This window comes from Cydia fagiglandana, chromosome 21, assembly GCF_963556715.1.
Source record: "Cydia fagiglandana chromosome 21, ilCydFagi1.1, whole genome shotgun sequence".
Classification (NCBI taxonomy): Eukaryota; Metazoa; Arthropoda; class Insecta; order Lepidoptera; family Tortricidae; genus Cydia; species Cydia fagiglandana.
The window spans coordinates 2,731,646-2,971,645 of record NC_085952.1 but is presented as its reverse complement, the minus strand read 5'-3'; the positions used below and the strand labels follow the sequence as shown (position 1 = coordinate 2,971,645).

The 240,000-nt window shown below is 38.9% G+C and overlaps 9 protein-coding genes across 10 annotated transcripts; 6 read left to right on the top strand and 3 right to left on the bottom strand.

The window, feature by feature from the left end:
* The first annotated feature begins 32,767 nt into the window (after positions 1 to 32,767).
* On the top strand, positions 32,768 to 38,138 carry LOC134675348 (uncharacterized). The gene is made up of 6 exons (XM_063533557.1): positions 32,768 to 32,786; positions 33,114 to 33,275; positions 34,901 to 35,058; positions 35,449 to 36,542; positions 37,505 to 37,628; positions 38,034 to 38,138. The coding sequence occupies exons 1-6, from the start codon at positions 32,768 to 32,770 to the stop codon at positions 38,136 to 38,138; spliced, it is 1,662 nt and encodes a 553-aa protein (XP_063389627.1).
* An 8,260-nt stretch (positions 38,139 to 46,398) lies between these two features.
* Positions 46,399 to 50,958, top strand: LOC134675067 (uncharacterized). The gene is made up of 5 exons (XM_063533224.1): positions 46,399 to 46,531; positions 47,283 to 47,492; positions 48,005 to 48,106; positions 48,759 to 48,904; positions 50,065 to 50,958. The coding sequence occupies exons 1-5, from the start codon at positions 46,414 to 46,416 to the stop codon at positions 50,794 to 50,796; spliced, it is 1,308 nt and encodes a 435-aa protein (XP_063389294.1). The 5' UTR covers positions 46,399 to 46,413; the 3' UTR covers positions 50,797 to 50,958.
* Positions 50,908 to 97,524, bottom strand: LOC134675078 (uncharacterized). The gene is made up of 16 exons (XM_063533241.1): positions 97,362 to 97,524; positions 76,693 to 76,976; positions 76,134 to 76,303; positions 74,616 to 74,755; positions 72,179 to 72,350; positions 70,419 to 70,543; positions 69,538 to 69,614; positions 68,337 to 68,418; positions 63,847 to 63,903; positions 62,535 to 62,614; positions 58,641 to 58,712; positions 56,963 to 57,035; positions 55,613 to 55,742; positions 54,418 to 54,627; positions 53,803 to 53,917; positions 50,908 to 51,085 (listed from the first exon to the last, which is right to left on the bottom strand). Exons 2-16 carry the CDS (start codon positions 76,974 to 76,976, stop codon positions 50,965 to 50,967), a joined length of 1,908 nt encoding a protein of 635 aa, XP_063389311.1. The 5' UTR covers positions 97,362 to 97,524; the 3' UTR covers positions 50,908 to 50,964.
* On the top strand, positions 79,222 to 114,505 carry LOC134675051 (uncharacterized). The gene is made up of 8 exons (XM_063533196.1): positions 79,222 to 79,465; positions 98,934 to 99,121; positions 99,735 to 101,081; positions 101,163 to 103,609; positions 104,197 to 104,328; positions 112,306 to 112,446; positions 113,721 to 113,857; positions 114,191 to 114,505. The coding sequence occupies exons 2-8, from the start codon at positions 98,936 to 98,938 to the stop codon at positions 114,334 to 114,336; spliced, it is 4,536 nt and encodes a 1,511-aa protein (XP_063389266.1). The 5' UTR covers positions 79,222 to 79,465; positions 98,934 to 98,935; the 3' UTR covers positions 114,337 to 114,505.
* Positions 114,506 to 129,504: 14,999 nt separating this feature from the next.
* Positions 129,505 to 178,921, bottom strand: LOC134675064 (large neutral amino acids transporter small subunit 1). The gene is made up of 13 exons (XM_063533220.1): positions 178,826 to 178,921; positions 153,910 to 154,150; positions 148,288 to 148,431; positions 143,993 to 144,095; positions 143,331 to 143,456; positions 135,679 to 135,772; positions 134,807 to 134,948; positions 133,577 to 133,707; positions 132,737 to 132,905; positions 131,878 to 131,971; positions 131,279 to 131,437; positions 130,927 to 130,982; positions 129,505 to 130,249 (listed from the first exon to the last, which is right to left on the bottom strand). Coding segments are annotated over exons 1-13 (1,464 nt in total). The 5' UTR covers positions 178,828 to 178,921; the 3' UTR covers positions 129,505 to 130,246.
* Positions 178,922 to 185,286: 6,365 nt separating this feature from the next.
* Positions 185,287 to 205,023, top strand: LOC134675059 (NADPH-dependent diflavin oxidoreductase 1). Its single transcript, XM_063533213.1, has 8 exons — positions 185,287 to 185,766; positions 186,130 to 186,422; positions 186,822 to 187,005; positions 201,158 to 201,378; positions 202,130 to 202,255; positions 202,811 to 202,960; positions 203,526 to 203,746; positions 204,347 to 205,023. The coding sequence occupies exons 1-8, from the start codon at positions 185,382 to 185,384 to the stop codon at positions 204,540 to 204,542; spliced, it is 1,776 nt and encodes a 591-aa protein (XP_063389283.1). The 5' UTR covers positions 185,287 to 185,381; the 3' UTR covers positions 204,543 to 205,023.
* LOC134675068 (U3 small nucleolar ribonucleoprotein protein IMP4) lies at positions 187,520 to 193,775 on the top strand. 2 transcript variants are annotated; one of them, XM_063533226.1, is made up of 6 exons: positions 187,520 to 187,810; positions 189,771 to 189,933; positions 191,166 to 191,298; positions 191,836 to 191,981; positions 192,580 to 192,694; positions 193,568 to 193,775. In XM_063533226.1, exons 1-6 carry the CDS (start codon positions 187,624 to 187,626, stop codon positions 193,757 to 193,759), a joined length of 936 nt encoding a protein of 311 aa, XP_063389296.1. In that variant the 5' UTR covers positions 187,520 to 187,623; the 3' UTR covers positions 193,760 to 193,775. The 2 variants fall into 2 exon arrangements, with proteins under 2 accessions (XP_063389296.1, XP_063389295.1); XM_063533225.1 differs by having other exon boundaries at positions 187,521 to 187,810; positions 191,836 to 191,974; positions 192,573 to 192,694.
* A 2,601-nt stretch (positions 205,024 to 207,624) lies between the features above and the next one.
* On the bottom strand, positions 207,625 to 235,056 carry LOC134675347 (protein fem-1 homolog A). Its single transcript, XM_063533556.1, has 17 exons — positions 234,808 to 235,056; positions 233,683 to 233,833; positions 231,095 to 231,270; positions 230,372 to 230,489; positions 229,049 to 229,213; positions 227,794 to 227,980; positions 227,614 to 227,759; positions 226,692 to 226,784; positions 224,273 to 224,340; positions 219,667 to 219,767; positions 215,531 to 215,650; positions 215,097 to 215,224; positions 214,816 to 215,064; positions 214,644 to 214,748; positions 214,459 to 214,590; positions 213,691 to 213,865; positions 207,625 to 207,955 (listed from the first exon to the last, which is right to left on the bottom strand). The coding sequence occupies exons 1-17, from the start codon at positions 234,972 to 234,974 to the stop codon at positions 207,642 to 207,644; spliced, it is 2,595 nt and encodes an 864-aa protein (XP_063389626.1). The 5' UTR covers positions 234,975 to 235,056; the 3' UTR covers positions 207,625 to 207,641.
* A 470-nt stretch (positions 235,057 to 235,526) lies between these two features.
* On the top strand, positions 235,527 to 238,112 carry LOC134675346 (uncharacterized). The gene is made up of 4 exons (XM_063533554.1): positions 235,527 to 235,585; positions 236,027 to 236,233; positions 236,691 to 236,801; positions 238,021 to 238,112. Exons 1-4 carry the CDS (start codon positions 235,531 to 235,533, stop codon positions 238,110 to 238,112), a joined length of 465 nt encoding a protein of 154 aa, XP_063389624.1. The 5' UTR covers positions 235,527 to 235,530.
* The last annotated feature ends 1,888 nt before the right edge of the window (positions 238,113 to 240,000 follow it).

The following is a 240,000-nucleotide window of genomic DNA, read 5'->3' as shown; positions in this document are numbered from 1 at the left end:
ATATATTGACTTAGATAGGCGACTGCACTCTCTCGCATTTGAACCATGACTGACAAAACAAACGTCATGGTGTGTGCGACACAGATATCGCTATACGAAGTCGAAATTAGCCGATTGCCTCTTTCTAAAGCTCGATGTGCATTCTTTTTGGCCCTTTACTGTACCTTGCTTTTCCTATTGGTACGGTGTCGTCATTATGAGTATTATGACTTAAGTTGTTTGATGACGTTGATGATCGTGTAAACGACATTTTAAGTAACTTTACCGATGGTTGAAGGGTATACCTATACACTTTTCTGTGACATTGTACGTAATTGAGGTTTAGGGAAAAGGACCCACAAAAAATCTGTCAATTAAATTTGAATTATGCTGTCAAAAAGAAAAGTCAAAAATTTGTTAGGTATACCTAAATGCCAAAATTTTGAGGATGTAGGTATGTTCAATACTCATGGTAATAAATTGTCATTTTTTTTTTATTAAAATACGAGAAAAAAAACATGTTGTTGTGAAATAAAACATGGAAATCACTTTTCATACGTGTATTATTATAAAAACACAAATTTTATGCAGCCGTACAACATGCTATGGCCATGATTGTTTGAGAAGAACGTTAAAGAAAAAAAGTGTTGCCAGGACAGTTTGGCCATAGACAAAATAAAATAAAATCTTTATGTTTTGTTCGTGAACATAGTTGGGGCGGCCAATGCCCAGAAAAATTAAAACTGAAAATTGCACCATAACAATATGCTTTAAAAATACCTTAATTAGTTAACATTAATTGGTAAAGGACAGAGCTTCCTATATGAGCGTACAAATATCTTTCCTGATCCAGCCATTTTTATTTCAGCTACCCTAACTCTATCATCAGCTCCCGGTATTACTTTTACTATTCTTGCCATAGGCCATTCAAGTGGAGCCGTATTTTCTGCCCTTACAATAACGAGGTCACCCTCTTTCAAATTGGGCTCTACATGGTGCCATTTTGGGCGATTTTGTAGTTGGGTGAGGTAGTCCTTTGACCATAACTTCCAAAAGTCTTGTTTTAATTTCTCTACAATTTTCCAAAATTTTAATCTATTTACATTTACATTGGTATGATCAACTTCCGGAAGGCTTGTCAAAGGTGCACCTATAAGGAAATGCCCAGGTGTTAAATATCTGTAATCACTGGTCTCCGCACTTATTGGCAACAAAGGCCTAGAATTTAACACCGCTTCAACCTGAGTGATCACTGTATACAATTCCTCAAAGGTAAGTATTACATTTCCAACTACCCTTTTTAGGTGATATTTAAGGCTTTTGACACTTGCCTCCCACAGACCTCCAAACTCAGGAGAGTAACTGGGAATGAACTTAAATTGTATATAGTTGTTGCAGCAAAAACTGACAACCTTTTGTCGGTGAGCCTCTGTGGAAGTCAAGTCATAAAGCTCTTTTAATTTATTTGAAGCTCCTTTAAATGTCTTGGCATTGTCTGAAAATATTTGTTTAGGAACTCCTCGCCTAGCTATAAACCTTTTGAGGCATGCCAAGAATGCTTCTGTAGTTAAGTCACTTACTAATTCTGCATGTACTGCTTTGGTAGCAAAACAGACAAAGATAGCTATATAAGATTTGGTTATTAATGGTTTTCTGATCCTGCCTACCTTCAGGTTAAATGGTCCGCAGAAGTCTACTCCAGTAACTTCAAAGGGGCGTGCAGCTGTTACTCTTTGAGCAGGTAAGGAACCCATTAATTGCTTAGCAGCTGCAGCTTTCAGTTGAAAACATTTGACACATTTTAATAGTACATTTTTAACTTGTCTGATGCCATTTACTATGGAGTATTTTTGGCTTAATGAACTTAGCACTAGTTTGGCACCAGCATGTAATAATCTTAAGTGTTCCCTATGTATGAGTAAGCGGGTGATGTGGCAAGCTTTTGGCATTATAATAGGATGCATTTTGTCATATGAAATATTACTTGCATTTTGTAACCTGCCACCAGTCCTAAGAATGAAATTTTGATCTAGGAAGGGGTGTAAGCCACTTAAACCAGTCTTGATTGGAATGTCTTTCAATAAACAGTCAATTTCTTTTGAAAAGAAGTGTCTTTGGGTTTGTCTTATTATGACAATCATAGAATTATTTAAGTCTTTTGGTGTCAGAGTACCAGTAATTTTTTCAGAGGGTTTTTTACAATTATTGCAAAAGCGGAGCATATAGGCTACAACGCGTTGAAGTTTATTGATATCAGAATATTTATTTAATAAATCTATGCAGTCTTTATTATTATCACTATCTTGGTTAATTTGTACTAACACAGTCTTTATTGGTAACTCATATTTGGTAGGACACGTTTTTATATCAAAATTTGGATCCAATAAACATGGTGGCCCATGAAACCACAAGGCCTGGGATTTTAGTTTCTCTGGAGACAGCCCTCGAGATAAAAAGTCTGCGGGGTTCTCTGAAGTTTTGACATAGCTCCACATAGCGGATCCTGTTAAGGTATGTATTTGTTTTACCCTGTTATATATGTATGTATTACCTTTAGGTGGATTATTGATCCATGCAAGAACAATTTGAGAGTCACTAAACAATATTGTGTTGTGCTCAAATCGAGAACTTAATGTTTTGCTAACCTTATGTACCAATTTAGCTAATAGCAAGGCAGCATTTGCCTCAAGCTGTGGAATAGTAAGTACCTTACCGAGGGGTGCAACTCGAGATTTAGAGCACAGTAGATCTACACTGACTTTATTATTTTTATCTGTTACTCTTAGATATAAGCAACAACCATAGGCCTTAAATGAGGCATCTGAATATCCTATCATTTCTACTTTTGCAATATCTTTTACATTTAAACATCTTTTTATTTCTATTTTATCCATGTCATTTAACTGTTTTAGATATTTTTTCCAGGTGTCAAGCTGCTGCTCAGGTAAGACAGAGTCCCAAGAAACCTTTAAAGCCCATAGTTCCTGCATGAAGATTTTGGCCGACACAATGATTGGATTAATTAAACCCAGCGGATCAAAAATTCTTCCAATAAAGCTTAGAATAGTTCTTTTAGTTTTTAATTTATTCTCATCTTCTTGTGGGCTTTCAAATGTAAATGAATCATTATTTATATCATATTTAACCCCCAAGGTTTTTATCACATTATCTTTATTAAGTCCAAATCCAAATGATCAAAATATTTTTGTTCCGCAGGTATATCTGAAAGTACCTCATCAACATTTGAGCACCATTTGTGCAATTTAAATCCGCCTAATTCTAATAGAGATATAAGCTCTTTTTTCAGGTATTTTAGAGAGTCTACATCATCAGCACCGCCGATAACATCGTCAACGTAAGTATTTTGCCTTATAGCCTTTGCCGCCAAGGGATATTCCTTTTCGTACCTAGATGCAAGCTCTATCAAGCAGCGTGTGCTCAAGAATGTAGATGATTTTAACCCGTAAGTAACTGTCTGCAGCTGCAAGCACTGAATAGGCTCCGACAGACTGTCACGCCAGAGTATGTTTTGTAAGCTTTTTTGCTCATCATTTATAAAAATGTTTCTAAACATTTTTGCAATGTCGCATATTAACGTATATAGATACGTGCGTGAAAGAACTAGTATATCGAAAAGTTCATTTTGGACCACTGGGCCATTCAGCATGACATCATTTAATGATTTATTATTTTTTGTATTCATGCTACCATTATATACTACTCTTAACTTTGTAGTTTTACTAGCTTCATTTAACACACCATGATGTGAAAGAAAGTAGACAGCACCATTATATATGTCATAGTCATTTATATCTACAATCTTAGCATGCCCCAATTCCAGGTATTCTTTTATAAAAATTTTATATTTTTCGAAGTAATGTGGATTGCTTTTAAACTTTCTTTCCAAACATAGGAATCTTTGCAGGGCAGCAGAGAAGGAATCGCCGAGTTCAAGTTCACTCATAGGAGCACTCAAGGGTAAGTCCACTTGGAATTGATTATTTTCTAATTTTACTGTTTTCTTAAATATCTCCTCCGCTTTTATAAACTCACTAGATTGCTTATTTTTGTCAATATTTATTGCAGGTTCTCCAGGAATTTTCTCGGAGAGCCAAAATTGTTCCATGATATTTTCTAATTCATTATTTCTGTTTCCACAGGCAACAAAATTTGATACCAGAGTGGCATTTGAGACGCGGCATGAAGATTTCAAGCAATCCACTTTACCTCCCACAACATATCCAAATACAGTGTTTTGCAATGTTGGTCCATTTTCCAACTGTATCATACCATCTAGGAGCCCACTAAAGTATATATCTGCACTCAAAAGTATATCTATCTCTGATGGCTCATTGAAATTCACATCTGCCATTTGAATATTTTGCGGGATTTTTATTTTTGAGACATCTACAGGATGTTGTGGCAATTGTTCAGTTATTTCGTCAAGTAAATAGCACTTGACTTCGCAATTCACATTGTGTACGCATGAATAAACTTTTACATCAAAATATTTTTGCATTTTATTTGTTTGCTTATTAATGCCAGTAATGTCTGAATTTTCAGTTTTAGCTTTTAAGTTCAATTTATCAGCTAACTTTTTTGTAATAAAAGAAGCCTGGGAGCAGCAATCGAGGAGTCCCTTTACAATATGCTCATGACCATTTGTGTCATAAAGCTTGACCTTTATAGAAGGTAACAAGATGTTTACACATTTTTTAATATTTGAATGGCAACTGACCATTGGTTCAGCAGCTGTGCTTGAAGATTTGTCTTCATGTAACAGGGTATTGTGCCCTTCTTTACAAACTTTGCATTTAAAATTAAATTTACAATCATTTTTATGTTGTTTTAGGCACACATTACACAAATTGTTTGATTTTACAAATTCTAGCCTATCTTTCACAGGTGCCAATTGAAATTTTGTGCATCCATATAGAGGATGCTGTTGTTTGTTACAATATGCACAAGGACTGTTATAGCTGCCTGTGGCTACATTTACAACTTTGTTATTGCTATTTGGTTTGTATTGAAACTTAGCTTCTTGAATAGTATTTTTCTCCGGTGGACTGTCTTCCAGCGCCATAGCACGCTTTTCCAAAAAGGCTATAAATTCAGCCATAGTTGGCATTTGATCCGGGTCCACACGGTCTAAATGATACGCGCGGTTGGTATATGGATCCAACTTTCTGGTTAAAATGGATATTAACAGCATATCCCAGTCCTTGATGGGCTGCTGCAAATTTTTCAGTGCATATAATTGCTGTTGTATTTGGGAAATAAAAGCCCTAATATTTGCAGCAGTCCCTTTTTGCATAGAAGGCATATCTAAAAGCACAGCAATATGGTTGCTGATAAGGCGTGGTTTGTTATCAAACCGTTTTTTCAGTAATTCCATCGCCTCATGGTATGACTCGTTTACAATGGGTAAGTTTACTATAATGCCTAAGGCATCCTCAGTCACATACTTTCTTAGGTAGAATAACTTTTGAACATCAGACAGTGTTTGGTTTTTATCAAATACCGCACAAAAGAGGTCCATGAAAGGTTTGAATTTTGTGAAATCCTTTCCACTGAAGTAAGGGATATCTATATTAGGTATCTTAGAGCTGTGAGGAGTCTGTGGATTTTGTGACTGCTCACTCTGTGGAGGTTTCAAAGCTTTCATGGCCCTGTCTAAAAGACCTACAATTTTAAAGTATCTGTTCTCCATGACCGAAACGTCTTCACTATCACTTTCATCAATAACTAATATGTCTATATTCACTGATTCGTAAGTTTTAAATGTACTTACAATACTTTCTTTTCTAGCTTGTAACTCGCCTTCAGTGGCGGTGTTGCAGTCACTAGCAAACGTTTCCGCTCTTGTGATGGCACCCTTAAGCGCACTCCGCTTAGCCTTCAATCGTTTTAGTTGTTCCTCCATTGCAGCTTTTTCCTCTGGAGTTATTTTGAAATAACAAACAATCTAAATTCTATAAATAGCCTCTTCGACGATGTCAATCGCACGTCATTCTGACATTTGTGTCATCCGTCCAGTCTGACGTTTTCTCACTCTTGCCAACTTGAAGCACGAAGAGCTGTCATTGAACGTCACTGCCAAGATCGCCGATTTTGAACCGAGGCGGGAACGAGCCGCGGAGAATGGCCGCCGACTTCCCGGAAATGGTCTCGAAGTTTCGTAATTTTCGTATGGACAAAGTATGGATATAGCCGTACTTGTAACAATTTATTGTTTAAATCACTGTTATTCACTAGGGGAATGCTTCACGGGCCGAAACGAAACACAGGCGGAGCCGAAAATTATAGATTTTCTGACAAATACTATCACGCCCGGCACTTTACTTGCACACGCGAATTGTTCAATATTGTTGATAAACTTCACTGATTTATTGTTTTTTACGAAGGACCACGTTCCATGTTGTGAAATAAAACATGGAAATCACTTTTCATACGTGTATTATTATAAAAACACAAATTTTATGCAGCCGTACAACATGCTATGGCCATGATTGTTTGAGAAGAACGTTAAAGAAAAAAAGTGTTGCCAGGACAGTTTGGCCATAGACAAAATAAAATAAAATCTTTATGTTTTGTTCGTGAACACATGTAAGAAGCATTTCTAATGTAAGTACTTACCTTCAGTTGTCAACTGTGCGGAATAAAAAAGCTTTCTTTTATACCTACATATATTTTTGAAATATTGAAGACATATTTATTATACCGTATAATATTTTTTTATCATTGTTTTTTTTTTACACATCATATAATATGTATTTTTTTCCTATTAACTGTTTGTGTTTTTAAAAGTAGGTACATATTTAAAATGTGGGTACCTATATGTGAAAATATGCTACGACCCGTAACATGGGAAGCTATAACTTATCCTTTGTGTTAGAGCGGTGTCTACATGCGTTATCAAACTGAAGTCCTAATCCCAATATAGGTAAATCAAAAATATCATCTATCTAGGTACCTTTTCTACTTCGACATAAAGTCAACCAACGACACAAACTTAAAAATAATTTTTAAGAAAAAAAAACCGACTTCTATGGGGCCCGGTGAAAGATTATGGTAGATGGTGCACTATGTAGAAAAGGAGGTAAAACGAGTACTTTCTAGTAGCATTTCGTTTCCGTAAGGGTCGTAGTTCTAGCCTAACCTAACCCACTTCTCTGATAGCAGTTCGGTTCTGTGAGGATCGCAGTTCGAACCTAATCAAACCCACTTTTCTAGTAGCATTTCGTTTCTGTAAGACTCGCAGTTCTAACCAAACCAAACCCACTTTCGTTCGGTTCTGTGAGGATCGCAGTTAAAAACCGAACCTAACCCACTTAACGGCGCATGAGGTGCGGTGTACGGGAGTTTGAGCGGGAGGGGTTTGGCATCATCATACCCACATTTTATGGTAGGTAATCATAGTGGTTTATTTAGTTTAGGTATCATAGTGGTTTTACGGGTCAAGGTCCGGGTCTCTGAGTCAGAGTCCGGGTCCGAGTCCCGGTCCGAGTCCGGGTCCGAGTCCGGGTCCGAGTCCGGGTCCGAGTCCGGATCCGAGTCCGGGTCCGAGTCCGGGTCCGAGTCCGAGTCCGGGTCCGAACCGGATCCGGGTATGAGTCCGGGTCCCAGTCCAAGTCAAAACCGAAATTCGAAATCACCAAACATGTACTATGCGTCGTTGAAGAGTTCTGTTCTGATCATCATCAGCAGTTCCACTTCATCAAATGCGACAGTTTTTAATGTAAATGCTTGATTTTCTGATGAAAATACAAAAATCTCTATACGCATGCCTTTAAAATTTGAGGAGTTCCCTCGATTTCTCATGGATCCCATCATCAGAACTCGAGCTTGACAGAAATGTGGCTTAAAAACTAAACTTGCTTAACAAACATAACGAAGAGGACAAATCGCCAAACGTGAACTAATGCGTCGTTGAAGAGTTCTGTTCTGATCATCATCAGCAGTTCCACTTCATCAAATGCGACAGTTTTTAATGTAAATGCTTGATTTTATGATGAAAATACAAAAAATTCTATACGTATGCCTTTAAGATTTGAGGAGTTCCCTCGATTCCTTATGGATCCCATTATCAGAACTCGAGCTTGACAGAAATGTGGCTTAAAAACTAAACTTGCTTAACAAACATAACGAAGAGGACAAATCGCCAAACGTGAACTATGCGTCGTTGAAGAGTTCCGTTCTGATCATCATCAGCAGTTCCACTTCATCAAATGCGACAGTTTTTAATGAAAATGCTTGATTTTCTGATGTAAATACAAAAATCTCTATACGCATGCCTTTAAGATTTGAAGAGTTCCCTCGATTCCTCATGGATCCCATCATCAGAACTCGAGCTTGACAAAAATGTGGCTTAAAAACTTAACTTGCTTAACAAACATAACGAAGAGGACAAATCGTCAAACGTGAACTATGCGTCGTTGAAGAGTTCCGTTCTGATCATCATCAGCAGTTCCACTTCATCAAATGTCACTCTTTTGGATGTATATGCTTGATTTGTTGATAAAAACCCAAAAATCACTATATGTATGCCTTTAAGATTTGAGGAGTTCCCTCGATTCCTCATGGATCCCATCATCAGAACTGGGTTTTGACAAAAACGGGACCAATCTGTATGCATATACATTCAATCAAAAAAATAATTTTCAAAATCGGTCCAGTAATGACGGAGATATGGAGTAACAAACATAAAAAATAAAAAAAATAAAAAAAATAAAAATAAAAATAAAAAACATACAACCGAATTGATAACCTCCTCCTTTGGGATTTGGAAGTCGGTTAAAAATAGCCAAGTTCTTGAAGAAAGTATTTTAAATTTAAATAACTTTCCGTAAAAATCTTCCATTTGTGTCGGATTTATTACACAATTAGAACACGAAATTACTCACGTTTTTCACTAATTTGGTCAAAAGTCGACGTCAACACACACACAATATACCGTTTAAAATATTCTATACATTAACTTGAACCTCAAATTAAAATCACGTTAGAATTAACCACACAACCTCACTCAACTACAAAGAAAAGATCATTTGCTTACAACTATAAGTTCGTAACCTGAGTTCCGAGTATCCCCACTCGCATACTATGTACTAACATGATATTTACATACCGACGGACAAATATGGAACTAAACGTTGTTCTTAGGAAAAGGTACCAATTAGCCGTAGTCAATGGCGCTAATGCTATAAAGATGCAATTAGAAATCGTCTTTATCGACAACCAATAATAATAGTACCTACCTTACTTGTATCTACACCTACTTTATCTTTTCCTTGAGAATGACAAGTGTTTGGAATTATTCCACGGGCTGACCCGTACAAAACGCATTTTATTTCGTGTAATATAACTTTTTTCTACGTTTAAATCAGATAGTCATTTTGCTGGGCATATTTCTGACCATTTGTCACAGAAAAAATTACTCCTATACCTACAAAATCACTAGAAAATTGCGGGACAACGGTAGACAACTTCATATAATGCTCATTGACATACTAAAAATGTTCATGGTAATACGTAATACGAAGACGGTGGCGCCACTCACAAGTGAATATGTAAAGTTGTTGGTAGCTAATGTGAAGATCCATTAGTAAACAATTTTCTGTTTGACATTGCATTTCTTGTAGCAAATGTATTAGGTAACTGTACATTAGCATAATGATTATTATGATGACGAATGACAATATTATTTTGACACTTAAAGCTAAATTCTATTTCACTTGTTGTTTCTGACTATATTCTGTCACGAATTAAAAACCAATATATTTATTATTGCCATTATTGGTTTTTATTTCTAAGTTAATTTATAGTATTTTTTGTTGATTTATATCGTTATCGAATGTTATTATTGTAGGTATATGTATGTATATCTGTTAGCGGCCGGCAAAATGTCCATGCCATCTTGCCATAAAGACGCTTTGACAGTTTATTCGTATAAAGATGCAAGCAAATCTAGTCCTTATGGTACGCGACAAAGGGGCCTTTGACTAGACATCGACACATATGCTGATGATGATTATAATTATCAAATTATATATATTTAACTCCGTATAAGATTAAGTAAAGTCTTCTAATTTAATTCGTGTTTTAATTTTGTAATAGGCTTACATTGAATATAGGTCCATCTCCAAGTGTCCTCCAAAACAACTTCGACCATAGAGTTATGTTTGGCGATGGCCCACTCAAACGATGTCACCATCGCCTTCGCCAATATGGTAACCATAGCAACTTTTAACCCTTAACTTCAGATCTCTATTTCCGAAAAAAAATCACGACTATTTTCTATAACTCCCTTTTTACAACTAGGTGCACGGCAGACCACGGCCAAGTCTCGTAAAATATATGTAGGTAACCATCGCCACTTAATTTCAGCAACTACAAAATAACTAATCCGTACGAATTATTAAGTTAAGTAATTAAATTATGTATAATTGGGCGTCTAATGAATTCGTTAAATATTCAAACTGTAGCGGAATGGAACTGTATCAACGGTTTCATGCATTTTACTTTCCAATTAAAAATGCTGCATAGTTTTTTTATAGTTTCATTTTCAATTGTATTACCTACTTATAGGTAAGTATATATTATAAAAACTTATATAAATAAGGTGTTTCTTAAATTAATTATTTCATGAACCATGTATGTCAGCAGAATTAGTTAATAAAAGCTATTTTATTAGTAAATACGCATACATAACTGTAGTCTGACCAATTCCACCAGATTGTTTTGAAATACTAAAATATATCAACGACGAATATTGCGTACTTAGGTACCTATACATTGTAGTAAGATGTAGGATGTAAGTTGTAAAACTATTGCTATACTTAGTCTCAACTCAACTAAGTATAGGTAATAGGCGCGTAATAGCATCAGAGTTTATGAGAGGCAATCACTACTTAACAAGTAGTAGTTTTAATAGCTTTAGTGCAGCTGCAGCATGAATAGAAACGTGACAATGCATTAACGACTCTTTTATAGTTATGAGGTCACAAAGATCTTATCACGCACGTCTTAAGATGACAGAGGGAAAGTTCGCGAAAGCACCTGCGCCTACATAATGTTGGTTTATTGCGAAAGATATTGATGGATGTGACGAGAAATATATTGGTATCGTATATACGATACAAACGTAGGATAAAAATTTAAGAAATGTTATAATTTTTGACATGATAACGTCTTATAAATCGATGAACATTGAACACCGGTAGTATGCCCGAAAAAGTGTCACGTTGTGGACGGATCTCCATGTAACGTTGTGAACAGATCTCCATGGTAACGTTACGGCCACGTTTTCTTATGACGTTATCACGCAAAATTATCGTCCGTTATCCGACTTTACAGACAAGCATACTTTGTGACAATATCAATAACTAGCGCCAAAAGTAAGAGATTTGTATAAAATTAGAAAAATTTCAATTTACGTAATATACTTAATCTTAATACTCTCGTATATCTATATGGCGCTTGTGTCGACCAAATCTATTTATGTATGGCGGAAACTAGACACAGATTTATCTGCGCAGATCGGTGCACACAGACTGCGATTGGCTGATTTAGGCATTCGTCAGAGACATTTGCCAGACGGATTTGACGGATGTCCCCAGCTTAAAATTTAATTTTATCCTCTAGCTAGGCTCTAAACATTAATTCAAACTCTGACAATCATTTTTCAAACCCAAAAGCGCTTCTCTAAAAATAAACCAAATACCTTTGGGCAACAAATGATATGCGAAATCACACAAAAATAATAAATAAACTATTACGCTCCGCAAGAAATAGCGGACCGGACGGCATCACGGCACATGCTTAGTAAAATTGTAAAAGTACAGCCAAGTCGTTAGAAATTGCGGGTAATTTGACGGACACGACGTAGCTTTCTCGCTACCGCATGCCACCGCGGACCAAACAAAACATCATCGTTTATTCTAATTGACATGTTTTGAGACGATTAAAATGTAATTTAGGTACTTACTATCTAAGCAGTTAAATAAGTATGTAAATGTTATTGTAGAAGTTTTTGTTTTTTGTTTCGATATCATTATACAGACTGTAACGTTTTTAATTTGAATATTTGCTATAAGTATGCACTAATAAAAAAATATAATTGACAATTTATGATAAAAATAGTACTGATCACAAATACTAGGTTTTATATGTTTCAGCCGCCTGCGGTTACCGTAGCCTATGGACGCCTTCAGCGATTGCGATAGTTGTAATGCGCCTATCCTTTCTTTCATTTCTCCATTTGTGATGATCTCAATCAACCCCACCCCACCTTGGTATGGTAATAGCAACCATCCAAAAAACCAATCCAGTGTGTAACGATTCTAAAAATTAAATGCAATTAGGGAATTCCGTACAAGCAAAATTTAAGTTTGCGCCCAAAAATATACCCATAGTTAGACTTAGTTTTCGCCCAATTTGCGAACCCTGGGCCATAACTCAATATTTACTCACTGAGCAAATTCTAAATAATATTCCATGAAGTCATGTATCATGACTTTTTTTATTTTTCAATATTTTTGGTTCAGTAGCTCAAAAGCTACTTCCTCTGTATAAGAAGTCGGAGCGATTATTTTCGAGAATTTTTAATTATCAAATAACGTTTTTCCAAGAACCATTATATTTTTCAAAGCCCTCCATGGAAATGTCATGTCAATGTGTGACATGACACTGTAAAGCTAAAGCTTTATTTCACCACTTTATCGGATTAATTTCAGATTTATTTTATAGCACTAAAATGGTCTTATGATCAGGGTTACATCGAAAATCGATTTATGAAAACCTATACTCGTTTCACCTGTTTTTTTAAATACCTAATGATAAATTTACCTAAGCTCATAACACCTAATGAACGAATGAACTAATACACGTTTCCGCCGGCGACGGACAGAAAAATTTACAAAAAAACTAAGTATAAGGCTTCCTAAACTCCAAAATCCTAAATGATATCGGGTCACTAAAACCAAAGTACACATATTTAATTACACAAACGGGTCTACCGCAATATAATTTCATTGTTTTAACATTTGATTCCGACAATGAAAACCATGAAAGTAGGTATATCGCGGTAGACCCATTTGTGTAATTAAATATGTTTACAAAACGCGAGAGTTTGAAGTGTTACAAAGTCAAAGTACATATTCACTCACCGGCTGATATTTTATCTTCTCTTCGACAGAAACACTTTCTCAAGTAATTCGATATAAAGTCACGTGTACGCTCGTCTGCGGATCTGCTCAAACTGATTGGTACCCTGGTCATACCCGCGATGCCTCCAAAAGCTTTCTTTTATTTTCTTGCAAGTCATACAAAAAACGCCCTTGTAGCCTTGTAAAAAAGTGGAAGGCATCTGCACGCTTGTGTATGTCCTGGAGACTTTCTTTGATTTACTGTTATTGTATTCAAAAGTGATCTGTAGTATGGAGTCTTAAGGTTTATTAACAGTGTATTGCTACACTGTTTTCGTGAAGTTCTTTTTTATTTTTTAACAGTTAGATAATTTAGGATTGCTGAATTTAAATGCTACTGTTATATTTTGGCAAAAAACTTTTGAAGTGAATGTCCTATTAAGTGTGAAAATCACAATGTTGATGAGGTAGCTAGCGGTTACTGTAATTTTTTAATACATTTTTTAGTCTTTGCTTTATGTTTGACTGTTTTTAGGGTTCCGTACCCAAAGGGTAAAACGGGACCCTATTACTAAGACTTCGCTGTCCGTCCGTCCGTCCGTCAGTCCGTCCGTCCGTCCGTCCGTCCGTCCGTCTGTCACCAGGCGGTATCTCACGAACCGTGATAGCTAGACAGTTGAAATTTTCACAGATGATGTATTTCTGTTGCCGCTATAACAACAAATACTAAAAACAGAATAAAATAAAGATTTAAATGGGGCTCCCATACAACAAACGTGATTTTTGACCAAAGTTAAGCAACGTCGGGAGTGGTCAGTACTTGGATGGGTGACCGTTTTTTTTTTGCTTTTTTTTTTGCTTTTTGGTACGGAACCCTTCGTGCGCGAGTCCGACTCGCACTTGCCCGGTTTTTTTGTGTCTAATTACGCCTCTTCTATTGTTAATAAATTATACCTAGGTACGCCTACCATTAATATTATGCCAATATGTAGGTACTTACCTGTTTTTTTTTTCAATGTTATATTTTTATTTCTCATAAGTCTTGAGTCTTGGTAATATCTTATGAAATTATGTACATATTTAAAAGCTTCAAAAACATTAAATGTAAAAAAAATCCTTTAATTATAACTATCTACCTAATATGATATTGGTACATATATAGTCCTTAATTAGTGATTTTTAAGTTTAAAATTTAACAAATTACTGAGCGTAGTGGCTCACAAAAGATATTTTATATCAATTATACACATAATATGTGTCTTATAGTTTCTGAGACTCGGAAACTATAAGACTTTTTTATTACTCAGAATCTGAGTAAGTAGCATAATAATTATAAAGAACGGACAGTCAGTAACGAATAAGATATTGCCATGGCGACAAATAAAGTAAGTATAGGTATACACTTTGCTATCGAATAATCTATAAGTAATCTATGCATTTGCAGATTTCCCCTCATTTAAGAGAAACTCCGTACCGTAAGCACTAGGCTACATTGTTAGTGAGATGATATCGAATCATGCCATAACCACAACGCTGCTATAAAAAAATACTGGGCATTGTCTAAAGTGTGACCTACTGAGACAAATTTCATAGACTTGGCGGTTGCACTAAATTTTAAAGAATGACATTAACATTTTAAAAATAGTGCATAGGCAAAAGTATTTTTATAAAAAAAATACATGTTCCTTTAAATAATCATCATCATCATCATCTCAGCCATAAGACGTCCACTGCTGAACATAGGCCTCCCCCTTGGACCTCCATACGTGCCGGTTGGAAGCGACACGCATCCAGCGTCTACCCTTAAATAATATATTTGTTTAATAACTGTACTTTTCAGGTGTTCACAAAAATCTGAACAAAGGCTCTATTATCAAGATGCTGAAGTGCTTATCCAGTATTATCCGTTATATTTAATGGCGACTTTACCGATAAATTGTACTGCAAATCCCTGAAGGCAAAAGTTGTCAATAGTTAACTGTACTCTTGAACAAACACTCTTAACCTTAGAGGATATAACCAAACGGAGTAGTCATTAACCGGCGTTCCCCTCTGCCGAAAATAGGCGGCCAGTGGTCATACATGTTGTATAGACTGACGTTTATCTGATATGGCTATTTTTACGTTACGTATACATTTGACTTGCCCCTCCCCCGGAAAAATCGGCAGACTGTTTTGTAGCGAAATTTACAGACAAGGGGTCTCCTTGGTTATATCGTCTAACATTCCTCTAAGCTCTTAACTGTCCATCGGTGGACCTTATGCCTTTTGTAATAAGGTTTACGAACTGTCAGTTAACTGTTTTCTTCAACTACACAAAGCAAATGTCAATAATCAATGTCCAAACAAACAATCTTGGACTTAAGAAAATAACTGTCTTCAAGTTTGTTCGGAAATCGTTTAAGAGGAAAGCGGACGGGTTCTCCGTACAAATACAGTCCCTATTTTCCTCTCTGGACATTGTAATTATGGAAATAGTAGATTGTTAACCAAGGGATGAAAGGCACTCATTCTCATTTCTGACGAGGTAGTTTGTTTGGATTTTTTTGTGGAGTTTATAGACAGCCTCAAGTATAGTTCGTAAGTTTCTAATAGAGCCCGAGCTAATCCTAATACGGCCCCGACACTATCATTAGCAATTACATGAAATTTCATGACGCTCCAGCGTTTGGTCCAGTCAGGTCATGACATTCTTAAATCTCCCCATACACTTATCAGTATTTCTATCAGTATTTTCATCATTACTTGTCACGGGGAATTTTAAGTTATTATTTTCCTAACCGTTCTTAGTTATGTTGTAGTGTACGTTTTGAAGAACACAAAACCAAGACATTATTCAAGCATCGATTCAAATATTTCTAACCTGTCGTAACTATACTATGTACTGTAGCAACAACAACGGCACCCTGAAAATCGAATCTGCAGTGACTATTTATACGGCAGGACTAAATACCGGCGTGAAGAACATCCGCCCATGTCTCAGCTGTAAAACCATGAAAGAACTGACCACCATACCCATCGAGAATTTCTCATCCGAGGAATGGTTCATCTGTAAGTGCGGGAAAAACCAGTGCGCGCTCATTGAATTCGTTCCAGAAGGTGCGAAATCATCTTCGGCAATCAAGAAAGTAAGCAGAAAGAAGGATCGCGGAAGCAGAGCGAAGAAGAACATCGAAGCCTCTAGAACGCTCCAAACGCCAAGCGCTTATGCGACTATAAGCCAGCAAGCGCCGGTACAGACGCAACAAGCAAGGCCGCAGATATACGGTGGCGCGCGTGCGCCCCCAACCGTCCAGCAAGCTCCGCTCACCGGTGCAGTACGAGAGTGGGATAGCGGGAACGTGTACGCATCCGCGCTAAGCAATAATAGCGAAAACGCCCAAAGCCAACCCGCACAAATAAGTACCAGGTACGCAGGCACAGTAGCACAGAGTATTCCAGATGCGTGGATAACCCCAAGACCCACTCGACCTGCGCCTAATATTGCAGATAGGGCCAAAGTACAAAAACCGGCAAGCGACAACAATCTCAACTCGCAAGTCAATGAGAGCAGTATGTCACAATTTAGAATACCGGTGACGAACCAATACGAGGTACTACCAACAGAAAACACAGAAAACAGACGAGCCAAAAGAAAACGTACGGGCGTAAACAATTATACGGCACCTACACAGAGGAATACCCACATCCCTAATATAATAATAAGAGATGAAAACGCAACTAAAAATCAAGACACACTGAAGAAAATCCGAGATACAATAGCAAAAAACAACTCAACGCTCAACGTTATGGGTCGTCAAATAAAAATCAATCCAGAGAGCGCAACGGCCCGTGAGAATATTCTCATTACGCTTAATGCTTGCGGGATAGCCAGAGTAATAGCACCGAAACCGAAGGCCGACAGACATCCGGCGACCAGGATCGTGCTTAAAAATGAAACCTATGGAGAAGACGTCGACACCATCGCTAACGAAATAGTAGACTGCATTGGCATCAAACCAACAGCAATCAAACCACTAGGGAGAACAGGGAAATCACACCTACTCATCTTCGATGGCAAATACAAATCAAGGGACATCCTGGAGAGCTTCAAAGCGTCCGATAGGAAATTCTTCTGTGCTCCTTCCATCAAGGTCGAGCCATTCAAAGAAAACCCCAGGCACATTGTTCAATGCAAAAAATGTTATGCATTCGACCACTCCAAGCAATCGTGTTACGGCAAACAAGAAGAACCGCAGATAATCATCACTACGCCCGAGGGCACAACGACGAAAGTCTGTAAAAATTGCAAAGCAGAAGATCACGGCGCGAACAACGTCAAATGCCCAATGTTCAAAAACATGATTGAGAGGCAAATGGAACAAGCAAAAATTAAGCAAACAAAGAGGGAGGAGAGAATCAAACGCTCAGTGGTAAGACAGGGTGTCAGATACGCGGACATCACAAACATGAGGCTATTCCCCACTCTGCCACAAAACGACATACCACAACAACAACCATCCACAGAACAAGTCCCGCTGACAATAGGCGGTCTCACACTCGAGGGGCTCTATCAGATGCAGATACAGATGCACCAGACACTGATGAGGCTGATCGACACAATAAATAAGACACATCCACACCATAATGTTTAGTAAAGACAAAAAGAAAATACAGAATTTAAAAATCTTACACCTGAACTCCCAAGGAATCAGGAACAAATTCTCAGAAATAAAAGCACTAGTCGAAAAATACAGACCGGCTATAATCATACTAAACGAGTGCAAGATCGACTTCGACAAACACAAATATGACATAAAAGGGTACGATAAACTCACCCACACACTAAAACGACACTTAGCCACGGCCATGTACATACAGAGGGGACTAAGATGGGCCGAAACGGAAGTCACCCCAGGATGGACCGACGAAAACAAGATGATCGAAGGTGTCGGCATCAAACTGTTCACCAACCACACCACCGGACAATACATCAATATAAAAGGAATCTATATTCAGATTCCAAACCAACACCACGCCAAAGAAGAACTAGAGGAGACCCTAGCCGACGAACCATCAATCATCATCGGCGACATGAACCTACGCATGCAAACCCTAGGCCACAGGCGAAACGTCGGCCTCGGTAACATTATTAAGAAGGCTATAAATGACGGAATATGCACCCTGAAACACGCAAACGCACCATCCAGACCTACCAGCCAAGGCAACAGCATCCTGGACCTGGCTATCATAACACATCAACAGCTCGAAGCGCAGGCCAAGCAGGTAGAGAGCGTGGGCTCGGACCACCTCCCTTGGCTGCTAACTGTGAGGATTGAACACAACATAGAAGAGCACCTATCTCGTAACACAAAGAAAATCTACGAGGATGAAGAACTGAGAGACGCATACCAAAAGACAATGCGGGAAGGACTTCGCGACCTCAACGAAGACATCACCACTGAAGCGGATTGCGAGAAGTATGTCGAGACAGTGGAAAAAGCAATTGTCGCAGCCCTCGACACTCACGCACCCCTCAAAAGAGCAACGAGACAGGAACTGCTACCGAAGGAAATCAATGATAAAATAGATCTTCGAAATAAACTGAAACAAATAAAATGGCAAGCAAGACACTGCAGCCTCGAACTCCAACTCGAAACACGCACCCTCTATAACCATGCCAAGAAAGAAGTCGAAAAAGCCCTGAAGGACTACACCGAAAAGGGCTGGCTTGACAAACTTCAAGATCCGCGAGACAGCAGATCACAAGTGTGGCGTATTCAACGGAACATGAAAAAGCCAATCGCCAAACTACCAAACATCACGGGGTGCAGTACGGAGTCAGAAACGATCGACTCACTCACCGACACAGCCATAGTAAAAGAGGCGAAGATAGGAAAAGAAGATGAGGGTACCGAAAAGACGACTCCATTTCAACCGCTCGACCCAACGTGTAAAAGCGAAGTCCAACGCGCACTGAGCAAATTTAAAAACAAGAAGGCACCAGGTCCAGACGAAATCAAGGCAGACGCCCTTAAACTTGGGGGAGAAGTCTTCACTGAGGCATTCGTGCCTCTCGCTAACTTTGTATTGTCCACAGGGTACTTCCCTAACCGTTGGAAAACCGGCGTATGCATATTCCTGCATAAGGCGGGCAAAGATCACCGCCAGGCATCATCGTACCGCCCGATCACACTGCTCAACATCATGGGCAAGCTATGTGAGCGCCTAATCCTGACAAGACTCACTGCTACGGTCAACCGGCTGCAACCACCATTCCAACATGGCTTCACGAGGGCAAGGGGAACAGCGACCCAGATCCTACGTACCGGCAAAATAATTACCGACGCGCTAGCCGTGGGAGATAGCGTCTCTATGATATCTACGGACCTCTCGAAGGCCTTTGACTCCATCAACCACAAAGGCCTGATCAACAAACTTCAGAACAAAGATGTCCCCAACAACGTCATAAAAATAATTGAAAACTACCTCGAAGGCAGAAACCTTAAAGGTAGATTCAGAACTACCGAAACTGACGTCAAAGCGATACCTCACGGCGTGCCACAAGGCTCTATCCTAGGGCCGGTAATCTTCAATCTGTACGTCCATGACATATGGGACATACATGACCATATCAGAGGACTCAAACTCTCACAATACGCGGATGACCTCTGCATACTTAACAGAGCCACGAACCCAGACCATGCGACCATGCGCGCTGAATGGGCAGGTGAAGCCATCGTTGACTACTATACGAGATGGGGACTCAAATGCAATATAGACAAAACCGAGTGCATCATGTTTTCAAAAAGGAAAAACTACCGCCCAACTGTGAAACTGAAACAACAAACGCTGCATTACCAAAAACATATCAGATATCTCGGCGTCATTTTCGACAAACACATGAAGATGAACGAACACACCGCAAAGGTCGTCAAAAAACTAAAACAAGTCAGAGGAGCCCTCGGCCCTATAATAGGATACCACGCGAAGACGGAACTGGAAACAAAACTGGCCATCATACAAACTTGCATCCTACCGCTGCTGGACTACGGAGTTGTGCAACTACTTTCGAGGTATAGCGCAACGAACCTGTCCAAAATCGAACGCCAGTACAGAATGGCACTGAAAAGTGCCGCACAATTACCAAGACGAACACCCACAGAAGTGATCTGGGAGATGGCTGACATCGAAGCTTGGCACCTACGTGCCGAGGACCTCAACACCAAGATGCTAGAAAATATCGCAAGACTGCAAATAAAAGATCTTGAAACCCCCGGGGACGCCTACATGGCGCACGGCGAATTCAACCCCCTCAGAGTTAATTATAGAATTGGTGAAGTAATGTATGATCCTAATAAAAAAGTACATAGGCGGTGGCCTGTCGATAAAACAAAAGCCCCGCGTCCCCTTAGAATAAGATAGTCTGTAAGCACATATAAACAAAACACGTAATCTGTTTGTATTAAACTTATTGCGAATAAATGGAACACAGCAGACACAGATCCATTAGGACATAAGTTAGCTGACTCACCCCTACACGACTCCACCGGTCATAGGGACATTTATGTAAAACACAAAGTAGGCAAATAAATGATATTCTGATTCTGATTCTGATTCTGATTCTGATTACTGTAGCAACTCTATACCCGATGAGCCAGAAAAATGTAGAAATAGAAATAGGTAACTAAAATAAATATTTATTTTTTTCAACCTTTTCGTGCGTGCGTGCGTCATGACTGTGTGAAAGATTGGTAGTTAAAAAATGTATACAATTTTTTTTTATTCTTACCACGAACCGGGAATCAAACTATTCTTAAGGGGCTCCCCCACGCCAATGACCTTCGATCTGAATCCCTTAGTTTTCTAATGTTTTTTGTAGCTTATCATATTTACAGCAACGGCTTTAAGCAATATAGTATCCCATATTTACTTTAAAGTTCATTGTCTTCGAGATATTTGACATCAAAGTTGAACAATTTTAGGCTAAAAAACTGGTTTTCTGGCCATAACTTTTGTGTTAATTAGTTTAAAATTAAAACCTTGGACACGATTTTCGAGACTTCAAAGACGAACCCAAATATGTAGATTTCGTACATGTAAGATCCTTTGCTGCAAACTAGATACGAAAAAAGTGTTTTTTTAGACAATGTTTAAAAAATTCATTAAAAAAATAAGTATTCATTTTTTTCAAAATCCGGTGGACAAAACCGGAGATAAAAGATTGAAGAACCGATAACCGTTTGTTTTATAATTCTGTGTCTGTAGTGCAAAAAAAGGAGATACGATTCAAAACTTGTCAAAAATCGATGATAACCTCGGGTAGCCCCTTAAAGTACGATCAGCATCATATAGTAGGTAGCATCCAAAGTACCTATCCAAATAGTTCGGTACGCCATACATACCTATTATTATATGGTGTACCGAACTATTTGAATACTTTGGATGCTACCTACTATACGACGCTGACTGTACCTACTGGATTCTTCTTTTATGTAAGAATGTATACGTATTTGGTTAAGAAAAAATGTACCTGATATGTAACCTAGTTAACTTACCTATAATAAAAATACTTTGTTTTTATTTGGTTAGTAAAATAAAAACGGCTATGGCAGAAATTTAATTGATGATTTGAAGAAAACTGAATGGAATTTATTTCGTCTTAAAGATCTATATTGTGTTCCTTCGAACTTTATCTGAGTATCTCTTTTCGTTTCAGATCCTTATGAAAAAGTCTTTAGTACCGCATTTTTCTGTCGCATTCTATATATTATGCTGAGGGAAGGACCTTTAAGACACAGGTTTTTGGGGTATCCGAAATACTAAGTAATACTTGTACATAATTATTAAAAAAGTGGTTAGGATTTTGCTGATTAAAACTAGTCGGGGTTTCTGCGGTTGACCTGACGTTTAGTAAAAACAATATCTGTGGAGGTTCGAAGTAAGGAGGTATAAAAAAAGAGTCCGTCATAAAGCAAGTTGGAACGGGATAGTCTTATATGGAACATTCAACCATAAACACTAACTATTCATTCTCAATTAGTCATAAAACTTTTTAAGCTTTACAAGCCTGATTTAGTTAATATGTTTTATCCCTTTCTTACAAATACATAAGTCAAAATGAGAGATAAAGACCAAAACGAGAAGATCAAAACTATTCATAGCTAATTCAGGCCAGTAACGCGTTTATGAATAATGCCATAAACCAGAGAGTTTACTTATAGGATAGGTGCATACTTACAACATGTTATTATATAAGGCCATGTACAGAATATACGAAATAGGGATGTTGACCATATTTTAAAAAATATATTGAACTCCATGCACGAAATAAAACGCAAAAGGGAATATTACGCAAAAGTCGGCGTAGGGTCCACTAGCAAATTCAGAGGGTCTACTTCGAAATGCGAAAATCTAAATTTCGTTATCAGTCTCTAACGCTCGAATACGCAAGAGTGATAAAGAGGCAGAAAACGAAATTACGCGGTAAGCCCTCAGTATGTGCTAGAGTATTGAGTAATATTATTCTATTTCCCTGATTAGGGAATATTACTCGAAACTCTGCGTAGGGGGCGCCACTACCACAATCCATCACAATCTGGGGGTCTACCGCGAAACACGAAATTTCGTTATCTAACCTCTCTATCACTTTTCATCATCATCATCGTCACTTTTGCATATTCGAACGATAAAGAGGCAGATAACTAAAGTTCGATTTTCGCGTTTCCCGGTAAAAATATAATTAAATTGTTGTAAACAACTTAAAATAAAAGGTTTTTAATTTTTATTTCATGTATGGAAAATTTTTAGAAAGGGACAGAGATTTTCTTTATGCATCGTATTCTGCATGTTTTTCTTTTTTCTTGAGAGTCAAGTGAAAATAAACTTTAGAGCAATGATAATAGAGTAGATATACTTCACTTATTGATTTAAATGCCAGTAATGACTCTTGTTAGTATAAAACCTTCTTCTAAAGTACTTTAAATGACGGAATGAGGGATTAGAGTGATGCGCTCCACTCACTATCAGTATAATGTCATTATTTTGACATTTCTTCAAAAATATTAAAAATGTTTAATAACTTCATTATCGTCCATCATTCTTTCTGTCATTTCTGATTTCGTCATTCTAATCAATTCACTGTCAGTATAATGTCATTTCTAGTATCATTACTTTGACATAACTCCAATACTGACGGAAATTATTAAAATAAACTTCATTACTTGCCGTCATTCCTTCATGCATGACACTCCCTACACTATCACTAAAAACGTCATTCCGTCAAAGTAATGTCAGTATCCATGATAGTGTCGGGGCCGTATAAAATTGTCTATTGTTAAGTAAAACCAACTAAGGTACTTGCACCTAATATGGCCCAGTTTTAAAGTTTGCTCAATTTCAAAATTTCATACTTTTATAAGTGTAAATGAGTTTAAATTTCTCGCCCATGTTTGGTTAGTACCATAGACAAAATTGCAAGTTCATATCAAAAATAATAAAAATAAAAAATTAAGTTAAAAGTGGGCCTTATTAGGCGCAAGTACCTTATATATTAGTTATTCTGTGGTAAAAACGCTCGTGCCACGTGCCATAACCACCTGCATAAAAAGTACAGTACTTCGGTTACTGAGTGCCGGCGAGTCGAACACTACCAGTCTATTAAAATGTGTCATCGAGATGCGTAACAAAGGCGCGTTATCGGAGAGCGCACCTACACTGGTTTTTTGAGCGTTGGACTAGCCCGCGCTCAGGTGCCGAATAGAATAATTATGACCCTTTTTTGCAGGTACCTAAGTAGCTCGTGCGGTTTTACTTAACAATAGACAATAGGATTAGCCGCCGGGCTACAATTTAAAGCTACGAACTATAGAAACAACTTGTCTGGAGAGTCATCTGCTGACCTCAAAATGATACCCACGAGTTCATCCCACCCAACATACATTTTTGCACTTTATCAAAAATAAACTTTTTCTGGAAGTCCGTTAAAGCTATGCGACAAGTGTCATTTACCCTATAATCGATCACTTTCACTAGCGATAGGTACGAGTAAGTATAACCGGTCTCTATTGACAATATATTTTTTTTATTCTATTGTAACTATTGTAAGTAAATAAGTTGTTTATAAAAGAAGTAATAGTACCTACTTACTTACTTACAGACATGTTATAAGTAAATAGTTATAGGCGAATTGGGCGAAAGTACCGTCAGTTATTGAGTAAGTATGTATATATGTTGTTTTATTGTTTTTAATCCCTAATCCCGAAAAGAGGGATGTTGTTTGTTTGCCGCCAAAGTTTGTATGTCTGTCTGTGGCATCGTAGCTCTCCAACTAATTGACCGATTTCGACGATTTTACGTGAAAGCGAGTTTCCATGCGGTGGTTCTTAGCTATATTTGATAGAGATCGATCCAGCAGTTTGCAAGGTACCTATCAGCTGTTTTCCATAATGATTTACCTAATGCATTTTTGGCGTAAAATTGTGTTATCGGGTAGGGGATTTTTCATATTTTAAATTTAATAGTTATGCTACCTACTTGTCACCTTACCCGCTTAATATCTTTTGCTCTTGACTGTACCATTGTTTTATTTTCCAAAAATGTCCACTTTCATTCACGACAGTCTAAGTACGTTTATAGAAATTATTTCTTATGCATATTTGGTGTCGAGAAAGCGCGGCCATTCTTCTTGAGAAGTTACGTCACAAGTTTTTGAGTCGACTGTACTGTAAGTACCTTATTACTTTGCTCGTCGTTGTAATATGAATCTTCTCCATAACGAAATAGAGTTGATATTCCTTTAAAAACTAATAGTGTCGTCTTTTCGCACTTTCGACACTTAAGACGACAAAAGAGCTTATATAAAATTATGAGGTAGTTGTAATTTGGGACTTATGTCAGAGTTATTAGGGTCGTTATTTGTTCAATATTTAAATGCAATGGGTTTATTTTAGTAGTTTAGATGTTTTGTTTGACAATAGCGTTTGAATAGGTGAAATGCAAGTTCCGTTTTGGATAGGTAAGCTTGTAGATAGAACTCTAACGGCTTACTTATTTGGTAAGAATCGTTAGGAGACCTATTTTGAAATTCAATTCAAAGGAAAAATCCTCGGGCATGATTAGAACTCACAATTTTAAGATACCGGCCTAAGGCTCTGACCAACTGATGAGCTACTAGGTATTTAGCTAATTTCGTCAAAAAATATTAATTTACTACCCAAGTAGCATGGAAGTGTCGGCAACATCAATATAGCAGCCAATTAAGAACTTAGAGTGATTTAAGGGACGTATAAGAGTGTCAGAAAAGATTTAAGCTGTATAAAAGGTACTTTACAGACATTATACAGCTCAAGCTGTATAAAATCATTATAAAGGATTCTGCGGAAGCATGGGGTGCTTTATCAGAATATAAAAAATCTACTATAAAACTAAAAGTGTTGTGAGAGACTACAAGCTAATTCTATCGTAAAAGCTGTATACAGGCTGTATTGTAGTAACACTTGGCACTTTAAGCTGTACAAAAGTATCTGTCAACTCCGTTTTAAAACATTAAGTGTTGTGAAACACTACAAGCTAATTTTATCGTAAAAGCTGTATACAGGCTGTATTGTAGTATCACTTGGCACTTGTAGCTGTACAAATGTATCTGTCAACCCCGTTTTAAAGCTATTTCTTATGGCGTAATCTTACTCTCCTATAAGAATAGTAGTTGTATAACTTCTGTCTGTAAGGGTATTATAAAACCAAATGAATAAATGGCAGCTATAGTACAGCTTTTTTCTGTATTACTGATAGAGTCGCTTATAATAATCTTTTGGCGTAATTTTACACTCGTATAAGTATAGTAGTGTAATGATTTCTGAAAATAAGTGTATTATAAAACTAAAGGAATATATGACAGTTACAGTACAGGTTTTTTATTTGTTATACGGATCTCTAAAGAGAATTATAACTTATGTACGGAGAACCGAAATACAGCCAAACGAATACAAATATTCTATTATAAAGCTGTTTTAATTACAAAAGCTGTAAAAGACACTCCATTTATTACACAGCACAGCTACTAAGATTATAATGCTCTCCAACTATCCTGTAGGCTGTTTAAAAATTGTCGCCATTTTACAATAAAAAAAATAAAACATATTTGTAAATATAATTAAAGAAATACTTGCAAATATTTAGCAGACTAACGCCGTGTTATGATTACCAGCTAAAATAAATTGTTTAGCCTTAGAATTAATATTTATAAATATTTTTGATACTCTAACCTTAAAAACAAACAGTAACTTTACCGATTTTTGATATTTTCCTTATGGTTTCTCTTTGTTATTTTGTAGGCGCGTAAATATTTTGCCAGAAAAGATACACAGGTTCACAATAAATAATAATCCGCACTTACCAATAATGTAATATTCCATTCAAGTCCTATATAATATTTACTTTTACTTTTACCATCCACTATAACACTTTATTGTCGCCATTACTATATTACGAATGAACAAGATTAAGACATTTTAGTTTCTTAAATAATTATTATTCTCTTGTAATTCTTTCATATAACTCATTTAAAACTTATATTCTTATATCGTACTTATAAGAGATTATCTGGAGTGTTAAGGTTTCCTGTTACACCGAAATATAGCTGTAATGCAGCTATTATGCAGCTTATGTATTGCTTATACAGCTACTCTACAGCTCTAATAACGCCAAAGGCTGTATAATTTGGGCCCTTTTTTTACTTATAAGGGCTGTATAAGCGCTTATACAGCCTTTGTACAGCCTAACTGTACAGCTTATAGTATACAAATAAACTTTAATACAGCTTATATACAGCTTGCAATGCTACTTGGGTAGTAATATTTGAAATTGTGAAAAATTTTGAAGTATCGATAGGTAACAAAATATTCTCTTTAATCATCGAACCTGCACACACAATTTCAAGAGAATCAATTGAGAATTGCGACCTGTAGATGAGAACATCGGGATCTACGAAAACATTTTTCGCCCAAGCTGAAACAGAGACCTTCGCTAACGCTCGGTCAATTATATATTTAACCACTCCATACCAGGGATGTTGCGAATATTCGCATCCGCATCCGCGGAACATCCGCATTATTTTCAACAACCGCATCTGCATCTGCATCCGTATAAAATCGATGCGGAGCATCCGCATGATGCATTATATATAACGATATCGTCTAGATCCCGAAAAGTCGGCTAAGTTACTGTTTATTAAATAAAACGCGCCTATTCTTTCTCAAATACTAAATGTTTCGTTGTTTTTTAAATAAAAATGCTAAAAATGTAATATTTGACGTTTTTTAAGTACCAAATCTTGACATCCGCATCCGCATCCGCGAATGTGAGGCTTTAAATATCCGAATCCGCATCCGCTTCCGCGGATGTCAAAAAATCTGCATCCGCAACATCCCTGCTCCATACCCACATTATCCTAGAATTCGAACCTTTACAGATGTCATGAGTCATGACTGACACATCAAATCAAAAGCTGCATAAGTAGAAAGTGCAATTTCACAAAATGCACCAGTCAGCAGTCCCGTTTACCGTCCGATTTATCTTGGGCCCTCTGCAACTATCAACACGTCTGGTATTATAGGATTTATAGGCATTGTGGCATAGATCAAGGAATATTAAGACAAGTATAGTAGTGTAATACTTTTTCTACTCGTCTACTCTTCTTATCCCTAATAGCATTTTCTTGTAGGGATTTTGTTGGGCCTTTGTTTACGTATTAGTTGGGCAACCGTTATATTTGGCCGTACGATTTGCTGGAGGGCCCTCGACAAAGGCCCTCCCGAAGATTCCCAACAGAGGGCCATAAGAGTAATTTTTTCGTTGGGCCTATTTAAATAAATCATACAATTATTCAACGGTGGTGGTTTTGGTTGGGCCGTGGTTGGGCCTATACACATTTGTTTGATGGTTGGTTAATTGTTACATTTGGCCGTATGATTTGCTGGAGGGCCCTCGACAAAGGCCCTCCCGAAGATTCCCAACAGAGGGCCATTAGAGTAATTTTTTCGTTGGGCCTATTTAAATAAATCATACAATTATTCAACAGTGGTGGTTTTGGTTGGGCCGTGGTTGGGCCTATACACATTTGTTTGATGGTTGGCTAATTGTTACATTTGGCCGTATGGCTTGCTCTAGGGCCAACTGCAAAAAAATAAAAAAGGGCAATTTTTTCGTTGTGCTTCTGTTTGCAAATTCAACAATTACCCAACGGCAAGTAAGGTAGGTCGGTAGGTAGTCGTGCACCAGGTTGAAGGCCCAACACAGCTTGTCTCACAAAGGGCCAACATTGTAACATTAACGTTGGGCCTTGTGTAGGATTCTTACAATACTACCGTAGGTAAATAGTTGTGTAATTTATAGTGTGCCTACAGTCTAATTATGTAATGGGCTTTTGTTTACGAGTCCTACAGTTACCCTACGTTAAGGAAGTGGTTGTGTAATACGACGTTGGGCCTTTGCTGATAAATATTACAATTACACTACGGTAGGCATTGGTTGTATCCACATGAAGGCCCTAGGCAACAGTTGTTGTTAATCTTCTCTGTATCGTTCCAATTTTAGTATATGTACTGCCGAAGCAAGTACACTTACTATACACTCTAATTTGTATATATACTAACCGCACTTCGAAACTTCGTAAGCGAGATTTTTGTTTTTAGGCTTAAAGAACTTTATTTCTCATAAAGAATTACAAGATTCACTTACATGAGAAAATTTACATGTTAAAACTAAGACTAAGCATACAGTGTACACAAAAGAAAACATGTTATTCATAGTGGGTAGAAATACATTACAAGATACTTATTACTAAACGCACGGAACATATTTTTACGTTGCTAACTGCACCACAACCAGCGATGTATGAGGCAGATAAGACGATGCGCTAGGATGGATGCGGCATACTCGAGTGTGCACATAAGCATAAGTTAAATGTGGACATTTTTTGTTTTGTTTTCCCTATTGTAATAAATATATAAACATACCTAGTTTGAATGTTTTTTTTATTATTATTATTTTTTTTTTTCTTTTTTAAAGTAAGTTTGAATTTAAATTAAGTATGTTTCAAAGTATATAGTATAGTAAAGGGGTATGAATAGTTATATTATTTTGTTGTCGTTTTGTGTATATGTATATATTTAGGTTTTTGTTTGTGCAATAGGTATATTTATTAATTTATTATTTCAAGCTATATAATTATTATTTTGTTAGTAGTTACTAAATACACGGGGCGATCTTTTCAGTTATGTGGGATTTAAGCTGTTTTTTAAAACTGGCCATAGACTTAGCGTCTTTAATGTCTCTCGGTAAATTGTTGTATAACTTGACACCTTCAAAGTTAATACTTTTTTTCCCGTAGTTGGTTCTAGGGGGTCGCGAAACTAGATGATCCGCATTCCGTAGTTGGATTTTTTGGATTTGGTCTTTTTTTTTGAAGTTAATATTCGTGTGGATATCCTTATTCAGTATTTTACGCACCAGTATACATGTATTGTAGATATATGCTTGTGTTATGCTAAATATTTTAGTATTTTTATATAGTGTCTCGGAAGGAGTTAGGTAATTATAATTAAATAAAACTTTAATTAATTTATTTTGTGCTGTTTGTATTTTTTTTAAATGTATTTTGGCCGCAGCCCCCCATATCTCTTTTTGAGATTTAAATTGAGAAAATGTTGGTAAAATACAATTTATTAAATTTATGTATAAATTTTATAGTTATAGCTATTAGATTTATAAGTTACTTTTAAAAAATATTATGATTTTATCCGGAATAATCGAGAAAATAACTATAAATTCGATGTTTGGAGACAGTAACGCCATCTAGTGACGCCACAAGCAAACTCAACTGGTATTGTTGGGCATCAATACCACAGCCAATGTTGGTAAATGCGATATTTGTGCTCACTGGGCCAACGAATGTTATCGTTGTTTAGCCACCGGTACCAAAATACACAAAGGCCCATTGTTAGGCGTCAGTGCCACAGCCAATGTTGGTAAATACGATATTTGTCATCATTGGGCCATCGGATGATATCTTTGACTAGCCAACGTTACCAAAATACACAAAGGCCCATTGTTGGGCATCCGTGCCACAGCCAATGTTGGTAAATGCGGTATTCGTCACCATTGGGCCAACGAATGTTATCGTTGATTAGCCAACATTACCAAAATAAACAAAGGCCCATTGTTGGGCATCAGTGCCACAGCCAATGTTGGTAAATGCGATATTTGTCATCATTGGGCCATCGGATGATATCGGTGATTAGCCAACGTTACCAAAATACATAAAGGCCCATTGTTGGGCATCAATGCTACAGCCAATGTTGGTAAATGCAATATTTGTCGTCATTGGGCCATCGGATGATATCGTTGATTAGCCAACGTTACCAAAATAAACAAAGGCCCATTGTTGGGCATCAGTGCCACAGCCAATGTTGGTAAATGCGATATTTGTCATCATTGGGTCATCGGATGATATCGTTGATTAGCCAACGTTACCAAAATACACAAAGGCCCATTGTTGGGCATCAATGCTACAGTCAATGTTGGTAAATGCGATATTTGTCGTCATTGGGCCATCGGATGATATCGTTGATTAGCCAACGTTACCAAAATAAACAAAGGCCCGTTGTTGGGCATCAATGCTACAGCCAATGTTGGTAAATGCGATATTTGTCGTCATTGGGCCATCGGATGATATCGTTGATTAGCCAACGTTACCAAAATACACAAAGGCCCATTGTTGGGCATCAATGCTACAGCCAATGTTGGTAAATGCAATATTTGTCGTCATTGGGCCATCGGATGATATCGTTGATTAGCCAACGTTACCAAAATAAACAAAGGCCCATTGTTGGGCATCAGTGCCACAGCCAATGTTGGTAAATGCGATTTTTGTCATCATTGGGCCATCGGATGATATCGTTGATTAGCCAACGTTACCAAAATATACAAAGGCCCATTGTTGGGCATCAGTGCCACAGCCAATGTTGGTAAATGCGATATTTGTCATCATTGGGCCATCGGATGATATCGTTGACTAGCCAACGTTACCAAAATACACAAAGGCCCATTGTTGGGCATCCGTGCCACAGCCAATGTTGGTAAATGCGGTATTCGTCACCATTGGGCCAACGAATGTTATCGTTGTTTAGCGAACGGTAGCAAAATACACAAAGGCCCATTGTTGGGCATCACTGCCACTGCCAATGTTGGTAAATGCGATATATGTCATCATTGGGCCAACGAATATTATCGTTGTTTAGCCAACGGTACCAAAATACACAAAGGCCCATTGTTGGGCATCTGTGCCACAGCGAATGTTGGTAAATGCGATGGTGGGCCAATAAAAAATTAATGTTGGCTACAGAACGAACCTCATCCCAACGTTTTCCCTACCGTTGGCACCGTGGGCCCCAACGAAAATGCTACTAGGGATCTTTGAGATTAAGACTAAGAAATCACTAGGAACCCGTCCCGGCTTTGCAGGAGGAAACGCAGCACATACGTAGATTTCCCCAATCTAGGCGGCCAAAAGTCCAATTAGTGAAATTCATTATCAGTATAATTTACTAATTACCTTATATAGTTGACATTCCTGGGGACCCACCCCCACCCTATTTAACTTATTTGATAAAGCATGTGCTTATCAACAGGTCGCCGTGTGCCTTGCTATACGGCCACAATTCAAAATTTTTAATTTTCTGGATTATTGCAGATTCGTATTCAAAATTGTTCAATTTACGACCTTATTTCGAGAGCCATAGCAGAAAAGGTCTTTAAGAGCCTTTTTCTCACAAGTGGCCTTATGCATTTGACCATAAATTGTCAGACGATTCCCTGCAATACAGCCACTTACCAGTCTGCCGCCTGCTCCCGCGGCGTTCGCACATGAACTGAGGGACTACCGCGAACCACGTTCGACGTGTTGCCTTCCTGTCACACTTACCTACGAATTTACAAGTGCGACAAAGAGGCAACACGTCGAACGTGGTTCGCGGTAGGCCCTCAGACGGCCCTTTTGAGTTGTGGCTTAATAGCACACGTTTTAAATGAAGCTTTTGAGTTGCGTCCTAGAAAATAATAATTACTTGAGTTACACATATTATCGCGTACAGTGATCTTGTTCCTATCAAAATTGATAAAATAAAGGGATTTTAACTATTTTGGTGTTTTTATTTTTATTTGCATGGTAACCTTTATCCAATAATTTTGTGTTTAAAGGCCGCATCCCAAAATCTTTAAGAAACGTTTCTGCAATACGGCCACAACTCTAAATACCTGTCTTTAGGGCCTTGTGTCTTAAAAAATATACATTTCTTTTAAAAAGTGGCGTGGTCATAAGGAGGGTTATATCATTCCGAGTAAAAAAAGCTAAATTTTAAATTCATAGACCTAAAACTAAAGGAGTAAGATCCTATCAAACACCCTGAACTATACTCTCACAACTTTGAGACGCGATTTCTCGAAAAAACGGTTTTTTGAGATGTGGCAGTGTAGCAGGCACACGGCGAGGTATTCAAAACTAGATCATCGCTAGCAGTGTGCATATCAGTTTTAAGCGCGTTAAATTTACTCTTACTTACAAAGTTCATAATTATTTTTTTACGATCTAAAGTGACGTTAACGTGATGGATTCTAATAATTCAGGTAAGAATCTATGTATTTGCTTCATAAAATTTATTCTTTTCACCTTATTTTCATACTAAATGATAAGTTAAAGTTGAGACCTTTTTTAATGATACTTTTTCTTAGTTATCAAAGTTTAAAGGTTGTTTTGAAATGCATTTTAGTCCGTCTCAGCGACCATTAATATTTTAAAATTTTGGTTACATATTAAACATAACAAAATCGGTGAAAACGGCTGCTACTACGTGCTACTCGCAATTTCTAAACCAATCTAAGTTAACAGGGCAAAAACTCTAAAACGTCTTCACATTTTTCTACTTTAACATAATTCGTTTTTTTTTATTTCAGAGTTATCCAGTGCTTCTGGTATTAAAGAAGTGACTCGTAAATATTTGTATGAACAGATAAAAGAACAGAATTTACCAAGTTTCAGTGAAAATTTGGAGAAATTGGAAAATAATCTCTTGGAGTGTTATGGCCACACCGAAGAAAGTAAAAAGAACCTCAAACGTAAGTTTTCGAACTTTAAGGCACAAATAAAGCAAAGGTGGATAACTGCAAAGAGGAGAGAAGATCTGTTTTTAACTCAAAATCAGGCTTGGTTGGAAGGAACCTTCGAAATCCCTTGTGAAACGATTCATCGGCAGGGTCGTCCCAACAAATTATTTGCGGAATCGAGTGAACGGACCTAAAGGAGGAAAACAGAAGAAATCCGAGCTACTGTAGATGATGATATCATAGTCCATGCTGCACAAGTGTGTTTACAAATAGGTGGAAAAAGAGATGCTTCAAAAGTCCACAAGGAAATAACGAATTCTCCAACACGAGCCACTAAGTACAAGAAATGCTGTAATAAGGAATCAGAATCAATCGCACCATTGTCTCCTTTTGAAGCACTCCAGATGTTTGTGGAAGCCGATCTTACTCGGCGACAATACGAAATAATAAGGGCTACTAACCCAAGACATTACCCGTGTTATGATCTCTTGTTAAAGGCAAAACAGGAATGTTATCCACCAGAAAGTGCGTTACGTGTCTCTGCTACCTGCGCAGAAATGGAACTTCAAAGCCTATTAGATCATACTATTACGCGCTTATCTATATATTTAGAAGATGTGTTGATAACACGCAGTGAAAGTGAAAGGCAATCATTAAGGATAATTTGCAAATGGGGTTGTGACGGATCACAACAAGCACGATTCAAACAAACGTTTTCCGACGATGCCGACTCAGACGCAAACATATTTTTAAGTTCTTTTGTACCTTTGCAAATTGTTTGTGGAGAAGAAAACAGTAAAGTCTTGTGGCATAATCCAACTCCTTCATCTTCACGATTTTGCCGTCCTATAAGATTTCGGTTTGTGAAGGAATCTACTGATGTGACCAAGGAAGAAATAAGGAACATACAAAATTCTGCCAAGTCCCTTAATCCAACAAAAGTAAACCTGAACGGCCAAGAATATGTCTTTGGACACATTTTAAAAATGACAATGGTTGATGGCAAAGTATGCAACGCGGCCACAAACACGAAGTCTACCATAAAATGTTACATAAACGGAGCCACATCAAACGATTTTAACGACCTATCGAAAAGTAAAGCTACAAGTGCCGAGGCCATAGAGTTTGGCATTTCAGTATTATATACATGCGAGAATACGTATATTTGAAAGCATTTTACATTTAAACATTTTACATTAAAACAAAGAAGCTGGAAGTACTTTTACTAAATGAGCTAAATTGCGACGTATTAGTTATTACAGAGCATTGGCTCCGTGATCACGAAATAACGTCTGTCAGTCTAAGTAATTATAACTTGGTATCATACTATTGTAGGCCAACTATCGAACACGGAGGCAGTTGTATATTCGTTAAGCAGGGCATTCGAGCTGTGAATATGGCAGAATATTCCGATATGTCGCGGCAGCAATTGTTCGAAGTGAGCGCTATTAGCCTAGTAGACGAAAAATTATTAATTATCGGGATTTATCACTCAAATAAAACTAGTCACTCAGACTTTCTCAAGCTATTTGAAGATCTCTTAACCAAAATCAACGATAATGGTCACTTCGCGCTTATAGTAGGTGACGTAAACATAGACCTCTTAAACGAATCAACTAACAAAAAATTATTAATAGACATTATATCCGCCAATAATTTCACACAGCATGTAGATTTCCCTACACGCATCACCCCTACGACATCTACACTTTTGGATCACGCGTATCATAATATCTGCCGCGACCGTGTGTCCGTGCACAAAGCGATAACGTTCCTCAGTGACCACTGCGCGCAAGTAACCGGTATTACTAGGACTTTGTCGCGAAAACGCGAGCCACTGCCTCGACGGTCTTATACTCTCGCTAATAAGGTCCATTTTGGACAACATCTCGAATCTATAAATTGGACTGAAGTGATAACGAGATGCGATAATGATGGTAATAAATTAGCCGAATTAATATTAAATTCATTAATTAACAAATTTAACATTTGCTTCCCAATGAAAAAGACTAAGTGTAATATAAGAATTAACTCGTGGGTCGATACCGACATTTTAACCACAAAGTGCCTCCTTTTCGATGTAATGAATCTAAAAAACAAATTTCCTGATTCTGGTAGGTTATCAAATTTTGCCGAAAACTTATCAATCGCTTATGGTTTAAAACTAAAATCAAAACGAACACAGTATTATGATGATTTAATTAGTAAAAATGAAAATAAAAGCAAGTCAATGTGGAACGTTATCAATAAGGAGCTAGCTAGAAAACCCAGCGAACCTTTAGACTTCACCGAATTGATAAAAGAATGTAACGGTCTCCCGGTGACTAGCAAGCAGGAGGTGGCGGATGCGCTGAACGCGGAGTTCGTGGGCGCGGCGGCGGCGTGCGGAGCGCCGCACGCCGACGTACGCGCCGCGCTATCAGCGCTCGGCGCCCGCTCACCGCCTCTGGACCGCTCGATACGACTCCAGTTGTTTACTCCCGATGAAGTAGCCAAGATAATGCAAATTAAGATAGCGCCGAAGAATAGCCAGGATATATACGAACTATCACCGAGCCTCCTTAAATTTATTAGCCCGATAATTAGCCATCCGCTATCGCATCTCTTTAACATCTGTATTAATAATGGCACATTCCCAGAATCACTTAAGAAAGTAAAAATATCACCTTTGTATAAAGGAAAAGGACAAAAAAGCGCTAGTAAGTCGTATCGTCCTATCTCTTTGGTACCCGCCCTCAGCAAAGTTATCGAAGTCGGTCTCAACCAGCGTATGTTGTCGTTCTGGCTGTCCCAAAACGCAATGTCGGACCGGCAGTACGCGTACCAAAGGGGACGAAATTCAACGGACCTAGTCCGCGAGGTGGTGTGGGCGGTGCTGAGGGCGCGCGAGGCCGGGCGGCAGGCGGCCGTGCTGTGCTGCGACCTCTCGCGCGCCTTCGACACCGCGGACCACAGTCTCGTCGAGGCCAAGCTCGATTACTACGGCTTCCGTGGACCTGCGCTCGGTATACTAGTGTCCTTCATGAGGAACAGAACCCAAACCGTGGTAGGAGACCGAGGAAGAGTACGGTCTGCAGAACAAAGTAGCGTAATGGGAGTTCCCCAGGGCTCCTGTTTATCTAATACACTGTTTACAGTACTGCTCAACGATCTACCGGGGGCTCTCGATGAAGCCGAGGTATTTATGTACGCTGACGATGTGACCGTAGTGATCACAGCGCCGAACGAACAATTACTAGAAGTGGCTCTAAATGACACCGTTAATCGATTACATATCTGGTTTGTGCAAAACGGTCTAGCACTTAACACGGAAAAAACCTGCTTTCTACGCGTCAGTCTAAACGGTCACCCTAGTGCTGAAATGCAGATCAACGCAGGGAGCACAAAAATAGAACAAGTTACGACCACTAAACTCCTCGGCTTTGTACTCGATAGCTCCTTTTCTTGGCGGGAACATATCGATGGTGTATGTGCACGACTAGGCCGAGCATGCTACGCATTGCGGCGCCTTGCTTCGACAGCTAGCAGGGCTACAGTTAGATCTTGTTATTTCGCCACCGTCCATTCGATACTATCGTACGGCACTGAGCTGTGGGGCCGAGCATCAGATTTCGACCGTGCCTTTCGGATGCAGAAGCGCGCAGTGCGAGGCATCGTGGGTATCCGCAGTGATAAATCTGTTCGCGATCACTTCAAAAACCTACGCATTTTAACACTACCATGCCTAGTTATTCTCCAAATCGCGACCTTTACCCACTCAAATATAAATAAATTTAAACGTAAAGGCATAGTGACGTCACATAATCTACGAAGTAACTCACATCGAGACCGCCTAGTTGCACCGCTTCACAAGCTCACACGGTCCGAACAGTCGGTTTACGTCACAGGCCCTGCGATATACAACCGCCTCCCAGATAGCATAAGAGATGCCCCGTCCCACAAATCTTTTATAAAGAGTTTAGAATCGTGGCTGCTCTCAAAAAGCTTTTATACTTATAATGAAATAATGGAATTACCAATGACAATGTAACGTAATATAATATAATTGTATATCTTGATTTAATTTTTCTCCTATGATGAATCAATGACATTACTATACTATGTTGTGTATATTTCTGTCTAAATACTCTGTAATGTATATTTTTTGTATGTTGTACAAAATTGTATCCGACGTGTACCTGTATTGTACCAATAAAGATTATCTTATCTTATCTTATCTTATCTTATCATTTGGCGTACAGGCTACCTGTAAAAAAGTACAGAGAAAGGAAGACTCAGGAAGAAAAAGAGTTAGAAAAGCAAAGAAAAACGGAAATTCAGGAGAGATTTCGGGCAGAAGCTGGCCTGTTGATAGATATGCCTAAGGCAAACTTTGGAAATACTAACGACGGAAACACAAGTCGAAGATTTTTTGAAAACACGCAGTTGGCTGCTGAGATTACAGGGATTAATCACGAATTAATTCATAGGTGTAAAGTTATTTTGGAGACAATTTCAAGTGGGCACAAAATTGATGCAGCATAATACGACGCATATGCCTTGGACACGGCTAAGCTGTACGTTAATGAATATGGTTGGCATCCCATGACGCCAACTATGCACAAAGTATTAATACATGGTGCGAAAATTATAGAAAACGCGATATTGCCAATCGGTCAACTGTCTGAGGAAGCGGCAGAAGCCCAGCATAAGCATGCATTTTCGGAGTTACAGGCAAAACTATGCGAGAAAGTTTTCTAGGGAAGCGTGTAACCTGGACATTTGCCACAGGCTACTGCTAACCTCGGACACACTTTTGAGCAGTACGAGGACCAAAAACAAAAGGGCACACAAGACGTTTTCCAGCGAAGCAATGGAATTATTAATGGCTGCTGAGCCGAATAGATAATAAAAGTATTCTCATATTCTGTAAATTTTATGTTTTTTGTATACTTTTATTTATTTTATACTGTATATGAAAATGACTAAGATGCAAAAGTGTATTTTTATAGCTTAAATTAATTTTTGATATAAATTTTTTATATAAAAAATTTTATTACTTTTTTTTTACTTATTTATTGAAATAATATTTAATTATAAAAGAATACAAGGTTTTTTTATTAAATATCCCATATTAAACTCGATTATACGATAAAATGTTTTTGGCCGCCTAGATTGGGGAAATCTACGTATGTGCGCAGGTGATATTCAAGATGAGACCTATTCAATATTGGATTCGAAAGATTAGATGATAAGAAGAAAAATTATTTGCAAGACCGAAGTGATCCCATTTTAAGTGTTCCGTCAACAAAGTTTTGTACGGAACACTATAAAAATCTCATAATACAAGTACTTATAAAGTATTATCTTTTTTAGCGAGCAGGAAATCGTCTACAGATTTTTATAAAATGTTGTATATAGAGGCTTGTTATGAAAATAAAGTAACAAAAAAAGAAAAAAAATTGAAAAAAATCACCATGTAGGTAGAGTTGCTTAGTTAATTAATAACAAAGGGTATGTTAATTACGGAAGGGTAGAAATTAGGAAAACAAAATTTAATCGAGCGCGTCAGATATTCAAAGGGGAAATACAGCGAATTTAAGTTTATCATGCAAAACTTGGTTTTGCTCTATTTCGTTTAATTCCGTTTGTATAGAAAGGTGATTCGGTCGAGCTTGCTGAGAATTGGGATTGCAAGAAAACCATCTTTATTATCTTAGTTAACTCATATCACGTTTAGTAAAAAATACTATTAATTACCCGTCTTAGTATGCTTTTACCTATGGTTATAGTTATTGTCAGTACCTAGTGGAGAGCACAGCTCAAGTTTTGCTGGACTAGTGAAATGCATTGAACTCATAGAAGTAGCATCCTATAGAAGTGGTGTGCGCGTGCCTCCGTGAGGGACAAAACATACGCAATGCGACAATATTAAAAACACGTTTTAACATTCCTGACAATATACCAAAAACAATCTACGTAATTCGGTCGGGTTATTTGTTGCCCACCATAGCCCATACTAACAAAAAGGTGGGGAACAAACAAAAAGTGAGACTGTGACAAGGACAAGCAATAGTAGCGCTTTCTCTGCTACTCCTACTGAAAGTTCTATAAGTGTATCTCGTTCGGTCATTTGGCCCCTCCCCCATGTCTTCTCTATATTATTGTACCTCTATGATTGAACTGTAGGTACAGTTAGCACTTTCTCTTAGTTGGTGGAGGCTGAGTCGATTTGTAACATTGAATGCTTAACAATGTCCACTTTGTGATGTAGTTACCTTTAAAAAACTGTGACGTCATTTGAATACTATAGTATAGAGACCTAAGCTAGAACCAACTGCAAGCTAGAAATTAGGTTATAATATATATTATTAGAGAGGGAAGCGCTGGTGGCCTAGCGGTGAGAGCGTGCGACTTGCAATCTGGAGTGCCTCTACTATCAGTTGGCAGAGTATTTTTCACTTACTTTCAGTGAATAAACGTGCCGTGAGTCACGTTTTACGTTTCTTTACGGTCTTATGTACCTAACTTCACTCCACTCCAAACGATGTTGTCCCTTTCTAAGTATACTATAAAACAGAGCAAGAGTTAGAGTGACGGCACCAATCATGGACATGTTAAGCGCACTAAATTAGAATTTCGTTTAAAAATGGGATGTTTTTTGACGATACAAAAATGGTGATTTTTTTTTCGGCACTTAAATACATGAGGAACATTTAAACAAAACCATAAATTCTGTATGTTTAATACATAATTAATAAAAAATATATAAATTGAAATTTACGAAATCACCATTGATGGACGTCAAAAATTCAGTAATGGACACCCAGTCATGGACATGGACCCAATTATGAACATCCATTAATGGACACTTTTGTATTGAACACATAAATGAAACAAATGATGTCACAAATCAACTTTTATTAACGCTATTTGAACTTTCATTTAGATTTCTAAGTTATACTATAAGAGTTTTAGTCCGGTTGCCGGCTGCATGAAACAAACCTGATCAAAAAATAGAATGTACCTACCCTGTAGAGGTACCTGACATTTAGTACCGTCCAACGCACTTGGTCGGCCTAGGCTTAACCTGGCAGATTTTGTACAAATGGCGAAAACGTTGGACCAAAAAAACATAAAAAAAAATACCTCATCGAAAAATAGAATGAAACTTGTATGGTAGGGTACCTGACTTTGGGGACAGTAAAAAAAAAGTGGTCGGCCTCATCTTAGCCTCGCAGTTTTTGCAGTCCGACCAGATTTATTGGACCACATGACAGCTACAATTTACCTCATCGAAAAATAGAAAATAGAATTGTTGACGTATGTCTTGGTCGGCCTCACCTTAACCTGGCAGCTTTTGCAGTCCGACCAAATTTATAAAAAAAAAACATGAAAAAGACCTATCGAAAAATCGTATGAAACTTGTATGGTACGATATCTGCCTTTGAGGACAGTAAAAAAAAATGGTCGGCCAAATCCTGTATTGGCCGGCCGATTGGCGATTGGGTCGATCAAATTTGTGGTACCACGTGAGAGCTACAATTTACCTCATCAAGAAATAGAATTGGCAGTTTTTGCTGCCAGGCTACGAGTTTTTGCAGTCCAACCAAATTTGTGGTACCACGTGACAGCTACAATTTACCTTGTCGAAAAATAGGATGAAAAAAACGGATTATAATAGCTAAAATAAACCTGTTGACGTATGGCTTGGTCGGGCTCACCTTAGCCGGGCAGTTTTTGCAGTCCGACCAAATTTGTGGTACCACGTGACAGCTACAATCCCTACAATTTACCTCATCGAAAAATAGAATGAAACAAACAGATTATAATAGCTAAAATAAACCTGTTGACGTGTCTTGGTCGGCCTCACCATAACCAGTCAGTTTTTGCAGTCCGACCACAGTTATAAAAAAAACATCAAAAAAATCTTATCGAAAAATCGTATGAAACTTGTATGTTACGATAGCTGCCTTTGCGGACAGTAAAAGTAAAGTGGTCGGCCAAATCCTGTGTTGGCAGGATCCTGTGTCCGACCAATTTTGTGGTACCACGTGAGAGCTACAATTTACTTCATCAAAAAATAGAATGATACAACTGATTATAATAGCTAAAATAAACCTGTTGACGTATGGCTTGGTCGGCCTCACCGTAGCCTGGCAGTTTTTGCAGTCCAACCAAATTTGTGGTACCACGTGACAGCTACAATTTACCTTGTCGAAAAATAGGATGAATAAAAACGGATTATAATAGCTAAAAAAAACCTGTTGACGTATGGCTTGGTCGGCCTCACCGTAGCCTGGCAGATTTTGCAGTCCGACCAAATTTGTGGTACCACGTGACAGCTATTATTTGCCTCATCGAAAAATAGGATGAATAAAAAACGGATTATAATAGCAAAATAAACCTGTTGACGTATGGCTTGGTCGGCCTCGCCTTACCCTGGCAGTTTTTGCACTCCGACCACATTTATCCATCCATCTAAGACAAAACAAAGAGCCCAATTATGGACAACTAAAAATCCCAGTTATGGACATCGTCCATTATTGGAAAATAAAGAGCAATCACAAAATCAACCCAACTCAAATGTTTAGTGCAATAAATTAAATAATTTAACACAATAAACTAAAAAAGTAATAAAAAGCTTAAGCTTGGACACTTGTCCATTACTGAATTTCATAAAATATCGAATCCAGTAATGAACAAACCCCACAAAAAACTTATTGCTGTGATTGGACATATTCAACTTAGCTCAATTTACTTGCAATATAGTATTATTCAGTAAAAATAACATCAAATCTCATTACAACATAACACAAGATAACAGCATGCACAAATATGTACTCACCTCCTTAACGATTTCAACAACAATAACGGATTTTTATGACCACCGCCCGCAACGAGATTTCACTTCGCAGCCATCTTAGAACAAAACGGCTGATTTTGGTGACATGTGTCAAAATGACAGCTCAAACGTCTATTGGTTATGCTTTACTGTTGCCAGTTGAAAAATGTTGGGACAGTTGCTTAAAAAATTCGATCAACGTAAAAAATGTCCATAATTGGTGCCGTGTCCATTACTGGTGCCGTCACCCTATATCGGAGTTTTATACAGCGCCTCTAGGATTCACCTATAGAACTAAATAACAAAATTGACACATTTACTCACGTCTACGTAATTTACTATCTATGCATCTCGCTCTCGCATATTAGTGCAAGTGAGATGCACAGAAAGTAATGTTACATATACTGATGGTAGCCGTTAATATGGAGGGTAGAGGTAAGGAGAATCCTTTATGACTTTATGAGAAAACTCCTTTATGGGAGAATATTTGCAAAAAGTGGGCACACTGTCAGCTATTATAATTTTTCTAAATCTCTCCAGAGTAGCGAAAAAAAGAAAACCCATAAACCTAGTTTTTCATTGTATCAATACCGTACTAAAAATCATGGAGAATGGAAGATACTCGTATTTACAAGTGGAAAAACGTTTTCTCTTTTTGTATGGACGATTACGTAGTATACTTCCCTCTTAAGGTTTTTGACGGACACTTTTTCATTATTAATTACATGGAGATTGTATTCCTTACCTCTACCATCCACTAAGAGCATTTAGAAGGGAGATGTCATCGCTGTCATTTTCTTTACAAAACAGTCTGCCAATTTTTGCGGGGGAGGGGACGTCAAATGTATTGCTATTTCTACATGATTTGTACGTAACGTACAAATAGCCATGTCAGTCCATACAAAAGTTTGCACAATTGTGTTTTTCGGCAGAGGGGTAAGTAATAATGTCAACAAAAAAATAAAGAGTATACCTACGAGACTACTACGACTATGATATTTGATTTATTCGGTTGTCAATATAAAACAAATGTAGGTGTTCTTTCTTCCCGTATGAGACGCCATTACTATGTAGTCTTGCTTGAGATTAATAAACATTACCTATATGGTGTTAAAACAAGCTTTTCTTTCCTGCTTGGAACCCTAATCCTAAATCCTAACAGTAAGCACTCAATGGCCACTCCAGTTATTAAATGCTCTAAGACCAATTTTGTCACTTTGTTACTGACTCAACCTTCATTCTACAATTTTTTAAAGATTTGACGTTGCCATAGTTACGAAAATAATAAACACATCAATGTTAGTAAACAATGTATAAATTAAAATATATTGTATTCAAGACAAAAATTGCAAAATATGATAATTACGTAAACATCATTAATAATCGAGTTAAAATTATGACTCTGCGTGTTAAAAAATAGGAAGCAAAGTATACGGCGCGATTATACAGGCTACTTTTGGCTACATATTTATTACCTATGATGTTGATGAAAATAGTACACACATGAGAAGAAATCTTAAAATATTAAAATAGGTATGTATTATAATGGTCCGCTTCAGTCCGCATCATGACAGCGGCCGTCTCCTACTGCTAAGTAACATTATCTAATAGAGTGTGCGGAAAGAGAAGAGTCGTGAAATTTAGGGGAGCCCATACATTATACCTACGACTCTTCTCTTTCCGCACAGACCCTACGTATGACCTTAATAGCGATCTTAATTTTATACTACCTATACGATCTCGAGTATATTTCAGTGCCAAGCGCCCCATTTCCAATACAAAATGAACCCACGCAGCGGGTATTTGGCAATAAATGTGTTTTAAATTTTCAGATTCTAAACCACCAGCAAAAGTTTTTGAAGAAAGTTTTATTTTCCTGTTACCAAGTTGACATGAAAAACGAGTACCTACCTACCAAACACAATAATTTGAACAACGGAAAATAAAATAATACTTACTTAGTAAAGAAAAATAAATAAACTCACAGAACATTTGTATGTTTTATTTTATTTAAGATAATAATGCTTAATAAAATACGTAGCAATTCTTGTGTAAATATTCTTACTATGTGTATGTTCTTACTATGTGTTATGTGCACCCAGCAACAAAAACAGCAACATGTCTATGTACCGCTCCTTGTATTGAGCCTTAATTCTTAATACATATGTAACTTCTACATGCATACGCATGCATACATGATGCAATCCGGGTTTTCAGGGAAATGTTGTTTTCAATCAGCTTCTTGCCTAAAACCAAAAACTGCTCGTAAGCAATGTGATTTTCGCAAATGTAGCAGTAGAAATAGGAAAATATGATGTCAAGTATAACTCATTACCTTTGTACTAAATCAGCCTTTTATCGAACTATTAATTGATTTATCCCTTAAAGTTTTGCTTGAAGTTCACATACTGTTATAAATTTATACATATTACGTTGAAAATTGCATTAATATTCGTGAAAAATCTGCGTATTTGTTGTGTTTACAAGTTGACAGAAATGTCACGTTGGAAACGCACGTATTTTTCCATAACATCTGTCACGTTTACTCGCGTAAAGTATTTACGCAGAATAATTCTGGCTCAGTTTTCATTATATAATTAGAAAGAGAGCGTTTTAGGTGTGAAGTTAGGCAAGTATGGAAAACTCGCGTAAAAACGTTTGTAACTCATGGTACAAATTGAAATTTTTAGTTCTTTACGTGACCGGTAGAGGCACTGTACAATTACTCCATACATTTTCCTTAACTTTCTCACTATCTTCACTTCTCACTGTCATTCACGGAACTCATAGTAGAGCTAGAGGTCGCGGGTTCAAACCCCGGCTCGTACCAATGAGTTTTTCGGAACTTTTGTACGAAATATCATTTGATATTTACCAGTCGCTTTTCCGAAACCGGATTAGTCCCAATAAGGCCTAGTTTACCCTCTGGGTTGGAAGGTCAGATGGCAGTCGCTTTCGTAAAAACTAGTTGCCTACGTCAAATCATGGGATTAGTTGACAAGCGGACCCCAGGCTCTCATGAGCCGTGGCGAAATGCCGGGATAACGCGAGGAAGAAGAATAAGAATATATATATAGTAGTGTACCCTATGATGGGCGTGGAACCAGTAATGGGATAAAAAACCACAAATCCTGTAAAATAAGTGTCTAAAAGTAGTTTATAAACATTGCCTGTATATTATCATAAATAAGAGTCCTAGAGCTGTTTCAGTTTGAATTTTTATTAAATTTGGTTGTTTTTTAAGAAATTGGCGTCAACCCAAAAATTGTCGTGTCACTGAAAAAAAATACCACTACGAATTCTTAACAACTTCGCTAAGAGAGGTGAGTTAATTTATTAAATTTTAATTAATTAATACTTGATGAAAACTGGAATGTGTTTTGTTAATTGCATTTACCATGAGATAAGGTATACAACATACTATGTTGTGACTCCACAGATGTAAAAAAAATAGTGGTATTTGCCCCAATCCCATTATAGGAGCTGTAAAACTGCATACCTCCTCTAATGGGACAATTTACATAATGATGCTTGCCATGCCATCATTTCATGTTTAAACAATACAGAAGTAAATTAAGTTACGAAATATGTCAACCAGGAGGTATGCTCGGACTTCGGATAAATTAATATCGTTTTTTAGTGTGGGTCAAATCTTGGTAGCCGAGTTTGAGCCACTTTCCCGTTTTCCGATTGAATTGAAATTTTGTATTCGTAATTAAATATGCAAATCGGATGATAATGCAATATTATGATAACATGGACCAGATCTGATGACCTATTTCACTATTTTATACTGATAGAGCAGTGTCCATTACTGGGGGGCCCATTACTGGAGCTTTGGTGTCCATGACTGGAGAAAAATAGCATAGTTTTAATTTGTTAAGTATGTGGAAACTCATTGCAGTATCTTTGATACAACACGCCTGAAACATGAAAGACGGGTAGGACTTTCATCTTTCAATACGCTAAGCGATAGACCATTCACATGTATTAGGGAAATATCACAAATACTCCAAATTCCCTCTTAAATGTCCCATGACTGGTGCTGTTACTATATAGAGAGTTTCACTTTTTCGATTTTTTTATTTTCATGTCACTTCGCATTTATTAACAGTTACTTACCTAAATGAGGAACTGAACATTTATTAACAGTTCCTCATTTACTTTAACTGTTAATAAATGCGAACTCTTTACATTTGCACCTCATTCAATTCACGTATAAGTAATACTGGCCTTTAAAAACACTGCACGTTGTCACTCCGATTGTCAAACATTAACGTCAATCACAAAAGCAAAAATTGCATTAAATACGAAAAATACAAAATCATGTCGGCATTCAATGCCCCCATCCCGCTGTCAGATATCGAAGCAGTATTAGCGTGGGTGGATAACTTCAAATTATCGAGGCCTACAAAGAAGATAAACAGGGATTTCTCTGATGCCGGTTAGTAACATTGAGTTGTTATAGACCGCTTAAATGAGGCCTCGCCTGCGCGGTACGGGGGCGACGGGGTAGGACGACTAAGGGTGGCGGGGAAGGTGCGGGCGCCCGTCCTACCCCGCCGCCCTTAGTCGTCCCACCCGATATAGGTATTACTTCATATAGAGAAGCCATACCAGGCGTGGCTCACTCCGCGATTTCGTCGCGTCGCTACAAGTACATGTGGCCCACACCAATGTTGGTGTCTAGCAGTAGTAGTTGCCGCGCACTGCTACGGACGGACGCCTGCTCGTGCTTGCGCCACCCTGCGGTCATGTTTGTCGCAATAGACGCGTTTTGTTAGACAGTAAACCTTCTGTACCTAGTACATGACCCATACTGAAAGTTTCGGGATTCTGATATATGAGAAGACTTATATTTTCTAAATGGCCAGGCCAGGAATTTTCAGTATGCCCTAAGTAGGTACTATATTTATTCTGTGGCCATACCAACTTGCTAGAGATCCGAGTATTTGTAATTTTGTAGTGGCCTTATCAGTGGATCGCTTTATGTCGTGAACTTAATCAAGTTAAGTATGGCCTTAAATTCCTTAAGCCACTTGCACCATTCACTTATCCGGGGTTAACCGGTTAAACCTGGAGTTACCATGGTTACCAGTACAATTTGACACTAGGTTAACGGTTTAACCGGTTAACCCCGGTTTAGTGGGATGGTGTAAGTGGCGCTAAAATTGTCAAACATTTAACCAAACCAGTGCTCCTCGCCGAAATCCTCAGCGTGTACTACCCAAAGCTGGTAGAGATGCACAACTACCCTCCCCGCAACAGCCACGCGCTCAAGCTCAACAACTGGATGACCCTCAACAGGAAAGTGTTGAGGAAGTTGAAGCTCAACCTGTGCTGCTCAACGATGGAGCAACTTTCCAATTGCGCGCCGGGAGTTATTGAGCGCGTGCTTATTATGGGTAAATTATCATTATTATTTATTATTCATTTATTTGATTTGATGATGATGATGAGGGTCGACGGTCGTTATTGTTTGAAGCCCTGGTGTCCTAGCGGTAAGAGCGTGCGACTTTCAATCCGGAGGTCGCGAGTTTAAACCCCGGCTCGTACCAATGAGTTTCTCGGAACTCATGTACGAAATATCATTTGATATTTACCAGTCGCTTTTCAGTGAAGGAAAACATCGTGAGGAAACCGGACTAATCCCAATAAAGGCCTAGTTTCCCCTCTGGGTTGGAAGGTCATATGGCAGTCGCTTTCTTAAAAACTATTGCCTACGCCATCGCCAATTCTCAGGATTGACTGCCAAGCGGACCCCATCAGGCTCCCATGAGCCGTGGCAGAAAGCCGGGATAACGCGAGGAAGATGATGTTTTGAATTGTTTGAAGAGTGCACAAAACAAATTTAATCTGCCAAGCAAGGCCTACACCAAAGTACGAGTAACTGAATATTTTCATATATGGGTTCCAGTTAAAGACAAAATTCGTCGAGACGAAGAACTGAACAAATCGAAGGAAGGCGAAGGGCCACTGGACAGCGGCGGCAGCTACTACGAGGCTTGTGGTGATGATGGTTAGTCCAACGAGAGTTGAAGAATCATATAATAGTTATTTGTTTTACAAGGGGGCAAAGTTTTTGTTTAACCGCTCGTGTTATTGATACACGAGCAAGCGAAAAATTCCAAAATTTCCAAAGGTTCGAAAAATGAAATATTGAGCGTTGCGAGGGTTTCAAAGCACTAGGGTTAAACATAATTTGCCCCCGAGTCAAACACATAATTTTTGACCACACCAACTCGAAGCAAATATTAAATGTAAAATATCAAACATAATAAAACCAAATCAATGTTATTAAATATTTATAGAATAGAATAGAATAGAATAGAATGTTTTTATTCGTGACAAAACTTATAGATAAAACAACAGGTAATACTATCATGGTCACGAAATGGTCCCGACTCAGCAGGTGCTAGCCTAAAGGCTAGCGCTGGTCTTCCGTCGGGGCCATGGACTATTACGTCTAAATTATAAAAGAACACATTATGACTATAATATTATATAATAAAACTAAAATTACAGTTAATATGACAGTTAAAATGAGTGGCGGTTGTAAAATCATCATTTAAAAGTCAATTCTGCTAGCAAACATAAGAAAACAACTCAAAATTTGCATTTGATTACTTTGCCTCACATGTGAATAAAATGCAACTTTTATTCTGTGGCAGAACACGTGCTGGTGGTGCCGGTGAAGTCCAGGGTGAACGGGGTCCTGGAGACCATTCAGCAGAAGGTGGTCAGCCACGACACCTTCCTCGCGCTGAAGCTCGAGCTCAAGGACTTGCAGGAGTGCAACGACGTTCTTAAAAACAAGGTAACATTATTTTCTTCGTCTTACCTACGTACAGTCAACAACAGAGCTATGAATACAGGCAAAGTGCCAAAAATATGTATACACGACCTTAATGTACAGGCAATAAAGTACTGTATACATATTTTTGACACTTTGCCTGTATTCATAGCTCTGTTGTTGACTGTACCCAGGGATCGGAACCGTTGTTTTGCAAAAATTGGAAATTATACTTACCCATATATTTCGAATTATTTTATACTCGAACTGTAAGACTCACTGTGATTTTAGGTAAAGACTTCATATTATTAGATTCCTTCCTACCAATCCTACCCCACTCCTCCCTACCTAATCTACCTATATACTCATTCGCATGGCCTCAGTGGCTTCTCACTAAATTCTTTTTTTTCTCTTCTGCCTGCTTTGCATTAGATATTTCCTTATAAATCAGGTATTTTTTTACGCGTCGCTACTTTTCTGGCACCCTCTTTCCTTCCTCTCCCTCCATACCAATTATGTTATCACAAAGTGACAACAATCATTCACCAATCGATCAATTCATCAATGTCCACAGTGGATACTAATTCTCTAAAAACCGGGCAAGTGCGAGTCGGACTCGCGCACGAAGGGTTCCGTACCATAAAGCAAAAAAAAAAACGGGAAAAATGCAAAAAGAAAACGGTCACCCATCCAAGTACTGACCACGCCCGACGTTGCTTAACTTTGGTCAAAAATCACGTTTGCTGTATGGGAGCCCCTCTTAAATCTTTATTTTATTCTATTTTTAGTATTTGTAACAGAAATACATCGTCTGTGAAAATTTCAACGTCTAGCTATCACGGTTCGTGAGATACAGCCTGGTGACAGACAGACGGACAGACGGACGGTCGGACGGACGGACGGACGGACAGCGAAGTCTTAGTAATAGGGTCCCGTTTTACCCTTTGGGTACGGAATCCTAAAAATGACTAACTCTACATGTTTTGGTACTATTTTCCTCGTTTTGTGACCCAGGTAAAATAATCTTAGAATAACATTTGCGAATATTTGCGATAGACTCCATCTCACTTACTCCTTTCCATTTCAGTCTCTACATCTGTCTTAAGTACTATCTCGACATGACTAATAGGCTAAAATGTAATTTTTCTCTCTTGTAAATTTTATATTAAAATATTCCTTTCCAGGTGGAACATTTAGATAACTTGATCAAATTAAAAGATCAGCGAATAGATGAACTACAGAAACAGCTGGAGAGGAAACAAACCAGGCGAAAGGAGGTTGAAACCCTTGTAAACAGCTTATCCATTCCTATTGAACCTTCCCCGCCCTCCCCCAAGATATCTGATTCAGTGCCTCTTCTGAGCAAGTCAGCGTCGCTTAAATTCAATGAATCTAGTAAAATCCCTGTGCAAGATAACGAATCCAAAGAGTTTAAATTGATAAAGTCTGAAGATACATCCAAAGATGATGTCAAATTGATAAAATCTGAAAATAACATATCTCCAAAATATAGTGCAACCAAACCAATGGCGGTCAAAGTTGAATCTGTTAGTAAAATACCTAAATTGGAAGAGTTTTACCTTAGAGACCGATCTAAAACTAAGTTAGATGACAAAAGATCCGAAGAAAGAATAATGAAAGTAGAGTCGATGGATTCTTTTAGGAACAGTAGCAATTCGAAACACAGTTTGATGAAATTAAGTGCATTGGATATTAAAGTGGCAGACAATGAGGTTAATGTCGACAATGTTGAATCAAATGTGTTCAAGGAGTTTGAAATGCATGAGCAAAGATCTGAAGAATATATGGACGAGTTCAAAGATAGTGTGGAAGATGTTGTGATTACCATTGAAGATAGCATCAAGAAGGAAGTAAAAGAAATTACAAACACATTTGCCGATGAAAATTATACCTGAACTTGTCTGTATCTATTAATTTATTAAATTTGTGATTGCCTTTAGTTTATACAACGTTATTAGTGTTGTTCACATTGTTTCAATTAGGATTATAATAATTTATACAGCGTGTTTTATTAGAATTTTAATGTTTGTAATAAAGTTTATAAAAGATAGATATAATGGTTTTTAACACTGAGGGTTGGGTTGGAACAAGTCTAGCATGCTGGGATGCTTTCTCAGGATGTTCTTTATCTCTTGTACTCTTTGCTTCTTGAATTCTTCTTTGCATTTTGTTTCTTTAGTATACCTGAAAGGATATTAATTTTAGCATTACCCTTTCATATTGTGTATGTTGCTAAAAATCTTCGATTGTAACCTCGGTTGTGGTGTACTTACATATAAAACTGAAAATATCGTTAAGAATCCTGACTGAATTTTCAATCATCTCTTTTTTTATCAAGAACATTTTTTTCTTCTCTATACAGTAGAACCTTGGTATGAACCCACGATTTTTGACCACACACATTTTTAACAATAGCACATACATACATACATACATCAGTGGCTCAGTGACCCAAAGAGGATCTTGGCCTCTGATACAAGAGAGCGCCATTCTGCCCTATTCTGCGCCACTTCACGCCAGTTGGGTATTCCGAGGGCGGACAGGTCTTTTTGGGCTTCGTCACTCCAGCGGTATCTGGGACGCCCAGACGGACGTTTTCCGCCCGGGTGCCCCACATAGCTACGCTCTTCTCACAGCACAGAATAACTAATAGACAATAGTGAGATAGTAACAATGACATAACAGCAAGAGAGGAATTGAGGAAATTCTTCAAATCTTATAGAAAATATCGTTCAACAAAAGCAAAGTCAAAGACGACCTTATCGCTAACGAGCGGTCTCTTCCAGGCGAAGAAAAACTACCTTCTGCCTCTCTATCACTCTTGCTTATTCGATCAATAGAAAGGCAGAAAAAGAAATTTCGATTTTCGCGTTTCGTGGTAGGCCCCCTGTAAGCAAACCGCCTTGGTGCATCAATGTCACCTTTCGCGTTAGTCCATCGTTAGTCAAAGTCGAACTGTCATAGGGACAGGGGACCATCATTCGACGCTAGATATCTACAAATTTAATGTCAGGATGTAGTGCATAATCCCATCGTATTTTCACGAAAACGTACGAACGTGTCTTGCTAATTCAGTCCAAATTCAGTCAGTCTCGATCAGTGAACGCATATATTTAGTATGGAAACCGCCTTTAGGAACATTACCGTTCAAATTATCGGGCCAAATTAGCACACATACAAAATTACGCCTACATTTAAATAAGACGACGAGTTTACAGAGCCTGTAATCAAAGCTGGTAAACAAAATAATAGTCATCTTTATTACACTAATGGTACATAGCTAAGTGTAGATGAGATGCATATAATGTCAATAACTACCAATCAGCGACATTAATCCGCTAATAACCTTCTTGCTGTACGTACTGGCCGCTGAGAGTTTGCGGTTCATATTTGATTAGAATATGACTTGGACAGGGATAGGTTTATGCCATACATTGAAGAACCAGTCAAATAATTCACGTATAATAATTTAATGCAGATTAAAAGATAACTAGTTAAAATGTTGTTATGAAATGACAGACTAACTCAATATAAGTAAATATATCATTGATGTATAAATGTATTCCGCTATAATAAGTATTTTGTATATTTTATTATTAATTTGTATGGCAGTGCGAAGTCACGTGCAGGTACAGTCTGTCCGTTTTTCTAAGATCAAGTACGACATTGTAAATGTATGGTAAACTTGATCTTAGAATTGGGACTGGCTATACACGAATCGGGTCAAAAATATTTGAATAGGCGGAGTCACAATAAATCCCCACTTTCAGTTCCAATGGAATTATTTTATATGTATAAAGCCGGTTAAGCAAGTTTGTCAGTAAAAAAAGGTGCAAAATTAAAATTTTGTATGGGACCACACCCGTTCGCGCGCTTACATTTTCTAAATTTGCTGCTCTTTTCTACTGACGGAAATGGCTTGAGAGAGAACCTACATATATGTGACGGTTGAGGGTGGATTCGAATGATCAACATTTTCAGATAATGTCTGTACCTATTTGTTAAATTAATTCAGTGGAAGTGTATCTACATATAGGAGACCGGGTATATGATTATCTCACGAGTTATATCTCATGAATAGAACATATTCTAGATATCTTTCCAGGCATCCACTTAATTTCATGTCTCTCTAATTGGACAGCTTTTTTCCATAGTTCTCTGCGAATAGCATCTTGTGGGAATCTGAATGGAAAGTAATGTAAAATGATAATATCAAATTTGATTATTAATTTGAAATAATTAGGTAGTTTTTTTACAGCTCCATCTCATGAAATAAAAAGGAAAATCCAAATCTGTAAGAAAGAATTCATTACTACATTTATAATTATATAGAAAATACCTAAACCAAGCACAAGTTAATAACATAGTCTACTTCATTTGGCATAACACCATCCCTATTAACCTCGCAATTTAAAAAGTCGTATGTTGTTATGAAAGTCGTATGCAGTTGTTACGTTTTAGCGTAGCACGGTAGTATTGAAAACAAATCGTCATGTTTATTCCAAATTTTACTGAAGTTATCTGTTTACTACAAGTGAAAAGTGATTCCACTATCCTTGGTATGAACTAAAATAACTTCTGCACCACTTCACGACACATGGAGACATTTTTAATTACAAAAAACGTTGTTTTTATAAATCAATTTAGCCATCCGTCACTGACTGTCATCTCGGACGAACTGAAGTTGCGAATCGAATAGTTTGTAAGCACCGCCTACAATCGAATAGTTTACGTTGGGTCATAACTGAGCGGACAGAATACTTCCATGTATAACAGTTCGCTGGTCTCGATACAAAAAGTACTGACGTTGACTGAAGTAGCATGACGAATTGACGAATACGAACGTTTCTGTTAAAATACGATGGAAAACAATTATGCACTACATCTGTGTAGGTACTTACGAAGGCTTGCTCTCTTGCCCAACTACTTTGAACCGGTCGAACATGATATTTTGGTTGTAGAAGCATTCCTTCGTGATCTCATCCAGGGCCTCTTTCATCGGGATAAGGTCTTCCACTGGAATAATTGTAAATTATTAACATTTAACTAGTGGTAAGTTTTAAGATTTTAAGGTTTATGCTTTAACACCCAGCACGGAGCCATAACGTTCACCAAATCCTCGAACCATATTCTGGCCATTGATTTAAACTTTCACGATTATTTAACATTATCAAACAAACTCGCGCGGCTAGAAGATGTTGATGTCAACTTAATGCCAGTCTTCTCCGAGACCACGGGGACAACGCCGTCCTCGAAACGTCGGAGGTAAATCTTAAAACTTAAATACGCGATTAAGTCCCGTTGTGTAGTTTCACATTCGGGCCAGCCTAGTAACAAGAGACGGCTGAGGCTCCTTGCAAGTGCATGGCTGGCGGTAGTTCAGTGATCACTTGTCCGTCAACAATGACACGTGACACGACGACCCAAAATCGAAGAGTATTCTGAAGATTGACGAGGAGCGAGGACCCCATAAATGGGATGTGGCTAGACACAGATAGATTTTCTTCTAAACTAACCTCTAAAGATCCTAACAGTACTGGATGCAGCAGACGGTGAAGGGGCCATGCAAGTGCAAGGCGGTAAACCCGTAATCAGCTCGTCAGAGGTCTGCACGCCAACGCCATCGACCGCCTTTTCGAAATCTGGTATAGACGCTCTGTCCTCTTCTTCAGGCGTGTGTCTTTTCTGCTTTTGCTCTAAGCGTTGCTTTAGGATTTGCAGTTGTTCTGAGGACGAGAAAATTTAGGTACGTTCAGATTGTTATATTTTCTTTTTATAAATTCTCGATTAACATTGTTGAATGAGACAAATGTACACAAAAACTGACAATGAGTTGGCAGCAATTTTAGATATTATAAACCGCAGAACCGCAGTTACAGTTTAGGTCGAGTTAGACCAAGAAAAGTCTGCAGCAATTTTGATGGCCGTCGCAATGCAACTGTTATTTTAATCGTCAAACTTCTATGGAATTATGTCGTATTAAATAACACTTGCACAGCGTGAGTTATCAAAATCGCTGCAGACTTTTCTTAGTCTAACTAGGTATGTTTTTGTCTATTTCTCTGTTAATATCTGATCCAAATAAATTTTATTCTGATATAATAAGACAGTAATTGTTGGAAGGAGGTATAGCTTGGTGTAGGTACGAGTATTTAATACTATTTGTGGTAGGTAGTATACCTGGACTAGGCTTAATGATGATGATAATTACTCTCCAGAAGAACATGTCATGTGCGGTATCGTCTTGGGTCGTCCCATTCGTTTTTCGTCAAGTTCTTAAATTAGTCCTATTCTGCTTTCGTCACTCATTCTACATTCGTCACAATCGTCTGTGGCTTTCAATGTAGAATGAGTGACGAAAGCAGAATAGGACTAATTTAAGAACTTGACGAAAAACGAATGGGACGACCCAAGACGATACCTCATGTGCGAAGGTCTGCTCATAAAGCATGCGACACTTCTCTTATGTCGGCTCTCTCTTTCCTTCTCCCTCTTACTCGACTATCTCTAACATGCAGATGTCGAGCTACTAGTTGACGAATAAAGAATGACCACTCACCAGGAGAACATGCCTCATACTCAGCGAAGGTTTGCTCGAAAAGCATGCCAACACTTCTCTTCTGTCGGCTCTCTCTTTCCTTCTCTCTCTTACTCTATCTCTAAGATGCAGATGTCGAGCTACTAGTTGGCGAATATAGAATAACCACTCACCAGGAGAACATGTCTCATACTCAGCGAAGGTTTGCTCGAAAAGCAAGTAAGGACTCGCACGCATGTAAGCTGGTAATGAACGCATAAAGGAGTCCACTTGCATTCGCTGACATTTGTCTATGGGGCAGATCTGTCAAAAGAAATCATTGAAAGTTAATGGCATTTGTGGGCATCGGCAATGTTTTCAAAGGGTCTCCAAGACCCTCGACCAACCGGTTAAACCGAGTTACCAATGGTTACTAGTAGGTACAGTCAACGGTAAAAATATGGGTGCACAAATCATTTCAAAAATATGTCCCATAACTCTTATGTCAGTGATTAAGAACTATGGGACATATTTTTGAGTAAGTTGTCTATACACCCATATTTTTACCGTTGACTGTACAATTTGACACTGAGTTAAAGGGTTAAACCCGGATTACAGATGTAGTTCATGATTGTTTACCATCGTATTTTCCCGGAAACGTTCGTATTTGTCATGCCACTTCAGTCAACGTCAGTACTTTTTGTACCGAGACTGATATGACTAAAATAGCATGACACGTTCGTACGTCTCCTTGAAAATACAAAGGAAAATAATTATGCACTATATCTGTAGTGTGGGAAGGTGCAAGTGGCGCTAATTGTTTTTACAGTACATATGGTCCTATTTTCCCGCACTAGTGCGTAAAATAGCACTTTTCGTGCGTATGTCAAAAGTTTAAAGTGCCATATGTACTGTAAAACGTTGTACAATACACGTGCGAATAGGTAATTCGCAACTCGTGTCGAATTAAAACACTCCCTTCGGTCGTGTTTTAGTTTATCGCCACTCGTTTCGAATTTCCTCTTTTCCGCACTTGTATCGTAAATAACTATTGCAGTTGTGAGTTTAGAAAAATATCTACTTACTGTTGTGTTAGACCCAGCCCACACAGCCCCCCTCTTCACAGATAAAACATTATTTCTTTTGACAATAGTTCATCTTTATGATGGGCCTAATTTCGCGCTTTTTGAAAGCATCACGCAAGGTTTATGATTTATGATATGATGTGATGTGGATATGATGTGGACGCTGGATGCGGGTGGCTTCCAACCGATACGAATGGAGGTCCAAGGGGGAGGCCTATGTTCAGCAGTGGACGTCTTATGGCTGAGATGATGATGATGATGTGGATAAAGAGGTTGATGAGATGAGTCCTCGCCTGCGCGGTACGGGGGCGACGGAGTAGGACGACTAAGGGTGGCGGGGAAGGTGCGGGCGGCAGGCGTGCGGCGCCCGTCCTACCCCGCCGCCCTTAGTCGTCCCACCCGTCGACCCCGTACCGCGCAGGCGAGGACCCATTTAAGCGGTCGGTAGTACCTACTTACTTTTTCATAATGAATTTTATTATCCTTGTCTGCCTTGTGAGATGGTATGACCAGCAGGCTGTCTTGAATGCTACTGCAAAAGAATAACAACAGTACTGTAGGCATCAGAAGTAAAGTCACAATTTTGAAATACTAAGAACCATTTTTATAATGACAATAATTACGGCTTTTTAGTTCACAACAGTTGGTTCGGATGGAGTGGCCCAGATGGCCTGCAACAGCAGACGTCTGTTTTTCACCAAGCCTGCTGCAAGTTCGGCCTCAAAATTAGTGTCAAAAAGACGGAGGTGATGTCTTTGGACTCATATGGTCACGAGACCAGCTTGGTGAGGACGAGCGAGATAGCCGTACAGCTTGGTGAGGACGTGCTGAAGCAGGTCAACAAATTCCGTTATCTGGGGAGCACTATAACATCGAAGTGTGACCTTGACGCACCATCAACAGCAGGATCGGCGCTGCAGCTGCAGCGTTTGGGAAACTGTGTTCCAAGGTATTCTGCTCGCATGACCTAATAGTGGCCACCAAAATTTCTGTGTACATGGCGATTGTGCTGCCAAACCTTTTATACTCTTCCGAGACGTGGTGCGTGTACCGTCATCACATTCGTACCTTAGACCGGTTCCACCTCAAATGCTTGCGTAAGATCATGAACATCAAATGGTCTGACCGAGTGCGAAATACCGAAGTTCTGCGACGAGCCAAGGTCGGTGGAATAGAGGCTTACCTAATGCGTCGACAGCTTCGGTGGTGCGGTCACGTATCGCGTATGGCGGAGGAGAGAGTGGCGAAGCGCATCTTTTTTCTGAACTAGAGGAAGGTAAGCGGAAACTTGGCGGACAACTCCTCCGATACAAAGATGTTCAGAAACGACACATGAAAAGATGCGACATCGAGCCCTCTCAGTGGGAAGGTTTGGCAGCACAACGTCCTGAGTGGCGCAGGCTGGTCCATGACAAAGTGCACGGTTTCGAGGAGCAACGTAAAGTTGACCTCGACGCTAAACGCGATGATCTGAAAGCGCGCCAGCCGGAGCCTGCTTCCATTCACTACCACTATGTGGCTGGTGGTCGTGCCCTCAATGTGCGCGGAGGTTCACCTCCAAGATCGGCTACGTCAGCCATATTCGGGCGCACGAGCGCCGAGCTAACTAGGAGTCGAAGTGGTCGCCATGGTAGAAATCGGCCGGAAAGGATCATCATCATCAATTACGACTTTTTAGTTCACAACAGTTGGTTCGGATAGAGTCTGACCAGCGCGTCTTGTCACAAGCTATTTTTTTAAATTCTTTATATGGCAATTTTTTTTTCCTATCAAATAAGCTCTCAGTTTCAAGCTGTCATTTAATTTCATAGTTCCCGCGTTTTTTTGTGACACGACTCGCTTGTCAGACTCTAGGACCCACGAACAGTACGAAAGTGTTACTTTGTACGTCAAACTTCAATGAAATTATGACGTTTAACCTTTAGCCGCCCATACGTCAAACCTTGCCAAGCAAAATGAAATTTTATTTTGTCAATACAAAATTCAAATTAGAATGGAACAGGAGACCTTTTTATAGGTCTCTGGGCGGCTAGAGGATAATTGACACTTGACACTTGCACTGCGTGTGCTACCAAAATCGGTGCAGACTTTTCTTGGTCTAACTCTACTCCTGTGGCTCTTTCAACTCCATACGTACTCTAAACCGTTTTTGAGAATAACCGTAGGTTCCGCTTCATCGCAGGTTTCGTCAGACAGGCGCTGTTGAGTACTATAAAAAAAAAGATAACTATATAATATCAGTTGTCGCTGGTTGTCGGCCGTTTTTTTAGCATTAGAAAGAACTTGAAAGAAGGTAAGCGATCTTATTGGCATGACTTTTAATTGAAAAACACTGTTTAAAAATCAATAACTATTACTTATGAAAGCAGAAGAATATAAATGATCGTATTAGATTAATAATTGTTACATATTTGCCGTAACTTACCTATTTTTAAAATGTGTTTTCCAATTAAAAGACACATCAAGATTGTTTACCTAATTTCTAATGCTAAAAAAAAACGAAGTATAGTGGTTATATTCTCTTTGGTCCCAATAGGGAATATTACGCAAAACTCTGCGTAGAGGGCGTCACTAGCGCAATCACAGGGCCTACCGCGAAACACGAAAATTGGAAGTACGGATTCTGTTTCTCTGTCACTCGTTAAGCGCGTAAGTATTCGATCGATAGAGAGGCAGATAAAGAAATTTCGATTATTGCGTTTCGTGGTAGGCCACCTGTATAAATAAACCGCCTTGATGCATCAATGTCATAGTGAAACCTTGTCAAAATTACGTCATCAATTTTTGAGGATTTTTGACCACCCCCCCCTATAATCATCCAAAAATCATGCTTCAAATGACCCCATTTCCTCTTACTTCATGCTACCGTCATCCGATGTCCAGACACCCCCCCCCCCCTAATTTGAGATGACGTAATTTTTGAATAGCCCCTAAGGGCTAGTATGGATAAGTTACTTTATGGTTTAGGTACTATGTGCACTAGTGCTGCACTCTGGCGCAGTGTTGCCAACTCGGATTTTGAAAAGATGCTAGACTAATGTCTAGATTATGCCAAAATTTCAAGAACTATGCTAAAAAAAATGCTAAAATGTCACTTGAAAATACACACTTAAAACCCCGCACTTTGTCAGTAGAAAAAGGCGCAAAATTCAAATTTTCTATGGGATGATAAATTGATAATCCTTCGCACCTACTTTTTTTTTAATTTGCCGCGTTTGTTCACTAACGGAAATGGCTTAACAGTATAGCAATATATTAAAAAAATATATACATATACAGGGTTACTTTTTTACCAGTACAATAAATCAACATACGTAATTGTTGCCAAAAATAAAAAATACTAGCATTCTTTGTTACTACTATTTGGGAACAAAAAAACAAAAATACCAATGCCCGAACTTATCCGCTAAAGTACTAGAAAATGTGGATGCCTTACGCATCAATTAGCAAACGCACGAACTGGCAACTGTTTGTTTACATCATCGCGCGCGATTTAGCGAGCGGCGGCGGCGCACGTATTGACATAAAAAAATACTACTTGATCCCAATTCTTCCTTCATACTTGCACGGTATTAGGACCGTCAAAATGAAGATGTTGCTTTGTGTGAAGTATGACAAAAGGTCTCGAAATCTGATAAAATTACGAAGTAAGTCTGCAACATTTTTCATTGAGGCGTATTTAAAAAATTGGAATCAACTATGTACAATGATTGAAATCTACCCTACATACCTAATTAATGGAGTCCATTTATCGTACTAATTCACATCCGCTGAGCTGCCACTGTATTTTCACCACTAAGAAAGTAACTACGAACCATTTCGTAGTACTCGCGGTTTGTAAACATCGCTAATCGTGTCGCGCGCGTAACTTTCGACTGTAGGGTAGGAATAGAAACTGCGTGCGTGCACTCACGTAGGACGATTCGCGCGGACTAGTCTATCTTATCGGTCAAAGGGTTGCACCTTGCATTCGCAGTTTCCCGGATGCTTTGTTGTCAAATCGTGCGCCGCCGGCCGCTCGCCCCGCCCCGCCCCTTTTACGTCATACCGTTGACACCTTGTAATTAGTGCAACCAGAAGTTACTAAATTGGTGAAGGATAAATTAATTGATGTGAAATAAAATAAAAAATTTTTTTATTTGTGCAATGTGATCTATTATCGATACCAATGATGTGGTAAAATTTATTGTACCGGTAAAAAAGTAACCCTGTATATCTTTAGATGCTCAAGCATATCCTGTCAGTAGAAAAAGGCGCGTAATTAAAATTTTCTATGTGATGATATCCGTTCGCGCCTACATTTTTGAAAATTGCCGCCTTTTTCTATTGACAAGATCTGCTTGACCAAGTATAGTCCGTCGACGTCCATCCGCCCACAAAAGTCAATATTCATATGAAAATATGAACCACATAAGGCGATGGCGCATATTGTTGTTGCCAAGTTGATAAAAAATTGGCCGAGACTAAATTATGCTAAAAATTATGCCAGATGCTAGATGGAAAATTTTGGTGCCAAAGCGAGTGAAAATATGCCAGATCTGGCATCAATTATGCCAAGTTGGCAACACTGCTCTGGCGGCAGACAATTGCAGTAATACTCCCTATTGATTCCCACGGGCTGGCCTAATTGTGACGTCTGTTTCAAAAACAAACCAACGGGACTTAATCGAGTATTTAAGTTTTAAGATTTACCTCCGACGTTTCGAGGACGGCTCGAGTTGACATCAACATCTTCTAGCCGCGCGAGTTTTTCGAACTACCCGCACTTGGTGTTGGGATGTCACTCTGTCGACACACAACACTAAGGGTCGGTTGCACCAAACTGTTACGAACGTTAAAGAGTTCGCTAAATTTTTATGTATGGAAAGTTTCATAGTAAAGGCGTGGGGCGCGCCGGCTGACGATGATCAGTCTGTCAAATGTGGTTGGTGCAACTGGCACTTACGATATTCGATTTATCGACTGTCGATATTCGTCCCTTCGTCGGAGGTAAATCTTAAAACTTAAATACCTACGCGATTAAGTCCCGTTGTGCAGTTTCATAATGTCAAATAATTGTGAAAGTTTAAATCAGTGTTTAACAAACAAATTACTATGCAGGGGGGGGGGTCGCTTACATTGCAGCTTACTGTGCAATCAGCAGCAGAAATTGCTAAGCGGGCAAGGTGTTCAAAATGGCCTTGACAAGCTCTTATCACAGTATAATAAAGAGTACTAATAACTAACGTATAGTATGGACACTCCCTGCCTCCCGTTGAAAGTGCCGCCCAGTGCTCTCGGTTACCTCACAGTTGTTAATAATATAGGATCACAAGCGATGTAAACCGTTTCCCAAAGAAGTTCGTACTGTCTCGAATAGCTTTAGCTGTCATCTTCGCTTTGACAGATATGCGATCCGTTCTCTTTGGTTCTAGCATGAATCTAGGATATACCTGGATCTGGCATGAGTGGTAGGGGTAACAGACAGAACGGGATAGTCTTATGTATCTTTCAGTATAGGAGTAGCAGAGAAAGCGGTATTATTGCTTGTCCTTGTCACAGTCTCACTTTTTGTTTGTTCCCCACCTTTTTATTAGTATGGAGAATGGTGGGCAACAAATGAATTCGACCAATCAGTGTCGCATTTGCGTATGTTTTGTCCCTCACGGAGGCACGCGTATACCACTTCTATACGATCCTACCTTCTATGGGTTCTAGACACTGGACGGTTGACATCGTTTCCCTAGCTAAGTATATAATAGATAATTCTTTTAATCCTATGCCATCCTATATTTAAAGTGTAGTGATATTGCTCTGATTTAATGAATAAACACGGTGCAACATCTATATGCGTGTTCTGGATTTATTTTCCATCTCATCATCCTGAAGTCCTGTTGCAAGTGTGCATTTCTGCCAAGAACAGTTACCGGCTGGCAAGGACAGTGTCCAAGTTGTGCTCTTATTCTCTTAATGATACAGTCGCGTCAAGATAATTTTGAACACCTGGAGCGCTTAGCAACTTCTGCTGCTGACTGTACAAAGTGGGCCGTACCTGACTGTTGGCTCTAACTTGTTTAAATCGTTCGATTTTCCAGGCATGAACTCTTTCGGCAAATTCTGCATACTCGACGACTGAAAACAAAACAATAATCTATGAAAACAATAAGGCCGGGGTCGTTTTCACCCTTGGAGGATATAACCAACGGAGACGCCATGTCTAAAATTTTCGGTACAAAATAGTCTGCCGTTTTTTGCGGGGGAGGGGCACATCAAATGTATAGGTACGTCCTGTCAGATAAACGTCAGTCCATACATATGGTTGACATGAGGTTGACCATTGGCCGCCTATTTTCGACAGAGGGGAACGCCTGTTAATGGCGGCTCCATTGTTAATTACTCCGAGTTTTCACCCGCCGCCCGCGGCCGACAGCGGCCCGCCGCCCGCGGCGTCTGAATGGTATGTTCGGGAATGCTCGGGAGTGGTCGCGTGCGGCGTCCCCCCGAAAACGACCACTCCCGAGCATTCCCGAACATACCATTCAGACGCCGCGGGCGGCGGGCCGCTGTCGGCCGCGGGCGGCGGGTGAAAACGACCCCGGCCTTAGATAAGGGCTTTCCTTCTGATTCTGAATCCTCCGTTTGTCTTAAAGTCACTTGCCCTAACCGGTTTGTCCTAATCCTAATGGGTACATGCCCTAATGATCAATAACGATTATTTTCCATAATGTAAGGTTCTGAAAAATGGTTAGGTTTTAAAACTTGCTGCCACAAAAGTGTTAGGTTAGGGTTGGAACTGTGACCCTCGCCCCGCAAAAAAGAAAATATGCTGAATAACATTAGGATATGTACCTAATCAATAATAGGGAAACCAAAATTAGGATTTTTAGTGTTAGGACAACTGATCATTATGACAAACAATATTAGGGAATGCAAAGATAGGAGAAAAGACTTTAAGGATTCTGACATAGATGTGCAAGTACTTAAGTACTTAAATTTGTACGTAAGCCATGTCAGATTTAAACGTCATTCCATACAAAAGTTTGCACAATTGTGCAAGGTTTTCGGCAGAGGGGTAGGTAAGGTACCTATATATATAAGCTCTTAAAGGCGACTCTGGTTATTAAATGCTCTAAGGATAAGACCAAAGATTATAACCTGAAATAGGTTTTATTTCATAGACCTAAAGCCTCCTCCACACTCGTGCGCGAATCGCGGCGCGAAGCCGCGAACGCAAGTGTGGCGCCGATTTTCGCAGACAGCGAAATCGACTCCACACTCGCGTTCGCGGCTTCGCCCGCGATTCACGCGCATAGTCTGGAGGGGGCTTTAGACCTAAGAGGTAAACAACATTGAAAAGCACTTACTCTCGTTCTTGCAATACAAATGGACTGTTTTTTTATATCGCCGTTCTTCTTTCCTCGCTGAAATTATGAAACAGCTTGATGAGGTAATGTGTAGATTGGCTTAAATTCTTATTTTACTAATTTTATTGGGGAAAAGTAATAGCTGCTAATAGGTCAGGAAATGAATGCTCAAAAAACGTTGTAGAGGGAAATGCTAGGAACACAATTTTTGACTCCGTAACTTTGTTTGGACTAGTTAGGAGGTGAATATATCAAAAGTCCCCGGCTGTAGCCCCGGTGCTGGGGATGTGATACCAGAAATGAATTCAGCACCCCCGATTTATATGAAAATTATACCAAACACGGCCTAGTAGCTTCACTAATGTAGATATCAAGATAAAATTAAAATCCCTAAATAAACTTTCAAGAGTGGGTATCTCAAAACTATTCAAGATATCGAAAAACTTGACTGGTAAAGATTGTAACTAATTTTATCAGCTTTCGGTTTGTCTTAGTAGTCATGTCGCTAAGACGCAAAGTTTTCAAGATATCAATGAAAAACCGAAAAATTCGACCTTCTTACCCCCCTCTACCCCCCAGCACCGGGGCTACGGTCGGGGACTTTTGATATGTTCACCTCCTAACTAGTCCAAACAAAGTTACGGAGTCAAAAATTGTGTTCCTAGCATTTCCCTCTATACCTTCTTATTGCTTTACTTGGCCTATAAAGTGTCTTACAGATGTAGAGCATAATTGTTTTCCATCGTATTTTCGTTAACGTTCGTACTTGTCATGCTACTTCAGTCAACCTCAGCACTTTTTGTACCGAGACTGACTAAAATAGCAAGACACGTTCGTACGTTTCCGTGAAAATACGATGAAAAATAATTATGCACTACACTCACTCATGCCTCTACTGATGCGGACGCCTCAACGTGACCACGACCGCTCTGCCAAGAGCGATACGACCGAGAAGTGAAAAAGACATCTATACTTACTCTTGAGTTCCTGAGGCCTTAATAAAGGATTTAATCCAAATCGAATCAAAACTTGACAACATTTAATCCAAATCGAATCAAATCGAAACAAATTGATTAATATGGATTTCCGCAAAGTACCTAACGCCTGGGGCCAAATTCGACACGTACAACTGTCAGATTTCGCATCCACGTCAAATCAACAGTTGATTTTATCGCATACTGAGTGTTGATTCCATCAACGGTGGATAATATCATTTGGTACAACCAAAACTCAACTTTAAACTAAGGGTGGTTTGACCGGCTTCCACCGAGGGATGACCTTCGGGAACCGGCTCAGATAGAACAGCAGGTAAATATCTTAACTGATACCCTCGTAGACAGCTAACACAAGGCGTGCCCCTTAAAACCACCGGCAAAGACTGCCATAAAGGGTCACCAGTGGTGGGGCCCAGAACTGGAGAGACTCCGGGGGAAAACAAGAAGACTCTTCAACAGGGCCATGAACACAACGGCTGAGGTGGACTGGGAAAACTACTACGAAGCCAAGGCCAGGTACAAAAAGAGATTGCGGTACTGGAGATCCCTGTCATGGAGGAACTTCTGCAGCAGCATTGAAACACTTGACCACGCCAACCGGGTGAGGAAAACCTTAGCGCACAAGCCCACATCACAATTGGGCTCACTGCGTAAACCCGATGGCACATACACATCTAGCCCTGCAGAGACCCAACGCCTTCTCCTGGTAACTCACTTTCCAGGATGCGTAAGTCTCGCCGATGCAGATCAGCAGGACGAGGAATACAGTACAACGGACAACAACTGGCAAATGGCGCACAGAGTCGTCACGGCTGAGAAACTCAGGTGGGCCATAGACAGCTTCCATCCCTTCAAGGCGGCTGGTCCGGATGGGATCTTCCCCGCTCTCCTACAGTGGGGTCTAGGACTCATCCAGGAAACCCTGACCGACATCATGGCAGCCTGCCTAGCCTGGGGGTACGTGCCCAGGAGATGGAGAGATGTGAATGTGGTATTCATACCTAAACCAGGTAAGAACGACTACACAGCTGCCAAATCCTTTAGGCCCATCAGTCTCACATCATTCCTGCTGAAAACTTTGGAAAAACTGTGCGACAGGGACCTGAGGGACCGGGCGCTAAAGAACATACCGGTGCACAACAACCAGCACGCGTACAGCTCAGGTAAATCTACGGAGTCGGCTCTTCACATGGTTGTAAGCCGCATTGAGAGAGCCATCCACGGCAAAGAAATGTGCCTCGGCACTTTCATTGACATAGAGGGCGCTTTTGACAAGACTCACTTTTCCAGTATAGGGAACGCCTTGGAAAGCCACGGCGCTGAACCTGGACTAATAAAGTGGATCATGAACATGCTAAATCAAAGGACAATAAGGTATGTAGGTGAACCGCAGGCCGTAGCGGCGGTGCGAGGATGCCCTCAAGGGGGAGTTCTCTCACCTCTGTTGTGGAACCTAGTAGTCAACAACCTCATAACCAAACTGAACGAGGAACACTTCTACACAATAGGCTACGCTGATGATCTGGCAATATTAATATCAGGTAAATTTGCCAGTACAGTATGCGACCTCACCCAGGCAGCTCTTCGGATCGTAGAACGCTGGTGTAGAGATTTTGACCTATCAGTTAACCCCATCAAAACAGAAATGGTAATGTTCACCAATAAAAGGGCACTTGGCAACTTTACCAGACCAACACTCTTCCAGACTGAGCTACAGCTGACCGACGAAGTTAAGTACTTAGGGCTAACGCTCGACAGTAAACTCAACTGGAACAATCACATCAACAAACGCATAGACAATTAGACAAGGCGGGAGTAGTCTTCTGGCAGTGCAGAAGGATGATTGGTAAGAGGTGGGGACTCAACCCGAAAATTACCCTTTGGCTCTATAAGACTATAATCCGCCCCCTACTCTGCTACGGTGCTCTGGTTTGGTGGCCAAGAACAAACCTAGGCAACGTACGAGACAAGCTACAAAGACTCCAGAGGCTCGCATGCGCGGCCACCACTGGCTGCACGAGGTCCACTCCGACTGCAGCCATGGAGGTCATGCTAAACCTTTCACCGCTGCACCTACACATACAACAAGAGGCCAGTCTCTCAGCGGTAAGGTTACGAACCCTCAATATATGGTCTAACACCACAGGAGCTCTTCACACAGCATGCCTGGAAAATGTATACAGCGAATTTCCAGTGCTCATGGCGGGCACGGATCGAATTCACAAACAAGCCATCTTTGACAAAAGGTACAAAATACAATTATTTGAGGACGACAACTACGAAGGACTCAATCCCCGGGAGCTGAGAATCTTCACTGATGGGTCCAAAACAGACAGCGGATCAGGCTCTGGAACCTTTTCAGAAGACCTGAACATGTCAATCACCGCTAGGAGCCCATAACTCGGTATTCCAGGCTGAGTGCATGGGCATCATTAACGCGGCGGCTGCCATCACTGCAAGGAAGGTAGTAGGATCCTCCATCCGCATACTCTCCGACAGCAGAGCAGTCTTAATGGCCCTAAAAAGCCATATAGTCACATCCAAACTTATACACGAATGCCACGAACGACTAATGGAGGTATGTCAGAACAATAAGATCACCTTACAATGGATCAAAGGACACAGTGGATCCCGAGGTAACGACGCCGCGGACGAGCTCGCCAGACAAGGATCGGGTGCGGGAGCGATAGGCCCGGAACCGATCCTCCCGATACCGTTTAGTAAGGTACGCTCAATGCTGCTGGCACGTACAGGGAAACTACACACAGAACACTGGCTAAACCAAACTGGATGCAGACAGGCCAAGCAGGCCATGCCTAGCATGAACGGTAAGCTCACAAGGGCGCTCCTTCAACTAGGAAAGGTTCGACTGAGTATGGTAACCAGTGTCATAACAGGTCATGGACTTTTTAACAAACATCTTTTTATAACAGGTGTCACAGACAGTCCCCTATGCCGTGGATGCATGGAGGAAGAAGAAACAGCCTCTCACGTGGTGTTGGAATGCAGCGGATTGGCCCCATACAGGGCAAAACATCTCGGATCCCCGAGTGACCTCCCCGAGGTCCTACTCAACATCAAAGGTTTGATAGGATTCCTCGAGGAGCTGGGCTGGCAAGACTAGCCCACCCCCTATCACGCAAAATAGGCGCAAGACGTCGAGTTGCGGAAAATCGCCCGAGCTACAATACAAGGGTGGTTCGGTTTGGTTTGCTTGTCACCCTAACTGTGGATTGTTAATGTCACATTTTGACATTGTACGTATTCGAGAACTTATGATTTTTCCCACATCAACGGGAGATCAACACGATACATCAAACATCGATTGTCGAATAGGGGTCCTGATTCTATTCACCAAATCGAATTTTGAATTAAAATGGAATAGGTACATGAAGGTTCCCAATTCTAAACTACGATAATGACAAGAGGGACTTAGGAGGCTATACGATACCTACAGTCAACGGACAGTGTGAAAAGGCTTTAAGGGTAACTTACAATTCTGGTGGAGGAGGCGATCTCCATGGAGTCCCGCGCTGCAAGCAGGTTGGTTTTTGGGGGTAATAAGCCAGTTGATGTGCTGAAAACAAAGTGAAAGTGATGAAAAAGCCACTTGATGTGCTGAAAACAAAGTGAAAGTGATGAAAAAGCCACTTGATGTGCTGGAAACAAAGTGAAAGTGATGAAAGAGCCACTCGATGTGCTGAAAACAAAGTGAAAGTGATGAAAAAGCCTTGATGATTATCGGAACTTTAACAATATGACCCAAGAGAATTTAGGTATCTTATCGAGCAATGGCGCCATACCTTTGGTATGATAATACTATTACTTATTCTGTGCCTTTGGTCTTTGTATACTCGTTTAGATGGCGACACCTTTTGATATTTAACTAACACATATCAGTGAAAGAATAAGGATCAAGGTCAACTGGCGTTCTAAAAATCGAATGCTGTGTCGAAAGATGGCAGTAAATTTACTGTGACTACAAAATTTGCTTTGGCAATACGCCTCTATACTAAAATCTCTAGGTCTACTAATGAACGTATCATCATCAGTCGTTTCCCTCAATGCTGAGGATCGTGACATCATGTCCTAATGTTGCTGACCAGTCTCTTCCATAGGCTTCTGTCACCCGCCATATGTACGGCTTCCTGCAGATGTAGATGCAGCGGTGTAGTGACTTGTGCGCTCCATCATCTAGCGGGTGGTCTGCCGCGAGTCCTCTGGCCCTCAACTTTGCCCGTCATAGTCGTCATTTCTAGGCTATCAGGAGAACGTCGTGAGAGGTGGCCAAAATATGCAAGGATGCGGTCTTGACATATGGTCGACAGCCGCCGGTTTATGCGTAGCTCTTCTAGAATGGACTGATGGTTCGTACGCTTTGCAGTCCAAGGTATTCGCAGAAGTCGACGCCAACACCACATTTCGAAGGCATCGATGCGACTTTTCATTTTGGCTCGGATAGTCCAGGTCTCTGAGCTATACATAAAGATCGAGAATACTAGGGATCGCACTAGTCTGATCTTTGTGCTCCTCTGGATAGCACGATCCCTCCAAATCTTGTCATCTGGATCCTCCGGACGATATCCTTGTCGCAGCTCCCATCACTCGTTATGAGTGAGCCCAGGTAGGTGAAGCTATCGACGCACTCTAGGTAGGTATAACGTATATTATACCAAAAAGACATCATTTGACTCACATTATTTTCAGGATGGAACCCATATTACGCATTTCATTGCTGTTGGTGGTCACACGCCGACTTTCGAATCTGGAAGACTAAAGTAAGAACGTTAAACATGGACAAAGACGTTAGACATGGATATGTAACTTCGTATAAGACGAATAAAGTCTAAGGAAAAAAACGTGCCTCGGAATTCAAGAAAAAGTCATTCTCGAATAGACGCCGCACACACCTTTAGCCTATTCTCGGCTAGATGGCGTGACGACACCGTTTCATATTTAACAATTTTAACACATAGATATCAGTGAATGAACATGGATCAGAATGATATAAAAATAATAAAATCATTTATCCAATATATACATTTTTTTGATAATTTTATACGTTTTCATTTTGAGTTTTAGTCGTGTGTCGATAGATGGCAGTAAATTTACTGAGACTACAAAATTTTCTATATACCATCTATTCTTTTTGACACGGATAATTTCGTACATTGAACCGCCTGTTCCTATCTCTTTCGCACGCGTGTAATCATATTGCTGTCCTGCCCATGATGCCGGCTAGCATCAGTGGGTATTATATTCTTTGATCAGTGGCGAATGGGGCCTACGCCCACGGTCTCGCAATTAGGGGGGCCTCGCAAAGCCCACCTTTATGACCTTGGGAAAACACACTGAAAAGGGCCTCGCAGATGTGGTTTCGCCCACGACGGCTAGATTGTTTCACACTACGCCACAGTCAAGGACACTGTGCAAGCAAGACAGCAATATAATTTTGCGCGAGTCGCTATCCGCGAGGGCCCCATATTCCCTGTCCCCTCTGGCAAATGCTTCGGGTATTCATCATTTATGACCATCTCGTTGAAAACTAGACCTTATCGTTATATAAACAAGACTTACATCGCTAGAGTCGTTGTCCACATGGGCCTGGCATTCCCACTTGTGCCCTGGCAAATGCTTCGGGTATTCATCTTTGATGTCCTCAGCACGGGGACAGTCGGATTTCAGGAACATCTCGTTGAAAACTGGACTTTATCGTAATATAAACAAAGCTTACATCGCTAGAGTCGTTATCCACATGGGCCTGGCATTCCCACTTGTCCCCTGGCAAATGCTTCAGGTATTCATCTTTGATGTCCTCTGCACGGGGACAGTTGGATTTCAGGAACATCTCGTTGAAAACTAGAAGGAAAGAGTAATAAAAATAAAATAGATTAAATAGAATATTCATTCGTTCATTCATTCGTCCAAAAATCTTACACAAATCGACCTAGCCCCTCTATTAGCCCTACAGTAAGCTCAATGAGGATTATATTGTGGGTACTAGATGACAAAAACAATATAAACATAGATAAATACCTAATTATATAGAAAACATGATAAAATGTGGCTTTCGTCGTCCCTTAGGGTTCTTATAATGCTCATGAAGCATGAATAATAAAGAGGGTTCCAACATATAAAACATTATTTTCCATGCATAGACTCCCGGGATACCCGAATTGTTTCGCTTCGAGGCCCAAATGAAAAGATGGCAGGTCGAGTAATACCGATTCAACATTAGTAGGAATGAGAAACATCTCATGACGTTCTAGACCTTTCTGAAGCTTAGCCTCCGGCCTCGCATGAAAGCGTGTTACATTTTCTGATCATAAAAAACTGAGTACTAGTGTAAACAAAGATAGTATAATTCTCTCTATACTATCTTTGTTTGATCCTAGTACTAGCACCCAAAAGAAAAGAATGAGTATATTTTTCCTGGTTGTTAGAGTTGTTACTGACTGACAAATTGGTTTGACACTATTTTCCAACACATTTCCCAGTTTTTTATGATCAGAAAATCTAACACGCTCTCATACGAGGCCGAAGGCTAAGCTTCAGGCCTATCATTGAAACGAGACAGTCCTTTGACAAACTATAGATATTTTTACCATAATCTTTCCACTTTGGCGGTGCAGACTTCAGAGTTTCTTTAGCAGACGCGAGGACCTGGCGGCGCTGCGCTGGTCTGAACTCGGCCATGTCTCCGAGCACGACGAACGGTTTGCAAGGGGAATCCAGCAGCTCCCACCACGTCTTATCTTCTTTTACACCTAAATAAGAAGCAACATAATAATCCGGATAATGGGAGGTGATCGGGCGGTGAAAAGAGCGTTTGAGGGAAAACCGATAGGACGCCGCCCGGTCGGTCGAGCTAGGTATCGATGGGCGGATGTGGTGGACGCTGATCTGCGCGAGCTCCGGGTTGAGAACTGGCGAGATACGGCACAGGACCGGGATCAGTGGCGAGCAGTCGTGTTGGAGGCCAAGACACACTTTGGGTCGCTGCGCCAGAGGAGTAGTAGTAGTAGTATAATAATCCGGAGGTCGGTCGTTGGTTCAAACTCCGGCTCGTACCAATGAGTTTTTCGGAACTTATGTACGAAATATCCGTTGATATTTGCCAGTGGCTTTTCGGTGTAGGAAAACAACGTGAGGAAGCCGGACTAATACCAATAAGGCCTAGTTTCCCCTCTGGGTTGGAAGGTAATCCAGGCGGTTTTGTATTTGATCGGTTAACCAATAAATGTTATAACTACCCGAAAATGTACAAATTGTTTGTTTACTTTTTTTCAATACCTAAAGATACAGACTATAGGTATGTGTAAGTACTCGATTCTTACCATCTTCGTTTACCCCCGTCGATTCTTCTTCTTCATCTTCTTCACACGTACACGGATCTTCCTCCGGGTCGTCGACGATGGGGGCCTCCGTCCTCAGCAGGGCTGGCACGTCGAACACGTACTGATTGGACTCAGGGGTGCCGCCGGCGAAGTGGTACACGTATTCTTGGAACTACGACAGTAGAGAACATATTAGAGGTATTGTCAGTGGGGCGACACCCCTTCCCCTTCCTTCTTTCCCTTCCTTTCGGGCATTCTCGGCTCCGTTCGGCCTTTGGTTCGGCTCAGCATTGCTCCGAGCAATTATTAGGGTTGGCACAACTTGACGTCCCACACAGGCGAAAAATCAATAAAAGTCGGACAAAACCTAAACATTCAGGATTATTATAGAAATCGTATTAATGCAGGTTTGCCAACTAATAAAAACAAAATTACAATTATATTATGACATTTTATTAAATTTTGATCATAATATCTTCTTCTAAAAGCGAAGCTTCTTGGGAAGCGACTTTTTACCACCCAATTTTCTTAGTCCTGTTATATAAGGATCGGAAGACACTAAAAGTCTCTTGAAAGTGTCTTCCATAGCCATTTGCCTAAAAAAAAATGTCGCTTAGTCACATTTTTGATTAAACTAGTCATCGATTAAAATGAAAATTTTGTTAAAATGTCGCGTAAGGTCGCATAAAATAATGGTTGTATGTTAAAACCCAAGTTCTGTAGTTTCTAAAATTGATAATATCAAAACCGGATCTATCAGGAAGTTGTACTTTTCTCCTTGGTGAAGTTGAACAATGTGCAAAAAATACAAGACATTACACTTATTTTTTTTTATAATAAACAAGCAAGCATAGCTATCAAAAGTAACTATTAGTAATTAGGTTATTACCTCCTGGAAGGGTATCCATCATTAAATCACAACTTTCTGGAAGCAAACGATAAATAAGTAAGCACATAAGTAACACTCGCAGAGCACTAAAATATTCGCCTTTGAACAAGTCGAACTTTGGAATGAGAACGTGTCGCGTAGATGACTCTAACATGAAAATGATTATGCGAGTAGCGTGCACTGTTTATTGGACTACCCGCTAAGATTGGTTTTTGCCTGTTGGGGCTACTTAGAAGTTTTTTGGTTTTGTCCGACTTTTATTGATTTTTCGCCTGTGTGCGTCCCTTTGCGTGCACGACCACAAAGAATGACTTGAATTTTGACAACCCTAATAACCGAAAGGGATAGTGCTATACATTAGAAAGGGCAGCATGGTTATCATACTTCGGTTTCGTAGGAAGTGTAATTTATGTACGGCAGTAGGCACCTACTATTATTTTATTCTGTGGTATTGTGGGAACTACTAACAAATTGCCCCTCGTGTGTGATAACTTAATAAGGTGTAGGTGATATAAGGAAAGGCCACACACACAACAATTAACACATCACGGAATATAACTAACTGTTATAGATATAAGTAAAAATTCTACGTCTTAAACCTATGTAATTGAAGGAAAAAATATTTGAAGGAAAAATAATAAAACTTACTATTTATATCAAACTTTGAAGGAAAATTCGTTAAGATTTTAATCAAAGTGCTTTGTGTATTGCATGAGCAATGCAACACGTTGTCTATGATTACTCTGTCAGGCGCTATTAAAATCAATTCTATTACATCTATTAGATCATTTTATGTATAAATCACTATAAAGTGGAGCATCACCCTATGACACAAACCATTCGTCATTTGTTTTTAACTTTGAATTTGTCCTTATCTCCAACAAAAAACATAAAACATAATACAGCATAGCTTAATTGTATAGGTATATAGAATTTAATGTACAAAATAGGTTTAAAACATATGTTGAAACAAGTCATTTTTATTTTCCCTTCCTCAAAGTACCTCTTTGACGATGCTTCTCATTTTCTGCCTCCACTCATGGTCCACGCGAGCAGCTGTCTTGTACCCTCTAGATAGGTGGAGGATGAGGTGCTGGCATTCCGTGAGGATGTCTTGCAGGGTCAGGATGTACTTCGTGTACCCTAGAACAATGTGGGGGGAGGGGGGAGGTAAATAAGTACCTCTTTGATGATGCTTCTCATTTTCTGCCTCCACTCATGGTCCACGCGAGCAGCTGTCTTGTACCCTCGAGATAGGTGGAGGATGAGGTGCTGGCCTTCCGTGAGGATGTCTTGCAGGGTCAGGATGTACTTCGTGTACTCTAGAACAAATGGGGGAGGGGGAGGGGGCAGGTAAATAAGTACCTCTTTGATGATGCTTCTCATTTTCTGCCCCCACTCATGGTCCACGCGAGCAGCTGTCTTGTACCCTCGAGATAGATGGAGGATGAGGTGCTGGCCTTCCGTGAGGATGTCTTGCAGGGTCAGGATGTACTTCGTGTACTCTAGAACAAATGGGGGAGGGGGAGGGGGCAGGTAAATAAGTACCTCTTTGATGATGCTTCTCATTTTCTGCCTCCACTCATGGTCCACGCGAGCAGCTGTCTTGTACCCTCGAGATAGGTGGAGGATGAGGTGCTGGCCTTCCGTGAGGATGTCTTGCAGAGTCAGGATGTACTTCGTGTACTCTAGAACAATTTTGTTCATAGAAGTCTGACGTTTAACCTCTAGCCGCCCATATGTCAAACCTTGCTAAGCAAAATGAAACTTTATTTTGTCAACATAAAGTTCAAATTAGAATGGAACAGGAGACCTTTTTATAGGTCTCTGGGCGGCTAGAGGTTAAGATAACACTTGCACAGTCTGGGCTATCAAAATCGCTACCAACTTAGCTTGGTCTAATTTTTATCAAGATAAGAACGACATTTTAAGATTTCTCTACGATTAATCCTCGCATGCCTAATAATTTAAGAGTAAGGCGACGCACATGTGACACTTCGAGTTGAAAGTGCTAAACGCGCTTTTATGCACTTCGCTTACAAATGAACTTAATTGTTCATCGTGAGATTAATTAATAATTCAATTAAATTAAGCCATTCAATTTAACAGCAAAAAACCTACGAATGAGTTAAGGAAACTAAATAAACTTAGTGTGAACTTAGTCATACAACACCAAACACCTATTTTGTTTGTATAGCCAGCCATTTTGCATAGTCAAACAAATTATACAATAAGTAAGTACTAAAAACTCTAAAAAGGTCAATCACATAAATAAAACCTCACGGCTACATTGCGAAATTAGGAATTCCTCCAAAAAATACGTAGAACTCTATATCACCGTACTAAAGCTTATTTTCGCGTAACAGTATCGCTAGAAAGCAGAGAGCCTACCGCGAATACCGAAGTTCGCAAATTGCAGGCATCTTTCCCTTTGACTCCAATTAAGGCATAATTAGAGTGACAGAGAAAGATCCCCGCATTTTGCGAACTTTGGCTTTCGCGGTAGGCCCCAGATCATAAAAAAAAGGTGGCATTGCCTTGTCTAGCTAGCGGCGAACGTCCGATAGGCCCGACAGCGTCCGTCACATCCCACCGGCTAATTTCAGGCCGCTTGTGACCTTTTGAAGGGCTAAAGGTTCTTCACACGTGCTCGCTACTGTCAGATGCACGATAATCTCGCGTGGTGTTTTTTTTTGGTATAATATTTCTCAAACGTGATTTTTCCGTCCATATTATTTAACATAACATAATTTTTGAATATTTTTACTTAAAATTATTCAATATTAGTATGTCTGACAACAGTTTAAATTCGATAATTTTTACTGCGTGTTATTCATACCAACGTACAAAATCTCTTGCAAACACGAAATCCCTTGCAAATTGCAAATGTAATCAAATAGGTACTTGGAATGATCTCCAACTAATTTATTCTATTATTGTTGACACTTTCTTTATTTTAGAGATTTCATGATATTGATAAGGAACGATTATAAAAAAAAGTCAACTATTGAACGATGAAAATGATTAATGTTTTGAAAAAAAAATATGACTACGCATAGTTCCTACCGGAAATAATCCTCATCTTTTCAAATTTCGCTTTCCTTCTTTCTGAGCACATAACGTACATCAGACCAGTCAAGTTTTTACATTCTAGCTGTGTTTGTAGAGCTTGAATTTTCTCCTTCCTCTCCCTGTGAGCTTCCCGTAACATGTAACACGAGCGGACTTGTTCATGTCTGTAAGAACACAAACAATTTTGGATACGGGATATTTCCACATGAAATTAAAAATTACATCTTAATACATTTTTACATATATTTTTTTACATTACTGTAAAGTCTCTTAGAAAACAAATTAATATATTGCTGTAAGTATTATTCATTTCGTTTGTATATATTTGTCAAGACTAAAGCTCATCAGGAAAAAGAAGATATTAAATTTAGCAAAAGTTTCATTCATTAAATTCATTCCTAGACTGTCCAGAAAAACCCATATTTTTAATGTACCGGTCCTTACAAACAATAAGCCTTAAAAGTTTAGTCACTTGAACAATACAATCAATTATCACCTAATCCCAACTTAGCGATAAAAACATGAATAGCATTTCTCTTGTAACATTACTTACTCCAGCACGAAGTCAAATCGTTCCCTTAGCATAGCTAATTGTGTTTTTAATTCATCGTCAAATTCTGCTCTTAATTTAGCTTCTCTTTCAGCAAACAGAGCTTTGATGTCTGCATCGCCATACTTTGTACCGGTTACGCTACCAGGTTTTGCAGAATAGATAGACTCCGATTTGCATGAAACATCATCCTTTGAAACGAAAGCTGTTTGCTCTTCTCTAATCACCGACAGTCCATCTCCATCGGCGATTGTGACGCTACGGTCATAAGATGAGTGTCGAGACATCTGAAATAATTATTGTATCAGGGTCTTCTTACAATTAGTTAAAGTTGGTCAAGCAGATCTTGTAAATAGAAAAAGGCGGCTTTGAAACATAAAGGTGCGAAGAGTTATCGTCTCATAGAAAATTTGAATTTCGCGCCTTTTTCTACTGACAAGGTTTGCTTGACCATCTATAGTTTTGTTGAATTTTCTCAGAAGTCCATTTTTTTAAGAGTGAAGGTAAATAAATGGTCAGCTTTCCTCAAAAACATAAGTAAAACATCGCAATGCGACCGAAAAAAGTGGAAAACATTACCGGCGGGACTATTATAAATATTAAAAAAGTGTCCGGAATATTACAAATATAGATAAACATCATCATTCTCTTGCCCTTGTCCCATTCAGATATAGATAATGTTTCGCAGTTTATTATTACATACGTAACAAGGAATTTAAGATATAATAAACTGTTTACAACAAAAAAAGGTGCTGTTCTTTAGGTAGTTCTCATTTAGACCTGTGCAACTATTCAAAGAGCCATCCCAATAACCCGGAACAAAACAATGGGTAGCCCAAAGCCCCAAACGACCCAAAGTCATCATAACTGGTACTGTAAATAGTAAGAAGTTTACTTTATTTGGTAAATAGAGGAGTCCCTCAGGGGTCCATTCTAGGTCCCCTTTTATTTATCCTATATAGCAGTGACATTATAAATTGTATAAAGCATTGCAAATACCAGCTATATGCTGATGATTTACAAATATTTTTGTCTTTCCACCCCAGTGATATCGCTTCGGCAGTAGAAAAGGTAAATGATGACTTAAAACGATTATCAGGATGGTCCTCTACAAATTGTCTCGTATTAAATCCAACAAAGTCGAAATACATGGTGCTCGGGTCTCAAAAACAGGCAAATGCTATTATTAATAAAGATCCAATTATACTGGTTAATGATGTAAGGGTAGCTCGTGTCGATGAAGCAAGAAATCTAGGACTTTTGTTTGATACTAATCTGCGGTTTGAAAATCACGTGGTAGAAACCGCTCGCAACTGTTTATATCGCTTAAAACTTTTATATAACATCCGAAACTTTCTCAGTGTCAACCTTCGATTGAGACTCTGTGAATCCTTGGTTTTATCCAAACTGAATTATTGTCTCACTGCATATGGCCCATGCCTTCTGGCTCGTTCACAGCGTCTGATTCAAAGAGTACAAAATGCTTGCGCGAGATATTGTTTCAAAATACCTCCTAGGACACACATCACACCATACCTTAATAACTCGGATACGTTAAAAATGGCCGCTCGACAAGAACTTATGTTTGCATGCCTGCTATTTGACACTATCCAAACGAAACAGCCCTCTTATCTCTTTAAAAAACTCGTATGGCTCTCTAATACCCACCACCAACCTAGAACGTCACGAGCGGTCGTTTTACTGGTTCCCAGGCACAGCTCCGCTGCTTTTAGGGGGAGTTTTCGGTACCGTGCTAGTAAATGCTGGAACAATATTCCTCCACCGATCCGTCGCTTACGAAATAAACTTAGTTTCAAAAACAACTATCGTCTACACCTTTTAAAAGAACAAAAAGAAAAAGGCTGAAACTCCCTTGTCTTCATTCATTCATTTTTTGATGTTTCTTTAAATGTACTTATATATATGTCACTTATGTTACTTTCACGTAAAAAACCAGATCACACAATTTAAAAGATATTGCCGCGACTCGCATATATACACAATTACACATACTAAATCACACTAACACAACACTTACACAAATACTACATAAACATAAGGTACATCATAAAGCGTTGCACATTATGTAAGGTCCTGGCAGAATATCAGCGATGTGGCTTGCCGCATCATCATGCTGAGCCAGCGCCAATTCTCTGCCACGACACATGGTTATGTCCTTTTTTGTATAATAGTTTATCGTGTATAATAGTTTTTCTTTTAATTTAAGCTGCATTTAATAAATCTCTCTTTGTAATTACCATGTATGTTGTGGAAATGAATAAAGTGTTTATCTATCTATCTATCTTTATTCATTATTTTATTAGGGTTAAAGACAACTCCAAGACAAAATATGTTGAACAGTAAATAATTTTACGGTTTAGAACTTTAGACTCACTTGTTTTTAGTCACTCGCGCAACTAAAAACAACCGTAAAATTTATGTATGTCTCACAACAGTTTAAATTCGACAAAAATGTTAGCTCTTGTAGTGTTTTCAACGTTTTCAATGTATGACATGTACGTGTGTTGAACCTCTTATCACATATTTTCTTTGTTGTGGCAACACCTAAATTTTGCAGTCGTGAAGTTCGTAACATGTGATGTTTCGTGAAAAGTGTTAATTTTTTACGAAAAACAATTAGTTATAGTGCCAAATCGTGTTTGAAAGTGTAAAGGATATATCAGTGTGAGTGTTTTTGGTGGTGTAATTTGTGATAGAGGCCTAAAAGTCCTCAAGTGCAAATTACATGGATAAAGCCGTCACCTGAGTCCGTAAGGTTAGTACTTTTTTCATCTGTTGTTTGTCCCAAAATAGATTTTTGTGCGGGTCGCAATGATATTTCAGTTTTGTTTGTGTAACGCCTTCATGTGACTTTTCAGTTTTTTCATGAGACCTTGAACTAGAAACCTGTATCAACCTTATTTCGTTATCAAGGTTAGGAGTAGCGCGCGGGCTTTCATTTCACGCTGGGAATGTTTACATATATTTCTCCTTATAAACTCTTAAAAACTTAGAAAATCGCTTAAATAAACTTAATTTAGAGATTTGGAGTGGTTTCGTAACGTCCAGTGTGTACAGAGAGCGAAAAAAATCGGACAATCGTGACCTAACCTAGAACGAAATCTGGTGCAGTTTTTTTTGCAACAATTGCTTTCCAGTACCGTTAGATGATCCGTGCGCGTGTAATTAACAGTTTATCACTTAAGTTGAGCGCAGTTTAACTGTAAACTGCAAGTAATCACGTGATAGTTGGATTGTTTTCACATTTTGACAGTTATTGAGTGGACGAGTGCCGCTTATCTGTGTACGCGGTTTTTTCGGCAATTTTTATACGCATATAGTGATAAAATGTGTATAGACGTCAGAAAAGTGATAAAAAAACTCCCCTGAAACTTACGAGGGGTGTTTCAAGTGATTAAGTGTCCATTTTAACAATATTTACATTCACATAACCTTACTTATCTATACATGTGGGTAGAACAAATATGTAGAAAAAATGGATGAGACGGGTTAAGAATAGTGAGGTTAGTAATTAACTAAACAAGACATGTTCATTATCTTATTGTTATTCATATTTGATTTTTGCATATAAATATAAACCTTGCACATTTGATTTTTACAAAATGTTGTTGTTTACAATCATATGTTTCAATAACTTAAAATTAGGCAAGTATCTTCCTTCCTTGCCGTACCCGGTAATGGCGGCTCCATCAACAATTCTTATCCAGATTATGAAACACTAATGGCTTTGGGGCTAGCAAAACCAAACTACAGTCACACTTAGGGAGTGCTCCCAGTACTGGTTTTCTATACAAATACAGTACCGGAACCGGGAATTCCCGGTTCTCGCCTTACAAACTCAGTACCGGGAGCATTCCCTAGTCACACTACATTGCATCAATTAACAGAATATTGAGCTTTAATGCTTTGCAGATGCAAATTAAATAAATAAGTTATGTCTAAACTTTATTAAAAATATTGGGTCTATAGTTCTTCTTCTTCTTCTTCTTTATTAGGGGCTATATAAGGCTCCAAAGCCTATGTATCACTGCGACCATTCCTGATCTATTGTGATCGCCACCTACTACAACTCTCGATCCAACCCTGCAACTTCAAATAGCTGCAGGATCTTTTTGGTTTCAAGAGACTTTACCTCCTCCGGGCGTAATATGTGTCCGCCCAAGATTAGGTCACGAGTACGCATTAGGCAAGGGCACTCTGTGAGGATGTGTAAGGGCGTCTCCTCTGCCTCCATGCAGAGTCTGCACCGCCCTATGTCACGTTTCCCCATGGTGTGCATGTGCTTATTTAGGCCGCAATGCAGTTGCGCAATTGGTTCCTAGACAGCGCTAAGGCGTTCGAGGACGCCTTTTTGCTGAGGGCCTTGATAAGCGCTTTGGAATGGTTCAAACCTGTTGTTTCTCTCCAGAGTTGAATGGTTTTGTAGTGACAGTAGGTCTTTAGGGTGAGCCGCGTTAGGCTTTTGGGGATACCACAAAAGGGCTCAGGACTGTAGTTCTTCCCCTTAGCCCCTGCTCGCGCGAGTTCGTTGGCCCTCTCGTTTCCTACGACACCCGCATGCCCCGGGACCCAACGTAGAACAACCTTGTTCCTGGCTCCAAGGTTATTCTGCAGTTCTCAACCAGCCTCGATGTGGTGACATCGGAGGTTAGGGCTAAGAGTGCCGCCTGGCTATCCGAATGGATATAGATAGTATGGTTGCCGTAGTTGCTTTGCAGATTGATTGACGCACATTCCAGAATGGCGTATACCTCTGCCTGGAATATAGAGCAAAAGCGTCCTAGGTTTAAGCTGATACTTTTCCTAGGCGCTTCACCGTATACTCCGCAGCCTATAGTTAGTTTTTTTTAGCATTCGAAATAAGGTAAACAATCTTGATGTGTCTTTTAAGTGAAAACCACATGTTAAAAATAAATTATGGCAAATATGTAACAATTATGAATCAAAAACGATCATTTATATTCTTCTGCTTTCAAAAGTAATAGTTACTGATTTTTAAAAAGCGTTTTTCAATTAAAAACTTACCTTCTCTCAAGTTCTTTCTAATGCTAAAAAAACGAACTATAAAACATGGACCAGAATAGTGCAAAATAAGGAAGAGTAGAGAAGATTGGGGGAGGCCTTTGCCCAAAGGCACACAGAATCGGTTATCGTAGATTAAGGAAAACTATAGATATAAGTAGTATAAAATGTATACTGATATGAGGCTATAATATAAATATATAACAATATTTTAAAACTACCTACAAAACTAAAACTAATACCTAATAAAAATATATATATCATAATGTGGGTGATCTAGCCGAATATGTATATATTAGGCTAGATCACTCAGGTCCGAACCCTGTGGAAGGGTTCCCATAAGGCTGGCTGCGTAGTTTTATAATTTTAGGTTACTTTTATTCTAAGTTTGTTATTAATTATGTTTATGGTTTAAAAAAATAAAAGTACAATATTTTTCATGTACACTCACCACACGGGATTGTTATGCCAGTTTAAGGTTCTTGCTTAATTGGAAATTCTATATTGTAAGTATTGAACAACCGATTTAGCTTGGGCCCTAAATGGCGCAACAATTGCGGAGTGTGATGGTACCAAATGTCTTTAGTGTCTAACAATTCTTGAGTCTGCTGTAACTGTACAATGTTCATGCAGCCATATTCATCCTTATAACTATTTTTTTTCAAATGAGTATTAAACAATGACAGATGTAACAATTGTAAATCTTGCTACAAATTTAATAGTGTTATAAATATAAACAAAACCAGCATTTCTAACAGATTTATTCCTACCAAATCAACATACTTAATGTTTATTTGTTTACCAAACAAATGTCTTTATCACACTCAATCAGAGTTGACATGTTTAGTCAATGGAATTGCATAACCTGCAATGCTTTTACATAAAAGCTGTTTCAAACTAATTAGTCAGAAATTCAATTTTACTTTAAGTACTATTTTGATTGTTATAATAGTTGATAGGTGTATTCTGGGGACATCCTATATATACATTTTAAAAAGTTATGATTTTGAATCAAACTTTTGTATTTAAATGTAACAGTTGAATAACTAATAGTTTTCTAAAAACCGGCCAAGTGCGAGTCGTACTCGCGCACGAATGGTTCCGTACTATTACGCAAAAAACGGCATAAAACTCACGTTTGTTGTATGAGAGCCCCACTTAAATATAAAATTTATTATATTCTGTTTTTAGTATTTGTTGTTATAGCGCCAACAGAAATACATCATCTGTGAAAATTACGGCTGCCTAGCAATCACGGTTCATGAGATACAGCCTGATGACAGACAGACATACAGACGGACAGCAGAGTCTTCCCATCCCGTTTTTACCCTTTGGGTCTTCTTCTTCCTCGGTCCCTCATTGCTGAGGATCGCGACCATGTATGCTACGTCTCCACAGTGTGCGATCATAAGCCATATGGGTACAGAACCCTAAAAACTACGTCATTATGTACCTATTGAGTGCCACTGCTGGACAAAGGCGTCCCTTCTCCTCTATCTATTTAAGATTCTCTCTTAAGATATGTTTTTATATGGCTTATTTCTTGATCTGCACAATTATTTTATCAAAATAATTTATCAGTTTGTTGTGTTGTTAAACAATGTTTCATCGTGTTTGTTCTAGAGTATTTAGATTATTGTTTATCATTATAACTGAAATTATCTATATACTTGTTTACAATAGAAGTCTATTATTCATATAGGATTCCCAAACAAATGTTTTCTTTATACTAGAGATGGGAGATATTCGGTAATTATTCGGTATTCGGCATATTTTTCAATGTTCGTATTCCGCCGAATTGCTCGGTTCGAACTGCCGAATATTTACCGAATAAACAAATTATTTTTTAAGGGCGTCCGCTAGCTGGCATGGGTGCTCTTCGCGGCCAGGCATGAGACGGTTCCGTGTCTTTTCATAAACATTCCCGGCTATTCCAGAGGGGAAGGGTCAAAAACACTTGCAAATCGCGGACCTATATGAACTTTTTTTCAGGCAGTTTTAAGGCTAACCGAACTTTAACCGAATATTTATATTCGGTATGATATGAACAGAATATTCGTATTCGGCAAAGTCCATATTCGGCCCATAATACCTTTTTTTTACCAGATTTTTTTAACACATTCACTGTGGTATGGGATCAAAAGACTCTTAATTATAATTACGAGTTACACTGATTGCCGCAGCAAAGGTGTTAATACTGTAATATTTTGCACAACATTTCAATCAAATTCCTTAAAATTGATAAGTACTTTTAAGTCCAAGTTACAAGGTCTCATTTTGCTTGGCTGCACTATCAGTATGATTTTAGTCATCATAAATAGATATAAGTAATTCAAGGGATCTATTTAAACAATGAGGTCACCCCTTGGTAGATATAGTCTCTTATAATTAAAAAGAGCGTAAGTGACACATTATTCTTATGTCTCCGATACCCAAAGGTTGTCTGGAAGAGATCGCTCTTAAGCGATAAGACCGCCTGTTGTTACCTCTATTGTCTTTGTTTATGTTATTGTCCATTTATTGTAAACTACGTGTATGTGAGGTGTGCAATAAAGAGTATTGTATTGTATTGTATTTCAAGCGAAAAAATAACCTACATTGCTACTTACAGCCTACAGACCTACACCCTACTACATGGAGTATGAGTGTGACTCATTAAATTTGTATTCAATGTAGGTAACGTTCTAACGTTATGCAATAGAAAACACCACATGCTCTTTTGTTTTGAAGAGGGTAAACAACGATATAGGTTTATACATTACATATGTAACGTTATCTATGAAAAGGGACCTTTTTGTCGATGGCGCTTACGCCATTATTAACGATGATCCGATATTAATACAATACCGCGCGACGCTGTGCGGCGTAAGCGCCATTGACAATAAGGTCCCTTTTCATAGATAATGCCCCATATTAAAGATGGACTTTAACCAATCCAAGAGCAATTCTCAAAAAGTTTGTACATTTCGATCACATCTTAGATTTCTATAAAAATTGGTATGCTGGTAAAGTACATGAAGCTGAACAACTTCCACCACATTTCCCAAAATGTCTCAGAAAGATTCTAAGAAACATTCCTTTTTTGTTACCAAATGTGTAAGGAAATCTGGTAACAAAAAAGGAATCTTTCTTCTCTCTCCCTATCTCCCGAATTATTCAGTTCAGGTGGTTGAAAGAAGGTTTGTGCCTTGTTACAAACCACCCGAAAACGCATTAATTCCCCTAGTCCTAAGACTAAGTCCCTAGAAGCAAACTGATTTGTAAAAAGCAAAGGACTCACAAATAAAATACAATCTAGCAGAGTACCTATCTGATTAGAAAGAAAGAAAGAAAGAGAGAAAATACATTTCGACGGTTATCATGAATAGTGACACAAAACAAAATGAAATGCCATTCGACTTTAAATCTTACCAGTAATAGACTGGTCATATTTTTCATAAAAACGATTTCGACTGGCAAAGCATATTACTTTTTGGCAACCGGGTTTTTTAACCTAATTAGACCCCGCTGAATCCGAATTTGCCGGTTGCTTAATCGAATTCTTGACCGGAAGTGAGATATTTGACATTAAAGGTCCCTTTTTTCGTTTTTCGTAAATAACTCTTAAACGGTGGCGCATAGCAAAAAATGTTCTATTACATAAGTAATCTGCATAAAATTACCTACAAGAAACATTCAGTACAATTTTTCGCTAGGATCAATATTCAAAGAGATTTCAACGCGGGAAATTTAATTATAATCACTTCTAAGGTCCCGTTTTTTAGGTTTTCGTAAATAACTCATAAACGGTGGCCAATATCAAAATGTTGTTAGACTTTAATAATCTACACAAAATTTTGAATAAAAAAGATTCAGTACACTTTTCGCAGGGATCAATATTTAAAAAGATAATAAAGAGGGAAAGTTAATTATAATAAATTCTAAGGTTCCTTGGTTTTATTTTTTCGTTAATAATTTGAAAAGTATGACTCATAGCAAAAAAATCTTATACATAAATAATAAACGTAACATTTCCTACAAGAAACATTTAGAACACTTTTCGCTAGGATCAATATTTAAAAAGACAAAGCAGCGGGTAAGTTAATTATAATCAATTTTAAAGTGCCTTTTAAGTTTTTTGTAAATACCTCGTAAACGGTGCCCCATAGCAAAATAGGTTTTTAAGAACAAATTATCTACATAAAATTTCCTCCAAGAAACATCTAGAACACTTTTCTCTAGGATCAATATTTCAAGCGATATTAAAGGAAGAAAGTTAATTACAATCAGTTCACAGGTCACTTTTTTTTAGAGTTTCGTAAATAACTTGTAAACGGTGGCCCGTTGCAAAACAATATTCTACATAAATACTAAACATAAAATTGTCCACAAAAAAGGTTCTGTACACTTTTTCGCTACGATCAATATTCAAAGAGGTATTAAAGGGGGTAAGTTAATTATAATCAATTTTCAGGTCCCTATTTTTAGGTTTTCGTAAATGACTCGTAAAATAAGTCTCATAGCAAAATAAGTTTTTCATGTTCTTGTAAATAAATAATCGATATAAAATTTTCTACGAAAAACATATGGAACACTTTTCTCGTTTTAGGGTTCCGTACCTCAAAATGAAAATAAACCGGCCAAGCGCGAGTCGGACTCGCGTTGCAAGGGTTCCGTACATTACCCAATTTTTAACAATGTATTTTGTATATGTGAAACGCGAGTGATTGCCTTTAAAAAACCTGTCGGGATCGGTTCAAAAACTAAGTAATGCCCGACTCGCGCTTGACTGCATAATTCTAATAGGTTTTCCTGTCATCTATAGAGGTTCTATTCTGTATATTTTTTCAAAATTTTAGACAATACTTTCGGAGATAAAGCCCCTCCCCCCAAAATAAAACATTAAAATACAAAAAATGACCATCGGGGGGATGGTCTGGCCTTTATCTCCGAAACTACTGGGTCTACATTTTTAAAATAAAATAAAATAAAATAGTTCTTTACCTATATAGACGAAAACCTAAAAATAGGGACCTGAAAATTGACTATAATTAACTTACCCCCTTTAATACCTCTTTAAATATTGATCGTAACGAAAAAGTGTACAGAACCTTTTTTGTGGACAATTTTATGTTTAGTATTTATGTAGAATATTGTTTTGCAACGGGCCACCGTTTACGAGTTATTTACGAAAAACTAAAAAAAAGTGACCTGTGAACTGATTTTAATTAACTTTCTTCCTTTAATATCGCTTGAAATATTGATCCTAGAGAAAAGTGTTCTAGATGTTTCTTGGAGGAAATTTTATGTAGATAATTTGTTTTTAAAAACCTATTTTGCTATGGGGCACCGTTTACGAGGTATTTACAAAAAACTAACAAGGCATTTTAAAATTGATTATAATTAACTTACCCGCTGCTTTGTCTTTTTATATATTGATCCTAGCGAAAAGTGTTCTAAATATTTCTTGTAGGAAATGTTACGTTTATTATTTATGTATAAGATTTTTTTTGCTATGAGTCATACTTTTCAAATTATTAACGAAAAAATAAAAACAAGGAACCTTAGAATTTATTATAATTAACTTTCCCTCTTTATTATCTTTTTAAATATTGATCCCTGCGAACAGTGTACTGAATCTTTTTTATTCAAAATTTTGTGTAGATTATTAAAGTCTAACAACATTTTTTGATATTGGCCACCGTTTATGAGTTATTTACGAAAACCTAAAAAACGGGACCTTAGAAGTGATTATAATTAAATTTCCCGCGTTGAAATCTCTTTGAATATTGATCCTAGCGAAAAATTGTACTGAATCTTTCTTGTAGGCAATTTTATGTAGATTACTTATGTAATAGAAAATTTTTTGCTATGCGCCACCGTTTAAGAGTTATTTACGAAAAACGAAAAAAAGGGACCTTTAATGTCAAATATCTCACTTCCGGTCAAGATTTCGATCGAGCAACCGGCAAATTCGGATTCAGCGGGGTCTAATTAGGTTAAAAAACCCGGTTGCCAAAAAGTAATATGATTTGCCAGTCGCATCAAGAAGGAGAGCGATTTTGAATCTTTTTGTCTAGTCTATAAAGATAGAATATTAAATGCAATAGCATTTCATTTTTAGTTGTACCACTGTTCATGATAAGCAACGAATAACATGTCATTATAACAATGACATACCTACCCCCGAACTCCTGTTATTTAGGGCATCTTTATAAATAATCGTGAGCCGCTCTGACGGTAGACCTAAATGAAATTATGCTCAATCGAAAGAGCTTGAAAAAATATCACTTTTGAATCGAGAACATGTATCCGTAAATTCGTATTGTCGAGTATTTTGCATTTAAAAGTGAAAAAATTTCGACAAAGAATGCAAATGTTCAATTTGTTGATTGTCATTTGACAGCGTTTGTTGCGTTTAGAAACTGCAAACATGCTTACAAGTTAGGTTGTCCGTTTTTTTTTTTTAAATAAAAACCAAGACGAATATTACTGTTTATTTGATGACTCCGGTATGTATAATGGTTATTATTTGCATTAAGTTTCGTTTCATATGGATATGTATACCGGTATAATTATTACATAATTTTTTTTAAGCCAGAACGTGCGATAGTCTGTTACGGCTTTTAAGACGATTGCAACACTGCCTAGACGTCAAACCATTCGGCTTTGGGGTGTTTTGAATTACTAATTTATTCGAAAATACGTGATAAAAACCTGTTAAATAGTGTATTGTGTGTGTTAACAATAAAAAATAGTCACCGAACATAGTGCAAAGTGCAAACGCCATCGTAACGTAACGAGATTTGAACTTCAAAGCGTTCCATGGGAGTATTGTGTTTAGTATTCAAAAATTCGACCTATGCCGCCGTGGCCCGGTGGCAGAATGGCACAGGCACCTGCTGCGATAGCAGAGGACGCTGCTTTGATTCCAGCCTGGGGCACTGGAGGCCTTGGTCACTTTTTAGGGTTCCATACCCAAAGGGTAAAAACGGGACCCTATTAAATACTAAGACTCTGCTGTCCGTCTGTCTGTCACCAGGCTGTATCTCAAGATCTCATGAACCATTTTCAGTTTACATGTTTGTGACTACAATACTAACGATGACACGGCACCAACGCGTAAAACAAATATATAAAATATAAACCTATGCCGAAAATCGTGAGTATCTTCAAACCACATAATTGTTTCAACTTTCATTATTGTTTTGTTGTTGATACATAATTTCTCACATAATTTTGTTACTTGAACAAACCTTGCCACAATTGTTGGTTTATGACAATAGTTCCTATTGTATTCCATATGTGAGACCCATTACATGTTACAAAGTTCATAGCTGATAGCGCTGAACGTCTCTTTGGAAGTACTTAAATACATAGAAAACATCCATGACTCGGTAACAAATATCTCGGCTCATCACACAAATAACTGCCCTTACCAGGATTCAAACCCAAGACCTTTGGCTTTATAGGTAAGGTCACCACCCACTAGACCAGACGGGACACAAATTTTATATACAGTATACTCAGTTGTATTTATACATTTCAGAATGGAAGGAAGAACCTTGAAGGAATGTGCTTGACAAACTAAAGCGAGATGAAAGTAAAGTTAAATCACAAAAGTAATTCAAAGAAACTCTTGAGTTAAAGAACCAGTTGACTCCACTCTGATTATATGACAGTGAGAACCAGTGCGAACAACTACTAGTGCCATGCCTTATGGGAAACGGTCGCAGAGATAGTTCAGAGCCGGAAACCGCTACCAACTTTTAGTATGTTGTTGGGCATGGCATTGGGTCTCCAAAACTGCCGGGAGACGGCGACGCCGGCCATCTACTTCAGCGGAATGACGTCATCAAAATGACTCCCGCTTCGTTGCGAATATTGCATACTGCACCCAAACTATGCATAGCACATACACGTGTGAGGTATTAAATGAAAGCCAATTAAATAAACTTTATTTTATTTATACAAAGTGTACCAAAATATGCAACAGTTTAAGAGAAATTTACAAATAAATAAAAATTACGTAAAAAAATATTCGATTATTTGGGTTTTACAACCAAACCAAAAGTCGGACGATAAAGCAATGTATTACAACATTAAAGATGACGTCTCAAGCCATACACTGATATCAATAAAATCAAAATTGGACCAAATATGTGGAAATTATGCATCGAAATGTAGATATTTGCCCATACAAATGCATAAAAGTTAAAAAAATCCAAATTGGTCATTTTCAGGATAATCCGCATAAGCTTCTAGTATGTTATTAGCAATATGACCTGGATTCTAAAACTGCCGGGAGACCATCTCTGTTGTTCCTCAGTTACAAATAATGACGTCATATAAATAATCACTGCCGAATTTCGCAAAATGTAAATTATAGCTATACCACGAGTCTCACATACACATGTGTTACATGTAATGAAAGGTTATTAAATGTATTATGATTCACCTAAACATTGTTTGTAAAAAAAATGTACGGTTTCAGAGCTAGAAACAACGAAATAACACTTTTTATGGAAAAAGTACATATGTATCAATTTTATAGCTAAACTAAAATCGTCATAAAAAATTTGCGTATAATATTTGAAAAACCAGTTATTCAACTATATATCACAATTTAAATTTTACATTTCCGACAAAAACTGTGGAAGTTCTGGAAAAAAAACTAAAGCGCCCCAACAATTCTACCTTAATGCGCTCATATTATGCAAAGAATAGTTCTAATTATCGAGCATTAAATGGATGAACATTACATAAAATACATGAAAACGACATTTTCGAATGGAACCATAATTAAAAAAATAATAATTTACTTGATAAGTAAGCAAAATACTGTTTCTTTAAGTACCTAATCTCCTCCTTTCAAAGTCGGTTAAAATGTGGCTTTTGTGAGCTGGGCTACAAAGACAAATAAATTGACACCTAATTTATCTAAATCAGTTCAGTACTTTCATGCAAACGGTACCTACACATGCACGCATAGATAGCAAATTCTGCCGTAGTCGACAAAAAATTAAAATTCAATAATTAGACCTTTACTATTATGGCCTGGCGTGGCTTGGCATCTAACGTTGAAACCCTCAGGCCATAGATGTTAGCAGACCAGAGGGGCGACCTGTATTTCGGAGGATCAGAGGGAAAATTCTGCCAGCCTTCTCAGCTCAGCCTTGAAACCCTTGCACCACTCAAGATTCCACTTTAATAAGAATACCCAACTGGCGCGAAGTGGCGCAGAATAGGGCAGAGTGACGCTCTTTTGTGTCAGAGGTCAAGATCCTCTTTGGGTCACTGAGCCAGTGATGTATGTATGTATGTATGTATAAGGCTAATCGAGGCTTAAATATATAATTATGTATCGCATTAAGTGAACTGATATGGCATTTACCGAGATAAGGCATTTTGTATTAGGCATGTACCTACTTACTGGCATGTAACTTTACATTTCTCTAATAATGTAGCGTTAGGCCATGACAATAAGGGCCACTTGCACCATTCGCTAACCCGAGGTTAACCGGTTAAAAAATGGAGTTACCATGGTTACCAGTGCAATTTGACACTGGTTAACGGTTTAACCGACTAACCCCGGGTTAGTGGAATGGTGCAAGTGGGCCTAAGAGTCTATTTGATATTAATATTTACCGCGACTATAGCAGGAACTGCTATCTATGTATGTAATTATGTATTTTTTACATGAAACAACTGAACTGATTTTGATAAATGAGGTGTCAATTTATTTGACTTTGTAGCCCAGGTCACAAAAGCCACATTTTAACCGACTTTGAAAGGAGGAGATTAGGTACTTAAAGAAACAGTATTTTGCTTACTTATCAAGTAAATTATTATTTTTTTAATTATGGTTCCATTCGAAAATGTCGTTTTCATGTATTTTATGTAATGTTCATTCATTTAATACTCGATGATTAGAACTATTCTTTGCACAATATGAGCGCATTAAGGTAGAATTGTTGGGGCGCTTTAGTTTTTTTTCCAGAACTTCCACAGTTTTTGTCGGAAATGTAAAATTTAAATTGTGATATATAGTTGAATAACTGGTTTTTTAAATATTATACGCAACATTTTATTGACGATTTTAGTTTAGCTATAAAATTGATGTACATCTAGTTTTTCCTTAAAAAGTGGTATTTCTTTGTTTCTAACTCTTAAACCGTACATTTTTTTTACAGACAATGTTTAGGTGAATCATACTAAATTTAATAACCTTTCATTACATGTAACACACATGTATGTGTGACTCATAGTATAGCTATAATTTACATTTTACGAAATTCGGCAGTGATTATTTGTATGACGTCATTATTCGTGACTGGGGGACAATAAAGATGGTCTCCCGGCAGTTTTAAGACCCAGGTCATATTGCTAATAACATACTAGAAGCTTACGCGGATTATCCTGAAAATGACCAATTTGGATTTTTTTAACTTTAATGCATTTGTATGGGCAAATATCTACATTTTGATGCATAATTTCCACATATTTGGCCCAATTTTGACTTGATTGATATCAACGTATGGCGTCAGACGTCGTCTTTAATTTTGTAGTACATTGCTTTAACGTCCGACTTTTGGTTTGGTTGTAAAACCCAAACAATTGAATATTTTTTTACATCATTTTGATTCTTTTGCAAATGGCTCTTAAACGGCTGAATATTTTGATATACACTGTATAAATGAAATATAGCATATTTAACTGGCTTTCATTCAATACCCCACACAATTATGTGCCATGCATAGTTTGGGTACAATATGCAATATTCGCAACGAAACGGGAGTCATTTTGATGACGTCATTCCGCTGAAGTAGATGGCCGGCGTCGCCGTCTCCCGGCAGTTTTGGAGACCCAATGCCATGCCCAACAACATACTAAAAGTTGGTAGCGGTTTCCGGCTCTGAACTATATTCCCATAAGGCATATGACTATACAGTGTATGGTGGACATATTTGATATTTGTGATTTAGACTAACTTCAAAGAATCAAACTTGAGGCTTATCAGTGAATTGGAATGTGGATTGAATGAAGCTAATTTTTTAATAATAAGTGATCTGAGTGATGTGAGTGTATGCCGAAGACTGGGCAAAGTGGAGAAGACTGAGCAGGAAAGCAGACCCTGGCGCTAGGCCGGGAAAACGCAAGGTTTAAGAAGGAGTAATCTCCGGAGTCAATGTAAGTTGAATATAAGATTAAAAAATATATATATATAGTATATATAAAAATATATATATTATGCTGATTCAAATAAAAGTGTAAATAATAACTTCAGAATTTGACTTAAATAAATCGTCAGATGACAACTAAAACAAAATTAATTACTGCTACAATTTCAGAGTCATAGTGAAGCTTAGTACATAGTACCAAAACAAGGTTGATTTTTAGATTCTGCACCCAAAGGGTAAAAACGGGACCCCTATTACTAAGGGTTTAGTCTCATTTCTACAGATTCCTATCACAGATTACCAATTCCACAGATTTTCAATTTTACAGATTCCCAATTCTACATAATTTCAATTTTACAGAAGCTTAATTCTACATATTCCCAATTCTATATAATTTCAATTTTACCTTAGGGGTGGCCAGGTGGAACGCTGGGCCTTCAGTAAGAAGTGCATATACTTGGAAAAATTCGACCTATGCCGCTGGGGTCCGGTGGCCAAATGGCACAGGCACCAGCCGCTATAATAGCAGAGGACGCTGTTTCGATTCCAGCCTGAGGCACTGGAGGCCTTGGTCACTTTTTAGGGTTCCATACCCAAAGGGTAAAAACGGGACCCTATTACTAAGACTCCGCTGTCCGTCTGTCCGTCCGTCTGTCTGTATTTCATGATCTTATGAACCGTGATAGCTAGACAGTTGAAATTTTCACAAATGATGTATTTCTGTTGCCGCTATAACAACAAATACTAAAAAATAAAATAAAAAAAATATTTAAGACCCAATATATATAAAAGCCAATACTAGGCTGGATATGACCGATGAAATGAGTAAGTGTTTATTAATATGTTTTATCTACGCACATATCATTACTGCTCTAAAATGCATTCAGAAACCGTAGGAAATGACCAGCATTATCACAACCAATTTTACTATGAGAACTTTCTTATCTGTGGTAGTAGGTAAAATTTGTACTTTAAAGTTATAACTTTACAGATTTTTGTAAGGTTATGAGTTTTAAATTTGGAACAGCTGTCAAAACTCAAGTGGGTGTCTATTCTAGTATCCATAGATATTAAAACAATTATCGATACGAAACGTCAATTCGGTATATTTTTTAATATAAACCGTACGACATTTGATCTCGAGTGGCATGAGAATAGGGACTTCATTCTTTTGTCTATGAATTAAAAAAAACTACGGATGCGTGACATTTGTGAAAAAAAGTTTTCATTTACCGCCATTTGACTTACAGTTTCATCTTTTAATTAGTTTTAGGTGATAAAATTGATTTGATAGTTGTTTTTAAACAAACTTTAAGCAAAAGTATCGTGTAAAACGAGTGATAAAAAGATATTTAGGAGCCGCCACCTCTCAAATCTGCGAGTTAAGTCAGACAGCAACGATGGATGTCGGTTGAAATATGAGGTTAGTGAATATATAATAGAAGGTAATAATATGTGTGTAGATAAAGTAGTGTATGTAACTGTACATAATTAGGCATTAAAACACTCGTGTGATCCTTTTAAGAAACTCACTTCGTTCGTTTCTTAAACCCACACTCGTATTTTAATGCCTTTCATTATGTAGCAGTCACATAAACTACTATTAAAATGCCATGTTGGTGGCAAACAAACAAGCATACAAGGCTATTAGTGACTAGAAAGACTAGATCTCTGCATCTCTGACCGGTTACAAATCTATACACTTTATTAGGGTTCCGTACCCGAAGGGTAAAAACAAGACCCTACTATTACTAAGACTCCTCTATCCTTCTGTCTATCTGTAGGTTGTATCTCATGAACCGTGATAGCTAGACAGTTGAAATTTTCACCGATATTTCATTTCTGTTGCCGATATAACAACAAATAAGTACTAAAAACGGAATAAAATAAATAAAGTGGGCCTCCCATGCAACAAATTTTTTGCCGTTTTGTGCGTAATGGCACGAAACCTTTCGTGCGCGAGTCCGACTCGCACTTGACCGGTCTTTCTTAGTAGTTATATGACATTTATTTCAGTTAACTTCACTGTTCGTCTGTCTGTCTGTCACCAGGCTGTATCTCATGAACCGTGATATGTAAGTAGCTAGGCAGCTGAAATTTTCACAGATTATGTATTTCTGTTGCCGCTATAACAACAAAATAATAAAAAGTATGGAACTCTTCGTGAGCGAGTCCGACTCGCACTTGGTCGGTTTTTCTTAGTATATGACATTTAAGGCTCCCATCACACAGGCGCGTTTTGTAAGCGGCGCGTGAGCGGGGCGCGCCGCTTTTTCATTTAAACGCTCACGCCCCGCCCGGAAAACGCGCCTGTGGGGCTATTCATAAATTACGTCATTTCAAAGGGGGGGGGGGGTCCGGACATCGGACGATGGTAGCATGACGTAGGAGGAAACGGGGTCATTCGAAGCATGATTTTCGGATGATTGGGGGGGGGGGGTTATAAATAAGGGCTTTACAGAACCGATCTGCGACCAGAAAAGTGGGTCAGATCAGAGCTGCGATCCTTATAGAACCAAACTGAAACCAGAAGTGGCTTAGGTTAAGTTAGAACTGCGACCCTTACAGAACCGAACTGCTACCAGAAAAGTGTAATTAACCAGTGTAATTAAGAAACCTAACCTGGGTTAGATTACGTTTTTTTATTACATATTTGTTTTTAGATATATCGGAATAGTACGTTTAGAGTTATACTGTATGTTATGGATTTCAAGCTATCGGAGATGAGATAGGTATGTAACCGCCTTGATGAAGGTTTGAAGTCTTAAAGTAAATAATTACTCAATTCAAAATTAGTACCTATTATTATACGAGGGGCGGCTGAATAGTAATCTCCTTGGTCAAAAAAATATTAAAATATGTTACTGGTTGCAATGCAATTTTATTCGTTATTTATTCTTTTTTCAAATTTTGTGACATTCATTTGTTTCCGTAAATGCCATTTGTGTACAATTTTCGAATTTATGCATGATGTCGGGTGAAAAAATCAAAATAGTTAAAATTGAGCACCGTGCAGTGATCAAATTCTTAACAAAAGAAGGAAATACGCCCTCGCATATCCGAGAGCGTATGTTGCGTGTGTTTGGTGATTCGTGCCCTTCAGAATTCACTATAAAATTTTAGTCCAAGCAATTTAAAATTGGTCGTGAAAGCTTGGAGGATGACCCCCGTAGTGGAAGGCCGATTTTTGCGGTTACGGAGGAAAATGTAGCCAAAGTAAAAAAAATAATTCTAGAAGACCGACGGGTGAAGCAGTGGGAGATAGCCCGAGATGTGGGCATAAGTAAAGAGAGAGTTAATGAAATAATTCATACACATTTGAACATGTCTAAGGTGAGTGCGCGCTGGGTCCCCAGAATGTTAACGCCTTTTGACATGGACAGACGGGTGAAATGTTGTAAGGACTTTTTGAACATGAGTCGGGGGAAAGAAGAAGAAATTATGTCAAAAGTAGTGACGTGTGATGAGACCTGGATCAGACAGTGGGACCCAGAAAGTAAGCAAGAGTCTTTACAATGGAAGTTCAAAGACGAGAAGCCTCCTAGGAAGTTTAAAGTTCGACCGTCAGCTGGCAAACTTATGGCTACGGTGTTCTGGGATATAGAAGGAATATTAATGATTGATTATTTACCAAAAAGAACTACCATGAATGCCGAATATTATTCTAACCTGCTACGCCAGTTAAGGGATGCAATAAAAGAAAAAAGGAGAGGCAAATTAAGCAAAGGAATTTTGATGTTACACGATAACGCACCTGTCCATACTGCCCGCACAACGCAGCTGGTTATGAAAGAATTAGGCTTCGGTACCATTGACCACCCACCGTATAGTCCAGACCTAGCCCCCTGCGACTATTTTCTCTTCCGAAATCTGAAGAAAGACCTCCGAGGCAGAAAATTTTCTACTGATGATGAGATGAAGGCTGCTGTAACGGACTTTTTTGACGACAAACCAAAAGATTTTTTTTTTCATGGGTTAATGTCATTATTTGACAAATGTAATAAGTGCATTTCCCTCGAAGGGGACTACATAGAAAAATAAAATAAAACTGGACACTACAGTCTTTTATTTCATACTTAGGTAGATTACTATTCAGCCGCCCCTCGTAATTTAGTTTACCCGAGCGAAGCCGGGTTTTCATCTAGTTATCTATGAAAAGGGACCCACACAAGCTATGCTTAGTTTGGGGCTTAGTCGATCTGTGTATGAGTGTCCCCAAAATATTTATATATAAACAAATGCCCTAGTATGGGGTCAACCAAGACATTATTACTTAGAAAATATGGCTGAGGGTCACTTGCACCATTAACTAACCTGGGGTTAACCTGTGAAACCTGGAGTTACCCCATGATACCAGTACAATTTGACACTGGGTTAACGGTTTAACTGGTTAACCTCGGGTTAGTGGGATGGTGCAAGTGGCGCTTAACAAACTTATTGCAAACTTCTTATTATAACATATGAACCTACCTTTCAAGTGTGAATATTGTTTGAACACACAAAATAAAGCATTACTTGTATTTTTTTGTAATTTTATAACTTTTTACGATTTTTGTGTTGTGTTTTGATATTTTGTTATGATTGCTAGACAGTATGTCAACTGTCTGTCATGATGACTTAAAACCTGCCAGTAATTAATTTAAGGTTTGAAGGTTGTTCTTCCATTTAAATGTCCTCCTCAAGCGTCCATTTTCACAGGTGAGGCAGTTGCTATTCTTGAGGCTGTCAAATATGCAGACACACATAACATTAAAAAAACAATTATCTTCTCAGACAGTAGGAGTTGCCTGCAGGCAATAGTAGGCAATCAATTAAAATTTAAAGCCAAATTCCCATTGATTCTCGAAATTAAAGCTGTGCTACGTAGGTGTGAATCGAGGGGCCTACATATTGTTCTCGGATGGGTTCCAAGCCACTGTGGTATTAGAGGCAATGAGATGGCTGATATATGGGCAAAACGGGCGATTGAGATAGGTTCACTAAAACAGGAAATTTACAGTACTGACCTATTGAGTTGTGCGCTATCTGATATGTTTAATACATGGCAGAGGCAATGGGATATTTCTAGATTGGAGACTGGTAAACATTATGGCTGTGTACAACCTCGAATTACTCGAAAACCGTGGTTCTATCGATTCCGTACTTCTCCGAAGTGGGTAATATCCACCATTTGCCGTTTACGCTTAGGCAAAGTATGTACCCCGTTATTTCTGGCTATGATTGGTGTCCGTGCGAACTCATTGTGTGAATGTGGGTTGGATGAGGGCAACTTGGACCACATCTTCTTTGCTTGTACAAAATGTAGCTACTCGCTGTACGATGTATTACCCGAAAATGTTCCACGACCTATATGCTTTAGCTCGCTACTTTGCCACATGGATACTAAACTAACTTCTATTCTAATTAAATATTTACAAACAAATAACATTAAACTCTAAATAATGTCTTGTCTTTTCTAATTTAATTCTTATAATTCATGTCAATCTACACTCGTTTTATTCTATACTCTATATTTCTATATTATATATATCGTTTTCTTCTCTTCCACTTCCTTCATGTTGGCACTACTAACGTTCTGTCATCCGCTTCCCGCTTCTTTGCTAATCGTTGTATTTGTCATGTGTTTGTCTGTGATGTTCATAACAATTATTTGTTTTTAGGTTTCCCCAACTACATCCTCCCAAAAATGCAAAATTATTATACCGAACATTCTCCTCACGTGTGAAAGTCAACACCGACATTGGCAAATTCACCCTGTGCAAAATTGCAGGGAGTAAGCCAGAAAAAAAAAAAAAAAAAATTAATTTAAGGTTTGATCCATAATCAAGGCATAGTACGATCGACCACATACTTATCAATAAAACTATAACCGTAACACGTTAATTTAAGGTTCAATTTAAACTACACCTTCAGGAAACGTGATTCATTCATCTGCAAGTGTTTGAATCTTTTGGTATAACCTACTCTCTAACAAGAGAGGCCTGGAAAAGAGATCAATTGGAAAGTAACCTTTAGTTTTAACCAACATCTTCTTCGTTCCAGCGATGGAGTCACATGTTCTGAACACATACCACCAGGCTCGCTACCGCACCATCGGGCACAAGAGGATGGGTTCCACAAGCGACCTCTCCTCGGAGAGCAGCTGCAACCAGAACAGCCCGGAGTACTCGCAGGCCCAGCCGGAGTATGGGAGGAACTATGAGGGGAATGAGGAGTACTGGAGTCAAGTGGTAAGATAATTTTTATATTAGCCTTTTCATCCTGAATTGGTAGTTTGTGATGTTATTTTTGCATCAAAGTATGTCTCTCAATTCAGTGTGCCTCTTGGCAAAGGCCTCCTCTAGCTGCTTCCACTGTACTCTCCAATTGGGTCCCGCAGCAAGTTTTAGCTCATCCTCCTTGTTGAGTTGTTTACTGGTAAGATACTACTTAAATAATAATAATTTCGCCTTTATACATCCCACTGCTGGCCGCAGGCCTACTCTCATGCGCTAGAAGGCTTAGGCTATAGTCCCCAAACTGGCCTATGGCAGCTTAGGAACTTCACATACACCTTTTGATTTTCTTTGCTATGTATGCAGGTTTCCTCGCAATTTTTTCCTTCACCGAAAAGCTAGTGGTAAATATCTTATTCCGTATACATATAAGTTCCGTAAAACTTCTGGTACGAGCCACAATTTCAAATCACTAGTCACCAGATTCGAATTTTTCCTTTGAATTCGAAATTTGAATACTGTCTTACATAAAGATTTATTGTTAGGCAAACAAGCTAGTTTACTGTATCATGTGATACAGAAAACAAGCTCAATTTTATTTATTACAAGGGTATGTTATAATTTCCAGGCAAACACAACTCAAACAAGTCAAGACTCCAGTTCAGACGAAGAAGAAAACGTAGAGGTCGTCGAACTCGATAATCACTACGACGAAAATGCCGAAGACACTCTAGTCGAAGGCGACGACTATGACGTCATCCAAGTATACGCCGTCCATCCAGACTTAGACCTCGAAGCGTCCTCCGACGAAGAACAACAAGATTACTGTGTAGCTGAAGAGGATAATTCAGAAGAAGAATACGCACAGGATCCCCAATATACAGAAGAAACACAATACGAATACCAAGAGAATAGAACAGATATATGCCAAGATGGTTTAGATATTAACCTAGATGGTCCAGTAGTTTCAAATGTCGATGAGTATTTTATCAAAGAAAAACCTAAACCTATCTTGGATATAAAAGATGAACCTGTAGTTAAAGATGTTGATGAATATTTTATTAAAGATAATAAACCAGTAGCTCAAGTCCCAGATGTTAATGAGTTCTTTATTAAGGAAAAAGAGCCTGAGGATACTAAAACGCAATCTGATATTGTTCAAAGTGTTCCTCAGGTTGAACCTATTGTCAATGCTAAAAAACCAGAACATAACGAATCAGATCCTATTGCAGAGGTTTCTATAAATGAGTCCGATTTAGATGTCCTTCCAAACATAGAGGAAATCAAAAGATACCTGCTTGAAGATATTCCTTATAAATTCAAGACTACGCAACGATCATGTTCCGTGCCGCATTCTCCGATGCACCATCTAGCTTGCATGGACATCGACGACGCAAAAACCTGCCTAAGCTTCGAAGATCTGAACCTAGACTTATCTGACTTAGCATTCGACAGCGACAAGTACAAATCAGACAGTGGTAATAAAATCGATGACATTCCACGAACTTTAACGGACGAGGATGTAAATAGCTTTTTGATTACCAACAAAACTGAGGAGAAAACTGAGAAAAATGATGACGATTTTAGCTCTCAAGATATGGAGATAGATAACCCCGTAGACGCAACTATACACGTAGAGACTCCGCGAACATCTACTCCTATCAAAAAGCCGAACGTTTTAGACTTTTGCATAGAAAAACCAGCAATCACACCAGTCAAATTTGAACCCAGTGATGTCAAAACGGAAACTGATGATTTCGTCGACGTAGAATCCTGCAACGACGCGGCAATACCAGTGCTCGCGGCTAACAACGTGAAATCCCTTCTAGAACAGTTTGAAGCTAACGAAAAGTTCGCGACCAAACCGAAAAGGCCGAAGGAAGAGCCTAAACCCAAAGCCAACGGCCTGACGAATGGTATGCGTTTGCAGGACGCAGGCGTCCAACTCAACAAGAACAAGATGCGGCAAATACTGGTGAGTACATACCCTTTTTTCCTCTAGGTGAAGCTCTGTATGTGTATACTAGACTATCAGTATCAGTATACTCGTTTGCAGATGCCGCCGAAAGCGGCGCTGCGGCGCTCGCTGAGCCCGCCCGCGGCTCCCGCACCGCCCACACCGCTGGCGCAGCGCTCCGACCACGACTATTGCACCAAAAAGCGCCACAGCCTGCCTACTCTCAAAGGCGGGCAGAGCCTCCTCAAACCCGAGGTCCTCTCCAGTAACAGCCGAATCCTCAACTCCAGGCACCGATCCTGCAAAAACAAAAAAGTCGTCTACCATCTGAGCAGCGACGACGAAAGCGACAAGTCTGCCAAAAACAAAAAGAGAGATGACGATGACGATGTGAAAGCTAAAAAGTCCACCCTGAAACAACCTATAAAACAGCCGACTCCATCAAATTGTCGGAAAAAACTCTCACCCCCGCATAGTGCTAACGATACTTGTAAAGATAAAGTTAACAGTTCTGTGATGGTTAAAAATGCTTCTAAAGCAAGTGATACTCTCGGTAGTCAAACGAACATTAGCATTAAGTTAACTATTAAAAATAAATCAGAGGTTATACTTAATAACTGTGATGATAAAGGCTATCGGAATGTTAAAGATATTGAAAAGTGTACCTCTAGTGTTAGTAGTAGCGCTGAAACTGTTAAAATACAGGAATTAGATAGCGAGAAAAATAAATGTGTAAATATTAGTGACAATAATTGTGCGAGTGTAGAAGTTGAGACCGAAGCCCGTCCGAAAGAGGAAAACTTTTACACGGCGTTGTTTAGCAATAAGCACGATGTACAGATACCGCAAACGATGGACCTCAAAACTGAAAAGAGACCAATAGACGAGGAACTTAAAGTTATAGTAGATATATCGAACAGAAACGAAATGGAGCAGCCACAAAAGAAAAAGAAACTAAATCTCCAAGAATACAAGATGCGAAGATCGGTTACTTCAAATAATAGCTCCGCAGCCGTAAGTCCTGAAGCGATATTTCCTGATTTGCCCAGCCCATGTCCATTGGAAAAAGTTGTCATTAATAATGTAAATGTTACACCTCCAAATGGAACAATAAACCCAACTGAACAGAAGAACCCTGAAGCTCCAAAGAAAATCTTTGATCCAATCAGAGAGGCATCTAGGAAAATACTCATGAACACCAAGAAACAAAAAGCCGAGGCTATGAGAAAGAGGGATGAAGATATCGTGATGAGTAAGATACCAAAAGTAGAGAATTTGGAACTGCAACCTCTAATAAGTGATGCTGAAATGCTAAAAATAGTTGGAGGAATGGCACCAGAGGAAGTGCCGGTAATAAAGAATGAAAAACCAAAAGCAACTGATTACGAGGAGATAGTACTAGTTAGCGTAGGTACAAATACTGATGAAAATATATTTAAACAAATGGAAAAGACTAAACATAAAGAAGTTAGGAAATCTCAGTCACCTCCATTAGACGCTAAAGCGCTAATCAATTTTAAAATCAAAAAGTCCGAGGCAGTTCTCAAGCAAAATGTCTTTGACGCAAAGGCGCAAAAAATCAACGCACGAAACGAAAAACGAAGTCCCGATAAAAGTGACAAGAGAAACGGAGACGTCAAAATAGACAAAGAAAGATACAAGGACATAACGGCTGCTTTAAAGAGTGTAGAAAAGCAAGTAGATACTAAAATATCCAGTAATTCTCTATTCGCTTCTATTCAAGATGTTGTACTGAAAAAAGCTCCGGAAGAAACAGCTGAGAAACCAAACCAACAGCCTAAACCAGTTAAAACTTATAAGACTACTATAGTACGCGAATATGACACTAAAGCCGATCATGGAGAAGACAAAATTATCCTACATTTAGGCAAGCATAGGAGAAAACCTGAATCTGCTAGTGTTATAGTTCAAACTGAGATTGAACAACCAGCTGTTGTAGTACAACCGAAAAAAGCAGCTACTAAAGAGAAGAGTCCCGTGCAAAGGAAAAGGAATGACAGTGACATGTCTATGTCAAGCGATGTTAGCCCTTCACGCGACAAAACAGCCAGCGTAGATGTTAACAAATCAAAAGAGACAGCTAAGCGTTCCCGCTCGGTTGAGAAGCGATCTCGCTCAGTCGATAAGCGGCCACGCTCAAGCGAGAAACGTTCGCGCTCTAGAGATAAGCGATCTAGATCTCGCGACCGCTACGATAGATACAGACGGCGATCAATATCTCACAGTCGGAGACGACGAAGATCACGAAGTAGGAGCGTCAGAAGACGTTCACGCTCCATCGACCGCTACAGACGACGAAGGCGCGAATCTCCTTACAAGAGAAAACGAACTAGATCCCCCTACCGTAGACGCTCGCCGTCCCCGCGTAGAGACTACCGCCGTTCTAGATCCAGATCTAGGCACGACTCGACAAGATCCAAAACCCCAAGGAAAACCCCTCCTCGCATAGAGAAGAAGTGCGACAAATCTTACACCCCTCCTTTAAGAAAACCGACCGTTTCTGAAAGCTCTGATTCCTCCTCTAGGTAAGCATCGGGGCTTAATATATTTTCTGTTGCAGGTATTTTGGAGTTAATAGTTGCTCCATGAGCATTTGCCACATTGAAGTTTGTTTTTGATTTTATTATTTATTTTTGCAGAATTGGTTAGTTTCCATGTCAGTTATGACTTTACTGAAATGCAATTTTGAACGGATAACTTTTCATATATGAAGTTGCTTATTTAAATTCGAATAAAAAAAACTTTTTTTTTGTATACATAATTGTGATGTGAAACTAGCCTATGTCCCTGCTTGCTTGTACTTACAATTTATATAATTATTAACTATAAACATTTGTCCTGAACAATTAATACAAAAATATGATCCCAGTTTATTCCATGGGCTCCAAGGAAAAAGTTCGAAGTGACTGGGTCTGTAATCTATGGTTTATCGTGTGTATGTTACAATGTAAAAAATGAAAAATTTGATATCTTAATCAATCTATATCTTACCTGTCACTCTGAACTCTTTTACTGCAGTGACGCCCTGATGGCGTACAGTTGTCACTACTACTAGTTTTCCATCGAATCGCCTGTTTCACATACCGTAATAACACAACCGTTTATTGTTTAGTTCGTCGTCCTCGTCCAGTTCGTCATCCTCGTCGTCGTCCAACCGGTCGAACTCCGTCCGTTCGGGGCGCTCGTGCAGTCCGAGACAAGAGCCTTACAGACGGAAGTACAGGAGCTACAGTCCTGATGACAGGTATATTTAGTTTTCGTCTAGTTCATCAGAGTCGTCCAACTGATCGAACGCTGCCCGGGCTGAGGTCTACAGACGGAAATACAGGAGTTACAGCCCTGATGACAGGTAATATATTTCGTTCCTCTTCGTCTAGTTCGTCAGTGTCTGGGTACTACAGACGGAAGTACAGAAGCCACAGCCCTGATGACAAGTAATACTTTTCATTCCTCTTCGTCTAGTTTGTCAGAATCGACCAACTGGTCGAACGCTGCCCGATCGGGGCTCTACAGACGCAAGTACAGAGGCTACAGCCCTGATGACAGGTAAATATTTAGTTTATCTTCGACTAGCCGGTCGAACTCTGCCCTGGACAAATACTAAACCGGCTTGCCTTGACACGGTCTTATTCTCTTACTAGCTGTTGCCCGCGACTTCGTCCGCGTGGAATCTTATCTTCAACATTTTTACATCTTTAGTACCTATGATTTTCATATCCAAGCAATGTTGAAATTAAGTACTTTTCTTTTTTAGCAAGTTGTATGAAGTTTTAAGTCAAGTGGATTTTGATGTTGGTTGCTGAAATTACTTTTCTTGTATTCTCATAATAGGTACCTATGCCCTTATACAAAGATTCAAGTTCCGCATTCCGCACTCACAAAATATCTGATCTCCATACAAACTTTCAACCCCTTTCTCACCACTTGGGGGATGATTTTCAAAAATGCTTGAATTAGTTTTCATGTTTTTAATTTATTACCTTTTTTTCCAAAAAGTTAAAGTTCCTAGCTTAAAATTAAATTTACACCCCATGACGAATTTTCATCCCCTTTTTAGCCCCCTTAGGGATTAAATTTCCAAAAACGTTGCAATTACTTTTTTTTGTAATCGGCTATTATATAACTTGTAACTTATCTGCTAAAATCAATAGGTAATGTTAAATACATTCGAAATGTTAGTAGTAAAATCTTAAATGTTAGTAGTCAAATTTAAACGAGCACCAAAGTACTGAATTTGTCATAAATTATGTAACATTCTCCGACCGTCCTTAGTCTGGGACCGGTCTGAAAACCAGCGCCGGGCATCTAGGCCTGGCACACGCTGAGACTGGAACCCTTTGCCTAATACAAAAATCTTCTCACCTTTTGCTCTGTATAATTTGATAATTTAACGGTTGTATTTTATTATGTAAGTAATTCTAACTCTATGTTATTTTCATTTTCATGTATGTGGCAATAAACCATTCTTATTCTTATTCTTATTCTTATGTATTTCTAAGAAGTTTCAAAGCATTTGTAATGGAATCTAACTTTGAACCCCATTTTAACCCTGTTAGGGGATGAATTTTACAAATCGCTGAAATCACTTTTATTGTCTTCTAATAATATACCCAAATACAAACATTCAAATCCCGCGCTCGAAAAAATGCATGATATCCATACAAACTTTCAACCCCGTTTTCACCACCATAGGGATGAATTTTCAAAAACGCTGAAATCAGTTTTCTTGTATTTTAATATAATACCTTTTTACAAAGTTTCAAGTTCCTAGCTTCAAATAAAATTTGCACCTGAAGACGAAATTTCATCCCCTTTTTAACCCCCTTAGGGGTTGAATTTCCAAGAACGTTGCAATTACTTTTTTTTTGTAATCGGCTATTATGCCTTTCTAAGAATTTTCAAAGCATTTGTAATGGATTTAAACTTTGAAACCCATTTTAACCCTGTTAGGGGATGAATTTTACAAAACGCTCAAAATTACTATTAATGTCTTCTACTAGTATCCCCAAATACAAAGATTCAAGTCCCGCGCTCGAAAAAATGTTTGATATCCATACAAACTTTCAACCCCTTTTTCACCACCTTAGGGGATGAATTTTCAAAAACGCTGAAATGAGTTTTCTTGTATTTTAATTTAAAACGTTTTTACAAAGTTTCAAGTTCCTTGCTTAAAATAAAATTTGCACCCGCAGACGAACTTCCATCCCCTTTTTAACCCCCTTAGGGGTTGAAATTCCAAAAACGTTGCAATCACTTTTTTTTGTAATCGGCTATTATGCCTTTCTAAGAAGTTTCAAAACCATTTGTAATGGATTCAAACTTTCAACCCCTTTTTAACCCTGTTAGGGGATGAATTTTACAAAACGCTGATATTACTTTTAATGTCTTCTAATAGTATCCCCAAATACAAAGATTCAAGTCCCACACTCGAAAAAATGTTTGATATCCATACAAACTTTCAACCCCGTTTTTCACCACTTTAGGGGTTGAATTTTCAAAAACGCTGAAATTAGTTTTCTTGTATTTTAATAATATATCTTTTAACGAAGTTTCAAATTCGTAGCTCAAAAGAAAACATTAACCCCATACAAACTTTCATCCCCTTTTAACCCTGTTAGGGGATGAATTTTACAAAACGCTGAAATTACTATTAATGTCTTCTACTAGTATCCCCAAATACAAAGATTCAAGTCCCGCGCTCGAAAAAATGTTTGATATCCATACAAACTTTCAACCCCTTTTTCACCACCTTAGGGGATGAATTTTCAAAAACGCTGAAATGAGTTTTCTTGTATTTTAATTTAAAACGTTTTTACAAAGTTTCAAGTTCCTTGCTTAAAATAAAATTTGCACCCGCAGACGAACTTCCATCCCCTTTTTAACCCCCTTAGGGGTTGAAATTCCAAAAACGTAGCAATTACTTTTTTTGTAATCGGCTATTATGCCTTTCTAAGAAGTTTCAAAACCATTTGTAATGGATTCAAAATTTCAACCCCTTTTTAACCCTGTTAGGGGATGAATTTTACAAAACGCTGATATTACTTTTAATGTCTTCTAATAGTATCCCCAAATACAAAGATTCAAGTCCCACACTCGAAAAAATGTTTGATATCCATACAAACTTTCAACCCCGTTTTTCACCACTTTAGGGGTTGAATTTTCAAAAACGCTGAAATTAGTTTTCTTGTATTTTAATAATATATCTTTTAACGAAGTTTCAAATTCGTAGCTCAAAAGAAAACTTTAACCCCATACAAACTTTCATCCCCTTTTTAACCCTGTTAGGGGATGAATTTTACAAAACGCTGATATTACTTTTATTGTCTTCTAATAATATCCCCAAACACAAAGATCCAAGTCCCGCGTTCGAAAAAATGTTTGATATCCATACAAACTTTCAACCCCTTTTTCACCACCTTAGGGGATGAATTTTCAAAAACGCTGGAATGAGTTTTCTTGTATTTTAATTTAAAACGTTTTTACAAAGTTTCAAGTTCCTTGCTTAAAATAAAATTTGCACCCGCAGACGAACTTCTATCCCCTTTTTAACCCCCTTAGGGGTTGAATTTCCAAAAACGTTGCAATCACTTTTTTTGTAATCGGCTATTATGCCTTTCTACGAAGTTTTAAAGCATTTGTAATGGATTAAAATTTTCAATCCCTTTTTAACCCTGTTAGGGGATGAATTTTACAAAACGCTGAAATTACTTTTCCTGTCTTCTAATAATAGTAGTAGTAGTAGTAGTAATCACTTTATTGTACACAACACAGGTTTACATAATATTTACAGAAATAAAGGTACAAAGGCGAGCTTATCCCTGCAAGGGATCTCTTCCAGCTAACCTTCGAATAATAATATCCCTAAATACAAAGATTCAACTCCACCACTGGCAAAAAATTTTGATATCCATACAAACTATCAACCCCTTTTTCACCACCTTAGGGGATGAATTTTCAAAAACGCTGAAATTAGTTTTCTTGTATTTTAATAATATATCCTTTTACGAAGTTTCAAATTCCTAGCTTAAAAGAAAACTTTAACCCCATACAAACTTTCATCCCCTTTTTAACCCCCTTAGGGGTTGAATTTCTCAAAATCGCTTCTTATCTCTTGTGCACTTTATAAATGCTATCTGGTGTGCTAATTTCAACTTTCTGGCTTTTGTAGTTTCGGCTCTGCGTTGATGAATCAGTCACTCAGTCAGTCAGTCAGTCAGTCAGGACACTTGCATTTATATATCTGTAGGAGTTAGTCAGGAGGAGTTAGTCATCAGTAGGAGTTAGCGTTTTAAACCCAACGAAAGTTAATAATAAGCGCGGCGCATACCTGGGTAGTTATGAATATAACAGTGGTCCCATGGGTTTACTTCACGATATGTCTGAGCCTTGTTTTTACACGGACATGCACAAATCATCTCACGGCACTAACAACACTTTCAGAGACGGTGAAAATCCGCAAACACCACTGATCACAAATAACACGCACGTAGCATCAACAACCATAAATAAATCACAATCAGCTGTGAATATGAGAAATGCGCCGGTAGACTGCAACAATCTGCATAGTGACACGGTGATGAGTCATTCGTCACCGGTCGAGCGGCGCCCGGCCGGCTCGCCGCCACCGGCCGCTGCACCTGCGCCGGCGATAGAAAACGCGCCCGCTACTACGAGTATGCACAATAATAATGCAACACAAAAAACATTTGCTGAAATAGCAGGCGTAGGAGAATGGAAGCGCCCTCAAAAGTCACAAAAAGAGCATTCTTCGAATAGTAGGGTGAAAAACCGTTTTGTGGGCAACAGAGGTAATGCTCTCAGTGTTCACGAACGTTTTAAAGCGGCAGACAGAACAATACCTATCTATATTTATGATGTAGCCGAGTCGGCGACTGTTTATGATATAATTGATTATATTAAGACCAAAGCGGGACTAGTCGTTAATGCGGTGCAGATAAATATGAAGCGGTATAAAAATTACTCCGCTTTTAAAGTCTTTGTGCCTAAATATAAGCTGGATATTTTTATGAAAGATGATTTTTGGCCAGATGGAGTGGCTTACAGGCGATTTTATGATTTTAGTGATAAACCAGGCTTAACAGATCCTGTGAAGAAACCGGTCGAGAAAACATAAATAAATAAAATTATGAGTCATACTGCAAAAATATTATCCTTTAACTGTAAAAATATAATGAGGTCTGTTGACTGTGTAAGGAAATTGTGTCGAGTGGCTGAAATCGTGGCTCTACAGGAAACCTGGATTTTCGAAGCGGATTTGGGTTTTTTGGGAACAATTGATGACCGCTTTGCCTTCACTGGAACTTCTGCTATCGACACTTCGGCGGGAATAGTTCGAGGGCGTCCACATGGCGGCGTTGCGCTGTTATGGAGAAAGGACATATTTACCACCGTATCAGTGATTCCGTGCAATAGTGTGCGTTTGACCGCGATAAAGGTAAACATGCAAGATCGAGCAGTGATAATATTTTCTATCTATATGCCAACTGACTGTAGTGAAAACTTAGTTGAATTCACAAACTGTCTTGGGGAAATTGGTGCTGTCATTGAGAGCCAAGATATTGAAACTGTATTTTTACTAGGCGATTTCAATGCACATCCTGGTACACCTTTTGCAACTGAACTTAAGCAGTTTTGTATCGAGCAATCGTGGTCGTGTGTCGATTTAGACTTGCTGCCTGCGGACTCATATACTTTTGTAAGCGACGCGCACGGCTCCCGGCGCTGGCTTGACCACTGCGTTGTTACTGCTGCGGCTCGACAAACGGTGGTTAACATGTCAGTGCTGTATGACACGTATTGGTCGGATCATCACCCCATATTAGTTGAATGTAATATGCAGCTAATTAAGCCAAAACTGATAACATCTTTGCAAACTAATAATCGAACAGTCATTTGGGGTGACCGTGATCATGCACAAATAGACTTATATGAAAATCTGTGTAACACAAAGCTAAAAAATGTTGACTTTCAGGCTGAATTTTGCAACTGTAGCAATGGAATTTGTGGTAACAAATATCATATGGAGCTGTTAAAGAAAATGTACTCCGATATTATCTGTACTCTGACTGATGCTGCAAAAAGATCTAGTAGTATTAAAAAGTCCATTAGAAAGCGACAGGTAACGGGTTGGAACCGTCATGTCCGTGAGGCTCACGGTAAGGCTAGACTGTTTTTTCAGAATTGGGTTCTGCACGGAAAACCGTCATCAGGGCATATTTATGAACAGATGCGCGATTCCCGAAAGGTTTTCAAGGCAAAACTGAAGTGGTGTCAAAACAATGAACAGCAAATAAAATGTGACATGATTGCTGAGCACCACTCAAATAAAAACTTCGGACAGTTTTGGAAGGTTGTGAATAAACATAACCACAAGTTTGGCCTTCCTGTGAGCGTCGCCGGAGCTCATGACCCTAAAGATATTGCTAACCTTTTTCAGCGACATTTCAGAGTACAATCGCCGTTAGGGCCTCCCACGCGGGTGTTCAATGCTGATGCCGGTGTACCGGGGGAAACCCTTATCATCACGGCTAGTCAAATAACGGATGTTATTAAAAATATGGTTAGAGGTAAGTCACCGGGACACGACGGCCTCAGCATTGAACATCTGCAGCATGCTGGAGCGCATTTGCCAAGGGTTCTTGCATTATTTTATACCCTATGTCTGAAACACTCATACCTACCCGATGACCTCATGCGCACCACTGTTGTTCCAGTTATTAAAAATAAAACGGGTGATGCTACTGAGGTTTCAAATTACAGGCCAATATCGTTAGCAACTATTGTAGCCAAGGTATTGGACAGTGTGTTGGATGGTCACTTGGAGCAGCACTTCCGTCTTAATGATGCACAGTTTGGTTTTAGGCCGGGGCTGTCCACGGAAAGTGCTATCCTATGCCTCAAACAGACTGTCCAATATTATACTAAAGGCAGAACACCGGTGTTTGCATGTTTCCTAGATTTGTCGAAAGCTTTCGACCTTGTATCTTACGACGTACTCTGGGACAAGATAAGTAATGAGACGACCTTACCTTGTGAAATTACATCTCTTATGAGTTATTGGTATAACCATCAAAAGAATAGTGTCAGGTGGGCAGGGTCTCTGTCGGAAGAGTATGGGTTGGAGTGCGGGGTGAGGCAGGGCGGGTTAACCTCACCTCGGCTCTTTAACCTGTATATGAACGGGTTAATCGAGGAGCTCAGCAGTACCAAAGTCGGATGTCATATTGACGGTGTTTGTGTCAATAACATTAGTTATGCTGATGACATGGTACTGCTGAGTCCTTCGATTGGGGCCCTCAAGCGCCTTCTGGCAATATGTGAAAGTTATGCGGTGGCCCATGGGCTCAAATATAATGCTAACAAAAGTGAAATCATGGTTTTTAAGGCAGGCACCAAAACCTACACGCTGCCAGCAATTTCCTTGACAGGTGTGCCTTTAAAGCAAGCTAGCCAATTTAAATATTTGGGTCACTGGGTCACCGAAGACTTAAAAGACAACTTGGACGTTGAACGGGAGCGAAGGTCGTTGGCCGTTCGATGCAATATGTTGGCCCGCAGGTTTGCGCGATGCACAGAAAAAGTTAAGATCACTCTCTTTAAAGCCTTCTGTGTATCTTTCTACTCATGCAGCCTGTGGGTCAATTATACGCAAAGAGCGTACAGCGACCTTCGCGTCCAATATAATAACGCGTTCCGGGTGCTGATGGGGCTGCCGCGACACTGTAGCGCCTCTGGCATGTTTGCCGAAGCAAGGACAGACAGCTTTGCGGCCGTCATGAGGAAAAGGTGTGCCTCGCTTATGGCCCGTCTGCGCGGCAGTCCCAATCGCATTCTGAGCGTGTTTGCTAACCGCTGGGACAACCCTATGTTAGCCCGGTGGACGTCCATGCATGTTGTCAAACACTGCTGACGGTATATACAACTTTTATTTTATTTTTTTTTTTTTTATTTTTTTTTTTTTTTTTTTTTTTATTTATTGTTTTAAATTTTGTGTTAGTTAAGTATAAATTAATAATTAGTTTTTAAGAATTCACTAACAAAATTGTATGGGCAAAATTGTCTGAAATAAATGTTTATTATTATTATTATTATTATATATAGATTTAACAATAAAGGCGCGTCAAGATCATTTTGAACATCTCAATCATCAACAATCATTCAACTTTACACACATTTATAATATTTAAAAATATTGTTGCAGAGAAAGCAACAAGCCTGTGGAAGAGAGACGCATAGTTTTCGTCGGCAAGCTGGAAAAGGACAGCACTAAGGCGACGTTGCGAGCTCAGTTCTCCAAGTTCGGCCATATTATGGAAGTGCGGCTACATAATAAGGAGGACGGGTAAGTGTTATTTTAAGTGGTAACTTCTAAACACACTGGTTTAATGAAAAACCGGGCAAGTGCGAGTCAGACTCGCGCACGAAGGGTTCCGTACCATAATGCAAAAAAAAAAAACAAAAAAAAAACGGTCACCCATCCAAGTACTGACCACTCCCGACGTTGCTTAACTTTGGTCAAAAATCACGTTTGTTGTATGGGAGCCCCATTTAAATCTTTATTTTATTCTGTTTTTAGTATTTGTTGTTATAGCGGCAACAGAAATACATCATCTGTGAAAATTTCAACTGTCTAGCTATCACGGTTCGTGAGATACAGCCTGGTGACAGACGGACGGACGGACGGACGGACGGACGGACGGACGGACGGACGGACGGACGGACGGATGGACGGATGGACGGACGGACGGACGGACAGCGAAGTCTTAGTAATAGGGTCCCGTTTTACCCTTTGGGTACGGAATCCTAAAAATTGGTTACTGTAGGATTTCGATATAAAGTGAACTTTTCGTTGCTCTTGAGGTATATACTGCCCTGCTAAGCCGAAAAGCGCTATCTCAAAAACAAATGATTTTGAAAATGGAATTCTCAGTTATAGAAACTAAAGTATACATTAGCAATGGATTTTCTTTTGAGATAGCTCCACTCGGCTTAGCAGGGCAGTATAGTCTGTGCGGAAAGAGATGAGTTGTGGAATGTATGGGGCCCAATTCATTTCACAATCTTTCTCTTTCCGAACAGACTCTATGAAATGTTAAATGTTCGTCCCAGTATTCCTTATCCAGGATTTTTTATGGCTTCATTCTATGAAACTATGTACACTACTGTCAGACTTTTTTTCCCTGTCATCCTGCGTCGGCAGAAAAGTTACATCTGCCTTCAAACGTCGCTAGATGTCGTTACGCGATTTCATACTTTTTGAAAACAGTTCTTGAAGATAACGGTTATTTGGTCATAAATGCGGCATTCATGGAGTTGAGCGAAGTTAAGGACTCTTAACTCACTAACTACCATACATCGGGGTTTTTAGTGCGGGAATGATTTCGTGTATTTATAATATAATGTGCATTTATTGTAAAATAATTACAAAACTATGAATTAAAAATAGGTAAGAATATGTGCTTAGAAATGTTAATATATTTTTTTACAGTTTTTACCAATTTTTTGGCTATTAGTGTAAAACATTCCCGCACCAAACACGCCTGATGTATGCTAACTACATAGCTTGTAATTATGACGTTGTAACAACTTCTTCTAATACATTGTCGTGTCGTACAGGACCCGTTACGGCTTCGTGACGTACTCGCGCGGTCGCGACGCGTGGAGCGCGGTGGAGGCCGCCAACCAGTTCCCCCAGTACGACGTCGGCTTCGGAGGCCGACGGGCGTTCTGCAGGCAGTCCTACGCCGACCTAGGTCAGTACACCCACAGATAAGATAAGATTTAAGTACAAACCTTTTTCGCATATTCAAATTCAAAATCTCTCGCACTTCGCGTTCAAAAAATATTTGAATTTGTAATCGGAAATCTACCACTGGACAACCAGTACAAACAAACTTCTCTGTGTGTATAAATTAGAATTCTCTTAGGGCCACTTGCACCAGCTCACTAACCCGGGGTTAAGCGGTTAAACCGTTAACCCAGTGTCAAATTATACTGGTAACCATGGTAACTCGAGGTTTAACCGGTTAATCCCGGGTTAGTGGAATGATGCAAGTGGCGCTTAACCCACTAACTTGAACCCACAGACGGGCTCGAAGCGGATTACGTCGAGAGCGCGTTCCACGGCGCCCCGACCGTGCACTCGCGCCGCGACGACATGTCCTTCGAGCAGATGTTGCTGGACGTCAAACAGAAGCTCATCCAGCGCAAGAAGGACGACGACAAGCCTTGACACTGCCACGGGTAGCCAGGGGACGGGTAACACTCAATATTAGCCATTTTAGGTCGCGAGATATATCAATATGTGCGATATATAGTCTACTTATCACAAGCGCTTGTGACATGACATGTCTTTCGGACGACATGTTTGTCTACTGGATGTTGGGCGACGATAAGCCTTGACACTGTCACGGGTAGCCAGGGGACCGGTAACACTCAGTATTAGCCATTTCACGTGAATATGACAAAGCTATAGGTCTACTTAGGTGGTTATCGCGACGTCCTTCGAGCTGATGTTGTTGGACGTCAAACAGAAGCTCATCCAGCGCAAGAAGGACGACAAGCCTTGACACTGCCACGGGTAGCCAGGGGACGGGTAACACTCAATGTAAACCATTTAAGTCGCGCGATATTAAGTCTAGCGGGGTAGCCAGGGGACTGGTAACACTCAATATTAGCCATTTCACATCTTGACACTGCCACGGGTAGCTAGGGGACGGGTAACACTCAATATAAACCATTTAAGTCGCGCGGTATAAAGTCTAGCGGGGTAGCCAGGGGACTGGTAACACTCAATATTAGCCATTTCACATCTTGACACTGCCACGGGTAGCTAGGGGACGGGTAACACTCAATATAAACCATTTAAGTCGCGCGATATAAAGTCTAATTATCACAAGCGCTTGTGACATGACATGTCTTTCGGACGACATGTCTGTCTACTGGATGTTGGGCGACGATTAGCCTCGACACTGCCACGGGGTAGCCAGGGGACGGGTAACACTCAATATTAGCCGGGTCTCTATTGTTCCCATAAAGTTTTAAGTCATAACATAATGTATTGTTTGTCCGCATTGTCGTTAGTCATAATTTGTTTTTTTTTTCAGAAACGCGTAACTTTTCAGGATTGCCATAAAAGTAACCTAACATATCTATAGGATACCCTTACGAACCGTTAACTTTTCAGGATGTTCGTAAGGGTATCCTATAGATATGTTAGGTTAGTTTTATGACAATCCTGAAAAGTTAACGGTTTCAGAATTAGGACTAAAGTTGTATCCAGACGAGACAATTTTTCGCCAATCTGATGAAATTCTCCGATCGAACAGGGCGTGCGGACGCAAATACCAATTTGATTCCCCGATCACATCAGCAGGTGCGGACACAAAAATGCCAATTTTCATAGTAGAATGCAAATTGGTGATTTAATTTGTGTACGTGTGGTCGCTAGATGAGATTGACCAATTATTTTCCTGAACAAATCGACTGATTTCGTCAGTCGCGTCTGGATACCCCTTAATGATAATATGATAAACAATACATTATGGCTTAAAACTTTATGTCAAACAACAGAACCCATTTCACATCAATAGTGTCAAAGCTATAGGTCTACTTAGGTAGTTGTATCGCGACATGCCCTTCAAACAGATGGTACCTACTGGATGGTTAATAGAAGCTAAGTCAGCGCAAGCGCAAGTCTATTTACTGTAGTGTTGGTAGTAACTTGAGTATTTTGAGTCTAAATTTGAAAAAATCTACTCGTTTTTACGAGACTCGGCGCTTAAAAAACTTTCGAGTCTTTTTTAAGCACACTCAAAAGGACTCAAACCTCCGAATAAAGTAATTACTTGTCTCTGGCTTCTCTATAAGTGTCAGTTGTTACCTGGCTAAAAACCCTGGCTAATAAAAAAAAAGTGTGTGTGCAATGGCGTCCGCTGTCAAACTGACATTGACAGCCCGGTTTTGTGTTCCAATCGTGCAATTGAAAAAGACATTTAAGCGTATCGTGTTAGAGATCATTTTTGCTCACGCCGTACCTACTTATATTTCACAGTAGTTTTCTCTTTAGTTTTAAACGTGTAAATACTAGATTATAGTTTAGTTTTTTTTTTGTATATACGTCTTAATCCTGCTACCTCTTTCAGTTATGTTTTCAGTTTTTTTTTGTTCGCTTATTAAATAAGGACTAAATGCGAATTTATTGTTTAAAAAAAATCCATGAAGGATATCGTTGGAAAATTAAGAAAATATAAAAAATATGCTTACTAATTCGTGTTAATTAAGACCGTAAGGTAGCACGAAATATGTTTTGAAAATATATATTAATGTTATTGTTTCATACAAATTGTATGTAAGATGGTGGTACGATTAATATTGTCGTATGAGGCTCTGTTCTCCACTTAAAAAATATTAAAAAAGGTATGTTAGTTTATCATGAACAATATATCAAAAACAGAAAAATCTGCTTTGATATAAGATCAATAGAAGAACCCATTAGGTTGTGTAAACTTATATACTTAGTATATTATTTGCTGGTCATATGTATATAGTTTTGACGATTTTATCTCTAAATTTAGATAATCTTAATTATTGATTGGTAAAAATCTGTCAATGATCAGAATCGAACCTTAGACCTATAGTTAAGGATTTTACAAGAAAAAATACTACCCTAGGCTGTAATTTTTTTTTATTAGTTGAAACGAGTTACTCACGTATTATTAGGTCGAATAAACGCTCGACATTTCGATCCGTTTCTGAGGATCTTCGTCTGGAGCACCGTCTTTACTGATCGAGCGCGCGAGTAACTCGTTTGAAATGATTATAATACTATCGAGCCTCAAGGGAGATTTAAAGTGTAAAAAACTAGTTTATTGACAGATTTTTACAATTCAAAAATACAGTCATTATATTAAGTTACCTTGTCATACCAATTTCATTTTAGGTATTCACATATGTGACGTCCCACGGGTAAAGGTACCTTATGGCGGTTGGCGCTTACGCTATTATTAACGCCGCTCCAATATTATTGCGGCGCTATGCGACGTAAGCGCCAGCCGCCATAAGGTACCTTTTGCCGTGGAACGTCACATATAATTCTTACCCGGCTGCGTCGGCAAAAGAGGGTATTGTTAGTAGCATTAACGTTAGTAACGTTTTTCTTTATAAAACAAAGGTTTATTTACGATAAAAATGTTTTTATACATCTAAAAACATGAATGGCGTATGTAGCATAAGACATAAAGGATAAAATATGTGACGTTTTCAACGAAAAGGTACCATATTGTCGGTTGTCCATAAGGTTTCAAATTGAAGCTATGTATATGGAAATAGCGCGTTATTGACAACCGACAATAAGTATCCTTTTGGTTGAAACTGGCATATACTTATTTATATTTTGTTATACCTAAGTCTTTAATCTTTTCGCCGCCATCGACTTGATATGAAGTCAGTACATTTCGTGCCCCACACGCCACGACTTGATATGTTATACGCCTATACACCCAGTTGTCTACCTGTTATTATACTTATTATTGACATGGTGTTGATGACACTATTACTTCATTGACGTGGCGGCGAAAAGGTTAATGATAATACGAAACATTTGCTCAGGTTCAGGACCCAGTTCTACATATTTGATGTCGATCGTTTTTTGATGTTAATGTGATGTAAATCTACTGAAAAACACCCGTGGCTAGGGCATGCAGTACCGGTCCCGGTACCAAGAATTTTATTTCCCGGTTCTGGGCATGGCCGGAACCGGGATTCCCGGTTCTTCCCGGTTCTCAAGGAATCTTTTGATTACTTTTAAGAAATTGCTTGTGTTAGCGTACAATCTTTATAAGTGACTTATTTTCATATAAATAATTGCTTAAAAAATAATAAATGAATTATTTTATTAAAAACAAACACTTAATTGGCGTTCCAACCTATTTTACAAAATTAACCGGCACACTTTGCCTCCGCCTGGGCCGAGCCACACGTCGTAGCGTAGTCGATGCACTCAGCACTATGACGGCACGGCCTGCCCGCACGAATGCCTACTTTACTAGGATTATCGTTTGTCGGGTTGTTCGGGTTCCCCGTTTCATAGCATCATTATTAAATGTTATACAATGTCCCGAGCTAAAGTACTAAAACATTACTACTATTGAAATCTGAATATATAGTCATATGATGAGAACCGGGAAGTACCGGTACCGGGTCTTCAGTACCGGTTCTTTTGACACTATTAAATTCCCGGGAATTCCCGGGAATATGAGAACCGGGAATTCCCGGGAGCATGCCCTACCCGTGGCGTCAGTGGCACGGCAAATAGATGCGCCGTTTGGCGTTCAAAAGGTTTTTGCCTCAAACTGTCACATTTATTTGTCCTATACGTCTTAATCTATCTACCTCGTTTTTTTTAGCATTAGAAAAAAGGTAAACAATCTTGATGTGTCTTTTAATTGAAAAACACATTTTAAAAATAAGTTACGGCAAATATGTAATAATTATGAATCGAATACGATCATTTATATTCTTCTGCTTTCATAAGTAATAGTTTTGGGTTTATAAAAAGCGTTTTTCAATTAAAAGACATGTCAAGATCGCTTACCTTCTTGCAAGTTCTTTCTAATGCTAAAAAAACGAACTGTAATTCATACGCCAAAAAACTGTTTCCTTCGCCATAAGCTTCCATTGAGATTGTTAGTGCCAAACTAAAGCGTTCCTAATGTTCCTAAACCTAGGTACAGTTACATTTATATACACTTACTAAATAAATAAATGGGGCTTTATCTATGAAAAGGGACCTTATTGTCGATGGCGCTTACGCAGGGATGCCAACTTAGTGGTTTTACCACTAAATTTAGGGGGAAATAAACCAGCTAGGGGTTTTTTTAGGGGCTAAATAATTTTAGTGGTTTTTTTAGGGTTTTTTTTTTAGAGTAGAAAAGTGCGGCAAATTTGAAAAAATGTAGGCGCGAACATATAGTCTCATAGAAAATTTTAATTTAACGCCTTTTTCTACTGACAAGATTTTCTTGACCATCTATGTATAACGTTCATATGTATGATCATTAAAATGTCGAACCGGTTGAAAATCATAATAATGTTCGAAATTTGGGAAATCTATAATAATTTCTTTTATTTTTTATTTAGTGGGTTTTCCAAAATAATAGTACCGTTTTAGGGGTTTTTAAGTTGAGCTCAGGGGTAAAAAAAAATTGGAGTTGGCAACCCTGCGCTTACGCCGCACAGCGTCGCGCGGCATCGTATTTCTAACGGAGCATCGTTAATAATGGCGTAAGCGCCATCGACAATAAGTTCCCTTTTCATAGATAACGTCACAAATGCTAAATAAATGCACTGAGAATATTGACAGGTTAATTTTAACTAATATTTTAAGGATTGACTAAAATGGAGGATATGGACCGTTTATTTTTCAATGTAAAAGAAATCAGCAAGCAATATATCACAGATGTAGTGCATATTTGTTATCCTTCATATTTTCTCGGAAACGTTCGTATTGGTTATGCTAATTCAGTTAATGTTAGTACTTTTTGAACCGAGTCACTGAAATAGCAAGACACGTTCGTAAGTTTCCGTGAAAATACGATGGAAAATAACTAAGGACTACATCTGTACTTTAACCAGGCGTGGCTCACTCCGCGATTTCGTCGCGTTCGACCCCAATTTTGGGGTTTGCCATAAGCCGCGCGTGGCGCTGTCGCCACCTAGCGGCCATATTAGTTCAGTCATTGTAGATTTTGACCTGTGAATAATCAGTTCTTGGATTTTTTTTTCCCAAGGTAAACCCCCCCTCCCCAGAGTAAAGTAGCACAATATTACTAAGTCCCCAAGTTATGTTTTTTTATTTATATGTCATACATCCACCGTTTTAGTCAATGCCAATAATTTAAACCATCCGCAATTCCTAAACTGTGGAACAAATCTAGACGCACTAAACAATAAGAATGACCTAAGTGTAGTTTTTCAAAGCTTTTTAAGCTTAGTGCTTAGACTAAGGCTGTATTATACATTGAATGTAACAACTATGAGGTAAGTTAAATGACTTTTACTGTAAGTGCACATTTAATATCTAGGTTTATGTTAAAATCCGAACAGAAATTGACATATTGTATTGTATTGTATTGTAGCTCGGGCGATTTTCCGCAACTCGACGTCTTGCGCCTATTTTGCGTGATAGGGGGTGGGCTAGTCTTGCCAGCCCAGCTCCTCGAGGAATCCTATCAAACCTGTGATGTTGAGTAGGACCTCGGGGAGGTCACTCGGGGATCCGAGATGTTTTGCCCTGTATGGGGCCAATCCACTGCATTCCAACACCACGTGAGAGGCTGTTTCTTCTTCCTCCATGCATCCACGGCATAGGGGACTGTCTGTGACACCTGTTATAAAAAGATGTTTGTTAAAAAGTCCATGACCTGTTATGACACTGGTTACCATACTCAGTCGAACCTTTCCTAGTTGAAGGAGCGCCCTTGTGAGCTTACCGTTCATGCTAGGCATGGCCTGCTTGGCCTGTCTGCATCCAGTTTGGTTTAGCCAGTGTTCTGTGTGTAGTTTCCCTGTACGTGCCAGCAGCATTGAGCGTACCTTACTAAACGGTATCGGGAGGATCGGTTCCGGGCCTATCGCCCCCGCACCCGATCCTTGTCTGGCGAGCTCGTCCGCGGCGTCGTTACCTCGGGATCCACTGTGTCCTTTGATCCATTGTAAGGTGATCTTATTGTTCTGACATACCTCCATTAGTCGTTCGTGGCATTCGTGTATAAGTTTGGATGTGACTATATGGCTTTTTAGGGCCATTAAGACTGCTCTGACACAGACAAATTGACATATGTTCATTATTTACTTTGACATATAGGTAATACTTATAAAACATGATATAAATCAAGAAATATTTTAAGGAATTGTCCGACACAGATCGAGCTAGCCCCCAAACTAAGCAAAGCTTAAATTTAATACAACTTATCCCAATGGTGTAATCGAAGTCACGATAGAATTAGACCAAGATAAGTCTGCAATGATTTTGATAGCACACGCAGTGCAAGTGTTATTTTATACGTCATAATTTCATGGAAGTTTGACGTTTAAAATAACACTTGCACTGCGTGTGCTATCAAAATCGTTGCAGACTTTTCTTGATATAACTCTATAATTAAGGGGGAGGCCTATGTTCAGCAGTGGACGTGTTATGGCTGCGATGATGATGATGAACTCTATAATTATATTGGATACGTGCGCTACTGTTGCCCTCGCCTAGCGGCTATGGGACTATTGGGACTGTTATTTGGCAGTTGATAAATGTCATATATAATGAAAACTTAAGTGCACTAAAGTTCACCAAAAATTTTTTCTTTGATATTGATATCCATATTGGAAAATGGGTACTACATTTGTATGGAAAAGTAATCGCGGTCGTCCACTTCTTATTCAAATTCAATGTAGTTTTATTCTGTCATACATTTCTGTTCGGATTTCCCATACAATATTGAAGGCCTAGTCATCGCGGGCGGGGGGTACTGTTGTGATCGTATTTATTTATCTACGTACTTTAACTGTAAGTTAAACCTTCCAGTATGGCTGCACTAAGGCTGGCTTTCCACCGAGGCTGAGATGAGAGACGTGCGGTAATCAACCAATGGCACAGAATAAAGAATAGAAGTCATCAGTAATAGTATCTTACACAACTAGGGCCGCAAAAATATATGACGCGCTCTTATTGCGCTCCAAATAAGAACGTGTCACATATTATTGCGGCCCTAGTTGTGTAAGATACTATTGCTGATGACCGTACTACCGTACAGAAAGGAAACTTCCTACAAAACCGGAGTTTGACATCGGTTCAGGGTCGAATCATACTGTCCCTTTTTCTAATATATGGCACTATCCCTTTGGGCTATTTAGGGTTGTCAAAATTCAAGCTATTATCTTATCTGTGGTCGTGCACGCAAAGGGACGTCAAGTTATGTCAACCCTAATAATTGCTCGGAGCAATGCTGAGCCGAACGGAGCCGAGTTTGACCGAAGGGAGGAGTTTCGCAGCCCTGGCGGAGCAGAGAAGAGATATGGATCCAATGCTATTGGTTGACTGTCGCATGTCACATCATCTGCGCCTCATTGGAAATACAGCATAAGCAATGAATACATGAACATGACAGTTAATTTCTTAGTTTCCAGGATTTTACCCATTATATAGTGTTTTGACTAGCTTACGAAAGTAAGAATTTTGGACCTAGTTTGAAAATAAATTGGGTTCAAATTCTACTGTTAAAAAAAAGTTTTTTTGTGGCACATTTCTGTCGTCTAATATAAAATATCAATATAAACTTTATTAAAATTACTCAAAGCCTGGATATTATCAATAATTCTGGGCGTAAATTGAAAATACTTATGATATTGGCAGCTTATACTAATATTATTTCGTACTAACAAGAATTACACCCTGTTTACAATAAGTTTTATTTCTTACAAAATAAAGACTGTTAGTGCTGCCTAAAGTTGTCATGATGTAGCCCAAAGATGGCGTATTAGCGTTTTTCACGTTTCTATTGGCAACTTAATAAAATATGTTTTTCTTTCTTTTGTGGGAGGGATGAAAAACAAACGAAAAGGTGGCGTTCTAGAGTAAGACCAAGCTAAGTAGGCAGCTATTTTAATAGCCCAGACGCTGCAAGTATTAAGTGAACATCATAATTTCATAGAGATCTGATGTTTAAAATAACACTTGCACCGTCTAGGCTCAAAATCGTTGCCAACTTAGCTTGGTCTGCCTCTATTAATCTTTTACGAATACGGTCAATTTAATTGCATAATATTGGCATGATATTCATCTTTTACCTCATGAGAAGGAAAGTGCAGATGGACAGCTTATAATGAAACATAATTAAAGGCCTGTGCACACCGGTTGCGTGTGCGTGACGTGCGCGTGCGGCGTTGTAGTATACAGATCCTTATGAGAGACGGCACACCGCTTGCGTGACGTGTGCGTGTGCGACTCCAACATGTCGTGCACGTCACGCACACGCAAGGCGGTGTGCACATGCCTTAAAAACGTAACACTACTACATATTTTGTTTGTATGTAGTATTGTGTTCGACGGACATTACCCTTGTTTGCCACAACCAAACAAAGAAAAACGCTATTACGTTAGCAGGATTCAACGAGAGTTTTATTAGTAGCATTTAGTTTCCTTAGTGAAATTTTAGTTTTAGAACAATGTTAACATTATATATTATAAAGTTTTCTCTAATCTAAAAAAAATGACTTATTCGTTATTAAGTTCTTTATGTGCATACATTCTCACTATGTCGTTTGAAATTGTATCTTATTTCCTAGGTGTTTAAGTGTAAAATAACCTGTCGGTATATATTTTTGCCGTTAAAATTCGAATAATGGATGGAACAAAAATGTAACGTCCTATTTATGGAATTGGATAGCGTTTGTAAGATTAAAATGACGTTTCATGGAAACCTACAGGTACCTATTGATTTATACATTTTTTGCAACATTATGTGTACGAGTATCTAAATGCTTGTAATGTTGGGGCATTCGACGAAAATGTCGCTTACAAAATGCAGTTCTTCTAATACTCCTGAAAATACTGAAAAAAAACTATATTTTGTCTGGTGAATTTCATGAGTTTTCTAACAAATTGGCAGTATATTCTTACGCATTTGAATAAGGTGGCTGCCATATGTGACGTCCCACGGGTAAAGGTACCAGGCGGTTGGCGCTTACGCTAGTATTAACGACGCTCCAATATTATTGCGGCGCTATGCGACGTAAGCGCCAGCCGCCATAAGGTACCTTTTGCCGTGGAACGTCACATATATAATAAAAGCTTTTCGTGAGCGACATTCTCATGGAATGCCACTAAGGCCCACTTGCACGTTCCAGTGCTAGCCAACTAACTCGGAATCAACCTTCTATACAGGGTTAAACTGGACTGTTAACCCCGAGTTAATTAGTTGGTTAACCCTGAAACGCAAGTAGCCCTAATAGGAATAAGCGTCATTAATACCTACCCTCATTCCATAGGGGTGTTTATAAGGTGCTCCCAGGAAAACCCGGAAGAATTAATAACTGATTTGATTTCTAAAAGACAGTAATGTATTTCTTATAAGTATCAAACTAAAAAATTAAGTGGGCAGTATTTCAATGGGGTTGGCAACTGTCAAAGGTTTCCATAGTTTCAAAGGGTTCCATAGACAAGGGTTTCAATCTATGAGATTTAGCTTAAAGGGCTGGCATCCAGGGTATTAAAAAAACAAAAGTTGGACACAATTCTAGGGATTGACAGGGCAAGCTATGATGGCGCCATCTGCTAAAAACTTCCACCGGCCAACCCCATTTCACTACAACGAACAAGTTGGCGTGTGACCCAAAATTTTGATATTTAAAAGATCATGTACCTTATTGTAATTTTTTTTACCCATAATCTAGAGCTCTTTTGGTCGTAATAAGAAAACATTTTTTTTTCAAGATTTTTATTTCCATTCCGTTACCTCGTTCATAGGCTTTGTATGACAAACACAGAATGGAACGATCAAAAGATGTATAGAAATTTAGGAACATTTTTTCTCCTATTAGTAGGTAACGGAAGAGATGTATACCTGTAAAACTTTAAAATAAATGACCCGAATGTCAGGGTGCTTAGTCAAGATGCCAATCGTTCGCGCCGTAGCGCAATACTGTCATTTCTCTATCACTTCCGTATGAGTGCGGAAGAGACATTGGCGTTTCGTTCGCTACGGAGAGTAAACGATTGGCATCTTGGCTAGGCACCCTGACAGTGGCGTAGCTAGCCGTGCGCGAATGGGGCCTTTGCCCACGACCTCGCACTTAGGGGGGCCTCGCAAAGCCAACCTTTTTATTTACCTTGGGAAAACACATTGAAAAGGGCCTCGCAGGATGTGGTTTTTACCACGGCTAGATTGGTTCACGTTACGCCAACGCCGGCCACTCCAAGGGACGCAGCCATGCGATAAAATGAGAGGGCTATATCACTTGCTCCCTCTAATGCATAAATGTGTCCCTTGGAGTGGCCGGCGTTGGCCCATCGTGTAGAGGAGCCATCATATTTAAGTTGAATATTGATAGCATACCATTACTATATTATTCCTTCTGGGTTTTCCGGATGAATTGTCAGCACCAGGATTAGGTAGCAGGGCTTTTTATATCGAGTGTAAGCGCCATCTTTGATTCTACAGTACACATTTAAGTCCAATGTAATAGATTAGTACATACTCTACATACATACTATAGTACCAGTGAGAATGTTTTATACATATGTTGTTGAGAATAAAGTATTTTGAACATATTTTTTTGTTTTATTTTGCTTACTAAAAGAAGGGTAAACTGCCCAATGATTGGCACGAAAAGGTAAGGTACCCCATCAACTCAACCTAACCTAGGGCTATCGACAAAGAAAACCAGGCCCACTTGCACCATTCCACTAACCCGGGGTAAACCGGTTAAACCTGGCGTTACCATGGTTACCAGTACAATTTGACACTAGGTTAACGGTTTAACCTCTTAATCCCAGGTTAGTGAAATGGTGCAAGTGGGCCTTAGATATTTTGGGATCCCTATATTATTAAAAAATGATGTGACACATTTCACTCTTGCTTTTTTTTTCTTATACAAAATTGTGACTATTGATTGCCTAGCCTCCTAAGGACCAGCCACAAATGAGAAACCCAAAATTTGCCACTGAAATTTCAACCTATAGTGCAGAGAATAGAGTTGATTTTTATTTGTTAGAAAATTTAATGATACAAAAGAAATTCAACTCTGTTCCAATTGACTATGGTTTAAATTTCATTGAACTGAAGAAGTACTATATGTAGGGCCTCGGGCCTTAGGAGGCTAGATCAGAGGCTTGAACTTCCTACCCTTCTTTGTGTCAGATGAAATGGGTGCCTAGCCAAGATGCCAATTGTTTGCTCGGTGTACTCTTTCACACTCTTCCTTATTAGTGCAACAAACACAGTTGCAATGTTTGCTACAGAGCATAAACGATTGGCATCTTGGCTACGCCCTAAGGTTAAGAGCAGATGAAACTGTTTATTACTGAGAAGTAGGTAGTAATATAAAATACAGTGTAAGCATGGTGTGTACATGCCAGATTGGAATGAAACTAGACATTTATAAAATATAATCTATAATTAAATTGACTTATTATATACACAAAGATAGCTTAAATTTAACGGTGCTTCTCTAATATCATCACTATCATCAGATTCTTACAAATAATTAACATTTTAGTAAAAAAAGTAATTGTACAATATTAATATTTGTCAACACAACATCTCTACCAACTACCAAATGACACAATTATTTCTAGCATAGAGTAATATTATTTCTTTTTCATCAACTTCAGTAGCATTTTGGTATCATCTATTTGAGTTTTCTGTCTTTTTTTCTGCTTTTCCACCGGTTTTTGCTTGGGCTGTGGCGGTTTTCGTTCGTCCTTCGATACCAGGGACTTTGCAAACCTTAGCTGCTTATTTTGTTTTACATTCACAAGGTCGTTGCTCTTAGTGGCCAGTTCTTTTATCATGGACACCTTTTTCTTCTCTGATGTGGGATCTTTTGCCCCCGTTTTCTTTTTGGTGATCTTACCCACAAGTTTGGTTTCAATCTTCTCTCCTTTTGGTGACTTGTTCAAGAGTTTTAATTTGTTCTTCCCCATTTTAACCATGTTCGTATGTTTGCTTTTACTTTATAATCTGGTGAATACAATTTTAAATCTTGAATTAAATAGAAATACTGGTTGCAGTGCTTGCTGTGACCTGTGACTGCTGTGAGGTCCGCAGTGTCCGGCACGTGAAATCGTTGTTTTAGTTAACGTCAATGTGACAGTCAGTCAGCAAGTCAATGTGACAGTGACAGTATACGTTCAAAAGTAATATTAACAAATATGTGACCGTAGTCAATTTTTTTTAAATTATAATTGTATATTATAACTTACCCATTCGACTTTATTTTTCAATAAATAGAATAAAAAAATAATTAAGGTATTTACTGTGCTTTTTATTTCGTGGAAGATATTGCTGTCATTTTGAAACCGAAGTGTTGATTGATTTTGAACGTACCCACAACGAAAATGAAAAAGTTGCCAGGTAAAGAAAAAATCCACTTCATTATATACAAAATATTCACATATCAATACCATCACGAATTATAGTTTGCAGAATGACTTATAAAATACGGGCCATTATAACCGGGGTAATATACGGTAGGTAAACGATATAAATGTAAAATAATACTCAAAATATTTGTTTAACAATTTATTATTGTCATACTGTGTCCATCCTGCGAGTACATCCGATGCAACACATACGGCGACATATAACATTACACTTAGTATAGTAATTGATTTAATCCATAAATATGAGTGCAGACAGAAAACAAATGCAAGTGTTTACTTATTGTTAGTAACAAGTGAAAATAAAAAAAAAATTCGTCTTTACGGGTCAATTTATTTTTATTTTAATCCTTTATAACGACTTTTCGTCTACAGTTTTTTTTAATAAATATTAAATATACAGAGTACAACTGTAGGTAAATTTTTTTCGGGTAGCAAATAAGCGTAGGTACATAAGATAAGCATTGTATTTTGTTACAATGTAGTAAGGACACAAAAAATGTTTTTTAATGCGACAGCTAAAATGCTGCATAAAACTTGACAAAATAACATAATCCACATTTATACTACGTGTATCTGACTAAAATACAATCTCACCGTTTAAATTAAAATGAGCAAAAGAAACATTTTCATGTTATATCCTTAACTATCTATTTTAACATATTTAATAAATCTTGTTACTAATAAAATACCAACAATTTAAAATTGAGGCAGTATTTTGGAATGTTCCGTATGTTTTTCTTCATTATATACAAAATTACAAACAAAATAATCTATCAAAAAGCATAAAAAATCAATACATGTACTTAATTACTTACACTAAGCTTATAAATAATATTAACACTCGAGGTGAATCTTTGGGAGGCTTAAAAAAGTAGGCACAGCCAAAAAATATTATAACTTGATAAAAAAAAATAGCAGCGACAATAATTAAACTTACAAATTTTTTACCGGAAAGTGACTCCCACATTATTTTGGAAATAATATAGTTAATTGATTTACGACCGACCTGCAATCAAACCAGTAACAGTTTTCCTGAAATGGGCCCATGATATCGTAATAATTATTTTAAATATACATCCAATGAGCGAGCCTGGTCTGTTGCCTTTAGTAACTGCTACCAACTACAAACCTGTACTTACAGGCAGTTGTTTAAACAGCTTGAGTGTGAAAAAAATACTATACTTTTCCCCTGTTCATGTAAAAATCTAAAAGTAAATATTTTAATGCTTTTGTCCTGTCGGACGAGCGGTATCGCTGCAGCGACATGGTGGAGGCGGATCTGCGAACTCCAAGTCACTAATTGGCGAGAAGCAGCGCCGACCGAGAAAAGTTGCGCTTTCTTGTATCGGAGGCCAAGTCTCAATTTGCATTATAGATCGCTGAGCCAACGGAGTAAGTTTTGGACAGAACCGGTGGACAAGAGGTTTAGTTTGCGACTTCATAGGTAGTTTTTAAAAGTTCTATAAAAGTTTTTAAAAATGCTACCTAAGCTGCCTTACAAATTTGAAGCTACAATTTTACTTCTACATGGAATAGATAAATGCGGGGCCGTTTTCAACGTTTTAGTCAAAGTTGTCCATTTAAATATCCTAACTCACCCATCCGGTTCGAAGGACCATGACTTCAACACCTATTGATATAAATATTATATTCTGTTTCGTCTAAATATGTATTTTACAACTGCCTGTTAGTACCTATTCTCTCAATTATAATTGAGATACATATAAAAGCTACTAGTTACAATACAAAATTATATAAGTATTGTCATTTTCGAGGTCATAAAATAATAAAGCGTTACAATGAGATTACAGCTCACTTTGAATCTCAAATTCAAATTGTTCCATGCTATTTCCATGACATAGAATAGAACACTTCAAAACTCGTCTCAACATGAGATGATGGTCCCAATAGGTTTTATGAATAAACCATACAAACCTATTTAAGTCCGATTTTTATAGAGTTAGACCGTAAAAAGTCTGCAGAGATTTTGATAGCCCACGCGGTGCAAGTGTCATTTTAGGGTCTCCCCTGATATATCGACGCGCATTCGGCAAAAGCCGATAGGAAAAAGCTTTATGTCCACGCAATAAGAGCGAAAAAGCCGTCGACGCGTCGGCAGGGGCCGGCCGATGCGAGCCGAGCCGAACGACGACTTTTTCGCTCTTATTGCGTGGACATAAAGCTTTTTCCTATCGGCTTTTGCCGAATGCGCGTCGATATATCAGGGGAGACCCTTAAACGTCAAACTTCTATGAAATTATGACGAATAAATAACACTTACACTGCGTGGGCTATAAAATCCGTTGCAGACTTTTATTGGTGCGACTATATAATGTTAAATGTAATACTATTGTAAAATAATGTACTTGAAATTACTTATAATGAGATGGTACCTAAAAAGTTAAAAACCCTTATAACTCTCTGACAATCATAAAGTTAGCATATGTCATCCTAAATACATGTATTTAAATTTGACAACAGTCAACAAGATTTACATTTACATAAACGCTAATATAAAAACACCTCTGATATTCTTATCATTACATCAGTGTTCGTATATTAAAATTTGATAAATATTATAAAAGCACATTTATATGGCCGTTCATACTATACTCTGGCAAACCCAACCCAAAACCCGCGAAATTCGAATTTTGTATGGCACTCCGACCCTACGCCAATTTTTTTTTAAATTGCCGTCTTTTTCCACTGACAAAAATGCCTGCCAAGCTTTCCTAACATGAAATAGAACACTGGCAACATTGATTATATTTTTTTTACACTGACATGACTAAAGTTTCCAGAGACAATACAAACGGCCGTCTATATATTTTTTTATTTGGAAGCCTACGCTATTCGTGATTTTGTTGATTTCGTGTTTTCAATTATTTTTAATATTACCTACATTTGATACTTCTTGTTCTTTGATCACTGGAATGCATTGGGAATGGTCGGATATGTGAGCGAGAATCTTACGTCGGTCAGCCGTTCACTGAAAAAAAAAAAACAGCATTATCATTACGAGCTGAATTTGTGCCCGCCCATGTATGGCTTTCTTTTTTACTCCAATGAAGGCGTAATTAGAGTGACAGAGAAAAATCCCCGCAATTTGCGAACTTCGATTTTCGCGGTTATAGCTCTGTACATATTGGGCCAACGCAGGCCAGTCCAAGGGAGAATGAGATAGCAATATCACTTGCTCCCTCTAACGCATAAATGCGTCCCCCAGACTGGCCCACGCTGGCCCAATATGTACAGGAGCCTTAAAACGCTTCACACATCTTACTTATACTCTAGCAAACCTACTTTGTCGGTAAAAAAAGTCGCGAAATTCAAATTTCTATGGGTGTACCTTTCGTGCCTATTTTTTAATTTGCCGCGTTTTTTTCTACTGACGGACGTGGCTTGCCAAGCTATAATTCAGTAACTGACGACAGGGACGCAGCTATACCATTACACGCATTAATACCTATAGTTTATCAAAGGACTGTCTCATTTCAATCATAGACAGAGAGAATCATACTATCTTTGTCTTACACTAGTACTAGCACCCAAAAGAAAAGGATGAGTATAGTTTTCCTGGTTCTTACTGACTGACAAATTGGTTTGACCAACTATATATATTTCTGCTTCACTTCTAAGTATTAAATGTTGATTTAAAATAATTACCTTCGTCTTCGGTCTAACTGCTAATGTCAGCTTTTGTATAAGATGAGTTGCTGCCGCTGCAAGTAAAACACAAACAATGGTTGAATTATAAGCATAGCTTGTAATGTACTATGGGTACTAGGCGATGATATAAACATACTTATATATGTCATACTTATATACATAGAAAACAACCATGACTCAGGAACAAATATCTGTGTTCATCACACAAATAAATGCCCTTTCCGGGATTGAAACCCAGGACCATCAGCTTCGCAGGCAGGGTCACTACCCACTAGGCCAGACCGGTCGTCCAACATAACAGTTGCCCAATGTATAAGTACAGAGCAATTATATAGGATTATATACTTACTGGTGAGAGACGCCAGGCCCCGCACCTTGGTGCGAGGGTGCAGCAGGAGAAGGTAGACAGGGACCGCAGTAAGGATCATGAGACAGCCTATGCCGGTCTCAGCGGGGGACGCTATCGCTGGTACGATCACCACCAGAAGAGTAGCGATGATGTATATTGCTGAAATGAAAGGAAAGGAAACGGCTTTAGAATTGGGATGAAAATAAAAATCTACACAACCTATATACAATCGAGTTATCGACATGAATACCAAATTTTACGTCACATTTTTTGCATTGTTAAAAAAAGTTACAAGCGTCTTAAAATATCTTACATGCATACTTATTTTGAGCACATATACTAGCTAGGTACCTAGGTCAAGTTTAGTGAGTATAGGCCACGATGTGACGAAAATGTAAACTTTAACCCCTCCTGGAGAGATGTTAATTTTGTAGCAAAATTAGGAACTTTAGGTTTCAACTTTGATTGTCATTGCGGGTTTATCCTTTGAACTCCATTCGGGGTATATTTTTTAAGGTGTACCTTTTTAAATAACTACTTAATGTGCCGGAGTCACCACGTACTCATTTTCAGCCAATAATGGCGTGTGTGTTACTCACCAGGGAAGAAGAGGTTGACCTTGATGGGGCGATCAAGTTCGGGCCGCGTCCACCGCAGCACGGGTAGACATACCACCGCTGCACCGATACTCAACTGCAAATAGCACAAATATTACTTCAATGAGGATAAACGTGTGCTCCTATTTTTGGCTTTACATACATACATATAATCACGCCTATTTCCCGGAGGGGTAGGCAGTGACCACGGATTTCCACGTGCTACGATCCTGACATACCTCTTTCGCTTTCTTCACTTTCATACATTCCTACATGCTCGCCGGTTTAGGTGCTCTTGACCTGGTCTGTCTTCAGGATTTCCCCGATCTGATCAGAGAAAGTCCGCTGAGATTTTAAGCTTTGGCTGTCGTAAATGCCCAGGAAAATATTTCTGGCATCTGGCCTTGGGCTGTCCTAGAGTATCTTAGAAACTCAATTGCACGAAGATGTAGGAGCTCACGAGGTACGGTCAGCCAAGAAAGTGGTCTACCACTTTTCGACTCTATCAATCAGATGATAGAATCGAAAAGTGGTAAACCACTTTCTTGCTTGACCTGACATCAAGGACAGCAGCGCCACGGCGAGCACGGCAGGCGCTGGTGTCGCGCGGGATGACACCATGGTTATCATCTCTGGCATCTGGCCTTGGACTATCCTAGTGTATATAGAAAGTCAAGTCTCACCCAGGTAGCGAAGCCGACGTAGTTGATGAGCATGAAGATGTCAGAGCTCATGAGGTACATCAAGGACACCAGCGCCACGGCGAGCACGGCAGGCGTGGGCGTCGCGCGGGATGACACCATGGAAATCTCTGGCATCTGGCCTTGGACTGTCCTAGTGTATATAGAAAGTCAAGTCTCACCCAGGTAGCGAAGCCGACGTAGTTGATGAGCATGAAGATGTCAGAGCTCATGAGGTACATCAAGGACAGCAGCGCCACGGCGAGCACGGCAGGCGCGGGCGTCGCGCGGGATGAAACCATGGTTAACATCTCTGGCATTTGGCCTTGGGCCGCGCCGGCGTAGAACAGGCTGGAAATTAAAAAGAATCCGTTAATAAAAAGCCGAACTACATAGACTTTTGGAATATCACTTGATGCCTACACCGTGCTATGGTTTTCTCTGCCAGCCGGGCTTAAACTTACCGGTGAGAGACTTTGTTAACTCACGCTGGACCGGGCTGGGTCCGACATGTCATTTTCTATGACGGCTGATCGGTGATCATGTGGTGCTTTCAATAGATAACGAAGCGCCGGAAGCTCCGGCCCGGTCTAGCGTGAGTCATCTTTAAGACACGTTTCCATAAAATAAGGAGAATATCCTGGCTTAAAAATCTGCGCCAATGATCTCGAAAAAGCATTCAGTCACTTTTAGTTGAAGTCTCGGTAGCCCAGCGATGGGCTAATGATACAGAGACATTAGAGTAAGTATCGCGTTTGACTTATTTCTAAGTTTTGTTTTACTTTTTGAAGCTTCGGCGTCGAAGATTGAAAGATATCGCTATGGAGATTGCCAAACAGCCGAGTGGCAGCACGCACTAAAAATAATAAGAAGCATGGGCATCGTCAAACGGGTCAGGGGGAATACAAATTTTCTAACTAAATTTATGCCCCTCTCCTTGGGCCATTGGGCATATGAATAGCCCCTTGCCCATCAGCTGGCGCCCTTGATAAGAAGACAATTCAGTTTCCTCTGTAACTCACCGTGAAGAAGTCAGAAGCACGCCGTTGACAGCGCCAAAAGTAGAAGCTGCTACGAACAGCGGAATGGAGAGTGCAAACGCTCCGAACAAGCGCTCAGCGAACATCACAGCTACTGCTGGGGTTCCTAGCATCTGCAAAACATTTTTTGGGATTAGTCAGTACCGTAGTAATAAAGACCATGAAGGTCACGTTTCGCTTAGCCCCCATTCGCACAACAGCTTTTTCAACGCGCGTTAAAAAAGCGCTTGAATCTGTCCGCACTCTAAATTCGATTTAACGACCAAGGCTCGAAAATCCATCAATGCTTGATAAAAAGCGCCACCGCTGTCGTGTGAACTGAATACATACATGGCTATCCATTTGTGTCATTCAAACGCTTTTTTAACGCGCGTTCAAATAGCTGTCGTGCGAATGGGGCCTTAGGTGTAAAACATAGCGATTACCTACGAGTCATCTTAGCCTGGCCACACAGGCACAGATTTTTCCGTACGGAATGACATGTGCAAGCGAGGCTAATGAGGATACGAGTATCTGTCCGCGCACAAGTAAGTTGGTTGGTTGGGTTGGTAGTAAGTAAGTAAGTTGGTGGGTTGGTTGAGTTGGTTGGTTGGTGGTGTAAGTTGGCGGCACACGCAAGGAATTTTCATTCGGTTTCCGTACGGAATGACAAGTGGGAACGGGACGTCGCTCTACAAATGCATAGCGCTGTCACGCTTGCACATGTCATTCCGTACGGAAAATTCCGAACGTCTGCGGCCAGGCTAAAGGTAAAATGGTTACTTCCGCGGGAGAAAGTGTGGGGTAGAAAGCGACCAAAGCGACGGAGATACCGATGGCGCGCGACAGGTTACGGACGGAGTCTTTTAGCTCTTCGATGATGAAGTATATATAGAGATAACAAGAAAGAAGTCTTAATGCTGATTGGATGTTTCTTTTGTTATTTTCTTGCCGGGTACAGTTGGAGACCACTCGAAAGTAGAATGATAGCTTACCTCCGTGGGAGAGAGCGTGGTGTAGAAAGCGAAGTTGGTGAAGGTGTACACTATGGTGAACAAAGCGATGGAGATACCGATGGCATGTGGCAGGTTTCGGACGGGGTCTTTTAGCTCTTCAATGAAGAAGTATAGAGATAACAAGAAAGAAGTCTTTCGAATGCTGATTGGATATTTCTTTTGTTATTTTCTTACCGGGTACCGTTGGAGACTACTCGAAAGTAGAATGATAGCTTACCTCCGTGGGAGAGAGCGTGGTGTAGAAAGCGACGTTGGTGAAGGTGTACACTATGGTGACCAAAGCGACGGAGATACCGATGGCGCGCGGCAGGTTACGGACAGGGTCTTTTAGCTCTTCGATTATGAAGTTTAGATAGTTCCTGTAGGCAGTGACAGAGATAGGTAGGTAAAAGAGAAGCATTTCACTTTCGATTTAAAATAAATTAGAGAAATTGACTGGAGCACTTCACCACACTATCAAAACGCTACTTTTAGTATTTCTGAAAAAGTTAAAAAAGCAAAGTTTTTCTGATAGGTAAGTGTGTCAAATCTAAAATCTGCTTCTAAGATTTTTTTAAAGTAGCGTTTATAAACAGCATTCTGATGGAATTCTAATTAGGTACTACTCCGACTTTAATGATGAAATGTCCAACGTCATTACATGATCTTAAATATCATTCATTTTGTAATCCGAATCCCGCTCTATGGGCCCGATTCGGATTTTGAAATAGACATCTATTAGATATCTTTTAGACATCACCAACTGTCAAATTTGACATTTACACGATTCTGGAGATAATCTTGAACGATTTCCTCGGGATATGACTTAGAGATCCAATTCACATCTAATAGATATCTTAATATATCTAACGTAAAAGTGACATTGGCTGCCCGAATTGCGCTGCAGAAGAGAACTAGTTGATATCTAAACTATAACGTATCTAGAATGGATCTAGTACGTGTCGTCTCTTGTGAATATCTTGAAGTTCGAATATGCGGCAGTATGGCCATAACTATACTGATGTCTATGTCTATTATATAATGAATTGGCTGGAATTACTATGGGAAAGACTGTATTCCCATAGTAATTCCAGCCAATTCATAACTTACCATCCGTTATAAGCGAAGAGTCCGGAATAGAAGGAGAGAAAGATGGATGTGACGTCACTTGACGTCCCCTCGAACGTGAAATGCTGCGTTTGACCTGTAAACAATAATAAATCATATTGATTGGTTTACATATAACTAACATTAGATATACCTACACCTACACTTATAGGCATCTAGCTTATAAGTAGGTAAGTATACTTAAGGCCGTGGCGTCGGACATGTCATTGTCTCGGACGGCTGATCGGTGATCACGTGGTATTTTCCATAGAAATCCATATAAGTATTGAAAAGCTGGAATCTTCGGCCCGGCCCCAGCCTGGCCGCGTAGCCAAGATGCCAATCGCTCACGCTCCGTAGCGATCGAAACGCAACTGTCACTGTCGCACTAATATAGAAGAGTGATAGAGAGACATAAAGCTTTTCGTTGTCGAAGCGATAGCGATTGTAACCTTGGCTAGGCCGGCTGGTCTAGCGTGAGTGTGTTTTGACATCATCGTCCGAAACATAATACTTATGCGAAATCTTGCCGAAACCGAAACCGGAACTCCAATCGAAAATGCAGTATCGGTATCGTAAAGCTTCGGCAATTTTCATCAATTGTTGAATGCCGTAATTTTTGAGAGGTACATGTAAAAACATGGTAAAACTTTTTTTTCTACTCCTGTACTTTTATTTGTCATTTAAAGGGTCGTTAACACACCTTTAAAACCCTACCTTATAGTTGTCAAGACAAGTCTTTAGTCTATTCCTCAAAAAAGTATTTGTGCATACACGCAGTATCTTTTTGGCGATTTTACGATACCTACCTACTTCGTGGAATGACCACTTATAAAAAAATATTGAATAAAATACAGTGTTGCTAACCTTATTTTAAATGTCATCTCTGACAAATAAGTGAACCATAGACATTTTTTTTAATTTCATTCATTCATTCATTCTTTTCCCGCCCGTACCCTCCATTTTTGCTACTTCTTGAATTAAAAAGATTTGTTAATTTTACAATTTTATTTCAAAGTAAGTGCTTGGTCGTAGAAAAAGTATTGTATGCAACGTTGTTTAACTGAGTCAAAAAATACTCGTGGCGTCTTTATTAACAATGTTCGGCTTCGCCTCAAATTGTTACTCACGCCACTCGCCTTTTTTGACCTCTCTTAAACAACGGTTGCATAAAATACTATAAGAATTATAAGAAATGCTTCACAATCACTTATTCCTAATTGGATCGCCGTGTGTAGTCTAGATAAGTAATTGAATTGGTTGTAAGCTCCGCGGTGGCGGAACACAGCAATCTTCTAATAAGACGCGCCAACGCTTTCCGACCGAGATGGATTTGACATTTGAAGTCGGATGACCTCCTTCGAGTCAAAATTCAAGTGGGACTAAATTTAGTCTATCTATTCAGCAAATTTATCGAAATCGTGACGAAAAAAAAACGAGAAAAAGATAAAAATAGGTAAGGTGTATTCGGGTAATGTCGGATAATTCCGAAATTCAGATGAAATTATAATTCCATCATAATAAAAGTCTCTTTTCGGAATTACCCGAGTAAACCTTAGGTCCAATTGCGAATAAAATTGCCTTCGCATCATCAATTTAAGGTGGTTCGCCTAGGTTACTCAAAACTTAACTCTCGCTAGATGGCACCACTTATGCAAAATTTCAGATTTTATTTTTTTGTGAAATGGTCTTGGTATTTGTATACTTAAAAGTATGTTTCGCGCACTCTTTAAGTAAATATTGAACTATTAAAATAAACATTGAATACTTCATTGTGCAAAAACCACCTTTTTAATTCGACGGAGTGTTGCTGTCACGCTTTTTCCTACTATTACTCACACATGCAAACAGTGTTTCCGTGATCCTTGTAGTAGACAATTTCACACAACGTAAGTATGTTGCAATAGCGTAACGGTATGTTCGTGGAAATACGTGCAAGAGGATTGGGGTTCAAGACTGGTGCGAGTAGGTAATTTCTTTTTGTTTCTCCTTTGTGTTATCTTACCTTTAAACGAGCAATTATTAGATATATAATTATTTATTTATATATTTGGATGGTATCAGAAACGGCTCTAACGATTTCGATGATATTTGCTATAAGGGGTTTGATCTCTTAGCTAGGTCTATGAGAAAACGCGCATTTTTGAGTTTTTATGTTTTGTAAGCTTTGGTCGGTCTCCCAGATATTCAATCTCCGCTTGGCAACTAATCCCAGAATTGGCATGCGCACTAGTTTTTACGAAAGCGACTGCCCTGACCTTCCAACCCAGAGAGGGCAGAGAGTAAACTTATTTGGATTAGTCCGGTTTCCTCAGGGTAAAACGGGACCCTATTACTAAGACTTCGCTGTCCGTCCGTCCGTCTGTCACCAGGCTGTTTCTCACGAACCGTAATAGCTAGACAGTTGAAATTTTCACAGATGATGTATTTCTGTTGCCGCTATAACAACAAATACTAAAAACAGAATAAAATAAAGATTTGAATGGGGCTCCCATACAACAAACGTGATTTTTGACCAAAGTTAAGCAACGTCGGGAGTGGTCAGTACTTGGATGGGTGACCGTTTTTTTTTCCTTTTTTTTTGTTTTTTTTTTGCATTATGGTACGGAACCCTTCTTGCGCGAGTCCGACTCGCACTTGCCCGGTTTTTATTGCAGTGAGGATGTCCTGGTTGTAAAAATCAGAGAGATTAGGAAGAGTATAATTTCTAATTATCTTTGTAAAAATAAAAGAATACGTGTAGCCCATACTTAATAATCGATTTATGATAATAAGAAAAATTAAATAAAAATAAAAAAACAATACGAAATTTAGGTGTAACAAAAATACAAAAAGTTATGTTCCAGCATACAATGACTGGGGATCGAACCGGGAATCTTCCGTTTGCAAGCAAAAAAGCGACTGTTTGCATAACACGCCATGATAGTTCTTAGCTAAGCTGACGAACTTCTCGCTTAGGTCAATTAACTACCTGTCAAATATCAGTGTCAACAAAATTGCACTAAACATGACGGCACTCCAAATTCGAGCCGTGGTCAGCCCGGCAACGTCGGAAATGTTATGGCAACGTCGCAAATGTATCTGTACACGACATTTGTGACACACACATACGTAAAATTGATGAAAAGTTAACTATGATTTTTGCATGATTTCTGTATGAAACATTGTTTTCCTGTTAATTTCGCGCAAACGAATATTCGAAAGAAGATAAATGCGGAAATATTTGTGTACTAATAGTGTGTAGTTACTTAATGAGCTTTGATTGAATTTTGTATGAAAAGCGAACCACCTTAAGTACCGTTTTTCATACAGATAGTAGTATTACCACAGAATAAATAATAGTACTAAGTACAGAAGACTCACTCTCTAACAAAACGCGTCTGTTACGATCAGCACAGATATGGTCGCTAGGTGGCGACAGCGCCACGCGCGGCTTATGGCAAACCCCAAAGTTGGGGCCGAACGGATGTACTTTTAGCTACCTGTAGCAAAGCGACGAAATGGCGGAGTGAGACACGCCTGGTATTACGTACATAGTTAACATAGCAATGTCTATGTAAAGTTCTAAAGAAGAATAAAGTTAAAATTACTTTCACAACACCATTGGACCGCAAAAGAAAAGCAGTAATTGATGAAAAACTCGTGTCAGATGCACGGGGTAAACCAATTTGCGGGAAATTGCCCGCTTTATGGCGGGAATATGGAAGTTGGATCCATCTTGCCTTTCATTTGATAGGGCGTCGACCGTTTGACAACCTTGTTAACCGACTGACGCAATAGGGAGGGTATTTTTTTAGATGCTGTAAGATCTAGGTTAGTGAGATGAAAATTTAAATGAAAACGCCGGGATTTGCGCGGGGAGGCCTCTTGCAGTAGTTTTTATATTGCTTGTTTAATTTTAGATATATTTAGGGTTCTTACTCCTTAGTTTTAATTTAGTTTTGTTCATAGATAAGTTATTTGTCTTTTTTTATTGTCTGAAATGTTGGTTTGTTTTCTTTATCTGTAGGTACCCATATTGATTTCATATTCTGTCTTTCAAAGTTTCTAAACAATATACAATCTGCTTGTACGATTTACAATTTGTCATAATCTTTTTGTTATCCACCATGCGTGACCCAAATCATACACTTTTGTACTATTGGTTTGACAACAGTGCCACCTGTTTATACTGTGTTCGGTTAGAACCCGAGGTTAATACCTATTACGTCATTGAATATTTGTTCAGATTGAAACGCGATTCTGTACATCAGTAGAAAAGAGCGTAAAATTTTAAAAAAGTAGCCGCGAAGGGTATTCGTCCTATAGAAAATTTGAGTTTAGCGACTTTTCCAACTGACAAAGTTGTTTGACCGGCTATATGGTGATATATGATTTATATATAGATCTATTATACCGTAGATCTAACACATAGATAATAAAACACCATAAAAATGTAATTCAGGGTTTATGTTTAGGTTGAACATTTAAGTATGGCTGAGATATGCGTCATACTCGTAAACGGGTGCTGTTTGTGGAGACTGGTCTGTTTAAGCTAACACGAGCTATTATAGTTATAGTTATAGTTAATTTATTTATAAAATAATAATTTTACACGTCACATCATAAAAATATATCACAATTATTAATAGTAAATCACACACATATAAAACAATAATTTTGTGGTACCTACATCTACATATATCACATGCTTATTTTTGTCGAGTATGAATGTAGACAGTTAGTGGTTCGACTTTATACTTTTTTTTTTTAATAACTAGGTAGGTACATACTTTTTACTTACTTAAGAAATCACGCAACGAATAAAACGCAGTAGAGACTAAGTAAGATTTCAGTTTTGATATGAACAAGTTATTGTTTCTAGCGGTCTTTATGTCATCGGGGACTTGATTATAGATTTTAGGACCGATGTAGTTGAGACACTTTTTTGCCTTGGCCAACCGCGTTCGAGGAGCGCGGAGCTCCTGGCCGCGCCTGAGGTGATACTTGGGTTCATCAGCGTTTGATTGGAACTGTTCTAGGTTACATATCACCAGCTTTGCTACCTCGAGGATGTAAAGGGAAGGTAGTGTTAGGATTTTTTGACCTATGAACAGCTCTTTGGCTGGATGATCCCATTTGACGCCGGCTACTACACGGATTGCGCGCTTTTGTAGTCTGAAGACTCTTTCACGGTCAGCGGCGTCACCCCAAAGATCTACACCATATGATAATATGGAGTGGAAGTATCCAAAGTATGCCTTCTTGACGTTGTCGGTGTGCAAACTTGGGCGCAGTCTAGTGAGCGCGAAGCAGGCAGCAGCGAGGCGGTCACACAGCGCATCGATGTGCGGTCCCCACGATAGACCTGAGTCGATAGTCAGCCCTAAATATTTGACTATGTCCACTTGCGGCACAGGTAGGCCATTGCAGGTGATATTAAGGGTGTGCTCTCTCGCCCCACGCAGGCCGAAGTGGACAATATTGGTTTTCTCGATATTTAGGGCCATTCCGTTCGCTGCGAACCACGCCGCGACCTGGTCCATCACTCTGCCCAGTTTTAGTTTAAGTTGGTCGTAGTTGTCGGCAGCGACAATAACACAACCGTCATCGGCAAAAAGGACGAACTCTGCTTCGTTGGATGCTTCAGAAAGATCATTCATTAAGATGAGGAATAGGTTATTCCCCATTATAGAACCTTGGGGCACGGCACTGTCTCCCAGCTCCAGGAGCTCCGATCGTTCTCCCTTGACAGAAGTCAGCTGTTTGCGGCCTTCAAGAAAAGATGCGATCATGCGGTGAAGGTTGCCTGTCACACCGTAGTGGTCCAGCTTCGCCAGGAGGAGTGGATGATGCACCAGTTCGAAGGCGCGCGAAAGGTCACAGAATATGGCCGCGACTTGCCGTTTAGCCTCTAGATGACTCATGACCCTAGATGTTACGTCACGGGCAGCATCGATAGTCGATCTACCGGGTTGGTAAGCGTATTGTTGCTTGTTCATTAACCTGTTTTTATTGAAGTGCGACATAAGTACATCGCTCAACACGCGTTCGAATATTTTTGAAAAGATTGGGATTAGGGATATGGGTCTAAAGTGTTTTACGTTATCCATTTCTCCCTTGCCTTTATAAATTGGCTGTACTATTACATTTTTTAAACTAGCAGGATAGACTAGATACTTAGTAACTTAATTTTTATTAATTAATTACTACTTGGGTCCGTGCTGCACGAATCGGGTGAAATCGATCACGACGTCCAAGCCCGAATTAGCGCTGCTTGGGCAAAATGGCGAGAAGTAACCGGTGTCCTCTGCGACCCCAGGATACCGGTGAAGCTAAACGGCCTTGTGTACAATGTACAAGAGCATCATCCGACCGGTCCTACTATATGGTAGCGAGACCTGGCCTGTCCTCGGAAGGCATGTCCAGCAGCTTCACGTCACGGAGATGAAGATGTTGCGATGGATGTGTGGCGTTACGCGACTAGATCGCATACGTAACGAACACATCCGTGGCAGCCTCGGAATCCGTGACGTAGCGGATAAGCTGCAGGAAAGTCGCCTCCGATGGTATGGCCATATACGCCGCAGACCGGTAGACTACATCGGAAATAGATGCCTCAATCTTACGGTCCAAGGCCCTAGATCACGCGGTAGGCCCAAGAAGCGCTGGCTGGACGTCGTGACAGCGGACATGGGAGAGAACAATCTCACACCCGAGGATGCCGAAGACCGGGCAAAGTGGAGAAGACTGAGCAGGAAAGCGGACCCTGGCGCTAGGCCGGGAAAACGCTAGGTCGAAGAAAAAGAATTACAGTGACACGCCTCATTCTGTTCTCGTATGTTTCTTTCCTCTTAATGAATGTATTAATTATACAGGATATTGACTCTTGGAGACCCTATACATCTCTAAGGATAACTTGATAAACTATATAATCTTATAGTTCTGACACCTAGAGACATTTACACCTCTAAATATTATAGATTTTCTTTCGTATGTTTTTTTATCTGTATTTTGTATGTAATTCGACAGTAAGAGACCATATACATCTCTTAGTAATTGTAATACGTTAGATTGAATTGTTAGTTTTAAATAAATAAATAAATAAATAAATAAATAAATAAATAAATATTATAGGACATTCTTACACATATTGACTAAGTCCCACAGTAAGCTCAAGAAGGCTTGTTGTTGTTGTAGTTTTATTTTATAAAATTCTTGATGTTATTATTTTTGCTTTTATGTAAATTCAATGTTGACGTGTAAAAGTGCCCTTGTGGCCTATTTGCTGAATAAATGTTGATGTTTGATGTTTGAGTAGGATAGTGCTGCTTAGATGCAGTCTTTTTTTTAGAGGACGGTACTATCCCAGGTAACCCGACTAATTTGTGTCATAATAATTTTATTATAAATAAATAATTAAATATTAGGGGACATCTTACACACATGAACCTAGCCCCAAATTAAGCAAAGCTTGTACCTACTATGGCAGCTCGGACTGACCAGCAGTTTATGAAGGTCAGGAGTGGAAGAACTTATCTCTGCACAGCTGGTAGATGCCGCCTCCGATGATGATGAACAGCGCCAGGAGCTTGGCGTACGTGAACCAGTCCTGCACGCGCGTGGCAGCTCGGACTGACCAGCAGTTTATGAAGGTCAGGAGTAGATGAACTAACCTCTGCACAGCTGGTAGATGCCGCCTCCGATGATGATAAACAGCGCCAGGAGCTTGGCGTACGTGAACCAGTCCTGCACGCGCGTGGCAGCTCGGACTGACCAGCAGTTTATGAAGGTCAGGAGCACTGAAAGGTAAATATTATTTAAACATACCTAGGTTTATATTGCAATAAGAATTATATACATATTTCTGGCAAAGAAATATGGTCAGTAAAGAAAGCGTAAAATTCAAACAATCTTTGATTTTAGGGTCTATTGAAGTATCTTAACTAGAGTTTGTGCGGAAAGAGAAAAGTCGTAGAATGTATGGGGACTGTGACGTATTCTGCTGCTCTATTATTGTAAAGAGTTTTGCATAGGTTTTATATTTGAATATTATTTATTTTCTTTTAGAATCTTGTCACTGTAAATAATTGAATACCTACGTTGCTATAACAGTCTACAAAACATTCTCGTCTTACCAAGACATATTCGTGTAATTTTCTCTGTAATTAAATTTGTGCTTCGTTTAACAATCGTTTCTGTGTATAGCGTGACCATTACATCTGGCGACCGTGACAGGACGATGCAATACAATATTTCCAGTGACCATTACAGCGACTCACGACTCTTCTCTTTCCGCACTCTATATTTGAATGTAGAACAGTAGGTATATGCTTACGTATGCAGCAGGCAGCCAGTAGCCTCGTCACTTCCGTTGGAGGCTCGCACTCGGGGAAGATCGGCTTTAGCACGTACACACTGAACGTGAGCGCCACTATCGCCTGTCGACAAATGGAATACCGTAAAACGGAGTGAGTAGGTTTCGCGGGGAGAGGTGGGTTATGAATGGGGAGAGAAGGTTTGAGAGGGGGATTAGAAGGGATTTTAAGATTACTGCTACAAAAATAATGTATTCCAATTTAAAATGGGGCTATACGCATAATAAAAAAAAAATCGATCCAACAATCTTCCAAAATCACCTTTGTATGAAAAACCCTCTCACCCCAAATACGAGGTACTACGGGGTGAGGTGGGTTTTCCTCTTTATCGTCAAAGTTATTAAATGGAACTACCCAAAATAAAATACAAACGTCCTAACCACTTATTATATACACCATTCAGTTTTCACATGTAAAAATAAAATTTTATCGAGGTTTGAAAGTCAAATTTCACCCAACTCACCCCATTTTACGGTATTCGGTAAATATGTGACGTTCCAAGAGTACCTTTTTTTTGCAGTTGGCCCTTACGTCGCGTAGCATCACAGTATTACTTGGAGAGTTTTTAATCACAGCGTAAGCACCAAGCGCTATATTTAAGGTACCTTTACCAGTGGAACGTAGCATAAATGATTTTGCAAAAGCCCCAGATAAAAGTTACGTTGGACCGGGCCGTGTCCGGGCCGGAGCTTCCGGCTTTCTTTTCTATGACATGACAGGTGATCACGTGATGCTTTCCTTAGACAATGATGCGCCGGAAGCTCCGGGCCGGACACGGCCCGGTCTAACGTGAGTCATCCTTAAGTCTGCACCGACAATGTGTCTCCTGCATAACGAAAAATTCAAATAGAATTTGATCTGAAGCATTTTCTATATACAAATTTAAAAACGTTGGTTCTATTGGTCGGTGGTAAAGTTGGTTCTATCGACAATTCCTCAGTTTTGTAGATTAGATAAACGTACAAGCTCCAAAAGTTCAGTTAAGTGTAAACCTCTTAATTCATAATTACTACTCACATGTAATCACTGATCAAACAATATTTCAATATCTACTTTCTCATTCTCAACCTATAGATGTATAAAATGGCCCCACGTTGGGCGCCATTTTGCAATCTAAGCGCCGCGAGAAATCCTGAACCCATTTAATGCAAAGACGGGGCAAACGAGGTTTATTCCTGATCCGATTTGTTGTTTATAGTTGCACTAATAGTGGCCCGCGTTATCGTCTATAAGTCGTTAGACTATGTCCCTTTTCCTTCTCTACTAACATTATTCCTATATTTTTTACCACATCTCTTTAGCTGATTTTAGTTTGTTGTGAAACAAACATCCAAATATCCAAGAATACAAACTTCCACATTTATAATAGTACTTACCAATATTATCACGACTTTTAATTTAATATGTAAACGAAGTACTGTTTGAAATAGTTTCACTAAAAATTATGTAAAACCAACTGTTATTGGTAGCCTTATTGGGTACCATTTTACAATCCAAGCGACAGGAAAATCCTGAACGGATAGACTGCAATACGCGGGGCAATAAAGTTTTATTGACCTATTATTTCAGGGACATGTGATATAAGGTATACCTACATGAAAAGTAAAGGTATTAGGATATATATTGTAAACTTTACTAAGCAGTAATGTTTTCTCGGTAGGTCAAATTGAACATACTTGCAGTCAATTTCGCTTCTCGCTAGAACTCATATATGTACAAATATCTGCTAATTAATAACCAATAAATATAGTCGCACCAATAAATGCCTGCAGCGGATTTGATGGCCCACGTTGTGTAAGTGTTATTTATACGTCATAATTTCATAGAAGTTTGACGCTTAAAATGACACTTGCACTGCGTGGGCTACCAAAATCGCTGCAGACTCTTTACGGTCTAACTTCTAACAAAACATTGATTTAAACTTTCACGATTTTCACTCATTATTATTCAGCAAAACGGGACTTAGGTAATCGCGTAAACTTAATAATAAGTACCTACGCGATTAAGTCCCGTTGAGCGACAAACCAATTACATAATTGTTAAAGTTAGGATGCCGCTATATAAAAACGCATATCTCAGACTTTATAGGTAAGTACAAAATACACGCCTAACAATGGAATACAAAAAGTTTTGCACGGAACACTAAATATAAACGTACTAGACATGTCGATTCATAAACAGCATTTTATAGAGAGAATAAACTAGGCAACTGAGCCGATAGGTCGATATCGAGTATACGAGTATCAACACACCAACTTTGCTTGTTATAGTTTGAAAAAGTTGCTGCCTTGGTACTTTACAACTTATTCCAGTTATGATTTTGATAGTTCAATATGCGGCTATAAATAAGTTGTGAATCATTACAAATATTTTTCCTTATCTGATTTATTGAAAATAGATACTTTCCGTAAGAACCTAGTAAAAAAAATTCCGCACTTTTCCTTAGTTCACTCTGAAGTCTGAATCTAGCTTAGACACAAAGACGGGTAATAAACTAAATATAGAACCTCCTCCACATGTTTCAAGCAAGCAAAATTACATATTGTGACGATCAGCCCATTTTGTTGTAGGTTTAAAGATGCTTTATCTACTCATAAGAACAAAAAGTTAACTGTTTTAGCAATGTTTATTTATTTATTTTATTTTATTTATTTGGAGATCCAACAGCTATGACAATACCATAGAAATTATAGTGGATACAGAAATATCCGAAATATTATGAAATATTACGAAATATTAGAAATATTATGTGGATGTTCAGACCATTTTTAGGGTTCCGTACCCAAAGGGTAAAACGGGACCCTATTACTAAGACTTCGCTGTCCGTCCGTCCGTCCGTCCGTCCGTCTGTCACCAGGCTGTATCTCACGAACCGTGATAGCTAGACAGTTGAAATTTTCACAGATGATGTATTTCTGTTGCCGCTATAACAACAAATACCAAAAACAGAATAAAATAAAGATTTAAATGGGGCTCCCATACAACAAACGTGATTTTTGACCAAAGTTAAGCAACATCGGGAGGGGTCAGTACTTGGATGGGTGACCGTTTTCTTTTTGCTTTTTTTTTGTTTTTTTTTTGCATTATGGTACGGAACCCTTCGTGCGCGAGTCCGACTCGCACTTGCCCGATTTTTAGGATTCCGTGCCCAATATAATTTTTAAGTATGTAGGATTTTAAGCGAATCCATCCATCCATCCATTGCCATCTTGAGCGAATGGGAGGCGATCGGTGAAAAGAGCGTTTAAGGGAAAACCGATAGGACGCCGCCCGGTCGGTCGACCTAGGTATCGATGAGTGGATACTGTGGTGGATGCTGATCTGCGCGAGCTCCGGATTGAAAACTGGCGAGAAACGGGATCGGGACCAGTGGCGAGCAGTCGTGTTGGAGGCCAAGACATACTTTTGGTTTCGCTCCAGAGGAGTAAGTAGGTACCTATGTAAGGATTTTTTTGTAAAGCACAGACTTGATTGTAAATTAATATCGCCCGAAATCAGCCCAGACGCTGTTTTGGTCTTTAAAATCCGAAACCTAAATCTGTGCATAAACTTTTCCTTAGTTAATGGTGCTTGCCTTAATTAAAATGCATTGAAATGAGTGTGTTTTGTCAACTATCAACCATCACACTAAACGCTTGACGATTGTTTGAGTAAGGTCAACACATTAGGGTAATTGGTAACAGTTTGGTCAATGACATGCAAACTTAGTGAAGGTTGTGGTGGTCGTTAAATCTGTGGCGTGCTGTGGCGTCTCCTCTAGCTGTCACTACCAACGTCGTGCCATAATAATCTAACAGATGGCGTTAGGAAGCTAGAACGCACAAACTGCTAAGAAGATACTACTCGTACGTCTAGAACGCAATTAGTATGAGAGACCTACATCGCGCTTACGGAGTTATAATATCAGTTTCTATATTTATAACTTCCGACCAACACTCAATGGACTTCGGTCCCCAGGCATAACAACCACCTGGAGAGAGTACTCTCTATTGCTTCTCTACCTTCTACAGTGGAATTTTTAAATTGATGTAAATAATATTGTAAATAACTATATTTGTAAATACTCTCCGCGTCTTCTCTTGTACATGACATAGTTTCCTCTACATACTATCCACAAATCTGTATAGCAAGTAACAGGACTAGATAACCAATTACATAGAACCTATGGGTTGTAGTAGTATGGTAGAGAATGCTTTAAGGCATGAAGTCCGCCATTTTTACTTATTTTTATTGTGTGATAAATAAATAAACCTACCTGCGAGCAGGGTCTGACGATCATACATTCGATCCACAGCCGAACGAAAGCAGCGAATGGCCCGAAAGTCTCCATGATGTACGCGTAGTCCGCGCCGCTCTGACGAATCATGGTTCCCAGTTCTGCGTAGCAGTAGGCGCCGATCTATGAACAAATTAGTGTATTAACTACAGGAAAAGGGCTACCTAATTGAAAAAGTTTAAATAGCTCCGAGCGCCGACAATGGCTATTTAATCAGCGAGAAACTATAGTCTGTTAAGCCATTTCCTTCAGTAGAAAAAAGCGGCAAATTTAATATAGGTGCTTGGTCAAGCAGATCATGTCAGTAGAACAGGGCGGCAAATTCTAAAAATGTAGGCGCAAAGGGATATCGATTCATAGAAAAATTGAATTTCGCGCTTTTTTCTACTGACTAGGTTTGCTTGACCACGTATAAATGTAGGTGTGAAGGGTTTTCGTCCCATAAAAAAATGTATTTCGCGCCTTTTTCTACTGACAAAGTTGTTTGATAGACTATAGTAGCGTTGAGTGAGTATCAGAAATAGTTTTCACCGGTGGGTAGTGTCATAGTGTGCCAAAATCGTCGATTTCTATATTAATGCAATATGCGTATTTTTTATTGACACGGGATTTACAATTTCAGGACTAAAACGCCTCATACGAAAATGCCCGTGATTAGGCTTACCAGATGACAGGAATTTTCCTGATATGCCAGGAATTTTGGCCTTTTGTCAGGAATGGGGACAGAACACGAAAATATCAGGATTTTTTTGGAATTGATAGACTTTTATATAAAGTACCTTTTTATTTACTTAAATTAATCAAAAAACATTTAGTGTAGTAAATAAAGGTAGTGGACCCCGCAGTAATTCCTCAGCCAGAAAAAACTTTACAGTATGATAAAGTATCAATAAATAAAAAGTATTGTATAAATACCCAAAGAATAATAGTAATAGTATTTAAGTAAATACCTAAAGTCTTAAATCGTTAATATCTTTTTACGGAAAAATGCTCCGTTCAAACTTTCGTCTCCACGGGAAATATTCATGTAACGTATTGCAACAATATATGACTTAACATTAAAATAAATCCCAGCAGAAATACCAATAACTTATTTGGTAAAAAAATTTCGGACGGAGGAATCGGTTAAATAAATAAACAGATTTGTAAGTTTACGTATAAATACCTAACTTAGGAGTGTTTTTAGGGTTCCGTACCTCAAAACGAAAAAAAAAAGAACCCTTATAGGATCACTCGTGCGTCTGTCTGTCTGTTTGTCACAGTTCTCGGAAACTACTGGACCAATTAAGTTGAAATTTGGTACACATATGTAAATTAGTAACCCAAAGATGGACATATTTTTTGTATAATTTAAAAATACATAGGTTCAGAAAATACAAATAGCCAAAAAATGACCATTCCCCCTGTATCTCCGAAACTACTGGGTCTAAAATTTTGAAAAAACTACACAACATAGTTCTTTACCTATAGATGACAGGAAAACCTATTAGAAATGTGCAGTCAAGCGTGAGTCGGAATTATGTACGGAACCCTAGAAACGCGAGTCAGACTCGCACTTGGCTGGTTTTTTTTTTGGATGTTTATAATGTTAGTTTCGGCTCATACTATACAATAACCAAGCAAAATTTCATCGACTGAGGAATTAATGCATGGGTCTCCATACAACAACTTGCTTCGTTTACTACACTAATTGTAAAAAAATAATAAATGAGATCCAGTCAACTTATCAATAGCTTCGTAGTTATTAATTAACAAATCTTTAAATAATACAATTGAACTTTTAGGGCCGCGGACCGCATTGACGCGGTTATCGGGTGGCCATCGCTAACGGTTAGACCCCCCCCCCCTCTCCGTCAAAAATCAGAATGTCAGGAATAATATTCGGAAATCAGGAATTTTGTCAGGAAATTCTAAATTTGTATCTGGTAATCCTACCCGTGAGATATGTCACACCGTAAATAGCCATGCATACGTACCTACTAATTCTTTATTTATTCGATAATGACGATAAAAAGTAATAAGTTAACTAAAGATTACGCTTTATTATGTTTCGTTATCAATAATGATTGAAAACGTGTTGGTTGGCTTCTCAGTGACAAATCATGTTCAGCAGATAGTCGGGTCAACGCTATTGACCGGCAATAAACTTTGAAATAAATATTATATTTATAACAACATAACATATTGGTGTCAGTCGACCAACGGTTACTGTACCTATACATATTATGTAAATAGGTATCGAGAAACAAAGAAAAAATAATTTTGCCAGGATTAAAACTAGTCCCTTAAATTGGCAAAGAATGTCGTGAGTTGAAGCCTCCTCGGAGCTGAAAAGTATGTACTACTGATTCTGTTTTAAAAAAAATGCAAAAAAAGTAGCAAAGGTTATGTGCCTCCTCTGTCCCGTTACCAACTTAAGGGTTAAAACATCATCGTCTATTTCTTTCAGTTATTATGATATTTATTATTATATCTTTCAGTTCTGTTTGGTCACAAAGACAAGACAGCCGGCGTAATCTATGGCATAGAGCGGGGAAACGTTCCATTCCTCACACTCTCCTTCACTTATTTTAGAGTTGACTTAATTGTAAAATAAGTGAGAGCTGTAATTAGCCCTATCCCCCAAAGTTATCCCCGAATAAAAGGTTTTGTATCTACTTTACACAAATTTTAATAACTACCAAAATTTAGAAGACAGAACTTTTATCATATTTCCCAGCGGTCTTCATAATTTTCAAATAAATCGTGTTTCATTTATTTTCTAAGCTGCCTGCATTTTTAGGGTTCCGTACCCAAAGGGTAAAACGGGACCCTATTACTAAGACTTCGCTGTCCGTCCGTCCGTCCGTCTGTCACCAGGCTGTATCTCACGAACCGTGATAGCTAGACAATTGAAATTTTCACAGATGATGTATTTCTGTTGCCGCTATAACAACAAATACTAAAAACAGAATAAAATAAAGATTTAAGTGGGGCTCCCATACAGCAAACGTGATTTTTGACCAAAGTTAAGCAACGTCGGGCGTGGTCAGTACTTGGATGGGTGACCGTTTTCTTTTTGCATTTTTTTCAGTTTTTTTTTTGCTTTATGGTACGGAACCCTTCGTGCGCGAGTCCGACTCGCACTTGCCCGGTTTTTTATAATACCTAATTATTTTTCAAGACAGCTTAGACACAGACAAGCTTACTCGTCAATCTAATAAGTCCCTAAGGCAATCAAAGTGCTTGGAGCTTTCAGAGCATTATCAAAAGCTTTTGCTCAAATTGAAATTGGAAGCGGCTTGGAATTAAAAGTTTACGAACATCTTTGATAGTTGATTGAGAGGGAATATTTGTCAAGAACCAGTATGTGCAGTCGCCATCAGATATATCGGAGCGGCCAGGGTGCTCACAAATATCTGAACACGCCTCTATTGTCAAGGCGTTAGAGTGCGTGTTCAGATATTGTGAACACCTTGGCCGCTCCGATATATCTGATGGCGACAAATACATATATGTTTACACTTTTGCACCTTGTTAAGGCAACTTAACTGTAATATGTAAATATAAATGGTCAAGCAAATCTTGTCAGTAGAAAAAGGGGCGAAATTCAAATTTTCTTGAGACGATATCCCTTCGTGCCTGCATTTTTCAAATTTGCCGCCTTTTTCTACTGACAAGATCTGCTTTACGAACTACAGGTAATATACATACATAATATGTATATATATCTTTGACCTTGATTGTATATAAAGGTCAGAATTTTAGAAGATAATATTTTGTAATGTTATAACGGTTGTTCTGGACGTTTGGGAGGTGTGCGTGGAGCCGAACTCAACACGTAGAGGCCCTTTTGACACTTGAATTTAAAAAATGCTTATCGCTTTAATTATTTCCTCCGCATCTCTCTGAGTTCCGTTCCTTTTACAGAGTAAAATACGCGAGTGACCCGTTTTGATATATTTAATATGACTGGTGTCTTAGTAAGTCATTCAGTCAGACATATTCAGTACGTAGCACGTATGAGCAGACGTTGAAAAAATACCCTGTATATTTTTAGATTCATACTTTATACGGGACTATGGGTCCCTAATAGGTATGTACAGTCGCCATCAGATATATCGGAGCGGTCAAGGTGCTAACAAATATCTGAACACGCCTCTATTGTCCGGGCGCTAGAGTGCGTGTTCAGATATTGTGAACACCTTGGCCGCTCCGATATATCTGATGGCGACTGTATGCCTTTGTTCACATTGGCAGTTTGCCGATACTTCAATGACGAAATACAGATCCATCACTCGGCTTATAAACTGGAACTAACATTACTTGTTACTTTAGTCTACAAAGTTTAACCAGGATAAATGTACTTCACTTTTTTTTATTTTGTTTAAAGAATCACGAGTATAATTTAAGTGAGGAAAAAACATATAACGGATGCATAAAACTAGAAATAAAATAAAAATACAAACTATATATAAAATATACTTACCTACAAAAAACCAAACTATAAAAACCGGGCAAGTGCGAGTCGGACTCGCGCACGAAGGGTTCCGTACCATAAAGCAAAAAAAAAAACGGAAAAAAATGCAAAAAGAAAACGGTCACCCATCCAAGTACTGTCCACGCCCGACGTTGCTTAACTTTGGTCAAAAATCACGTTTGCTGTATGGGAGCCCCTCTTAAATCTTTATTTTATTCTGTTTTTAGTATTTGTTGTTATAGCGGCAACATAAATACATCATCTGTGAAAATTTCAACTGTCTAGCTATCACGGTTCGTGAGATACAGCCTGGTGACAGACAGACGGACAGACGGACGGACGGACGGACGGACGGACAGCGAAGTCTTAGTAATAGGGTCCCGTTTTACCCTTTGGGTACGGAACCCTAAAAAGAACACCCCGTCCAACAAGTCGGACTACGGCTTATGTACTTAACTATGTTTAGTCTAGTTTTTTAATCTCAATATACAATTTTCACACAGGTAAAATATACATACATTTCGTGTCGTATGATGGTCGTTTTTAGTAATAATAAGAATTAGAACCAAACATCAGAATATAAAATAAAATAAAAATTAGTACATAACAAACCAAATTGATACAAAAAGTTATATGGAGTTACTGCATCTATTTGAGTTCTTATTTTTAACAACGTGAACAAGAGTTGTTGTCATGCAGTGATAAAAGTCCGAGCTACACTGTACTTGGAAATAAAACGTAGCATCTTCAACATTTCGACCAATCGTATTCAAGAAGTACGAAATAGACGTAATAACCCTATAGTCCCATTTATCCCGGTTAACCTTAGATAGGTCTGAAAAGAATTAATTTAATTTTAATGAATGTTCCAATTAGCTGCACATTAAACCTATTACCTACTTATATTCTGACTGGCACAGTCGGTAGGATCTCCATATTAGTGTTATTACAAAAACCGGCCAAGTGCGAGTCGGACTCGCGTTTCAAGGGTCCGTACATTAGGTCCGAATCACGCTACTCATAATAGGGTCAAATAGTCACTTTGTTTTTTGTTATGGCTCTGATGATGATCTCTAAACTAAAAAGGTAAAATTACTTTCTTTAGAGACTTTAGGCCATATATATGTATGATAAAAACTCACCATACTGTAGATTCCAGAGGCCACCCAGACAAGCAGACTAGCGTTCACCGACCCCGTCCCTTTCAGCACCCCAGTTGGAGACACAAAGATGCCACTCCCGATGATGGACCCCACGATAACTGTGCATCCGTTGAGGAGTGACATCTTGGCTTCCAGGGCTCCGGCATCTTTGCCCTCTTCTACTTCTACGTCCGCTTTTAGGTCTTCGCATTCTTCGTCTGATGTTGCTTTTTTTGGTGACCTGGAGAAGAAAACAAAAATATAACATTGATGGAGTATCGAGGAAACGCTGCGAGTATCTTGAGCATCTAGGCACCAGGGACTACGTGGAATGTAAATTTTTAGTTTTTTGTTTAAATTTTTAGTTATTTATTTAGGCGTATGGCAATGGCGTTTAAATTTTTAGTTGTAATATATAGTTGTAATTTTTACATTGATCTACGATGGTATTTTCTTAAAGTTCTAACGGGATTTGATCTATTGTCAGCGATTATTACTAGATATTGATCATTTTCTCGTATAGTTCTATAGGAAACGGGTACGTAAGGTAAATACTGTAAATAGAAGACTTTCATATATTAATCGTTCATAGCTGTTTGTTCAAACGTCCGGTAAAAACACTTGCCCTTTTATTGTCAGCGGTCGGACCATATCTAACATCAAGGACTAAGAAATAAAAAGCCATTTTAGACGTTGCTTATATTTTAAGGATCACGCTAAGATAATCTAGACACGCGGCAGCGTGTCAAGCCAAGTTCAAGCAAAGGAACTGGCTAGCCAGCGCCGAGTGTAATATTACACGAACCACTTGGTGCCACTTTTGACCCATCTATAACTCAAAACATCTTTAACGTAAACACATAAAACTACGTGTGTTTAATTATATCCATAAGGATATCTAGAAGCCCAAATTTCATGAAGCTAGCTCAAACGGTTATAAAGATATGAAGGTCAAAAAGTCGTAAATTTTAAGACTGACTGACAGACTTATAGTACCTAAACCTAACCTACTTCCAGATGACCTAGAAGGATGAAATTTGGAATCCAGCTCGGTTATTGTGTGTAACCGTAGGAAAAAATCTAAAAATAAAATAAAGTTAAAAAATAGGGGGGGTCCCCATACAAAAAATCCATTTTTTATTGGGACTGACATATAAGTACCTAAACCTAACCTACTTCCAGATGACCTAGAAGGATGACATTTGGAATCCAGCTCGGTTATTGTATGTAAGCGTAGGAAAAAATCTAAAAATAAAAAAAAAATAAAAAATAGGGGGGGGTCCCCATACAATTTTTTTTTTTATTTTGACTGACATATAGTACCTAAACCTAACCTACTTCCAGATGACCTAGAAGGATGAAATTTGGAATCCAGCTCGGTAATTGTGTGTGAGCGTAGGAAAAAATCTAAAAATAAAAAAAGCTAAAAAATAGGGGGGGTCCCCATACAAAAAAATATTTTTTTTTTGTAGCGTTGGAACCGTTACAAGTAGATATTTGAAACTACCCCAATATATGTATTATTATATTTGCTATATTCAAATAAAGTAAAGTCAAAAAATAAAGCTGGAAACAAATTATCGGACGCGGCTGACGGACGCGGCTCACAGCCGCGACTTATAGGTATCTAGATAATGAATATACACTGAACTGTGCAAACTATCGGAGGTAAGCCGTGGACGTAACCTTGTGCTGACCTTGAGCCTTCGGACGTCCGACAGAAATCTGGCGCGCTGGATGTTCCTGTCAGCCGAAAACGTCCGCGGATGGTATGCAGTAGTATGCACGGGGTGCGGGACGCGTCACTGCGCCAGAAGGACGCGGACTACGCGAGAGCTTGGACGTGCGTACGGTAAAAATGGAGGAAAGAATTATCGAGTGTGTTCGCAACAAGGAATTACTGTATAATTTCAAATTAAAGGATTACAAAAATGCATGTTTCTTCGTCTACAGTTCATTGTGGACTAAGCGTTGTTGCGCGTCCGCAAGCCACGTCCCGAACACTGTGCACACTTTTATGTCGCGCCCGTCAGCCGCGTCAGATAATTTGTTTCCAGCTTAAGTGGTGTCCCCATACAAAAAACTTGTAATACGCTCTAAACAACTGGCCAACGGTGTGTCGTCGGCGGCGCGCGGCACCACATAATTATACAAAGAACAGAAGTAAAAACCATACAGCGAAAACACAAGAAAAAACATTAAATCTCAATACCTGCCTAGTTTTCTTTACAAAAAGTATTGATATCCCACCAAAAACATAAATGTAAAAAAGGAGAGCCAAGTTCAATACAAAAATTATGCTTGGCTGTGGGGCTCGCCGCAAAAAGAATGGAGATCTAAATGAGTGCCAAGTTCTATGCAAAATCCAAATATGTATTTATAGGAACAAAATAACATTATAAACAAGTATCAAACTCTATTTCTTTGCTTTATTGGATACCTATAACAATTGCTGTTATTAAAAAAAAATGTGAGATCTTAAAGTAGGTTAGATTTGGCTTGGCCAGATTTTATCAGAATTACAATAACAGAATGAATAACTTTATAAAATGATTGATGTAATGAAAACTGGCCAAGTCAAATCTAACCTACTTTAGGATCTCACGTTTTTTTAAATAACAGCAATTAGGATTGTTCATTTTTTTTCAAATGTTCTATTTCGAAAACCATTTCGAGATATAAGGTTTTTAAACAGTTTCCGACATTTGCTGCGATATAATAATTGAGGATTGAAGATATTTCAACAAATATCCTTATGACCTTAGTTTGACCTTCTCCTGGGCTGAATGTAAAGTCATTGCATAATAAAAGTTATCGAACCATAGTAAATAAATCCGTCACTCACGTATTGTCAAAGTTATCATTGTCATCGATTGTCATAAAAAAAAATTTCAGTTAAACCGCTGCGCTTGTTTGTTACAAATTGATTTATAATTAATACCTAAACAGTAGATTTCATTGCTTAATAATATATCAAAAACCTTGTTCCTATGTGTGGGAATGATTCACAAAAATAATAGTTCCAATCCACGGAGACCTACGACGTGAAAGATGGTGCCGTGAATTAAACTTGGAATACCTACCTACTTCACGTGTTACACACAGTATTGCTGTGAGAATCACGTCGATGTAAGTATAAAATTAATATTAATTTACTACAATTAAGTATTTAAAAGCTCACTTTATTGGTAGGGTCATGGTATCTATTTATTTTCTGTGGTAATGTAGCCAGAGTATCTAAAGGCAAACCGTTAAACAGAGATGGTGCCTACTAGAAAGAAGGAATATACAAGAATACATAGCCATACTCAAAATTCAGCCTGAAACTGCTTTAAAAAGATATAATTTCTAATTTCCAGGTACATGTTGCAGTTCAAGCTGCTGATATCATGGTGGACAAGACTTAATAAAGAGTTGTGAATAATAAAACATGTTTTTGTTTACCTACTTTTTTATTAATGTGGGAAATATGTTATATATGTTTCCAAAAAAAATAGTAACTTTACATTAAATGTATGTTTATCATGTTCTGCACGAGCATCTGACAATGATGGCTTCTTGTTGACCATCCAGAAGAGAAGTGTATGGTTTGTTATTTACTCTGTTCCCAGGCATTATTTACGGTCGTAAAGTATTACGACGATTAATAATTAATATTATGACGTTCGTTTCAATACAAAATGCTCAACTTTGTTCTGGGCCCAAGTGCAGTTACATATCTCACAGCTGTATCTAAATAGGAATCACGATGACCTGAAATAATAGGATATAATTAGCAAAATTGGCATGTTCCTAATATAGTAGTATAAGTATATGTAGTACAATATCCAAACAATGGTGACAAGCTGGTAGAAAGCACCCACTGGGTGCTAAGCTACCTTTAGCAATGGACGCTTGTAACGATTTACGAATCCAATCTTCTTACAAATCGAATCAGTTAAAATATATATGATGTAGGTAACTTACATTTGTATTTTTGCTCCCTTGATTTCAGCCAAGTTATGGTTGGAGTTGGATGCTATATGGATACATACTCCAATAAAACTAAGTTATATTATATAACTTAGGCAGATTTCTGGAATCAGCTTTCTCAAATTTATAGCGTTTTCCATTCCAGACGATTGTTATTTATAGAAACACGTAACACTGACATTGTCGACAGGTGACATTACAATCAATAAAATTGACAATGACAACTATTTTTTTAATGCTTGTTGTTGCTTGTGCATTATCCTAATCAGCCGACGACAGGTAATTTACGAGAAGTCGTATCTCATATTTTCAATAAATTATAAATATTCAACCGAGCCACGAATTACTAAATCATTCAAATTGGTATCTTAAATTAACCTATATTTTCAGAAAATAAAATAAAAATGGGGGTCTAAAAAAAATGAACAATCCTAATTGTTATAGGTATCCAATAAAGCAAAGATATAGAGTTTAATACTTGTTTATAATGTTATTTTGTTCCTATAAATACATATTTGGATTTTGCATAGAACTTGGCACTCATTTAGATCTCCATTCTTTTTGCGGCGAGCCCCACAGCCAAGCATAATTTTTGTATTGAACTTGGCTCTCCTTTTTTACATTTATGTTTTTGGTGGGATATTCTTTACAGTAAGTACCTGATATAGGTCCTGGTCCTATTAATGCGCACGTTAACTGCAGCACCCGCGATCTTCCCCACCATTATTAATTACCTATTACTTAAGCCCCCTTAATTAAGATTCCATTATTTAAAAAAGTATTGAAAACACGTATCAGCATTGCGATACAACGAGGAAATGCTGCCAGCATCCTTGGTACAATGCCTCAACGGCCTATCTTTAGATTTAAGCTAGTTATTAATTTTTCATCACACTCGCTCAGTAAATGTGGAATTGCACGCAGGTTTAGCGGGACTTATACAAAGAAAAAGCTCCCTAGGGAGTTATAAAGTTCCTAGTGCCATAATTAACAGTTTTTTTGTCTTTATACTTAATTTTTGTATCGCAAGTGTGATGGAAAACATTGTGTGTAACTCGGGGCGTAATAAAATTGCAAACTCGAGTTTATAGGTAAAGCCGAATGAAATTTCCACTAGGGGTTGTGTTGTGTACCAAGGAGTGCTTTCTAGAGGGTCATCACATCTAAGCTATCATCACTATCGGTGTTACTATCATTGTTATACTTAAAACAATTCTTTTTATCAAAACATTTAACAAAAATTATTTGATTTGTTCCCAAAAAGTTTTATATAATTCAAATATATCACGCATATGACCACTTTTATATGAGTTTCTGCCTTCATCAATGATATATGGGCACAATGAACCTATATCTGACAGCTAACAATCACATGACTAACACACACAAGCACACACTTTCACAATGAGTGGTCGACTGAACTAAAGTGCTCCATCCTGTCTTATTTGCAATTGAGACGTAATCTTGTTAAGCTATTTTGGTCGCAGATTTAAAGTAGCTGCACATTGAAATAAATCTATAGCCTCTTTAGGTATCTAAATAAAAGAAAACAATCAATTTCGGGTAGTTATAACATTTATTGGTTAACCAACCAAATACAAAACCGCCTGGATCTGTCACTGAACGACCTTGCTTTAACCTACATTATTTGATCGTGTAATGTTTTCATCTAGCCTCAACTGGCTTAAGGAGCCGTTTGAGGGTAGATTTTGTTTAATTTTATTTAAATACCTAAAGAGACAGAGTATAGTGTATCTAACTCTTCTAAAAGCCTTAGTTTTAAGAATTTAATTGAGTAGGTAGACAGACGTTTGAGGGCGTGCATTTAATGAAATTACTTACCATTTAGAGCCTGACCAGGAATATATGATCACGCGCCATGTTGCGGAATTTCACCGGAACTAATTGTTTCATACTATACTGAACTGTCACCCTACACATGAAAATAACAGCGCCCTCTTGACAATGATCATATATTACTTACTGGTCAGGCTTTAAAAAAGTAAGTATTTTAAATTAAGTTTGTCACGTAAGATTTATATACCGGATATCGGACTACTTTGAAAAAATTCGTATTTCTGTTAAGGTGGTTCGACTAGGTTACTCAAAGCTTAACCCTCGCTAGATGGCGCCACATTCGCAAAATTTGAGGTTTTATTTTTTTGATAACTATTAAAATAAACATTGAATACTTCATTGTGCAAAAACCACGCTTTGATTGAAGTCGACGGAGTGTCAATGAAAGAAAATTAATTATAGGTACCTATATCAATAATTGTCTGTGAAATTTAGGGATAAATTATACTGGCACTAGACGACTTTAACCAGTTTGACCTCTAAACTACCTTCTTCGCCCCTCCTTAATGACAAAGCTGTCTACAGGAGCAGACTGGGCCCGAATACACGTCCTTGAGCGACCCCCTTACAATAGTATTGAGAAGCGAATGAATGCTTCGAATTAAATCGTAGCTTCGAATTAAATATGTCCCGTAGATACAAATATATTATGGTGATGTTAAAATTTTTTGTGACCGTTAAATATAATTATTATTATTTGTCACGTTTATAGTATTTTATGCAACAGTTTTATAAGAGGGGTCAAAAAATGTGAGTGGCGTGGGTAACAATGTGAGCCGAAGGCGAACATTGTTAATAAATACGCCATGAGCATTTTTTGACTACTTATACAACGTTGCATACAATGCTTTTTCTATGACTAAGCAATATTAAATAAAATACAAAAAATTATAAACAAAATTTTATTTATGAAAATGTCAATGTAAATTTTGGATAGTAGGTATTACTATATGTATGTAGCTCTTGTCTGCGACAAGCACCCATAATACCAAATAATACTGCAACCTGTAACAAGAAAAAGGAGAATTAAATAATATTCAGTTTCAATGCAAAAATATAAAATGTACATAAATATAGCTCGTTGTACTGTGTACCCTAAAAATGAGTGAGTATCAAAAAATTTTATAACATATACCAACCTTGCTTAAAAGATAGATCTGATCCGGTGCTTCCAATTAGTCTTTGAACATACACCAAAGACGTTTTTAGAGAATGACGAAGTTTTGTGCTCCAATCTCCACGCCATGCACTTCCCATAAGATTTGTCGTATAGGTGCTGAGATTTAATACTTAGGCAACAAATTTTCGGTCGCTGCTTGTGCTGCAGCGGATATTTCTTCAGGTGTAGAAACAATGTAGTCCTCTTTGTCCATTTTCAACACTTTTTATGAACGCAAAACAAATAGTAACGCAAAGTACTCAAAGAACAAGAAATTACCGGGAAACGAGAAACAAACGAATAATGTCTATGGTTATGTTTTTTTTAAAGCCGTTACACACTACCGCACCGCACCAGGGTCGTGGTGCTGTAGGGTATAAAAGTATTTTTTATTATGTTGGTAGCAATGAACTCAGTACAAATTTGTTACTTTTTTAATAAAAACCGTATTCATTCAATCGTTTGTCACGTTGGTAGCAATGTACCGGTATGTGGCACCTGCTACCCTGCACTAGCTTACCGTATCGTAATGTCTCTAAAACGACACAAGTGCTTTTTTGGGCAATAGACTATAGACTTTTAAGGAGTATTAATAATGTATGCCCTTATATGTTCGTTCGTGACTATGTAAATGACAGATAAAAGTACCCGAGTAGAAAAAATACATTATAATAGTGTATAATTAGTAGTAGGTTATTTTCTGTTACATTACCGTCCGTGTCCGTGATAATGTACTTGGGCATTTTCACTTTTTTAAAAGTGTACCATTAAGGACTATTAATTTAAAAAGAAATGACGCAAAAATGTCACATTTGTAGCGCATTTTCACAAAGGTACATTTTGTATGGACCGTTACAAAACTGACACCCAAAATTTGTATGAATAACTGGGGACACTTTTTAGGGTTAGGGGGTAGCCTAATGGTAAAAAACGAAACCCTTATGGATTCGTCATGTCTGTCTGTCTGTCTGTCTCTGTCTGTCTGTCTGTATGTCACAGCCACTTTTTCTTAAGATTTTCACACAAAAATAGAAAAAAAACAATTAATTTTGGGGGCTCCCCATACTTGGAACTGAAACTCAAAAAAAAATCCTCACACTTACTCATACGTGTGGGGTATCTATGGATAGGTCTTCAAAAATGATATTGAGGTTTCTAATATTTTTTTTTTCTAAACTGAATAGTTTGCGCGAGAGACACTTTCAAAGTGGTAAAGTGTGTCCCCCCCCTGTAACTTCTAAAATAGGAGAATGATAAAACTAAAAAAAATATATGATGTACATTACCATGCAAACTTCCACCGACAATTGGTTTTTTTTAATACGTCATAAATCGTAAACCGCAACTGTATTATGTTACTTGCTGCTACGGAACCCTTCATGGGCGAGTCCGACTCACACTTGGCCGCTTTTTTTCTTTGTCTCATTCAATAGTACTCGTGATTCTGAGTCTAAATAATCCAAAAGTTGATGGTTTTTCGAAAATACAGTAGGTAAATGGTACCATTTTTCTGAAAACCCCCACTTATACATTACTTATAATAACAACAAAACAAAATATGTCTGCAGAAACACTATAGCTATGTAATTATGTCCAAGAACGCGTCCTTGTGTGACCCCAGATTCGCCGTAGAATATACTATTGAAAAGTGAAATGAGCCCTTTGAACTAGAGTTCTTGCCTACTTGATACGAGTACGTGCATAATAATATGCATTATGATTGGCGTTACATAATTTATTGCCATCAAATGAATCATTACATTATGTATGACTATCATGTTCATCTTATATTTTGCGAAGATAATATGTATAGGTTATACTAAGTAATTTTTACCATTGGATAAACTCTGAAAAACTGTTTAATACATTTTGCGATTTCGGGATTCATCCCATAACAAAAGTTACTCAGTATGATCTATATTCACTTCGCAAAATTTAGTTAAGGGTTAAACACAGGCAGTGTATAATACACACCAAAAATAGTAGCAAGAAAAGCGGCCCAAGCATTCGTCCTTGAGGGACCCCAAGCAACGCTTTAGCATTAGTACTAAGCGGGGTCTTTTGACACAGCGCTTTGAATTGCACTACAAAGGCCTGAGAGAGCTCGGCTAGCGCGTTCTCATGTACCATTGTTATGTACTAAGAAGATTTGGTTCGAGTACATTAAATTGTGGCGTTCTTAAACGCCTTTGGCAGGACCATATAGGAACATTGAGAGAATGTAGTAAAAAATAATTATAAACTGAAATAAATGTATTACAAAGAAAAAATTACCAAGGCCTCCAGTGCCCCAGGCTGGAATCTAATAGTACATCTAATAGTAAAAAGTAACTGTCTGAAATGAATTTTCTACTTCGAGGAATTAAAGTTAATTACCTACCTACCTACCTACCTACCTGAACAGCTACCTGCACACAGATACCTGTACATACTACATATATACTGTACGATATATGTACTGTGATTAGATGATATACAGGTACCTGTATATCATCTAATTTTTTTAAGACACGAAGTTGCGTGACATAAAGGCGGTAAATGAAGGAATACAGGAGTATCCATGTGTCGTTATAATAAACATCGCTATTCACATCACAAACCCCATAATTACATTCCATTGGCAATATCGAACCTTCATTCCCGTAATATTCTCGTATTTAGGTCAGATAATAAGGACAGGTCAATAAAAACTCAAGTGAAAGGAAGCTTTTATAATATCGGACGACATAATAAAAATAATGTTTTAATTAAAATGCAATGAATGGGAAAAGGAAACTGGATTTAGAAGAAATAAGATGTGTATTTATTGTGAAGAAGATTCAAATTCAAATATTATGCAATCTCAAAAGCTTTAGTTTTAATTCAGCAAAAATAATACAGACTAATGAGTAACATCAACAAGATTAAAAATTTAACTAAAAACAAAAATTTGAAATTAAAAATTTAAAACTAAACTCGAAGACTAACCAAAAAACTATAGTTCCTCTGGAAAAAGAAATACCTACTCCTTAAGGTGGCCACTGACGAGCCTTCCAACAGTCCAAATAGCGTGGCTGCAATCCAAAATCGGTCCGTGAATGTCAAAAACGTACAATGTTTAATATTAGAATGCCGTCCATTTGGATGAATCCATTGTAACGGCATCCATTTGGAAGGTTCGTCAGTGGCCTGTTTATGATGACTAGTCAAAAATAATAAGCAAACTTTGTCAGGATAATCATACCTATTGTCCTTAACGGGCACCATTGGAAGGGTCTCACAAAACCATAGCGACAACCTTGACCCATATGTCCCTTATTGAGTGAGTCTATGTGTAAAATTCTGGAATGGGACTAAAATATGTGTCAATAGAGTTCTAGCATCCTTTATACGGCAGAATGGTATCCTCCTTAGGTGAAAATTCATAAATTATTTGTTGATAAAGTTATTGAAATTAGATGTAGAAGCCATATGGCTTCTACAAACAAGCCCCTCTATATAGAGGGCATTAAAATTACAATAAATCAACTGCAGCTTTTTTAATAACTCTAAAATCCAACGGCTCGATTCGAACTTTAAGATACGTCAATTAATAGATCTTGAAACGATATTGATTAGATATGTCAGTGTCAAATGTGACGTTCCTTCAAAAAAAACTTTTGACACTGACACAACTGATCCATATCGTTTCTATATCTATATTAATTGATGTATCTATCTTCTATACATATAATAAAGCTGTACACGGTCGAAAGTCTGTACATGGAAGATATTTGAAAAAAAGTTGGCTGGGGATACTTAAAATCGATAACAGAACACGTTCCAACAGTTTTTAGAATTTTTGTCTGTTTATCTGTTTATCTGTTTATCTGTTTGTCTGTTTATTTGAACGCGCATCACGTGAAAACGGCTGAACGGATTTTGATGCAAACTTTACTAATCTGTCGAGAAAATCTCCGGCCAGGTTATAGGCTATAAAAAATCAACCCTTAAAAGAGGGGGTAGCCACAACACTCGCTTGATTTAAGTTTTTGCCCCTGAATCTTATGGCGCTACTTAGGAAGGAGGGGCAAACTTTTTTCAAATATGTGCTACCACTATTGAGTACCCAGGTAAACTAACAGATGGCGCTGAATTTAATACGTAGTGACATGAATAGCCACCGAGGAAGGTTTTTGCCAAATTAACTCTAAGTTTAGATGAGGGGGTACGGACATCAACAAATTTAATTGAATAATTATGTCGATTTAATAATATACAACAAAATTAAACGACAGTAAATTAATTACCCCTCATTGCACAGTGACATCTTTTTCACGACTACCCAGAAAAGAGAGAGAGAGAGTGTATTGTCAGTTGTATTGTGTTTTCAGCGTTCGTGTTTGTATGTAGGTATATATTTATTTATCTGGGTTTCACTCTCTCTCACTCTTTTGCGGTTCGGCGTTAGGTCTTATGCGAGGCCTTCTGCCTTACGGCAAAGTTGATCTTCTGCCTTAATTACACTTGGGCGTGGATCCAAGCTTTCCTCTTTCGCAGCTGAGCCTACTGCCTTGCTCACACTTCGCCAATTCAATTCACTTGGTCAATTCCAAGCTCGGTTTTCTTGCATCTTTTATGCATGAAAACAACCTCGCTGAAACCCTTAAATATCGAGCCCTATGCGAAGCTAGGCTGATAGAAAATTGTCCCATCCCTTCTTTGTATGAAATCCTGGATTCGCGCCTGGTTGGGACTATAAGTAAAATTGCGTTTTTTATATCGAAAAATTTTCGCGCTCGCTTCGCTCGCGTTTTTAATAACTTTCTAAGGTATGATAAAGGTGACTTTCGGGTGGCGACTGCAGCAGCATTAGTCTGTTGCAACGTTACTGTCAATTTTCGTCATAAAATGATGTGACCGATTTCCATACTAAAAGTAAAAATGTACAACTGTCTATCATATTGCGTTTTTATATCGAAAAATTTTCGCGCTCGCTTCGCTCGCGTTTTCAATCACTTTCTAAGATATGATAAAGGTGACGTTCGGGTGGCGACTGCAGCAGCATTAGTCTGTTACAACGTCACTGCTGCAGCACTGTAAATTTTCGTCATAAAATGATGTGACTGATTTCCATACTAAAAATAAAAATGTACAACTGTCTATCAAATTGCGTTATTATATCCAAAAATTTTCGCGCTCGCTTCACTCGCGTTTTCAATTACATTATAACCTAAGATATGATAAAGGTGACATTCGGGTGGCGACTGCAGCAGCATTAGGTACTCTGTTGCAACATTACTGCTGCGGCACTGTCAATTTTCGAGATAAAATTATGTAACTGATTTCCATTCTCAGCTGTAATGCGGCAATGAACTTCACTCAATTTACCAAAAAAAAAATGTAATCTTAATGACCCTAGGGAAAGGGGGCACCATGGTCTAGAAATGCTTATGTCATCAAAATATCTTAATCCGGCACTGCTTCGGACTTAACCCGACGTACGTGTCGCGCTGTACGCGTTCCAAAGCCGGGCGCCTTCGGCGCCCTCATACTAAAAGAATCTGGCGTAGCCCGACAACGTGGCGCGCTGCACGCGGTCCAAAGCCAGGCGACTTCGACTTTCTCATACTAAAAGAGACGTACGTGACACGCTGTATGGTTACCAAAGCCGGGCGCCTTCGGCGCCCTTATACTCAAAGAGTCGGGCGTAGACCGACGTACGTGACACACTGTGCGTGTTCCAAAGCCGGGCGCCTTCGGCGCCCTCATACTCAAAGCGTCGGGAGTAGACCAACGTACGTGACACGCTGTACGCGTTCCGAAGACGGGCGCTTCCGGCGCCCTCATACTCAGAGCGTCGGGCGTAACGTACGCGTTTCAAAGCAGGGCGTCTTCGGCTCCCTCATACTAAAAGAGCCGGGCGTAGACCGACGTACGTGACACGCTGTACGCTTGCCAAAGTTGGGCCCCGAAGGCACCCTCATACTAAAAGTGTCGGGCTTAGACCGACGTACGTAATACGCTGTACGCGTTCCAAAGCCGGGCGCCTCCCTCATACTGAAAGCGTCGGGCGTAACCCGACGTACGTGACACGCTGTACGCTTACCAAAGATGGGAGCCGAAGGCACCCTCTGACTCAAAGCATCGGGCTAAGCCCTACGCACGTGGCGCGCTGAATGCGGTCCAAAGCTAGGCGACTTCGACTTTCTTATACTCAAAGAGTCGGGCGTAGTCGGACTACTACAAATCGCGCTCTAAAAAGTATGAAACAATAAGATGATGCAGGAAATTATAAATGTTATAATTTTTTGAATAATAAAATACAGCGTAATGTAATTTACTATTTTTTATATATTTAGCAGCTTACTGACACAAACCGAATTCCACGCGGGCGGAGCCGCGGGCACAGCTAGTCTTAACATAAAGTTTGATTCGGGCAGTGAGTTCCTAACCTAACCTAACCAATTAAACATCATATCTATCAATTGGACAACTAAGGGCCACTTGCACCATCCCACTAACCCAAGGTTAAGCGGTTAAACCGTTAACTCAGTGTAAAATTGTACTGATAACCATGGTAACTCCAGGTTAACCACGGGTTATTGGAATGGTGTAAGTGACGCTAAGTATTCTACTGACAAAATAATGAGATACCCATGTCATACGGTGTCGCTCTATTTGTCCAGTAATTTGGGTGTTTCCCCCATCGACCATTGAAAAGGCAGACTTACATACAATATTTCCTGACACATATTACCTTTCTCGTCTGATAAAGTGATAATGTTTGTGTAACTTGTATTGCTGTTGGAGTAACAGAGGGCCTACCGCGAACCACGTTACACTTACATACGAATTACATAATTACTCCTTATATTCCTGCCGAAGACTTTTATTTTTCCTTTTCCTTCTACACAAGTTAGGCCAAGTAACAAGAATTTAGGGCTCTCAATTTTATCTTGACTTCTACATCAGTTAAGCTACGAGGCCAGGTTTGGTATCGTTTTCGTATAAATTCGCAGTACCAAATTTAGTTATGGTATCACATTGACACCATTCCGAAGTAAAAACATATAAACATATTAATTATTCGCGGTAGGCCCTCAGGAGTGTTTAAGTTTCTAGGAAATTTTATTCATGCTCTACCATTACCTACTGTAAAGTCTGTGCGGAAAGAGAAAAGTCGTGGAATGTATGGAAACCAATAAATAAATAAATAAATAAATATTATAGGACATTCTGACACAGATTGACTAAGTCCCACAGTAAGCTCAAGAAGGCTTGTGTTGCGGGTACTCAGACAACGATATACATAATAGGTATATAAATACTTACATACATAGAAAACAACCATGACTCAGGAACAAATATCTGTGTCATCACACAAATAAATGCCCTTACTGGGATTCGAACCCAGGACCATTGGCTTCACAGGCGGGGTCACTACTCACTAGGCCAGACCGGTCGTCATTCCAATCAAGTCAGACCAATAAATTCCGCGACTCTTCTCTTTCCACACAGACTCTAGATGACGATGACTTAAGGGGTCCACTAATTACCAGTTCACCGGACGATATCAGCCTGCCAGTTAAAGGCTTGCTACACGGTCGCCGACAAGCCTTCTAACCGTCTGACCTTGGTCTGTCCTCTGTATGTGGGTCCGTCTGAGTTGGCTGGCTAGACGGTGGCAGACCACAGTGTGTTCAGAACTCGCGGACGGACAACACATATTGCAAACGCACAAAATGGCCCCTAACCCTGCGGATTGCATTTTGTTTTTCTTCCTTGACTTCTGGGGCGGCAAAACTTATTGGCGGGGCGCCAAATTTCATAATCTACTCATACTAGTGCAATGACAAAAAAAAATCGTTTTTGGCAAAAATTTCATTTTTGGTACAAGCTTTTATCGCTGAATGTACTTTTCTTTCCACAGGCAACTAATACTCGTCGAGACAATTCTAAAAACCCCAAACACAATTAGGTCGCGTTGTTCTATCACAGGGTTCCTATGGCCACCTCCTGCCTCCATCATCAGATCAGCTATATGGTACCATAATAATGCATTGTCACCTGATTTATATATGTATGCAAATTTTCAGCTCCATCGGAAACTAGAATGTGGGTCTAATTTAACTTGCAAGATTTGACCCGTACAAACATATTTACATACTTACATACATTAGGTATATTGCAAGTTAATAAAAAGCTTGTAAAAAAAAGAAAAGGGTATATGAATGAAACGCTGACTCAAAAAACGACATTTGTTGAGTCATTTCAACTTGATGAATTTGCTGGACTACGCTACGGGGACATACATAACTTTCTGAGAATGAAGAGAAAAGTATTTGATGAATTTTTAGAAATGCTACTGAGTATACATGGCATGGCTATTAATCACACGAGCGCACACGGCGCGTCCTCCAAGCGAAATGGCCTAGTGCGGTCGGCGACGGGCGGCTACACGGTTCCGGACCGACCGCTCAGACCGCGGTCGCTGGCGCGCGCTCGCATGCCAAGGGCGTCCGGAGGTCAAACGAAATTTTGTTGGTAACAACTGTCTACACGGTCCGGGACAGACCAAGGCCACGAGGTCTGGGGGCTTGTCGGCGACCGTGTAGCAAGCCTTTTAAACGCAAAGTTTGACAGTTCCGAACAACTGACAGGCTGATATCGTCCGGCGGACTGGTAATCTGTGGGCCCCTTTATGGCATTATTTATAAACACATATCAAAGCTATATCAAAGATATTTGAGTGTTTCTAACGCCGGTTCTTAGACATATTTTATCATTAACCATTGTCTTTTCTTTTTCCTTGTCTCATATGAGATATGAGATAAGAGATCTTTATTTGCATACCATAGTACAGATGTTATATGTATACATGAACCCTGGAAAGGGTGTAGCAAAAATTGGTGGTTAACAATTATAATGGTGGTTAATAATAATAGTATTGGTTATTATTACTACTGACTTATACTTAGGTTCGATACTTATACATTTTCTAAATTGCACTTCTCTTTAAAGTAATACTTATACATTTTCTAAATTTGATAAGAGCCACTTGTACCATTCACTAATCCAGGGTTAACCGGTTAAACCTGGAGTTACCATGGTTCCCAGTATAATTAAACCCTGGGTTAACGGTCTAACCGCTAAACTCCGGGTTAGTAGGACGGTGCAAGTGGCAATAAAAAACATATGTAAAAGACACCTTCACGGTTATTGACTTTCAATCCATTTTTCCAACGTCATACCTTTTATTCTTAAATGTTTAATAGATAAGCGTTACGTCACGCTAATATTATATTTCTATGGTTATTATTTATTCTACTTAAAGAATTTAAAGTATTTGTGTCAGTGAAGCATTATTACAAAATACCTAATACTTTTACAAAAATTATTCATATTTTATTTTACGAGATTGTGTTGGATTGTGTTTATTTCAGTTATAACAAACTCGTATTCGAACTTCAAGATATTCACAAGAGACGACACGTCGGTACTACATCCATTCTAGAATCGTTATAGTGTAGATATCAACTATACATATAGTTCTCTTTTGCAGCGCGATTCGGGCAACCAATGTCACTTTTACGTTAGATAGAGTAAGATATCTATTAGATGTGAATTGGATCTCTAAGTCATATCCTGTGGAAAACGTTCAAGAGTATCTCCAGATTCGCGCAAATGTCAAATTTGACAGGTTATATAGATCTTAAAGATATCGTTATCGTATCTTGGTGATGACTAAAAGATATTCGGATTTTCTAATAGTTGTCTATTAGAAAATCCGAATCGGGCCCAAAGTAAAATTATATCAAATAAAACCGGACAAGTGCGAACTCGCGATTGGCATCTTGGCTAGACACACTGGGCCCTGTTAGCCACCTTTGCTATTATACTCGCTACTTTATTCATAAATCGCATTGCTGAAAGCCTTAGGTCATTGTCCTAAAACTATTCTGGGTAACTGCGAAACTCCATTCTGAAATAATCCTAACACCTTTGACATAAGGTCACATTTATATTACTACCCAAGTAGCATTGCAAGCTGTATATAAGCTGTATTAAAGTTTATTTGTATACTATAAGCTGTACAGTTAGGCTGTACAAAGGCTGTATAAGCGCTTATACAGCCCTTATAAGTAAAAAAAGGGCCCAAATTATACAGCCTTTGGCGTTATTACAGCTGTAGAGTAGCTGTATAAGCAATACATAAGCTGCATAATAGCTGCATTACAGCTATATTTCGGTGTAACAGGAAACCTTAACACTACAGATAATTTCTTATAAGTACGATATAAGAATATAAGTTTTAAATGAGTTATAAGAAAGAATTACAAGAGAATAATAATCATTTACGAAACTAAAATGTCTTAATCTTGTTAATTCGTAATATAGTAATGGCGACAATAAAGTGTTATAGTGGATGGTAAAAGCAAAAGTAAATATTATACAGGACTTGAATGGAATATTACATTATTGGTAAGTGCGGATTATTATTTATTGTGAACCTGTGTATCTTTTCTGGCAAAATATTTACGCGCCTGCAAAATAACAAAGAGAAACCATAAGGAAAATATCAAAAATCGGTAAAGTTAATGTTTGTTTTTAAGGTTAGAGTATCAAACATATTTATAAATATTAATTCTAAGGCTAAACAATTTATTTTACTTAACTGGTAATCATAACACGGCGTTAGTCTGCTAAATATTTGCAAGTATTTCTTTAATTATATTTACAAATACGTTTTTTTTTTTATTGTAAAATGGCGACAATTTTTAAACAGCCTACAGGATAGTTGGAGAGCATTATAATCTTAGTAGCTGTGCTGTGTAATAAATGGAGTGTCTTTTACAGCTTTTGTAATTAAAACAGCTTTATAATAGAATATTTGTATTCGTTTGGCTGTATTTCGGTTCTCCGTACATAAGTTATAATTCTCTTTAGAGATCCGTATAACAAATAAAAAACCTGTACTGTAACTGTCATATATTCCTTTAGTTTTATAATACACTTATTTTCAGAAATCATTACACTACTATACTTATACGAGTGTAAAATTACGCCAAAAGATTGTTATAAGCGACTCTATCAGTAATACAGAAAAAAGCTGTACTATAGCTGCCATTTATTCATTTGGTTTTATAATACCCTTACAGACAGAAGTTATACAACTACTATTCTTATAGGAGAGTAAGATTACGCCATAAGAAATAGCTTTAAAACGGGGTTGACAGATACATTTGTACAGCTACAAGTGCCAAGTGATACTACAATACAGCCTGTATACAGCTTTTACGATAAAATTAGCTTGTAGTGTTTCACAACACTTAATGTTTTAAAACGGAGTTGACAGATACTTTTGTACAGCTAAAAGTGCCAAGTGTTACTACAATACAGCCTGTGTACAGCTTTTACGATAGAATTAGCTTGTAGTCTCTCACAACACTTTTAGTTTTATAGTAGATTTTTTATATTCTAATAAAGCACCCCATGCTTCCGCAGAATCCTTTATAATGATTTTATACAGCTTGAGCTGTATAATGTCTGTAAAGTACCTTTTATACAGCTTAAATCTTTTCTGACACTCTTATACGTCCCTTAAATCACTCTAAGTTCTTAATTGGCTGCTATATTGATGTTGCCGACACTTCCATGCTACTTGGGTACCTCTAACGCACGATCTTTGAAGGACAACTACAAGATTAGGTAATTTGAGCTTTAATAAAAGGTAGTAAAGTCGAGTTTGGAACAACTACAGCTTACGCTCGAGGACGAGACTTCAGAGGGCCTACCGCCAACACCGAAGATCGTAAAATACGGGCATCTTTCTCTTTCACTCCAATTAAGCCGTAATTAGAGAGACAGAGATGGATACCCGGAATTCGCGAACTTCGGTGTTCGCGGTAGGCCCTCAGGTAAATTGAAACAAGCAAATAGGGACTCAAATACAAGGGCTGAAGGTACAATTTAGTTTGTTTTGGATTTCATTCTCACCGATCGATGCAACCACGTGGCTGACGAAATATCCGTAGAAATGTCTTAATGAAACCTTTTTTAGGTGTGGTTTCCGTTAGCTTAGTGACCCGTGTTTTATATCCTTAATTCGGATTAGGGCCACTTGTGCCATTCACTAACCTGGGGTTAAGCGGTTAATCTGGAGTTAACGGTAACTGGGGTCATCGTTGAGTGGTAGAGAATGCCTTCTGGCATTAGGTCCACCATTTGTACTTTCATGTGTTGTGCAATAATGTTGAAATAATTAAATAATAAATAGTATAAAATGTCAGTTTTTATTTATTTTCACATTTAAATTAATCAGGACAAAATGAACTGATGCAAACAAAAAATAGACATTGAATAGTATGCAAAATTTATGTGACGTAACTTACGTCATCGTTACGTAATTTTAACGAAACTATTTTCAATTTTGAGATTTAATCAGCTACGCGGTGGCTACGAAACGCTACGTTTGCTACGCCGTAGCAGCGTAGCATAGAAAACTAAACAGTAACAACCGAAGATTTACAAATCCATGATCAAATTTATATAATTTTTTACAATTCATTTTTTTATTATTTATTTAAAACGTTTTTTTCGAGTTACTACTTGTATAAGGAATGGATTCCTTATAGTATCTTACTTTATCATACAGACAGATCTAAATTCAAAATAATATAATAAAGTTTTTTTATCTGAATGGTAACATAATGACATAATTTTAACATCCACATGTAAGTTCAAATTCTAATGATGATTTCTACTGATAACACTATGATATTCTTATAATTTCATTACAATTATCATAACCTCGAATATAATGTTAATTTAAAATTGACATTATCACTTTTACTGGTTCATATGTAATACATATTTGTATCTGTTGTTATGATATTAAATAACACATTATATCAGTGCGGGGTTATCAGTTATGACTGGGCCGCGTATGTTACACTGTTAGATATATTATATAATCTGTATTATTATATGTTTGCAATAAGTTTATACCAGGCGCTACCAAGCATAGCATGTGGGTCAAAAACTATTTAGCGATAAAAAGCCCGCAAAATATACTCACGGACAAAAGAGGAACGCAAAAAAAGTTTAATTACTATATTTATTTAAATTTTAATATGTTCGGTGAAGGAAAACATCGTGAGGAAACCTGCATACATCTGCGAAGAAATTCAAAGGTGTATGTGAAGTCCCCAATCCGCATTGGGCTAGCGTTGGGACTGTATAGCCCGCTCGCGCGTGAGAGGAGGCCTGTGCCCAGCAGTGGGAAGTTATAGGCGGAATTATTATTATTTTACTAATTTTGTAATTACTTTAGGTGCTGTAATCCAGTAATTAAATCTTATTTTTGCGTTCCTCTCAATTAGGATTGTTCATTTTTTTTCAAATGTTCTATTTCGAAAACCATTTCGAGATATAAGGTTTTTAAACAGTTTCCGACATTTGCTGCGATATAATAATTGAGGATTGAAGATATTTCAACAAATATCCTTATGACCTTAGTTTGACCTTCTCCTGGGCTGAATGTAAAGTCATTGCATAATAAAAGTTATCGAACCATAGTAAATAAATCCGTCACTCACGTATTGTCAAAGTTATCATTGTCATCGATTGTCATAACAAAATTTTTCAGTTAAACCGCTGCGCTTGTTTGTTACAATTTGATTTATAATTAATACCTAAACAGTAGATTTCATTGCTTAATAATATATCAAAAACCTTGTTCCTATGTGTGGGAATGATTCACAAAAATAATAGTTCGAATCCACGAAGACCTACGACGTGAAAGATGGTGCCGTGAATTAAACTTGGAATACCTACCTACTTCACGTGTTACACACAGTATTGCTGTGAGAATCACATCGATGTAAGTATAAAATTAATATTAATTTACTACAATTAAGTATTTAAAAGCTCACTTTATCGGTAGGGTCGTGGTATCTATTTATTTTCTGTGGTAATGTAGCCAGAGTATCTAAAGGCAAACCGTTAAACAGAGATGGTGCCTACTAGAAAGAAGGAATATACAAGAATACATAGCCATACTCAAAATTCAGCCTGAAACTGCCTTAAAAAGATATAATTTCTAATTTCCAGGTACATGTTGCAGTTCAAGCCGCTGATATCATGGTGGACAAGACTTAATAAAGAGTTGTGAATAATAAAACATGTTTTTGTTTACCTACTTTTTTATTAATTTGGGAAATATGTTATATATGTTTCCAAAAAAAATAGTAACTTTACATTAAATGTATGTTTATCATGTTCTGCACGAGCATCTGACAATGATGGCTTCTTGTTGACCATCCAGAAGAGAAGTGTATGGTTTGTTATTTACTCTGTTCCCAGGCATTATTTACGGTCGTAAAGTATTACGACGATTAATAATTAATATGACGTTCGTTTCAATACAAAATGCTCAACTTTGTTCTGGGCCCAAGTGCAGTTACATATCTCACAGCTGTATCTAAATAGGAATCACGATGACCTGAAATAATAGGATATAATTAGCAAAATTGGCATGTTCCTAATATAGTAGTATAAGTATGTAGTACAATATCCAAACAATGGTGACAAGCCGGTAGAAAGCACCCACTGGGTGCTAAGCTACCTTTAGCAATGGACGCTTGTAACGATTTTATGAATCCAATCTTCTTACAAATCGAATCAGTTAAAATATATATGATGTAGGTAACTTACATTTGTATTTTTGCTCCCTTGATTTCAGCCAAGTTATGGTTGGAGTTGGATGCTATACTTGGTCAAGCAGATCTTGTCAGTAGAAAAAGGCGGCAAATTTGAAAAATGTAGGCGCGAAGGGATAGCGTCTCATAGAAAATTTGAATTTCGCGCCTTTTTCTACTGACAAGATCTGCTTGACCAAGTATATATGGATACATACTCCAATAGAACTAAGTTATATTATATAACTTAGGCAGATTTCTGGAATCAGCTTTCTCAAATTTATAGCGTAGGTATTTTGAAATTAATGATTCAAAATAAAAGAGTTTTCCATTCCAGACGATTGTTATTTATAGAAACACGTGACACTGACATTGTCGACCGGTGACATTACAATCAATTGACAATGACAACTATTTTTTTAATGCTTGTTGTTGCTTGTGCATTATCCTAATCAGCCGACGACATGTAATTTACGAGAAGTCGTATCTCATATTTTCAATAAATTATAAATATTCAACCGAGCCACGAATTACTAAATCATTCAAATTGGTATCTTAAATTAACCTATATTTTCATAAAATAAAATAAAAAGGGGGGTCTAAAAAAAATGAACAATCCTAATTTGTCCGTGAATATAGTATAGGTAGATATTGCATGAGAAATATCGCAGAGTCCGTCTAAGCTAAGTTTCCACCGATTTGAAAGGAACAAAGAAAATTGACTTTAATGGTGACATTCCACACTTTTTTTTTTTTTTTTTTTATTCAAACAAAATTTTATACAGTCTGACAGTATAAACCAAATCACTGTAACAATTTAGAGTTGTCATTGCAGATGCCATGTACAAATATAGTGCATAATTGTTTTCCATCGTATTTTCTCGGAAACGTTCGTATTTGTCATGCGAGTTCAGTCAATGTCAGTACTTTTTGTACCGAGACTGACTGAAATAGCAAGACACGTTCGTACGTTTCCGTGAAAATACGATGGAAAATAATTATGCACTATATCTGTAGAGTTTGCTTGGTCCGATTTTAGGTATTATCATTGTGGGCGAAATCCATACATAATTCATGTATTAAGTTTTCCCATTCGTCATTCTTATAATCCCATTTAAGGGTGGAGTGGACATTGGAGATTAGGAGGGTAATATGTTCCTTATCTTGTGGGGAGGTGCACCCCTGTTGCGCTCGGGGTGCAAGTTTAAATTAAAATCGAATTTATTTGCGATACATGGTTCATACCATGGTTCATGGTTCCGGCACGTATGGAGATCCAAGGGGGAGGCCTATGTTCAGCAGTGGACGTCTTATGGCTGAGATGATGATGATGATGATTACATGGTTCATAAGTGACAGTAAAGTGTTGGCAGTTTCAGTATTATTTTAATGGATTTTCTGTGTTTTAAAATAGACTTATAATATAAATTTATCATCTTTCTTAAGTAGCGTTGTCCCAGCATTTTACCACGGTTCACTCTAGGTGCTTAATAGGTATCCGCTCGGTAACCTAACCCCGGGAATAAGTACAGGCAGTTGTTTTCATACAATCCAGTGCCATCAGACCTTCCAAAGTACCTATAAATTATTAAAGTGAAGTAGGTGTATTAAATAATAATTATAATATTTATAATGTATACTTAAATATTTTTTATTATTGGTATTTGAACAAAATTTATTGAATCAATATAAATGTTGTATAATTATAATTATGTGTTACAGTTGCCTAAAAGCTGCTTAGACTTTATAATTGTATGTATTATTCAAAATCAATAAGCTTTTTTTAATAAGTAAATCTTCTAACCTATGTTTTATGAAAGTATTCCTAATAAATAAAACACAAGCTACCTATTTAAAGAGCATCAACAAAAAACCGGGCAAGTGCGAGTCGGACTCGCGCACGAAGGGTTCCGTACCATAATGCAAAAAAAAAAACAAAAAAAAGCAAAAAGAAAACGGTCACCCATCCAAGTACTGACCCCTCCCGACGTTGCTTAACTTTGGTCAAAAATCACGTTTGTTGTATGGGAGCCCCATTTAAATCTTTATTTTATTCTGTTTTTAGTATTTGTTGTCATAGCGGCAACAGAAATACATCATCTGTGAAAATTTCAACTGTCTAGCTATCACGGTTCGTGAGATACAGCCTGGTGACAGACGGACGGACGGACGGACGGACGGACGGACGGACGGACGGACGGACGGACGGACGGACGGACGGACGGACAGCGAAGTCTTAGTAATAGGGTCCCGTTTTACCCTTTGGGTACGGAACCCTAAAAATCAGCATGTATCGGCCATTAAATAAATTATGTATGAAATTTTATTGGCATTGATTCACGTGTATTTGGTCACATGTGGTTTTGCCTCATTGTTTTTAGGGTTCCGTAGCCAAATGGCAAAAAACGGAACCCTTATAGATTCGTCATGTCTGTCTGTCTGTCTGTCTGTCTGTCTGTCTGTCTGTCCGTCCGTATGTCACAGCCACTTTTTTCCGAAACTATGAGCACTATACTGTTGAAACTTGGTAAGTAGATGTATTCGGTGAACCGCATTAAGATTTTCATACAAAATTAGAAAAAAAGCAATAAATTTTTAGGGTTCCCCATACATAGAACTGAAACCCAAAAATTTTTTTTTCATCAAACCCATACGTGTGGGGTATCTATAGATAGGTCTTTAAAAATGATATTGAGGTTTCTAATATCATTTTCTTCTAAACTGAATAGTTTGCGCGAGAGACACTTACAAAGTGGTAAAATGTGTGTCCCCCCCCCTGTAACTTCTAAAATAAGAGAATGATAAAACTAAAAAAAATATATGATGTACATTACCATGCAAACTTCCACCGAAAATTGGTTTGAACAAGATTTGGTTAGTAGTTTTTTTTTATACGTCATAAACCGTAATTTTATTATGTTACTTGCTGTTACGGAACCCTTCATGAGCGAGTCCGACTCGCACTTGGCCGCTTTTTTTATATTCAAGGAAAACCCGGAACTCGCAAACGCACATGTTATATCAAGTGAAAAAAAAAGCTATACTTATTACTTTTAATGACAATAACTTTTTAAATTTACGGCTAAAAACCAATAAGTTATCCATTAAAAAAAAACGCAATCCATAGATTTAGATAATCCGATGAAAAGCTTAAAGAAAAATGTCGAAGGTGAAACTGAAAGTAACCGGCGTTAATAAATCTGCATAATCATATTAAATAACAAGTATTATTATCATCTACAATAAAAGTAATAAATAAAAAACTTACATTTTGATTTATTACACACACAGATAATAAAAAGTCACTCCACTGATTTTTCCCGCCTTTTTTTGGGCGCGCGACCAGCCCTACCGAGCTGAATACCCAGACTGACTCGCGCCAAATGTGAGTGGGATGCAAGATCCGGTGCGCGTGTGTGTGAGCGAGTGAGGGCGAGTATTGAACGCGAAGGGGATGATAGGGTCTAAGATGGGTGACGTATTTTTGGTATTGGGGTGCCATGCCGAGTTAATATTGCATCAGTTTTTGTCGAGAGAAAATTCGGTACCTATTAAATTATTATTGTTATCTTTAAGCCTCTAAATTCATAATAGGTACTTACCTACTAGCTAAAAAATAAAAATAAAAATGAGCTAATATTTAACAAAAACAATATAGGTGCCGTCGTCGAGACACTAGGTCCGTGGGGTAGGGGGGCTCGAGGGCTCCACAAGACGCTCAGCAAACGCCTAAGTGAGGCCACAGGTGACCCTCGCGCAGGCAGCTTTCTCGCGCAAAGATTGGCCATAGCAATCCAGCGCGGGAACGCTGCCTGCGTGATGGGCACCCTACCAAGGACGCAAAATTTTGATAGGTATTTTTTAGCTTTAGTTATCTTAATTGTAGTTAATTTTAGTTTTACATATATTAATTTTATTAACACTTATTATGTAATAAATGAGTTGCGTTGTGAAAAAAATAAATACCTATATCATACGAGTAATAGGTACCTAGTTAATGAATTGGAATTAGAATAAAATTAATCTTTTTTTAAAAATAGGAAAACTGACTTCAAAATGGATAAACATCAAACATCAGCAACATTTATTCAGCAAATAGGCCACAGAGGCACTTTTACACGTCAACATTGAATTTACATAAAAGCAAAAATAATAACATCAACAATTTTATAAAATAAAACTAACAATTCAATCTAACGTATTACAATTACTAAGAGATGTATATGGTCTCTTAATGTCGAATTACATACAAAAAACAGATAAAAAAACACACGAAAAAAAATCTATAATATTTAGAGGTGTAAATGTCTCTAGGTGTCAGAACTAGAAGATTATATAGTTTATCAAGTTATCCTTAGAGATGTATAGGGTCTCCAAGAGTCAATATCCTGTATAATTAATACACATTCATTAAGCGAAAAGAAACATACGAGAACAGAATGAGGCGTCTCACTGTAATTAATTAATAAAAATTAAGTTACTAAGTATAATAGCTCGTATTAGCTTAAACAGACCAGTCTCCACAAACAGCACCCGTTCACGAGTATGACGCGTATCTCAGCCATCGCCTCCCTCAACCTTCTTTCGGGGAAGTGGCGACCCGATCAACGACGCCACCGTAAGCAACGACTTTTAAGCGAGCATGACATGTTCAAGCTACCGGCCTATATTAATATTAAAATAGTAATGACATGTAGCTGTAAGACACGGCATTTTGTGCTCATATGTTACATAAAAAGACAGTATAGCTTCACATAATTACTAGCCTAAGTTGACTTAGAGATGTAAAGGTCTCTAAGTATCAGAAACATTAAAAATATTGGTATGTACAATCAAAAATAAAAATAAATATGTACTTAGAGATGTATAAGGTCTCCAAGTGTCCAAAACTAAAATTAAATTAAACAATATAATCAAGCGAGAACATCATTGTCTCATGTGTCAATTCTACTGGACACTAGCATATTTAATTCACAATGTAAAAAAAAAAAACAATATTTATTTAACTCTTATTATACTAATGAAGTCAAGCTACCGGCTTAAAAGCATCTCTATCGTTTATAAAATCATTTACAGTGTATTACGCCTTACTTAACAAGGAGCGCTTAATGTGCGACTTAAATTTGTGAAGTGGTAAATTCACTACATCAGTGGGGACTTTGTTATAAAATATAATATTATCCCGTTGTGTCTGCGCTAGCAATCTGATACGTTTGAACTCGGTGCCAAGCCAAATAGTTACCTCCTTCTCTTTTTGAAGTCGGTTAAAAAAAAGGAAAACCAGATGTACTAATGGTTTTGGTTTTATAGGTTGCAGTTAAAATTTTGCCAAGTTTCTAAAAGTTTATAAAAAGTTCCTTTATTTCCAAAAAATGTCGAGAGTCAAGTCAAATACACGGGTAAATACAAGTACATACCTACCTATTCATGGTGCTACTTTCCCTCACTAGTGTGGGAATAAGCAATTTCCGTGCCTATGACGAAGTTTAAGGGCGGGCCATAATCTAGACACGCGGCAGCGTGTCAAGCCAAGTTCAAGCAAAGGAACTGGCTAGCCAGCGCCGAGTGTAATATTACACGAACCACTTGGTGCCACTTTTGACCCTTCTATAACTCAAAACATCTTTGACGTAAACACATAAAACTACGTGTGTTTAATTATATCCATAAGGATATCTAGAAGCCCAAATTTCATGAAGCTAGCTCAAACGGTTATAAAGATATGAAGGTCAAAAAGTCGTAAATTTTAAGACTGACTTATGACTTATAGTACCTAAACCTAACCTACTTCCAGATGACCTAGAAGGATGAAATTTGGAATCCAGCTTGGTTATTGTGTGTAACCGTAGGAAAAAATCTAAAAATAAAATAAAGTAAAAAAATAGGGGGGGTCCCCATACAAAAAAACCATTTTTTATTGGGACTGACATATAAGTACCTAAACCTAACCTACTTCCAGATGACCTAGAAGGATGAAATTTGGAATCCAGCTCGGTTATTGTGTGTAACCGTAGGAAAAAATCTAAAAATAAAATAAAGTTTAAAAATAGGGGGGGTCCCCATACAAAAAAAACATTTTTTATTGGGACTGACATATAAGTACCTAAACCTAACCTACTTCCAGATGACCTGGAAGGATAAAATTTGGAATCCAGCTCGGTTATTGTGTGTAAGCGTAGGGAAAAATCTAAAAATAAAAAAAAGTTAAAAAATAGGGGGAGTCCCCATACAAAAAAAATATTTTTTTATTGTAGCGTTGGAACCGTTACAAGCAGATATTTGAAACTACCCCAATATATGTATTATTATATTTGCTATATTAAAATAAAGTTTAGTCAAAAAATAAGTGGTGTCCCCATACAAAAAACTTGTAATACGCTCTAAACAACCGGCCAACGGTGTGTCGTCGGCGGCGCGTGGCACCACATAATTATACAAAGAACAGAAGTAAAAACCATACAGCGGAAACACAAGAAAAAACATTAAATCTCAATACCTGCCTAGTTTTCTTTACAAAAAGTATTGATATCCCACCAAAAACATAAATGTAAAAAAGGAGAGCCAAGTTCAATACAAAAATTATGCTTGGCTGTGGGGCTCGCCGCAAAAAGAATGGAGATCTAAATGAGTGCCACTGCCAAGTTCTATGCAAAATCCAAATATGTATTTATAGGAACAAAATAACATTATAAACAAGTATTAAACTCTATTTCTTTGCTTTATTGGATACCTATAACAATTGCTGTTATTTAAAAAAATGTGAGATCTTAAAGTAGGTTAGATTTGGCTTGGCCAGATTTTATCAGAATTACAATATATATTATCAGAATTACAATATATATAAAATGATTGATGTAATGAAAACTGGCCAAGTCAAATCTAACCTACTTTGAGATCTCACATTTTTTTAAATAACAGCAATTGTTATAGGTATCCAATAAAGCAAAGAAATAGAGTTTAATACTTGTTTATAATGTTATTTTGTTCCTATAAATACATATTTGGATTTTGCATAGAACTTGGCAGTGGCACTCATTTAGATCTCCATTCTTTTTGCGGCGAGCCCCACAGCCAAGCATAATTTTTGTATTGAACTTGGCTCTCCTTTTTTACATTTATGTTTTTGGTGGGATTATTATATACTGTAAAACGTTGTATGATACACGTGCGAATAAGTACCTAATTCGCACTTACCTACTTCCCGCATTTGTATTGTAATGTATTTAACTATCTAGACACGCGGCAGCGTGTCAAGCCAAGTTCAAGCAAAGGAACTGGCTAGCCAGCGCCGAGTGTAATATTACACGAACCACTTGGTGCCACTTTTGACCCTTCTATAACTCAAAACATCTTTGACGTAAACACATAAAACTACGTGTGTTTAATTATATCCATAAGGATATCTAGAAGCCCAAATTTCATGAAGCTAGCTCAAACGGTTATAAAGGTATGAAGGTCAAAAAGTCGTAAATTTTAAGACTGACTTATGACTTATAGTACCTAAACCTAACCTACTTCCAGATGACCTAGAAGGATGAAATTTGGAATCCAGCTTGGTTATTGTGTGTAACCGTAGGAAAAAATCTAAAAATAAAATAAAGTTAAAAAATAGGGGGGGTCCCCATACAAAAAAAACACTTTTTATTGGGACTGACATATAAGTACCTAAACCTAACCTACTTACAGATGACCTAGAAGGATGAAATTTGGAATCCAGCTCGGTTATTATGTGTAACCGTAGGAAAAAATCTAAAAATAAAATAAAGTTTAAAAATAGGGGGGGGTCCCCATACAAAAAAAACCATTTTTTATTGGGACTGACATTTTCCGTCAGTAAAAAAAACCGGGCAAGTGCGAGTCGGACTCGCGCACGAAGGGTTCCGTACCATAAAGCAAAAATAAAAACGGAAAAAAATGCAAAAAGAAAACGGTCACCCATCCAAGTACTGACCACGCCCGACGTTGCTTAACTTTGGTCAAAAATCACATTTGCTGTATGGGAGCCCCACTTAAATATTTATTTTATTCTGTTTTTAGTATTTGTTGTTATAGCGGCAACAGAAATACATCATCTGTGAAAATTTCAACTGTCTAGCTATCACGGTTCGTGAGATACAGCCTGGTGACAGACAGACGGACGGACGGACGGACGGACGGACAGCGAAGTCTTAGTAATAGGGTCCCGTTTTACCCTTTGGGTACGGAACCCTAAAAAAGCAGCGAATTTAAAAATGTAGGCGCGAAAGGTGGGACGATACCATAGAAAATTTTAATTTCGCGCCTGTTCTATTGACAAAGCTGTTTGATAGACTATAATGTAACTTATTATTACACTCGTAAATTCCCAAAAATTCCTCACAATTATGCTTCATGAAAGAGACGTAGCTATAGTCTGTCAAACCATTTCCGTCAGTAAGAAAAAGCAGCAAATTAAAAAAATGTAGGCGCGTAGGTAATCGCCCCATAGTGAATTTGAATTTCGCGCCTTTTCCTACTGACAAAGTTGTTTGACCTTCTAATGTGAAAAAAACCACAAAATAATATGAATGAACTTGCAATTACAAAACGCTACGGTTTATTTTTTTTAATTTATGTTTTTGAACGAAAGCGGCTGAGTTACGTCAAATGTCAAACACATCAGTGTTGCCAGTAGTTAAGAAATCTCGTAGATTACTGTATTTATATGATAATCTACACAGGTTTTCAAGTCAAGTCCTCAAGTACAAATTACAGATAATAACTTTAATATAACGGTATGTGGCAAAATAATTCGTTTCACTTCTAAATTATTTAAATTGAATTGCGGACCAGCAACATTAATCGCGGTAACATTAACCGCAGAATATATAAAAAAAACTTTTTAGGGTTCCGTACCCAAAGGGTAAAACGGGACCCTATTACTAAGACTTCGCTGTCCGTCCGTCCGTCCGTCCGTCTGTCACCAGGCTGTATCTCATGAACCATGATAGCTAGACAGTTGAAATTTTCACAGATTATGTATTTCTGTTGCCACTATAACAACAAATACTAAAAACAGAATAAAATAAAGATTTAAATGGGGCTCCCATACAACAAACGTGATTTTTGACCAAAGTTAAGCAACGTCGGGAGTGGTCAGTACTTGGATGGATGACCGTTTTTTTTTTGCTTTTTTTTGTTTTTGTTTTTTTTTTGCATTGTGGTACCCTTCCCTACGTGCCCTGCGTGCGCGAGTCCGACTCGCACTTGCCCGGTTTTTTAATATGAACCTTGTTGTATAGTGGATTAGGCTGACTTTCGGTTATTTTAGAAAACAAAGAAATAAAACAAATGCTACTTATGTCGTTTTCGAAAGTTCAAAAAAAGAATTAGATTGAAACAGAGTGTACATTGTATTGTAATGCAAATTGGGTTTGGGCCTTACGCGCTTAAACCTCGGAGTAATTAACAATGGAGCCGCCATTAACAGGCATTCCCCTCTGTCGAAAATAGGCGGCCAATGGTCAACCATATGTATGGACTGACGTTTATCTGACATGACGTACCTATACATTTGATGTGCCCCTCCCCCGCAAAAAACGGCAGACTATTTTGTACCGAAAATTTTAGACATGGCGTCTCCGTTGTTAATTACTCCGAGGCTTAAACCGATTTCTAAATTTATAATACAGAATTTTTCCTTTGACACCTGGCAGCACTAAATGTCACTGGTGTTGTGTCAGTGTCACGCATGTTTCACGTTCTCACGTTTGTTTTCTTTTAGTGAATAGTGGATTTCATTTCGAATTATTTCATAAGTCTCCGTTACAATTGAGTTTTATTAAAATTCATAAACAATATTGAAAATGCCCGAACCACCGCGATTACTCGTCCTCTACGCCACCCAAACTTTCACAGCCCAAGAAATCGCCGAAAGATTATGGCGAACAACCAAAGCATTAGGATTTCGGGGCCCAGTTCAGGCGATGGACGATTACCCCATTCAAAAGCTTATTCAAGAAGAATTTGCGCTATTTGTGTGCGCTACAACGGGTAATGGAGACGAGCCGGATGACATGAAGAAGTTTTGGAAGTTTTTATTACGAAAAAACCTGCCTTCAAACTCTTTGGTTAAGCTCAAATTTGGGGTTCTGGGATTGGGTGATTCGACGTATTCCAAATTCAATTTCGCTGGCAAGAAGCTGCATAAGCGGTTAGTGCAGTTAGGGGCCACGCCTTTAGTAGATATTGGTGAGTTAAGTTATTTTTAAGTGTTTAAAATGTAATAGTTTGAGTTTGATGAAATAAATTTAATGTGAAAAGTTTAAAACGAGATTATACCGAGTGGTGACAATGCATTTTACATGGTATTATCACTGAAACCACGTAAGTTTAATATCTATTGACATGTAAAATGTTCGATCTTTCTACAGTTGGTCAAGCAGATCTTGTCAGTAGAAAAAACGGCAAATTTGAAAAATGCTGGCGCGAAGGGTTATCGTTCCATAGAAAATTTGAATTTCGCGCCTTTTTCTACTGACAAGATCTGCTTGACCAAGTATATATGTCAGGTGATATGTTCTACTTAATAATATTTAAAAAAAAAAATTTCAGGTCTCTGTGACTACCAACATGACTTAGGCCATGAAGGTGTGATGATTCCATGGTTTAAAAAATACTGTCATGAACTCCAAAACTATTTTCCTCATCTACAAATAGATAGTTACGAACCAAAATTCATTCCTCGCTGGAAAGTATCTCTTGTAAAAGATTCTGCTGTTCTCCCAAAAAAAAAATTAGTAACAGAGGATATTTATTTTGCTAAAGGTATAAAGGATCATTTTGTTGATGCTAAGCTTTTGGAGTTAGAAAAAAATATTAGAACCACAGATGAATCCCATTTTCAGGTAAGTTAATTTATTTATTTATTTTTAAGGCAAGCTAGCCCATTGATAAGAAGAAAAGTAAGTGATAACATACACTTATCAATTTCAAGATAAGTCTGCAACGATTTAGATAGCACACCAAGTGCAAGTGTTATTTTAAACACCAAACTTCTATAAAATTATGATGTATAAATAACACTTGCACTGTGTGTGCTATCAAAATCGGTGCAGACTTGGTCTAAGTCTACCGTTGGATTAAAAAGGATTTTTTGAAGTTCAATCCCGAAGAGGATGAAAATATTTAATTGTTCCTGGTACAATCCCTTGCTGGAACCTTGTGTTTTTTGTACCTACCTAAAAAAAGATTAATGTTTAAAAAAAAGTTTAACTGGTTTTAATTAAAAATTTTCTTTTTTTTAGGATGTAAGATTACTAATATTTACCACAGAAAACACCACAACTTTAGATTATGAACCGGGTGATGTGTTCAACATTAGGCCCCGTAACGCTAAAGAAGATATAGATGACCTGTTTGAGATCTTTAAAACACACAATTTGGACATAAAACCTTACTACAGGTTACTGGTAGAGGAATGCCATGAAGGTAAGAATAACTAAATTATTAATATAATTTTTCCAAGTAGATTCAGGCAGAGAAAAGCGATTTTGGTTAAGCCCACGCAGTGCAAGTCTCATTTCAAACGTCACTTCCATGAAATTATGACGTATAAATAACACTTGCACTGCGTGGGCTTTCAAAATATCTGCAGACTTTTCTTGGTCTAACTCTAAAACTTTTTTTATAATTATATCTAAACAAACGTTCAACAAAATTTAATGCTATGCTTATTTCTGAACGGAAGCTAGCGGTGCGTTTTGTTTCTGCATCATGTTATTACATCTCGTGCAATAACACAACTAAAGTAGTATCATTCTTGTAATATTAAATTACTACTTTCATTCGAGGTTCCTTCGATAAATTTATCGAAATGAATGTAGATATGTTTTTGATTGTGATATGTATTTGTAAGTCACATTTTTTGCTTATCTTATTTTTTTGCCCAAGTTAGTACGCTTAATGCAATATCAAAACGCAAAACGTCAATGTCAAACCAACACGTGCGGGCCGCTGTCACTATCGCGTTGTAACTTGACCGTGAAAATGCAAGAATTTTAACAAATTTTAATATTTACGTATTGTACCTAATAAAAATAAAACAATATGCTACGAAGGCAGGCGCGTTTGCGCCGCGAGTACTTGTATAGAAAATCAGTGGAAGACAAGCAGAAGAGTATTCAAGCGAAAAAAGATCAGATCAAGAGAAGCTTGGAGGAAAACATTCCGATTCATGGAGATTTGAGGAAAGAAGCGCTCGCACTACAGAAAAGAATTGATTTTGAGGATAAAGGTATGTTAATTTTCACTTTTTTCTGCTTGTTTAGTCGATTCTAGTTACTTTATTATGTTTACTAGTTGTGTGACTAGCCGGGTACTGACTGAGCGAGCGCCTCGCGAGGCAGCCCCGTGAGGCAAATCCTCGGTCAGTCAGGACGTGCCTCGCGGCTTTTTTGGCTTACCAGGCATCAGGAACAACCATTTTGAAACAAAACACAAATAATACTAGTTTATTTAATTTATTCCCTTGTTAATTTATTCACTACTATTATATTAGCATTCAGATTATCAAAATCTTACACAATAATTTTGAAATAACAGTTCCTGTTTCTTTCAAATGCCAGTGGTTTTTATTATGTTGTTTACATTAGTAGTATATTTTGGCATAATAATTAATTCTATTTGGGTATTAGATCCGTTTTGGCTTTACAAATTGAAACAAGAACATTCTAAAAATAAACTGGTAAAGCCGACCACTGACTAACAGGCCTCCGGACAATATTGGCCTGTCAGTTAGAACAAAAATTTGACAGTTCCGAACAACTGACCGGCCAATATCGTCCGGCGGACTGTTAGTCCGTGGTCGACTTAAAAGAATAGGGTATACTACTAGTCAAATCAGTTTCTGTTTTAAAACTGTCAAAACGATTTTGCCACTATAGAATTTATATGAAACACTAGCATGTGATGTGACAATCAAATGACCTATTGTTTGTAGTTTTATACGGCTTTTAAAATTGAAATTTTGTGTTAAAATAACTTCTATCTATGTTTCTCTATTAATCTTCTGGTGCTTTAGTTCATGCATGTTGTAAGATAATTTATATTAAAAAATACAGTCAAATATTTTATTGTGTAAGCCTTGAAGCAGTGGTGGCCGAGTGGATATGATGTCTGACTTTCAATCCGGAGGTCGTGGGTTCAAATCCTGGCTCGTACCAATGAGTTTTTCGGAACTTATGTACGAAATATCATTTGATATTTACTAGCTTTTCGGTGAAGGAAAACATCATGAGGAAACCTGCATACATCTGCGAAGAAATTCAAAAGGTGTATGTGAAGTCCCCCATCCGCATTGGGCTAGCGTGGGGACTATAGCCCAAGCCCTCTCGCGCATGAGAGGAGGCCTGTGCTCAGCAGTGGGACGTATAGAGGCTGAAATGATGAAGCCTTGAAAAAAATCTTTGATTTAGGATCAAATTTTCATGAATCATGCAAATATTGGCGCTTGTATTTGAACCAAGAATTATTAGTTTCACAAACCTAACTCATCAGGGGCTGTTCATTACTTACATTTAAGGAGAAATAATCAGTAATATTTGAGTCGTAAATTAAATTTTAATATTAAACACTACTACTAATGGAGCATTCCACGGGCTGTCCCGTACAAACGCATTTTATTTCCTATGTTGCTACTTTTTTCTCGGCATTTAAAGCGAGCGATTATTTTTCTGCATATTTTTGACCATTTATCATAGAAAAGGGAACTCTTATACCTTTAAATCTTCAGAAACTCCGTGTTTGTACGGGACAACGGTAGACAATTTCATGGAATGCTCCTAATTAGGCTACCAAATTATCCAGAAATTCTACTTGCTTTCTTAGTTTTTGCTTGTCATCATGGCTAAACTATTACTAAATTATCTAAGTACCATCACCCACACTGTTAACTGTACATTGGTGGACCTTATCCTCGTGCCGCCCACCATACAAAATTGTAGCCAAGGAAGTTTGAATCTTGTTGTATTTTCAATTAGGTTGAATTTCATTTGTTCGGAAATATTACGAGACAAATGAAATGCTACCTACTTTGTTTGTAATTAAGGTTGACATTCCATCTAAACTAAGTGTACATCCTAATGTACATTGGGCGGCACGAGGTTAAGCCTTTTGTAATAAGGTCCACCGATGTACAGTTCGTAGTGTTGCTGTTTAGTTCATAGTGTACCTAATTTCATCTCATAAACCTTCAGGTCCTCAAAGAGCAGCGGTAATCGGTGGCTTCAGCGGTGGCGCTAACACGCAGAGCTCTCAGGACGACGAGTACCGTTATGCCGGGGTCGAGGACCCTAAGATCATGATCACGACGTCTAGAGAGCCCAGTGCCCGGCTCAAGATGTTTGTTAAGGAAATTAGGTGAGTTCTATTTAACTTCTGTATCTCTGGAATTGACCATCCAGATGATGGGGCACAGATGTAGTGCATACAGTGAAACCTGGTTAATTGGAACCTGCATAAATGGAAAACCTCAATAATTGCAACCAAAAGTCCGGTCCCGGTCCCTTGAGACCAAAAGGCCTCTATAATTGAAATTTTGGAACCTCTATAATTGCAATTTAGATTTTAGTGCTTTTCGTAATTTTGCCTCTATAATTGACCACATCGCAACTTAAGACCTCTATAATTGACACTGTGCAAAAAAAATCCGCTATTTTTACTCTTGTTTTTACCTCTATTATTGAAACGAGTCTTGCTTATTACCTCTATAATTGAAATAATGTAGTTGTAGACAGCAGAAACAATATTTTAATAGCAATGATCATTTTATTTATATCTCCATCCAGAATTTAATATAGTTATTGGGTATCTATCACAGGGTAGTAGGTGAAATAGTTTTGATCAATAAAAAACAAAGTATGCTTTCTACATTCTAATAAAACTTTCTTCTACAATTCAAGGGATTTTTTTAAACCCAAATGATAAGAAAATAAAGTGGTAATTAATGTAGTGTAAAAGTGCAAGTATAGACAGAAGCAATATATAGACCAGAAACCCAGAACGTAAGCGTGTAAATCTACTTTAAATAGTTATTTGCACCTCCATAAAAGAAATTTGTCAGAACGCAACCTCTATTAATGAAAACCTCTATAATTGACACCACGATTTTTTGAACCTCGTTAATTGACACGACCTGCTTAAATGAAAAACCTGGTTAATTGACAAAAACTGGCCGGTCCCTTGAGATTGCAATTATCCAGGTTCCACTGTAATTGTTTTCCATCGTATTTTATCAGAAACATTCCTATTTGTCATGGTACATACATATGGTAGTCACTCTCATTACTTTTTGTACAGAGACTGACTGAAATAGCAAGACACTTGGTACGTTTCCGTGAAAATACGATGGACTGGATGGATTTAAGAAAAACAAGGTCTAACATTACATAAGTTATTTAGGTGAAACCATAAAAAGATATTTAATACTGCAAAATATTCCTCCACATCTTAACACTTTCTCGGGTATAGTTTTATTCATTTCATTTCATATCCCCAACGTCATGAAATAAATAAAAATAAATTGTCGTAGTCCCAGTACATTGTAGTATGTGTTAAAACCCTAACTAAATGATGTTATCCATTGTTTTCAGATTAATATTTCCAAACGCCCAGCGCATGAACAGAGGTGGTTACGAGATGTCTCAGCTGATACACGCCTGTCGCGCGAATGAGGTTACAGACTTCATAGTGGTCCACGAGCACAGAGGCGTCCCTGACGCTTTGGTAAGTAAAACATATAATCTACTAACTGGTGGCACAGAATAACTAATAGTACTACCGTACGTACGTGCTGGTGGCTCTGTGAGCAGTAGGTCTCGTTAACCCACATTGCTTCGCCTTTTTGAAAAATTTACAAGTAATTTGACAACACAAAAAAAAAATATATAAATTGTCGAACCTGCTCACAAAATTTCACGGATATCGGTTGAGAAATATAATCTGTAGAGGAAACAACCGGATATACGTACAAGTAAGCATTTTTGCCAAAACTGAATGGATACAATTTTCACAGAGATACTTTAAGATCTGGATTAAAAGCGGGGCCACACTGGCGATTTGCGAGATCGTTGCGCACTCGCGGCGAATTTCCTGCGCACTCGCCTCGCTTTCAACTCGCTCGCAAATCGCCAGTGTGGCCCCGCTCTAAGACATTTAATTTTTTTTAAAGTGTGCACAGAAATTACCTACTTGTCTATCATTACTATAAGAATGATTTATAGATAATCTTGAGTCTTGGATATAGGTAGACTTATTTTCCAGGTTATATGCCACCTGCCCTATGGACCTACCGCATCCTTTACGCTCTCGGGCGTTGTGATGCGACATGACATACCGGATCTAGGCACGATGTCGGAACAGTACCCGCACCTCGTGTTCCACAACTTCAAGACTGATTTGGGTAAGATGTTTCACAATTTCATATCAAGCAGCTCCTGGTCAAATCAGGCCCTGTCAGGCGTAGCTCACTCCTCGATTTCGTCGCTTTACTACTGGTAGCTAAAAGTACATCAATTTTGGTGGCTAGCCAAAAGCCGCGCGTGGCGCTGTCGCCTAGCGGACATATCTGGTCTGATCGTAACAGACGCGCTTTGTTAGAGAGTGAGTCTTCTGTACCTAGTACTATTATTTATTCTGTGGCCCTGTATACAACATGCCAATCGCTAACGCTCCATAGCCAACAAAACGCAACTGTCACTGTTACACTAATATTGAAGAGTGATAGAGAGACAAAGTGATTTGATGGCCGAGCGATACAGAACAGCGGTCTTGCCAAAGTGGCAACCTTAGCTAGAGTCAGACCGAGGTTTTAAAAGTCTGCAGCTATTTTGATAGCCCACGCAGTGTAAGTGTCTTTTTAAACGTCAAACTTCTATGAAATTATGACGTGTAAATAACACTTGCACTGCGTGGACTATCAAAATTGCTGCAGACTTTTCTTGGTCTACCTCTAGCCCTCCTGTTCTGTATTGTTAACTAACACATTTTTTATTTCACAGGTCTTAGGACTATGAGCACTCTGAAATACCTGTTCCCGGTGCCTAAACCGGACTCGAAGCGAGTCGTCACATTCGCTAACAACGACGATTACATCAGCTTCAGACAACACACATACAGAAAGGTGAGATTTTATCATCTAATAATTTTAGCTCAATTGGTTAGAGCAGCGGTCGGCAACCTTTTAGGCCCCCCCCCACATCTGGCGTCTTTCCAGCGTCGGCGTCTACAATTCTATGGCCGACGTCGACGCAACGTCGACGCAGCGTCGACGCAACTGCGCAGCGACGTCATTTTCCATAGCGCTGGACCGACGCCGACAGACGCCGACGCTCGAAAGACGCCAGATGTGGGGGGCCCTTAGCAGTCAAGGGCCAAATATTAGTTAACGAAGTAGACCCGGGCCGCACTTAGTCATAAATATTAATTTATGACTTTAACAGATATTGTCTTTTGTCAATATTAGGTACATACAAAATAGCCAGGCAGGCTCGCGGGCCGTAAGTGAGAGGTTCGCGGGCCGCTTGTTGCCGACCGCTGGGTTAGAGCAAACGCACGGATTGCAGAGGGTGCGGGTTCAAGTCCTGCGGAAGCGTAAATTTTCCAATTTTTTTCCTTTTTAATATATTATTTGGAATATCGCTCGCAGGCGTCTCAGCATGTTTAAAACTTGGTTTATTTTTCCTGTCTAACAGTTTCGTTTTATCACTCATTACCCTATCATTAGTAATTTGTGCAACATGAGAGCAAAGTTGGATTTTGCTGCAAGTCCCGATTTGACTCAAGGCAGGTGCAAATACTTTGGTATCTTCTAATGGCCCATATCTATAGCATCACCTCAGCACTTTCAGCAGCAACTTTCATCTCAATCAGCAACAATCTTAATTCAATATAATAAGGTTAAGTTTCCTTTACAAATATTGGTGCCCAAGTTGGCCGTATTGCAGGCACAAAACGTTATATTCTATTATACATTATACAATTTTCCTTTTTCCAGTCGGGCAAAGACATCGAGCTGACGGAAGTCGGTCCCCGCTTCCAAATGAAACTATACGAGATCAAACTCGGCACGCTAGACGCCCTGGACGCCGCCGACACGGAGTGGGCGCTCCGCCCCTACATGAATACCGCCGCTAAAAGGCGCTTCCTTAGCTTGGAAGATGGGTGGAAGGAAGAACAGGAGGATTAATAAATTACTATTAAAATATGTCTGTGTTTTCCTGATGGTTTTCTCATCGATTTGTCGACCAATCAAATGACTGACTTTTGGACCAATCAAGTGACAAAGATGGCGGCGGCAGCTGTCATCCCAAAGAGAACTGTCAAACTTATTTTGACAGTTATAGATGTTGTGTTAATTGACATAAAAGGTTTTTCTTTCTCAATAGTTTCTCTAAAGATAATTTTTTTCTGTAAAATGATTGGTTTTACTAGAAAAGTACCTACTACTTAAGCTATAATATGAAACTGTACGAGATCAAACTCGGCACGCTGGACGCCCTGAATGCCGCCGACACGGAGTGGGCGCTCCGCCCCTACATGAATACCGCCGCTAAAAGGCGCTTCCTTAGCTTGGATGATGGGTGGAAAGAAGAACAGGAGGAATAATAAATTACTATTAAAATATGTCTGTTTTCCTGATGGGTTTCTCATCGATTTGTCGACCAATCAAATGACTGACTTTTTGACCAATCAAGTGACAAAGATGGCGGCGGCAGCCGTCATCCCATAGAGAACTGTCAAACTTATTTTGACAGTTACAGATCTTGTGTTGACATAAAAGGTTCCTCTTTCTCAGTAGTTTCTCTAAAGATAAACAATTTTCTGTAAAATTACTGGTTTTACTAATAAGCAACTACTGCTATAATATGAAACTGTACGAGATAAAACTCGGCACGCTGGACGCCCTGGACGCCGCCGACACGGAGTGGGCGCTCCGCCCCTACATGAACACAGCAGCCAAAAGGCGCTTCCTTAGCTTGGAAGATGGGTGGAAGGAAGAACAGGAGGATTAATAAATTACTATTAAAATATGTCTGTGTTTTCCTGATGGTTTTCTCATCGATTTGTCGACCAATCAAATTACTGACTTATTGACCAATCAAATGACTGACTTGACGAGACAAAGATGGCGGCGGCAGCTGTCAGCCCATAGAGAACTGTCAAACTTATTTTGACAGTTACAGACATTGTGTTACAATTATGTCAATCATCATCATCATCATCTCAGCCATAAGACGTCCACTGCTGAACATAGGCCTCCCCCTTTTGGGGGGTGTATGCCATAATCGCCACGCTTGGCAGGCGGGTTGGCGATCGCAGTCGAGTACACCGAATTTGAGGGACGCTGCTGCCCGTCCACCGGTGGTCTTGGACGTAGTTTAAGGACATACCCTGGTCCATTATGTCAATACATAAAAGGTTTTTCTTTCTCAGTACTTTCTCTGAAGAGAAAAAAAAATTGTAAAATGACTGGTTTTACTAGAAAAGTACCACTACTACTTAAGCTGTTTTTTTTTTTTTTTTTTTTCTGGCTTACTCCCTGCAATTTTGCACAGGGTGAATTTGCCAATGTCGGTGTTGACTTTCACACGTGAGGAGAATGTTCGGTATAATAATTTTGCATTTTTGGGAGGATGTAGTTGGGGAAACCTAAAAACAAATAATTGTTATGAACATCACAGACAAACACATGACGAATACAACGATTAGCAAAAAAGCGGGAAGCGGATGACAGAACGTTAGTAGTGCCAACATGAAGGAAGTGGAAGAGAAGAAAACGATATATATATGTAGATAGAAATAGAGAGTATAGAATAAAACGAGTATAGATTGACATGAATTATACGCATTAAATTAGAAAAGATAAGACAATATTTAGAGTTTTATGTTATTTGTTTGTAAATATTTAATTAGAATAGAAGTTAGCTTAGTATCCATGTGGCAAAGAAGCGAGCTAAAGCATATAGGTCGCGGAACATTATCGGGTAATACATCGTACAGCGAGTAGCTACATTTTGTACAAGCAAAGAAGATGTGGTCCAAGTTGCCCTCATCCAACCCACATTCACACAATGAGTTCGCACGGACACCAATCATAGCCAGAAATAACGGGGTACATACTTTGCCTAAGCGTAAACGGCAAATGGTGGATATTACCCACTTCGGAGAAGTACGGAATCGATAGAACCACGGTTTTCGAGTAATTCGAGGTTGTACACAGCCATAATGTTTACCAGTCTCCAATCTAGACATATCCCATTGCCTCTGCCATGTATTAAACATATCAGATAGCGCACAACTCAACAGGTCAGTACTGTAAATTTCCTGTTTTAGTGAACCAATCTCAATCGCCCGTTTTGCCCATATATCAGCCATCTCATTGCCTCTAATACCACAGTGGCTTGGAACCCATCCCAGAACAATATGCAGGCCCCTCGATTCACACCTACGTAGCACAGCTTTAATTTGAAGAATCAATGGAAATTTGGCTTTAAATTTTAATTGATTGCCTACTATTGCCTGCAGGCAACTCCTACTGTCAGAGAAGATAATTGTTTTTTTAATGTTATGTGTGTCTGCATATTTGACAGCCTCCAGAATTGCAACTGCCTCACCTGTGAAAATGGACGCTTGAGGAGGACATTTAAATGGAAGGACGATATTGTACCGTGGAATCCACACCGCTGCTCCCACACATCTTGCAGGATCCACCTTAGAAGCGTCAGTAAAAACCGGTAAGTAATCTTGCCATTTATCTAAAAATTTATTAAATTTGTTGTTTGCTCCTGGATCATCTTTGAAAATTCCTATGTCTAATATGACCTTTGGTGAGTGTGTTAGGGTCTCAAACGCCACTTCAAATAATGGGTTAGCACCTGATTGATATAAACTGGGGCGGATATTAATTAATTTTGAAAAAGAAATTACTATTCTGGGAAAGGCTTTATATGTCCAATATCTGCTTTCAGTGACCTCCAGTGCCAGCGCCTGCAAGCGCGGGAGCAGCAAGTGGTTGCTGTAAGAGCTGGCTTTAATCAAGAACCTGTCGGCGAGGTATTGTCTGCGTAGAGCCAACGGCGGTTCAACACCTTCCACCTGCATGCCATTTTTGGGAGAGGGAAGCATAGCACCTAGTATGATCCTTAAACATTTCGCCTGTATAAGATCTAATTTATCTAGACCATCCTTATTGCAGGGTTCCATTAAAAATGACCCATAGTCTATATGGCTACGTATGATGGCATTGTATAGTAGCTTCTGGCAATAAGGATGGGAGCCCCACCAGACACCTGACAATGCTCGAAGAATATTAATATTTTTCTCACATTTACCCAGTACATATTTGTGGTGCGAGGTGCCAGACATTTTATGATCTAAAATAACACGTAGAAATTTTACTGACTCTGTATTTGGAATCATCACACCACCATAACGGACATCTGCGTCAGGCATGGTCCTTCTGCGACTGAAAGTCACTACACAGCTTTTTGTTGGCGATAGGGTCAAACCATGTTCATCAAGCCAATCCTTGAGGTAACCCAAAGCTGTATTCAGACTAGCAGTGGCTTTGTCCATTGATTTTGCTGAGGTGTATAAGACTAGGTCATCAGCATACTGCAAGATATTACAGAAGGATAGGACAGATTGCTCCAAGTCGTAGGTGTAGATACTGTAAAGCAGGGGGCTGAGCACCGATCCTTGCGGGAGACCACGCCACAAAGTTCGAGGTGGGTAATAGGAATTACCATTCCTAATTTTAATTGACCTACCCATGAACAATTTGGTGACAATATGTACAATCTTCGCGGGAATGCTCAGATGTAGCATTTTTGCCCTGAGCACCGGAAGAAGGACATTGTCGTAGGCCGCAGAGATATCTAGAAAACATCCCAGCAGATATTCGTTTTTTGAAAGGGTTAGTCGGATATCAGTTGCTAAGATATTTAAGCTGTCCATTGTACTACGACCCTTTCGGAAGCCAAACTGCGTGTCAGCTAGAATACCCTTGTTTTCCACAAACCATTCCAATCTATTTTTAACCAGATGCTCTAATATCTTTCCCATTGTCGCGGAAAGAGCAATCGGGTGATATGAGCTAGCTTCGTCTGGGTTTTTAGACGGTTTTAGGATTGGGATAATAACTTGGGTCTTCCAGTCAACTGGGATCTCTCCCGTGTCAAAGGCATAGTTTAGAATACCGAGCAGATACTCCTGTGAAGATGAATTGAGCTTAGACAGGAAACAGTATGGTATGCCATCCTCTCCAGGTGTAGTATTTCTCAATCCACTAAGCACTAGACTGAGTTCTGAATATGAGAAAGGCATGTCCAGTGAGCTCAAGGTGCCTGACAGCGGGGGAAGTAACAAGCAGGATGCTTCAGGGACAGTTGACGGGGCAAGTCTATCCGCCAAGTCGGCCAGCCAAGAAGCATCTGTGGTGGGCATAGACTCTGGATGAAATGAACCCCTGAACCTCTTTATGTTCCGCCATACAAGTGATGGAGGGGTTCTAGGAGATAAGCTCTCACAGAATCCCTTCCATCCCCTCTTTTTAGCCTTTGCTAGGAAGCGCTTTGTACGTGCCGAAATTTTTTTAAAAGAAATGTAATCATCTAAATTTCCGGAATTGTTAAAAGTTTTTTCAGCGGCATCTCTTTCCTTAACGGCTGCCGTACAGTCTGCGTTCCACCACGGGGGTGAAGGGATTTTAAGTCTAGCAGGTTTCTTTTTTGGTATAAATTTATCGGCGGACTCTATTAACACATTTTTAAATTTTAAATATTTTTCATCTTGACCCATTTCGCTCGTGTCCCACTCTTTCATACTTTCCTCTACAAATAATGCGTAATTGGGCCAGTCTGCTGATTGAATTTTGTGTTTTAAAAGAGGTTCAGGGGACGGAATTGGAAGAATAGAAGAAGGCTTCGTGATAATAATTGGGAAATGGTCACTGCCGAACGACTGGCGTAATACCCTCCAGGATAATAATGAAGACAAACTAGGAGAACACACAGATAGATCGAGGACTGACTGGGGGTTCTGTCCTGGGTATACCCGATGCGTGGGAGTACCGTCATTAATAACTCCCACATTGATTTCATCGAATAAATCCAACAGGGCTGATGAAAATGCATCCGAATGGTATGACCCCCATGACATATTGTGACAATTGAAGTCCCCTAATATCATAAGAGGAGGTGGAACCGATTTGAGAATAGATTTTAATTCATATATATCAACTACTTCAGGATGGGGAATGTATATAGAGATGAAATTAATGCCCATAACCTTGGCAGCTACGGCATTAATCCCATCCGAATGAGGGGGAATAGAGATTTGGGCGAAAGGGTAACCGCGTTTGATGAACAACGCACATCCGGCGCGTCCATCATTGCGGTCTTCCCGGAGACATGAGAAGCCCGGCACTCTGAAAAAGGAGCCGGGGCGTAACCATGTCTCCGAAATGGCCGCAACAGTCACAGCATGATTGTTGATGAGCTGAATAAGGTCAGGTTTCTTTGGTATAATGCTTCGACTATTCCACTGAAGAAATGTGACCGGGGGGGCCATTATGGAATGTAAGTCTTTCCGCGAGTGTGATCATTAAGGGTGCAACGTCGTCTGGTAGGCAATCGCTCCACTTAGCGATTATGTTTGTCAAGAATTTTAGACAGAGCTCCATTAGGTCTTCATTAGGAGTGATTCTATTGTGGGCAGAAGAATCTTTCAGAGCTTGGCCATTGGGCAGTTGAGGTGGGGGAGTTCGGACAATATTGTTGTGAGCTACTCTATCATAACCGGGGGAGAGGGAGACCCTCGTCCGGGGCGCTCGATATACGGTCTTACGATATGAAGTGGTGGGCGGAGGGGTTGGCATGAAAGTATCAGGGTGGCATGGGGACTGGGAAGATCGTGAAGAGTCTGTAACCGGCTCAAACATGACTCTTGCTACATCTGAATATGGCCTGCGAACCGCTGAGAACTGTGCTGCTGCTTCTGCGTATGAGATATTCTGTTCAGACATGGCAAGTTTAATGGCCTTTTGTCGACCATATTCATTGCATACTTTTTCTGTAGCAAAGTGTCTGCCGGAACAAAATATACATGTCACATGTTCTGGAGCTACATTGCATCCATCACCGGGGTGTTTTTGTGCACACTTATAGCATCTGGCATCAGACCGGCACTGTGTTTGAATATGTCCGAACCTAAGGCACTTCCTACATTGAATAATTGGCAGTTGATACACTTCTACAACTAGTGAGGTGTAGTATGCGAAGATTTTTGATGGTAAAGATTGCCCTTCAAAAGTAACCACCACTGACTGGGTTGGTACCCAGCATGAGGAGCCATCATCTTTTGTCACCCTTCGTTGCAGTCGTCGAGCCTTAAGGATTTTTCCTTTACCTTCTTTGAGGTTTGTGCCGTTGACTAACTCCTCCATCGACCAATCCGAAGGAACTCCTCGCACAACTCCCATACGCGACACATGGTATGAAGGAATATCAGCTATAAACTTATGTTTGTCTAGTAGTGGGTGTTTTAGGAAACTATTTGCGTCAGCTGCTGTGGAGAAAGTTACTGCTACTCTGTTGCGACCTACTGATTTATAATACCACCTTCTTTCTGGATATTATGAACATTTGCTTGAGTAAGCAAAAGGCCTACATTGATGGGTTTTAGAGAGGCATTGGAAGATGGTGCAGACTCTCTAGAGACATGAACTATAAATGGTCCATCATCTTCGGCATTATACTCTCGGTGTTTGCTTTCTAGACTGGGGTGTTTGTATAAATGTGGGTTGAACTCATCTGAATTATTTTTGTTTAAATCAACTGTATTAATTTGACTTGTCTCGGCTGGATCATTTTTGTTTAACTCAACCACAATACTGTTGTTCGACTCCACTGTATTAATTGTATTACCCGATTGATTGGCGGCCTCTGACGGGTCGATTACAATTTTTTTAGGAGAAGGCTCCAGCTTGGTCGGTGACAAATCCAAGTTACGTTTACGTGAGACTGTCTCCCAGTTCATGTCATTATCAGCCTCGTCTGGAGGCTTCTCCTTCTCGTTACCCTCCATCTAAACGCCTATAGGATTAACCTACAGTATTATATTTAAATATACCACCACCTGATTAGTAAACAAGGAAAGTTGTTTTATTTAAGGAAATATAACCTAAAAACGAACCACTCACTCAACGCGCTACTCCTCAATCCTTATACTTAAGCTGTATCAAAGAGAATAGTGTATAGAGACGGATTGTCAAAGTAAATTATGTAGCCACTGTAAATTTACTGCCATCTTTCGACAGAAGATAAAACTGTTAGAACGCCATTTGACTTTGATTCTTATTATTTCACTAATATGTGTTAACACTGTTAACTTATTAATATTAACGCCATCTATAGGTAATTACGGAAATTATTAGGTAAGCTGGTGAGCATCGAGTTCTGTGGACGCTCCGCCACTGATGCGTCGATAGCAAAACTAGCAAAGTCATATGACATCAGAAATGTGAGATGGTGTCCGCTTACCATTGCGTGGACCGTACGTTTGTTTATCACCGTATTTGTTCCAGACATGCCAGTACCAGATTTCCTAAAGGAGCCCCTAACATTATACGAAATAGCAGAACAGTATTGGGATCTAAAGTTCTACCCTACTCAATATGTCTTCTCTCTTCTGGCGCTAGTGTCGGAGGATAAGTTAGAGCGAGACAAATGTATAGAGCTCAGTTCGGCGCAGGGGCAGGAGGATTGGTTGAATTATTGTAGGAGGCCAAAGAGGACTGTTCTTGAGGTAAATACATAGACAAGGTAAGGCAACGTCAGCGATAACCATAAGTTGGAGTGAGACACGGCGATCGGACCTTTCGTTCCCACCTCTGGATGTCGCTGCCGCCGTTGCCAGTCGCGTAATGTCGTGACCTAACGTCGGACCAAGAAAAGTCTGCAGCGGATTTGATAACCCACGCAGTGCAAATGTTATTGATACGTCATAATTTCATAGAAGTTTGACATTTAAAATAACATTTTTACTGCGTGGGCTATCAAATCCGCTGCAGACTTTTTTTGGTCTGACTCTAGCCGTATGGCAGCTTCTATTGTGCAGCGACGCCATTTTCTATAGCGCCATAACAGGGTATTATACTATATTTAAAATGAATTATTTTACACCATGCTTGAAATAAAGCATCAGACAATTATTAGTAAAACACAGATAGGAGTTATTTTTTAACACAAGTTCTATTTAATAAGTCGGATAGAAATATATAAAGTAGGTGAGTTGACCGTGACGTCATGATGTAATGTTTCATATAAATTCCATATTAGCAAATCGTTTTGACAGTTCTAAAAAAGTACAACGGATCTGACTTAGTAGGAAAATACCCTATTACATCATATTAGATTACGCCTTAGGTCACGCCTGAATAAAAAATAGAAGTGGTAAATAAAATAGTACTTAGGTAGGTACTATATACTTAAGACCTTTTAACTAGATATTTTAGACCTTGACCTTGAACCCATATTGATTAATCTATTATTTTCAGGTTCTTCACGATTTCCACAAATCCGCGTCAAAGTTGACAATAGAGATATTGTTCGAATTATTCTCACCTATCAAACCTCGCTCTTTCTCCATAGCTAGCAGCTCTCTGCCCTCTGAGGGCCGAAAGGTAAACTAATCAATACATATTCCAAATAAAGTCCCACCGCGTCTGTTTGTGTGTCTGTCTGTTCGCGATAAACTCAATAACCGGCCAAGTGCGAGTCGGACTCCCGCACAAAGGGTTCGCGCAAAATGGCAAAAAAAAATCTCATTTGTTGTATGGGAGCCACAGTTAAATATTCATTTTATTCTGTTTTTAGTATTTGTTGTTATAGCAGCAACGGAAATACAAGATTTGTTAAAATTTCAGCTGTCCAACTGTCACGGTTCATGAGATATAGCCTGGTGACAGACAGATATAAAGAGGAGTCTAAGTAATAGGGTCCCGTTTTTACGTACGTACGGAACCCTAAAACCTACTGAAAGCATTTTCATAATAGGGGCCAGCCCCCCCCTCCCTAGAGAACAACATTTCTAACTAAATGTATGCCCCTCCCCCCTTCTCTGGCCATAGGCCGTATGCCCCCCAGCCCATCAGCTGGCGACGCCCTTGTATGAGCATAGCAAAAAAAAAATTTTTTTAAATGGCGGCCATTTTTTTACTTCTCAATTTTGTTCACAGCTGGATTTACTAGTAGCAGTAGTGAAGTACTATAGCAAACTGAAGAAGCCCCGTTTGGGTCTAGCCTCCAACTGGTTGAAGGGCCTAAGACCGGGAGACAAGGTGTACGGGTGGATCAAGAGAGGGACCATGGTCTTCCCTAATGATACGGTGAGTATATAGTTGCCATGGTTACGTTCCCCTGGACATCTAAAACATTGACTTTATGATATATAAATTTAGTAAACAATTTCCCATGTGGGTATCCCCATTTGTCCCCGCTTTATGTAAGATGGCGGTCACTTGGAGCGGGGACAAATGAGAATACACCCATTATTGTGGGAGTTATAAGCCATTCCTATAATGGGCACAACTTTTATGGCAGTGAGTCTTGCAGTTTTTATTATTACAAGCTTATTTAACTTGCAATGTACATACGAGTAAGTATGTTGTACCTACTTGTGTAATTATGTTTGTAACTTTGTACGGGTCAAATCTTTAAATTTGACCCATTTCCCGACTTCCAATGAAGCTGAAAATTTGCATACATACGTAAGTCGGGTGACTGACTGAATGGTGGAGACAGGTGGTCATAGGAACTCTAACTTAAATTGTGTTTGGGGTTTCTAGTTCTTCCAAGATCGTCTCTTTAGGTATCTAAAATTAATACTCAACTTGTAAAAGCCTGCATTACCATCCCTGTTGTTCTATGTTTGACATTATTTTCTCATTCCAGTCCACCCCGCTAATCCTAATCGGGCCTGGCACCGGCCTCGCCCCGTTCCGCGCACTCATACAACACCGCCTCCTCACGGCTGATAAACACACAACCCACCTGTTCTTCGGGTGTCGGTATAGGGGGAAGGACTTCCATTGTAGGGAGGAGTTAGAGCGGTGGGCGGGGGAGGGGAGAATCAGTCTGTATTGTGCGTTTTCGAGGGATCAGGAACGGAAAATGTAAGTGATTTTTAAATTTTTAAAAGCATTCTATAAACTTGCAATTTTTGTATGTATGGTCAGGTCAAATCTTGCAAGCTAAATTAGAACTTATTGGGTGACAATATTATTGTACCATCGATCTGATCTGAAGATGGACACAGGAGGTGGAAATAGATACTCTTATGATGAAACAAAGCAACCCTAATTGTGTTTGGACTTGTTAGGATCGTCTCGGTGAGTGTTGTCTGTTGAAAGAAATGTACAGTCAGCGATAAAGCTAACTTCATATACAGCCTGGCAAGAAAAAAATAAAAATTAATGAAATAAACAGCAAAAAAGTTATTGATTTTAGGTCTGAAGTGTAAGAAAAAATAATGCCCCGAGTTTGACAGCCGAACTAGATAGCGCTTACATGACGCCATGTTTTTTTTTGTATAAGCATAAATTATCGCATATATGAAGCTAACAGCGCCATCTACATAATCTGTCAAATTCGAACGAATTTGGGTGTATTCCCGTTTGTCCCCTCTCCGCCCCACGTTACCGCAGCCATTTTTAGAGCACCGTACAAAACTTTTTTCTTATTTCGTTTATTTCAAATAATGTTCTTATTTTCAGATACGTACAGCACAAAATCGCAGAGCACAGCTCGACGCTCCGTCATCTAATAATGGACCAAAACGCATACATCTACATCTCGGGTAACGCTAAAAACATGCCTGACAATGTGAGGGAGGCTTTAGGGGAAATAGTGGGGAAAGGGGGGGTGAAGGCTTTGGAGGAGGGGGGGAGGTTGCAGGTTGAGACGTGGTGAAAACGATTTGACAATAACTTTCAAACTAGTGGCTCCGCCATTTTGAAAAAAAAAATCCAATATCTGAAATTCATAACATTAATGAATCGGCTCATAAAATTTCACGGGAATCGGCTGAGAATTGAATTGTGCCCTGTAGCCTTGCCACGAGTTTGACACTGATATATTCGCTAGCGTGTGCGTAACTTTCTGTGCATCTCGCTCGCACTGGCATATTAGAGCGAACGAGATGGTATAGAAAGTAAGTTACGCAAACGTTAGCGATTATGTCAAGGTAAAACTCGTGGTAATGCTACTGTAGAGAAGAGCCGTTCGTATGTCCATACGAAAGCATTTTTTCTCAAACTGAAACGGAGACCTTCACTCGCGCTTCGGTCAAAAAGCGACTTCACTATAATATGACATAATTTAATTGTATTCATGAATATAATAGAAAACAAAAATGTCTTAAGCCCCCTCCAGACTATGCGCGTGAATCGCGGGCGAAGCCGCGAACGCGAGTGTGGAGTCGATTTCGCTGTCTGCGAAAATCGACGCCACACTCGCGTTCGCGGCTTCGCGCACGAGTGTTGAGGAGGCTTTTGAAGCAGTGTAAATATAAATAGTTAAGGCACATAGATAAATATTGTATTTTTATGCATTTTAATGAAAATAAAACAAATTTTCGAACTAATAACATGCAGTTTTATTTTATATCATGACAACGGGTAGTGAATACATTTAGGTGTTTTTCTTTCATAGTCTCATACATAGTCTCAAAGCCAATAATTAGGCTTGACAATATGCCAATTTCTCAGTATCGGCCCGATTCTAACTTTAAGATACGTTAAATATTACGTCTAGATACGATATGGGTTAGGTATGTCAGTGTCAGAAGTGTTTCTTCAAACAAAAACGTCCCTTTTGACAGTGACAGATGTAATCCATATTGTATCTAGACGTAATATTTGACGTATTTTAAAATTCTAATCGGGCCGAGCGTGTTAAGCTGGAAACAAATTATCGGACGCGGCTGACGGACCGACTTATAGGTATCTAGATAATGAATATACACTGAGCTGTGTAAACTATCGGAGGTAGGCCGTGGACGTAACCTTGTGCTGACCTTGAGCCTTCGGACGTCCGACAGAAATCTGGCGCGCTGGATGTTCCTGTCAGCCGAAAACGTCCGCGGACGGTATGCAGTAGTATGCACGGGGTGCGGGACGCGTCACTGCGCCAGAAGGACGCAAACGCGGACTACGCGAGAGCTTGGACGTGCGTACGGTAAAAATGGAGGAAAGAATTATCGAGTGTGTTCGCAACAAGGAATTACTGTATAATCTCAAATTAAAGGATTACAAAAATAAGCGTTGTTGCGCGTCCGCAAGCCACGTCCCGAACACTGTGCACACTTTTATGTCGCGCCCGTCAGCCGCGTCCGATAATTTGTTTCCAGCTTTATGGTCAGTGTGTGAAATTTTCAGTATATCAACGGTTATACCGCTACAGTATAAGATACACACAGTATTATATTATTGGTATTTTGGTAGGTACAATGATGGACCTTAAGCTTTGGTTTCTTAGGATAGCGGTGCCGTCATATAGCGGCCGTCTCCATACAAAATACTACTCATTCATATTTAGCCGTATTATTTTGTATGGAGACGGCACCGCTATCCTAGGAAAACAGAGCTTAAGAGTTACATAGCTCACAGTTTGTTCCAAAATCACCACATTTAATTATATCCCGTGGTGGACAAAATAATTCATTTATGTATTACCCGTACCCGTCTCTGTCACTGCAATTGCAAAATCGAAACGGAGGGAGACAGAAGAATTTCGACCGCGGTTGGCTCTTTCCCGATTTGTGAAAACTAGATTATACTGAAAATATTTCATGGAAGTATTTAGAAAATCTAGTCTTATTAATATTTTTTAAGATATTTTTTTTCATTTGAAACTTTTTATTTTTAAATGAATGTTTTTTTACCATTTAGGTATCTATACGAATTTCCGGAAATTGGATATATTAAATAAACGTGGTGATTTGGGATCAAACTACGAAAAAAATAAATTACATAATTTTTAACCTATAATCGTTATATTAAAAATTTACAATTTGATCTATTTCAGTCTCTTATAACGAGATTTTTTCTAAAATATCACAAATATACCAATCAACAGAGGTTCTCAACAATTCTGCCGTTCGCTAATTTTTCTAAAATTACATAATACGGTGGTTACATAGAAGAATCTTACATATTTTTATTTATACATGTTGATTAGGGTAGATTGTCTCAGGAAAGTACATAATACACCGAATATGATATATTACTAATACTTAGGGTTCCTGCAAATGTAACTTTACCACGTCGGTGGCAAACAAGCATGCGGCTAAACTTGATGGTAAGCGTGCAAGTCCAGGGTTGTTACATGCGCGTTGCCGGTCGAAGTAATGTAAATATAGTGACAACAGTGCGAAACAGTTGACGTTTATGACAGAAAACGGAATTGATTTGTGACATATCCGGATTCCGATGTGACTAAATGGAAAACATGACAAAACTAACTGAAATGTGACAAAATGGTAGTGTAACAGATTTTGCAAGCAAAAAACATGAAATTGTTACAAAATTGAATATTTTGCGACTTAAATAAAAATTGTGACGAAATATGTAATTGAAGTGTGACAAATCTTGAAAGTGACAAAATTGTAATTGTCACAAAACTGAAATGTGACAAAACGGAAAAGTGATAAAATAGAACTAAGGGCGATGTAAATCCAAGAACTGCACTAGATGCCTAGGTATCATTGGTGACTCTAACACCACACCAGGCGCGTGCCTGCACAGAGCCCTAGCGGCCAGATAGGCGAGCGTGACGTGTCGCAGCGGACGCACGTTACTGCTCGCGTTGAGCGCGAGCAGCTCGCTATAACGAAACATTTAGAAAATCTAGTCTTACAAGCAGGAAAATTTAAACTGTTACAAAACTGAAATGCGATAATAATAAAAACTTGTGACAAAATTGAAATGTTACATAATCGAAGTGTGACAAATCTTGAAAGAGACAAAATTGTAACTGTCACAAAACAAAAATGTGACAAAATGGAACAAACTAAGGGCGATGTAAATCCAAGAACTGCACTAGATGCCTCGGTATCATCGGTGAGTCTAACACCGCACCCGGCTTGTGCCTGCACAGAGCCCTGGCGGCCAGACAGGCCAGCGTGACGTGCCGCAGCGGGCGCACGGCGCTGGCCGCGTTGAGCGCGAGCAGCTCGCGCGCCGAGTCGCCGAACTTGTTGGGCTGGTCGAGGTGCGCGCCGCCCGCCAGCAGCGCCTCCACCAGCGCCGAGCTGAAGTTGTAAGGTAGCACGGCCACGTGCAGCGCGGTGCAGCGCGCCGTGTTGCGCCGCAGCGGGTCCGCTCCTGGACGAAAAAACACAAATAGAATCGAATGAATGTCCGTACCGTCGAGGGCCCTGTAGTACTCCCCTAAGTACCAGATAATTACGTTCACTGGCTCGATACCACACCAATGTTCGGCAGACACCCGTCCGTGACCGTAACTGTCATCGGACTGACTACCCACATCCGCGTGCTCGAGACAGCGCTATAGCTGTCACTATATTTAGGCATAGACAAACACTACATCCCTTCCTTAGTATAATTTATTTATTTCGATCAATCTGATTATGATCTGAATACACTCATTGGATTAATTGTCTATTCGCCTTTACTTTCTTTAAGTGTACTACATTCCGTCAAGACTTTGTCCTGTCTCTTCATTTCTTGTAGCTACGTCTCCTCCTGTTACTTGTTCCACGACATGAGGTCTAGGGTGAATAGTCGGCGTTAGTTTGTTTCTTTTTCCATCTGTTTTATATAAACTTTCTCCTCTTCTACTAAGGTACTGTCATGTTTCCCTCCTATTATTTCCTTTTCTTTTTTTTTTCTAATTGAGCTACAGGGCATCTGGGAAGGTTCCCCGTCGCACGGCATTCTCAAAAAAGAACCCACGAGTCATCGGCCGACTTACTATCAACAACGATTTGAAAAATGGGCCAGTATTCAGGGCGATTTGAGAAATCTTTTGTTGGATAACCCTCCGTATTCCGTTAACGAGTAAATTTATTTTATGTTACTATTAGTTTGCCCCGAACTGAGAACACGCAGTTCGCCAAAAAGCTAGATCGGTCGAAGTTGTTGCACCTACTAAGTCGGCAATGGATCGAAAACCGCGTGCGATTTATTGCAAGGTCTGTGATTTAAGTCACCATAGAGATTTAAACAAACTGTATCGTGGTAAGCCATAAAATGTCAAATGTCAAATACCTATATTATGTTCATTTTATTTCGTTTTTTTTTTCTTACTATTTATCATAAAATGGTAATTTTATACAATATTATTTTCATGTGTAAACCGAGTACTTTCATTTGATACCAAACGCTACCATTATTTCTTGCAAACATGATAACCAGAATAGCAAAACCCTCCTAAATAGCTTTATTCTACTCCATAAACGAGCCTGATCATAATATAATGAATCAAATAATTAATAATTTCGTATTCAATAGTTAGAACAATTTCACTAAAGTTATAGCGTGATAAGCTAATTATCCTCAGATAGCTCAGTCAAAACATCGAAATGCTGAGACGTGCTTACTAGATAGCCAGCCACACGGCTGTTCCTAGTTAAATGTAAGAACTTTGCTTTGCTTTACTCGCTCGATATTGTTGTAATTTGAATGACATTTATTAATTTCTTTTGTGATAGGTACTTTTATTTTTATTTGGAATTGTATTGACGAATGACGACATTGTATTGTATACATTGACATTTACTTATTTTAAATTTAACTTGATTTACATTTAATTGACTGATACATTTTCTTTATACTCGTACATCACGATCCTTATTGTGAGAGACATTTTTATTTTTACTATGTAATGTATAGGATGTACGATGATGATGAGAAGGGAAACATAATTTTGACATGATGGAGATTTATATAGTGTTAATATTTATCATTAATCTAAATCTGAATGTATTTATATTTATAAAAACGTGGTTCTATACAATAGGTTTAATTATTGACCTTATGGTGCAACGTGGTAATCACATAATCAAGATTGGGTTTCCATGCTGAACAGGAATTCTAATAAATTATGATCAAAATACATAATGTACTTCCTCTGTGTCCTTAGGCTCATTTCCCGAGGTAATCAGATTCACTTCTTTCTTTTGCCGTTTATTTAACTTATTGTTATCGTTTTGGTAGTTTTCGAATTTCCGTTTCTCAGGTCGGCTCCTACAAAGCGCAATAAAATGCCCCAATTTTCCGCATGAATGGCATTTTTTCCCTTTCGCTGGACACTCATGCTCTGTCGCTGAAAGTATCACAAGACCACATCGTTCGCATTTGTTAGTTTTGCCTTTAACCCCATCTCTCTTTTCTCGTATATTTCCTTTCCTTGAACTTGGGTCTTGATTAAAATGGCTGATTCTGTTAATTTCAGTTAATTGTTTCTTCTGTTCATATCCGTTTAATTGCTGTCCTACTATTTCTAACGTATTAGCTTCCGTAATAATCTTATCCAATGTCACGTCATCTCCTAAAGTCAATATTTTCTTTCTGAGTTCGGAGGTCGCGCACTTCTCTACAATCTGATCAATCAAATGCTCATCAGTATTTGTAAATTTACATTTACTCGCTTGATTTCTTAATTTTATGACAAACTTTTCAAATCGCTCCCCTTCTTCTTGTTTAATTTGGCGGAAGACGTATCTCTCGTAAATCTTATTCTGCTTTGGCTTGAAGTAGCTATCCAATTTAGTTACGGCCGTCTCATAGACATTCACCCCTTCGACTTGTTCTACCATTGCTCCAGGCGTATTATAAATAATTTCCTGTAGCCCTGGCCCCCCAAGGAGTAACAATGTTGCTCTTTTTCTCCCATCGTCCGTAATAGCTGAAGCTTCAAGGTATATGTTCAATGACCTCTTCCACTTTTCCCAACGAACCGCAATCGATGCGCTATCTCCTTCGATGTCAAGTTTTTCAGGTGGAGGTAAAAGATTCGCCATGATGGAGTTGAATCGGGGTGACCTGGAAACAACCATTGCTGGTTATTCCTTCATGCTTGCAGCCAAAGTCTAAACTCTCTCGCGCTGTTGCAACATTTTAAATCATAACAAACATATACACAACTTGTAATGTAAGCATACAACCGCAAAACATTCACGCATGGTTCACATGTAATGTAGGCCCATACAACCGCAAAACATTCACGCATGGTTCACATGTAATGTAGGCCCATACTGCCGCAAAACATTCACGCATGGTTCACATGTAATGTAGGCCCATACTGCCGCAAAACATTTACGCATGGTTCACATGTAATGTAGGCCCATACTGCCGCAAAACATTCACGCATGGTTCACATGTAATGTAGGCCCATACTGCCGCAAAACATTTACGCATGGTTCACATGTAATGTAGGCCCATACTGCCGCAAAACATTCAAGCATGGTTCACATGTAATGTAGGCCCATACTGCCGCAAAACATTCACGCATGGTTCACATGTAATGTAGGCCCATACTGCCGCAAAACATTCACGCATGGTTCACATGTAATGTAGGCCCATACTGCCGCAAAACATTCACGCATGGTTCACATGTAATGTAGGCCCATACTGCCGCAAAACATTTACGCATGGTTCACATGTAATGTAGGCCCATACTGCCGCAAAACATTCAAGCATGGTTCACATGTAATGTAGGCCCATACTGCCGCAAAACATCCACGCATGGTTCACATGTAATGTAGGCCCATACTGCCGCAAACATTTACGCATGGTTCACATGCAATGTAGATTATATACTATCTTTGTACCTTAAATAATAACCAATATAATTGTATTTCCACCACACCAGCTCGCAAAGGCTCTCTTGTTTGTTCAAAACCTGATGAGAAAATTGCATTTCAACCACAAGAGAAGCAACCTAATGCAAACTGGTTTCCTTATATTGGACATATCTACAAATTATAATTTTGAATGATAACATACTTAATAACGCTCATTTGGACTTCATTTGGTTTAATTTTGTTTGATATTTTATAGTTACTATGTTCCTTGCGTGAGTGTGGTGAAAAAGTCTGTGTTTCACCCGGTGGCAAAATCCGTCCAACCCTCATGCCCTGAAACCCTCGCAACGCTCAAAATTTCACCCTTCAATGAACCACTCGGTACGCTCGTGGTTCAATGTGAAACCTTTCGCTTCCCCCGGTATCAATATTTGCACGAGCGGTTAACCAACTCTGCCCCCTTGTAAAACAAATAACTATTGTTACATTATTGTCAGATGTAGCTTAGCCAATAAATAAACACCTGCAATATCAACCCAGTATAAATAATAACAGACATATGCACACTCTCCTCCAATTGAGGGGGGATTCAAATCCTTTCGAGGCAGAGGTGCAGGGTTGGAGCCGGTGCAGCTTTATTTGACGTTCATAAGCGCACTGTAACATGCCTACATGAATAATAAACCATCTTTATCTTGTTCTTCTCAATTCTCTATTCATCAGGGTAACTTAGTACTTAAAGCCTACTATACCTAAGTACCAATTTCGCCTCACATACTTTCCCCACCTCACACAAACGCTCAATGATTGGATTATTGTATGAATACCTACTTTAAATCCTATAATCATTCTCAGAATACATTACACATACATACATTACATACATTACATACACACATACAGTACATTTTTCTAAATTCTCAAATTTCTACTTTCAATTACTAAATTCATAACTAGGTTGGTACCCACAGCTACAACAAATATATTTTTCATACATATATATATAATAAACATTCATTCTTATCGTTTCCATAAGTTACACGAGTATGACGGTTAACCTAGGTAAGTATGTAACGGGTAACGTAAGAATATGACACACACTACTCACACTAGGTAAGTCTGTTAGATATCAATAAAACTTATCTTAGGATTTTACTTCTATGGTACTGGCAAGATCCGACAAGTGTTAACTTTATTTAATTTTAAAAGGACTCATAAATACCCTTATTCTGGTAATAAGTACCTGTCTTAGTCCCAGCAATAAGTATGAATAGTTTTTTTTCTGTTACTGAATCGACAATGTTCTATGTAACTTTAAGTACCTACCGCGGTTGTTTATGTTTTGTTCAATTACCTTATCTGCGTAGCAAGTAACTTTGTAAGTATTACCCACTCTCTTTGAGGTTTTGTAGTTAGCTACCTACCACCCTCATATTTTCTTTTCTTTTTCATATAATTAATCTCGTTTGGTATAATTGATTTTACACTAACCTTTACCCTCGTCGCCACTTGTAGTACTCCCCTAAGTACCAGATAATTACGTTCACTGGCTCGATACCACACCAATGTTCGGCAGACACCCGTCCGTGACCGTAACTGTCATCGGACTGACTACCCACATCCGCGTGCTCGAGACAGCGCTATAGCTGTCACTATATCTAGGCATAGACAAACACTACAGGCCCGGAACTGAGATGGGCATTTTCCGCACATTTCGCAGGCATCTCCATGTTCTGGCGTTCGGTTTCCGCTGTGAGCCGGACATGTGATTGAAAATAAATAAATAATAAAAAATAAATATTCTTAAATGCGAAGACCGAGCTTCGCGTAAAGCCGAAGCCTCGAAGCGTCCGAAAAAGACGCGTTTTAGTATTAACGCAGATAACAATCGTACAAATGCCAAAATACGAAGCCCGAACTTCGCGCAGGGCAGAAAACTCAGAGCGTTAGACAGATATGGGCTTGAAAGTTCCCCAAGTATCTTAAATGTACACTAACTTCCCGCAGGTCGACTTTCGGCCTCGCATAGTAGACAGATAGACACGCTTTTCTCTTGACGCCCCTTGAGCCTGCATTTTCCAAATTTTCCGTCTATTTTACCTGACAAATGGCTTGTCACTTGTCAAACTATCGGCCCGATTTGAACAATCCTTATAAGAGGTCACAGCGATATGAAACTGATCTATCAGTATCCAAAGTGACTTTTTTGGTTGGTAAAATTCACTTTTGACACTGACAGATCAGTAACGTATCGCTGTGACCTCTTATAAGTATATTTGATGATGATATTACCTGCAGCCAGTAACGCCCTAGCCAGACTCGCGCTAGGGAACAGGGCGCCTGCTTCCTCCCCACAATAAGAGGAACGAATCACAGTCAGCCGAGATACGGAGAGGTGGAGGAGCGTGTCGCAGGTGTGTGCTGAGCGGAGTTGGAGTTCGACTACGCGACGCATTCGACGGTGTACCTGCGAAAAAAATACTTATAATTTTGTACCGCTACCACAGAATAAATACCTATAATTATACTAGGCACAGAAAGTTCACTCTCTAACAAAACGTGTCTATTACGACAGATGGGAATTTTCACTTAACTGTACACCTATAGTGTGCACCATATATGACACGCACACTCTCTCACATGTACCTTATATATACCCTAGCATAAGTATCATATATAAGAATAAAGCCTTACTTATAACCTGTCGGTTGTATCTTTACGTCCCACCTCACATGGCGATCCTGCCAGTGCGGCCTCGCGCTTGTTTAGGCGTGCCCGGTCATATTTAGATGTTGCCAGTTTAAAATTATCATTTATTTACTTATTTTAAACTTTATTGCACAATATAACAAGTAAAGTACAATATGCGGACTTAGTGTCTAAATTTGAAAATTAAGAGACTTATATTAGTTGTCTTGTAAATAATTAAATGTAAAGTCCAAAAAGTATATTCAAGACTAGGTTTTGCCCGTATCGCGGGGAACCAGGAACAAATTAGTTAAGAGAAATAGGTTACATAGAAATACCCTTAGTTAATAGTTTAAATCTAAATGTACTCACAAGTGTCCGTTCTTCATCGGTAGTGGCGGTGTCCAGCATCAGGTGCAGCAGGTGCGCGAGGCAGCGTAGCGCGCGGTCGAACGTGTCCGCTTGTTTCTTGAACACGGGACGCGGCACGAGCCACTCGCGGGCCTCTGTATAACACAACATGTACTCACAAGTGTCCGCTCTTCATCGGTAGTGGCGGTGTCCAGCATCAGGTGCAGCAGGTGCGCGAGGCAGCGTAGCGCGCGGTCGAATGTGTCCGCTTGTTTCTTGAACACGGGACGCGGCACGAGCCACTCGCGGGCCTCTGTATAACACAACATGTACTCACAAGTGTCCGCTCTTCATCGGTAGTGGCGGTGTCCAGCATCAGGTGCAGGAGGTGCGCGAGGCAGCGTAGCGCGCGGTCGAATGTGTCCGCTTGTTTCTTGAACACGGGACGCGGCACGAGCCACTCGCGGGCCTCTGTATAACACAACATGTACTCACAAGTGTCCGCTCTTCATCGGTAGTGGCGGTGTCCAGCATCAGGTGCAGGAGGTGCGCGAGGCAGCGTAGCGCGCGGTCGAACGTGTCCGCTTGTTTCTTGAACACGGGACGCGGCACGAGCCACTCGCGGGCCTCTGTATAACACAACATGTACTCACAAGTGTCCGCTCTTCATCGGTAGTGGCGGTGTCCAGCATCAGGTGCAGCAGGTGCGCGAGGCAGCGTAGCGCGCGGTCGAACGTGTCCACTTGTTTCTTGAACACGGGACGCGGCACGAGCCACTCGCGGGCCTCTGAAAAAGATAACATGTCAGTGTCATCAGTATCACACATTTTAATTTTTATCCGTGGAAAACCCCAAATTTTTGATTTGTGATTTTGATTAAAACTTTTAGAACGCCATATGACTTTGACCAATGTTCTTTGACTGATAGTCTGTGCAGAAAGAGAAGAGTCGTGAAATATATGGGATCTAATACATTCTATTACTCTTTCCGCATGTGTTCAAACGGTATCGCCATCTACACGAGTAAAGGCCAAAGGTATGGCACCATCTTTTCGAGCGAAAATGCATCTACAAATAATGTAATAATAGTTACCAGGTAACGCGTTCATCAGCAGCTCGGCAATGTGTACCACATCTTCATGTGGCTGTGCGGGCAGCGCGCCGCGTGCGTCGAGCAGCAACCGCGTCAAAGCGCACGCTGTGTGGCATGTATCTAAACAATATAGTAACACAAAATAGATAAGTACAGAAGTCAATCACATGTATGTACTTTACTTTTCATACCTACGCTCGGCGGTCGCTCTAGGGTTGCGATTGTTGCGAACTATGACTTGTGCACAAACAACTATCGTGGTAGTGGCACTCGTATCTAATCATATCGTATCTCGTATTTAGTTGTTTGATTTATTGTTGAGAATGAAACGGGAAGAATGGAAATATAAATTAATAATAACATTAATAACTCAAATAGGTATTTTAATTTTAATGTCATTGTTATATTACAAATTTGCCACAGAAAATATCTTGCGATGATTCCGAAATTGGCGAAATACACTTTTAATTTATTTTTAAGTGTAATAAATTCGCATTCTCATGTACAATGTAATAAATTCGCATACGCATTCTCTCTGAAACCACTGGTAGCTTAAAAAACGACAATTCACCGTTTAATGTTGAATTTAAACAACCGTCCACTGTACAGTTATAATAACTTTTTGTTTTGTTTCTCCATTATTGCACAAAAAAGTTCACAGACGCGTGTCTCAAGCGGATGGCACTCACGCTCGCAGTGGTCCCAACTGGTCCGAGATATCGTGTCCGTGAGCAGTGTCTATGTGTGCGTTGCTCGAGCGCGCTTTGTATGTAGGTTGATTTCTGTACCTATCTGTTTTGTGATAGTAATTACTAATTACTATAAGTAAAGAAAGGGTTACCACAACGCGCGTTATTTCGTAGTCGACATCCAGATGTATCGATTCTAGTATCGAGTAGCGGTAGTGATAATTCCGCTACTCGATCTAGCATCGGGTAGAATTTATCAGTTCAGTGGAATTTATCGAGAACTTACATACACACAAACAGACAGACTCGGCGGGAGACTTTGTTTTATAATGTGTAGTGATTAGCAGTTTTGAATGATTCGCGTTTAGTTCCACTAGACCAGGGCTCTCCAAACCCCGGCCCGCGAAGCGTTCCAATCCGGCCCGCGGGAGCCAGGCTCCAGGGGTTTAGCCCTAACAGCAGCAACCAGATACAACCCCCCTCCCCCCTCGGCGCCGACGGTGGCCCGCGCGAATTTTCTGAGGCGCAATATGGCCCTCAGATAAAAAAGTTTGGAGACCCCTGCACTAGACTTATATCGACCGGGATATGAACCGTGATTACCTTTTCGTGAACAGGACGCATGTAACTGCGTCGAAATATCCGGAGCTCGGAAACAATACAAAAGGTAATCACGGTTCATATCACGGTCAATATGTAGGCGGCCGATCGTAAGATCAGGCATATCGTGAAATTCCTAGGCATATCGTGAAACGTGAAAATCTTTGACTAGTTCTCTTGAGTCGACGGAGCCCCGCTACGCGAGGCTCCTATTTTTGGGCACTTTGCCCTTCGGGCATCTGAAGCAACCTAACGAACCTATCTTACCTATACAGAGTGTTTTTTTTAAGTGGGACAGTATGGGGAAATCCCAAAGTATAAGAGATACAGGGAAACTGTCTTAGGAAACATTAGGTACTTTTTTGTGAAAAAAAAAATGGTATAGTCAAAATTTTGGTCAAGTGTGAGTTGTCCCTAAAAATGATTAATTTTGATGAAATTTTTTTTTGACGCACATTTACTCAGTTTCATGAGGGGATCATTTTATTGTATGGGAAGAAAAAAATTGGGACAGCAGAAGTTAGTCAAATTTAAGAAAATCGTTTTCATTTTTACAACCCGTGTAAATTGAAAACCACTGCCCACTGCAAGGTTTTTATTTAAAAAATATTGCCTATTCCAGTTTTACATTTGAATTTGGAACACTTTATTTGGTTTAAAAAGGATTAAAATACTTTAAGATATTCTTACGCGAGCCTTACCTTACAAATCTAATTTAAAAAAAAAACAAATTTTAAATTTGGAACTTCTTGAAACAAACAGTATTTTACTTGATATTTCATTGTTTAAAGTTAACATTATGTTAAGTTTTCGTCATGGAATTACCAAACTCGCATAAAGTAGATTTAATTGAAGCGTATTTTGTAAATTATCGTAGCTCTGTGAATGCGTTACAGTGGTATCGGGAACGTTATCCGGACCGCGATCAACCGGACCGCAAAATTTTTGACAAACTGGTGAAAAATTTAAGAAAGGGAGGCTGTTTTAAATTAAAACGGAAGAGACGAGCCACAGTAATAAATGAATTTACAACTATCGCAATCTTAGGATATTTTGAAGCCTACCCAAAAGCCTCATTGAGGGAAGCTGCTAACACTATCGGTGTGCATAAATCTACAGTACGAAAGGTATTGAAGGCTTACAAGTACAAGTGTTACATAGAAGGTCATCTTGTACAAGCATTGCTTCCAGGAGACACTGACCGGAGATTAGCATTTTGCCAGTGGTTTGTAGCATGCTCGATTAGAAACCCGTCTTTTCCAAGCCGGATTATTTGGACAGATGAATGCAATTTTTCAAACAATGGCATGTACAATAGAAAAAATAATCATTTTTGGGCACGTACAAACCCCTTCCGAACTACGGCAACCCATAACCAGGTCCGCTTTTCCTTTAATTGTTGGTGTGCAATATTAGATAATAAAATCTTTGCCATTAAAATTTACCATGGAACATTGAATAGTCAAAAATATCAGGAAATATTAAACATGGCTGTGGATTTAGTAGATATGGCAATTCCATTAAATAATTTGAATAATATCATCTACCAACAAGACGGCGCCCCTGCCCACAATAGTATCGCTACGAAACAGTTTTTAAATGAACATTTTCTTGATCGCTGGATGGGCACAAATGGCCCTATTAAATGGCCACCACGTTCACCCGATTTAACACCGTTGGATTTTTTCATTTGGGGGTACCTTAAAGGTCGAATTTATGCAGATACTTACAACTCGGTACAAGAGTTAAAAGACGCAGTGCATTATCATTTGAACAACATACATCACAACGCCTTGTCTAAAGCTACCAGAGGTGTTCTGAAACGCGCTCGTGCCTGCATTCGACAAGAGGGAGGCCACTTTGAACATTTACTTTAATGTAAAATTATTTTATTAAATTTACCTAACTTCTGCTGTCCCGATTTTTTTCTTCCCATACAATAAAATGATCCCCTCATGAAACTGAGTAGATGTGCGTCAAAAAAAAAATTTCATCAAAATTAATCATTTTTAGGGACAACTCACACTTGACCAAAATTTTGACTATACCAATTTTTTTTTCACAAAAAAGTACCTAATGTTTCCTAAGACAGTTTCCCTGTATCTCTTATACTTTAGGATTTCCCCATACTGTCCCACTTAAAAAAAACACACTGTATATTGGTTTAATGTGACTATCCTCAAAACAATACAATGTTCCTTTTCTCAAAAATGGACGGCAAAGTCGAGTTTGCCGTCTAAAAAATAGGTCGCGAAGCGCGTAGTTTATGGTCAATATAAAATTAAAAAGTTAAAAACATTGCAGTCTCGATTTTGGGACGGCAATGTTGCATACAAATTCCATTATTTGTCGAGTTCCAAACTTTTTAAAAGTTGAAATGGCCATATCAAATGAAAGCACAGGCCCATTAAACAGCCAAACAGATGATTAGTACCGCGACTATTTAGCTGTCTCAAATAGGTTGGCGTATTTTCGGCAGAAAAATACACTTCTATTTTTGTATTAAAAAAATAAAAAGGCGGCAAAGCTAATTTTTTCAATTGTTTCTACTTTTTTCTGTGAAAATATATACGTAAGAACGTAGCTTTTGTAAAATATTTATATGATATTTATATATCTTGCACCATTTTTGAGAAAAGCACTATATATGACTCGGCTGGAAGGCTACTTGCTGGCTTCGGATTCAATTAAACGGACTCCCAAAGGTCGTCCGTTTAAAACGAATCCTCAGCCTGCAAGTAGCTAATACTTCCGTACCTCGACAATAATGTACTATTACGATATACCTGATCTTACGATCGGCCGCCGACAGATATGTCTTGTGTGGTAATTACCAAATAATCTTACCAGGGTAGAGAATGGAGTCCTTCTCGAGCCGTATTTCGAGAGCCCACGTCCACAGGTCGATGCAGCGCTGGTACCGAAAAGAGTCCGCATAAGATGCTCCACTGTCAATAATCATATCGGGGGTCATCCATTAATTACATCACACGTTTAGGGGGAGGGAGGGGGTCAAGAAAATGTGACATATTGTGACACGGGGGAGGGGGGACACAAACTTTGTGACGTCACTTTAAATTCATCAGTAACCGAAATATTATTTAAATTATTTTATTAGCTGTACATTTAAATAACAAGTTTTTAAAACGATAATCGTTTTTATTCGTTCAATTTTCTTTCCTAAGCAGTTTTGGGTTATAAAATTACTAATATTTATATCGTCAAAAATATTTTGATAAAATATTAATAATATTTAGGTACTTACTTAATTCGATTTGGCTATTTCGTAGAAAAAATGTGACGTCACACTAGGGGGGAAGGGGTTTGCTAAATGTGACCAAGTGTGACAAGGAGGGGGGGAGGGGTCAAAAAACCTAGAAATTCGTGTGACGTAATTAATGGATGACCCCTTGTCCACCATAAATCGTCGGGTGACAAGCAAAAGTCGTTCGTTTTTTTTTAGCATTAGAAAGAACTTGCAAGAAGGTAAGCGATCTTGACATGTCCTTTAATTGAAATACGCTTTTAAAAATCAGTAACTATTACTTATGAAAGAAGAAGAATAAAAATGATCGTATTAGATTCATAATTGTTACATATTTGCCGTGACTTATTTTTTAAACTTGTTTTTCAATAAAAAGACACATCAAGATTGTTTACCTTATTTCTAATGCTAAAAAAACGAAGTAAAAGTAATATAAAAAAATTAAAGTAACAATGCACTTTATTACACTTGTAACACGGTTTATTGTCCAATAACTTCAATGGTGTTAGTTAGTGACTTTTGCTTGTCACCCGACGAAATAGAACAAGGGTCCCTATTATAGGTATAGATTAAGGCGCGGTGTGTAGTAAAATGCGCTTTTTTGTAAACATATTTACAGACTTTTGCAAGGATTTCATGCTTTATTTTCTAGTATGTATAACTTTAGTCCTTGAACTACGTTATTGCTTGTCAGAAACACAACGGCTCATTATTTTCTCGATAGAATCTTAAGTTGAAAACATGCTTAAAGCTGTCTTTTGATCCATATTTTAGAAGTACTACGACGAAAATGGATATGAAACTTACCTCATTCGATAGCTTTTAAGTAAATCTTCGTTATTGCTGGTCCTTCTATCGATACGTTAATCTTTTCATTCATAATTTTATGAATTCAACTTTTGCCTACTAAATTACACCCTACGCGGCAATACCTTGCGCCCATTCCCCGCGCCAGTACGCCCGTGGCCACTGCCAGCGTCGGACCTATGCTAGTTTAGTGGACGTTTCATAAAATGGGTAATCACTGTATAAATATGCAAATAATGTTATACACACAATGTTTTTCAACATGCTTACGAAGAAAAGCAAAATGATTCTTAATTACTGTGACATTTCAGACATTCGCCCATCATATTGTCATTTTATTTTATAACAAGTTGGGAAGCAAAGGCACACACCCATCTAACCAATCCGGAATTCAGTCACGATTGATAAATTGTGTAAACATATTTTATTAAAGGCTATTAAATTAATCAAATTTAATCATTTTTAAACATATGTGTACGGATTTCAAATACATATGTGGGAGTGTTTAGTGTATGGTTACCACCATCATTTCACCGCTTTTAGTTTCCGAGTTACCTACATGCGTTTTAAGGGAAGTGGTCGAAAAATGCCTAAAATGGTTTTCTGTTTAATATTGGGTAAGGTAGATTGCATGTAGCGGAGATGAGAATGATGAGATGGATGTGTGGCGTGACGAGAATGGATAGGATTAGGAATGAATATATAAGAGGAAGCCTGAAAGTTGCACCCATAACAGAAAAAGTAAGGGCAAATCGCCTAGCGTGGTACGGCCATGTGATGCGGAGGGATGAAAGTCATGTGACGAGAAAGGTATTACGAATGAATGTGGAGGGAAGTACGAGGAAAGGAAAACCGAGGAAAAGATGGATGGACTGTGTGAGAGGTGATATGAAACGAATGCAAGTGAATGATGAAATGACGGGCGACAGAGAGGTGTGGAAGTGAAAGACATGCTGCGCCGACCCCAAGTGAATGGGACAAGGGCAAGAGAATGATGAATGATGATTGGGTAAGGTAGAAGTACTAGTGCTCGACGCTGCACTAGTATTCGACATGGGTATAGTGTGTAGCTTTCAAATAGAACTCGACGGCTAATCCTTTTGTTAAGTAAAACCGCTAATGCCACGTGCTACAACCTTCTTCTTTCCCCTGCCCTTATCCCACCACCTGCATAAAAAATACGTACTTCAGTTACTGAATGCCGGCGAGAGGCGAATATCTAAAATGTGTCATCGAGATGCGTAACAAAGGCGCGTTATCGGAGAGCGCACCTACACTGGTTTTTTTAGCGTTGGCTTAGCCCGCGCTCAGGTGCCAAATAAAATAATTAAGACCCTTTTTTGCAGGTAAGTAGCACGTGCGGTTTTACTTAACAATAGACAATAGGATTAGCCGTTGAACTCTAATTGAAAGCTACACACTATACTTTATGTCAAAGTAATATAGGTTAAATTTGAACGGCGACGATCTTTCTGTATTCAAATTTAATTCTTGTCACTTTGACATAAAGTGCCCGTGTCGAATACTAGTGCAGCGTTGAGCACTGGTACTTCTACCTTATTTCCGCCAAGTCCGTACCGTGCTATATGGAAATTTATTCCAAAAAATGCTGTTTTTATATACCACACTGGTGGCAAGCAAGCATACGACCCGCATTCACCATAGCCTATGGACGCCTGCAGCTACGGGGATGCGACACATCATGCAAATGTTGATTGATTTTATATAAAATAAAAGTCCTAATATATAAAATAAGCTTTCATAAGTAATAGTTACTGATTTTAAAAAAGCGCTATTCAATTAAAAGACATGTCAAGATCGCTTACCTTCTTTCAAGTACTTTCTAATGCTAAAAAAACGAACTACAGTATTCTTCCTTATTTTCAATACCTACTTGCCCGAAATTGACTTCTGGAATTAGACCAAGTCTACGACGATTTTGATTGCACACGCAGTGCAAGTGTTAATCATAATTTCATAAAGGTTTGTCGTTCAAAATAACACTTGCACTGCGTGTGCAATCAAAATCGTTGCAGAATTTTCTTGGTCTAACTCTATTATATTTTTAAGGTAAGTAAGTACTAATTTCTGCCTCATAATAATTGGGTATAATTTGATTAGTTTCTTAGTTTGTCGGGGTATACTCTCATATTGTATATAATTTCATTAAATACTCATTAAAATACGAATTTGCTAATAAACCTTATTCGATATTAATTGCCGGAAAAAATCCCGGAACTGACAAATCAGAATATTTAGAATACCGGTGGCGCCAGAATAAGGACGTAGACGTGCTGCGCGAGAATGGTGCGGCGGGGCGCGCGGGGCGCCCGCCCGCCTGTTCTACCACTCGTCTGCTTCACCCCCTCGGAAACGTAAAACTCCAATATAAGAGCGCCTTAAAATGTTTCGGACCAAGTTACAGAACATAATTATTAAAAACTACCAAGTTTTTACATAAATGTATTATTATTTTTCTACTAATATCATTACTTTTAATTTTCTATTAGGGGTTGTCCAGAAATCATGTGATCGGAAATGTGATAAGAAAAATATCACGAACTATCACGATGGGGGAGCGGGGATCAGAGATGATATCAATGATATCACGTGTATTTTTTTTTCAAAACGTCCCCGTTTACAAAAACAACAATTATGTACTCAAAAATTTAATTAGATCAAATAATTCGCTCTATTTTATATGCGTATTTACCCAATAAAAAAAACATCAAAATTATCACGCGATCTTGTGGCGGCGTTAAAGTCACCAAATATCACCAAGGGGAAGGGGAGGCTGTCAAAAATAGGCCAAATACGATGACGACCGGTCTGGCCGAGTGGGTAGTGACCCTGCCTGCGAAGCCGATGGTCCTGGGTTCGAATCCCAGTAAGGGCATTTATTTGTATGATGATACAGATATTTGTTCCTGAGTCATGGGTGTTTTCTATGTATTTAAGTATTTGTATATTATATATATCGTTGTCTGAGTACCCACAACACAAGCCTTCTTGAGCTTACTGTGGGACTTAGTCAATCTGTGTAAGAATGTCCTATAATATTTATTTATTTATTATTTATTTATTTATTTACATGATTTCTGGACGTCCCCTTATAACAGGGCTCTCTAAACCCCGGCCCGCGGGCCAAATCCCGCCCGCGAAGCGTTCCATTCCGGCCCACCGACAGCGATCCAGTCCGGCCCGCGGGAGCCAGGCTCCAGGTGTTCACTTGTTTAGCCCTAACTGCAGCAACCAGTTACACCCCACCCCCCTTGGGCGCCGACGGTGGCCCGCGCGAAAATTCTGAGGCGCAATATGGCCCTCAGGAAAAAAAGTTTGGAGACCCCTGCCTTATAATAATGACTGTATGTATGATCTTACCGGTACATAAGTCTGAAGACGTGTTCCTTGTGCTCCTTGCCCAACACGCGGCAGCACACCAGCAGGGCCTAACAACAGGTTTATACATATTTAATTACACAAACGGGTCTACCGCGATATAATTTCATTGTTACAAGCTTTTATTTAGTTTCACCTGACCGTTGTCTGTAATCAAATCTTGCAAGTTAAATTTGATCCACTTCCCGGTTTCCGATTGAGCTGAAATTTTGCATGCATGTATAAATCAGATGACAATGCAATATTATGGTACCATCGAGCTGGTCTGATGATGGAGACCGGAGGTGGCCATAGGAACTATGTGATAAAACAACGCAACCTAATTGTGTTTGGGGTTTTTAGAATTGTCTCGATGAGTATAAGTCGCCTGTGGAAAAAAAAGTACAGTCGGCGATAAAAGCTTGTACCAAAAATGAAATTTTTGCCAAAAACTTATTAACACGCTTTTATTAGGTCGACCTGTATGCAACTATGTAATGGAATATATGGTAACTAATTTAACCATCTTCAAAGGATCGTAGCGTCATGAAAATTGGCAGCTGTATGTAGTTCTGATGACGATACAATAATATGGTACTGTCGAACTGATCTGATGATGGAGCCGGAAGATATGAACTGGAACTTCATGATTTTTATTTTTTTATTTTTTTTATTGATCAAATAAGTAACACAGCATTACAGTATAAAACCAAGGCACTGTGAAACTACAAAGTAAAAGAAAAGACAAAGAAAAACAATACACATAAAAAAAAATTAAATTAACTAAACATTTGATTTGGGCGACGACGTAACGGCGTGGCTCCGTAGCGTCGTCTGACTCGGCATAGGGTTCGGCAGGTTGCCCCGGAACCGCCGAAACACCACACCCTTCGGCCAGAAGTCCGCGCTTGCGATGGTGTCCTGCAGCGACCGCGGCACGCGCACCACAAATGAACTGAAGTGCACATAGTGACGCGACTGTAGCTGGTGCACCCTCAGCGTGAAGCCAGTCTTCCGGCGGACGTACTCCACCACCTCGTCGGCCACGGCGGAGTAATGTAAGCGTGACACGTATAGCGCCTTACTCGGTGTCGCTACTCGTAGGCCAGAATTAACCGGCTCCGCAGTGCCACACAGAGTCTTACGAGGCGCCCTGCGCGCCTTGCGTTTCCTTTCCACCAGTGTGAATCCCTCCTTATCCACATCGGTGCGGGAGGACTTCTCCTTAAGTGGAGCCCGTGCTTCATTCACCTTAACAGGCAAGTTGACCCGGTTAGCTGCGACAGGCTGGCCGGCGACGTCAGCATATGCACGCTGACGTGACTTCGAGGTGACTGGTGGCGATCGCACGCGCGGGGGGCGCGCGGGCGGTGCAGCGGCGCGTGCGGCACATTTTACCGTGTCAGCAACACACAAACTAACCGACTCAACATCAGTGTCAGGTCGATGATCGTTCTTGAAATTTGAAGCCACCGACCGAGTTGGAGCATTCCGCAAACTTGTGATTTCGTTGCGCAATTCGGCAATAGTGACTAGGCTGGCTTCAAACTTAGAGATAACTTCCGCTAATCTTGTCTTTAGGGCCACGATTTCCTTTGACAAGTAGCGAACGTCAACCTGATCCGGATCACACGACGGCTGGATAGAAGTACCCGTCGCCATAAACTCCGGAATCCGGTCTTTATTCTCCCTCAGGATTTTCTGTATATCCTCGAGGGACTTCTTCCCGGCTTCATCCCCTCTCCGGTGAGGTACATAGGTGCCGACGATCCCGATGGACTTGCACAGCACTTGCTTTGCTTCGCAGATGTCTTCGACGGTGAAACTCGACGCACGCGAATTCATCTGGACAGCAGTCGCCGCATCCATCGCTCCTTCCTGCACCAGCTTGTTTTTGAGTTGCAGGAAGGCGAGGAACTCATTCACGATGGGTTGACCCGTTTCGGAGAGACTCATCGCGTATATTTGCTAGCGGCGGCCGAGCCGCGCTAATTTCGCAATTTATTAATTTAATTACTCATCAACGCGTCTACGTCGCTGCGCGCATTGAACTCCATGATGGAACATCGTATCATAGTCGTGTTTGCACTTGTGAGAAAGGTCACATAATGGACTTTGAACACGATCAGGTATCAATCAAGCGTGTTTTTCTAGTGTTTTTTAAACTATTAATTTATTTACACCTAATTGCTAACCATGCTATAATAATATACGTACTCCGCCTGGTACTCTCTTCCCGTCTTTTCGTGGTCACGTGACTGACACAAGCCTATGTCATCATGCGAGAGCGCTATATGATAATATGCGATAGCGCTATATAAAGTCACAATGTTATTGTGACGTAGGCTTGTGTCACTCTGGGAAGAGAAGACCATGTTTTAAGACTATGTTGCCAACTTACCATAGAAGTACTTTAACCAACCTGTATGCGCAGAGTGTCAGCGTCGGCCGCGCACGCTTCTAGCTCTGCCATAGTGCGCCATTCGCGCATGTATAGCAGGGCTTTACGCGGCTCCTACAAAAAATAAAAGGTTACACCACAGAATAAATAAATAGTACTACCGTACAGAAAGGAAACTTCCTACAAAACCGAGGTTTGACAGCGGTTCAGGGTCGAATCATGCTGTCTCTTTCTAATATATGGCACTATCCCTTTCGGCTATTTAGGGTTGTCAAAATTCAAGCCATTATCTGGGCACGCAAAGGAACGTCAAGTTGTGTCAACCCTAATAATTGCTCGGAGCGGAGCAATGCTGAGCCGAACGGAGTCGAGTTTGACCGAAGGGAGGAGTTTCGCACCCCTGGCTACATTCTCTACCTCAGATGTTCATAAATATTATTCGATGAATTTCATCATCGTCAGTAAAATAAATTAGTACCTTTGAAACTCCGCAACATGGCGAAGGCCAAATATAATTTTATCAGAGTATGTATTTCTTTCTATATGATCAACTATTTCCTACTGTTCTTAATTTACCTGTTCAAGTACTTTAGGCACGTATTGTCCCGTAGCGTGCCTAAGCGCAGTGACTCGTCTCAAAGCAGCCAGACAGGCGAATACATAGTTGAATTCGTCCAGTTGAGTGGCTCCTAACAACTCATATACATAAACTAGACAAGGGGCTAGGCTTTTTCTAGTATTTTTGTTGGTATTTATTTACCTGCCCAGGTACTATGGGCACGTATTGTCCCGTAGCGTGCCTCAGAACAGTGGCTCGTCTCCAAGCCGCCAGACAGGCGGATACATCGTTAAATTCGTCCAATTGAGTCGCTCCTAACAACTCATATACGTCAACTAGACAGAGGGGGCCTCTTTCTAGTATTTTTTGCTGGTATTTATTTACCTGTTCAGGTACTTTAGGCACGTATTGTCCCGTAGCGTGCCTAAGTGCAGTCGCTCGTCTCCAAGCCGCCAGACAGGCGGACACATCGTTGAATTCGTCCAATTGAGTGGCTCCTAACAACTCATATACATAAACTAGACAAGGGGCTAGGCTTTTTCTAGTATTTTTGTTGGTATTTTTTTACCTGTTCAGGTACTTTAGGCACGTATTGTCCCGTAGCGTGCCTAAGTGCGGTAGCTCGTCTCCAAGCAGCTAGACAGGCGGATACATCGTTGAATTCGTCCAGTTGAGTGGCTCCTAACAATTCGTATGCGTCGGCGAGACGCGAGGGACCGTAGCGGACGCGCGCCGCTAACAGTGCCACCACCTGGTGAGAGGGTATAGTTATCGATTGTTTTAAGAACCTAGAAAAATATGGATTAAGATAAATATTTATAGCCTTATATTTTCTTGCAATTCTTAATTTAGAAAACAGTTTTCTTGTGAATGTCGAAAAAGCACAGTCTAATCCGTCGAAGGTAGAGTTATGAGAAAACGATTTTTAAAAGTCAACCACAAGCGGGTGAAAATTGGGTTGAAAGTTTTCAACGGCTTTTACGCGGACAAAGACACAGGGGCAGGTTAGTTAAAGATAACGAAATAACAACAAGCCTATATGCGTATCGTATACTGCGTTATCGTCCACGGAAGCAGAATATATGCCAGTAGGTTATTTACACTGATTATCTCTGAGATAGCAAGTGTCCTTCGTACATGATTCGAGTGAAGGACGATTAACTTTATAGGTGACCAGGATAATCTTGCAGGATAATCTTTCCATTATTCTATTGTTTACTTTATTACTTCTGAACTAATCAAAGTAGCATTATCGTTCAGCGAAACAGAGTACATGACAATGAATTATCAGTCATATGAAAGGTAATTTATATTTAATTGGGTTATTAGGTTTTAACCTAATATCCTGGTCACGGCACCAATATTTTAATAAGTATTTATATTGAAATATTGGTGCCGTAACCAGGATACTTTCACGACAATGAGCAAATACCCTACAATTATACTATATACTACCCTACAATGACAATTATACTATATTACAAGCTTTTATTTAGTTTCACCTGACCGTTGTCTGTGTGTAATCAAATCTTGCAAGTTAAATTTGATCCACTTCCCGGGTTTCGATTGAGCTGAAATTTTGCATACATACGTAAGTCGGGTGACAATGCAATATTATGGTGTCATCGAGCTGATCTGATGATGGAGACCGGAGGTGGCAATTGGAACTCTGTGATAAACTGATAAAACAACGAAACCTAATTGTGTTTGGGGTTCTTAGAATTGTCTCGATGAGTATTATTTGCTTGTGGAAAAAAAGTACAGTCGGCGATAAAAGCTTGTACCAAAAATGAAATATTTTGCCAAAAACTTATTTTACCTGACTAGCTCCCTTCAGAGCGGCAGTACGTAACGCGTCGTCTCCGGCTCGAGAAGTGAGGCGCGGGTCGGCGCCTCTCGCTAGCAGTAGACGCGCTGTTTCTAAGCGGTGCTCTTGGATCGCATAGTGCAGGGCGGTTTTGTGTTGCATGTCTGTTGCATCGACCTGAGAGAAAGTCAGCATAGTTAGTTTAGAGTATTTACCGTTTTTAATGTTATATGTCTATTATAGAGTAGTGGCTTATGGAGAGTATAGGGTTGCTCAAAAAGGCTTTTTTATGGTTCCGCACCCAAATGGTAAAAACTGGTCTGTCTGTCTGTTACCAGACTGTATCTCGTCATAAACCGGCATAGCTAGACAATAAAAAATTTCACAGATGTATTTCTGTTGCCTCTATAATAACAAATACTAAAATCAGAATATAATAAATATTTAAGTGGGGCTTTCATACAACATACGTGATTTTTTGCCGTTTTTTGCGTAATGGTACAGAACTCTTCGTGCGCGAGTCCGACTTGCACTTGACCGGTTTTTTTTATAATAGATAAAAATGGGCATTGAAAATCGTGTCACGGCAAACTTAAGTAATGATTTTTAGTTCATTTGAATATTTGAACTGGTTGAGCAAAATATAGCTTTAACTTTTTTACAAAACGTCTGAATATCCCCCTTATAAAATAATACCAATTCGCAAAATATCTCATCTAAAAATTTCGACTGATTTCCATTCTTTGACGTTTCCCGAGGCAGGATTAACCCCCTTATTCATAAACGCGCTACAAACCTCAATTAGCTAATAATCATGTGTCTTTATCTGTCATTTTGAGTTATGTATTCGTAAGAAAGGGATATAACATAGGTAATTTAACTAAATCAGGTCCGTAAAGTTTTATGAATAAGGGGGATAGGGTTTTGCGAACTTGTTAACGACATTTTTACCATGTAAACTTTGTATAGTTCGTGGCTTTCTAATAGAGCCCGATGTCTAAACCAATTGTCTATTGTTAAGTAAAACCGCACGTGCTACTTACCTATCTGCAAAAAAGTGTCTTAGTTATTCTATAAGGCACCTGAGCGCGCGCTAGTCCAACGCTCAAAAAACCAGTTTAGCTGCGCTCTCCGATAACGCGCCTTTGTTACGCATCTCGATGACACATTTTAGACTGGTTCTGTAGCGTTCTACTCGCCGGCACTCAATTACCTGGGTAATGTGAACGAACGATTTTTTATGCAGGTGCATGTGGCACGTGCGGTTTTACTTAACAATAGACAATAGGATTAACCGTAGGGCTCTATTAGAAAGCTACGAACTATAACGCTCACCTCCGCTCCATGGTCGATGAGATACGTGCATAACCGCAACGACTGTACAGAATTGATGAGACACGTCCCGCCATTGTGATTCGGACGGTGTATGTCGGCACCGCGTTCAACTAAGAATCTGTAACAATAATTATTATGAGTATAATCTTTGAACAGTCGACGTCAGAGATATGTTTACAATTTTGCATCTTACTCCTTTGCAATAAGGCTTAAATTGTAAACATAATCTCTGACGTCCAATGAACATTTTGAAGATTAGGAAAAATTATTAAAACTATTGTAACCTCGAGTGGAGACCACGGACTAGCAAGCACAGCGTAGGACGTCCACCCACAAGATGGACGGACGACCTTGTTAAGGTCGCCGGAAGACGCTGGATGCGGGTCGCTTCCAACCGACACGTATGGAGGTCCAAGGGGGAGGCCTATGTTCAGCAGTGGGGCTGAGATGATGATGATGATTTGTAACCTTATCATTCAAAGAAGTAAAGTATGTGACAATATCATTACAGGTCTATAAATGTTCGTTCATGATTAAAGTATGTCGTACTCAACGACATAGCGGGGTATCTGACACCCATTGATTTGTATCTCATATGATTGGCTCTTTTACAGTAATCATTGTAACCTTACCATGCACAAAAGCGGAGTGCCTATATGAGGTTATTATTTGACACTATGAAAACTATAAATGTACCATTAGGTTTGTTTTAGCTTGCCGTACTTGACTATGTCGAGGTGCGTCATGAAGCAGGCGCTCCTGACGGGGGTGGACCCGGAGTCCGAGCCAGCATCTAGTTTGGCGCCAGCGTCTGCCAAAGCCCGGAGCACGGGTAGGTGACCGGCCACTGCGGCGCACCAGAGCGCTGTCACGCAGTGGACTGAGCGCTCGTCTGGGACCTGGGAATGAAGCAAGTCAAAGGAATTGATTAAAAAAAAAATGTGTCACCAAAAAAACTTTCTTCTGCCCTCCCCGAAAAGCGTCAACTTTCAGCCCGCTGCGCTAAACGAAGGGTGGCCCACCGGCCAGCCGCAGACCTCTATAGTTTGTATCTTTAGGTATTTAAATAAAAGTAATCAATTTATAAATGTTCGAGTACTTATAACATTTTATTGGTTAACCAACCAAATACAAAACCGCCTGGATCAGTCACTTTAACCTACATTATTTGATCATGTAATGTTTTCATCTACCCTCAACTGGCTTAAGGAGCCATTTGAGGGTAGATTTTGTTTACTTTTATTTAAATACTTAAAGATTCAGAGTAACTTCCGGTTCGCGCGCCATCTTGATAGTCACGCGTCGTGATTAATTCTTTGTTTTTTGCTCATTCATATTGTTTAAAGTGTAATATTGATAGCCTTTATACAGTAAACTAATGTAGTAGTGTGCAGTGAATGGAGAAATAATCTTTTCACCATACCAGCTCGGAAAGGCTTACTTTGCACTTCAAGAACTGATAGCAAAGTTGCATTTTATTCACATGGGAGGCGAAGTAATCAAATGCAAATTTTGAGTTGTTTTCTGATGTTGGCTGGTAGAATTGACTTTTAAATGATGATTATGGATGATAAATATTTAATAACATTCATTTGGATTTGATTTGGTTTGTGTTTATTTGATATTTTACATTTAATATTTGCCTCGGGTTGGTGTGGTGAAAAATTTTGTGTTTCACTCAGGGGCAAATTTTGTTTAACCCTCGTGCTTTAAAACCCTCGCAACGCTCAAGATTCCATTTTTCGAACCACTCGCTACGCTCGTGGTTCAATTTTGGAATCTTTCGCTTGCTCGGGTATCAATATTAGCACGAGCGGTTAAACAACAACTTTGCCCCCTTGTAAAACTAATAACTATTTTTTAGGGTTCCGTACCTCAAAAGGAAAAATCGGAACCCTTATAGGATCACTCGTGCGTCTGTCTGTCCGTCTGTCACAGCCTATTTTTATCATAAAGTACACAACAATTTTGTCACAAACTATATTCCTCGCCGAACTGCGATTGCAGTTTGTTGGCGAGATCGCGCTCATTTTTACGTTTTGCCTTGAAATGCGTTTAACCACCATTTTGGAGTTAACGGCTGGTGTCCACGTTTTACTTGTAAAATCCAGCTATCGCTTTACAAGAGCTAATGAAGTCCCCTTACAATGCCTTGTACTAACCATACAATTTTAGTCGTCGTATTTAGCTCCTAATACCTTGATACTGGCGAAATAGTCCCACTGGATTGAAGCCATAATTTTAATCCTCTGTCACGGCCATAGCCAGGCACGAAAACCAGCTCTGTGCTCACTGTCCGCCTGTCGTAGAAAATGCCGCCCCAGAACATTACAGATCCACCGCCATTGGCGACCCTTTCGGAGAAGAAACATGGAGCGAACTGTTCTTCTGGCCTTCTGTAGACTCTTCCTTTTCGGAACGGAAAAGACGGAAGACTATGTATCATCATAGGATCAGTTAATAATAGGATTTCTGGTCCTAGTCGGTGGCAGCGCGTCTGGCGCGGACCTATAGAATGATATGATGATGATGGCAGATGATTGTGGCTTACCCTCACCTCGTAAACGCCGCGCTGCTCCAGATCCGCGTTGCACACGTGGACGAGGTACTCCACCGCCTCCAGGTTGCCGCGCCGGCAGGCTATGAAGAGCGGGGCGCAGCCGTCGCGAGTACGGGAGCAGAGGAGACAACGGTCATTAGGGGATAGACTATCTCCAGATGTGATGATGAGGAATAGCGTCCCACTCCTCCAGCAAGGCGGCCTTCAGCTCCCCAACATTGACCAGGGTAGGATTCCGCTTCCGAATCCTCCTTTTCAGGTAGTCCCACACGTGTTCAATGGGGTTAATAGGGCCAGTCCATGGTGTCGATGCCCACTTCAAGAAGGTAGGCTGCAGTGGCCCTAGTGGTATGACACGGGGCATAATCCTGCATTAGGATCCCTCATCAAAAATACCGGCATAAGGAACAACATATTCCTTCAGGATATCAGTGATGTACCACCGGTCTGTCACGGCCCCAGGCAGGCACGAAAACCAGTTCTGTGCTCACTGTCCTCCCGTCGCAGAAAATGCTGCCCCAGAACATTACAGATCCACCGCCATTGGCAACCCTTTTGGAGAAGAAACAAGGAGCAAACTGTTCTTCTGGCCTTCTGTAGACTCTTCCTCTTCGAAACCGAAAAGACGGAAGACTATGTATCATCATAGGATCAGTTAAAGGATTTTTGGTCCTAGTAGGCGGCAGCGCGCCTGGCGCGGACCTATAGAATGATATGATGACGATGACAGATGATTGTGGCTTACCCTCACCTCGTAAACGCCGCGCTGCTCCAGATCCGCGTTGCACACGTGGACGAGGTACTCCACCGCCTCCAGGTTGCCGCGCCGGCAGGCTATGAAGAGCGGGGCGCAGCCGTCGCGAGTACGGGAGCAGAGGAGGCGCCGGTCGTCGGGGGATAGTCTGCGGGGTTGTGGAAAAAACATTTTTGAAAAACAACCTTTTGCTTTTGTTTCGGCATCCTTAATAATGTAAAACATGGATGATATTTCGATTTGTTGAAACTAACCCCGCAGTCGAAATTGGCCCCCTGTACAGTCGCCATCAGATATCGATATCGATATCGGAACGGCTGAGGTGTTCAAAATAAAGGCGTGTTCAGATATTTGTGAGCGCCTCGACCGCTCCGATATATCTGATGGCGACTGTACCTTATAGCAGTTTAGGTTGGTTATTTCACCTGTCCAATGTGCATTGCGTCTCACTCTCTAGCTAAGCAAAATATGAGATGCAAATATACATTGGACAAAAAAATTGGATAGATGGAATACTGCCCTTAAAACACCTGTTTATGTTATTAATACTACAATTCAAGAAAATATTTAGGCAACAGCCTCCATAGTGAACATCTAGTTGGGCAATGCCTTTGCATGGTCAGATGAGTTAATTTTTATAATTATTTTATAGACAAGTGCGAGTCGGACTCGCCCACCGAGGGTTCCGTACTTTTTAGTATTTGTAGTTATAGTGGCAACAGAAATACATCATCTGAAAATTTCAACTGTCTAGCTATCACGGTTCGTGAGATACAGCCTGGTGACAGACGGACGGACGGACTAACGGACGGTACAGCCGAGTCTTAGTAATAGGGTCAGTTTTACCCTTAGGGTACGGAACCCTAAAAATAAAATTAAGTTCCATATTATCCTATTGTTATTTTATGTCTGATAGATTTCCAAGCATAGATTTTATTCATAGCTGCATGTTACAAATTATGTATGCGATAGTTTGTGACAGAGTATAGTATACTTACACAGGATATGAATCTTTCACATTCCTTACTCATGACAGAAATAACAAATAACTAAGTGTAACATATTGATGCATAGATAAAATCGGGTAGGTATGTATAAATTGATGTAATGGACGGTAGTTACCTTTCAAGTGCTGTTCTCAGCCGTGCCGAGAGCCTAGCGCCCGGCGCAGAATGTTTGACCTCCTGCATAAGATCATTGTAAAGGACCCCGTAGGTATCCGAAGCTTTCCAAGCCGTCAGCCTCACTACGTCGCTGACACACTCCGTCTCCGTCTCCTCGTCCCACATAATTACGTATGACTATTCTTTCTGATACGATGAGAAAAAATGCGAAATGATTCGAGTTCAAAACAAATAGGAAATCAATCAATCACAACACAAAGGAGCCATTTGACATTTGTGCACAGGGGGGCGAAACTTAAAAGAGGGGTACCTTATATATGGAAACTAGCGCAGTCGGCGTCATATGTACAGCAACATTTCCTCACCTGATGCTTCCAAATAAATCAAACAGATGGTGCCACAGCGTAAAAATATTTTTACACCTTATCTGTGTATTTTTATTAATTTTTAACATGTACATTCCATTTCACACAAACCGTTTTAAAATTTTCTGTGATTTAAGTAAAAAAATAATTATCTTAATATACTTACTTTTATATAGAGTATAGAGTGGTTTTAGGTTTTAGGAAATTAACATTAGTCTTATTATACCTAATGTATTATTATTCTCTTTGACAAAAACGAAACGTTAAAAAAATGGCATCGGTCAGATTTGAAACTTTTCAAAGATACTCGCAATTCGCAAAGAGATACTTGTATATCGGTATATCGGTTGTTAAAAATGAGTGAGCCAGGAAGAAGAAGACGATTTTGCCTTTTCGGCTGCCCGGATTTAGGTAAGTAGTATAGCATTTCTTTTATTTCACATATTTATAAACTTATGATTGTTGCGTGTCATGGTTTTTTTGCGTTAGACCGCGGGTCAGATGAAAAATTTCGTCGGTCATCACATCCCGGGCTATAACTCGTAAAGTTGTTAAAGACGATGTGCATTGAGCCCTCGTGCCGTTCAGGTGGTTAGTTGGGGAACGGCAACCACCCAAACACGTAATAAAATAGTCATCGTATCCTGATTTAAAATATGTCAGAAGGATGATATAATATGCTATATGGAATAATAGTACCTACCTACATTACGATACTAGTACGAAAAATAGGAAATTCGCAACGAATACCTAGCGATAAATTAAAACACGACCGTCATGGAAATCTTTTTCTGGCCCGCCGTCGAAGTACTTATATGAGTAATGTTATATCAATGTTACTTTATATTGCAGGTGCACCCATGCACAGCTTTCCTCATCCAGAAAGAAAACCAGAATTATTTAGGACTTGGTTGTCAATTGTTGGTGACAGATTAAAGGAGACAGACCCACTGAAAATTTATAAAAATAAGAAGATTTGTGACCATCACTTTACACCAGATCAAAAAGTGGCCTGTCATCGTTTAATAAATAAGGCTGTACCTTCTGTGAATTTTGAAGGTGGGTATCATAAACAAACAATATTGAAAAAGAATAAGTAAAACTCCGTACCATTAGGCGGGTCGTATGCTTGTAGTAGTAGTAGTAGTAGTAGTAGTAGTAAAATACTTTATTGTACAAAAAGAAACATAAAACATGAAAGAACACACATCATTAGTACAAAGGCGAACTTATCCCTTTCAGGGATCTCTTCCAGTTAACCCTTGAGCAGTTGAGGGAAAATTGGAGAACGGTAGACATAAAAGCTGTACTAAATTTGCCATTGGAGTAGTATAAAAAAAATAAATGTTGCTATTGAGTGACATACTAAATTTTTCACCGCACCAATGCGAGGAAAATACTAATAGTAAAACATTGCAAGTGAAATCCAATTAAAGCTATTAAATATTTATCATTCAAAATCATCACTTTATATTTATAACACATGATCACCACAACTTATTATTTTGATTTTCAGGTGTAACTATGTCTTCTTGTAGCCTGGAAATAGAGCACAATTACCCGCTGCCAAATATTGGAAATAGAAACACAGCAAATTTGTTTCAAGAAAATCGGCCAAATGACGAAGGTAATAAAATTAAGTTTCTCAAGCCATTTCCCTCACTAGATGAAAGCGGTATTTTATTAATCCGCTTATACAGGGTGGCCAAATAAGAGGTATACACTTTATTTTTGAAATATTATTCTATAAAACATAAAAAATATTAAGTATTCCTTGTTAAATATAATATGTAGGGTCAGCAATTACACATGGAAAATAATGTCAGACAAATGTTCACCTCTAGCAGCATGGCAGATGCGAACCCTTTTCATCGCGTTTTTCATCACTTTTTCACACATTTCTGGCGTTATTTCAGCGACAGTGTTTCGAATATTTTGTTTTAATTGCTGAAGGTTCGTTGGCCTATTAGCATAGACACGTCCCTTTAGATAGCCCCACAGAAAAAATTCAGGAGCTGTTAAATCAGGCGAACTTGGGGGCCAGTCAATGTCACCGTTTCACGAAATTAATCGACCGGGAAACGTTATTTTTAATGTTTCTATTGTGGCTCGTGGCGCGTGACACGTGTCCCCGTCTTGTAAACGCTCCATAACAAATTTGCCGTATCTACACAAAGTAATTTTCATGCAACAACTGTCATATTTGCCGCCAAAACAAAATGGTGGCAAAAGAAAGTTGTATACCTCCAAGTTGGCCACCCTGTACTAACATTTTCGTTTGTACGGTCAGCGATATTCGAATATTAAACGATAATCGAATATTTTTTCACATCATTTTGATTTATTTGTAAATTTCTCTTAGTCTGTTGTATGTATGAATACTTAAATATAGTATATTTCATTGGCTTTCATTTAATACCATACACGCGTATGTGCAATGCATAGTCTGGGTGCAATATGTAATTTTCGCAACAAGTCAGGTGTCATTTTGATGACGTCATTCCGCTGAAGTAGATGGCCGGCGCCGCTGTCTCCCGGCAGTTTTGGAGACCCAATACCTTGCCCAACAACATACTAAAAGTTGGTAGCGGTTTCCGGATCTGAACTATCTCTTCGACAGTTTCCCATAAGGCATAGTACTAGTAGGCCCTTGTTAACAAACCGCCTTGATGCATCAATGCCATATTTTATTGTCTGTGAAAACTTGTCAAAAAACAGTTTATGTGTAAGTTATGGCCCAGCAGGTATAAGTTACTCTGTGGTTTACTAGCTAGATTAGTGCTGCACTCTGGCGGCAGAACATTGCATTAATACCCCCTATATACAATGTATTATTTTTATTTCAGAATTAAAGGAGCGTCTTCATCCAACTCAACATCCTTCTACATCTCAAACCAGTTTTGACAAGGGTACTTATTTATTTTTATTCTCCGTTTAAATCTCTCGGGATTTTCGAGCGAGCAACACGTAGAAGTCATTTGAAGAGCTTTGTCATGTCATTCAAGCATGAATCTAGTATACAACTGGATCTCGCATGAGGGGTGCGGGGAAATGACCCAACGAGATAGTCTTATGTACTCGTATCTTTCAGTAGGAGTAGCAGCGAAAGCGCTAATTGTTTGTCCTTGTCACAGTCAACTTTAGTATGTACTTATTATGGTGGGCAACAAATGTATTCGACCAATCATAGTGTCGCCACTTCTATAGGATCCTACCTTCTATGCCTTCAAGTGGCATCAACAAAAACGCTAAAAGTAGACAAGTGACGCCGCGGATTCTCGCAAATAACAGTCAAGTGGCAGGACCTCGATGAATGGTCAGCGCGGATGTAGAGGGTTCGCATCTGCCATGCTGCTAGAGGTGAACATTTGTCTGACATTATTTTCCATGTGTAATTGCTGACCCTACATATTATATTTAACAAGGAATACTTAATATTTTTTATGTTTTATAGAATAAAATTTCAAAAATAAAGTGTATACCTCTTATTTGGCCACCCTGTACTAACATTTTCGTTTGTACGGTCAGCGATATTCGAATATTAAACGATAATCGAATATTTTTTGACATCATTTTGATTTATTTGTAAATTTCTCTTAGTCTGTTGTATGTATGAATGCTTAAATATAGTATATTTCATTGGCTTTCATTTAATACCATACACGCGTATGTGCAATGCATAGTCTGGGTGCAATATGTAATTTTCGCAACAAGTCAGGTGTCATTTTGATGACGTCATTCCGCTGAAGTAGATGGCCGGCGCCGCTGTCTCCCGGCAGTTTTGGAGACCCAATACCTTGCCCAACAACATACTAAAAGTTGGTAGCGGTTTCCGGATCTGAACTATCTCTTCGACAGTTTCCCATAAGGCATAGTACTAGTAGGCCCTTGTTAACAAACCGCCTTGATGCATCAATGCCATATTTTATTGTCTGTGAAAACTTGTCAAAAAACAGTTTATGTGTAAGTTATGGCCCAGCAGGTATAAGTTACTCTGTGATTTACTAGCTAGATTAGTGCTGCACTCTGGCGGCAGAACATTGCATTAATACCCCCTATATACAATGTATTATTTTTATTTCAGAATTAAAGGAGCGTCTTCATCCAACTCAACATCCTTCTACATCTCAAACCAGTTTTGACGAGGGTACTTATTTATTTTTATTCTCCGTTTAAATCTCTCGGGATTTTCGAGCGAGCAACACGTAGAAGTCATTTGAAGAGCTTTGTCATGTCATTCAAGCATGAATCTAGTATACAACTGGATCTCGCATGAGGGGTGCGGGGAAATGACCCAACGGGATAGTCTTATGTACTCGTATCTTTCAGTAGGAGTAGCAGCGAAAGCGCTAATTGTTTGTCCTTGTCATAGTCAACTTTAGTATGTACTTATTATGGTGGGCAACAAATGTATTCGACCAATCATAGTGTCGCCACTTCTATAGGATCCTACCTTCTATGCCTTCAAGTGGCATCAACAAAAACGCTAAAAGTAGACAAGTGACGCCGCGGATTTTCGCAAATAACAGTCAAGTGGCAGGACCTCGATGAATGGTCAGCACGGATGTAGAGGGTTTTAGAAAATCGACGATTTAAGCTCATCTTTCTATGAAAGGATATATTAAATCATATATCGTGGCAATTAACGTTTAACAGGCTATTTTCATGTAATAATTAAATTATTTCAATGTTTATGAATTTGGCCATTTAATTTGCAAAGTAACAGCACTTCAAAGATTAAACCATTAAAAATGAACCTACCTACTATACAGAACTATACAGAACCTATCTACGAGTACTAGGCGAACTCAAACTAGGCGGTCACT

What these genes read in the sequence shown, in the direction of transcription:
- LOC134675348 (XM_063533557.1), top strand. An exon ending in AAGTAAAAAGAACCTCAAAC is followed by an intron (nt 33,276 to 34,900) that starts GTAAGTTTTCGA and finishes AATTATTAATAG; the next exon opens with ACATTATATCCGCCAATAAT. An exon ending in TCAGTGACCACTGCGCGCAA is followed by an intron (nt 35,059 to 35,448) that starts GTAACCGGTATT and finishes AAACGAACACAG; the next exon opens with TATTATGATGATTTAATTAG.
- LOC134675067 (XM_063533224.1), top strand. Translation starts at nt 46,414, where the DNA reads ATGTCGGCATTCAATGCCCCCATCCCGCTGTCAGATATCGAAGCAGTA. An exon ending in TGAGCGCGTGCTTATTATGG is followed by an intron (nt 47,493 to 48,004) that starts GTAAATTATCAT and finishes TATGGGTTCCAG; the next exon opens with TTAAAGACAAAATTCGTCGA. An exon ending in ACGACGTTCTTAAAAACAAG is followed by an intron (nt 48,905 to 50,064) that starts GTAACATTATTT and finishes ATTCCTTTCCAG; the next exon opens with GTGGAACATTTAGATAACTT.
- LOC134675078 (XM_063533241.1), bottom strand. Translation starts at nt 76,976, where the DNA reads ATGTCTCGACACTCATCTTATGACCGTAGCGTCACAATCGCCGATGGA. An exon ending in ATTCTCAAAAACGGTTTAGA is followed by an intron (nt 57,036 to 58,640) that starts GTACGTATGGAG and finishes ATTCTTTTGCAG; the next exon opens with TAGCATTCAAGACAGCCTGC. An exon ending in GTATGAGACATGTTCTCCTG is followed by an intron (nt 54,628 to 55,612) that starts GTGAGTGGTTAT and finishes TCTCGTCCTCAG; the next exon opens with AACAACTGCAAATCCTAAAG.
- LOC134675051 (XM_063533196.1), top strand. Translation starts at nt 98,936, where the DNA reads ATGGAGTCACATGTTCTGAACACATACCACCAGGCTCGCTACCGCACC. An exon ending in ACAAGATGCGGCAAATACTG is followed by an intron (nt 101,082 to 101,162) that starts GTGAGTACATAC and finishes ACTCGTTTGCAG; the next exon opens with ATGCCGCCGAAAGCGGCGCT. An exon ending in CTACATAATAAGGAGGACGG is followed by an intron (nt 112,447 to 113,720) that starts GTAAGTGTTATT and finishes CGTGTCGTACAG; the next exon opens with GACCCGTTACGGCTTCGTGA.
- LOC134675064 (XM_063533220.1), bottom strand. An exon ending in CTCTTCGCTTATAACGGATG is followed by an intron (nt 134,949 to 135,678) that starts GTAAGTTATGAA and finishes CACTGCCTACAG; the next exon opens with GAACTATCTAAACTTCATAA. An exon ending in GTGCTTCTGACTTCTTCACG is followed by an intron (nt 132,906 to 133,576) that starts GTGAGTTACAGA and finishes TTTAATTTCCAG; the next exon opens with CCTGTTCTACGCCGGCGCGG.
- LOC134675059 (XM_063533213.1), top strand. Translation starts at nt 185,382, where the DNA reads ATGCCCGAACCACCGCGATTACTCGTCCTCTACGCCACCCAAACTTTC. An exon ending in TGGTCTTCCCTAATGATACG is followed by an intron (nt 202,961 to 203,525) that starts GTGAGTATATAG and finishes TTCTCATTCCAG; the next exon opens with TCCACCCCGCTAATCCTAAT. An exon ending in AGGGATCAGGAACGGAAAAT is followed by an intron (nt 203,747 to 204,346) that starts GTAAGTGATTTT and finishes TCTTATTTTCAG; the next exon opens with ATACGTACAGCACAAAATCG.
- LOC134675068 (XM_063533226.1), top strand. Translation starts at nt 187,624, where the DNA reads ATGCTACGAAGGCAGGCGCGTTTGCGCCGCGAGTACTTGTATAGAAAA. An exon ending in ATGTTTGTTAAGGAAATTAG is followed by an intron (nt 189,934 to 191,165) that starts GTGAGTTCTATT and finishes CATTGTTTTCAG; the next exon opens with ATTAATATTTCCAAACGCCC. An exon ending in GAGGCGTCCCTGACGCTTTG is followed by an intron (nt 191,299 to 191,835) that starts GTAAGTAAAACA and finishes CTTATTTTCCAG; the next exon opens with GTTATATGCCACCTGCCCTA.
- LOC134675347 (XM_063533556.1), bottom strand. Translation starts at nt 234,974, where the DNA reads ATGTGGGACGAGGAGACGGAGACGGAGTGTGTCAGCGACGTAGTGAGG. An exon ending in GTCTTCAGACTTATGTACCG is followed by an intron (nt 219,768 to 224,272) that starts GTAAGATCATAC and finishes GATTATTGACAG; the next exon opens with TGGAGCATCTTATGCGGACT. An exon ending in CCACTACCGATGAAGAGCGG is followed by an intron (nt 215,065 to 215,096) that starts ACACTTGTGAGT and finishes TGTTATACAGAG; the next exon opens with GCCCGCGAGTGGCTCGTGCC.
- LOC134675346 (XM_063533554.1), top strand. Translation starts at nt 235,531, where the DNA reads ATGAGTGAGCCAGGAAGAAGAAGACGATTTTGCCTTTTCGGCTGCCCG. An exon ending in ACCTTCTGTGAATTTTGAAG is followed by an intron (nt 236,234 to 236,690) that starts GTGGGTATCATA and finishes TTTGATTTTCAG; the next exon opens with GTGTAACTATGTCTTCTTGT. An exon ending in AAATCGGCCAAATGACGAAG is followed by an intron (nt 236,802 to 238,020) that starts GTAATAAAATTA and finishes TTTTTATTTCAG; the next exon opens with AATTAAAGGAGCGTCTTCAT.